Below are 220385 nucleotides of genomic sequence, written 5' to 3'. Positions count from 1 at the left end.
GAGTTACTGTCATTTGGTGCAATCTATGAAGACAATCTTATTCACTTTGTAGCTGGTAGGCAAATTCCTTGTAGGGGGGACTTCATCTTTGTGGAGGCAATGCATGAAGCACCCTTGGGGACAGAAGGTTGGCCTCCAGGCTGGAGAGGCTGGCTGGCTGGAGGGACTGCTGCCTGTGGTGTGTGCTTGGGAAGGTCACATGGTGTGAGCAAGAACCTCAGCAAAGGGCAGACTCTGAGAGATCAGGGGAGAGGAGGAAAACCTGTGCAATACCACAAGTCTGGACGTGGATGATGAATGCTTTCCCTGGGACCCCTCAAATTACCACATTTATATCAGTACATTTATATGCCCAGAAACTTGTACTGGATCTTTTGAGGAAACCAATGAAGACAGTGGTATCCAGGTCACCAGCAACCACAATCAGAATTGGCAACACAGGTACCAAGAGGAAGTAAAAAATGGGGACAGTAAACCTGTCAAACAGAAAAATACATCCTTTTGAGCAAAAACTAAATATTAAAAAAAATAATAAACCACTCATGTGATAGTTCATTTTATGTGTCAGCTTGACTGGACTAAGGGATGCCCTGATACTTGCTAAAACATTATTTCTGGGTTTGTCTGTGAGGTAGTCTTGGGAAGAGATTAGCATTTGAATCAGTAGACTGAGTGAAGTAGATCACCCTCACCAGTGTGGGTGGGCAGCCAATCCTTGGGGCCCAATAGAATAACAAGGCAGAGGAAAGGCAGATTTGCTCCTGTCTTTGAGCTGTGACATCCATCCTCTCCTGCCCTTGGACATTGGAGCTCTTGGTTCTCAGGCCTTTGGACTTAGACTGAATTATATCACTGGCTTTTCTGGTTCTCCTGTTTGCAGACAGGAGATTTCTTAACCTCCATTACCACAAAGTAAATCTCTTATATCTGTATATATCCTATTGGTTCTGTTTCTCTGGAAAACTCCGACTGATAAAATGCAGTAGGCCATATAATATACCTTAATAGATTCCAAAAGGAACAGTATCATCCAGACTATGTTATCTGACCATAATTGTCAACAACTTAGAAATCAGTAACAGAAGAATAGCTTAAACATCTCATATGTTGGAAACCAAATATTATTAAAGAAATCTTAGCTTTAAAAAGAACTCATAAATTTAAAAAGAAGCCCAACTTAAGAAATATTTGGAACTGAGTGACATGAGAGGTGAGGCAGTTACAAATAGGAACCCTCATGGGCTGAAGTCAGGTTGACCAGAGCTGTCATAGGTGTTTGGACACTAGAATCAGCCTACTGTTAGAAAATTCCGAGGCCTCGTGTTCAGTATTTTACCACCAGTCATGCTGCAGAATCTCTACTGAGCAAGTGCACATCTACATGCTTGCAATACCCGTACTTTTCTTAAAGGATGTGTTCTTGAATTGTCACTTGGGTGACCATAAGTCCTGGATCTCCTGGGAGGGTTTCGGTTTACAACTGCTGTCCTAGTGAAGTTAATAATGGCACCACCTTTTACTCATGGTAGGGATGGTACATTATGCCATCACCCTCATGATCAGTCATCACTTAAGTTGGCCATGATTGGGAGGTGTTGATAGTTTTGTATTAAATAACGTATTTGTAAAATTACTAGTAAGATTTTTCTTGGTAATTATTTTGTTTTTGTGTAATTGCTCTACTGCTACCATTTTGATTGATTTGCGCCTCTCCTTTAATTCTTTGTTATCAAGCTTTTTTTTTCCCATGGGACAGTTGGAATGATGAGATGAGCAAGCTGTCCCCCAAATGACGTGTGTTCAAAAAAGTTGGAGTCATATTTCTCTGAGGTTAACTCTGCATTGTGAAGCCAACTTCCTTTTTCAGTGCATTCTCATTTCTGAACAAGAAGAGAAGACATCTCAGGATTCTTAACATTTAAATTTCACTAGAAATTTATTTTCTTTGATGCAGATACAGTCTATTTAAATTTCACCACATGTGCAGAACAGAGAGGAATGCAAAGTAGAACAAACTGACCTGATTCATCATTTAGGGTATGAAAGCCTCCTTGTTCAGGGAGCCAACGATGGAGTGGTTTGAAGGACCTCTGCCTCTGATTTGGGAACACAAATATTTCCTTATCTCCAGAGATGCTCTTAGTTTATGGTCTGCTTTAGACATGCACTACTGAGTTTACATCAGTGAAATTTCTGGTTTGAAATGTGCTCTGGCATCCTTCAATGAACATTTTAATCATGCTCTGTATTGATGATAGTTTAGACCTATTCCTGCCATTAATAAATTGTGAATAGGCATAACAGTGTGTTGTGCAACTGTAAAGACAAGTCCTCGGTCACGTTCTCAGGGCTCAAAGAAATCTGGTATGGCCTAAAAGAATTCAGGGCCTGACCTGAGCTGCATGCAGTGTTAGCTGCTTCTTTCTATTTCTCATACCACATGCACTTGGACTTTGCTTGCAGTGAATGTTCCTTTACATTTGTAAAGGAACTCATTGTTCACAACCAGCACCCATTTGGATTTAACCATTTTACTCTGTTGTAAGTGAGAGGCGCCAGATTCCCAAACCCATCACCAGAGATTTTTTTAATTCAGGAGATCTGATGGGGGTCTCAGGATCCACCTCCCTGGGATTCTGAGGTTGGTGTTCCTTGAACTGCAGGAAGGCCAATGCCTTTAATCCCATTGTGAGTTAATCCCTGGAGAAGTGCAGAGTTGCTAACTAGAACAGCCCAATAATCAAGGAATTCCTCCTCAGACTGGGCCTGTGGGCACAGAATCAGACTGAGAAAGAGAAGCAGATAATAAGCACTTGTGTTGCAGCAGTCCTGTGCTTTTTCCAGGCCCAGAGTAAGTTAGAACAGTGTACCTGTGACAGCTTGAAGGTAGATGAAACTTAAATACCTAGGAAAATGAGCTGCTAAAGCTTCAAGTGTTTCGAACTTGGGCAGTGTTAGTGTCCTAGCTGTTTAAATTAGGGTCTTACCAGGGAATTACTGTGTCTAGGTATACTGTCTGGTGCTGAGTTCATTATTGGTGCCAAGTTCCAATAACTAAATAAAACTATCAAACATGACATAAAGTGTTTATGGGATCCTAAATGCTTAATGAAAATCAAATTCATGGAAGGAAAAACTAAGCTCCATGCTTGTTCATTTCCTCAAACCAGGGTCTAGATAGTACAGGTGTGTATGAATAAAAACATACACATGATGAGCTACCAGATTTGATAGGAAACTGAATGGTCTAAAGCAAGTCCCCTTGGTCAGTCCTAGCTGCTTGGCATCTAGAAAATTATTTAACCTCACTGTCTCAGGTAGTGTTTGTGAAGTTGGAAGCAGAGGATGGGAGTGACTTATTTTGTTTTTTATAAACACCATGGGTTGATTTATTAACATTTATTCAAATGTCAGGAAGTTTTCATATGTAAAAAAGCCTGATGGTACTGGAACAAAAGACTATAAAAATGTTGATTTAGAAATAGATACACCTCCTCTTTTTCCAGGAAGACCATGTTCCTATTTCTATACATTCACCTCAGTAGCAGGTGTGATCATGTGGGAATATTTACTTGGAGCAGAACCAAACAGAAAGCTGGTGGCCTTTCACACAAATCTATTCAGGCCATTAAGGTTACTCATCTCAGAAAACGCAGCCCTATAAGTGTCATCATCTTATTACAGTTTTACGCCATTTTATAGCTTCAGGGGCTTTACAGGTGTCCTTATTTCATATTCATCACCACTTCCTCAAATGACGTTTAGCAAACTTTTTTACAATTGAAGTATAATTGACCTATACCAGTGTGTTAGTTCCAGGTGCACAACACAGTGATTTGATATTTCTATACATTACAAAATGAAATGATCGATGTGATAAGTCTAGTTATCACCTGTCACTACACAAAGTTATTACAATATGACTGTATATCCTATGCTGTTCATTACCTCTCTATGACTCATTTATTTTGTAACTGGAAGTTTATACCTCATCTATTTCATTTTTTCCCCATCTGCCTCCCCTCTGGAAACCAACTGTTTGTTCTTGTGTCTATCTCTGTTTCTGTTTTGTTATGCTTATTCATTTGTTTTGTTTTTTAGATTCCACATATAAGTGAAATCATATGGTATTTGGCTTTCTCTGCCTGACTTATTTCACTTAGCATAATACCCTCTAGGTCCATTCATGTTGTCACAACTGGCAAGATTTCGTTCTTTTTTATGACTAATATTTCAGTGTGTGCGTGTGTGTGTGTGTATACCACGTCTTTATCCATTCGTCTATTGATGGGCACTCAGGTTGCTTCCGTATCTTGGCTGTTGTAAAGAAAGCTGCAATGGGGTGCATATTTCTTTGATAGTGTTTTTGTTTTCTCTGGAGAAATACCCCGGAGTGGAATTGCTGGACTGTATGGTAGTTCTAATTTTAATTTTTTGTGGAACCTCCATATTGTTTTCCATAGTGCTGCACCAATTTACATTACCACTAACAGAGCACCACATCCTTACCAACATTTGTCATTTCTTGTCTTTTTGACAGTAGCCATTCTGACAGATGTGAGGTGGTATCTCATTGTGGTTTTGATGTGCATTCCCCTGAGATTAGTGATGTTGAGCATCTTTTCATGTGCCTGTTGGCCATCTGCATATCTTCTTTGGGAAAATGTCTATTCAGGTCCTCTGCCCATTTTTAAATTGTTTTTATGATGTTGAGTTGTATGAATTCTTTGTATATTTTGGATATTAACCCATTGTCAGATATATTGTTTGCAAATAACTTCTCCCATTCAGTAGGCTGCCTTTTTGTTTTGTTGATAGTTTCCTTCACTGTGCACAAGCTTTTTAGTTTGATGTAATCCCATTTGTTTATTTTTGTTTTTGTTTTTCTTGCCTGAGGAGCCATATCCAAAAAAATATTGCTAGGACTGATGTCAAAGAGCAAACTACCTGTTTTCTTCTAGGAGTTTTATAGTTTCACGTCTTATATTTAAGCCCTTAATCCATTTTGAGTTTATTTTTATATATGGTGTGAGAAAGTAGTCCAGTTTGATTCTTCCATGTGGCTGTTCAGTTTTCCCAACACCATTTATTGAAGAGACACTCTTTTCCCATTGTATATTCTTGCCTCCTTTGTTGTAGATTCATTGGCTGTATAAGTGTGGGTTCATTTCTGGGCTCTCTTTTGTTCCATTGATCTATGTGTCTGTTTTTTGTGCCAGTACCATACTGTTTTGATGAATATAGCTTTTTAGTATACTTTGAAATCAGGGCACATGATACCTCTAGATTTGTTCTTCTTTCTTAAGATTGTTTTGGGTATTTGGTGTCTTTTGTGTTTCCATTTTAGAATTTTTAGAATTATTTGTTCTCATTCTGTAAAAAATGCCATTGGTACTTTGATAGGGATTGCATTGAATCTGTAGATTGCTTTGGGGATTATGGTCATTTTATCAATATTAATTCTTCCAATCCATGGACACAGTCTAACTTTTCATCTGTGTTATCTTCAATTTCTTTCATCAGTGTCTTATAGTTTTCCAAGTATAGGTCTTTTACCACTTTGGTTAGATTTATTCCTAGATATTTTATTCTTTTTGATGCAATTGTAAATGGAATTGTTTTCCTAATTTCTCTTTCTGTTAGTTTATTGTTAGTATATGAAAACACAACAGATTTATGCATATTAATTTTGAATCCTTCCACTTCACTGGATTCATATATTAGTTCTAATAGATTTTTTGTGGTGTCTTTAGGATTTTCTATACATAGTATCATGTCATCTGCAAACAGTGACAGTTTTACATCTTCCTTTCCCATTTGGATTCCTTTTATTTATTTTTCTTGTCTGATTTCTGTGGCTAGGACTTTCAATATTATGTTGAGTAAAAGTGGCAAGAGTGGGCATTCTTGTCTTGCTCCTGATCTTAGAGGAAATGCTTTCAGCTTTTCACTATTGAATATGATGTTAGCTGTGAGCTTATCCCACATGGCCTTTACTATGTTGAGGTATGTTCCCTCTATAACCACTTTGTGGAGAATTTTTATTTTTATTTTTATTTTTTTTTGCGGTATGCGGGCCTCTCACTGTTGTGGCCTCCCCCGTTGCGGAGCACAGGCTCCGGACGCGCAGGCTCCGGACGCGCAGGCTCAGCGGCCATGGCTCACGGGCCCAGCCGCTCCGCGGCATATGGGATCCTCCCAGACCGGGGCACGAACCCGTATCCCCTGCATCGGCAGGCGGACTCTCAACCACTTGCGCCACCAGGGAGGCCCCAGAATTTTTATTTTAAATGGATGTTGACTCTGTAATGGCCTGTATGGGAAAAAAATCTTTAAAAAAAAAAAGTGGTTATATGTATATGTATAACCTATTCACTTTGCTGTACACATGAAACTAACACAACATTGTAAATCAACTATACTCGAATAAAAATTTTTAAAAAATAGATGTTGAGTTTTTTTTTTTTTTTTTGTGGTATGCGGGCCTCTCACTGTTGTGGCCTCTCCCATTGCGGAGCACAGGCTCCGGACGCGCAGGCTCAGTGGCCATGGCTCACGGGCCCAGCTGCTCCGCGGCATGTGGGATCTTCCCAGACCGGGGCACGAACCCATGTCCCCTGCATCGGCAGGCGGATTCTCAACCACTGCGCCACCAGGGAAGCCCAGATGTTGAGTTTTGTCAAAAGCTTTTCCTGGACTTCCCTGGTGGCGCAGTGATTAAGAATCCGCCTGCCAATGCAGGGGACATGGGTTTGAGCCCTGGTCTGGGAAGATCCCACATGCCATGGATCAACTAAGCCTGCGTGCCACAACTACTGAGCCTGTGCTCTAGAGCCCGTGAGCCACAACTATTGAGCCCATGTGCTGCAACTGCTGAAGCCCGCATGCCTAGAGCTCATGCTCTGCAATAAGAGAAGCCATCGCAATGAGAAGCCCACACACCGCAATGAAGAGTAGCCCCAGCTCGCCACAACTAGAGAAAACCTGAGTGTAGCAACAAAGACCCAACACAGCCAAAAATAAATAAATAAAATGTTAAAAAATTTAAAAAAAGCTTTTCCTGCATCTATTGGGATAGTCATATGAATATTATTCTTCAATTTGTAAATGGGGTGTATCCCATTGATTGATTTATGGATATTGATCCATCCTTGCATCCCTGGAATGAATCCCACTTGATTATGGTGTATGATTCTTTTAATGTACTGTTGAATTTAGTTTTTAATATTTTGCTTAAGATTTTTGCATTTATGTTCATCAGTGATATTGGCCTGTAATTTTCTTTTTTTGTGGTGTCTTTGTCTGGTTTTGGTATCAGGGTGATGCTGGCCTCATACAATGAGTTCAGAAGCATTTCTTCTTCTTCATCTGTTTGGGATAGTTTGAGAAGGATAGGTGTTAACTCTTCTTTAAATGTTTGGTAGAATTCAACTGTGAAGCTGTCTGATTCTGGGCTTTATTCCTTGGGAGTTTTAGTACTGATTTAATTTTGTTACTGATAATCAGTTTGTTCATATTTTCTATTTCGTCCTGATTTAGTCATGGGAGGTTGTAGATTTCTAGGAATTTATCCATTTCTTGTAGATTGTCCATTTTAATGTTGTGTAATTGTTCATAGTGATGTCTTATAATCCTTTGTATTTCTGTGGTGTTGGTTGTTCCTTCTCTTTCATTTCTGATTTTATTACTTGGGCCCTCTCTCTCTCTCTCTCTTTTTTAATGAGTCTGGATAAAGGTTTATCAATTTTGTTTATCTTTTCAAAGAATCAGCTCTGCATTTCATTAATCTTTTCTATTCTTTAGTCTCTTTCATTTATTTCTGCTCTGATGTTTATGATTTCTTTTCTTCTACTAACTTTGGGTTTTGTTTATCCTCCTTTTTCTAGTTCTTTTAGGTGTAAGGTTAGACTTTTTTTTTTTTTTTTGCAGTACGCAGGCCTCTCACTGTTGTGGCCTCTCCCGTTGCGGAGCACAGGCTCCAGACATGCAGGCTCAGCAGCCATGGCTCATGGGCCCAGCCGCTCTGCGGCATGTGGGATCCTCCCAGACCGGGGCATGAACCCGTGTCCCCTGCATCGGCAGGCGGACTCTCAACCACTGTGCCACCAGGGAAGCCCAAGGTTAGATTTTTTATTTGAGATTTTTGTTGTTTCCTGAGGTAGGCTTGTATCACAATAAACTTCCCTCTTAGAATTGCTTTTGCTGCATCCCATATATTTTTGGATTGTGTGCTTCCATTTTCATTTGTTTCCAGATATTTTTTTGATTTCCTCTTTGTTTTCTTCAGTGACACATTGGTTGTTTAGTAGCATATTGCTTAGCTTCCACGTGTTTGTGTTTTTTGCAGTCTTTTTCCTTGTAGTTCATTTCTAGTCTCATACTGTTGTTGGAAACTATATTTGATATGATTTTAGTATTTTTAAATTTATTGAGGCTTGTTTTGTTGCTTAGCATGCAACCTATCCTGGAGAATGTTACATGTGCACTTGAAAAGAATGTATTCTGCTACTATTGGATGGAATTTTCTATATATATCTATTAAGTCTTTTGGTCTAATGTGCCATTTAAGACCAGTGTTTCCTTATTGATTTTCTTTCTGGATGATTTGTCCATTGATGTAGGTGGGGTATTAAAGTCCCCTAAGATTATTGTCTTACTGTCACTTTCTCCCTTTATGTTGGTTAATATTTGCTTTATATATTTAGGTGCTCTTATGTTGTTGCCTATATATGTACAATTATTATATCTTCTTGTTGGATTGATCCTTTTGTCATTATATAATGTCCTTCTTTGTCTGTTGTTACAGTCTTTGTTTTAATATCTATTTCATCTGATATAAGTATTGCTACCCAGCTTTCTTTTTGTTTTCATTTGCATGGAATCCCTTTTTCCATCCCCTCACTTTCAGTCTGTGTGTGTCTTTAGATATGAAGTGAGCCTCCTATAGGCAGCATATATATGGGTCTTTGTAGCCATTCAGCCACTCTGTGTCTTTTGATTGGAGAATTTAGTCCATTTACATTTAAAGTAATTATTGGTAGGTATGTATTTATTGCCATTTTGTTAATTGTTTTCTGATTGTTTTTGTAGTTGTTTTTCCTTTCTTCTTCTTTTGTTCTCTTTCCTAGTAATTTGATGACTATCTTTAGTGTTATGTTTGGATTCCTTTCTCTTTTTTGTGTGTGTTTCTATTACAGATGATTGGTTTTGGTTACCATGAGGTTTATTTATAGCGACATATACATATATACGTGATTATTTTAAGTTGATGATCTCTTTTTTTGTTGTTTATAGCAGCTTTATTCATGATTACAAAAAAATTGGGAACAACTAAGACATCCTTCAATAAGTGAATGGATAAACAGATTGTGGTACATCTATACAATGAAATACTATTCAGCAATAAAATGTAATGAGTTTTCAAGCCATGAAAAGACTTGGGGGAATCTTAAATACATATTGTTATGTGAAAGAAACCAGTCTGAAAAAGCTACAATACTATATGATTCCGACCATATGACATTCTGGAAAAGGCAAAACTGGAGACAGTAAAAAGATCATTGGTAGCCAAGGGCTGGGAAGGGAGGGAGGGAGGGAGGAAAGGACAAATAGATGAAGCACAGGGATTTTTCAGGGCAGTAAAATTATTTTTTATGATATTATAATGGTGAATATACAACATTATGCATTTTTCAAAGCTAATAGACTGTACAACACAAAGAATGAACTCTGATGTAAACTATGGACTTTAGTTAAAAATAATGTATCAATACTGGCTTATCAGTTGTAAAAAGAAAAAAAGGGATTGTGAAGCATTTTTTTTCTTTTTTTAAATTAAATTAAATTTATTTTTTATACAGCAGGTTCTTATTAGTTATCCATTTTATACATATTAGTGTATATATGTCAATCCCAATCTCCCAATTCTTCCCACCCACCCCCTGACTGTCCCCCCTTGGTGTCCATACGTTTGTTCTCTACATCTCTGTCTCTGTTTCTGCCTTGCAAACCGGTTCATCTGTACTATTTTTCTAGATTCCACATATATGCATTAATATATGATATTTGCTTTTCTGACTTACTTCACTCTGTATGACAGTCTCTAGGTCCATCCATGTCTCTACAAATGACCCAATTTCATGCCTTTTCATGGCTAATATTCCACTGTATATATGTGCCACATCTTCTTTATCCATTCATCTATTAATGGGCATTTAGGTTGCTTCCATGACCTGGCTATTGTAAATAGTGCTGCAATGAACACTGGGGTGCATGTGTCTTTGAATTATGGTTTTCTCTGGGTATATTCCCGGTAGTGGGATTGCTGGGTCATATGGTAAGTCTATTTTTAGTTTTTTAAGGAACCTCCATACTGTTCTCCATAATGGCTGTATCAATTTACATTTGCACCAACAGTGCAAGATGGTTCCCTTTTCTCCACACCCTCTCCAGCATTTGTTGTTTGTAGATTTTCTGATGATGGCCATTCTGACCGGTGTGAGGTGATACCTCATGGTAGTTTTGATTTGCATTTCTCTGATAATTAGTGATATTCATGTGCCTCTTGGCCATCTGTATGTCTTCTTTGGAGAAATGTCTGTTTAGGTCTTCTGCCCATTTTTGGATTGGATTGTTTGTTTTTTTTTAATATTGAGCTGCATGAGCTGTTTATATATTTTGGAGATTAATCTTTTGTTGATACATTTGCAAATATTTTCTCCCATTCTGAGGGCTGTCTTTTCGTCTTGTTTATAGTTTCCTTTGCTGTGCAAAAGCTATTAAGTTTCATTAGGTCCCATTTGTTTATTTTTGTTTTTATTTTCCTTACTCTATGAGGTGGGTTAAAAAAGATCTTGTTGTGATTTATGTCAAAGAGTGTTCTTCTTGTGTTTTCCTCTAAGAGTTTTATAGTGTCCAGTTTTATATTTAGGGCTCTAATCCATTTTGAGTTTATTTTTGTGCATGGTGTTAGGGAGTGTTCTAATTTCATTCTTTTATATGTAGCTGTCCAGTTTTCCCAGCACCACTTATTGAAGAGGCTGTCTTTTCTCCATTGTATATCCTTGCCTCCTTTGTCATAGATTAGTTGACCATAGGTGCATGGGTTTATCTCTGGGCTTTCTATCCTGTTTCATTGATCTATATTTCTGTTGTTGTGCCAGTACCACATTTTCTTGATTACTGTAGCTTTGTAGTGCAGTCTTAAGTCTGGGAGTCTGATTCTTCCAGCTCCATTTTTTCCCCTCAAGATTGCTTTGGCTATTTGGAGTCTTTTGGGTCTCCATACAAATTTTAAGATTTTTTGTTCTAGTTCTGTAAAAAATGCCATTGGTAATTTGATAGGGATTGCACTGAATCTGTAGATTGCTTTGGGTAGTATAGTCATTTTGACAATATTGATTCTTCCAATCTAAGAACGTGGTATATCTCTCCATCTGTTTGTGTCACCTTTGATTTCCTCCATCAGTGTCTTATCATTTTCTGAGTACAGGTCTTTTACCTCCTTAGGTAGGTTTATTCCTAGGTTTTTATTTTGCAGTGGTGAATGGGATTGTTTCCCTAATTTCTCTTTCTGATCTTTTGTTGTTAGTGTATAGGAATGCGAGAGATTTCTGTGCATTAATTTTGTATCCTGCAACTTTATACCAAATTCATTGATTAGCTCTAGTAATTTCTGGTGGCATCTTTAGGATTTTCTATGTATAGTATCATGTCATCTGCAAACAGTGACAGTTTTACTTCTTCTTTTCCTATTTGTATTCCTTTTATTTCTTTTTCTTCTCTGCCGTGGCTAGGACTTCCAGAACTATGTTGAATAATAGTGGTGAGAGTGGACATCCTTGTCTTGTTCCTGATCTTAGAGGAAATGCTTTCAGTTTTTCACCATTGAGAATGATGTTTGCTGTGGGTTTGTTGCATATGGCCTTTATTATGTTGAGGTAGGTTCCCTCTATGCCTACTTTCTGGAGAGTTTTTATCCTAAATGGGTGTTGAATTTTGTCAAAAGCTTTTTCTGTATCTATTAAGATGATCATATGGTTTTTATTCTTCAGTTTGTTTATATGGCGTATCACATTGATTGATTTGCATATATTGAAGGATCCTTGCATCCCTGGGATAAATCCCACTTGATCATGGTGTATGATCCTTTTAATGTATTGTTGGATTCTGTTTGCTAGTATTTGCTGAGGATTTTTGCATCTACATTCATCAGTGATATTGGCCTGTAATTTTCTTTTTTTGTAGTATCTTTGTCTGGTTTTGGTATCAGGGTGATGGTGGCCTCATAGAATGAGTTTGGGAGTGTTCCTTCCTCTGCAATTTTTTGGAAGAGTTTGAGAAGGATTAGTGTTAGCTCTTCTCTAAATGTTTGATAGAATTCACCTGTGAAGCCATCTGGTCCTGGACTTTTGTTTGTTGGAAGTTTTTTTATCTTTTCTGACCACAGTGCTATGAGATTAGAAATAAATTACAGGGAAAAAAACATAAAAAACACAAACACATGGAGACTAAACAATACATTACTAAATAACCAAGAGATCACTGAAGAAATCAAAGAGGAAATCAAAAAATACCTAGAGGGACTTCCCTGGTGGCTCAGTGGTTAAGAATCTGCCTTCCAATGCAGGGGACATGGGTTCAAGCCCTGGTCTGGGAAGATCTCACATGCTGCGGAGCAACTAAGCCCATGCACCACAGCTTCTGAGCCTGTGCTCTAGAGCCCGCAAGCCACAACTACTGAAGCCCGTGCTCCGTAACAAGAGAAGCCACTGCAGTGATATGTCCATGCGCCGCAATGAAGAGTAACCCCTGCTCGCCGCAACTAGAGAAAGCCAGAGTGTAGCAATGAAGACCCAATGCAACCATAAATAAATAAATAAATTTATAAAATAAAAAATACCTAGAGACAAATGACAATGAAAACATGATGATCCAAAACCTATGGGATGCAGCAAAAGCTGTTCTGAGTGGGAAGTTTATAGCAGTACAATCCTACCTCAAGAAACAAGAAAAATCTCAAATAAGCAATCTAAACTTACACCTGAAGGAACTAGAGAAAGAAGAAAAAACAAAACCCAAAGTTAGAAGAAGGAAAGAAATCATAAAGATCAGAGCAGAAATAAATGAAATAGAAACAAAGAAAGAAATAGTAAAGATCAATAAAACTAAAAGCTGGTTCTTTGAGAAGATAAACAAAATTAATAAACCTTTAGCCAGACTCATGGAAAAGAGGTTGAGGACTCAAATCAATAAAATTAGAAATGAAAAAGGAGACGTTACAACAGACACCACAGAAATACAAAGCATCCTAAGAGACTACTACAAGCAACTCTATGCCAATAAAATGGATAACCTGGAAGAAATGGACAAATTCTTAGAAAGGTATAACCTTCCAAGACTGAACCAGGAAGAAATAGAAAATATGAACAGATCAATCACAAGTAATGAAATGGAAACTGAGTTGATGATCTCTTAAGTTCAAACACATTCTAACAACATTGCAATTTTATCCGTCTCCCATGCTTAATATTTTTGACATCATTCTTTACATCCTTTTGTTCTGTGTATCTCTTAACTACTTATTGTGGATAGAGGTGATTTTACTACTTTTGTCTTTTAACCTTCCTACTTCCAGCTTTATAAGTGGTTGACCTACAGCCTTTACTGCATGTTTGCCTTTATCAATGAGATTTTTCTTTTCATAATTTTCATATTTCTAGTTGTGGTCTTTTCTTTTCTACTTAGAGAACTCCCTTTAACATTTTTTTGTAAAGCTGACTTAGTGGTGCTGAACTCTTTTAGCTTTTGTTTGTCTATAAAACTCTATCACTCCTTAAAATCTGAGTAGATTGCCAGGTAGAGCATTCTTGGTTTTACGTTTTTTCTTCTCATCACTTTAAATGTATTGTGCCACTCCCTTCTGGCCTGCTAAGTTTCTGCTGAAAAGTCACCTGGTAGTCTTATGGGAGTTCCTTTATATGTAACTAGTTGCTTTTCCCTTGCTGCTTTTAAGATTCTTTACCTTTAATTTTTGCCATTTTAATTGCAGTGTATCTTGGTGTGGATATCTTTGAGTTCATCTTATTTGGGACTGTCTGTGCTTCCTGGACCTGGACTTCTGTTTCCTTTCCCAGGTTAGGGAAGTTTTCAACTGTTATTTGTTTAAATAGCTTTTCTGCCCCTTTTTCTCTCTCTCTTTTTTTTTTTTTTTTTTGCAGTACGCGGGCCTCTCACTGTTGTGGCCTCTCCCGTTGCGGAGCACAGGCTCCGGATGCACAGGCTCAGCCGCCATGGCTCACGGGCCCAGCCGCTCTGCGGCATGCGGGATCTTCCCGGACTGGGGCACGAACCCGTGTCCCCTGCATTGGCAGGTGGACTCTCAACCACTGCGCCACCAGGGAAGCCCCCTTTTTCTCTCTTTTTTCCTGCTGGGATCCCTATAATGCAAATGTCAGTACACTTGATGTTGTCCCAGAGGTCTCTTCAACTACCCTCATTTTAAAAAAAATTAATTAACTTATTTCTGGCTGTATTGGGTCTTCGTTGCTGTGTGCAGGCTTTTCTCTAGTTGTGGTGAGAGGGGGCTACTCTTTGTTGCCGTGTGCGGACTTCTCATTGTGGTGGCTTCTCTAGTTGCAGAGCATGGGGTCTAGGTACCCAGGCTTCAGTAGTTGTGGCTCGTGGGCTCTAGAGCACAGGCTCTGTAGTTGTGGCGCATGGGCTTAGTTGCTCTGCAGCATGTGGGATCTTCCCAGACCAGGGCTCGAACCCATGTCCCCTGCATTGGCAGGCGGATTCTTTTTTTTTTTTTTTTTTTTTGTGGTACGTGGGCCTCTCACTGCTGCGGCCTCTCCCGCTGTGGAGCACAGGCTCCGGACGCGCAGGCTCAGCGGCCATGGCTCATGGGCTCAGCCGCTCCGTGGCATGTGGGAGCCTCCCGGACCAGGGCACGAACCCACGTCCCCTGCATCAGCAGGCGGACTCCCAACCACTGTGCCACCCGGGAAGCCCGGCAGGCGGATTCTTAACCACTATGCCACCAGGGAAGCCCTATCCTCGTTTTTAGAAATTATTTTTTCTTTTTTCTGTTCACCTTGAGTGATTCCACTATTCTGTCTTCCAGTTCACTGATCTGTTCTTCTGAATCATCCAATCTACTGAATCTGTTTTTCTTTCTGGTATATTTTTAATTTTAGTTACTGTATTCTTAAACTCTGTTTAGTTTTTTTTTTTAGTTTCAAACTCTCTGTTAAACTTCTCACTGTATTCATTCATTCTTATCCTGAGTTTGTTGAACATCTTTATGATCATTACCTTGATCTCTTTATTGGGTAGATTACTTTGCTTAGTTCTTTTTCTGGGGCTTTTTTTTGTTCCTTTTTTTGGAACACACTCCTCTGTCACCATTCATTCATTTATTCATTTATTTATTTATTTATTTATGGCTGCCTTGGGTCATTGTTGCTGTGCATGGGCTTTCTCTAGTTGTGGCGAGCGGGGCCTACTCTTTGTTGATGTGCGTGGTTTTCTCATTTCAGTGCCTTCTCTTGTGGAGCACAGGCTTTAAGGCGTGTGGGCTTCAGTAGTTGTGGCTTGTGGGCTCTAGAATGCAGGCTCAGTAGTTGTGGCGCACGGGCTTAGTTTCTCCGCAGCATGTGGGATCTAGTTCCCGGACCAGGGATCTAACCCATGTCCCCTGCATTGGCAGGTGGATTCTTAACCACCGTGCCACCAGGGAAGCCCCTGTCGCCACAATTTGCCTATTTCTCTGTTTTTATTTCTATGTGTTAGGTGGATCAGTTACATTTCCTGATCCTAGACCAGTGTCCTTATGTAGGAGACATCCTATGGGGCCCAGCAGCACACTCCCTTCAGGTCACCAGATTAATATGCTCTAGGGTTGCCCCCTATGTTGGCTGCATGGGCCCATCTGTTATGGTGTGGCTGACCAGTGTTAGTGCCCTGGGAGGCAGGGCTGGTGCCTGGTCTGGTTGGCTGCCACGCCCTGCCTCATACAAAAGCTGCTGGCCTGCTGGTGGGGCAGGGTCATGGCATTGCTGGCTGCACATCTCGGGGAGCCCTGGGGTTGGTGCTGGCCTATTGGTGGACAGGGCTGAGTCCAGGGGCAAGTGGCTGTGCAGCCTAGGGTTTCCAGGACAGGTGCTGACCAGCTGGTGGGCAGATAAGCCCTGATGCTAATAGGCTGGAGAGGACTCCAAAATGGCACTTTCCAGGACCAGTGTCCTTGTCATAGAACAGGCTTCTCAAAATGGCTGCTGTCAGTATTTATGTCCCTAAGGGGAGTCCCATTTGCCTCCTGCTGCTCTAGGAGGCTCTCCAAGATGAGCAAGTGGGTCTGATCAGGCTCCTTTCAGATTACTGCCTCTGTGTTGGGTCTCTGAGCATGTGAGATTTTGCATGAGCCCTTTAAAAGTGGAGTTTGTTTCCTATAGCCCTCTGGCTCTCCCAAAAGTAAGCCCATCTGGCCTTCAAAGCCAGTGGTTCTAGGGACTTGTCTTCCTGGTGCAGGACCCTGGGCTGCGGAGCTCAAAACCCTCACTCTTTTGGGAAAACCTCTGCAATTGTGATTGTCCTCCTGTTTGTGGATTGCCTATCTAGGGATGTGGACCTTGACTCTACTGCATCTCCACCCCTCCTATCAATCTCATTGTGGTTCCTTCTTTATATCTTTGGTTGTGGAAAATCTCTTCTGCTAGTCTTCAGGTTGTGTTCATCAATAGTTGCTCTGTAAATAGTTGTAATTTTGGTGCACCCATGGGAGGAGGTGAGCTCAGGGGTCTTCCTACTCTGCCATTTCATCTGAAGCTAGCAAACTTCTAACCTTCATTTAGGCTCCATGCAGAAATGGAAGATCTAGTTCTGATTGGAGCCAGTCATGTTCTTTCCTTCCCTGGATAAATCCTTCTTCTGGAGTGTACAATTTGATATAGAGATTCTTCTTCTGGAGACTACGACTTGACATAGTTGGATTACCACCCAATTTAATACTCTGCCTCTCAAATGTAGAAATGAATCAATTGCTCAGAAAGGTTTACAGTTGCTTCATATGACTACCAGTCATACAATTGGCGTGATTATATGATTACATGACAGTGAAAGAACTGACAAAACTCAGAACTTACTGCTGCAGATTTTAAATGTTTGCAACCCCAAACCATAAAATTAAAGAGCATTGAAGATAATTAAATATATACCTTAAGTAGTACTAACAAGATAGAGCCCATACCTATTTTAGTTACCAAAGGTTAAAAAAATTTATGGGGAGATGTAAGTAGAAATCACCCAGTATTTCACTTCTAGTGAATCCCTCTTCCTTCTTGTTATTTAGTTTTCTTTACTCCAGGGTGGCTTCTGGATTTACACAGCATTTTATTCTGTTCAGCAGCCACTCAGATTTGATTGTGCAGTCAGTACTCTGCCTTCATTTTTCTTCTGTCAGTAAGCTACCTCTCTGGAGCAATCAAATTGGGTCACATATGCTTATCTGTAAAGCTGACAGCATATCACATCCTTCATGCAATGTTTCAGAGATAACCGTGTCAGAGCCCCAGCATCATCATGTGACTGCTCTTCTTATTTCTTCGTTTAGCAAGAAATGGCTTAATTTCCCCATGGGTGGCTTTAACCCTTGAATGGAAATTGCCGCAGCCTTAAAAAGGAGGGAATGTGCAGTGGAAGGATGCACATTGCTCACTCACCACTGTTCTCCCCTAAAGTGGTCAGCAGAACCATTCAGTGCCAAGCAATCTAGGAAATGTCTTCACACCCCCCTGACAGCTGACTGGCTTGGACTGACTCCCTAACTGGGCACCCACTTAATAAATAGCGTTTTAACAAGTCCAGTGCTGATGGGGAGGCAGACCGGAAACTGTGAATATCTCTACTTTTTCAAAGGGCAACTCTAAGAACTAGAGTCCTTGTTCAATCTAAAATAGCCCATTCAGATTTTAATCTTTAAATAGAGAATAAATATTATCATGAAGTTTTTTCTGGGTTCAACCCCACAAACTTCCCCTCACCAAGGATGCCCCAGCTGAGTGCCTAACATGGCAACAGCCTTCCATAGTGTCATTCCTCTGTGGCGATGCACTTGGTGGCAAGACTATTGCTCGGGACCTCTTCCAGCATGGAGGGGAAAGATTTCTCTTTGGAATAGATATGTGTCCTAGATATTGATCTGCCTTCCTTGTCTATAATGTTTCTGCCTTACTCACCATCATGGTGACTTCACTACACACCACATTGCTTCTGATCAAGAAGCTCATTTCACAGCACAAGAATTTCAGTAGAGGGCTAGTGCCCACAGAATCCACTGGTTTTTACCACATATGCCATTGCTTAGCAGCTGCTGGCTTAATAAGACAGTGACATGGCCTCATGAAGGCCCTGTTAGGCTACCAGTTAGGAGAGACACCCTGAAAGCACGGGGTTTTATTTTACAGGATGAAGAAACCAACATATGTGTGCCTCTCCTATAGGCATGGGTCCTATAGGAGTCGAGGTTGGAGTTAAGAGTAGCTCCTTATACTATTATGGCTAATACTCTACTTATGGGAGTCTTGCTTCCCATCCCTGCCATTTTGAGCTCTGCTGGTTTGCAGGTGTTGGTTCCTAATGGACAAATGTTTCGATTGAATTGGAAGCTAAGACTGCCAAATATCTCTTTTGGTTTATTAAAGCCATTGAACCAACATGCAACCACCACCACTACCACCACCACAAATAACAACAAAGGGGGGTGGGGAGGAAGAAGAGGGAGAGAGAAAGGCTCTGGGAATTCAGACCCTTCAGGAATAAAGATTTGGGTCACCTCACCAGGTAAAGAATTGTGACCAGCTGGGGTTCTTTCTGAGGGCAAAGAAAAGATGGAATGGGTAGTGGAAGATGGAAGAAGATTATAAATATATCTTTGCAATTAGTTACAGAAATGAAGACTAGAGCAGCTATGCATATTTTCTTCCTTTATTTGTGTGTGTATATATGTGTATGCATTTGTATGATACGTATTATAAATTTGTTTATAGTAACAATTTTCTCTTTTCCTTCCCTTTATTTTTTAAATATTTATTTATGGCTGCGTTGGGTCTTCATTGCTGTGCGCGAGCTTTCTCTAGTTGTGGCGAGCGGGCTTCCCAGTGCGGTGGCTTCTCGTTGCGGAGCACGGTCTCTAGGTGCACAGGCTTCAGTAGTTGTGGCACGTGTGCTCAGTAGTTATGGCTCGTGGACTCTAGAGCGCAGGTTCAGTAGTTGTGGTACTCGGGCTTAGTTGCTCTGCGGAATGTGGGACCTTCCCGGACCAGGGCTTGAACCCGTGTCCCCTGCATTGGCAGGCGGACTCTCAACCACTGCGCAACCAGGGAAGTCCCTCCTTCCCTTTAATATTCTACTCAAGTTTTGGTTGGAGGCTAACTTTACAATTTAGTCACTAGAGAATAGAATATTCAGATGGCACTGTGACCAAATTTGAGGAATAATTAAATAATTTTATTAATTTATTTTAATTATTATTTTATTTTTAATTAAAGCTCTTTGGGAAGCTTTGAATTCATTATTTTTCCCATTCTTGGTCCAATTACATCTAGAAATGGCCCCTAGATTATAAGACCAGGAGACAGGGCCAGGCACCAGGGAGAGGAGAAGGAGGCGGCTGGCAGTGCTGGAGTCCTGGGGAAGGGGCCACTCCTTCTTCAGGCAGGAGTTAGGACAGGTACAGGTGCAGGATTGCCTCTGACGCTTCAGCTAGTCGGCTGCCTTCCTCACACCCTCCCTGAAGCAGGGTGTGCACCCCATCCCAGTAACCCTGCAGAGCTGCAGGGTAGGTGCTTGCCTTCTCCTCCCGCAGCCCTGGGTGATGAGCTCTGTAGCTTGGCTCAGAAAGGTGGTGGCGGGCCCTCCTTCCTTTTCCTCTCCCTGCCTTCCTGTTTCCCAAGGTCGCTGGTCCAGCCTTTAGGACTCTACATCAATGCCAACTCACTTATGCAGGTAGGACTGAGGCCTGAGCCTTCTTCCTTGGAAAAGGGGTCCAAGAGGGCAAGTTCAGCCTTGGTGTGCGGGGCTCGGCAGGGGCACGGGACGCCTCCTTGGTGCTCCCACAGTTAAAGATGGCAGGTCTGGATGGTGAGGGCGTGGCGTGGGGGATGGTCCGTTGGCACGTCCAACACGTCGAGGCCCCTCCTCTCCACACCCCTCCTTTCTGCGGAGGAGCAGCTGGTGCAACCAGGACGCATCAGGGCCCCAGGGCCGGGGCTTATCGAGGGGGTGGTATGGGGATCAGAGAGGCTGGCAGGATGTGCAGGTCCCTGGACACTTCGGAGGACCGTGTCACCTCCCCACCCCCGAAGAACTCCTTGAGTTGGGGGCTGTCGAGCGCGGAGATGTGCACCGTGAAGCGAACCAAATCCTTAGCTCCCTTTCGAGGCTTCTTGATCACCGAAGCTTTGAACAGCCAAATACCTGTGCGCGGGGAGGGGCGGGACCCGGGGAAAGCAGGGAGCTCGTGGAGGAAGCGGAAGAGGTTGGGTGGAGGTTGTAGGCCGTGTCTCCAAGCAGCTTGTGGAAGTTGCTGAATCGCAGAGATGGATACAACCAATGTTGGGACTTTGCATCTCATCATTTTCAGGTAAGGATGAGACTGTCTTCCTTTGTATGAAGTAGAGTGGTGTCTCGTTAGAAACAGAGTTGTGTTTCTTGTTGCGTGAGAGTTCAAATATGTATAGAAAGGGTGTGTATGGATGCTGCGTAGCCCACGGGGTGGCTAGTAGCCAGTATTAAGGGATCTCTCTTAGCTTGAAGCCCTCCCTTGTGATGCTAAGGTTGCAACACTTCAAACCGTACTGATGTTCTGCCAGCTGTTCCCTGTTAGATTCCGCTAACAAGGGGCCCTAGAGAGAGACTGTGCACTGAACGGGAAGAAGGGATTGCTCCTTTCTGTTTACTCCCTCACAACTGCTAAACTTCTTCCTGTTACAGTGAGTGTCGCCTTATCCTCACTTCTTTGGCTTGGCACTGGCAGTTTCTTTCTGGAGCAGCAGCTGGATCCAATTTGCAGTTTACCCAGCATTTGCAGAACCAAGCTCATTACGCCCCCTCTGAGACATTAGCGCCACCTGACGTGCCCCTTCTGCAGAGGGCAGAGTTTCAGCTCCATCCAGCCCCTCCCCAGCTTTTAAGCTTGGGTAGTTTCAGCCACTTGGCTCTTGTTCCCTCCAAACCTGAGTTTGCTACTTCCCTGCTACCTTTGTGTTCTGATTCCCTTTACTGTCACTGTTACTGAACCAAACTTGGGTCTGCTTGCCTGCATGCAGTAAAGCCAGTCTACTGACACACCACACTGGATCGTGGTGAAGGAAAGTGCAGTGTTTATTGCAGGCCAAGCAAGGAGTCCAGGCAGCTAGTGCTTAAAGGGCCCAAACTCCTTGAAGGCTTTCAGGGAAAGGTTTTTAAAGACAGGGTGAGGGAGGGGGTCATGGGGTGCATGATCAGCTCATGGACATTCTTCTGATTGGCTGGTGGTGAGGTTAATTGGGAGTCAACATCATCAACCTTCTGTTGGGCAGCACACAGTTAACTTCTTCCACCTGGTGGGGGTTTCAGGCTCTGCAAAACAGCTCAAAGGACATGGCTCAGAATATTATCTATAGCCCTTGAGGAGGAACTAAAGGTCCTTGACTTTGTTTAAAGGCTGAACTATTATCGGCTTGCTTGACTGTTTTCCCTTATTTCTGCATTTTCTCACTTCTCTGATTAAAGTTACTCTTTGGAACTCAGGGAAGGCCTAGGAGGCTAAAGTTTTTCTACAGACAGGAGGCAGGCAGAGGACGTGGTGGGGGTGGGGTGTGGTGGAGGGGGTCTTTTATGGGAAGGCTCCATAGGGCCCTGTTCAGTTACAACACCAAGTTAACAGTTTTCTTTGTAATTGGAGTATAGTTGATTTACAATGTTGTGTTAATTTCTGCTGTACAGCAGAGAGATTGTTATACATATATATAATTCTTTTATGTTCTTTTCCATTATGGCTTATCATAGGATACTGAATATAGTTCTCTGCGCTATACAGTAGGGCCTTGTTGTCCATCCATTCCGTATATAATAGCTTTTATCTACTAACCCTAACCTCCCACTCCATCCCTCCCCCAACCCCCTCCCCCTTGACAACCGCAAGTCTGTTCTCTATGCCTGAGTCTGTTTGTTTCATAGATAGGTTCATTTGTGTCATAATTTAGATTCCACATATAAGTGATACCATATGGTATTTGTCTATTTCTGACTTACTTCACTTAGTATGATAATCTCTAGTTGCATCCATGTTGCTGCAAATGGCATTATTTCATTCTTTTTTTAAAGGCTGAGTAGTATTCCATTGTATATATGTACCACGTCTTTATCCATCCATCTGTCGATGGACATTTAGGTTGTTTCCATGTCTTGGCTATTGTGAATAGTGCTGCTATGAACATTGGAGTGCATGTATCTTTTTTGGATTGTAGTTTTGTCTGGATATATGCCCAGGAGTGGGATTGCTGGATCATATCATAATTCTATTTTTAGTTTTCCGAGGAACCTTCATACTGTTTTCCATAGTAGCTATACCAACTTACATTCCCATCAACAGTGTAGGAGGTTTCCCTTTTCCACATCCTCTCTATATGCTTACCTTTTTAATGCTATTTTCTATGCCATTTTTTGACAATACCATTCTAAATAGTGTCATAAGTTAGGTGCTCTGCTATTGAATAGTCTCTAATATTTTGCTGTTAAGGCTTCAAAGAATATTCTTGTATATAAATCCTTGACTAGATCTCTGATTATTGCTCTGGTATAAATTGCTGGATAGCAGATTACTAATTCAGTGAAATTTGAACCATTTAAAGGCTCTTCACACAGTTGTAGAATTTCTCTCCAGAGGTGGCTGACCCACTCTTGAATCTCTAATGGGTTTTAACTATAGAGCATTGACATAGAACTTTTATAAAACTGGACTGTCAGACATGCAAACATTTTAAGAAATAATGAATATGGTTCCTATTAAGAGGAGAGTATACAATTTGCCTCACATGGCGATGTGCTTTAGAAACTCTGTAACATTTAATTCTCACAATGACACTTTCCCCTGGTACTTTTATCCTCATCAATAAAATGGGGGAAAATGACCAAATATTTTGCTTACGGTCACATAACTCATAAAATGAGGACCCAGGAATCAAGCATTGGTTTTCTGATTTCATAGTTAATTTTTCTTTCCCCTATATCACTGCAACCCAAGAACTTAAATCAGTTTTTCAGAAGTGAATACTTGGGAGAAAAGAAGTATGGGTGAGTTGGAAGTAGTAGAGAGGAGGTGAGAAGCAGTTAAAAGCATATTGTCTCTGTTAAAAGAATTTACAAACTGACAAAATACAGCATTGGCAGGGCATTTTAACCAATGAGTATTTATTAAAAGCTAGGGGTGCACCAGGCACAATTCTTGTCCAGTAGGCTAACAAATACAAATGATGTAACCAATTCACTTATTAGCTTATCTGATTAAACAAAATACATTTCATAGAAATGATTATAAAATGCATCATAGATAAACAGAATATCTTTTATATTACAGATATTAGGGTACCTAAATAATTATGAATAAAAACCAGCCAACCCATATGGTAAATAGAAGTTAGCAAAACCACTAGTTAAATATTTTAGTCAGCAAAAGAGAAAAGCATGCTATCATCATGCTGAGATGGGTTTCAGCATTAATTACAGACATCCTATTTCAAAACACACACAGTCCACCTACAATCTTAAAAATGCAGTGTTTTTCATCCTGCATCAAGTCACTATCATACTTTTTGGTTTAAAGATTAGTTTTGGTTTCAAAGTAAGTTAATTTCGTACTTTAGTCTCATGTCTCACAAATTCGTCTTGACCTGGGGTGGGTGAGAATCAGTCCTATTAGTTATTAGAGGAACAAAACATAAAATGAGATAGTTTAATCCACTTTGTCCAATACTCTTGCCAGTACTCAACTGAGAAGATATACAGGTGACTTAAACCAGAACATAACAGCAGAAAGGAAAAAACCAAAAACTAAAATGTTATTTGTTTGAAGCAAGTCTGTCCGTTAGGGCTTTTTTGTTTCTTTTTGTCTTTTGGGAGAGCCATGGCAAATTCTAAGGATCCTATCGAGTTTGTTGGCACACGATATATCCCTTAGTTTGAAGGTTGGTTAAGAGGGGTGTACAGGAGAGAAAAGGCAGGTGGGTAGGACTGAAAAGGCATGGAGTGGAGGAGTATGTCAGTACCGCTGACACAGTCACGATAACCCACTGAACCACAATCGTCCAAGTCCGCCAGGCCCTTCCTGAGACCTCCAGAGATGGGTCTGTTTTCTTCAGGCAGCAGCCCTGAAAACTTCCTCAGAGTCAAGGTCAAATTTTATTGCACAGGAGCCAAAATTATTCCCCTTCCCCCCTTTCCTGAGCTGGAGACCTCCAAGGGCAAGCATGGCTGGGGCTGCCCATCTGCTCGCTCCTCTGGCCAGCAGGGAGCGCTCCACCAGAATGCCGGGGGAGCACCTACTTCAAGGGAAGTGCGAGGTTTTGCATTGGTCCAAGCTTCTGGCTGGTCAGTCACCATTCTCAAGTAGCTTTTGTAAGTTGTTTTGTATCTTGAAATAAGAGAAAAGCTCCTGTTATTACATAGAATGGAGTATATTAAGTGCATATTTGCTGTGGTCTATATAATGCTTGAGCTTAACCTCTTCTATCTTGAATAAAAAGCTACACATGGGTTCAATTTAGATCAGGCAAATAAATGCATGATCGTGGCATAGAATTCTGTTTGACAAACCACTTTAAAATGAAAAAAGATAGGCTAAAAATTTTTGAAAGAGTGGCACAAAGATGAAAATGTCGGTAGAGACTAAGAGAAACAGAACAAAAGCCCTGGCAACACCAGGTGTGACCCAAATGCATTCAGAGACAATGCGAAACCAGGCTTGACAAATCCCACGTGATGGTCTGAATCGGACAAACACCACAAATAATGTTTAACACTCCTATTAGATATAACATTTCCCACGGACCCTGCCTATGTGGATCTTAAGACCACAGTATAGTGTTGGGCATTGAAAATGTGCTTGGTAAATGTGTGTTGGGTAAATGAACTTTAAAGAATTCAGAGCAAGGAATTTTCAAGAGCCAATAAGTACTGTGAGGGAGTAGGGAACCCTGTGGAACAAAAGAAAGAGAACATAGTCTTCTTTTGGAAGAACATTCTGTGATGTCCTAGAGGCATACACAGGATAAGTGGAGAGGAAGAGATCTAATCAGTATGTGCCAGGAACTTCATGTGTGCTCACCTTGACCACACACCACCACACACAGAGGCAGGTTTTATACACCAAGCTAAAGGCCAGAGATGCTACGTAACAAGACCAGTCACACGGTAAGTGGCAGAGTAGGGAAAAGAACAGACATCTGACTCCAAAGTTCATGCTCTTTCTTCTGCACTGCTCCACCATTAATGCCATTCCCAGTACTAAGAAAATAAGTATTTACTTCTTTACCTGTAAAAGGCATTGCCTTCATCCCCCAAATTCCTACTTCATATCTTCCTTAGCTTCCCACAGGACCAATGATGAATGGAAAAGCAGGAGTGGGAAGGTAGAGAAAGAAATGAAATAAAAGACTGATATCCAAAATATTTAAAACACCTACAAAGACAAAAACCCCAAAAGTAAAACAAAGGAGATAAAGGGGCAATTTACAGAAGGAATATTACAGAAGGAAATCCATATGGCCAATATATATATGAAAAGATGCTCAACCGCAATAGTAATTAGGAAAATGCAAATACAAACCATAATGAGATTGGACTTCATACTCTTAGACTAGGAGGTAGTAGGGGGTCAGAATGGCCTAATGGTGCCCATCTTAGAGAAACTGAGGAGACATTTGATGCTAATTAGTTGACAAAGTCCTGCGTAATCTATCAGTGGCAAGTGAAAAGGATGACTGAAAGGGCAGTGATGCCGTGAACAGAAATGGGGAAGTTACAAGAGGGCAGACCAGGAGGCTGAGACATGACCAGTCCCTGCAGGAGAGGAGAAGGAAGTTGCTGGTACTGAGTAGAAAGAGCTGAGACCTAGCTCTGACTTTCCCGCAGCACACAGCTGCTGTCCCCCAACCATGCGCTGCTGCGTTACTACCAGCTTCCCTTTGGCGGGTGGAGGCTTGGGGGTGCAGACCGAGCAACAGCACATGGGTGTGGCCTGGTGACTATTTTTATACTAAGATTCCTATGAGCAATGTGTCCAACTTATGCCTTTTTACAACTTCAACACATGCATTTTGACCCTGAATCCCCTCTTCCCTTCTTCTGCTTTGGGACACAGGTTTCTGTTGGTACTGTAGGCCTCCTAGCCAAGTGGCTGGGCTCTGCACAAGACATGGCCAGCTGTCTGCCTGTTGTGGATGAGCTCTCCTGTTTTCCTGTCCCTCATTACAGAAAGTGGTGTCCCAGCTGGGCCCGGCAGGGGAGTGGGAAGAAATGCACGGCAGGGCAGCAGGGTTCTGTGTGCTTCCAGTCCAAAGAACACCACTGTGTGCCAGAGTGAACGAGAGAGAAAATTTCCACCCCATTCTCTAGGTCAGCATGGAAGTCAAACATTTCTAAGCATTTCATCAAAAAAATTTTATCTTCAATTCTTAGCAACTGACATTTTAGAAGGGAAAACAGTTCTGGTTGCTATCCCATACCTTCTCTAGCTTGACTGTGCATTTAAAAGAAAAAATTTCCAAGCTTGCCCATCGATACAGTGATTCAGTGGGAATTATCTGTCATGCCTTGGTTTAGAATAGAAGTATGCAGACTCCTTTGCTCTCCATACTTCAGTGGTTAAATGCTAGATACCATTTAGTATTGCAAGACAAGCATAATTTGACTCATTTGTATTTCATGTTTCTTCCCAAGTGAGCATAACTGCACTACTGTGGAAAGCCACCAAACGCTTGGCATTTGTGGCAGCAATTCAAATTGAACAACTCACTCTAAACCTTTCCTTTAAGGATAAGGGTCACAATAAAGCATGAGACGGGGACAGACGTGCTGAAAGGAGAAGTAAGAAATGTTAACTAGGTTTAACTCTGGGGATATTTCTGGGTGCCTACCTTCTGTTCACCTCCCTACTCAGTGGTCTTATCCCCCAGGTCTAAGGTTGGATTCTGAGGAGCAGTAAAAGCAGAGGGCTTCGAAGCACAACTTTGGAGTCAGACCTGGTTCAAATTCCAGTCCTGCCAGCTTTCTGGGTGTGTCTCCTGGAGCAAGTTCACTTGAAACTTGGCTTCATTTGTCAGATGGGAACAACGGCATGTATCATAGAGAGACTGAATGCAAATATTTTCTGTATGGCGACAACCAGCCTGGGTGGAGCTGGGGGCTGCCCTCTCTGGTTGGGGGCACTCCTGACCATGCCCCTCCCCGAGCCCTGTGTCAGCCGACACTTACCATTGGGCCCTATGGCACAGAGAATGATTTCTAACCAAGTGGGAAAACCACAAGGTCAACCGACAAGGAAGATGAGGTTGGAACCTATTTTTCAGTGGAAAATCCCCTGGCCGCGTATGGTCATTTAGGTGGCCTGTTGCACAGCCATGCGTGTGTAACCCCTGCCCTGTGGCAGTGGACAGGCACTACTGTGACGCCCCCAACCCAGGAAAGAGACCTGTCACCTTTTCTAGTCTCATTATGTTGGCTGTAAGCTCTCGGCACAGGACCTCCACATTTAACTGTACGTGTGACCCCGGGCTGGATGGTGCTGTCTGTCTGTAAGAACACAGAGAAGAATTACTGTGGGCAGGGATGGCAAAGAAAGAAGTGGAATGAACACATTTTAAATTTATCTGACCAGAAAACTAGGTTATAATAGGAGACAGCGTGCATTTACCTTGTTCACATCAGAAAGGCCCTGCAGTAATCCTCAACTTCAGACTAGATGTTTAGGGGACTAAGTCTTCAAAGCTTAGCTGGAAATCTCTTAAGCTATTTTTGTTTAAGTGGCTACATTGCGCCTCAGCTTCCAAACACAAATCAGACAATTATTCTCAAGCACGCAGTTTCTTAAGACTACTTTTACTAACTCCCGATACCCTCTCTCTGCCCACAGCTGCATGCATTTGCAAGGCTTACTGCTCTTCTCAGTCATGTATGTACTGTTTATAGGAGAAGCAACCATTTACACTAGAACTTGCATAATGTTTAGGAATGTCTTTAATCAAATTTCTGTTGATGTGTGACTTTTGCAGTTCCTTCTTTGAGACCTGCCGTACAAACATAATTGCCCTTGTCTAGTAATATAACCGATGTATTCACTATTTTTATCACTTGACTGTTAAAGGCGCGGGCTTTTACTCTGAGGTCCACTGGGGTCCTATACCAGCTAAAACTGTAGGAAATTTAGAGATGTGTGTACATTTTCCCAGAGAACTGCTCTAAAACCATTGATTAGATTTTCATGTTAAGGTTAAGAACCATGGTCTGTATCTCCTTTCTATTTCTTGGCTGTAATTTAATTTAATTTAATTTTTTTATTTTTATTTTTTTTTGCGGTACGCGGGCCTCTCACTGTTGTGGCCTCTCCCATTGTGGAGCACAGGCTCCGGACGCGCAGGCTCAGCAGCCATGGCTCACGGGCCCAGCCGCTCCGCGGCATGTGGGATCTTCCCAGACCGGGGCACGAACCTGTGTCCCCTGCATCGGCAGGCGGACTCTCAACCACCGCGCCACCAGGGAAGCCCGGCTGTAATTTAATTTTAGATGTGAAGTTTTTAGATGGCATTGAGGCATTGACTGGTCTAATTTATTTTACATAGGATCCATTTTTGAGACATAGGTACTTGGTAACTTATCAATGATTATCTAAATATTAAGAAAGCAATCAGACGTTTTTCATTGAGTAGTTCTGAAACAGTTTTTTGTTTGTCCTTGATCCACAGTATCAAAATCTTAGATCCCAAAAAGGAAACTGAATCTAAATCTTCTGATTTCTAAACAAGGTATCTGAGACCCAGAGTACTGATTTATCCACACGAAATTCTGACAATCCAGACCTTCCCGTCATGGGTATTCCCTGACCTCATATAATATGTAATCTTTGTGATTTTCCCTTTAAATGGTTGTTTTTCAAATTGTATCTCCTCCTGGATTGATTATTTAAATAGTAGAATAAGTATTCCATTTGCCTTCCATTAGTGGAATTTCCCCCTCATCATCATCGTTAATTAAATGATAACAGGACATGAGGTACATTTTCCTAATAAAATCAACCCCTTATATGGTAGTGAACTAATAGTTTGCAATAATGTAGAGCTACCTCCTAGCTCTAAGTGTATTATTAACATTTTGAACAACACGTGAGAGAGTAAGGGCAGGGTATGAATTTATCCCAAACCATTCATTAGACTTATTACTGGTTCAAATGTATATTTATGGTTCAGAAATGATCTGTGTACCAGCATTGCATAAGCCAGAGAACAAGACTTTTAGGTGACTGTTAAGACTGTAAAGAAAGGGCCTAGAATTATATGGCATAATAGTTCTCAAAGTGTAGACCCCAGGCCAGCACCAGAAATTTGGAGAACGGGCCCTGCAATCTGTTTTAACAAGCCATCCAGATGATTCTGATACACACTGAAAATATCCTGACTCACTTCTCTGCTGTTCCTTATAAGCAACCACTGGTTGACTAGGTTTTTGTAGTCATATAGACCTGAAACCTGATTCTGTTAAAATTATTTCTCTGAGTCTCAGTTTCTTCATCTGTAAAATGGGAATAATAGCTATCTTATAAGGTTATGGTGAAGTTATGAGAGGAAACTGTATCTGTGTGAAAGATCTACTGTAATAGATCTCTAGCACACAGTACTTACTCTGTAAAGAAATACCTCTACTTTTAAAACTTCAGGTAAAAGTATGCTTTAAACATGGAATACTTTATTTTACTCTTTAGAGAATGTGTCAAAATCCTCATGTAAATGGGTTTAAAGGAAAGACCACTATGGCAATAGATTTAATTAGGTTAGACATGTTAAAAATACTGTGGTAGAAAATCTTCACAGACACATTCAACTAATTACTAGTCACATGGATCTCTATAGTGGTCAAGAGTTTTGTAAATGAGTTCATACAAAGAGTTATATATGATGAAATGTGCTGAGTTACTTGAATTGCTTCTTTTCTATGAATGTCTTGACTCATTGCCATTGTACAAAGATAAACTTGACTATTTTAATAAATGGGCCAAGGTCACAACTGAGTCTTAGGATAAGAGAACAAGATACTGTAAAATTAGGCTTGTTTCTTGCCTTATCGCTGGCGACACTATAGCAACTCAAGAACATGAAGAGTCAGGTCATTTATTTCTAGGACCCTCCTATCATTACTTTCCATATATACACTTAACAAAATGTCTCATACAGAATGTATCCTCAATTAATGCTTGCTAAGAAGGATGCCAAGCTCAGGTCAAACAATATACTAATGTGAACAGCAAGCAGAAGACAGCACTGGAGGGGATTGTCTTACTCAGTCTGATGGGTGTCCACAATGGAGGTTAGTGACCCCAGCCGCTCCTCGAGAGAATTAATTCTGTATCTCATGTAGAAGGTCGAGATGATTAGTGCACAGACACTGGAAAGGGATAAAAGAGAAATTCCCAGTAGGTTAGTGGCCAGGACCTGATTGATGTTCATAAAACAGTAACCTCAGAGGCAACACTGTACATTTGAGGCAAGGTATTTTCCAAAATAACTTGGCTACAGAGACTTCTAAAGTCTTTTTTCAACAGACTGATGCTTGCACTACACTTTAGAACTAGAAGGATATTGAAAATTCTCTATTTCCTCAATTTACAAATAATGGCATTTCAGTAGTCTCGCTCAAGGCCAGCCAATGTAGATTCCCGAGCTGGTGCTCATTCCTCCCACCAGGTACTGTTGAAGGCCCTGGCCAGCGAGTGTCCGGTCTTGTGACTCACATTCTCTGCTTTATCTGGAAACCAAACTGCAGATCCTCCTTGGTTCTGAGGAACAGCCTAGAACTGGGTCAGGTTATTTTCAGAAGAACAACTGGCTAGAAGCTACAGGCTAGTTACAGGCTAGAAGCTGAGGGGAACTTAAAAAAGTCAATGCCTAAGTTTTCAATAAAGGGGATGACATTTTCAAGTTGTTTTGGTCTCTATCCAGAGGACACGGGATAGATGGAAAAATAAACATGAACAAAGATGCTTCATAATTCAGGAAACAATTTCCTAACTAAGAGTATCTACTTAGAACTTAGTCTTCTGCTGGATTTGGTATATTTTGCTTTTCCTTCCTTCCTTCTCACTATCTATTTAAATAAGAAGGGGATGAATATGAAAAGGTGACCTAAGTTTAAGAAAAAAAGTGTTGAAGTAGGAGACAAAAATTTCCCCCTAAAAGATTTGGGTCATATTAGAGGCAACTAAGATTCACAATGGCTCTTGGTAACGTGATGACATTATTCCTGTAGTGAAATGAATCATTAAGTCATTCATATTAAATACACTTACTTACACAATTGCATAGAATATAAGAATATGGTGGAGAGTCGGACATTTCTGAGACTTTACTCTGGGTATGATTCCAATGGTTTCTGACTGACCTGTTGGGTGGAAAACAAAAAGCTTCTGTTTAAAAATGATAACACATCTCCTTCGTGCAGCAGTATCCCTATAGGGAAGAAGTACTTGAGAGACAGAATTATTTCCAGGTAATAAAAATCAGAGGAAATACTAACCAAAGCCTTCGCTTCTCATTTTAACCAGTAGTTACAATTCCTTCCCACATGTTGCATTCAATACATATCTACTGAGAGCCTTCTCTGTGCCAAGCATTGCGATGGAGTGACTGGTGAACAATACAGACCCCATCCTTGATCTCCTACCAGTACAACTGGTAAGCAGTTATTATAATAATCAGTAAATAATAATAAAATAACGTGAGTTTTACTGGTAATTTTTGAATCACAACCTCAAAGTATTCAGAATAATGAAAGGTCTTCCACGAAGGCTGTTCACCTTTGTATGCCCCACAGTAAAGCATGGAACTGGGTACAGTTTGTTCAGTGTATAAATGAATTAACATGCTAAGACCTACAGCAGGAAGGGAGGGGGAGGGAATAGCAAAGGCAGTCATAAAGTGAAACATGAAGCCCTTTAAAAATTATAGGCAGATGCCCACCCCTGCCCCCCAAATAATCCATTCCTTACCATGCCCAGGGAGACTCTTGGCTTTTCCTTCAGGCACTCTGTTCACAAGGGCATCTGCCCGAGTTGGTTTTGCTTCTCCCTTGGAGACATTCAGAACTGTCTGGGATTCTGTCACATGGAAATCTACCAAGATGAAACGGGGCTGGGTAAGCTTTCTCCCCAGTGCGTTTAAACACATAGGATCAACCACAAAGCAAATCAATCCCTTAATATGCATAATGGCCAAAGAATATAAATGGATCTTCTTACAAGCTGGTTGAGTGGTTTGGGGATGAAATCCAATGTTCAAGCAAATAAAAAATAAAATGATATAAGGGCAGTCTGTCCTTATCCCACTGACTCATGGGGACGATTCAGCTATAATAATTAATAATATTACTAAAGAAGAAGTAAGAAAATATTGCATGTTTCTGTCTTTCAACCACTCCATTATGTCTATTTAAGAGACTTTTTTTTGTTCTTTTTTGTCACACCATGTGGCTTGTGGGATTTTAGTTCACCGACCAGGGATTGAATCTGGGCCCTCGGCAGTGAGAGCGTGGAGCCCTAACCACTGGACCGCCAGGGAATTCCCAAAGAGACATTTGTTAAATGCGTATTACCACATAGGCAATTCCTTTTCCTTGAACTTTCAAACTACGCTTTGTTTAAAGTCCCTTCCTAATTGTTAGCTCAGAAGGTGTGTTGTTTTTTTGATTGGTTTTGGTTTTGGTTTTGGTTGAGCTAAGGGTGGTTGAGCTAAGGGTGTTTTGTGGAAAATTAAATTTCAGTAAAGATACAGAAATCTCCCAGACCTCGAGAGTTCTCAGATTCAGGAGTCTGGGATCCAGAACTGCTGTATCCTTCCATGTCTTGCCTTCTTTGCCGTACCACTCCATCCAGATCTGAGAATTCATCGTTGAAATCCTGAAGGGAAATAATGAAATGAAGAGAGAGGCCCATTTTCCTTTATTCAACAGACAGGACTTTGTAACCTCTAGGCCTTTCACTTAGGCCTGACCTATAAAAAATGGAAAAGAAGGAAGGATTACCCCATACTACTGGGTTTCCTCAACAGATCACAGAGTATCTGGTTACTGATTTTTCTGGGCAGTTAGAATTCTGTTAACAAACAGTGGCCAACTCGTTTGAAATAACAAATGTCTAGGAAAAAAACTGGGATGCTGATGTTTGAAAAGCTTCTAGGGTAAAGCTAGAGAAGTCTCATTAGCATTTTGTAATGAGAAAAAGTGACCAAAACAGACATATACAAGACAAAAAAGTAGCTAGAAAGTTCTAGATGCATGTTCTAAATGCAGAGAAAGATTTTCTCAAATTATAGTTTTAAAAAGCTATTGGAAATAGAAAAGGGAAAATGGCTTTAGCAAATTAGACACTGAAAGGAAAGCTTTAGCTTTTTTCTTCCCTCAAACAAATCATAACAGGGTCAGTAACATTACTTCTAAATGACAAAAGGGTGAGAGAGGAGTGAGGAGTCTTGGAAAAAGCAGGATGTTTTTACTGTGTATACCACTTGTTCCCCAAAGTGCTTAGGAAATGAAGAGACAAGACGCGTCACTAAAATGTCGCGGTGAAGGTACAATTCGGCGAGCTTTTCACAATTTATTTAGCTGCCAAGTGAAGAAGAGGAGATATATCTTGTAAGCAAATTACCAACCTTTCACCTTCAACTAGCTGTGTCTTGATTATTTCAATAGTCATTTCAATTTCATGCAAGAATTTATAGGGGAAGGAAAATTTAAAAATTCAAGTCTCCTCAATTTAATAATTATTAATTGAACACCCACTATGGATCAGGCAGTATGCAAAGCACCAAACACACATGACTACACTTGATCTTCACAGCCACGTCAGGAGCCTGGCATTTTACTGGATGAGGAAGCTGAGTCAGAGCAGTTAAACATAGCTCAGCTGGGTGGAACCCAGATTTGAAACCATGTTTGAGGGATTCCAAATCATAAGTGTTTCATTCTATTTTGTACTTTTTTTTTTTTTTTTTTTTGCGGTACGTGGGCCTCTCACTGCTGTGGCCTCTCCCGTTGCGGAGCACAGGCTCTGGACGCGCAGGCTCAGTGGCATGGCTCACGGACCTAGCCGCTCCGCGGCATGTGGGATCTTCCCGGACTGGGGCACGAACCCGTGTCCCCTGCATCGGCAGGCGGATTCTCAACCACTGCGCCACCAGGGAAGCCCTCTCACTATTTTTTAAGGTAGATTTTTTTTTAAAAAATTGAGATAAAAGTCACCAGTTTAAGTATACAATGTAGTGGTTTTTAGAATAATTACATTGTCGTACAACCATCACCACTGTCTTATTTCATAATATGTCCATCTCCCCCCAGAAAGAAGCCCTTTACCCATTAGCATTCACTCCCAATCCTGTTCCTTCGCAACCACTAATGCATTTTCTGCCCATATGGATTTGTCTATTCTGGACATTTAATATACATGGAATCATACAACATGTAGCCTTTTGTGTCTGCCTTCTTCCACTAAGCATAATGTGTTCAAGGTTCGTCCATGTTGTATTATGTATCAGTAGTTCTTCATTTTTATGGTCAAATAATATTTCACTGTATGGATATATTACATGTTATTTATCCATTTATCAGCTGATGGCTATCAGGGTTGCTTCCACTTTTTGGCTATGATGTATAATGCAGCTAGGAACATTCTGGTTTAAGTTTTTGTGTGAACACGTTTTCAATCCCTGTACATTTTAACAGCTCTCAAAAAAAAAAAAAAAAAAGATTTGTAGGGCTTCCTTGGTGGTGCAGTGGTTAGGAATCCACCTGCCAATGCGGGGGACACAGGTTCGAGCCCTGGTCCGGGAAGATCCCACATGCCGTGGAGCAACTAAGCCCGTGCACCACAACTACTGAGCCTGCGCTCTAGAGCCCGTGCGCCACAACTACAGAAGCTTGCGCGCCTAGAGCCCGTGCTCCGCAACAAGAGAAGCCACCACAATGAGAAGCACCACCACGAAGAGTAGCCCCCGCTCACTGCAACTAGACAAGGCCTGTGCGCAGCGACAGAGACCCAACGCAGCCAAAAATAAATAAATAAAGTTTAAAAATTTGTCGATGTTGAAACTCTGGGCTCATACCACTTCACCAAAGGTATTAAAACGTTTAATGATTATCAGTTTGGGAACAACCATTTGAACAACACGGCTAGGACTCTCTTGGGCTTGCATGATACCATCACAGGTACAAATCTTGTACAAATCGGGGGAGCTACTTCCCGTTCGAGATTTACTCTGTAGTCAGAAAGTCTAAGGGAATCAAAGAATCTCTACCTCTTGGGCATTACAGCTTTCTTCTTTTACAGTTATTTCTGGGTATCCCTCATCTTCTCTACTAAGCTGTAAAGACTTTGAAGGCAAGAACTAGTTTTGATTTTTCCTGGTGTCCTTATGGGTACACTAGCATGGTGCCTTGAACATAGAAGACATTCAACGACTTGTGGGATGAATCATGCCCTACCTAAATAGACTGGTGAATCCCTCTAAAACAACGCTGACAAACAAACCGAGCAAGATTTGCTGAATACCTCCATGGACCAGTAACTGGCTAAAACAGTGCACTATCATGTTTCTTTTCTTTTGCAGGTTGACTCTTCAATTACCTGAAAAAGTTGATGACCTCCTATGGTCCCCTCTTCGGGACAGAAATGCCCTGTTTCTTCAACTTTGCCTCCAATACTGTGGTCCTAAGTTCCTCCCGCACCCTGGTCATGGTGCAAGGAGAAGTGTGATTGTGGGACCTACTCACTTTCTTTCGCATTTAGATAGTTATGTAGGCAACTCACCAGAGGCAGAGATGAAGGGCGGTCTGCCTGGAAACTGTTTTCAAGAGAAGATGGATTGGGGCTGTTGCCAATGCTTGTATTCTGAAATTATCGAAACAAAATTATTTTTACAAAATGAAAAAACCAGATCAACTACAAAACCATAAGAAATACAGAAGAGAGACAGCAATTGAGGCTCAGAGATGTTGTACTCACTTCTAAGTGTCCACACACAGATTTTAGTAGTTTGTAAGTTGAATCTCTGGAGAGTAAGGAGACAAATATGTACTGAAAAACAAAATGATAATTATTTAATTATTAACAGATACTGCTCCACTAGAAGTGAGTGTTCAGAGTTAAAAAATTTATCTGTATATTTTTTCATTTTCAAACACCATAGACTATATTCTATACCGAGTCTATATTCTCATTCCATTCAGCCACACATTCAGTTTTTATTCCATTCCTGGAAAAAAGTGGAATATATTCTCCCACAATAGCAACAAAACTCTCAGACCCAACTTAAATAATACAGAAATGTAGAGCAAAATGAAAGCTCCGGTGCTGTGACATAGGTGCCCCAAACAAGCATGGATGGAAAAGACCTGGATAGTAAAGAAAGGCCAGTTGTATTCGCCAGGTCCTCTTTTATCCTCTCCCTCCCTTTCCCGCCCCCCTTTTAGAAGGTATTTAACAATTCCCAAGGGTCTGCTTTCTCTGCTCTGACCTAGATTTCCATTGAAAATGTCCCAGCCACTCTAAAAGGCTCATTCTTTTTCAAGCCACTTCCAGATTCTTTCTTGTACAAATATGGAGATTTTCTGGTGAATGCTTATAAATAAGTTATGGGAAAGAAGTCAAGTCAGAGCTAGACAGTAATTTGGAGACAAATAACACAAGGAAAAAAGATTTTACCATAAACCGCACATTGAGAAAAAGGTTCACACTTTTTCCATCTATTTGAGCCACAGCATCTTTTCACACCCCCTTTCCAAAGTTTGTGATTACCCTCTCTTGCATTCCCATGAGAGAACCTGATATACTTTCCGAGCAAATACTGTATTCCAAAGTAGTTAACATTACGGGTTCTGGCATTAGACAGACTGGGTTGCAAATTTTGGCTCTGTTACCTACCAAGTGGGTGACACTGGGCAAACTCTTAGTCTCAGTTTCCTTAACAATCCCCATCCCTTACAGTATGGTAGTGTGGAATAAACATGTAAATATAAGGAAAGCATTTTGTGTACGCCTGGCAAGAAGCACCTGATGCTTGTTAGCCATTCGTATAAAAAAAAAAAATCTAGAAACAGATATTAACATATTTCCTAGCTCATCAGAATAGCCTCTTTTAATCTTTCCTTCTTTCTCCTTCCCCCTTTAAGTTATTGAGTATGATTAGAAATGAAATGTAGCTTTTATGCTTTCATAAAAATAGTAGGTAAAATATTAAAAAAATTTCAAGTGAAACATGAGTAACCAAACCACTCTACTCTCTCTCTCTTGCCAAGGTGAAACACACATCGCTCTCCATACAAATATTTCAGGTTGCCCATGTCTGGGGTAGCCCAACAGTCAATGACAGCTCCGGAACTTCTGTATTGAAGAGGGGTATTTAAGGCAACCTGGAGGCAAAGAGGGCCTAGGAACTGGTCCTCAAGCTGAACTTGAATAGCAAGCCCAAGTTTTACATCTTTAGGTTGGCTCTGGGGAGGCACCAATGGAGGTTATGGGGAGGCTGGCCAACCCCACCCCAGGGACTCCTCATAGCAACCTGCCTCACCCTGTGAATAAGGTGGTGGTGATGGTGGCGTTTTAAATAATAATAAAGAAGTGAAATATATCCCTGTAGCCTGACCTGACCTAATGTTAGGGAAAAGGAAGTTGGGAAAGAATTTTACTTTCTTTGACTTTGGTCAAGTAAGTATAATGAAGTCAGCAGGAAATTCAAAATTGGCAACTATTACATTAGAATAAATCACCTTGTCAGGGCAAACAACACTACACAAATGTCTAAAGGCTGTGATTTCAAAAATTAGTCTTACAGAGTAACTCCTAATTCATGGTATTATGGTTCAGGGTCTTGGTCCTCCGCAAGAAGCCCCTAAGGCAGTGAAACCCAGAGTAGGACAAAGCAGGGTGCCCGCACCCGCTGCGTACTCACCCTGTCTGTGACTGTCGCTATAATCAGGGCATTTGGCACCAGAAGGGCAGTTTTGGTTTTCTTTATCAGGGTTACCGAGAAAGCCGGAATAGAGATCTGAAACAGAATCACTGAGTTAACATGGGTTCAGGCTTCACAGAGCAGCACTCCAAATCTTCATGTTAAAGGAAAAATAAAAAAAGATAAAATCAGCAGCAAGCTCTCCAGCCTCCACGAAGAAAAGTGAATCTTAGAAGAGTGTCACCGAGATCTCAACGTGGTATTTACAAAGCTGGAGGATAAATCTGGATCATCAAGTCTACAGAAGAGTTCGGTGGGAAACCTGGGACATGCGAATAGAATGCAAAATGTACAGCCATTTTAAAGGTAATCCCAAGGCTCTAAAGAAGTTACATGCTTGTGGTCATCTACTCTGAGCTCATCTCCACACACCCTGCTCTTTTCTGTCCTTAGGGAAAAAGGCTGAAAAGCACTGGTATAGTAGACCCATTTTTGAACAGGAAGTCTGGGGCCTGAATTCTCAGTTCTATTACTATCCACATGACTTATTCAACCTTGTAAGCTATCCTTTCTTGGCCTTGGTTTCCTGACTTATAAAATAGAGACAGTCTTACCTATTTCCCAGGATTTTCTGTGGATTAAATGAGATAATAGATGGAAAATGCCTAGCACTCAATAAAAATGTCATTCATTTCCTCATCTGTCTCATAAAAAAGAGGATGGGTGAAATACAAGCACTCGAGTTCTTTTCTGGCTCAAACAATAAAGAATAACAACAATGACAATTACAGCAGCTACCATTATCAATACCTATTTACCAGATGACAATTATATTTAAATATGACAGTCCTATAATGTAGACATTCTAAGAGATAAGGATGTTTGTTTAGAGAGGTATATGACTTTCTCAAGGTCATAAATAAGTTACAAAGATAGAATTTGAACCAATCTGATCCAAAATAGGGGTTCTTTTTCATACAAGGTACTGCAAGAATGTACCAGATGCTGCGAAGAACAGTAGATGTTCCTGTTATTTTTATGTTACAGCCCTTCAACCAGGTTTGATCTCAAAGGAAAATGGATCACATCACTTTGATCCCTGAAAAGAGAGTCACCCCCACTCCTGGTAAAAAGAAAAGGGCCTGAATCCCTCCACAGGTGCACACACTCACATGAACATACATTTTGTAAAAATGCTTCACATATTCTGAAAGAGATCAACAATGTCAGTGGGGAAGAGGAGGGGCTTATGTTATTAGTACTGCCAGCTTGAAGGACCAAAACTAAGCTTTCCATTTTCTTACATTTTAATTTAGAACTTTTGCGTTCATATTTAGGTTTATGAGATGGAGTTGTTCTACTGCCCCTCCAAGTTCCTGATGGGAAGACTATGAAGAATGAGGGGCTAATCTAAATTAGACACTAAAGAAAAAAAACTATTTTGCCAAAGAACTCTACCCATAAAACTTTTGAAGTTGGGGAGATAATTCAGAAGTGATAAATAGGGATTACTTTGGAAAACAGAATTTAAGATCTTCCAAGATAGATGATGATATAAAAATGAGCCTAATTGGGCTTCCCTGGTGGCACAGTGGTTGAGAGTCCGCCTGCCGATGCAGGGGACACGGGTTCGTGCCCTGGTCCGGGAGGATCCCACATGCCACGGAGTGGCTGGGCCTGTGAGCCATGGCCGCTGAGCCTGCGCGTCCGGAGACTGTGCTCCGCAACGGGAGAGGCCACAACAGTGAGAGGCCCGCGTACCGCAAAAAAAAAGCCTAATTTCGTTTCTCAGCAGCAACACAAAACACACAGTGATAAGGGGCTATAAATTTGGATTTTTGCAGAATGTAAGGCACGGAACACCCTTAAGAAGGAGTTTCACTCAATTGCTTCATGAGTATAAGTGACAACTAGATAACATTTGAAAAATAAAGCATGAATCACTTCTCTGTTTGAGCCTAGATGCAATGTGATACATGCCTTTAATTTTACTAGCATCTAAAAATACACACAGGCTGAGGAAAAGGTTCTGATTAAGGTTACACTTTAGGGTGCTTAGAAAATTCCCCTTCCTAGAGCAGATTGCTTGTTTGCTTTTAGTTCACATTGGATCATGCTGGACCAAGGTCTGTTGGCAGTGAGCAAATTCTGCCACAGAGCTGAAGCCCACATCTCCTTGACGCCATCCTCAGTGGGTAAGGAATGTGCAAGTCACTATCATGGTTCTTATCTTCCCACCCCCTCTTTTCTCTTAGATTAGATACAGCACATGCAAAAGCAATCCCACATGTCCTTGTCTTTAAAAAGCCAGGTCACTCCTTTTAGCTTTTTTTGGTCAGTTCCTTCTTAGGTAGAGATAGGATTTTGAAACCATTGCTAGAATCATATTAGCTTGAAGTTACTTACTGGCTTTGTGAATTCCCCATCCTTTAACAAAGGCTAATTTTTTTAAAAAATTATTTATTTATTTTCTGGCTGTGTTGGGTCTTCATTGCTGCGTGTGGGCTTTCTCTAGTTGCGGTGAGCGTGGGCTACTCTTCATTGCGGTGCGCGGGCTTCTCACTGTTGTGGAGCATGGGCTGTAGGCATGCGGGCTTCAGCAGTTGCAGCACACGGGCTCAGTAGATGTGGCTCGCGGGCTCTAGAGCTCAGGCTCAGTAGTTGTGGCGCACGGGCTTAGTTACTCCATGGCATGTGGGATCTTCCTGGTCCAGGGCTCGAACCCGTGTCCCCTGCATTGGCAGGCGGATTCTTAACCACTGTGCCACCAGGGAAGTCCAAGGCTAATTCTTTGTTCACTACTGTTTTCAACCCCTGCTGCTTTGGTCAGAGGTGTTGGCTCTCTCTATTCCTGAGAATTGTCTTTATCCCATGGAATTGGAGATCAGTACTACCCAGTTCCCTTCCCCACTCCATGAACAAGTGCCTATAATCCAGAAATCTAGAAATATGGTGCAATACTATTCAACATTGCTTTGCATTATACTGATTCAAATAATACTGTGAATCTAAACTATGTTTATCTAAACATAACTCTATACAATAAAAATTACATGTTTGATGTTAGTCTGCTGACTCAAAACCAAAATAAAGAATTTCCATTATATTTGTTAAGTGGTCTTTATTTATAAGACTGCCAGTGGCTTTAGGGAGAATATTTAAATAAAACATATCTACCAGTCAAAACAGAAGGAGTTTTTAATCAGCAACTTCAAGAGTATAGAAGCTGCTTATTCATAATCACGAATCAGAATGATTAAAAACTCACTGAGGGCTTCCCTGGTGGCGCAGTGGTTGAGAGTCCGCCTGCTGATGCAGGGGACACGGGTTCGTGCCCCAGTCCGGGAAGATCCCACATGCTGTGGAGCGGCTGGGCCCATGAGCCATGGCCGCTGAGCCTGCGCGTCCGGAGCCTGTGCTCCGCAACGGGAGAGGCCACAACAGTGAGAGGACCGCGTACCGCAAAAAAAACAAAAAACTCACCGAGGTCATGCAAACCCCAGGTGTTTCTCTGACACTTTGTTCTGGTGGCCTGACTGAACTGTGTGATGTGACATCACAGCTCAAAGGGAAAGCATGTCAGTGGGATGGAATTAGTCTTTCCCTTCTCATGCCAAAGTCCCAAGGGCCTCGTTTTAGAAGGCGGTGCCCTGGGAAAACTGCCAACTTCTTCAGGCTATTCTCCCTAATGGTTCAGGTATCATGGGCCTCTGCTCCCCAAAATCTGTGTTTAGTGAGAAGGAAAAGATGTCCGTGTTCAACGGGGATTGTGGGTTTGTGATTCCCCCAGACTAGGCCTAAAATGCTCCAAATCCTGCTCATTTTGTGCTGGTGACAAAGTGAGCTCTAATAAGTATCTTATTTATAGGCCTGTTTGCCTAGATATCTGATGGTAACTGTGTGAATATGGTGTAAAATTCAAATTTCTTTAAAGAATTGTTTTGGGTTTAATGTATGTCTTTGAAACAAATTATGACACATTCTCCATATGAAGAACTTTAAGAGTGTACTGGTGACATCTTGGTAAAAAGGATTTAAGGTAGGATTGTGGGAGATATATATATATATATAAGGAAATGAATGAGAGAGTGCTGTTTAGGGAAAAAGGGAAGTTCGTGTTATCTAGAGGCATTTAGAACCTGTAGTGTTTGGAACTATAGTAAAGGAAACTTGGTATAAAGAAATAATAATGACACAAATATTTATAGACATTGCTACATTTAAAACAATTAATAGTCACAATATATAAGAAAATGCAGGATTAGCTTTCTTTTTGAAAAATTATACCAACCTTAGTGTCTTTTCCAAAGACCTTGGAATGAAAACAAATCCAGTTTTCTGATACAAAGAGCTTCCCTTGGTATAATATTTCTTTCTGTAGAGCACAGGTAAAACCTGGGAAAATATATACAGGTATAACATTATTTAGAATTTCCATTTAAAATGAAAATTGTGTATGTATGTTGGTGACTCAGAGATGGGCAGAGGTAATACACTCACATGCTCAAAAGATCTCTCACCTCTTTTTCAGTCACCTTTAGTGAAATAAAGCTATGGAGATGAGAGTTTGTTTTTTAATTCCAAGTCTTACAAACTTCAGTATAAACATCAAAATGGAAAGGCAAGGGGCTTCCCTGGTGGTGCAGTGGTTGGGAGTCTGCCTGCCGATGCAGGGGACACAGGTTCGTGCCCCGGTCCGGGAAGATCCCACATGCCGCGGAGCGGCTGGGCCCGTGAGCCATGGCCGCTGAGCCTGTGCGTCCGGAGCCTGCGCTCCGCAACGGGAGAGGCCACAACAGTGAGAGGCCCGCGTACCGCAAAAAAAAAAAAAAAAAAAAGGAAAGTCAAGTCTATCATTGCAGGTAAGGGGTCAAGAATGATGTTGCAAAAATCTCCTCTTTGGGAAGGTGTGTCATCCTTGTGCTAATGTTGGCACTGCTGCCCTTTCTTCCCTGGGATGGTCACTAATGACTCCTTTTGAAATAGATGGTCTCATTGTGGGGAGAGCACATGACCCACACCTTCCTGTTTGGAGATGGTGGGAGGAAGCCAGCATGCTGCCTTAGCATTTGTGTACTGAGGGAAGCTGGAATGGAACCCTGGGCGCCAGATGCGCTCAGCGGAGCGGAGCAGGTGCTGAACGTCGTGCTGGGCCAGGTGTTTAGGTGTGACCACTGAGCCCTGCACAGCACAGGGGTTGACATGTCTGTCCACCTAGGTCTGTGTTGTCTTCTTCTAGTGGCCTCTCTTGCTCTGGTCTTGTTATCTTAAAACAAAGCACTATCCAATCACAACACATTTCAGCAGTGAGTATGCAAGGCGAGGACATTCTGGAATCCCCTTGGATGGTTCCATATCACGTGGAGGAGGTCACTTTCCCATTCTACTCCCTTATCTTTCAAGGTGCTGGGTGAAAGCTGAGTGAGGTCGGTGTTATTGTTACATCATGAGTTTCAGAAAGCTATTCCCCTTGGTGATTCAGTCCCCAGACTCTTTCTCCCCCCAAACCAATTAGCATCTTTTCAAAGTCAACCAAGTCAGAACTTACTTTGCCTCAGGGGTTCCTCAGTGGGGACATCCAGAAACAGCTTGTGGAAGTGCATGTTTGCCTTGTCCTACAAGGATGACAAAACACAGGCATCACCGCTCTTGTTCTTCTTCTCAAACATCACGAATTTTAACTTCAATGTAAATTATGTAACAAATCTCCCCACCCTTAATAGAGAATCTTAAGAGTTCATTCTCCCTGATCTTATAGTCTCCAACACAACCCTTCAGTGAAAAACAGTGGAAGGCAGGGCACAAAGGTTTCATTTTCCAACAAGATTAGTGACTTGCTGACTGGACATATATATATATCTATAATCGTGAAGTAGCTGGTGATCAGCCTTCTGCAGAAGTGGCTGGACAAAGACGCCCCTAATAATAAATGAGATAAACTTCTAAGAAATCTCACCAGGTAGTGGATCCCAGGGCACTAAAGGTCCCAGTGAGTACTCTCAGAAGAGGGTAGTGGTTAAAAGCCCTGTATCAGATGACCCTGAGTTTAAGTTTTAGCTGCACCTCTTCTGTGGCATGTGATCCTGGCCTAGTTACTTAACCTCTCTGGGCCAGTTTTCTCTTCTGTGCCAGTAGCTGCCTCAGAGGGATGCGTAAGGCTTAAATGGGGTAATACATCTCCAGGACTGGCTACCCGGTTTGTCACTGTGACTGTTACTGTTGTGAAGGCATTTCCTTAACCAGTGTCAGGGGGAGGTGACAAGTAGGATTTCACACAAAATACTTAACTCTCCAGGGCGGTAGAAGGCCCAAGAATCTGAAATGCTGCAAATCACTTCATTTTCATCTGTTTCCAGTTGTGACAACAATGTATAGACAGCAATTTACAGTTTGTAAAATGCCCAAACACCACTCCCAGCCCCACAGTAACCTGGGAACTGATGTCAGTTCAGGACCCTGTGCCTCAGGGATTCTGAGCGACTTAACTGGCTCCACACAGCTACTAAGAGGTAGGACTGGGTCCTCCATCCACAGGACCACTTTTCTTCAAAAGCCTCCTAGCAGGCAGAGTCTTATGAGTGGAACAGAGAGATACCACAAGTTGGCCCTTGATGATGCATTATCCAAACCAGGAGTAGTCTCAATGGCAGCAATGGCCCTACTACTGCCATAAAGAAGAGCTTCAGACGGGTCATGCGCATGACAGGTGGTCCCCTCAAGTCAACTCGTTTATAGATGAACACCTCACAGAAAGTGGGTTAGCTCATGCTGCTTCCTTGGAGTACATTTTTTTTTTTTTTTTTTTTTTGCTGTACACGGGCCTCTCACTGTTGTGGCCTCTCCCATTGCGGAGCACAGGCTCCGGACGCGCAGGCTCAGCGGCCATGGCTCACGAGCCCAGCCGCTCCGCGGCATGTGGGATTCTCCCGGACCGGGGCACGAACCCGTGTCCCCTGCATCGGCAGGCGGATTCTCAACCACTGCGCCACCAGGGAAGCCCCCTTGGAGTACATCTTGCATCCAGAAAGTTTCCTTGATTAAAGCTAGGTGTTCTATCAGGGCTTTGCTGAGATCTTTTTAATGGCTACAGTGAGCATTGATTGCATGCTTGATTTAAAAATATCCTGGGCCATGGAGTCTTCAAAAATGTGAAATTAATAAAAATAAAAATTTTAAAAAGGTAGGGACTGATCTAAATTAAAGGTGACATGACAGATAAATGCAATGCATGGTTCAACTGGATTCTAGAGAGGGGGGAGCAAAAAATCTTTATAAAGGACATTCACTACGGGGACAATTGTAGAAATCGAAAATGGATTTTATATTAGTAATATTTTTGTATATTTACTATTTAGTTAAATTTCTTGGGTGAGCCAACAGTTTCTTGTTCTAGTTCTTAGGAGATACATATTCAAGTATTTTAGGAGTGAAGTGTCAAAAAGCCCCGAACTGTTGGCCCCAGTAAGTATGTCATACTCTATGACACAGAACTGGGCTTTGTTACCCATCTTGAAGCAGACCCCAAATTGCTTCCAAAGAAGAATCATGACGCTGTTCCCAGGTTTTCCTCCTCTGTGTGCAGTTGGGAAGCCTTCTATTCACACAGGTGCCTTATCACACTCTTTAATTGTAGTGCAAGGATGTCACACCTCTCCTGGTCTCCGCTAATTATTAGACAAGCACATGACTCTCAGTAGTCACTGCCCCTCTGCATGTGCTGCATGGTTAGCTGTGAAATATAATGTTGATGAAAGCTCGCCCGAGGGAACTGCAGCCGGTCCTTTCTTCCTGATTCTCTAAAATCTGTGCCTACCTTAGTCCTGACCCTTGGGTTCCCTCTTCCTATTGGCTTCAATGCTTCTGTCGCCCTCTGAGACAATACACATTTCATTCCCAAATTACCTGGCTGGAAGATGAGAACTTTTTCCTTTCAATCTTAGGGTCATTCTTGCTTTCTGTTTTACAGTCGTTCTTCTCACTTGCTAAAGAGGCACCATCAAAACTGGATTTTGACCTGAGGAAAGAAAATCCAAGAAGTCCGTAAGATGAATTTTTTACGCTACCATTAATTGTATACAGTGTAATACATCTTGATTATTATACCAGCTCACAAGAAAGCCTGACATTGATTTTTCTCTTCTAGACATCGATAATCCCTCAGGACTCTAAGGACATGGTGTTGGGAGACGGGGTGATTCCAGCAGGCGGGATCCCAAACTGAAGAAACTGTACCTTATGGAAGGGAGAAGTATTGATTGAGCTGTGAAAGTAATTATATCATCTCAAAAGTATTTTAAGCAGTATAAAGAGGAGTACTGGAGGCTGATTATTGAAACTGCAGCTATAGTTCAATCCAGAATTCTGTGAATACTTAACAAGTGTTAATTGAGTGAGGCGTGATGTTAAATGCCTCAGGGCACACAAGACAGTCCTTATCCTTAAGGAGCCTGTGTGTATATCAAGCATCTTTTTATTTTTATTTATTTATTTTTTTACATCTTTATTGGAGTATAATTGCTTTACAATGGTGTGTTAGTTTCTGCTTTATAACAAAGTGAATCAGTTATACATATACATATGTTCCCATATCTCCTCCCTCTTGCGTCTCCCTCCCTCCCACCCTCCCTATCAAACATCTTTTTAAAAAGGCAGTACATGATGTAGCATCAAAACAATACATATCATAGGCGTTAGGAGGCGGTATAGAGACAGTTAAGTCCAACAGGAGGTAAGAGAAGAGACCAGCAGGTCAGTGAGGGTTTAATACACTGGGCCTAACAGGATGAGCAGGAATTGGGTATGGGGAAAAGAGAGACAGAACATCCCAGAGTGGGAAAATAGAAGTGAAATCAGGATAAAAAAAGAACACGTTTGGAAGTCCTTCCTTTGTTCTCATAAGGGCAGAGGTCAGAGCTCCCGGATTTCTTTCCCAAGGTGATTCTAGTCCTGGCTCTTCATTTGAGTAGAATTTGCATCTTCAACCGTACAGCGAAACCCAGCCATTTCAAAGTGGAATGCATGCATGATTTTTAGAGGTATATACATGAAAAAATTTTGTGATACAATTATGTAGATTTTTTTCTGTTTATTGGGGGAAAAAAATGGCACATGAAATTCATGATTCCACGATAGGATTCTTTAGAATGAGGCTCAGTTAAAATAATGTTTGGTTCAAAGTGAATTTAAGAAGACTCTTAAGCAATTTGGGTGGCATATGGGTGTGACAGAGGGACAGAAATGAAGTTAGAGAGACTTTGGGCTCTGGCTTTCTCAGCTGTGAAGAGACTATGTGATGTCCCAGGCCTCTGCTGCCCGCAACAGTTTTGAGTCCACAGTGCTCAAACCAGAGGCAAAATATCTCTCATCAATTCAAGGCACAGAGATTTGGATTCAGTTACTGGCCATTGAACCAATTCACAGATATAAATTTCTTTAGAATTCTAGGAATTACTTTAAAAAATAAAACTATGAGTAGACATTTGTACGCTACTTGAAAATAAAATTGTTTTTACAAATGTCAAATTACCTATTATTTATACTAGCCACTAATTTGAATTTATCACCTCTACTGATTCAAATTAATAAATGTTAATGGTACTGTCAAGGCAATGATTAGACCTTTTGAAGAACTATGGACTATAAGCAAATGTGACAAAAGGGCAGCTGTACCCTTGATGATTTCAAGAGGCACAAGCAGAAGGTCTTGTCTGCACAGCATTGGCTCTGAGGTAGGGGTGGGAGGCATGCTTATTTACATGCATTATTTCTTTGTGTCTTTTCAACTGTGTTAGTCTCACTTGATACAGATGACTATGAGCAGGACCTGAAACCTAGTGCAAAACATTTTTATTCAAAAATTCAGAATTGCCAGACAGTGAGAGCAGAGCCTTCAACCAAGCGCAGGACTCTCTGCAGCTACGCAGATAACACATTTGAGCTGGTGAAGCTGAACAAGCATGCCCTCATGATGTGTATTATTCTCATCTGAAGCCTGGGGAAAGTGGAGTTACACGTGCAGTGCATTCAGAGCACCTGCAGTAGCCAGCCAATAGTGGTGAAAGATACAAGAAACAACAGGCTTGGTGCCTTTGTTTGGTGAGTGAGGCAGGATGCTCTGACAGGAAACAGCTATAGAAAGAACGGTTAAAAGTGAGATGCATGAAAACAGTCATGCAGAAAAGATGGAGACAGAATTGGGAGTGATAGTCAGAACAGTAAAATCTGGGGGCACAGTGAAGACTTATGCTTGGTCCTGAGTGAGGTATAGATTTGCAGAGAAGCTGTGGGCTGGGTAGCCAGGAAGGAAGGGAAAAGCAGGAGTTATTTAATCATCCTGTAGCAGAGGACAAAAGACGTAGAAGGTAGCAGTTCTGACAGTTCTAATACGGGGAGGAGAGCTATTACTCCTCCACTTGGTGTGGATAAATGGCCACAGTTACCTGTAATTGATCACTGACTTAACCATTCTCTTTTAAGGGCAGAAAAGCAACTTGAAGTTCCTACTTCTTCCTTCCATGTGAAAGAAAGCACATAATTGGTGCCCCTGAGAGTGACGGGGACCAGAGCTCCACATCTCAAACCGCCTGTCCCCTCACAGCCCCACGACCAAACTGAGCCCGACTTCCAGCACCGGCCCCAGGAAATGGGCAGCCCAGGGAGATGTGCACACCCCGCCCGGGGATCCCAGGCAGGCTTTCCCTCTGCTCTTTTCCGTGGCTGCCAGGGAAGTGAGCAGGTGTGCACACCCACAGGCCGAGCAGACAATCCAACTTGGGCGGCCTCATCAGCAACCCTGGCAGCCTTTCCACGTGCTTCTAACTCCATGCCAGAGAGGGGCCCACCCCGGCTTTATCATGTAGCAGAATCAGTGCTTTCAGAAATTCTGCAGAAGGCTGGAGTGGGAAGGAGAAGAGAGGCTGGTGGGAAGAGCTGAGAAAGGAAGGCAGGTGCCAGTGCCTGGATATCAAGGAAAAACACCCCACTTCTTTCTCAGGGGTGTCATCTGCTTGTAGGAGATCTTCACTCTTAACCACCACCGTAAAACTAGAAGCACCAGCTCCTCCCAGAAACCCCTCCTCCCCGAAAGGCCAAAAGAACAGAGAGAGTCAAGGTGAGGACTCACCGCAGGGAAATGATTCTTTTCTGGTCTGCGGACTCGGCCTCGGTGGACAGAGCAGGGGACAGGGCTGCTGGTGACCTGCAGACCTTCTTTTTCTCCTCCACACCATTCTCAGCCTCTGAGCTGGAGAAAACACTTCACCTTAGATATCCAGAGTGGGGAGGAGGGAAAAACGATGACGTGACCTCGCTTTCTGGAGAGTGCAATGATCTTCAATGCCTGGGACTGGCTGAAGTCAACAAGGACAGCGGTGCCCTTTCCATCCCTCCATTCTACCCCCTCAGCTGGTGCCCCAGCGGGTGGAGCTCCAGGTCATGCCTGCTTCAGATACACGTGCAGGTTTATGTGCAGGTAAATGTCCGACCTTGCAGGGACTCGCCGACTCCCGGGTATGCGGCCCGTGGGCCCTGCGCTTCTTGGCTCTGCCCAGCCCAGCGTGGAGGTGGAAGATCACCCAGAGGCTGGGAGGGCCCCTGACCTGTGCACGAGCTCACGTGCAGCCTCCTGCCAGCTGTGAGCCTTTCTGCTGGGCGCTCCCACCCAGTTTGTTTGCACTTACGTCACTTATCATCTTTTGTTGTAGTTATATAGGTCCTGGTTTGGGTACTTGCTAATTTCACCAAGCGCTTTTCTCAGCAATTACACTCTCTAATCCACACCACCACCCAGGCTAGGTGGGAATTATGACTCCCATTTCACAGACTAGGAAGCTGAGGCTCTCACATAGTGAATTTCTTGCCCGAGTTTGCAGAACTAGTACCTGTCTGAGTTGGGATTCAAACTCAGGTCTGTCCATCCGGGAGGCCTTTGTGTACATGCCCATTCTCATATTTTCTTTCTTCGCATCCATCCACCCCCCAGCCACGCATCTATCCTCTGAGCCCTCTTACTAGCTCTTCAGTGTGGGAGCCCCAGGCTGGGGAGAAGAATCTCATTGATTTTTATACTGACCATGAGGTCTAGGATAGTGCTGGTATATAATCACACTCAGTAGGCTTTTGGAAAACTAGGTCTGACCTTGGTGAAAAAGGGAGAGGGGACAGTAAGTCAGAGGGTCAGCACGCTGAACCATTAACAGATGGAGGATGGCCAGTGCGGTGGACACAGGTGAGCTCCCTCAGTCTCGGGATCAGGGGAAACCACTTCAACATGGGAGGAGAGGAAGGAATGTAGCCAGGGAGAACACAAGGTGGTAGCATGGATCAGACCTTCTTTGGTGTCAGCCTGCACAGCAGAGGACTCACAAAACATACTTCTAGACCGTGAGAACTCCACGGTGGCTGAGTGTAAAGGAAGACAGCATTGCTGTGACAGTTTAGCTAATTTTAATCCTAACTTACCACCCATTTGGTATCTTCACCAGCAAAAAACCTCGCAGGCAGGAAATGTTATTGGTTACTTGAACCTTTGTGGTTGCTTGCTTACCACTTTTCACAGCGCATGGAAATTCCACCCCACATTGGGAGTCCTATTGTCGTGTCAAAATCAAAACCAGATATGTCTGACAAGGTACCCAAGTAATCTCTACAAGTGGTTGATACTCTCATTCTGCATTTCTCTTTTTCTTGGTAGGTTAACATCTGAGGACATAGGCCCAACCTTCTATTTCTTCAGTTCTTTTCACAGTACTTAAAGCACTTATGTACATTAAAAGGACTCAGTCCATAACTGAATTGCATTATGTGATAAAAGGTACATGGAAAGCCTTGAAACATTAAAATGAAAACATTGCTTTGGTTTAAAATAGAAGATTTATTTTAACATCAAGTTTAATTTATGGACTCCAAGAATTTTAGAACTGTTAAGGGCCCTTTGAGCACATCCCTGCCTTTTCCCTCTATCCCCCAAGACACACACATGACTCCTATTCTTCAAAAGCATAAGAAATTCACTCAAGTGAACTTATTTACAAAACAGAAACAGACTCACAGACATAGAAAATAAACTTACAGTTACCAAAGGGGATAGCAGTGGGGGCAGAGGGGTGGGTGGTGGAGATAAATTAGGAGTTTGGGATTAACAGATTCACACTACTATACATAAAATAAACAACACGCACCTACTGTACAGCACAGGAAACTATGTTTGGTATCTTGTAATAACCTATAATGGAAAAGAATCTGAAAAAGCACACATATATGTGTGTGTGTATTATATATATATATATCTCTGAATCACTTTGCTGTACACCCGAATCTAACACAACACTGTAAATTAACTATACTTCAAGAAAAAAAAAGTTATAAAAAAAAGTAAATCAGAAAATCTCTTCAAGAAGTTTCCATAGGAGCCTTCATAGAAATGGGATACGGTGAGGACTGAGCTAATAATGGGAGTGTGCTTAGCTTTAATATGGATTGATTAGATTTAACAGTGTTAAGTGGCACAACCTTGTAAAAGTGATACTACAATTTGCATTTATTTCTAATGGGCCTCTGGCTAGACTTTGGGGTTGGCTGGGATCAGAGCCAGTTTGTTCTTAAGTTGAATTCATTCTGATGCTTGACAATCCTCCACCCCCTTGTCCATTGGAGCCCTACTTCTAAAGGTCAGTATACCATCTACTTGACACCCAACTAACACCTAACACCTGCCTAACACCATACACAGAAATAAACTCAAAATGGATTAAAGCCCTAAATGGAAGACCAGACACTATAAAACTCTTAGAGGAAAACATAGGAAAAAGTCTATGACATAAACCACAGCAAGATCTTTTTTTACCCCGCCCCAGGGTAATGAAAATAAAAACAAAATAAACAAATGGGACCTAATTAAACTTAAAAGCTTTTGCACAGCAAAGGAAACGATAAACAAGACAAAAAGACAACCCTCAGAATGGGAGAAAATAATTGCAAAGGAAGCAACAAAGGATTAATCTCCAAAATATACAAACAGCTCATGGAGCTCAGTATCAAAAAACAAACAACCCAATCAAAAAATGGGCAGAAGACCTAAATAGACATCTCTCCAAGGAGGACATACAGATGGCCAAGGGGCACATGAAAGGATGCTCAACGTCACTAATTATTAGAGGAATGCATATCAAAACTACAGTGAGTTATCACCTCACAGCAGTCAGAATGGCCATCATCAAAAATCTACGAACAACAAACGCTGGAGAGGGTGTGGAGAAAATGGAACCCTTCTACACTGTTGGTGGGAATGTAAACTGATACAGCCACTATACAGGACAGTATGGAGGTTCCTTAAAAAACTAAAAATAGAACTACCATATGACACAGCAACGCCCCTACTGGGCATATACCCTGAGAAAACCATAACTCAGAAGGACACATGTACCCCAGTGTTCACTGCAGCACTATTTACAATAGCCAAGACATGGAAATAACCTAAATGTCCACAGACAGATGAATGGATAAAGAAGATGTGGCACATATATACAATGGAATATTAGCCATAAAAAGGAACGAAATTGGGTCATTTGTAGAGATGTGGATGGACCTACAGTCTATCATACAGAGTGAAATAAGCCAGAAAGAGAAAAACAAATATCGTATATTAACGTGTATATGTGGAATCTAGAAAAATGGCACAGATGAACCTACTTGCAGGGCAGGAATAGAGACGTAGATGTAGAGAATGGACATGGGGACACAGGGTGGGAAGGTGAGGGTGGGCCGAATTGGGAGATTAGGATTGACATATATACACTACCATGCATAAAATAGATAGCTAGTGGGTACATGCTATAAAGCACAGGAAGCTCAGCTCGGTGCTCTGTGATGACCTAGATGGGTGGGATGCGGGGGGGGGGGGGGAGGGGGGCAGGAGGGAGGGGATATAGGTATGCATGTAGTTGATTCACTTAATTGTACAGCAGAAACTAACACAACATTGTAAAGCAATTATACTCCAATTAAAAAAAAGAAGCTCTAAAGGAAAAAACAGGCATGCTTTTACATAAGTTACTGTCCTTGGTAGATTAAGAAGGTTAAAGGAAAATGGATATAACTTTTCTTGAATAAATTTGGCTTATTAGATTTTGATATTAAAAAAAAAGAGTGGGCTCTAAGGGAAGACTGTCAATATTCTGGGTGGCAAGAAAAGCCACGGTCATTTTGTCTTTGCACTTTAGACGTCGAAATCTTCCTGTGGAACATAGCCACATCTAGATAAATATGAGCTTTTTCTTCTATTAAAATTATTTCCAATGTCTATCAAAATAATTTCTTCTACAGAATGTTTCTGACCCATAGTAGCCTGTAAAGCATGTATTTGGACTAATATTTGCAAAAGTAAATAGGTTTTTCAAAACAACAAAAAAAAGTTTCCACAAACCAGTCAAGTAAATTGAATACAATAAACCAAAAAAAAAAAAAGAAAAAGAAATCCACTCAAATGAACTTATTTACAAAACAGAAACAGACTCACAGACAGAAAGTAAACTTATGGTTACCAAAGGGGATAGCAGTGGGGGCAGAGGGGTGGGTGGTGGAGATAAATTAAGAGTTTGGGATTAACAGATTCACACTATATATAAAATAGATAAACAACACGGACCTACTGTATAGCACAGGGAACTATATTCAATATCTTATAATAACCTATAACGGAAAAGAATCTGAAAAAGTACATATATATATCTGAATCACTTTGCTGTACACCTGAAACTAATACAACACTGTAAATTAACTACTTCAAGGGAAAAAAATGGTTAAAAAAAAGTAAATCAGAAAATCTCTTCAACAAGTTTCCACAAACTAGTCAAGTAAATTGAAATACAATAAACCACAAAAGAAAAAGAAAAAGAAATCCACTCGAGTCCCTCTTTAAGTAGGGAGATGAAGTGTGTATGGAACTTCAATAATCCACCTCAGCATTCATTCAAATATTTACGGAATTCTATGCTATGCAGGGTCAGATTCAGACTTAGAGGCAGCATGGTAACTGTCCTGCACAGCACCCGTGAAGACTCAGAAAGAGCCATGCCCGGCCAGAAGCACTCATAAAAAGGTGCTGTCTGTCTGGATGTAGCCCTACTGACACAGGACTTGGCAGAGAAATGGTGCCCCTTGCTCTGGGCAGAAAGAGCCCAGCACCAAGGAGCAGAGGAAGCGAAGTGGCTGGATTTCAGCCCCTCCTTGCCCCGCCCTTCCTGGCCAGGCACTTGTGTGCAGTGCTAGGCACTCAGCCCTCACCAAGTGGGTGGTCCTGATGCAGCGCCCCTAGCTTAGCACTGACAAGATTACAGAGCCTGCCTCTATCTAGGTCAACCCACCCACGCAATGTCTTTCAATGACAGAGCATTCAGGTATGTGCAGATTAAAATGACTTCTTTCTTTTTTTTTTACATCTTTACTGGAGTATAATTGCTTTACAATGGTGTGTTAGTTTCTGCTTTATAACAAAGTGAATCAGTTATACACATACATATGTTCCCATATCTCTCACGTCTTGCGTCTCCCTCCCTCCCGCCTTCCCTATGGTGGTCACAAAGCACCGAGCTGATCTCCCTGTGCTATGCGGCTGCTTCCCCCTAGCTATCTATTTTACGTTTGGTAGTGTATATATGTCCATGCCTCTCTCTCACTTTGTCACAGCTTACCCTTCCCCCTCCCCATATCCTCAAGTCCATTCTCTAGTAGGTCTGTGTCTTAATTCCCATCTTGCTCCTAGGTTCTTCATGACATTTTTTTTTCTTAGATTCCATATATATATGTGTTAGTATACGGTATTTGTCTTTCTCTTTCTGACTTACTTTACTCTGTATGACAGACTCTAGGTCCACCCACCTCACTACAAATAACTCAATTTCATTTCTTTTTATGGCTGAGTAATATTCCATTGTATATATGTGCCACATCTTCTTTATCCATTCATCCAATGATGTACAGAGTCTCCACCCTTCTCTTCCCTAGACTGGCTCCTGGTCTCCAGCACTGGTTCTGCCCTGGAAAGCCCTCCCCAGCGGGCACAAGCTCCACAGAGCCTCCCATCCCATCACCTCAGCTCTGCTGCTGGTGGTTCTATAACTCACTAGGCCCCTCATCAATTAATGATCCAACTACGAGAAGGAGGGAACTTCTGTTTTTTCCACAGCACTCAGCTCAGCATTTTGCTCAGTGTGGTCATTTATCAGTGTTGACTGATGTGGGATTAATTCTGCAGCATCCAAAACAGAAGTGAAATTCATCAATGGGCCAATTCAACTTTAGGTTTTTGTTTACTCAAAGATGCTACGGAACTCAAGCAACTTAATTCCCAACACAGGCGAGATGATTCCTACACCCCTACCACGGAGGTCTTGTTGGCAACAAACTGAAACTGCTAGAATCCGAAGAGCAGAGACTCACCTGTGTTTGAGTGAGGAGAGCATAGGAGAAGAAACAGACAACTTTTGCAAGGCCTCTCAGTAACTTTAAAGTTACTGGCAGTGAAGCTGAACTCTCATTGACAAGGGAGATGAAATAACAGATCTCACTTAAGTCATGAAAATAAATCAGCTTGGGGGCTTCCCTGGTGGCGCAGTGGTTAAGAAACCGCCTGCCAATGCAGGGGACACGGGTTCGAGCCTTGGTCCGGGAAGATCCCACATGCCAGAAGCAACTAAGCCCATGAGCCACAACTACTGAGCCTGCGCTCTAGAGCCTGCGAGCCACAGCTACTGAGCCCGTGAGCCACAACTACTGAGCCCACACGCCTAGAGCCCGTGCTCCACAACAAGAGAAGCCAACGCAATGAGAAGTCCGTGCACTGCAACGAAGAGTAACCCCTGCTCGCCGCAGCTAGAGACAGCCTGCTCACAGCAACAAAGACCCAACGCAGCCAAAAATAAATAAGTAAAATAAATAAATTTATTTTAAAAAATGAGTGACAGTTTTAAGGAAGCACAGAAGCAGCAGAAGATGCTGGGAACACGGGATCCACCTTCACTTGGCTTTGGCAGGTTATTTCTTCTCCTATCTCCAACCCAATGTAAGCATCAGTTATGGGCCCTGAAGGCTTCTAAGTAGGAATTTCAGAGCAGTGAGATAGACACACTTATACCAACCAAGCCTGACTTTACCAACTAGGCAACAGCATTTTTATTACCAGCTAGGAAGTGCTGGTTTCAACAAGACACTGCCACACACTGTTGCACCACAATCTATAAATAAAAAACAGGTTGGACGATCCCTATCAACAGTCCAATACTCCTCACTTCCTAGACCTCATTAGTCTGATGATGACTTGATTCAGATTTCACAATTTTTCAGAATTAGAATTCTTACATGGGGTCAACTATCAGTCCTCCTGAAAAGAGTCTGAGTTAGAGTAAACTCAACACTCCTCTGTTCTGTCATATCCATCTCCCAGGCCCTTTGCCTCTCCTGCTGAAGATGTGTTGTACTCAGGCATCATCACATGTAAGTGATAATTAGGTTCTATCTCAGGTGAGTGAATAAGCTGTATTTCAGGTAAATGCAAACAAGTGCCTCACTGTGGTTCAGTCCAGGAAGCTGTGCTCCTTCCTAGTTACAGTGATAAACCTGTGCTTGTCTACCTTCAAGTTAAATTAGTCTAAGCTTAGGCATAAAAAAGGTCACTAAACTCCTTTATGGTAGTACCAGTGAGATAGTTTTACACCCACTATCATTTAAAAAACTCCCTGTTTATCATTACTCAAAACCACAGTCTTGACCAACAAAGGTTAAGAAGTGACTTGAAGATAGGATATGTTTCACCAGAGGATCCCCAGAAGATAAAATCCTAGAAATGGGATGGAAACCCTGTACTGAAAACTAGGCTGCACCTGGACTCGCCAAGATCTGTAGCCTGAAAGACTCTTGTTTTTGGTGTGCTGCCCACTTGGTGGCTCCCTGGCTGGCAGGCAAGGGTGGCAATACTTGGGAAGCTGACAGATGGGCTATAGGGACAGAGGAGGACTCTGGGGGCTGCTGGGCAGCAGCCATAGTAGAAACAGAGACAACATAGTCACCAAAAGCAGGAAGCAGAATGGGGTGCAAAAGGTGCAGGAATTGGTGATAGAGACCAGGACCTCTCCAAGACCCCTAAGCCTCTCCAACTGCAAAGTCAACTCAGTCTCCCAACTAGATTTTTCTAAATCAGGAAGAACAGTCTTTCATTTACAATTCTGATATAAGTGTATCTTTGGAAACTTTACATTGTATTTATTGATCTACATATTTATTTCTGAATAGGTACTAGAAGCACAACAACACAATTCAAAAGTTACAAACGGAAAAACAAATCTCCCTTCTACCCACCCCTGTTTTATGCTGGCCCTGTTTCTCTCCAGAGGCACCTACTGTTCCCAGCTCCTGTGTGTACTTCCAGGGAGTCTGAATGCATATGAGTGTATTTTTTAAGCACAAGTGATAGCATGTTATTCTAGACACCCCCTGCCCCCTTTTTTGAAACTAACTTGGTGCTCTTTCCCTGTTAGTACCCATAGACCTTCCTTGTTCTTTTTAATGACTGCATAGAGTCCCACTGTAATGGCTTACATAATTTAACCAGTTCCTTATTGATCGGCATTTAGGTGATTTCAGTCTTATCACAAATATAGACAACACTGCAAAGAATGTCCTTATGTGACATATGTCCTTATGTTTTATTATGTGTGAATATATCCCTAGGATAACTTCCTGGAAATGGAACTGCTGTGTTAAAATGTACACAAATTAAAGAAAAATTTATAGTAATTGCCAAATTGCCTTTAGTAAAAGGTTTTGTGACCCACACCCATAATATGTAGCAGTGTTTACACATTCTTACTAAAATGTGACACTTAAAAAACAATTCAGGGACTCCCCTGGTGCTCTGGAGAGATAATCCAGAGATAACACCAGAATGGGTGGGAGAGCAAGCATTGGAGAGCAACATCCAAGATAACCCAAAGGTTATCTGGGGAAAGGAGATTAGCACCACCATGAATAGTTACAGGGAACACAAGAGGAAATGTAGTTTGTTGGGAGGGACTTTGCAAATCTAGTTTGAGATATAATAGACATATATTGTTAGCAGGTAAAAAACTGTATTTGAAAACCAAAAGAGCCCAAAGAATAACAACAAAAAGATACTGTCCTTGCAGAGGAAGGGCTCTGCCAGTTGGAAACGATTTCTGTTGAGTCCCAAGACACTGCCATAGCAGAGAGCAGTGCCTAAATCTCAGCTGCAATACCAGAGCTGGAGAAATGGCTTAGCACAGCCATCAGTGGCCCCAATATTCCCCTTTAACCTGGTCCCATGAACAATCATGTGATTCATTTCTACCTTCTTTATATCAACTCCCAATTCTGTTTTCCTAAATCATTGCTTTTCCTTCAAAGCCTAAGGCAACTCACGTAACTCCAAAGAGTATTCAAATATCAGGATTCTGATTCTGAAGGGACAGAATCCCAACTCAAACTGGTTTATGTTTTGTTTTTCTTTTTCTTTCTTTTTTTTTTTAAATAAAAACCACCCACAAGGGCTTCTGTCACTGCTTTAAGATGAAGTCAACAGCAGAGAACAGCTGCAGCTGCAGACGTGTCCCCTCAACATCGGGAACATTCAGCAGTGGTCTCCAGGGTCTCCCTCTCCAAGTCCTCTGGGACAATCAATGCCCCCATTCATCCTCTTAAGACACTGCCTCCATTATGTCATGTCCCTGCTCCAGAACCAACAATGGCTTTCTATTGAGCATCACAGTGAGGTATCTGGTTATGAGTCAAGACCCTCCAGAGTTTTGCAGTCTCCCTCTACTTTCTAAAAAGAGTTCTCCATTCCAGCCATGTTGGTCTTCTCACCATAGCCTCACTTAACATCGTGTTTCATCTTTCTGTGTGCCTTTTGGCCTCTCTAGCCTGGACTATCCTCTCTGTGCCTTTTTAAAAATTTTTTATGTATGTATGTATGTATGTATGTATGTATGTATGTATGTTTTATTTATTTATTTATTTATTTATTTATTTATTTATTTATGGCTGTGTTGGGTCTTCGTTTCTGTGCATGGGCCTTCTCTAGTTGCAGCAAGTGGGGGCCACTCTTCATTGTGGTGTGCGGGCCTCTCACTGTCACGGCCTCTCTTGTTGTGGAGCACAAGCTCCAGACACGCAGGCTCAGTAGTTGTGGCTCACAGGTCTAGTTGCTCCGCGGCATATGGGATCTTCCCAGACCAGGGCTCTAACCCGTGTCCCCTGCATTGGCAGGCAGATTCTCAACCACTGCGCCACCAGGGAAGCCCCTGTGCCTTCTTAACTACCCACAACTATCCATCGTTCCATGCCCAGGACATGTCCAGTTATACACCCTCTTGATACCAGCCCCCATCTCTTTACTTCCAATGTCTGGATATAAGAAATTATGCAATTAATACTTGTTGACTGGACAATTTTGAGTATACATGGGGTTCAGAACAATAATCAGCATTTGAAAAAGGGCTTGGGCTAAAAGTTTATCTCAAGACCTATGTAGTAAACTCCTTCCCAAGTGTGATTTACAAGTCCTATTGGAAGAGGGCCATGCTGAAGGTAGAAGAGGGGGGAAAGGTCGTCTTTCCACCTTCCCTTTCACTGAATCAGCACTGTGTGCATACTTATCTTTCAAACTGACCATTAGTTAGGTGAGTAATAATTTGAAACTATATGGAAACTTGAATAGACTGTCTTCATCGCTGGAAGAAACAACAGTCGTAAGCAAAATCATAATCAAACTAAATAACTTCTCAGTAGTGGTATTTGGAGGCCAAGCACAATTGGAAAACAACAAAGGAAAACGACAAGAAAACGCATCAAGGAGACAGCAATGGACTTTTCCAATTTCCAGGAAAGGTAGATTGACACTGCTGATAGTTCCACTGTGTTATTGACACCCTCAGCATGTAAATGGGCTTTTGTATAATGCATTGCTCAGTACGAACAAAGTTTCTAAAAATATATATCTCCTCCAAGCTAGTAATTTCCCCAGGGGCAAGGCCTTTAAATATTTTTTGTATTTCTATCTCTACACCTTTTTTGAAGGTGTTCTTCCACCAGCAACTGCTGAATGTCAGAATAAGCCGCCTTTCATACCTAAGATACATTAGAGGAGATCTAATTAAGGCTTTTGGCCAAAAGGAAGTGTTTGGGAAAGACCTAGATTTTAAAAGTGTAATGAGGGACTTCCCTGGTGGTCTCGTGGGTAAGACTCTGCACTCCTAATGCAGGGGGACTGGGTTCGATCCCTGATTGGGGAACTAGATCCCACGTGCACACCGCAACTAAGACGCCCACGTGCCACAACTAAGAGCTGGTGCCGGCCCAATAAATAAATAAATAAATATTTAAAAAATAATAAGAATAAAAAAAGTGTCATGAGAAACTTACCAAAACAGAAAGATAAGAATGCAAAAGGCTGGGGCATGAAATCCAGGAAAAAAGTTTTTTAAGAGGAAGTACAATATTAACAATATCGTCAGCTATTATGGCAAATATTCAAAATACCATAAAACATCAAATAAGACTGAAAGGTACCTCGGGTACTATAGATTAAGCACACACATAAAAAACAAAACCCACTGTCAAAACAACCCCATTAAAACCCAGAATAAAAAAATGTTAGGACCTCTAATTTTGGGTTTTTCAGAAGTGGAATCCATCACCGAAATGATCAATTTGGAGCCCCATTTTAAAGGAACAGAGGATCGAGAACAGCACAAAATTGGGAGGATGAGGATTTCAGGCAAAAGTCATAGAAAACTTTACAGTATGCAAAGAAGGAGAAAAAAAAGAACAAGTAACTTGTATATCAGGATTGCCAATAAGAAGGTATTTGTAGTATAAGAACCTGGGAAGTGAGTAGGAATACAAGGAACTGAGTATCTGAGGTGCTGTCCTTACAGCTGGAGGGATGAGGGTGAGGCTGAGCAGAGAAGTTCTGAGTCCTGAAACGAGGCTCAGCTTTATGAAAATGCTACTCCTGAGAAAATTGTTGTGTATTTTCTTTTTTTCTTTATAAGTTTATTTATTTATATTTTTAAATTTTTGGCTGCATTGGGTTGTCTTTGCTGCACGCAGGCTTTCTCTAGTTGTGGCGAGCGGGAGCTACTCTTTGTTGCAGTGCACGGGCTGTGGCGAGCGGGAGCTACTCTTTGTTGCAGTGCACGGGCTTCTCACTGCGGTGGCTTCTTGTTGCAGAGCACGGGCTATAGGCGCATGGACTTCAGCAGTTGTGGCACGAAGGCTTCAGTAGTTGTGGCTCGTGGGTTCTAGAGCGCAGGCTCAGTAGTTGGGGCGCATGGGCTTAGTTGCTCCATGGCAGGTGGGATCTTCCCGGACCAGGGCTTGAACCCGTATCCCCTGTATTGGCAGGCGGATTCTTAACCACTCCGCCACCAGGGAAGTCTGTTGTGTATTTTCTGATAGAGGGGTACTGGAAGAGAGTCATGTCAGGGGGACCCAACTTAGAGGTACTCTTCCAGGAAAAAGAAGGAATGAGGACCCATTTCCTTTTCCTTTTCCAGCAAAAGGAAAAGGGAGGAGGGAGAGACACCCCAAAGGGAGACAGTCCTAGTAAACTTCATGGACAGAACAGTCGTTTATCTTCATAGAAATTCCTCTTGAGTTAGACTTCCCTTCTCTTGTTACCATACCTACGATAATAACTTTTACTTGGAGAGAGAGACAGAATGTATCATGTCAGAAATACATGTATTTAGCCAGAAGGGAATATTTTACCTATAAATAGCACAGTAATGTTTAAGGTTAAAGAAAACAGTAAAAATACCCAAGGCCATCAGAGCCGACTTGGGAAGAGAGAAATGTTTGCTTCTGTTTTGAGGAGCCCTGGTCCCCGTGGAGACGAGCTGCGCTACTTTGGCCCTTAGCTGTTGCAGGAGGCGTTTGGACTTGACGCACTGCAGATATGAGCTGTCTCCCACCACCCTGGTTGCCATCTGTGATGACTTAAGTGCTTCCTTTCCTCTATACTCTTCATTTCCTGGAACTCTGTCTTTGTGTTCCATGTGGGGGGAAAAAAGATCAAATGCCAGAGAGACGGAAGACCGAGGTACGTAGGCACTGCAGCAGAGTTAAAAGTTTCCACAAGAGTCCAGAATAGCATCAGGGAGCCATCCAGAAACCCGTGTCTCCTTTGTTTTCCCCACACAAACTTGGCAGTACCATTTCCTGACTCTCCTGTACTCTGATCTCACGGCTCAGAATTGCATGTGTATGAGGACAGCTCAGGATGTGCTGTGTAGGAATTTCCCAGAGGTCAGCTTCACACCTTATGCCACATCATCCCCAGTGATCAAAATGGACATGGAATCTCACGGATGTTATTAGCACACGTGAAAATTCTCTTTGCTTGAACGCTAAGAGTAATATTATTGAAACTCAGGATTTCCTTTCTAATGAAAAATTAATGGGACTCAATTTCTAAAGAAGAGAGATACTATCACTTTTTTTAAATGGGATAACTCTACGTTAGAGAAAACAATTTTCTGTAAAAGGCTTTGGTTTAACCAAAACACTTCCAAACTAGATACACTTAAGGAAAGAACAGTTCATGCTACCCCATGGCAGAAAATAAAACAGTACATTTTTAGTTATTTCAATATGGAATTAATCCCATAATTATATCATATCATATATGATATAAATAATATATCATATATCAGAATATTATTTATATCATAAAAATCATACATGATATATCATTATATATAATTGCTATTATATATATGAAAATATGGAATAATTGTAGAACTAAGAACTCTATTGAAAAGAAATGTTTATCCTAGTATTTTAATGACAGCTAACTTTCACAGGATAGAAGAATTATAATTAATGTAATTTATACATGATAATAGTACCTCTTTCAAGGAAATAAGCAGTAAATCTAATAAATCTTACATCTGATATCCTTATTTCCTGTCCTTTATTTCTCCCACTACAAATATGCATTTTCTCTACCTGTGCTAAAATATATATATATAAATCTTTGGAAGACATCTATTCTTGGCCCCTTCCCTCTTCCTTGCCACTCCTTCCTACTGGATTTTCTAGATGACTTTACACTTGCACTGCTGTTCTCAAGGAGGATTCACACCCATACAACGATATCATACAAGCCCTCACGCCAACCTTATGAGGCAGGTATGTAAGACAGGTGTTATCCATATTTCATAAATAAGGAAACTAAGATGAGAGCTTTGAGCGACCAAAGAATAAGCTAACTACTCTCATACTTCGACTCTCTGTCTCCTACCAAACCTAGTCAGACACCAAGACCTGTGGATTTCTACCTCCTTAACATTTTTCCAGTTACGCCCCCTCCTGCTCTTTCGCAGTTCTGTTGCATTAGCTAGGGTCCTCAGTGTCTCCGGCCCGGACCCCTAAACCTCCCCACCTCATCTGAATGATATGCAACATTTCCTCTGTCCATCTCACACCTCCTTCCATCTATATGGAAGATCACTTTGCCCTGTGATCTTTGAAAAGCCCAAATATGATAGGATATTCACATCATCTCCCCAACCCCACCCCATTTAAAACCCTTTTGGTTCTCCATTACCTACAGGATAAAGCTGAATTTGATTCTTTCTGCAATCTGGAACCTCCTCACTGGCATTTAACCTCTTGCCATGTTTTGCCCAGCCCTGTGCTTGGGCTGCCTGAGCCCTCTCTTGTGGCCTTGGTAAGCACTGGTCATCTCCCAGGATTTAGCTCTGGCTGGGGCCTTCTCCTATAGGAAGCCTTTTTCAACCCTCTTTGTGCCCTGAGGACTGACCCTCCTTTATCGAATGTTTCTCCCCAGTACCCTCAAAGGTATGACTGCCATGGAAACTGTATGCTTTAATATGGGGTTTGTTTAAGAATTATGAACGGGCTACAATTTGCTCATCTTTACTCTCCTTAGAGCATAAGCCCCGGAGGGCAGGGTCCGGGTCTTATCTCTGTTTGGGGTGTTGGGGGGAGGGGGAGGGGCTCTACTCATTTCCCTTAAGTATTTCATGTTCCTTCTACCAGAACCAGAGGCCAGGCATTCCGATTTCTAGCCCAGAGCCCTTTTTGACTACACCAGACCTTATAAATAGCAACAGGAAGGGATGTAGTTCACTGTGAATTCCTGGACTCAGGAAGACTGGCATGGGAAAGGCCAGAGAAGTTTTCTGCTGGGGGTTGGATCATGTTTTGGCAAACTTAAACTAGTCAGGGGCAGTTTCAGTGAGGCAATGGCCTGCCCTTCCAATCCTGCCAGACAAAGATCTGACAAACGGATCCTGCAAATGTTGGGGGCAAAGAAGAAACACTTCCACTGAGGAAGAGTCACCATTTCACTCACTAAACGGGGTGAAAGGTAATGAAGTTTGCCTTAGGAAGGCCAAATGAGCTGTCATTATTGCTGGGAGGGGCCATTACACCTTAGCTGGCTTTACTGTAAGAGTTTAAAGGGCAACGCTCGGTTATTGCAGATTCCAAGAAACAGGAAGAAAACAGGATTGCTTTTCTTCATTTTATGCCTCTGAACTGGATAAGCCTCCGGGAGAAGAATCAATTCCATGACCTGTGGCTTTCTAAGAGTAGCCCAATGCACGGTTTCTGGGAGTGGCGTCTTCATCAGGGATATTTATCATATTTCAGTGTCTTAGTAAGAGCCTGGCTTTCTCTCCTCCACACCAGGTCCTTGCTCTCACAGCATGTGTTACAGAGCTGCACTGCACAGAGCTGCTCTCTGTCACATCAAACTTGATTTTAGAAAACACATTTTTTTTCATTAAAAAAACTGGGGTTAAAGGAGCTTAGAAAAATGTATGCATTTTCTATTTGACCAATGAAGCTAGGTGGCGTTGACAAGAGGAATAGTGGCAATGTTTGACGATCAGGCATATATTTCATCAGAAAAACTCAGACTGTCTACGTCTTGTGATTAATACTTAATTCACATCATAGCTGAGTAATCAAAGGTACCCACTTACTTTCATAAATGATTACAAAAATTTCCAGCCACCTACTATGAAAATGTTACGACATAGAGTAGGCAGAAGAATGATTATCTACTCATGGCCCATCCTGTTTCACCTGTATCTCTGCACACTCCTCCCACCCCATAATTACTTTAAAACAAATCCCATTACCTTCACATCTGAAATTATTGCAATATGTAGCTCTAAAAGATGAGGACTTTTTAAAAAAAGATAATCACAATACCAGTAAGAAACTCAAAAAGGATTAGCAATTATAATGAACTAAAAAACATGTGAAATCTAGCTGTTCTTTGGGGAAGGTTTTAGCATTACAAATTATTATTGAAGAATAGTGGGGCAATTCTAAGAGGTGCCAACTTGGTATATTGATTCTGAGCTGTAGGCACCTGAAGAACAGCAAATGCAGGGAGAGGCTTTCTCTGAATGTCACATATCTGCCTAAAGACAGATCCTCCTGAAGGAACTCAGCTGTCATGAATCCCCTCCCCAAGTTTCATCAACCAGGGAGGAATGACTCTGATCACAGAGAGGAGACTAGGAGCTCAAACCATACCTCGACACAAACTGTCAAAACTATCATACCTCCCCTGTATTCTATGTGCCCTTCATCTTTCCTAAAAATCATTTACTCTCCCCCGAGAGGCCTATATCTTCTCTCCTCTTTCTTTATTAAGATGGTATTTAATCCTAAATTCTATAGCCACCTGGAGTTACGCATTTTTCCCTGGGGAATCTCCCATGTATACATGAGCTATACATGTTAATAAACTTCTGTTTGCTTTTCTCTTGTTAATCTGTCTTGTATTAATTACAGGGGTCTCAGCTAAAAACTCAGAAGGGTAGAGGGGAAATTATTTTTCCTGCTGTTCAGTATTTAGGACTGCAGTGGACTAAATCATCTCTGAAACAGAGCTGAATATTTGAGCATCCAATACGGGATTTGGGAGAGTTCACACTCCCTGTATGAGTCCACATGGCTGTCTCCAGCTTGGCAACAGAAGGTAGCCACCTTGGTATCTCCACTTGCTGGGGGTGCCTTTTCTCTTGGGAGCCTAGCTGCCCTGGCTACTCTGGGGAGAGGCAGAAACAGACATGACGCTCCCTAATCTCGATACCTGGGCCAGATTGTTTTCTTGGGGGTGAAGGAAAACAGATTCGTAATTACGTGGGTCAACATGAAGCTAGTTGTAATTATGAGCTGAGCATATCCAACTGGATGAGCTACCATAACTCTAGGTGAGATGATGGAGCCACACCTGTATCCTGCCTGTGTCTCACGCAGCAGCTGCTCCTCTAAAACCTCCCCCGGCTCACATCCAAAGGACAGTCTTGAGAGAAACCTGAGCGGAGCAGACACAGGTGGTGATGTGATAGGGAAACTGCCCATTTCCTCTGGCCCATCAATACCAGGTGTCAGCGAAGCCTCAGGCTGTGCCGGCACCCAAGACTGTCTGGGCTTTCCCACAGACATGCTCGTTTGCCTTTGAGAATCTGCAGGGTTAGGTCACATCTCCTGAGCACAGAAGAGTGTCAATTTTGTACCCATCTAAAAAGCAAGCAGTATGTGGGTTTGGAACAAAATCTGGAGTTCTAGGTGCAAAGATCAGTGCTCTCAAAAGTATTAGATTCTCAGAATTTGTCAATCATAAATATACACCACAAATGGTACCTGCCTCCCTATCTTTACAAGAGGTTCTTGCCAATTCTTAGAACAAAAACCTATAGCATTCTGTTCAGGAAAAACAGCTCTTATGGAAAAATGATTCCTACCCTCTCCTTGAATGGCTTCAGGTACCAAACAGGCAGGTTACCTTAGAAAAGACACTGAGGAAACATCTTTTCAAAGCTGGAAAGACAGTTTGTCTTGAAGGCAGCTATCTGTGTAGTATGGTTTGCTCAATACTGCGAGATCACGGGGAGGGTCCCCCTTTTGTAGTGTCCCTGAATCCCCTTACCACCACCCCGCGTGCCCCACATAAGCCAGGATTGAGGAGGGGGAAGATGTTGGAAGGCATCTCTAGCTTTTACTTTTATGCATGTAACCACACCGATACATGCTGTAACTAATGGCATCTTTCCATCACAGTCGAGAGAAAGCCGGTTTTACGGAAGGGAGACAGCAAGGTTACTGTGCAGGAAAGTCATCACCGTGTCAATACCACCACTGGGACAGCAGTAGGTGACTGGGTAAAGGATGTCTTTGGAGACTGAAGGGAAGAGAAATGTGAAAGAGGCTGTGGGAGGACTCTATGCCCTCACGGTTTTGCCTGGACCCTGTTTTCTTTTAACTGACAGCACCCTGGCTCAGAACACAAATACACAGGCTGAAACAACATGTACCAAAACCAGAACTGAGAATACAAATCAGGCTGAAGAACTTTTCTCACCTCCAGGATATGTCCTTTTTTTTTTTTTTTTTTTTGTGGTACTCGGGCCTCTCACTGTTGTGGCCTCCCCCATTGCGGAGCACAGGCTCCGGATGCACAGGTTCAGCGGCCATGGCTCACGGGCTCAGCCGCTCCGCGGCATGTGGGATCTTCCCAGACTGGGGCACGAACCCGTGACCCCTGCATTGGCAGGCGGACTCTCAACCACTGCACCACCAGGGAAGCCCTCAAAATTAGCCTTTTAAACTTCTAATCCCTGGATTCTGAGTGACGTCAAAGAGGGAAAAATTAGCCCTATGGTGGATTGGTCCTTTGCTGTCAGCAGGGCTCTCAGCAGTCTTTGGACATTGTCCTCTCCTATTCCCTCAACTTGCATGCCAAACACTCTCCATGCTCTCAAGCCGCTAACCAAACACTACTCATCCCTTTGGATGAAAGGGGTCACATCACTATCTTGCTGAGACAATTGAAAAACGAAGTATTCAGACAAGCACGTCTTCACCTGACCTACAATAACCTACACTTGCATCTACTCCATCATACATTCCTCCAGTTTCAGAAGACAAGGTCTCTCTCTTATTGATGTTCAAGCCCACTTTCTGATACCTCTGGGCTTGTTCTATCAGTTATTCCATCTTTGTGCCACATCTTCATCTTTTCCTTCTTTGCTGGTTCTTTCTCCTAGTTTATGTACAGGCTCACAAAGCTCTCTGATCAAAAAACCAAAACCTTCCTTAGACTTCAATTCCTAGAGTTACCTTCCTGTGTTTCCTTCACTTCTCAGCCAAGGCTCTCGGAGCCATAGTCTACCCATGATGTGTCTGATTCCACATTTCGCATTAACCCAGTCCACTATAGTCTGGCCTCCATTCCCACTGCTCCACTAATATTTCTCTGGCAAAGTTAACCAATGATCTCTATATTGCTAAATGGAAAGGGCATTTCAGGAGTTCTCTTAATGCTGCTATTGGTACTCCATATTGTTGACTATCTCTTGAGATTTTTCTTTCCTTTTTTTTTAATGTTTCTATACCATATTGTTTGTTTGATTTTGCTTTTGTTTTATTTTTTGCTGTGCTATTTATTCTCCATCAACCTTGTAGCATCTTCTTTGACCTTCATCACAACATAGCATCGTTCCTAGGTTCTCTCTTTGGTCCTCTACTTTTCTCTCCACTGGAAAATTCGATCCAGTCTCATGATTTTAACTATCACCTATATGCTGACATTTCCCAAATCTGTCTCCCAACTCTGACCTTCTGGGGTGTTTTCTTTTCTTTTCTTTTCTTTTAATATTTATTTGTTTGCACCAGGTCTTAGTTGCAGCACACAGGATCTTCGTTGCGGCATGCAGGATCTAGTTCCCTGACCAGGGATCGAACCCGGCCCCCCTGCGTCGGGAGCGTGTGGAGTCTTAACCACTGGACCACCAGGGAAGTCCTTAGGGTGTTTTCTGACACCAACAACCAATTCTCTGATTCTCCAGATACCAACTGGGTATCCAACAATTCAATTCAATTCTGGCACTAACTATCCAAAGTTAGAGCCAACCTCATAGGTTAAGGGCTTAGTTCCACAAGATTGCCCCCACTTCAGATGTCAGCTGTAAGTCCCAGGCCAAGTGGCTATAAATCAGGGGTTCCCATGACTCCCCCCAATCCCCAATCAGGTTCGATAATTTGTTGAATGGCTCACAGAACTCAGAGAAATGCTTAACTTACATTCACTTCTTTATTATAAAAGACAAGTCAAGAACAGGCAGATGGAAGAGTTGCACAGAGCAGGGTATGCGGGCACGTAGAGCTTCCATGTCCTCTCTGGGCGCACTGCCCTCCTAGCACCTTGGTGTGTTCACCAATCTGGAAGCTCATCAAATCTTACTGTTCAAGAGTTTTTATAGTACTTAATTTCTTGGTGCTCTCCCCTCCCAGGAGGTTAGGGATGGGGCCAAAAGCTCCCAAGCTCTAATCACTTGGGCTTTTTGGTGACCAGCCCCATCCTGAGGCTATCTAAGGGTTCTACCCTAAACCATCTCAGGTGTGATCAAAAGGGGTCATTATGAATAACAAGAGACACTCCTTCTTAGCACTCAGGAAATTCCAATTCTAGGAACTCTGTGCCAGGAATTGGGGACAAAGACCAAATATATTTCTTATTACAGCACACACCTCCATCCCAATCTCAATTTTTATAAAAGAGAACCCATCATTTTAGACCCTAAATCTCCTTTTCCTCCTATGTTCCATGGCTTAATTAATGGCATCACAATCCATGGAGCTTTCTCCTGGAGAGAGAAACTAAGAGTCATTCTACCTTCCTCTCTCTGTCAATCCAATCAATCACCTGGTTCTTCCAATTTTATCCCTTTGACATTTCTCAAACCTATTCTCCCATTTTTCCTAGTAAAACAATCTCATTTGGATTATTTCACAGACAGCTAATCCCTGCTTCCTATTTTGTTCTCCATCCAATCTATCTTAAACCTTGCTACTGGACTCATTTCTGAAAAAACTCAAACCTGACTTTATCACATCCCTTCAGTGACTCCCTATGTCTTCTAGCGAAGACCAAGCTCCTTCCCATGGCATAAAAGGTCGTCCTCTGTACCCTCCTCCAATGCATTGCACCTGCTCAGGGTACTCAATATATGACTTATGTTCTAGTAATATTAGTTCTCCATAACCACCAGGCTGTTTCACATCACTGTGTCTTCATTTAGGCTATTCTTTCTGGATAAAATGACCTCTTTTTTTTTTTTTGGCTAATTCCTATTCCTCCTTCAAAATGTAGGTATCATCATTTCTTCTAAGAAGCCTTTTACTCAATCCCCACCCTGGGCTGGATGCTTCTCCACTATTCTCTTAAAATGCCTGTACATATTCTTATTTATCACAATAGACTGAAATTCATATTTAATGTCATGGTAAGATATTGCTCAAGTTATAGTGAAATATGCTGTAATGTTCTTGAGGGCAAGATCCACGTCTAATGCATCCTAATATCCCTGTAACATGCTACAGTGCTTAACAATAGTAGGTCCTCAAAAAATGTGTTAAATTCCAACCTTTGATATAAATAAAAGTACTTTAAAGAATATAAAGTGTTTTATAAATGCTTTAATAATTATTAGGTTGAAGTGGTAAGCTAGTATCCCCGACTTCAAATCTGAGGAAAAGGGCTTTTTAACTTTATTTTTTAAAATTAATTTTTATTGGAGTATAGTTGCTTTACAATGTTGTGTTAGTTTCTGCTGTACAGCAAAGTGAATCAGTTACATGTATGCTTTTTAACTTTAAATTGTATTCAAATGGAATTTGTTTATTTTCATACCTGAAGTATACAGGAGAAACCTGCAATTCCATCGGTAATGAATTTGCTCCCCATTTGTGTTACAGGTTTAAAATTGTTACTTGGGTAGACTTTTTTACTATGAGTTGTCCAGAAGGCATTGTGGCCCTGTCACCTGCAGCCAAAGGGCAAAGCAGAGTTGTCCAAATGCAATGTGAATGCTGATATGTATCTATAAATATGTAAGAGGAGAGTTGAGGTATGTTCCACCGGCAGTCCTGCCTTAACCAGGTATAAGTTTACCAAGGGGAAGAAATAAAAGCAAAAATAATAATAATAATAATAAAAGAGGCCAAACCAAGTCAGAAAGCAAGGATTCTATTCATATTCAAAACACTTTCCTCAGTTTGTTCAGCCTGAAAGAATTCTTTACACAAAGGCTAAAGAAGAGCACAGAGAAATAGGGCAGTTTCTTCAAAGACTCATACTCTTCAGGTTGGAAGGGATCTAACAAATCAGGTCATTCAGCCCTCTCTCTTTACAGAGGAGGAAACTGAAGACCAGAGAGAACGACTTCCCTAAAGTTTCAAAGAATCAGTAGTAGAGTCAAAGCCGGAAGTGAAACAAAGAGAGCCAAGCAAGGAGAATTCTGAATGGGGGATCCAGGTCCTCCTGTGTTCTGCTCTCCTGTCCCAACCAGTCAACAACAGTCTAGCCACAGACTCCTAAGGATTCATCAAAAACACGAATTTGGACTTCCAAGTACCCTATCCTTTTCATCCCTCGCCTGGAATAATTTTTCCCTCCAGTTGAGGCCAAATTCTTTCTTACCCATCAACCTCACTTCAGATATCACCACTTAGCTCAGCTCACCTCAAAAAAAGCAGCCTGCTTGGGCTTCCCTGGTGGCGCAGTGGGTGAGAGTCCACCTGCCGATGCAGGGGACACGGGTTCGTGCCCTGGTCCGGGAAGATCCCACATGCCGCGGAGCGGCTGGGCCCGTGAGCCGTGGCCGCTGAGCCTGCGCGTCCGGAGCCTGTGCTCTGCGACGGGAGAGGCCACAACAGTGAGAGGCCCGCGTACCGGGAAAAAAAAAAAAAAAAGCAGACTGCTAGAAGGCAGGAGAAGAAGTGAGCCGGAACTCTCCTTACCATGGTGCCCCCGATTCAGTGACTAATCTGCGTCTGACACATGACCCTCAGTATCTCCCAGGGAGCTGCCTGGAAGTCATGCCCTACACCATTTCTATTAGCATTTGATAATTATTGTGGAATTTTTTATCACACAGTATTAGGTGTGTGTGTGTGTGTGTGTGTGTGTGTGTGTCTGTGTGTGTGTGTGTGTGTGTGTCCCGCTCTCCTCTCCCCAGTCGGGGAGCTCCTAAAGGGTGTCGCCCACACCTCACTCAGCCATGTGTTCTCAGCATAGAGTAAGCGGTTAAGAAACGCTTGCTAGGGCTTCCCTGGTGGCGCAGTGGTTGAGAGTCTGCCTGCCGATGCAGGGGACATGGGGAACCCGGTCCGGGAAGATCCCACATGCTGCGGAGCGGCTGGGCCCGTGAGCCATGGCCGCTGAGCCTGTGCGTCCGGAGCCTGTGCTCCGCAACGGGAGAGGCCACAACAGTGAGAGGCCCGCGTACAGCAAAAAAAAAAAAAAAAAAAAAAGAAACGCTTGCTGAATTACACTGGATTAGAGAAGAGTGGAGATATGTCACAGAGAAGTTACCAAACAATACAGGATTAAAATCAGAAATGAGATATGCTATGCTAATGAATGCATTCCGACCAAAAAGTCAAGAAAAGGGAACAGGAACATATGCTTGTCTTTAAGTAGGCTCCAGGACTGATCAGGTAGTAGACCAATCAGCTCACAGATATTAACTAGCAGGTAACACTTAGAATAGGGGGGAAAAAAAGGAAAGCTTCATTAGCTTCATAGCTAATTGATTGCTATCATATGGGAAAGTCAGGAGTAGTGCCTTGCATATACCAGTGGAAAAGTCCATCTGGTATGAAACTAGGATATGGGGAGGGGACCTGAGAGAAATGTAATTTGTATACAAACTCCCATAGTGCATAATGAAATGGAACAGAGAACAAGATGATTGTGATAGCTGAACCTTCACTTACTTCACTGCTTAAACTCATGGAAATTTTTTTCAAAAGTTGTTTTCTGCGACTTCCCTGGTGGTGCAGTGGTTAAGAATCCACCTGCCAGTGCAGGAGACACGGGCTTGAGCCCTGATCCGGGAAGATCCCACATGCCGCGGAGCAACTAAGCCTGTGCGCCACAACTACTGAGCCAACTTGCCACAACTACTGAAGCCTGTGCGCCTAGAGCCCGTGCCCTGCAACAAGAGAAGCCACTGCAATGAGAAGCCCGTGCACCACAATGAAGTGTAGCCCCTGCTCGCTGCAACTGGAGAAAGCCCACGCGCAGCAACGAAGACCCAACGCAGCCAAAAATAAATAAATATATTTTAAAAAATTGTTTTCCATAATATTACATAGGGCATATGCCTCAAAAAAAGTCACCACATGTTACATTTGTATCCTTAAAGTATTTTTTAATGCCATGACATGCCCAACACCTACTTGGGTATATTACAAACACTGAAAAATGATTTTAGAACAGCATAATAACTAGAACATTTTACTGTTTTCATAATCAGGTTACAAAGTAATAAACCTAAATTGGAAGTGTAGAAATTGGTTTGTAAGTATCATCAGAAACTCAGTCTTATTATTTTATAGTCACATCTTGCTTTTGCATCAAAAATGATCCTATCGGGCTTCCCTGGTGGCGCAGTGGTTGGGAGTCTGCCTGCCGATGGAGGGGACACGGGTTCGTGCCCCGGTCCGGGAGGAACCCACGTGCCGCGGAGCGGCTGGGCCCATGAGCCATGGCCACTAAGCCTGCACGTCCGGAGCCTGCGCTCCGCAACAGGAGAGGCCACAAGGTGAGAGGCCTGCGTACCGCAAAAAAAAAAAAAAAAAAAAAAAAAAGATCCTATCCATAGAATGGTTTAAAGGTGTTTAAACTATTCGTATTCATCAAATTTGGCTTCAGGCTGTTTTCAAAAATTGAATTCATTGTCAAAGAAAGAGGATTTGCCAACCTTATGACTATTCAAAGAATGAGCTCCTCATCGGCCAACCCAGCTGACCACAGGGTCCATCAGGTTACCCCACAGACACACTTTACTTCCTAAGGGCTGGCCAAGGCTCCCACAGAGGCGTTGTGTCAGTGAAGATGTATGACATCCTGTTGGGAAGGACAAAGAGTGATGCGGCTCCAGAGAGAGCTGGCTGCCATGGCCTCTGCCAAGCTTTGTCCTTGGGGCTTGCTGCAGAAACCTGAGCTATGGAAGATGCCACAGCCCCGGGAAGGGTTGTGTGGGTGCTGAGGGACAAGCGTGGTTCTCTAGGACCCTGCAGAAATTGGGTCTTGGGGTGGTCAGCATCTGGCAGTCATGGATCATGCCTGCCTTCCCAGTTAATGTGGCCGTGGGATCCCAAGTGGCTTGTTGCTTTGTGGCAGGATTTTTGTGTGACTTGTGTTTTTTTAAATGGAGACTCTTCCTGGGGTGCAGTAAACTTTCTGAAGCCTCAGCATTGTGTTCATATTAACCATGAGGAGGGTGTCCACCTCGAAATCCTTGTCCCTGCATGCTCCTTCTCCCTGTCATCTTTCAACATTGTTGTCAAGTTGCCCAGCTTGGGGCTTCCCTGGTGGCGCAGTGGTTGGGAGTCCGCCTGCCCGTGCAGGGGACACGGGTTCGAGCCCTGGTCTGGGAAGATCCCACATGCCGCGGAGCAACTGGGCCCGTGAGCCACAGCAACTGAGCCTGTGCGTCTAGAGCCTGTGCCCCACAACAAGAGAGGCCGCAATAGTGAGAGGCCCACGCACCATGATGAAGAGTGGCCCCCACATGCCGCAACTAGAGAAAGCCCTCGCACAGAAACGAAGATCCAACACAGCAAAAACAAATAAACAAATAAACTCCTACCCCCAACATCTTCTTAAAAAAAAAAAAAAGTTGCCCAGCTTGGAGTTGCCTGTCGTGCACTAGTGTCCCATGGTTATAGTTAGAAGAGCAGGAATCTCCTGCTGATGCGTAATACCTTGAGGAGAAGGTCTTTTTTTCCTGCTAACCAGGTAAGCAGTCTGAGGAGAGCATGGGCATCGTTTCTGTATTTGTGGGTATCCTGGTCGGGGTAAGATTGGGACTTACATAAGATTCCTCTTGGGACATTCTTAATGTTTATTAGCTTCTAACTAGTGTTGTAAGCCCAATGGCAGAATTTGTGCAGATCTCAGTTCTTCTGTTCATGGCTTTTTATTCACTGTGACTAATAAGCTTCCTAATGAATCCTGGCCAGACTTAAAAAAAAAAAAAAGAATGAGCTCCAGGCTCTGAAAGTACCCTGCAAGAAGAATTTCAAGAAGATTTTGTACAACTGCAACATTTTTGGAAAAGTTCTTGGGTCCCTTAGGTGACTACTTAAAAGAAAAAAATTCACGTTTTTAAAAACAAAATCGGTCACATTACTTTACAGAAACACTCTGTACTTGTGCAAAGAAGAACCCAGCCATGGTTTTTAAAAATTGGAATCCATGAGTGACTGCCGTGCAAATCACCACGTAACGCTGCAATTGAAACAAAGTTCCCTATGGTCAGGTCTGAGCACAGATGAAGACGAAAGTATCCAGAAAGGCACCTGTGTCTGACAGTACACAGAGAAAGCACCGGCACCCAATTGGTAGCTAAAGGTGCTCTCTCTACTCTGTCCTCTATAGATCATTAGAAATCCTTTCAATGTTAGAACTGTAGAAAGAAATGAAACGAGTCTCGGTTTTATAGTTGAGAAAGCAGACCTATAACAGTTAAGAGACCTATGCAGGGATGCATAGACACCTAATGGGAGCCACTTTGCCTTCTGCATCTTTGCTCTTCCCAAGTGAGGCTGTACCCCAAGTGAGGTTGTACAATTAATCATTTTAGGAGGCTGGTTCAGATTAGACTGCCTGCATTTGAATTCTGGCCCCAACACTTCAACAGCTGTTATAAACTTGGGCAAGTCACTGTATCTGTTATGCACAAAACGTGACGATAATTGTACCTACCTCATTCCATGTATATACTTAAAAGCACTTTGAACAATGGTTGAGCGTGTAACAATGCTATTAACTCATCTCATCTAAATATATCAACTGCTATATTTGGTATGTTTTCTGAAGCTACCTGGTTTGATATATTTTCTGGAGGTACCTAGTTTCTTCTTTGAAAGAAGATCAAACCCCTAAACAAAATATTCCTTTCCTCTGCTCTGTTTTTCTTCTGGGCAAAGGCCTCATCTTCTCCTTGGTGACTGCCATGACACTCAGCATGGTGCCAATACACAGAACTCCTTAGTAAACGTCAGCTGACACACGAGCCGATCTCTCTGGTCCTTATCAACTGTTAAATATTGCCTTTCTCCCAGCTCATAAGCCATTGATTATTCTCTCATCTCAGGTTCCAAGGACAGGTGTGACATTTTGTGATTTCAGAATTTGAGTTTAGAAAACGTGTTGTGATTCTCTGTAAAAATTTCAGAAAAGATTCTGATCAAATCAAGAACAAGTATGAGAAATCTACCAACTTCACATCAAAACTAGTCCAACTTTAGAAGAGAGGAAGGGAAAGAGGGAGGGAAAAATATTCTTGACAGTTTGTATGGGCTCTCAGAGGACCACATTATTTGTTATACACAGCATCCAGCACAACATTTACGTTGTTAGGATCAAATGAACTATTTTCTAATGAATTACAGAACTAGTACCGTGATAATAAAAGTTGTCATGATGAATAGTTTTTCTTCACCGTTGACGTATGGCAACTCAACTCACAATACAGCTTTTAAAGCACTACACACTAGGGGTTTCAAAATAATTTGTAGGATCACAAGATAACTGTTTTCAGATAATAATCCTTAACAGTAAAAGACACAAAAATTGGGGCTTCCCTGGTGGCACAGTGGTTGAGAGTCCATCTGCCGATGCAGGGGACTCGGGTTCGTACCCCGGTCCAGGAAGATCCCACATGCCGCGGAGCGGCTGGGCCCGTGAGCCATGGCCGCTGAACCTGCGTGTCCGGAGCCTGTGCTCCGCAACGGGAGAGGCCACAACGGTGAGGGGCCCGCGTACCGCAAAAAAAAAAAAAAAAAAAAAAAAAAAAAATTTTCTTCTTTGTATTATTATCATTAAAAAAAAACAGTAACAAATGTTACATGCAAAATTTTAAGAGCTTGTAAAAACGGTACCCAAGTATGACAGTCTGAGTTATCTTTAACACTGCAGTTTGAGGGAGTTTTCAAAACCCTAAGTATGAATTTCACTCAGTCAACAATTCAACAGATATTTGTTATGTTCTAAAGTGTAAGGTACTGACCTATCTTTAAGGTGTTTACAATCTTGTTTCCCTGCTATGTGAAAGCACTTTCTCTTAAAACTACACCACGGGCCCTCATGCTTTGCTGGTGAGCATGTAAAATGGTGTAGCTGCTTGGAAAACAGTTTGCCAGTTCCTCAAAAAGGTAAACATAGAATTACCATATGACCCAGCAATCCCATTTCTAGGTATATGCTCAAGAGAAATGAAAACATCTGCCCATACAAAGACTTGCACACAAATATTCACAGCAGCATTATTCATCATAATCAACAACCTAAATGTTCATGAACAAGTGAACAGACAGACAAAATGTGGTCTATCCGTGAAAAGACAACCCTCAGAATGGAAGAAAATATTTGCAAATGAAGCAACTGACAAAGGATTAATTTCCAAAATTTACAAGCAGCTCATGCAGCTCAATATCAAAAAAACAAACAACCCAATCCAAAAATGGGCAGAAGACCTAAATAGACATTTCTCCAAAGAAGATATACAGATTGCCAACAAACACATGAAAGAATGCTCAACATCATTAATCATTAGAGAAATGCAAATCAAAACTACAATGAGATATCATCTCACACCGGTCAGAATGGCCATCATCAAAAAATCTACAAACAATAAATGCTGGAGAGGGTGTGGAGAAAAGGGAACCCTCTTGCACTGTAGGTGGGAAGGTAAATTGATACAGCTATGGAGAACAGTATGGAGGTTCCTTAAATAACTAAAAATAGAACTACCATATAACCCAGCAATCCCACTACTGGGCATATACCCTGAGAAAACATAATTCAAAGAGTCATGTACCAAAATGTTCATTGCAGCTCTATTTACAATAGCCAGGACATGGAAGCAACCTAAGTGTCCATCAACAGATGAATGGATAAAGAAGATGTGGCACATATATACAATGGAATATTACTCAGCCATAAAAAGAAACGAAATTCAGTTATTTGTAGTGAGGTGGATGGACCTAGTGTCTGTTATACAGAGTGAAGTAAGTCAGAAAGAGAAAAACCAATACCGTATGCTAACACATATATACAGAATCTCAAAAAAAAAAAAAAAAAAGAAGGTCATGAAGAACCTAGGGGCAAGATGGGAATAAAGACACAGACCTACTAGAGAATGGACTTGAGGATATGGGGAGGGGGAAGGGTAAGCTGTGACAAAGTGAGAGACTGGCATGGACATATATACACTACCAAACGTAAAATAGATAGCTAGTGGGAAGCAGCCGCATAGCACAGGGAGATCAGCTCGGTGCTTTGTGACCACCTGGGATAGGGAGGGTGGGAGGGAGGGAGATGCAAGAGGGAAGAGATATGGGGACATATGTATATATATAACTGATTCACTTTGTTATAAAGCAGAAACTAGCACATCACTGTAAAGCAATTATACTCCAATAAAGATGTTAAAAACATAAATAAATAAAAAATAAACCTATGGGAATCAAAAAAAAAGTGGTCTATCTGTATAGTGGAATACTATTCAGCAATGAAATGAATGAACCACTGGTATATGCTACTTCATGGATGAACCTCAAAAACATGATGGTAAGTGAAAGAAGACAGATACAAGAGACTGCATATTATATACGATTCCATTTATATGACATGCCCAGAAAAGAGAAAGTTACAGAGATAGAAAATAGATTAGTGACTACCTGGGGCTGGGGTGGGGGGTGAATTTTGACTCTTTTGTTTAAGTACATTTTATGTCATACTAATGGGAATTAGTATAAACGGGCCCAAGGGATCTTAATGGAGAGAGGATGTGAAATGTTCTAAAATTGGGTATGGTGACGGTGCACCACTCAGTAATGTTACTCAAAGTCATTGAATTGTACACTTGAAATGGGTAGATTTTATGATATGTAAAATATGTCTCAATAAACCTGTTAAAAATAATCTGCCTCTTGGGACATCATGTCCCATCATGAATGTGGAAAACTCTGACACACGTGGAATGACCAACGAGAACTTATCAACTAGTTTACCTTAGGGAATGGAGTTTAAGTTGGTTCTGCTTCTCTCCAAAGGGTAAATGATCAAGTTTAAGAGCATGGATAAAAACACGCTCTTTTCTTTAAGAAGGAAGAACAGTCATTCAGGTGGCTGTGGAGGAGTCTGTCTCCAGGACCTGTGCTTTATGCCACTTGGAAATGTGTGAAATGCCTAAAGCTGGGCATTTAAAGAATTAGAAAGATGTTGAAGGGGAGGTCTAGTGAAGTTCAGCAAATGGAAACAACTCAGCAGTTTAAAGTTGAGGAGCCATGAAAGAAAAGCTCAGCACCAGGATGCAGGAGGTAGAAATCAATGGATCAGAGATAAAAGCACTGGACAACAGATGTGAGAACACCAAATCAGTAAGCAACATTTAAATAAGCTGGTAGGTCACTAAAGAGTTATGGCATGAGATCCTTTCAGCATAAACTAAAAACCAAGATGCCATGTTGGATTCATGGAAATGCTCAGTGGCTGTCAAAGTGCCCTGTAGGTGTAGCTGATGGAACAGAGTCTCACTTAATAGGACACTGGTGCGTGCGACTGTTAAGAGTTAGGCCTTTTGAATTTTGACTATTTTGTTTAATTACATTTTCTTTTTTTTGTTTTTTAAATTAATTTTTATTGGAGTCTGGTTGCTTTACAATGTTGCGTTAGCCTCCACTGCACAACAAAATGAATTAGCCATACACATACAGATATCCCCTCCCTTCTGGACTTCCCTCCCATTCAGGTTACCACAGTCCCAGACCTTCAACAGTGAGGACCACCACAGCTATGGCTTATGGAGCGCTGACCATGTCAGGCACTAGGTGAAGTGAATTTCTGACATTTCGCATTTAAACTTCAAGGCAAGCCTAATCGAAACGTCTGGCTTAATTAAATTTATTTATTTATTTATTTATTGGCTGCACTGCACAGCCTGCAGGATGTTAGTTCCACGACCAGGGACTGAACCTGCGCCCTCAGCAGAGAAAGCGTGGAGTCCCAACCACTGGATGGCCAGGGAGTTCCCACAGCTGACTTTATTATTCTTTATAGATAATGAAGCTTGGAGGTGCTAAGCAACTCACCAGGGTCAAACTTCTAGGAGATAGGAAAGTCAGACTTCAGACCCTAGTTTCCTAGAGCCTGCATTCTTAACCTCTTTCTGTACTGCCTTGACAAATCAGCAATTTCCAATGATATTAACATTGAGCCATGGAGCTGATTTGGTTCATTAAATTTCTTTTCAAAACATTTAAAACCAGAACACTATTTTTCTCCATCTTTTCAAACTCCTCAATTGATTGTTTTACCTTAATATAATTTTAATATTTTCTAATGCTGTAATTTTTTCTTCTTATCCCAAAGTTTATATTAAAAAGTATGCTGGTTGGGGGCTTCCCTGGTGGCGCAGTGGGTGAGAGTCCGCCTGCCGATGCAGGGGACACGGGTTCGTGCCCCGGTCCGGGAAGATCCCACATGCCGTGGAGCGGCTGGGCCCGTGAGCCATGGCCGCTGATCCTGCGCGTCTGGAGCCTGTGCTCCGCAACGGGAGAGGCCACAACAGTGAAAGGCCTGCGTACCGTAAATAAAAGAAAAAAAAAGTATGCTGGGTAATCTGTCAGAGTTGGTGAGCTGGAAATTAGAATTAAAGAAGAAAAAATATATACAAACACACATATGGAAAGATATATAATATATAGATAATTTACAGAGATTTTCTTGCTAAATAGTCACTTTCAATGTTTGGACTTCAGCAAGCACTAAGAAGTCGAGCTATACTCAATAATTATTCATCTTTGCTCCTCTTGCTTCCAATGCAAGATCAGTCCCCAACTGCAACTCTTATTCTGTTTGTCAAGTACCCACAATATGCACAAGACTAAGGTAATTCATTTTTGCTTGAATTCACTCTTTAAAGTCAAAATATGTGCCCCAAATCATTATTATTTCTTGATAATCCCAGAGAACTTCCTTTTAAGGTAAACTGCTTATATTGCATACCTCCACCCTCTCTTTCTCCACACATATGAAATTGAACAAATTTCTAGAATTCTTACATCCCAAATTATTAAATTTTAAATGTTTACAATTCAAACTGCATTACAAGTGTATGTGGCATGTGATGTAATTCATTATTTGAAATATGAATCAACTGCCCAGAAGTATATCAGTATTAGTTTTAGATACTTTTTGAAATTCATTAAAAGTAACGAGGCCATTACTAAATGAGATCCGCCAAAGACTTTAAGAAATAAAAATGTATCTAACAAAATGTGTGTCAAAAAAGTTAGGCTATGTTTGAAATATCTAGGCAACGTGAACATAAAATTAAGAATGAAAAGGATAAAGTAGGGAAAAACTAGGATCTCGAAAGGAAATATGCAGCTAGAACTACCAATTCTTGGTAAAAAAAAAGGGGGGGCTGTTATTTTTAAATTGAATATGTATTTTGGTGGTGAGTAAATGTGCAGTCTCACTTCCAGCACAAAAATGAATAAATAAGTCACAGTTCTTGGGCAAGTAGATGTACCTAAAAATTCTACTGCTACTTATACCACCATGAGTAAACGTTAAAGTAAACATCAAAGATTCTTGTGATACAATAAAAAAAAAAATTCTACTGCTACTGACAGATAATTTGATTTGAGAGTATAACTTCACCTGAGATCGTCAAACTGAAAGTCAGCTGTAAGCATATTATATACCTTAATCTGCAGGGGATGGGATCCCAGCCTCCACAGCTCACCAACAGATAGTTATTGAAAGTGATTATTTGCTGAGTCCTTTGAGAAATTCAATAAGAAAAAACGTGATTGGAGTTTGCAATCTATTTGGGGACAGTTAACTAATGTACACTGGACTACTGTGTGAATTAATATATGTTAATAACTTAGAGCAGTATTTCGTACACACTAAACATTACATAAACATTAACTGTTAATATATAGTAATAGTAGTAGCAGTGAACTTCTCTGGGCTGACCACATACATACAAGGTGAGCACTGGTAAGAAAGAGGAGAGTATGGCCAGTGATTAGGAGAGGCTTTAAATGAAGGAAAGCTCGAGTTGACTTACAGAAGTATCTTAAGAGAGAGAAGAGAGGGCAGTGCTTGAGCAAAGTAATAGAGCGCTGAGGAGGAGGGAAGAATGAGGGAACCTGATTCAGTACTACGTTTGGCACACATGTTCCTTATTCTTCTGCATTATCGCCTCTGAATTACAGTGCAGCTAGTGCGGCTGGCTACAGAGGCTGCGCAAGCTGACCAGGATTAGGAAATGAGGTTGAAATGGTCTATGTGTGTCCAGATCATTAAGAGTCTTAGATTCTTGGCAGAGGAGGCTGTTTTTTAAGAGTAGGTCATGGAGGGCCGTCACAGATTCTAGAGTATAGGAGGAGGGATAAAGATTCAAGGTCAAGCTCTAGAGTTAGGAGCCCTGGACTTGAATTTGAGCTGTTCTCTTATTAACTGTGTCTCTGCCTGGCTAGTTACTTAACTTCTCAGAATTTCAGTGTTCTTACTTGTAAAATGGAGATAATGATAGTATCGAACGGATTCTATATGACAACGAAAGAGTAAGTGTTGAGCATACAGCCTGTCACGTAGCAAGCATTCTCCATAATTGGCAGCTATTATTAATTAAGAGGCTAAGGTAATAGGTGATGAGGCCCATGTGGGTGAAGTTACAGATGCAGAGAATGGGGAGGAGCAAGCCATTCTAACACTCTTGAAGAAAATGTCCCTTGGGATACCCAGTCTTCAACAACTTTGAGCTTAGTGATGATTAATCTAAGATGAAATTCAAAACACAAGTTAGACTGGGTTTCCAAGCATAAAAATTTTGCTCCTCAACATGATTTCAAATATGGAATTATCACACCAATAGATCACTGTGAAAATGTATCTACCTGTGTCTTTAAATTACTTTTGTTCTGTTACCAAAGCAGGAGTTTAAGAGCTCAGAAAAAAAGAGGGTCTAAAATCTTAGATTGAATCAGAAGTGACTTTAGTAGGCCTGGGAATTACCACTTTGTGGGGGAAAAACCAAAGACTCAATAAACCAAAGACTGCCAAATGGGTACATATCCTAACTGCGGAGAGGATTCAGTTATAGGCCAAACTTTTTATAATATCTTGTTTGTGTGTTTAATGTGGCAATGGCCACCATCGTCCCTTGAAGTACTGTAATATACATACATGGCTCCCCTCAACACTGCTCTTGGAGTTACAGAAAGACGGATACCAAATCACATTCATTCTTGTATTGCCCACCATTATTGAACAAATAGTAGGTATTCCCATTTGTAGAACTGAAATGAATTTGTGAAACTGAATGTTCCAAATGAAGGGCTGGCTGTTCGGGGCCTTGAGCTTCAAGGTGGTTGTGTATCTTCTACATAATTATTTTCTTAACATCTAAAGAATTTTAATTTAACAAAATTAGTCTAATGCTATAGCAGATGTTTTCAATCAATCAGAATGATCTCCTTGACTGAGTATCTTGAGGACTGGGAGGGAATGTGAAGATTTAAAACTTAACAGCTGTTGGGTGGACTTGAACCATTCTGCTTTGTGTAGCTGGAAAAAAATAGTGCCTTTGGATGAGTTCTGATCCAGGAGTTTAGAGTCCTGGGTTCCATTCCTGCCAGTGTCACTTACCACTCCTGACACCTCAAACATCTATGAAATGGTGACCTGACTAGCCACAACACCTCTTCTTCAGGGAGGTAAAGTTTATAAAAGAATGGTTAAGGAAATACATGTCATTTGCTGGTTCATCTTTTCCTTGGGCTTGAATTATTAGTATAAAGTAAGGATTTTATTTCTGGGTAAGGAAACAAGAACATTTTGTGAGAGTTATACCTAGAGCAATTTTTCCTCAATCATCTTTTTTCAGTCAGTAAAGCGGAAAGAACATCAGCTGAAGTTGACAATGCTGAGGTAGCCAAAGGAAAGCAGACACTTGAAGAGAATACGACCAAAGCCTTTGAAACCACAATTCAAAGCAGCTAATAAAAGCTATTCTTTTTCTAAAAGGTCGGCCTGAACTTCAATAAATGGGTGGAATATGCTTTTACAAACACAAGTCTTTATGTGGAACCAGGCTGTGTTCTTAAAAATGAGTAAATGCTGAATAATGAATGATGAGGATTGAATTTTTTAATATTTTCTTTTTTTTGGATTGAATCTTTACTATTAAAAAAGTCTGTCATCTTTTTTATACTAGTAGCAATAAAGCATTTTAGATACCCAACAGCTTGGTACCATAAAAATTAAAATTGGGCTTATTTAGATATTTACCTTAGTCTCAATGTTATAGTGATACAGAAAATGACCAAACAAAGATTCTTTTCTTTTTTGAAAGAAAAGTTTGGGAATAACAATCACATAAATAACCATACTTCTGGATTTTAAAAAGTACGTAAGATAAATAAATTTTGTTACAGGAAGCTAATCCTTGTGATCAAATATTTGCGTTTTCAGCTTCTTAAACCAGAAGAGTTTATAGGTCAAACAATGTGCAAATCCTATTACGCACATGAATCTTTTGAGAGGATAGTCACAACCCAATATCTGATGTTTTATTTTATGTTCATTGTGTTCCCTCACCCCACTCCCACACCCTCCCTCAAAAAAAAAAAAAAAGTGTATAACAAGTTTGTGTTAAGTACCCAACAAAGGCAGGCAGTCTTTGAGGGGTAAAGATAAAGCGTATTTCATATTTTCCACTACTTTTCCTCTCTCGTGAGGGGAAACAGTGAAGGGGATGGGGGGAAAAAACCACCCTCACGCTCCGAATCGAATGACAAAATACGCATCTTTGTGAAGCTAGTGGCCAGATGACATCTACGGGACAGCTGCATCTTCACACAAGTCATTAAGATGTAAGACAATTAGAATAAATGTTAAGCGCTGCTTCTTGATGTGGCTTGGAGCTCTGAAGAGTCGCCCCAGACCTCCCTTGGGATTTATAAAACACCGGTCGTGCTCTCGGCTCAAATAATTCCCATCCCCACCGGACTGCAAGCTGCAGTGCGTTTTCTCTACTACAGAATCGGGGGCAAAAAAGAGACCGGGCGCCACAGGAAGAGTTCAAGCCACAAGTCTGTCCACGTTAAAGTTCCAGAAAACCGTTTCCACTCCCAACTCTTCCCTGGCAGAGAAGTTTGGGCAGCGCGCGTTCTACCGCCGCGGCTGGGATCCAGCGGAGGATACTTACTGGGCTGAGCCAATTTTGCTCTCTCTCTTCCCGAGCACTTTGGCAGGCTTTGTGTCGTCCACATCTTGCTGTAGTTCAGTCATCAGGGCCGCGTCTGGAGGGCACCTTCAGACAGTCTCCTCCTCCCGCTTCCTCGACTCCCACTGTCCGGGGCGCAGGCCCAGCGAAACCGCCGCGCCCTCCCCTGCGCCCTGGGCCGCTCGGCGCATCCGGGCCGGCCGCGCCGGGGGCCGCCAACCTGGACACGTTCGAGCCGGCGCGATTGGTCCGAGCTGGCGGGGCAGAGCCGGGAGGGAGGGAAGGGGAGGGTCGAAGCGAAGTGACAACCTCTTTCTCCAACCCAGGAGGCGGAGGAAGAGAAAAAGGAAACCTGTTGAACTAGTCTTGCGGGAGGAGGAAGCTAATTGGCCAAGCAGGTGAAACATATACCTAACCCGGCGCCGTATAAGTAGCCTCCTGGTAAACTGGGCTTTTTTTCTACCCCGACTGTAAATAGGGGGTTTGAAAAATGGGCGGCCAGCTGTAGATAGATGGAGGAAACGACAGGACTGAGTGAGGCTCTCTCTCGCACAGATGCGCTTTGTGGGCTGGCCTGTGCCCCAGCCTAAATTATTCAAGCAGGGTGTAGTCTCTTTGAGGACTGCCTGTCAGAGTTTAAACAATAGGTCGGTTCTGTGACTGAGGCAATAAGAGTTAGTTGCCTGTTTGACCTTTCCTAGTTGGTAGGGGCGGAGGGGGGCGTGGAGAAGCAGCCATCAAAACCTCACCAGCAACTTGCTTACTATGCGCCCAACCAATAAAATGAAGCCTCTTCTTCCCGCCTTGCTGGTAGTGTCACGTTTTGCGTTTGAAGCATCCACGTACTCATTTAAGGAACTTTGAGACCTGCCATGTTCTAGCCATTATTCTAAACACCCATTTAGTAGAGTGGGGAAGGAGAAGAAACTTTCCTCTGCCCTTCTAGGTTCTTCTGGCTGGTCTAAGGGTTAACTTGACGTGAGATAGATCAATAGGAGAAAATCAAATTTAATTACCTGCGTCCAGGGGGCTCCCTAAGAAAATGAGGCCCAAGGACAAGTTAGGCAATCGAGGCTTATGTGCCACCTGAGAGAAGAGAATGGGGCAGGGGTTTGGGACTTCATAGCGTTGACTGAAAAGAAAAAACCTGCACAACCTAAAAAGTTGAGAATTATGTTTTATTTGGCGGACTTGCTGAGTACTTAAGTCCAGAGGACAGCCTCTTGGATAGCTCTGAGGGATTGCCCTGAAGAGGTAAGAGCGGAGCCAGGATATATACGAGTTTTGGCAACAAAAACCGGGTAGTCAAAAGATTACTGTTAATTAAAGAAAAACCAGACATCTCAAGTTAATGAATTTTGCACTCTTCTATGTATGGGGAGATGCAAGAGTCTGGGCTTATTGAAATCATTCCTTTGATATGCACCTTAACTGTCTGGGGCCAGTGTCCTGCTTTTTTCCATCCTGAACCCCCTCAGGGTGCACAGTTGTGGATGGCTCCATTGTTTGAGGGAATGAAGGCAATTCACAGGAAGATGAAAATGAGCAAATGGGTGGCAAAAAATGTTTGCTGTGTCATACAGAAACAATGGAACACAGAGAGGAATTTCAACAAGCTGACTTTGCTAGGTTCCTCCCTGTCTACACACCTAGTTCACATTATACTGTAGTAATCTACGGTGACAGCTCCCTTCCTGGAACAGTTCTTCTATCTAAATTTTTTTAGGCAGTTAGGAGAAAGTTCAAAGATTCTTCCCCAATCTTTTGGGCCTTGCTTGTTTTTAGCTTGAAATAATCTTCATGCCAAAGGGATGCATTTTGGGTTGGCAAACTTTGCTCCCCTGCAATAGCAAATAACGTATGTGTTGGTAGATTTGTAATTTGCTACAGAGTAGTTGAGAATAAGAATAACTAATATAAAACCTTATTGTTGGAGGCCTAACTTTATGGCTGGGAAAAAATTACTAACATTATGCTCTGGGGCTGCCTTCGGATTTTCTTCTAAAATTAATTTCAGATTTAAGAATAATTACAAAGAATATGCAACCATAGTGTTTATGTTGTGGAGGAAGAATGTTGCCTGCCAATAAGCCATCAGCCACTGGAGCCAGCCACAACAGCGCACCCTGAGGGGGTTCAGGATGCAGAAAAGCAGGACACTGGCCCTAGATAGTTAAGGTGCATATTAAAGGAATGATTTCAATGAGCCCATCTTCCCATACATAGAAAAGCGCTAAATTTATTAATTTGAGGTGTCTGGTTTTCTTTAATTAACAGTAATCTTTTAGTGTTCCAACTACCCTTTTTTTTTTGCTGTTTTTGTGTTTTGTTGTTTTGCAAAAACTCCTATATATCCTGGCTCCTCCCTTACCTCTTTAGAACTGTCCCTCAGAGTGATCTGAGAAGCTGTCTCCCGGCCCACCGAATACAATATAATTCTCAACTTTTAGGTTGTGCATTTTTTTTCAGTCGACAATATGTGTGTGTGTGTGTGTGTGTGTGTGTGTGTGTGTGTAAAAGAAAACACCTACTCTTCTAACTAACCTCAAACATTTTGGGGTTTCAAGTCCTTTCCAAAGTTTTCTTATTCCTTCTACGTTTACTAGCTTATATATTAGTCTGAGAGAAGAAAAGCATCTTTTTGTAACCTGCTTGCTCCAAAATGGACTCTCATGACACTTGAAAAATGAGTAAAAGAAAAAAGTTCACAGAAATTCCATTTGAGTTGGCTTGGTCAGTTCACTCTCTCTCTCTCTCCCTCTTTTTTCCTACCTGAGTACCACTGACCCCCTGGCTTCAGGAGCCCGGCGGGGTAGGGTGGGGAAGGCTTTGGGTGACCTGGAGGCTTGGAAGCCATCTCTTTGGCATCCATAGCTGTCACTTCTTAGGGACATTACTGAGGCCTTCAGCTTCCAGGTCCCTTCTCTAGCTCACCATCATACTCAGGGTGGGAGTGGGCTTAGAATGTCCCAAACTCTGGGTAGTGACTCTCACCTTAAAACTCAGGTGCCCTTCAAGCTACCCCCACTGCAGAACTTGGACCAGAACTGACTTTTTTGCCCTGTAAGTAATTTTTTTATTTCTGTAAAATATACATAATATTTATCATTTTAACCATTGGTAAGTGTACAATTTAGTGACATTAAATACGTTCACAATGTATGTAACCATCACCACTATCTATACCCGAAACTTAAAAAATCACCCCAACAGAAACCGTGTCTATTCGACAATAACTCCTCCTTCCCACCTTCTCCCAGGCCTTGGTGGCCTCTATTCTATTTTCTGTCTCTATGAATTTGTCTATTCTAGCGCCCTCATGTGAATGGCATCAGACAATATTTTTCCTTCTGCATCTGGCTTATTTCACTAAGCATAATGTTTTCAAGATCCATCCAAGTTGTAGCATTTATTAGTACTTCATTCATTTTTTTTGGCTGAATAATATTTGTATGTATATTCCACACTTTTTTATTCATTCATCTCTTGGGTTGTTTCTACCTTCTGGCTATTGTGAATAATTCTCTTATGAATAATGATGTACAAATATTTGTTTGAGTCCCTGCTTTCAGTTCTTCTGGGTATATACCTAGGAGTGGAATTCTGGGTCTTTTGGTAGTGCTAGGTTTAACCTTTTCAGAAGCCATGGTCAGTCCTCTTTTGATGTGTGAGTAAGGGCAAGTGTTCATAGCTTCCCCACATGGGCTTACAGCTCAGTTAAGGAGCACTCAGTTGCCCTGAAACTTGTTCTTCAGTGTATGTGATGAGGACTTCCAGTCGTGTGGTTTTAAGTGAGAAAGGGAGAAAACAGTGGGGGTGGGCTAGGGAGGGATTGGAGGAGCAGCAGGTGGGGAAAATAGTCAATAGCCCTTTCCTAGTGGGGAGGAATTAGAAAGGAGCTAGTATCCAACGTTATTTTACTTAGTGGCATTTGCTTGAGTTTAAAAGACATTGTCAAACAGCTTCCTAATTTGTTTATTCTTTGGGCTATTCTACAGTAAAATGGAATGCAGTATTTCAAAGGCAGCAGCAGTAAAATGATAGGGAAACGTCATTGTCGTGTGATAAAACAGAGACATAAGATTATGTCTAAAATACATTTTGGGGGACTCTTCGATTTGGCACCAATAAAAAATCCTACCCTCTATTTTTCTTCCTCCAAGCCTCTGGGAACATAATTTCTTGTTTCTGACATCAAAGAAAAGTTCTAGCCAATACTTCTTCCAGTTATCGAAGCAGTTCTAGTAGAAAATGCCTAACCCATAACCTTTCAGGAGGTAGGGGCTTCTATTCAACAGCTTAGAATATTGTGAACAGAGAATGTTGCCTGACATTCCAGTAAACAGAGTATGTTGCCTGCCATCCCTGTTCTGTAAGGATCAAGCCATTAGCCACTGCAGGTACCCACTTATGGTGTGCCCTATGGGGAATTCAGGATGGAGAAAACCAGGAAGTTTTCTGTGCTTTGGATACTGGCCCTAGATACTAGATAGTTAAGATGTGTATCTAAGGAATAATTTCAGTGAACCCCGAATCTTGTATCTCCCCATACATAGAAAAACACTAAAATCATTAACTTGAGATCTCTGTTCTTTGTGATTAGCAGTAATCTTTTGATGTTCGACTACATGTTGTTTTGGGGGTTTTTTTCCCCAGCAAAAAAACTTGTATATATCCTGGCTCCTCTGTTATCTCTTTGGAGCAGTTCCTCATTGTTATCTGAGAGACTGTCTCCTGGACCATAGTCCTTAGTAAGATCCTCGAATAAAACTCAACTTGAAACTTTTAGGTTGTGTAGTTTTTCTTCAGTCAACAATATTGATCAGATTGCGGTCTCTTTTTAACATTGATCAGAAACACTGTGCATCTGTCCATAGGTTTGGGGCAGAGTTCAAATATGAGTTTGGAGATCTGAGTGACTATTTGGTTGCAATGTGTGGTCAAGAAGTTACCTAATTTATAACACAAGGCGGGGTATGTGTTTATTAGCCAATATAAGTACATGTAAAGTGTCATTACATGCCTGTAATTTTATGCATATTGTCTGATGACATATGTTTTAGAAAATGTTGATGCTCTTACCAAGATGAAACCTGGAAGTGCTGTAATAAGTTAACTACGCATAATATTTAATATACATCATAAGTCATAGAATCCAGGAACACTCTTCAGACCATTCCTGTTTTCAATTTAAGGTTACTATGCAGAGGAGAAAATGGGGAAAAAGTGAGAGAGTTCAGAAGAGAGCTATACATGGAACTTCCCTGGTGACCCAGTGGTTAAGAATCCACCTGCCAGTGTAGGGGACACGGATTCGAGCCCTGGTCCGGGAAGATCCCGCATGCTGCAGAGCAACTAAGCCCGTGCGCCACAACTACTGAGCCTGCGCTCTAGAGCCTGCAAGCCACAACTACTGAAGCCTATGCGCCTAGAGCCCAAGCTCCGCAAAAGAGAAGACACTGCAATGAGAAGCCCGCACACTGCAACGAAGAGTAGTCCCTGCTCGCTGCAACTAGAGAAAGCCCGCACACAGCAACGAATACCCAACGATGAAGATGCAATACAGCCAAAAATAAATAAATAAATAAATTTATTTTAAAAAAGAAAAAAAGAAGAGAGCTGTACAGTGACACTGAAGAACTTAATTATAAGACATTTTTTAAAAGTTGTAGAAATGAGGGCTTCCCTGGTGGCGCAGTGGTTGAGAGTCCGCCTGCCGATGCAGGGGACACGGGTTCGTGCCCCGGTCTGGGAAGATCCCACATGCCGCAGAGCGGCTAGGCCCGTGAGCCATGGCTGCTGAGGCTGTGCGTCCGGAGCCTGTGCTCCGCAACGGGAGAAGCCACAACAGTGAGAGGCCCACGTACCACAAAAAAAAAAAAAAAAAAAAAAGTTGTAGAAATGAAAGTTGAGAAGCATTATATGCAGGGGACCTTTATTGAGTGATTTCTGTCAAATATGAGGGAAAATTTCCAAATGAATACAGCCATTAAACATTGGAATGGGAAACTCTAGTAGGCTATGGAATCTCCTACTATAGAGGCCTTTGAAAATAAAATCTTAAAAAATCAAATAGAATGGTTTTAAACCAGTATTTCCCAAGCCAAGTTATACTGCAGATGGGGAAATTTGAAATACTCTATTTCTCTCTCTAGGGATGAAGCAAGAACTAAGTTTAGCACCTGTGTTGAGAGGAAGAGGCAAGATCGTAAGGGCTTACTGCTCTAGGGGCAGATGGTAGTTGGGAAAAACTAGTATAAATCTGATTCTGTGAGAAAGCAGAAGCAATAAAAAACTCTTCCAGGTCAATACTCTGTTTTTAAATTAAAATAAATGACACCATATAAACAATAAATTAAAATCTACACTGAAGTTTTAAAATATATGTCTATTTTCTGTATGGTAGATGTTACAGATCACAACAATGTGAAGTGGGGAGGCCTCTGAGACCAGCCAGGATAGTGGTTTTCACACCGGGTTCTGGGGTGACCGGTGAGGGGATAGGCCAGCATTTGAGCTTAGGTTTTCTGACTGCAGTCCCCACCTCTAACCACTACTCCAATACACAGCCTGTCCTGCTTCAGTCAGAATTCTTCCACTTGCATCTCTCTCATTTATTTCTGTTCTGTATTAGTTTCAGTTTGAGGGAAGGGGTTGTCTGCCACACATCCAACAAAATTAAAATATCAAATCCCTGCCACCATTTTTCTGAGCCCAAGCTTCAGAGAGTTTAGTGACTTGGCCAAAATTACAGTGGTCCCAGGAGGATGAAGACCTAGCTTTTCTGACTCCCAGTGGGTGCTTATAAAGGGTAGTAGGAAAGTGAACAGTGAAAACAAAGCTTATTAATGGCAGAGACATGTGCTCAGAGGAGAGTGTGTGTGAGGGGGACAAAGCCCAAGGATCCTTAGACATATGTAGTATTTGTGGAGAAAGAAATGTTTGAATCTAGAACTACCTTTGGTGGCTGCATTTTGCAGTTATCTATTGCTGCAAAACTAACCATCTCAAATCTTGGTGGCTTAAAACAATGATGTGTTATTTTCTCTTATGGTACGGTGGATTGATGGGGCTCAGCTGGATAGTTCTCATTTGGGGGCTCTCATGCAGATGCAGTCAGAGGAACCCCAAGGTTGGAGTCATTTGAATGCTCTTCTGAGCTGGATGTGCATCCTCATATCTGATGCTTCAGCTGAGATGGCTGGAACAGCTGGGGACTAGCTGAGCATTTTAGTCTCTCTGCATGGCCCCCCACATGGCTAGCTTGGGCTTCCTTACAGCATGGCAGTCCCAGTATGGTTGGACTTTTTAACTTGGTGGTTGGCTTCCTCCAGAGCATATGTTCCATGATATCAAGATGGACTCTGAAAGGCTTCCTGTGAGATAGCCTAGGACATCAGGCGTCTTCACCTCTGCTGCATTCTGTTGGTCACAGGTGAGCCACAGTGCCAGCTCAGGTTCAAGGCAAAAGAACTACCCAAGGTGTGAATACCAGGAGTGCAGCTCACCTTGGGCCATTTTTGGAGACCAGCTACCACAGTGCAGATAAGAGATTAGGTCCTCTGACTCCAGACACTTCGTCACTGGGCATGTGAGTAAGTGGGCATTTCTAATAGCACTGTTCTAAATGCGTGAGATATAGAAATGGACAAAACAAGCAACAACCCATACTGCGCTGGCTCTTACAGTCTACTTTTTTATCAAAAATAAAAAAGTAACACATAAATAACACAGTTTCAACAGATAAGAGATATAAAGAAAATAAAATAGAACATCAGGGAGAGTGAGGGAGGTCTGTTTTACATAGGATGATCAGGGAAAGCTATTTGACAGGTGACATCTCAGCCGAGACTTGAAGGAGGGGAAGGAGGAAGCCATGTGAAGTCTGGGAGGAAAGCTTGCCAGCCAGAGTGAAGGGCATGGGGAAAGACCTCCAGGCATGGCTGAGCTTGGCATATGCTAGGGAACAGCGAGAAGGCCACTGTTCTACACCGTGCCTGGCGTATAAGGAGGGAAGAGAAGGTTGTAGGAAATGGTCTCAGAGAAACACTATCTCCTCTGCCCATTGATTTATTATCTGTCCTCTCCTACAAGAATGGAATCTTCTCAAAAATGAAGGACTTGTCTGTTGTGTTAGCCACTGTAACCACAGCGCCTGGTTCATGTTAGATGCTCAATAAATATGTGTTGAATGAATGAATGAATCGTTGGGTGATTGTTTCCAACCAGTGGTTCTCAACCATACTCATCTGGAACTCTAGCTGACCTGAGATGTTGATTTGAATAATTTTGGTCTTTTTTTTTTTCAATTATCAGGGGGGAAAAAAGAGTGCATGAAAAAGAAATATAACTTAAATCTCTCCTGAGCCCTCCCTCCCAGTTTAGAAAGGAAAACCTTTGGCCTGTGCTACTTCTCACTTGTCTGCTAGTTGAGTGCAAGTGCTTCAAACAGGTCAGAGATGTCCCATGACTCCCAGATGGTCTAGCTCCAGAGCAAGTCCAAGAATTACTGTTTATAACCCACAGGCAACACTTTAAAGTTATGGAATCGCTCATATTTTCTTAGAGAAACATCCATACAGCTACTTCCTTTCCCTGTTTTGGGAACTAATGGCCATGCTGTCAATATGAGGACTGGCCTTTCTCTTTCCTTGCACCCTCGTTTGGCATATTCTGTTTTCCTCCCTGTGAAATGTTTTGACAAGGCAGTCCATGCAGGGCAATCAGCACATTGTTTTGAAGCAGGTAATATTTAATTATTGTTAAAGTAGTTTCTGCAAGTTACATTTTTCTTTATGTCACCAATATTGCACACTTTTAATTGCTTTTCATTCTTTTTTCACATACTTTCATATTTTCTGACAATTCCTACTAGCATTTTGTTATCTTCCAATCTGTTCTCTATGTAGCACCATTCATTTAAAAAATTTATCCAACAAATAACCTGGCAAAGAAGGAACATGGGAGAAGGAACCAACAAGTACTTCAGGCAAATAAGAAAGTTTTTCTGTTTCTCTCGAATAGCTACATATTCACTTTGCTTTTATTTTGTGGCTGAACCTTATAAACAGACCCTACATTTGAGGCAAATTGTGCAGTCTGTCCTCCCTCCCTCCCTCCCTTCCTTCCTTTCCTCCAATCAGCACTTTTTTGATGCTTTTTATGTGCCAGGCTATATTCTGGGTTGTGGAGATATAAAAATAAATAAGCACCTGCTTGCTATAAGTGAGTTTGCAGTCCAATGGGAGAGTTCAATATATAGATATTTACAAAACATTCATACACAGAACCTTAGTCAAAAATTGCTAACTTCATATGTCACAACCAGACACTTGGACCAAGTAACATCATGCTATAAAATGGTGGGAGGGGTGGGAGACGGCCCTTTGATTTTTCAGGTTCTACTGTTTTGGGTCACACACGAGCCACCCCCTCTCCCTTTTCAATAAGTTGTGCAGACATCTGCACAACTTATTGAAAAGGCCCTAGACTGGAAGTCAGGAGGACTGGGCTCTAGTCCAAGCACTTTGCTTGGTGCCAGAATATGAATCTATTCATGAAACACAGCATTGAAGTAACAGAAAGCTGGCCTCAAGGGAAGGACCCTAAACCTCATGGTTATAGCTACATCACTTTCTGCCATACATAGACTAACTGTAAGAACTAGGGGGAAAACAAAACAAAACATCTTTTACACAGACATGTTGCATTTACCAATTGCAAAATGACAATTTTAAATAAATTCCATGAGGAGAGAGTAATTATGGAAATCTATTCCTTTGGGAACCTACGGCCTTGACCTCCTTCCTGTAGGGCTCTGTGCTTCTTTGCATTCGTTTCTACTTTTAAAAGCATACCAGATGAAAAAAGAATGTTTCCCTGTGTGTTAGGATCACAGGCTAATTAAAATCAGAATTTAATTTTTATTTTTAGTAGTAGTCAGCAAAATGAAAAGTTCATCCTTTCTCCATATCAAAAAATATATAAGTTCTTTAATAAGACACATAATAGAGGGAGATTCAGACGTTGGAAATGCTTGGTGCTATAGAGTCCCAATCCCCCAGATTTCAAAAAACTATTGTATAAATTTGTTGTAGACACTGCAAAGAAACAGGAGATGACAGCTGGTGGGAATGGTCTTGGTTCCTAGCTTCTCAGTTGTCCACCACTCCATCCCCTGCACCAGGTGGTCCTAAAGTATTTGCTTTTCTGCTATTGGTATCCAAGGGCTTTCCTGTGGTATCCTGTCAGTAAACAAATCCCCTTGTTTGAGCTAGCTGAGTGAGTTCATCTGGCAATTAAAGAGCCCTGGGAGGAGTGGAGGAGGAGTCCGGTTTCAGACTGATCTTGGAGTCCTAATATGTATCATACTACCTCAGAAGAATGACTTAACCTCCTCTAAGCCTCAATTTCCTCATCTGTGGGAAAAGAATGGGAATAGCAGTAGTATCTATCTTATAGGACCACTGGGGAGTCTAAAGAACAAATATATATAAAGGAATTAGTACACTATGCAGGTACATAGTAAGCACTCAAGTCATATAAACTACTAATTATCATTATTACATTATTACTGACCAGGATAATATTTTAACAAATTGAGGGTACTGCCCTCCCTTAGTTCATCAGCCCTCAGTATGTAAAGACAGTGTGTGGAATATTATTACATGCTAGACAGATTTACAAAAGCTAGAGATGTAACTTCTCTTCCTCTGAGTCCTCAGCCCTCTTCAGGTTGATTTCCGTATGTCAGAAGCTGAGGCTACATCCTTATATCAGTGGCATTGATATGTTTAACTTGCTGGAACTCAGCTACAGTCTCTCATGTGTCCTTGGGTTTTTTTTTTTCTCTCTCAGATGTCTTTGCCACTGTAAAAGCTTTAGCTTAACCATTAAAGGAGACATTGGTATTGAGAGTTAATCAATATGAACTCTTATGGACTGGAGGCTTGTGATAGTTAAGGTGACTGACTGTTATGTCCTGGTTTGCTTGGGTCAGTCCTGATTTAGTCCTGCAGTTCTGGCGTAATTTTGATAGTGCCCCTTTCACTCTTAAAAGGTGTCCCTGTTTGGATAATTTATTGATAGCCAATGCATAGTACTGGCCAAAGTGAAATATCATGTTAGTTCAGTTGTTGGGCTAGGCATCTAATGAACCGGACTCTTGGATCTGATTGTCTTGCTGCTCAGTAGGGTACCCTCTGTCACTCACTGTACTTCCAAATTTATTGAATGACCTGAAAGTTACAGAACGCTGGGGTGAAAATCAATGTATGCAAGAATGTCAAATTACCACAGTTACTTGAAAAATAACTCAAAGCTCATGTTCCATTGGTGTCAAATCAGGGGCATGCGCAGAGTTGATGGCTTCATGACCCAACCAAGAGTTTAGATCTAAGTGACTCCCTGTTATTACTTATCTTGGCTTCACTAACCACAAGGCAGAATTTTTGCTTAGACCTAACTGAGTCAACACTTATGTTGATACTGAGGTTGTAAACAATCTGATTGAATTCTCCAGATGCTTTCTTTAATCAGTTTGCTCTAGAAGAAAGAAATGGGTCATATGACTCTTCTACAGTAAGAATGTGAAGGCTGCTGCTTCTCTTAAGCTGCAGGCTATGGTTTTCAGTTTACCACCTAATGAGCTAATTTCTTAGATCCTTGGGTACCTAATGGTTAGTAAACTGCCAATGTAAACTTTGTAAAGAAAAACTCTAGCACATACCAGAAAACAAAAAAAAGCAGGTTTAGGATTCCTTTACTTTTTCATTTATCATTTTCTATTTTTGTTACCTGCTTTATTTAAAATGTGGATAGTGGTTACCTTGAGGGTATGGACTAAGAAGGGGGTAGACGACTTTCAAGGGTGCTAGAAATGTTCTATATGTTGATCTGGGTAGTGGTTATGTGGGCGTTTGCATATGTAAAAGTTCTTGAGTGTATGCATTTTAATGTATTTAAGTTAAACCTCAATTAAAAGAAGTAAAAAGAAAAGCCTCAAATCTTTTTAGCCAGAGCTGGTTAAAATAAATGTATTCTGGGCCTCCCTGGTGGCGCAGTGGTTGAGAGTCCGCCTGCCGATGCAGGGGATACGGGTTCGTGCCCCGGTCTGGGAGGATCCCATATGCCGCGGAGCGGCTGGGCCCGTGAGCCATGGCCGCTGGGCCTGCGCATCCGGAGCCTGTGCTCCGCAACGGGAGAGGCCACAACAGTGAGAGGCCCACATAACGCAAAAAGGTAAAAAAAATAAATAAATAAATAAATAAAAATAAATGTATTCTGGTTAATAAAACAACAGAAAGAAGAAACGAAACACCTACCTACCTAAAGTTTTTATCTCTTTTTTTTCTCTTGTATATCAATATGATCTTTGTCTCTTTACTTTTTTCTATGGATATATATCTTATTATCTCTGTCTTTGATAATTAAACCGCAAATTATGGCAAAAGAGTTTTTGGATAAGACTTTTTCTTCCTACTTCCATTCACATGTTTATTTCAGTATGTGACATTACAAAGTTTTAAACTCTTTTAACTATGCACTTTTTGCATAACCCATGAAATAGCTACCAAAAGCTTCTTGAGCAATATCAGTCACAGCTTATGAAGAGTATGTAGCTTCACCTCTTGATTTCCAGTTTATCATGTGACTGTTTAATAAGTTAGTTGAGTTATATAATCAAAAGGATCAAGAGAAGCAAATGGCATTTACTATAAAATAAATGCTCTGCAAATTAGAACAGATATTTTAGAAAATATTTGATACCCTCAAATATCGTCTTTTGTTTTGCTATTTACCCCGAAATGGTACTCTACTAATGTGTAGCCAGCACACAATGATCTAAGATTTAGGTCAGTTCAAGAACTGAGATTATATTCAGTTAAAGAAAAAGTAAAGGGGAAGGAGAAGCTGCAATTAATCGAGTGCCTCCTATGTGCCATACACTGTGCCTAGCATAGACTAGTTAATCTTTACAACCCTATGAGGATTTTCTTATTGCATCAATAAAGAAACTAAGATTCAGAAAAAGTAAACAACTCTACAAAGATCGTACAGCTAATAATTCAGTTGTGTTGATTTCTGAAGCTTGCTCTTTTTGTGCTATCTCTGGTGATGCCACAAGAGGCGAATTCTGAAGTGATTAAAAGATTCAAAGGGCCTTTGAGATAATCTCATCAGTCCCACTTGTTTGGAGGTAAGAAACTGGGTCTAGGGAGGTTATATTGTGTCCATCTGTGCAACACACAGCTCAATTGCCATTTCCTCCTGGAAGCTCCTTTTACTTCTCTCCTCACCTCCCCACCTCATCCTGCCCCACTAACCTACCATAGTCAGAATTAAAATCCTTTGTATATATTTTGTGGTATGCAAGGGTGAGTGGCTTCTGGAGCCTGGATTTAAATCCCTGGTCTACTATTTATGAGCTGTGTGACCTTGAGTAAGTTACTCAACCTCTCTGAGCTTCAGTTTCCTCATAGTGAAAAAGAAGAGAATAATAGTGCCTGTCTCATAGAGTGGCTGTGATAATTAAATGAATTAGAACATGGATAGCCCTTCCCCCCATCAACCCATGTTGGACATTTTGCAGTGAGCAAGCAATTTTATTATAAGACGTTGAAATTTTGTTGTTATTCATTGCCACAGTACAACCTAGCTCACACGCTTCAGGATACCTCTGGTCAGTCTCTATATACAAGATCTTTCTTCAAGACCATGCATACAGGGCTTCCCTGGTGGCGCAGTGGTTGAGAGTCCGCCTGCCGATGCAGGGAACACGGGTTCGTGCCCCGATCCGGGAGGATCCCACATGCCGTGGAGCGGCTGGGCCCGTGAGCCATGGCCACTGAGCCTGCGTGTCCGGAGCCTGTGCTCCGCAATGGGAGAGGCCACAACAGTGAGAGGCCCGCGTACCGCAAAAAAAAAAAAAAAAAAAAAAAAAAAAAAGACCATGCATACATTTACTAACAGTGGAAAAAAACAGGTAGATTGATATTTATGATATGCTTCATCTGCTTGATTTACAAGTGGAACAATTTATTGACATGTGATTAAAAGATTCATTGCATCAGATCATACTTTCCCTTTCTCTTTCCCTTTAGAAGACTACTAGTGATAGACATTATAGAAATTTAAGGGCCCTGGAGATACAGAATGAGTCTCTATCAGAAAAACAAACTAACAAACAAAAAAGCCATGGATAGCCCTTTAGAATGGGGTGTGGCATGTAATAAGTGTCTCATGAATGTTAGCGATTAGTTTTTGTTATTATGCTGCATAATACTTCTATCTTGATTTATTGTTACATGTGTACAGGCTCGTCTTTCCAGTGGGATTGAGATGGTGTCTGGCACATCTCGTTAATTCTCCCCTCAGGGCCAAGATCAGTGTTTAACAATTCTAGACATGGAACAAAGGCCCCTTGGATTGATTTCATTTACCTAGCTAATGACTTTGCAAATTTTCCACATTTTCCAAATTTCACCAGTTAACGACTCCGTCAAGTGCAGAATCCAAGCCTCCCAAACATTATTCTGCTACACTTGACAATCCTGATTATTGATTTCCCAGCTGGCATTTATCCCCAAGATTCCTCATTGCTTTTGGAAATCTAAAAGTACAGGGGTAGTTGCATATGCCCATGATTCAATTCAAGAATTAGTTATTTCTTTGTTTTTCCTTTAGGGGATTAACATCAAGCATGGACTGCCTTTCTAGCCTTGCTATTATGTGGTTGATGCAAACTGGGCTAATGTAACAAGCAAGTAAATCCTAACGTGCTTTCTACCGGCAGCTTCCCATTTCCATCGCACTGTTTCTTCACCTCCCCCTTCGAGCTGCCAGGAGGAAAAGTAAGACCTTTATCTCTTTTTGCTTCCCTTCACATTCCTCTCTCTATCAAATATTCCCACCACAGAGAAGTCCAAGGCTTCCTTTCCTTGAGTTGTATCGAGACTGTGGAATCCTGAAATTTCCCGATTTCAGGGAAGGTCGCTATTGTTTTTTGATTTCCAGTCAGAAAATTTTACCTCGGCATTTCAGTAGCATGAGACTATTGTTTTCCAAAGTATGATATGTGGAATGTCGTGACAAGCTTGCTAAAAATGTGGACTGCCACAATCGGACATTAGCATTCCATTCTCTTCTGGCAGAGTAGTGGATGTTTTTTTTTAAATGACAAATTCAGCGCTATTGTTTTAAGATTCAAATATTGTCCAGCGTCTCTGAGTTTTGGCAAAATAATGCTGTTATTCCACTGTGAATTTCATAACTTGTTCCCTTCCAGATAGCCACTTCCTTATTAGCAGAACCTGGGGGATGAATATATTTAGAAAGCCTCCCTGACCTTTGCGAAGGTTTGGAGACTTTTGAGTCATTCAATGTGAATCTTTTAGTGTGTCAAACTCGATATCAGGAAATATGAAGCTGCTTTTAAATAAGATAAAACTCATCATGCAAATGTTTTGATGTATAAAATTACAAGAGAAATGTAACTTTATTGAATGTTAATTTTACATTAAGATGAGTTTACTTCTAGAAGAGAGAATAGGCAAAACATTCTCTGATGTAAATTGTACCAAGGTTTTCTTAGGTCAGTCTCCCAAGGCAATAGAAATAAAAACAAAAATAAACAAATGGGACCTAATCAGACTTACAAGTTTTTGCACTGCAAAGGAAACCATAAAAAAAAAAAAAAAATGAAAAGACAACTTACGAAATGGGAGGAAATATTTGCAAATGATGCAACTGACAAGAGCTTAATCTCCAAAATATACAACAGCTCATACAACTTAACAACAACAACAAAAACAACCCCATCAAAAAATGTGCAGAAGGGCTTCCCTGGTGGCGCAGTGGTTGAGAGTCCGCCTGCTGATGCAGGGGACACGGGTTCGTGCCCCGGTCCGGGAGGATCCCATATGCCGCGGAGTGGCCAGGCCTGTGAGCCATGGCCGCTGAACCTGCGCATCCGGAGTCTGTGCTCCACAACGGGAGAGGCCACAACAGTGAGAGGCCCGTGTACCGCAAAAAAAAAAAAAAAAAAAAAAAAAAAAAGGGCAGAAGACCTTAATAGACATTTCTCCAAAGAAGGCATACAGATGGTCAGTAGGCACATGAAGAGATGCTCAACATCACTAATCATTAAAGAAATGCAAATCAGAAATACAATGAGGTACCACCTCACACCAGACAGAATGGCCATCATCAAAAAGTCTACAAACGGGCTTCCCTGGTGGCTCAGTGGTTGAGAGTCCACCTGCCGATGCAGGGGACGTGGGTTCGTGCCCCGGTCTGGGAGGATCCCACATGCCGCGGAGCGGCTGGGCCCATGAGCCATGGCCACTGAGCCTGTGCGTCCAGAGCCTGTGCTCCGCAACGGGAGAGGCCACAGCAGTGCGTGGCCCGCGTACCGCAAAAAAAAAAAAAAAAAAAAAAGTCTACAAACAATAAATGCTGGAGAGGGTGTGGAGAAAGGGAACCCTCTTGCACTGCTGATGGGAATGTAAATTGGTGCAGCCACTGTGGAAAAGAGTATGAAGGTTCCTCAGAAAACTAAAAATAGAATTACCATATGCTCCAGCAATCCCACTCCTGGTCATATACCTGGACAAAACTGTAATTCAAAAAGATACATGCACCCCCTCTGTTCATAGCAGCACTATTTACAATAGCCAAAACATGGAAACAACCTAAATGTCCATTGAAAGATGAATGGATAAAGTAGATTTGGTACATGTATACAATGGAATACTACTCAGCCATAAAAAAGAATGAAATAATGCCATTTGCAGCAACATGGATGCAACTAGAGATGATCATACTAACTGAAGTAAGTCAGAAAGGGAAAGACAAACACCATATGATATTACTTATATATAGCATTTAAAATACGGCACAAATGAACCTATCTATAAAATAGAAACAGAATCACAGACATAGAGATCAGACTTCTGGTTGCCAGGGGGGCATGGGGGGAGGGAGAGGGATGGACTGGGAGTCTGGGGTTGGTAGATGAAAACTATTACATTTAGAATGGATAAACAACAAGGTCCTACTATATAGCACAGGGAACTATATCCAATCTCCTGGGATAAACCATAATGGAAAAGAATATAAAAAAATGAATGTATGCATGTGTATTGCTGAGTCACTTTGCTGTACAGCAGAGATTGGCACAATATTGTAAATCAACTATACTTCAATAAAAAAAAAAAAAGATGAGTTTACTTTAGTCCGTATTGCATGTCTTTTCCTGCTGTCTCCCCACCTAGTGTCTACACTGTGTGAAGACTGGTTCACTGTCTCTTGTTGAGCCCTCTAGGCATTCCTAGTACCTATGATTAGTGCTCAGTAACTAGTTCTTGAACAATAAATGATGACAATTAGAAAAACACTACATATTACGGGGAACATCCGACGTAGAAATGCATTGTGCTCTAAATGGCATTTTGCATTTCATTATTTGGGATGCAGAATATATTTTCTCATATTAAACAGTAATTTGAAAGAACTTAGGTCCCTAGCTTCACTCTTAAAGTTGAGCTTATCCCATATTGTAAATTCTATTGTTTTAGCTATGCTAGGAGCAAACTTTTTTGGGGTTAGCTCAGGAATCAAGTCATCATTTTAAAACTTGTTTATATGATGATGAAACTTCTTATCCTACAGTGAACTCTGCACTGAATTCAAGAATAGGTTTCCCTCTCTGTAGTTTCCTTCCTGGGTGAATATTAGTCAAAGGTGTCTGGAGAGATGAGGAACTGGCTGTTAAGGGGTAAACATTGTCTTCTCCAGGGCTTTGGGGGAGAAGCTACCCTAACTCCTGGCTCTACAGAGGTACTCTTTTTCCATTAAATTCCCCACTCAATTATGAGGACTTCTATTTCTATACGTGACCTTCTCCTTTTAGCCACACATCCTGTATAATTACTTCAGCCGCCTGAAGAAAATAGTAAAAAAACTCTGGAACTAATTTCGAAGCCACTACAGATCTACAGGCCTTTATCCAAAACCCATGAAGACAGGTGTACTTTGTAATTCAGAGAGATTTTTGAATTTTAGGAAGGCAATATGACACATAAGCTGCATGTTATATAATATCCCCAGCTTGTAATTCAACACAATAATATTTCTTCAGCTAAATGTGTGAACATTCCCACTAAGTGAGATAAATAGATATTGCTTATAGACTTACATCACTTCAATTCAGATTCTGCAGCAAAGTCATAAATTTTTTTTGGTTTTCAGAGCTCTTTCTAGCTCAGAACTGTTGGTAGGGGACTGTGGAGCTGTAATACCAGAGAAATTATGTCTCAAAAAAGAGGTTGTCCCCATCCCAGAATCCTGGACTGGGTTCTCAAGAAGCAGGGCTCCTACTCCGGGAAGATTAGGAGAATTACCTACTTTGAGAAGGCTGGCATAGCCCCTGGGATGGTATTTACCAATGCCTCCTAGCTCAGCCAACCCTTGGACTCATTAGCCATAGTTTGTTGCTAGTAGGCCCGTTGCTTATGAAGCCAGGCTTTCTGAGTTGGCTGAAAGAACTGTCACACTTAGAGAGAAGACTTCTTTCCACTTGGGGAAGGGCGACAGGAAGGCACAGGGATGGCCCTGGCCCCCAGTGGGGATGGTGGCAGAAACCCCACAGATACATGTAAAGGGGGGAAGGATGCTACTGAAGGTGCTGAGGGAGGGCCAATACTGGGGCAGGGTGGGGCCTGAAACCTGACTACCCTGGGATCCCCACCTAGCTCTGGTTGTCCCTATGGCTGGTTCAGCAGTCACAAAATAGTGACCCTCAGCTAAATATGACCAACCAGTGTGTTTTGTCAGAATTCTGAAAGCCTAACAGCGTACTGGGAACTTTCCAATTCGCTGTTGGCCCAATGGTCCTTATTATCTTACTTCCACGATCTACACTTTTGTGCCATTTGCTGGGGTTAGCGTGTCTGACCTCGGCAAATGACAGTGGGGTCATATGGGTTACCTCAGTATTTAGTTTTCTGAGCTTAACCAGCAGCAGAGATATCTGGACTATTTCGAGTAGATATGGTCTACCCAAGACATGCCCTTAGAAAACTGTATAGTAAAGTATCATCGCTCTATTTGATAGTAAACTTTCCTGTTTAAGTACCAGTAAAGAAGATCTGAATCTGGAAGTTTCCATAAAACATTCCCTCTCATTCTAGAAACTGAATAGCAGGCTCTGTCCTGCTGTTTTTGACTTTTCAGTCCCTGACATTGTATTTTTTTTTCTTCTCTTTTAAACTTCTGGCATTCTAGCATTGATTAATACATGGTTTGCTAGTAGATTTTGGGGGGATTAGTCTTAGCAATAAAAAAAAAAGCTTTAAAAAAAAAAAAAGAAATGAAATGAACCGAGCTTTTGTTGATGCCAGTGTATTTTCCATGAAGGCGTGTTTGTGAGTTCTCTGTTGCCTGGAGCCTTCCTGCGAGGTTCAGTGAGTCTAACCTGGAATTTCCCCAGAACTTCTCTCCTCTGCATCCTGTCAAGCTAGGCAAACTCTAAGGGGCCTTTTAGCTACAACAGGTCATTTTTCCAAAACATCATGTGATCCAACTCTAAGATCATAGTTGTTAAATTCAGATCAAGATAAAGTAATCATATCTTGAAATGTGCTGATTAGGTAAGTAATTAGAAATGAACTTCAATAATTAAAATTAATAGGCAAGAATAGATTGTACTTAACCACCTTTGTTTATTACGGAATTTAATTCTGAGACTAAATATTAACCATTAAAAAAAATCCTTCTCTTCAATATATACCAGCCTGTGTTTCTTTCCTAATTACAAAATACTATTATTCCATTTTTCCAAAGGAAAACTATTTTCTAACCATGAAAGATATATAACTCTATTATGAGAACTGTAACCAACAGCAAAAGGATGATTCTAAATAGCTCACTTTAGGAAAATGGACTTGAGGCTCCTTCATTAATGTACTTTGGAGACTCACAGTTATAACTCTAATGGCTTTATCCCAACAGTATCCCAAATATTCTTTATGCTAGCCTTAAGCTGTTTCATAGCTAAGGGTTATTAATCTGGCTGGCTCATTCTTGGTAAGAATAAAAACATATTTGGGGCTCTTCAAATGTAGAAAAAAAAACATGGGTTTTACTTCATAGAATCAGTTTCTTGAGATTAGGAAAAACTTCACAGGCCTTGTCTTGATGTATGTTTGAGTCCCCTCTATACTTCTGACCTAATCACCCCACCAGACTCTAAGTGGGATGAGAGCAGGAACCATGGCTATTTCATTCACCTGTGTGTAGCTTATGTTGAGCTTTCAGAGTAATTATTTGATAAAAGGAATGCAGAATGTTGTATGAAACTATCAAAGACTTGAAAACCTCTGGGAACAAGGAACTCATTACTGTTCAAAGCAGCCCAGTTCATGCCTGGGCAAATCTGGTTGCTCAGAGTTATCTTTTGTAATGACTGGACTGTCATCTCTTCCCACACATTTGTTCCATTTTAGCCCTTCAGGCTGCACAAACTTGCTCTACCACGTGCCAAACCTTTAAATATCTGAATTGACCCTCATGCCCCACTCTCTCCAACTGGCCTCTGAGCTTTGCTTCTGCAGGCTAATATCCCTAGTTCTTTCACAAGCCGCATAGATCTGAGTGTCCCCATGTGTTCTCAGATACTCCCCTCTGGGCATGCTCTAGATTATCGCCTTTAAGTAGGCAGGATGGTCAGAGAAGGCCTGACCTGCATAGGATGGTTACCTTCTGCATTCTAGAGTCTACTGATGATTTTTGATATCAAATTAACTTTTTTTTTGGAGGAATCAATTTTTTCAGCTTTTCAGAGAGAACTTCTAATTCAGTCTTAGCAAACCCTACCTAAAAGGCAAGCAAATTAAATGGGAGATAATTATTATCTTGGAGGCAGGTTTAGCCTGCTAAGTGGTTCATCTGTTGTGTCTTGTTTCCAAGGTGACTTATTTGGATTCAAGATAATTTGGCTCTTTGTGAAGGTTAGACGTAGAGAGTTAGATGGAGCATCTCTCCCTGGGTGATCTCTGCCAGGAATGTTTCCTCCATGGCAGCCAAGCCAATCATTGGGACTGCCAAGTCTGATTCTGGGAAACTAGGTCTCCCCATGTGGTTGCCTGATAGTTAAGGCAGAACTGTGAAGATTTTGAAAGGCTGCTGCTAAAAAAGAATTTACTATATATTTTTCTCATAGGGCTAAAGGTACAATTTAGCAAAAAGAATTTATTGATTTTCATGAACTTTAGTATTGACTGAAGATAATTTTTAAATCAAACTATTAATGTGGAAGATGCAGATACATGTATATCAAATATGTAGGCATTTTTACTAGAAATAATCGATTGGTGAGATAATATGTTTACATTTGGGTAGAGAAAATTGTAAAAGAAAACAAAATTTTTTGAAGTCATTTGAATCCTCTGAAATTATAGTCCGTTTATAATTTTTGGGGAGGTAGGGATGATGGAAAGTGTGAGAAGAAAGAGGAGGAAACTAATGGGCGAAGGCAGGGAAGGGGAAAGGAGAGGAGGGTGTAAAAGGGAAAGAGGACAGAGAAGGCAGAATGTTTAAGAATTTCCAAGTGGCCACAGAATTGTTACCTGTTTCCTTGTGTGCACTTCGAGTCTTGCACTATGATATATTTAGTAACTCACTGGTCAAAGTTAAATAATTCTTATGTAATAGAAATTTATTGTTCTGGGGAAAAAATCCCTTCCACTTCCTGTTTTGAATGTATTCTAGTTGATTTATAGTGGTTATTGGTTCCAAAAAGAGCTGGGACAGCCAACAGATCCTTTCATGCTTCCATGAGATAGAAGATAATTCTTACTCAGTATTTGCAGGAAAGAAAAGGACTAAATTAGAGTCCTCCTGCTGAGGGTTTATTTCTCAAGGTTACATCTTTGGCCATCACATCTGGGCTAATGAGAACAGCTGGGCTGACAAGACACAGAAGCAACCTAAATGTTCATCAACAGAGTAATGGATAAAGAAGTTGTGGCACATGTATACAGTGGAATATTACTCAGCCATAAAAAGGAATGAAATTGTATCATTTGAAGAGACGTGGATGGACCTGGAGAGTGTCATACAGAGTGAAGTAAGTCAGAAAGAGAAAAACAACTATCGTATATTAACGCATATATGTGGAATCTAGAAAAATAGTATAGATGATCTTATTTGCAAAGCAGAAATAGAGACACAGACATAGAGAACAAATGTATGGATACCAAGGGGGAAAAGAGGTGGTGGGATGAATTGGGAGATTGGAATAGACATATGTACACTACTATGTATAAAATAGATAACTAATGAGAACCTACTATATAGCACAGGGAACTCTACTCGGTGCTCTGTAGTGACTGAAATGGAAGGAAATCCAAAAAAGAGGGGGTATATATATGTATGGCTGATTCACTTTGCTGTACAGCAGAAACTGACACAGCAGTGTAAAGCCACTACACTCCAAAAAAAAAAAAAAAAAAAAACAGCTGGGCTGATAAATATTTCAAGGGTGTGTCATGAACTCTGTTCTTGGTGATAACAATTTCATCATCTGTTCACCTGGGAGGATTCTTCCTTGAATACCAGGGCCAAAAGGTAAGAGTCAAAGAGTTTGTAATTCATCTATCCTTCTTTCTACTGCTCCTCCAGAAGATATGCTGATTCCAGGAAAGGAACAAGGGTTTACTTGGAGGGCTGGAGAGTGGAAGGTCATAATAGTGGTAATAGATGGACTTAAGCTAGAAACTCTTGGGACCATTTCCAAGTGAGTAGGCTTAATTGGCCCTAAGACTATTGAATCAGTCCTCTTGCCAGGTTTGTGGGTGTCAGCAGACTTCTGACTTGAGAACCAAACCTTACAGTGTCCCCCTGGCTCTGAAACCCTGCTGAGTCTATTCCAGAGTCTCTTAGTACTCTTCCTCTTTCCCTCGAGGATCTGTTCTCATTGGATGGTGACTTTGAGATCTTCATTTTCCACCCCTGTGCACGGAAGAGGTAACACAGCAGGCCTGAGACTGGTCTTCTAAGGAAGTCCTGTTGGCAAGGTTGGCTCTTAGCTGGCATTTTGGAATTTGGATTCTGGGGTGTTCCCACTGTTCCCCAACTAATAAAAGTGGCTCCATGAGCCTAGACTATGGAAATAATATGATTTATGCCCATCATCTGCTTTTTTTCTGGGAGTTTAAATTTGTAGTATGTACTGATACTAGGCAGAGGGTGCCTACATGACCAGTTGCCAATAAAAACCTTGGGTCCTGAGTCTCTAATGGGCTTCTCTGGGCACATCATACACATGTTGCTACATTTTGGTTGCTGGGGGGAGAAGTGCATTCCCTGTGACCCTCCATGGGAGGGAGAGAGCACGAGGAAGCCTGTACGTGGATTCCTGACTCCACCTGCATCTTTTTCCCTTTTGGCCCAACTTACTATATCATTGTAATAAATCTTAGCCATGTGTACAACCATACGCTGAGTTCTGTGAGTCTTTCTGTGAATCTCTGAGTGCGGGGTGGTCTTGGGGAAATCTGACGCAACTCCCTTTCCTACAGTACTCCTACATCCCTATCCTAACCCTACACAGTTCCAGTGAAAGGATAAAAGGGAAGCATTTTTTTAAAGTTAAATGGCAAATAAAGAAAATATTGATCTAGAAGATTTGGTTTAATAAAAACATGTCAATCCTTTTGAAAGTCAGGAAGCCATATTTATCAGCCATGGAAAACTTATTTACATACTTTGTACTTACAGAATATGAACTTTCAAAAAAAGAAATGATTTCTTATGATCTCTCACTAGCATTTTATAAAATAACAGCTTAACTGACATATAATTCATATACCATAAAGTTCATTCTTTTGAAGTCTATATAATTCAGTGGTTTTAGTATCACTAGACAGAGTTGTGCAGCTGTCACCACTAATTCCAGAACATTTTCATCAGTACAAAATGAAACCCTATAACCATTAGGAGTCAATCCCCATTTTCCCTTCTCCCTAGCCCTTGGGAACCACTAACCTACTTTCTATCTCCATAGATTTGCCTCTTCTGGACATTTTGTATAAATGGAATGATGTGGTCTTTTGTGACTAGCTTCTTTCATCCATGTCATGGCATGTAACAGTACTTCATCCCTTTTTATGACCAAATAATATTCCATTCTGTGGATATACCATATTTATTCATCAATAGATGGACATTTGGGTTATTTCCCCTTTTTAGCTATTATGAATATCCATGTACAAGTTTTGGCCTGGACACATGTTTTCAGTTATCTTGGGTATATACTTAGGAATGGAATTGCTGGATCATATGAACTTTATTTTTTTATTTTTTATTTTTTTTCCCTTTTTGCGTTATGTGGGCCTCTCACTGTTGTGGCCTCTCCCGTTGCGGAGCACAGGCTCCGGATGCGCAGGCCCAGCGGCCATGGCTCACGGGCCCAGCCGCTCCGCGGCATATGGGATCCTCCCAGACCGGGGCACGAACCCGTATCCCCTGCATCGGCAGGCGGACTCTCAACCACTGCGCCACCAGGGAGGCCCTATATGAACTTTATGTTTAACTTTTAGATGAACTGCCAAACTGTTTTCCAAAGTGGTTGTACCATTTTACACTCCCAATAATGTATGAGGGTTCCAATTCCTCAAACGTGCTCACCAACACTTGTTATTTTCTTTTTTGAGTATAGTTGTTCTACTAGATGTGAAGTGGTATCACATTGTGGTTTTAATTTGTATTTTCCTAGTGACTAATAATGTTGATCACCATGTTGCATCTTGTTGGCCATTTATATATCTTCTTTGGAGAAAAACTAGTCAAATCTTTTGCCCATTTAAAAATGAGTTGTCTTTTTATTATTGAGTTGTAAGAAATTCTTTATATATTCCAATACTAGACTTTTACCAGATACATGATTTGCAAATATTTTCTTTCATTCTGTGGATTGTTTTTCACTTTCTTGATGGTGTCTTTGGTATTTACTTTTTTTTTTTTTTTTTTTTTTTTGCTGTACGCGGGCCTCTCACTGCTGTGGCCTCTCCCGCCACGGAGCACAGGCTCCGGACACACAGGCTCCGCGGCCATGGCTCGCGGGCCCAGCCGCTCCGCGGCATGTGGGATCTTCCGGGATCGGGGCACGAACCCGTGTCCCCTGCATCGGCAGGCGGACTCTCAACCACTGCGCCACCAGGGAAGCCCGGTATTTACTTTTGATGAGGTCCAATTTATTATTTCTTTTGTAACTTAGGCTTTTGGTGTCATATCTAACTCCCCACTTTTGGTAGGGGTTTTAATCACCCCACTTATTTTAGGATGTCTACATCCATTAGCCCAATTGCTTTACTCCCTGATGTAAGGAGATTAAAGTTGGGAGGGGTTGCACTACAGTGAGGTAGAAAGAGCATGGGGTTTAGAGTCTTAAGATTGAGTCCAACTCATCTGTCATGGGATTTAAGTACTTGATTTTCCAAACTTCAGTTTTCTATCTGGAAAATGGGGTAATTACTATTTCATAAGGCTATTGTAAAATTTGAATTAGCTAATTTTCAAAAAGAGCTTAGCACTGTACCTGGCACGCAGGAGGCATCTAATAAATGTTAGGTTGTTATTTTTATTAAGAGAAGGTGGAACCGAGCCTGGACCTAATCGAGAATTACCCAACAGAAGTAAAGTTATCACTCTGTTCCTAACTGTGCATTTTGGAAAGGCTGCTAAAATTATATAGAACTGCAGATTTGCTTGTGGTTATACAGTTTTCTGGCACTATGGAAAAGCCTTATAGGCACACAGTAGGAGAATTTTATTTCTTTTGAATTCAGTAATAAACGAAGCTATTATTCTTTGGGATCCAAGGAAGAGCCCTAGACCAAAAAACTATGGTGTCAGCATAATTGAACGTTTCATCACGATGTGTGTTTCTTATTATTTATCATTAATTAAGGGCTGTTTATATAACTACATGGAAACTAACAAAATTCCTTCCCTGTCACTTAGGTAGAGGACTTTAAGAAAGGTCACTTGATATTTTCATTAAATATTTATCATACTTTACAGCATTACCTTAGAACTTTCATATTAATAGCCCAATCATTTGGTATTGACATGAACAGAGTGGTTTAGGGCCACAATAAAATATACTCTGTTTTATTATGATAAACACAGATAACAGTCAACCTAAAATTTTGTTACTTTATTCATCATCCAAAGTTCAACTCTTGGTCAGTAATTGGCATAATTATATTTCCTAATGGGGACAATTTAGCAAATATTAAAAACTCTTCTGAAAAAACCCATAATAAGCCAATGCCATGAAACATTTAAGTCATGCTACACAGTTTTCTATTTTACTTGTTCCTATCTTAACTTGCAATCCAAAAAAAAACCATTTAGGGATTACTCTGTCCTTACTAACGACAGAAGACCAACCAATAACCTTAGTGGGATACATAGTCTTTTTTACTAAAAATTTGGCAATTCAGTAGGTGATCTAGAAGCAAGATGCTGTCATTAATGGGAGAATGACAGTAGGATACAATGAAAAATTTTCAATCATTACCAAAGTTGATAAAACAATTTGTGGGATGACAGCCCAAGTTAGAAATCAGCCAAAGGTGTATTAAATAACATTTATGTAGTGCTTATATATGCTAGGCAGTTTTCTAAGCACTTCTCAAGTCCAGTTTAATCCTTACAACAGCTCTGTGAGGTAGGAGCTATCACCCTCCCCACCTTTAATAGGAGGGGTAAATGAAGCACAGACATGCCAAGCCACTCAGATGAGATGGGCCCCCAGGCAATCTGGCTGAGGCACTGGTGTTCTTAACTACCCTTCTATGCTACTTCTCAACTCAAAGAGGAATTATTATTAGTAGAGTAGTTTCCGGATTTCCGGAATCTCTACTTCTTCAACCCCCGCCAAATGTGGGATATAATAATGCATATAAATAAAAGATCTGATAACTTTTTTCTCTCTTTTAAAGATGCTACCACCTTTATGTTTTATTCTAAAATTAAATTCTACATTAAATATATGTCACATACTCTAGTATGTATGGATTATATAACGTGGTCAGCTTGTATAATGACAATATGAAGGTTCCCCCCAAATTATGTCTATGTAGGGGATAAGTTTCATTCCCATATTTTTCAGAAATTTTGGACATACCTTTTCATACCATCACAATAGCTTCTTGCGTAGATTTGTTAAGCTGTTAGTAAATACTTTCCCATTTCCTGGTATGAAATATTGATGATAACATTTAGCAAATTAGTCTTGGTTGAAAAATGAAGCGTTATATTAACAACAGCAACTGGGGCAGACTCAGTTTTGTACAGCCTAAAGCCTATACAATATGGCAGAATTCTTTCAGAAGAAAAAATACATAATTAGGTGCAAAGAGTGAGTATTGAATTAGAAGAGCTTCGTTCAAACGATAGGCCCTAAAGTTTCAGCAGGCCCTGAAGTTTCAGCTTTATTAGCTTCATGGTAAAACACCACTTCAGATAGTAACTAAAATAAAATTTAAAAAAATACCACAAAAATAAAATAATACCAGAAAAGAATTCTTCACTTTTTTCCCCCAGAAGGAGCTTGTAATTTTAAACTTATATATATCACCTCATTTGATTTTTTTTTCTCCTTTTAATTTCTCAGTTGTCTGGAAAAATCCTGATCTCTCCATTTTGTAAGATGAGGAAAAAGAGAGGGTCAGTGATTTGTTCCTGGTCACGGAAGTCTGTCAGGGCTGGGCCTGGGCTCTTTCCACTATTCTTTCAGCAGATGAATTTGGAGAGATAATATTTTTTATCACATATGAAGAAGCCTCTTCTCTTAGTGTCTTTATCGTTATTTTACTGGAGAAGAAGCTAAGGTCGGACAAATTTACAACAAAGCCAAAGCCTAAATTCTCAAATTCCTGAGTATAGAACATTGTTTCACCTTGTAGTTGGTAGCACTGTTAGGAAAATGTTTCATTTTGATGTGAGACAGAACTTGACCATTTGAACTTGTCTTTTTTTCTAGAGATAATTAATTTTTTTTTCCTAGAAGAACTGTAATTTTTTTTTTTTTTTTTTTTTGTGGTACGCGGGCCTCTCACTGTTGTGGCCTCTCCCGTTGTGGAGCACAGGCTCCGGACGCACAGGCTCAGCGGCCATGGCTAACGGACCCAGCCGCTCCGCGGCATGTGGGATCTTCCCGGACCGGGGCACAAACCCACGTCCCCTGCACCGGCAGGTGGACTCTCAACCACTGCGCCACCAGGGAAGCCCAGAACTGTAATTTTGAGGAAACTACTTTGAGGAAACTACTGGTGGGTTTTTTCCCCCTACCTTATTTTCATATTTCTTTGAGATCATCATAACATAGACTTCAGTCATACAGGAGAAATGAAATCACTCGACTGCTGCTTGGCTCTTCAAGTTTGGATCTTAAAGTCCTCAAGTTTCTCCATGTTTAAAATATATTAAAAAGTATTTTTTTTTAGCTTCATCTGCTTTTACCCCCCCACACCCCCACACCCCGTGTTTAACTCTCACTAAGTCATTTGTAAGTTATAAAGGAATGTATGGGGATAATAAAACAAACAGGAAAAGAAAAAAAAAACCTTAAGGTTTGACACAGGGTTCAGTGGATTATGACTTCCGACTGTGTTTCTATAGTAACACTTTGCCTACCTTGTAACTATAATAACAGCAATTCTTTAGTGTCCTACTTGCCAGCCACTGTATATTACGCATACCTAATCCTCAAAACAGTCCTAAGAGGCAGGTGTTGTTTGCTCCATCTTACAAATGAGAAAACTGAAGTTTGGAAAGATTAGATAACTAGACCAAGGTGATGCAGTAAGTGTTGGAATTGTGATTCAAATACAGGTCTGAGTAACTCCAAGGCTACTGCCCTTTCATCATATAACATCTTTCAGATTAGAAATATGTGGTAGTTTTGGTGTCACCCACAGCTCTTGTGGTGGTCAGCCTCCAAGATGGCCCATGTGATCCCCTCCTCTTGATTTTCTCCCCCTTGTATGATCCCCATCCCCACTGAATACACAGGGATGACCTGTGTAACCAAGGGGATATTGCAAAAATGCAAAATACTTGCTGGTTAAGTATTGCTTGAGGGAAATGTTATCCGAGGCAGAGAGAAAACAGGCACAGAGTCATGAAGATATGAAAATGTGAGGCATGTGTGAGGGATTATTTATTAAATTAAAAACCAATGTTTTATGAAATTATTTCTTTTATGTCTAATTTAATTCAATTTTATAGTAATTAGGTTTATTTTTAAACTTTAATTCAGTGTAGAATTAAGCTAAAATTAAACTTATATTTAAATTTATGGAAACAGGAGTTTCAGCCTATATTGCTCCTTGTAGCCTTTCAGTTGTGTAATTTTTCCCTCTCTTTTCCCAATGGCAAGGATGAAACACTTGGGACCACAGTGAGGCAAATACCAGTTGCGATCTAGTAATGAATCACTGTGGAAGAGTGAAAAGGTCCTGGACTCAGAGTCAGAAGATCTGAGAGGTCACCCGACTTTGCCATTAGCTGCTCTCCCTGAACTGAGCAGATTACCGACTTATGCGCCCTGACTGGTCTGCTGACCCTCAGCCTTCCTGGGGTGAGGTCAGCAGCGCCCCAGCAAGGGTCAGCCGTGCTTGCCAGCTCAGGGGAGCTCTTTATTCATCCATCACCCAGCACCTTTTTTTTTTTTTTTGCGGTATGCGGGCCTCTCACTGTTGTGGCCTCTCCCGTTGCGGAGCACAGGCCCCGGAGGCGCAGGCCCAGCGGCCATGGCTCACGGGCCCAGCCGCTCCCGGCATGTGGGATCTTCCCGGACCGGGGCACGAGCCCGCGCCCCCCGCATCGGCAGGCGGACCTCCAACCACTGCACCACCAGGGAAGCCCCACCCAGCACCATTTATTCATCCATCTAACACTTATCATTGTTTAGTTTGTGCCTGGAACTGTGCTGATTAGTTAGGAATAAGAGGCAGAGAGTAAGGAAGAAAGACAGATATAAAAACAAGCGAGGTTCAGTGTGTGATAAATGCTGTAATGGAAATAAACAAAAGGTATAATGTGAGCCCAGAGAAAGGGAGATAGGGTCAGGATAGGCTTTCTGAAGGCAGTGATACCTGGTCCAGCTTTGAAGGACAGCTCAGAATTGACTCTGCCCATGTGTTGTAGACAGAAAAGAAGGTTCAAAGGTCCAGAACTAGCACTTGTAGCTGCAGTGTGATCTCCCTGGGGCACGAAGAGGGCAAGAGATGTGACGGGAAGCCGACCAGATCACAGAGTGTTCCCCTCACAGTCCAAAGGACAATGCTCTGAGATAAATGAACACACTTGTATGACCTGACCATTCCTGCTGTCAGGTTTCTTTTGTTTTTCGCAGGAGCATGCTTGGAGTGAGGCTTGTTCGTGGCACACTGTTCTGCCCCTGTGGGTTTACTGGAGGGAATAAACTAGAAGTTTCTTTTTCTCCAGGATCATCCTGGCAGCTGTGAGTCTTTCACATTTGGCAAAGTTTATTTTGTCCCACTAAACATTTGAAATGTGCAGCTTATTTCCAGATCTAAGTATTGCAACATGGGGATTAAGAGGAAACATGCTGCGGGAAATTATAGTGTGGAGAGTTAGGTTAATAATTTAATCTTCAAGGTACATGTGCCTTGCCTACCCTCTATGTTTGCCTGAGTGTGTATCTGTCACCAACAGAGACTGGGGCCCCTGGAAGCAGAAGCTGGGTCTTTAGCCATTTCTTTACTCCACAAGAGTCTCTCCTCATTGTAGAGTTTCTTCTTTGTGCCAGGTGCTGGGGATACAGAGGCAAGGATGTATTCCTAGCCTCTAAGAGCTCTAGGTGATAAGTGAATATGACCATTATTCCTCTGTGGATCTCCCCAACTGCCATATAATAATCACAGCTAGTGTCAGAACATTTGCTGTGTGCCAAGCGCTTTCTGTATTATCTCACTTAATACTCTCCACAATCCTATGATTATCCCCATTTTGCCGTTGAGGAAAGTGAGGCACAGAGAGATTGCACAGTTTAGAAAGTGATGAAACCAGATGTACACCAGGCAGTCCTTCCTAGACAGAGCATCCCTACACAGAGATTATAGAAAGTATTCCATAAATTTCTGTTAAAAGAAATTACCCACCATAGTTGTTCATCACCACTCAAAAGTACATAGAGCAAATACCATTGTCTTTTTACAGATAAATTTAACTGAAACTCACAGGATCATATAACGACCCAGTGTAGAAATCAGAATCCCAGAAAAGTCTTCAGTCTTTCAAACAGAGAATTATGCCTACTTCTGAAACACAGTGTCCCCTCTGGGGTTGTAAAAATCACCTTGGGTGCAATGAAGAAACTGAATGAAATGACCCTTGAAGGTGGATTTGATTTTCGGAAATAGCCCAAATAATTTGAGCCAAGCCAGGTGAAGAAATTGGTTAACGAGGTTGGATAATGCTATTTCAGTCATGTAACTGGCTGCGCGCATTCACTATCTGAACTAATGTCATCGGTTCAATTATGCCGTACGGCAACAGCAGAAAACTTCTCTTCCTTTTCTGTTACTTGCTTTCCTCACCTAAGCAACATAGAGAGTAGCCATAATCCATCTACCACAGTGAAAAGCCACCAAAGTTTATAAGGTCACATCTGTAAAAAGTTCCCACAAGTAAGCCACTGTGCAAATAGGGGAGACTATTATTACTATTATTTTTACTGCTGGCTGATATAGAAACACTCATTCATCACTTGTGGACTTCTTGGCAGACCTTTCCATTTGCCCTCATCTAGGCCCGTACAGATACACATGGAAGCCAACTGCTAGAACTTCCACTTCAATTACCCTTGGCTGGTTTTGTTTTGTTAAACATGGAGGCGAGAGAGGGCGAGAGCAAGAGAAGGAGGGGGAGAGAGGGAGAGGGAGGGAGAGAGAGAGAGAGAGAGAGAGAGAGATGAAGGCATGTAAATGAACCTGATTTTTAAAAATCTGTTACAATAAAAAGCTTTTAATGAAAATGGGACTTTAAGCTGAACTCATCCATAATAGATTTCCACGAGGTTTTAAAACCAAAAGGCTCAGATCTTCTGGAGAACACAGACATAGAAGCAGTTAGAATCAGCAGCAGATCAATGTTTTGTGGGCCTAAAGCTTATGCAAATTTAGGGTCTTCTTTAAGAAAAATTATGAATAAAAAATTAGGCATGAAAGGGAGTATTTATTTAGAAAAAGAAAGGATATCAAGTTATTAGTTTGGAAATAGCTGACAAATTCCACCAATACCTCCAAATCCAGAAAACTAATGTAACACTCATAAATCAACTGCCTTACATACTCTATGCTATTTTCTTATTTTTAACTGATACTTGTTGATCTCTTCGTATGGCAAGAATTTTGTAATATTTTCAATAAAGAGATTATTTAGCCTTTTCTCTAGAAAAAGCTTAAGTTTTATCGATAGGTTAGACATTTTCTTTCAGATTCAAGCCTATTCTTGAAAATGTCATGCTAAGATGTACTATGTGACACATACAGAGACAACGGCTGCTTTTAGTATTACCTTGGGTTTGTGCCCCATAAACAAGGGATTCTGATAAATTGTGCAATAAGCATAAAGTTTGGTATACTTATATCAGCTGCGTCAAGTATCAAGTCCTAATAGGAGAGAATTTCTGCTGTGACTTGGCATTAGTGAGAACAGAATCCATACAATTTACACGTGTGGTGATGGGAAGAATTTGCCAGAGATCACCTTCTGGCTCTGTACATTTCCATCTTTGTTTCTCTTCCATTCCCTTCATACTTCTGATGCATGGCACTTGTGAGACATGTTTAGACAATGGTACCATCTCCGGCCCTGTACTTCTGTGTCACCAAGCAAGGTGAATTTGCTTATTGGAGTATTCCTGGAAGCCAGGACAACCAGCAATAACTTATATGCACATAGAAATGATGGCAAATCACATAAATACATTCCACTAATCTCAAATTAAATGTATCTCCAAACAACTTCCCCTTAGCTCACAGTGCCCCAAATGCCCCTGGCTACCTGACTGGAGAGGAATGTGACAGAGGGAAAATTGGAATGGAGAGAGAGAGCAATTATATTTGTAGTTAGAATATTATCTGAAAAGTTGATGGAAATGTATGACTACATGAACATCTTGCTAGGGACATTCCCAGGGCCTTGGAAGGGGCCCAAATAAATGAGGGTAGAAGCTTAAGCTTCTTTGGTTTTATAATAAACACTCCCCTGATGGCAATACATTCTGGTAAGTGGTTAATATGGAATATGGTACCGACAAGAAAAGGCTGCTAGTTCTGAGGGTGGAAGTAAGAGGGCAAAGGGGAGTCTCCTTTGATGTTATACTAGACCTTTCAGGAGGTGCATCTGGAAAGATGAATAGGAATTTTCAGACGTCCTGCATGAACAAAAGCCCGGTGACACGATCAAACATGTGTATTGAGAGAATACTGAGTGCTTTGTATTAGCAGACTGTGGAGAAGTGCCTGGCACAGTTTGGGAAAGAGACTGTAGGTCCCTTCTCTCCTGGCAGTGTTAGCACTGGGAGTGCTATGCTCTCCTTCTTGGAAAATGCTAACTCTCCTATCAAAGAGGCCTATTCCTCTGTATGTCACCTCCTATTCTAACCTCCACAGCCCCGCTTCACTGCACCCTGGTAGCCCCAAGCCTTGGCAGATTTCACCGGTCCTGCCACCCTGACCTCACCCACTAAGAACAGATTTAGTCCGTTCACTGAAATACCTGCCTTATGCTCAGGACACTATTATCTTTCCCCTTAACACAGTCTTACTTTCTTTGATTGCCACCCCCTCATCCCTGCTCCTGGAGAGGGAAGCCGATTTCCTAGAACTCAGCCTCCCTTCAGCTTCTAAATATCACTCTTAACCCTACAATTCCTATGATGAACACGAGCTGAGGCCATGGGCTCAGCTAGTAAAAATGGGTCAAGATATGATGTCTACTGTGTTCCTGTTCTTCAGGTACCAAATAGTGCTTCTATCCTTTCCCTAAAAGCAGAAGTGGGATTGGCTAAGAAAAAGCAAGGCTCTTGTGGGGGTAGAGTGGAAGGGAGGAAGGGCCATCATCTCCTCTTCTACTCACTGGTGACAACTGGATGAGTAGAGGAGTAGAAGCAGAATCTTTGCAGCCACTAAGAGGAGGCAGAGTGAATGTGATGCAAGGCTGTCTTGGACCTGCCAAGGTCACTGTCCACTGCAGCAGCCTGGAGTGGTCCCCAAACCATAGCACGGGTAGTATGAGTAGGCCTGGGCTGGTCCCACCCTGGTTTCACATTCCAGCTTGGTACTGCCCCATATTTGCCCTCTTTGGTTGTCATCTTGGACCTTGTTTTTGCCTCCCAAAGCCCATGGCACCCCATTCAACACATTAGCTCCACCGGGCAACTTTCATCTTTACCTAAAACTGAAATAGACTGATACTCTAAAAAGAAATATTTTGGAGAAACAAATTTATTAAAAGCAATAGCTCTAATGGTAATTTGCATAGTAAATCTCCAAAAACTAATTTTAAAAAATACCGGATTTTTATTTGCCGAATGACTAATTTATGGAACTGTTAATTCTCCAGAGGCTTTTCCAGTCTGTTTATAAAGCTTAAAGCAATTCATATTTTTCAAGGCTGTCCAGTGTTCGGTATTTTGGGAAATGATGACTTGTTGTGAACTTTGCATGTTGAGGTACTGTGCACTTTATGAGTGCCAGAGATTTTCAAATGAGGATCATCTTAGTGGAGGCCAGGAAAGTACTCAATAGTTTCTACAACCTTTTAGAAAACCTCAATAAGAAGGAAACTTTTTTAATCTGAGAAAGGCTGATAAAACCTGAAATGTTAAAAGCATTACCTTTTAAATTAGGAACAAAATGAGAATGCCTGGAATTACTATTTATAGTCAACATTATAATGGAATTCCTTGCTTGTATAATAAAATAAAAAAGATTTAAAAGGGCAAAGTTCAGAAAGGTAAAAAGAGTTTTAAATTTCAAATAATATTATTGTCTACAAAAACTCAGTCTACAGATTATTAAAATTAATAAGAAGATTTAGTAAGAATGTGGAATATAAGATCAATTTAGAAATTTAATTACATTTCTGTACAACATCAACAAAATCAAATTAAAAATATGTTTCCAAAAGCAACAAAGTTGTAAAGTATCTCGGAATAAGTCTAACAAATGATGTGTAAGAGCTTTGTGTAGAATAATCTAAGCTTTATCAAAGGATATTAAAGAAGACCTAAGGGCTTCCCTGGTGGCGCAGTGGTTGAGAGTCCGCCTGCCGATGCAGGGGACACGGGTTCGTGCCCCGATCCCGGAAGATCCCACATGCTGCGGAGCGGCTGGGCCCGCGAGCCATGGCCGCGGAGCCTGTGTGTCCGGAGCCTGTGCTCCGCAACGGGAGAGGCCACAGCAGTGAGGCCCGCGTACAGCAAAAAAAAGAAGACCTAAATAAATGGAGGCCACACCATGTGTATGAATAGGTATATATAACACCATAAAATGTCAAATTTCCTCAAACTGAGCAATAGATTTGATGAATTTCAACTTTTAAAAAAAGTTTTTATGCGACAAGCCAAATTCTAAAATTCTAAAATTTAAATGGTAGAGCAAAGGGTCAAAAGTAGACAATCAGGGCTTCCCAGGTGGCGCACTGGTTAAGAATCTGCCTGCCAATGCAGGGGACACGGGTTCGAACCCTGACCCGGGAAGATCCCACATGCCGCGGAGCAACTAAGCCCGTGTGCCACAACTACTGAGCCCGTGCTCTACAGCCCACGAGCTGCAGCTACTGAAGCCTGCACGCCTAGAGCCCGTGCTCAGCAACAAGATAAACCACTGCAATGAGAATCCCATGCACCACAACGAAGAGTAGCCCCTACTCCCAGCAACTAGAGAAAGCCCAAGCCCGCGTGCAGCAACGAAGACCCAATGCAGCCAAAAATAAATTAATTAATTAATTTAAAAATTAAAAAAAAAGTAGACAATCACTTCTGAAGTGGGCAAGAAGTCTTGTCTCATCAGATAAAAAAACTTTTATTATAAGGTGATAGTAATGAAGACAGTGATATATGACAGAGCTGGCATTGCAGATTAATGGGGAAAGGAAAGACTATTCAATAAATAATGTGGGAGAGTTCATTATCCATATAAAAGATTAGATGAGGCCCTAATTCACACCAGAAACAAAAATAAATTCCAAATACAGAACGGACGCTAGTTTTAAAAGAAAACATACTTTTAGAAGAAAATACATAAGAACATTCTTATAACCTCAGAGTGGGGAAGGAATTCTTAAGTCACAGAAAGCACAAATCATTAAGAAAACAAGATATCACCTCACACCAGTCAGAATGGCTATTATCAAAAAGACAACAAAGAACTAGTGTTGGTGAGGGTGTGGAGAAAAGGGAACCCTCATGCACTGTTAGTGGGAATGTAAATTGGTACAGCCACTATGGAGAACAGTATGGAGTTACTTAAAAAACTTAAAAATAGAACTACCATATGATTCAGTATTTCCACTCTTGGGTATTTATACAAAGAAAACAAAAACACTAATTTGAAAAGATGTATGCACCACAATGTTCATAGCAGCATTATTTACAATAGTCAAGATATGGAAGCAACCTAAATGTCCATCAACAGATAAATGGATAAAGAAGGTGTTTTATATATATATATATATATATATATATATATATATATATATACACACACACACACACAACATTAACATAAGATTTACAGAAAAACACAAATGAAGCTTTTGGCCAACCCTATATATATACACATACATACATATACACACACAATGGAATATTATTCATATACCATAAAAATATTGAAATTTTGTCATTTTTGACAACATGGATGGACCTGGAGGATATTATGCTTAGTGAAATAAGTCAAATAAATCAGAGAGGGCCTCCCTGGTGGCGCGGTGGTTGAGAGTCCGCCTGCCGATGCAGGGGATACGGGTTCGTGCCCCGGTCTGGGAGGATCCCATATGCCGCGGAGCGGCTGGGCCCGTGAGCCATGGCCGCTGGGCCTGCGCATCCGGAGCCTGTGCTCCGCAGCGGGAGAGGCCACAACAGTGAGAGGCCCGCATACCGCAAAAAGAAAAAAAAAAATAAATAAAATAAATAAATAAATAAATAAATAAATCAGAGAAAGACAAACCCTGTACGATTTCACCTATATGTAGAATCTAAAAAATAAACAAATGAACAAATATAACAAAACAGATACAGATGCACAGATACAGAGAACAAACTAGTGATTACCAGAGGGGAGAGTGGTAGGGGCAGGGGGAAAATAGGTGAAGGGGATTAAAAAGTACAAATTACTAAGTGTAAAATAAGTTACAAGGATATAATGTATAGCACAGGGAATATAGTCAATATTTTATAGTAACTCTGTATGGAGTACAATCTATAAAAATATCAAATTACTATGTTGTACACCTGAAAATAATATAATGTTGTAAGTCAACTATACTTCAATGAAAAATAGAAGTAAACAAACTGATAAATTGAAAGTAAGAACTCAGACATAATGGAGAGCATGAACAGACAAGTCATATGCTGGAATAAAACATTTGCAACACACATAGCTAACAAAAGATCAGTATCTTGAGTATTTCAAAAACTATCTACAAATAAGGAAAAGATAGTACCCTCTCTCACCCCTTTTGCTTCCCCAAAGGTTCATAAATCCATGAGCAGGAATTTAACAGAAGAGGAAACGAAAATGACTAATAAACATGTTGAAAAGATGCTCCTTTTGTCTTAATAAGGGACAGGCACATTGAAACCATTTACACTGAGATGCCATTTCATATATTCCAGCTTAGAAAGAATTAAAAAGTCAAACAATGGCAATGTTGAGGAAGCGGAATAATGCTGGTAATAGCATAAATGGCACAGAACTTTGGAACAGAATTTGACATAATGAGTAAAGTTAATCATGTCCATATTATAGCCCCACAGTTCCTCTCCTAGATATATATACCTTAGAGGCACTCTTGTACAAGCACACTGGAGACATGGGCAAGACGGAGCATTGCTTGAATGAGCAACAAACTGGAAATAACCTACAGAGAGGCCAGAATACCCTTCTAAAGGGAACGTCACATCATGATACTCCCCTACTCTAAACCCTCCAGTGATTTCCCACCAAGATTAGAACAGAATTCTAAACCTCTTCATCCTCTACTTGTCTCTCTGATTTCATCAGGTGCCACCGCGCTGAGGTTCCTCAGGACTCAGCTCACTCGCCTCTTCAGGGCATCTTGCTCCTTCCCAATCATTTCATGCTTGGCTCTTTTTTCATCCTTGAAGTCAGCCTAAATATCACGTCCTTGGAGAGTCCCTGACTTGCCACTCAATCTAAATTAGTTTTTCCCACCTTATTCTCCATCTCCGCCCTGTAATTTTTTCCTATAAAAATAGACATTAATATTTTGAATTATGTATGTATATATGCATTCATTCATAATTTTTTTTGCCTGTCTTTGATATTAAACTACTAACCTCCATAAGCACAGGGACTACATCTATCTCACTTATGATTATATTTGCTGTGCCTTCCACATAGCCTGGCATATAACAGTTATTCAACAAATCTTTGTTGAATTGAATGGTTGAATAAAAAGACTGCATAAATTGTATCTGTGCCTATCTGAGTGGTTTGCTGATCTGAGGGTACATACGATTTGCTGTAGCTCATGGGAAGGATAATGGGATGCCACAACAGCCACATAAATTCTTAATGTTAAGGTAAAGGGAAGTGTTTATCTTTTATTTTGTTTTTTTAAATTGAAGTATAGCTGATTTACAATGTTGTGTTAGTTTCAGGTGTACAGCAAAGTGAATCAGTTATATGTGTATATATACATATGTATATATATATTCTTTTTCAGATTCTTTTCCCTTATAGGTTATTACAAGACATTGAGTGTAGTTCCCTGTGCTATATAGTAGGCCCTTGTTGGTTTCTGTCTTTTTTTTTCTTTTCTTTTCTTTTTTTTTTTCACGGGCTCTTGGTGTGCGGGCTTCTGTAGTTCTGGCTCGTGGGCTCCAGAGAGCAGGCTCAGCAGTTGTGGCGCATGGGCTTCATTGCTCCGCGGCATGTGGGATCTTCCCAGACCAGGGCTCGAACCTGTGTCCCCTGCATTGGCAGGCAGATTCTTAACCACTGCGCCCCCAGGGAAGTCCTGTGCATTTTAATTTGATTTTATTTTTCCTGGTTAGAGCTTGAGTTCCAAGAAGAGTTTGCATTACGGTCAATGTAAGAGGAGGATTAGGCAGACGAAGCAATTAAAGAAGCACTTGAAGTTCAGCAAAATATGGAAATAATGCAAAGTTTTACATTTTCAATCACTGGAATTGTGCTCTTGCTCAAATGACCATAATGCAAGTTATGTAGATTTATTTTAATGATGGATGGAAAAACTAAGCCAACTTAAATAGATGTATTAAGCAACATTTTGCATAAATTCAGACTCTTGATCTCCAAAACTTCTTTTTAAAAATTATTGAATTTGTTTTCCTCACTTGACAGTCTGATATGCGAATGCTATTAAATGAAGTGTGATTTCGTTATTTTGTATTTAATTTTTAAAGGATATAATGTTGAGCATTTTTTTGTGTAAATGATTTAAAATGATTAAAAAATAAATAAAATGATTGACTTTCTGGATATAATATGGAAATTTTAGGTGGTAAGCATGCTGTAAGGTACATAGAAGTAGAAATATAATGTTGTAAACATGAAACTGATATAATGATATAGACCAATGTCACCTCCATTAAAAAAAGTTTACACCAAAGTTGGATGAGATATAATCTATAAAAATTTGAATCATTATGTTGTATATCTGAAACTAATATAATGTTGTAAATCAACTAAACCTCAATTTTTAAAAAGTTGCATAAGGAACTTTTTCTTGTAATTGATTCCACTTGCACTTGATTTCTACATTTTATAAGTTGCTAGAGAATTATCATGAGATAAAATGAAAAATAGTAGATAAATGAATTTTCATTAAAAATATATAATTATCAGAGTGGTGTTCATGTAGATATTAATACTTACAGCTAAAGAAGATATGTTCTGAACCTAGTCAAAGCTGCTTTAAATCACTGTACAGTAAGTCGTTGGATCACAGCATAGCCAGTACTATTTTAATATTTAATTTAGAAAGGTCCAAAGAAGAAAATTATTTTAATATTTTAATGATTACTATTTTGATAATAATACAGTAATTCTGACACCAAAGTAAGGTTTTTGGTTTAACCATTTGGCTTCACATCCTATGACCCTGAGAGTGGGTCAGGAATTGAGTAACTGCATAGCTAACCAGTTTTCTAGTACGTACTAAAAAGTACTGAAGAAGGCATTAACAATTATTGTCCCTTAATGGTGGTAAGAGTTCTATTTGCTCAGCAGATCACGTCTTTTGCTATGTACCCCCTTAAAATCCACCAGCCCAGGGGCCTGGGCTGTGCCTTCTCTTTCTCCCTGGCAGAATCCTCCCTCTGGGGATGAGGAAGGGGCTCTCCAAGCAACACCTTTTGGGCGGCTGAGGCCATCAGGGGGGCAGACGGGATGTACCCACCTGAGAAACACTGAGCCGGGGCTGTCAGGGATGCTGTTCTGGGCCTCCGCACCCACCTTGCTTGGGCTGTCTGGCATCTCAGACCGGAACACTGTGTCATTGGATGATGACAGCCTTTTCTTCACCATTGTGGATTTGTCAATCGCCAAGTCAAGAAATAAACTCATGGGCTCATTTTTCAACCTCCCCAGTAATGTGAAAATCTCTGCGTTTCAGCCTCTCTCAGTTCCTGCATTGCAGGAAGCTACTTCTTCACATGACTCCTAATCTGGCTGAGGCAGTTTTTTTTTTTGAAGTCAGTTAATGAGTAACATGTAAGTATGACAAGAGTGGTTTTCATCCTACCCATTTGCTCTGAAGGAGAAATAAATGTGTTTGGCAAACTCAGCTTGCAGTTTACTAATAGGAACACCATATAACTCTGGATTTAGGCAGAAAAGTCTACGGAAAAGGAAAAACTTAAGACAACGAGATGCAGAGCCAGGCAAGATCTAAACATTAAAAGTAGGGGTGCTTTCTTTAACCCCCTGAGCCTGATCAACAGGGCAAGGAATGTGGATGTGCTTTATGCCTTTACCATACAGGAAATAACCAGCCCACATTTGGTAAGACACATAGGAACCTTAAGGCTGTGCTGCTTGGTCTTTGGGACCAGAAGAGTTCTGGAGTTCTCATGGAAGTGATATGCACAAAGTTTGGGGAGTCTCAACATTCAGGTTGTGTATTTTGCTGGTTATAGGAGGCTGAGCCCTCTACCAAAATGGTGATGACAACAAAGACAAACAAATAAAAAAAACACTAGGAGGCAAGGGCTCAGGCTCCATCCATTGCTTCTGGCTGTCTAACCACAGGTGATCCCAACCCTGCTGAGCCTGGTATCAGCCATGTGTCTCTCACAAGATTAGAATGAAATCACATAGCAGAATATTCTATGTATTATCATTATTGTTATTTATAACCCTACTAAAAGCAGGAAGGAAAATAAATTTCCTATGTGATGATCTTCAGCTTCTTCAATCACTTAATGTTTATTCACAAGAAAAACATCAGTTTTTCACCAGTGTTACTACTGGCAGGGAAGGATTTGGTCTCATGTACCTATGCTCTCTCTTCTCTTCCTTTTGTGATTAGTCAGTGACATTGGAGAACGACAGGCTTAAGTGAAGTACACAGATTCTGATAGTGGAAGAGAGCAAAGTTTCCTGGGAAATCAAACCTTTAGCCTTGCTCTTGTTAGCACTTTGCTCTAACCAGCTGATAACCAGCCAGGGGCAGGTTTGTGTTGCTCCGTGCATAGTACTGACTCTAAGCACACTTTTGAAATTAGATAAAGTGTATGTTTCAGTGGGATTTTACTGATGCCTAATAAGGTGACCAGTTTATCCCAGTTTGTCCAGGATATTCTTTTTTTTTTTTTTTTTTTGCGGTACGCGGTCCTCTCACTGCTGTGGCCTCTCCCATTGCGGAGCACAGGCTCCGGACGCGCAGGTTCAGCGGCCATGGCTCACAGGCCCAGCTGCTCCGCGGCATGTGGGATCTTCCCGGACCAGGGCATGAACCCACGTTCCCTGCATCGGCAGGCGGACTCTCAACAACTGAGCCACCAGGGAAGCCCCCAGGCTATTCTTAATTTTAGCACTGAATGCCTCACATTCTAGGAACCTCTTAGGGTTGGGCCAATCAAGGCAGGTGGTCACCCTGGTTCCAGGTGTTTTCTTGCTGCAGTTGTGATGGTGCATTGCACCCAGCCTCCCTCCTTATCCTTTTCTGATAGTGCAGTATATGTATTTTTCTTTCTCCCCTTATGTTCCCCTTTTGTGTTGTAATTATGTTGGAAAGATATTAGATAAGCTAAATTATACTAAAGTGTATTAATCGAACCCATTACAACCTAGAGATTATCATACCAAGTGAAGTAAGTCAGACAGAAGAAGACAAATATCATATGATATCACTTATATGTGGAATCTAAAAAAAAATGATACAAATGAATTTATTTACAAAACAAAGAGACAGACATAGAAAACAAGCTTATGGTTACCAATGGGAAAAGGTGGGGGAAGGATAAATTTAGAATTTGAGATTAACAGACATACATTACTATATGTAAAATAGGTAAGCAACCAGGACCTACTGTATAGCACAGGGAACTATATTCAATATCTTGTAATAACCTATAATGGAAGAGTATATCTATCTATCTATCATCTATCTATCTACAAAACTGAATCACTTTGCTGTATGCTCAAAACTAACACAACAGCTATACTTCAATCAAAAAAAAAAATCAGACCCATCACCATACCTCATATAATAGCAACAACCTATAAGGTAGTTTCTGCTCCTTATAAACAAAAGTCTAATCAGTACAGATATTATAACTAATGAAACATGTTATTGTTTGCTAGGCAGGTTTGGATTTTAACTGGGGGCAATGCTTAGCTCAGGAAAAAATGTCTCTGAAGGAGGAAATCCCAGGGTCAACAGCCAGTCTTTGGACATATTTTTCAATAGAGGAGCTTTCTTTTCAACAATATTTTATCAGTAAGGTTCCATGCTAGCTGCAGTGAGTGATACAAAAATATTTTAAGAAATGGGTCCTTGCTACAATAATGGAGCTAGGAAGAGAAAATATATGGAATTGAAAAGTTAATTAACAGTAAAAGAGGGAAGGGCTTCCCTGGTGGCGCAGTGGTTGAAAGTCCGCCTGCTGATGCAGGGGACATGGGTTCGTGCCCCGGTCCAGGAGGATCCCGCATGCCGTGGAGTGGCTGGGCCCGTGAGCCGTGGCTGCTGGGCCTGCGTGTCCAGAGCCTGTGCTCCGCAACGGGAGAGGCCACAGCAGTGAGAGGCCCACGTACCTCAAAAAAAAAAAAAAAAAAGAGGGAAGAAGGCAGTAAATCAGGCTAATATTTCTTGAATCTCTGTACTACCTAACATCTTTTGAGTCTATTGGCATCTCTGCTAGATAATTTTATAATCACATCTCATTTAGTCCTTGCCAAAACCACATTTTTACAGATGATGAAAATATATCTTAAAAAGTTTAAGTAGTTTGGCCATAATTAAGTGGTCATAAGAATGTGGTCTTGCCAGAATTGATTGATTCATTCAAGAAAAGTTTATTAGGCGTTTATATTTAAAAGGAGGCAAGGTCATTTGAGACTGGGATGACTCAGAAAAGCCTAGTGGAAAAGGTGGAGTTTGAGTTGAGCTCTGAAGAATGAGGAGAAGCTGGAAAAGCAGAAAGGGAAGGGAGCAGGGCTTGTGAGCAAATGAACAGGCGTGGACCAGACGTGGACCAGGCGTGTACGTGAGAGTGGAGAGTTTGTGCTGGAGCGGTAAGGGAAGAGCTTTGAACATTTAGATGGAGGCTGAATTATGAAGGGCCCTGAATGCCAGTGGGCAGTTCAAGCTTTATCTTGTAGGTACTGGGAATAAAGTGAGGAAAGACTAAGTTGATGGCCATGTGCATGATGCTTTAGAAGCACAAGGGGATGAGTGGACTCACTACTGCAATCACCTGGTGATACAGTTGTTCCATTTAGGCAGCAACTATGGGTCTAGGGGAGGTAGCTTCGAAGTAGTGGAAACAGTATTGACTGAACTCTTATGTAAGTTGTTGAGTTCATTCCTTATCATAAGAAATTGTGCCAGAGATGAGATGTGCTGAAACTCTAGAGCATGGGTCACAAACTCAAATGCCTTCAAGAGCCAGAAGGTAAGGAAAACTGTGAGGCGGGAGGGAGGCATAGAAGTCAGAAGAAAGTGGTAGAAAAAGAGGAGCGCTCATGCCTTCCCTAGAGCTTGTCAGTGTTAAACTACAGATGCTGATGGGAGGGTCTGAAGGCAGTTGTGGCTTTTCCACTGAATTTCATTTCATGATACGACATGCCCATGAGCAATCTTTAAAAATTTGCTAGTAGTTACATCTGGACCTTATGTTCAAACAGGAATAAGGTTCTGATGGCACATGGCCACTAAAAGAAAATGTGACTGATTGCTTTCTTTAAATGGATGGCAGTTGACTGCTGTGCATCAGTCTACACTTGCAGGCACAGAGCTGCCATTGTTTGACCCCTTTGACTGTTTAGATGTGGCCTCTGCTCAAAGCACTTCTAGCCTTTGCCACAGCTTTCATTTTTATGTGTGAAAATTTAAACAAAGACCAGGTGATCAAAGAGAAATAACTGGAGTAGGACATTTTTGTAAATATAGCTATAAAAGGAGCAGAGACACTGGCAAAAAAATGAATAATCTATGACAACAACCAGAATACAATGATAACAAAGGTAGCAGAGACCTTTTATAGCCTTCCATGGAAAGGGAGATTAATAAGCAAGACCAAACAAGACAAAAACTGACAACTAGCAGGCAGTTTTAAGTAAGACCAGCAATGATGGAAACACCTCATTTTTCTGATGCTCTCCAATAAGTCACAGTGCTATGTCTTTATAAACAGAGACTGTAGAAGAGTCTGACATAGAAAAGAGAACAATCAGTGTGGGCTCTCCCACACGGTGAGTTCAGTTAACATCTCTGGACTTTTTCTCTTCTACTACGTGAAGAGATAGTAGGCTAGATCTGGCCTGCTGACATGTTCTGTTTGGCCTCTACCATGTTTTGTAAGTAGAAATTTCCTATACATTTCATAGAAAACATGGTTATCTGGCGTTGCCTGGAAAATCAGACCTGACAAGAGTATGGCAATAGTTGGCTGGTACTAAGCTGTAGAGGTCCCTTGTGATGGGGCTGACCTCTGTAGTTTGCATCAGTCTCCAGCCTTCCTCAGTGCCTCACTCTGCTTGCTTTGTTTCACTTACTCTCATAACCTGCATTTGAGTTTGAAAGCCCCAGCCTAGATGATGTTGAAAGTCTTCTCTAGTTCTAGTTTTCTCTCCTTAAACCCGGCTCATTAAAGTTTTCCTGTAAGATTTTTTTCTTTCTTCAATGAAACAAGGTCCATAGTTCCAAGGATTTCATCTTGTGCAATGATGGTAATCTTTGGTTATGAGAAATGGAATATTTCCTGCCGTATCAGTAAACAAAGGATGTCACAGTCATCAGCGATTGCAGCCACCACCGATGGTGAGCTGGTGAGCCCTGAGGAAACTCAGGATGTGAAAACACTGGATACTGGCTCCAGATAGCTGAGGTGCATATCAAAGAAATGATTTCAGTGTGCCCAGACTCAAGCAGCTTCCCATACACAGAAAAGTGCTAAATTCCTTAACTTGGGATATTTGGTTTTCTTTAATTTACAATAATCTTCTGATGTTCAGACTACCTGCCTTTTGTTGCAAAACTTCTAGTTCCTCCCTTTGCCTCCTTGGAACAGTTCTCTCAGGGTTACTTGAGGTGCTGCCTTCCGGGCTTGAAGTCCTAAAAATCGCTGCCAAATAAAACTTAACTCTCAACTTTTAGGTTGTGCGTGTTTTTTTTTTCAGTCGACAGTTATTACATCCAACCATTATGAAGTCCACAAATAAAGAACAAATATGCCTACTGGTGTCAGGCTAGATAGGAGATGGGGATTCATGCCTGTATATTCCTCCTAGAGCTGTGAAAATTGGATTTTGAGGCACAAGACCAAATTGAAACTACCAGATAAACAGAGCTTGAAAACCAGCTTTCCAAGGAATGGAATATAAATTTCCATTTATAAATAAACTAGATTTCCTCTACAATTAAGTAACATAAATATTTGTGCTTTAAGATTTATCTGACGGATTATGCTTTGTTCAGGCTAGTATTAAAAAAATTAGTTTGTATACTCTACACACACACTGCTGCCATTTGAGCAAAGGAACATATGGCCTGGTGAAGTTACATGGAGATTCAGACTTCATCGTGGAATAGCCATATATGGCAAACCAGTGTTGGGTGTAATGTGAATTTACCCACATTCCTGGAGTGGGCTGTGTAGTGTTATGGTTTAGGGTGTGGGCTTGGGGGTCAGGTCGCCTGGATCAGAAGGGTGGCTCCATTATTTCCTTGCTGTGTTACTTTGGAAAGGTACTTAACCTTTCCAAGCCTCCGTAAAAATGGTAATGAAAATAGTATCATTAAAAGACTATTGTGAGAACTTGATGATAATGTAAACTTCACGCATGAAGCCTGTGCATAGTAAGCATTCAGAAAATGCTATTGATGAGGAGGAGGGAAGATTATGATTTGAGCTGGTCATATTTTCTCTAAAGCTGAGTGGATTATTATAATATGATTGAAAGATACGATTTCCTTTTTGGAATGTCACATCAGCTGTGTGTCTGCATGTGGCTTGTGGAAGACTTAACCCCAGACGGAGAGCAAGGGTTAACAATTCGGGTCCATGGAGTGTTGACATTGGTGCTAATGGCCCCACCAAGCAGCCTAGAATACTCCAGTCTAACTAATGGATGAGGTCATATCTGAAGTCCCTTCCTCTTGCTTCAAGCTCCTTTATTCTGTGGTTTCTAAGATTGGAGAGGGGTTAGCTGCTCCCCTAAAGCTGTGAGCCCTTCTCTGAGAGGATATAGAGAGACTGACTGTGTTGCCCATGATGGAAAACTATTACTGTCTGCAGCAGTTGGTCAGTTTAAAGAAAGTTTTGCTCCCGGAAAGATTAGAAAGTTGATTTTGCTGTTCCAGAAAGTTGATCTTGCTGTTCCAGTAAACACGGCCATATCAGACTTAAGGCAATCTTTCTTTTCATGTATTTGGTCTCTGTCATATTAGGGAAGGAAATTTGAAAACCCAAGTTCTCTGACTTGGAGCATCTGCCAACTTCCAGAGTGTAAATACTCCCACCATGGCTGATTTTAAGCTACCAAGGTGATGCCACTGAACATGGCTTTAGGAAGAGGTGCTGACCACTAGCTCTTGTGAGCCAGTACAAGCTGACTCCCTCACTCTGCAGTAAACATTTAAATGTTCCAACTTCAGTGTGTGGTAAATGTATGAATCTGGCCGCAGAGTTACCATATTTAAAAAACTGTGTCCAGGGCTTCCCTGGTGGCGCGGTGGTTGAGAGTCTGCCTGCCGATGTAGGGGACGCAGGTTCGTGCCCCGGTCTGGGAGGATCCCACAGGCCGCAGAGAGGCTGGGCCCGTGAGCCATGGCTGCTGAGCCTGCGCGTCCGGAACCTGTGCTCCGCAACGGGAGAGGCCACAACAGTGGGAGGCCCCCATACTGCAAAAACAAACAAACAAACAACAACAAAAAAAACCTGTGTCCTTTGATTTAAATAGCATTATCATCTGACAAATTGCATAGGAGTTATAGTATATTCTGTCTTGTTTGATTTTACACAAATTGGTAATAATTTCCAGAGAGATATTTATGAACATCATACGATTTTTTAATGCCCCATAAGGAATTTTTGGTATTATTTTTAGTGTGGTTAAATAATGTGGTTAATGTGGTTCATAATGTTGTACCATAAGGTTTTAAAAACATATTTTTTTGGTTTATAAGACAAAATACACAAAATATAAGGAAGAAGATTTAAAAATCATCTGTAATCCTCAGTTCCCAGAGATAATCACAATGACTATTTCATCATCATCAAAATTATGTTTTACTCTAAAGGACTGTCAAATTGTTTGGTAATCCTGGAAATACATCCAACATTTATTAAACGGATTTTTATTTTTATTTTATTTATTTATTTATTTATTTATTGTGGTACACGGGCCTCTCACTGTTGTGGCCTCTCCCGTTGCAGAGCACAGGCTCCGGACGCGCAGGCTCAGTGGCCATGGCTCACGGGCCCAGCCGCTCCGCGGCATGTGGGATCTTCCCGGACCGGGGCACGAACCCGTGTCCCCTGCATCAGCATGCGGACTCTCAACCACTGAGCCACCAGGGAAGCCCAGATTTTTATTATTTTTAAGGGGCCTTGCATTCAAACTGAGGAACAGACACATCTTCTCAGTTTCCTCCCCACAGCTGGAGCACCACGGTCCAGAGGAGTTGACATAGGGCCAGAAAAGACATGTTTGGCATAAGGTAGATAGCTAGTGGGAAGCAGCCGCATAGCACAGGGAGATCAGCTTGGTGCTTTGTGACCTACTGGAGGGGCGGGATAGGGAGGGTGGGAGGGAGGGAGACGCAAGAGGGAAGGGATATGGGAACAGATGTATATGTATAACTGATTCACTTTGTTATAAAGCAGAAACTAATACACCATTGTGAAGCAATTATACTCCAATAAAGTTGTGGAAAAAAAAAAGAAAAAAAAAGAAAAGACATGTTTGAAGAAGTCCATGAAACAGATTTGAGCGAGATTTGTTTGGGAGTAAACATAACACTGGCCAAAATGTTTCTGAGATTAGTCTAGAAACTAAATGGTAGATAATGAGATTCTGAAAGAAATAGGGACTTAAAGATATTTCATGTTATAGATGTATCATTTGTGTTCAGAAGGGTCAGATGACCTACCCAAGGTCACGTGAATAATTAGTGGCAGAGCTGGGGCTGCCCTCCTGGCTCTCTCTTCACTCCTGGTCTGGCAATCTGGCTCCTGTTTACACCGTGCATCTCTGTAGAATTCCTCCTCCTGTCACTCACAGGAGAATGAAAACATACCAGGGAGTCTCAGCAACAGCCCATCTGTGTCTACTATTGTATTTATACAGGACAAGAGAGGAGCACGATCATATAATCTACAGCCTTTCCTTTCCACTGTTATTGTGTGAAGTAACAATTTTTCTTTTACTCTTAGGTATTAACTTTTTTAGGCTTTGTCATTAATCATAATATTTAAAAATGTCCCCAATTCTCTGAATTTTAGGGATTTTCTCCCCATATTTTGCTATTGGATTCCAGGGCTAGTAAATATTTTATTTAAAAACACAGACTCTCTGTGTTTGAATTCTTACAATGCAACTTAATAGCTTCAGTTTTCTACTCTGTAAAATGGGAATAATAATAGTATTTGCCTAATAGGTTTGTTGGGAAAGTAAATTAGTTAATACTTGCAAAGACTTTGAATATTGTCTGGCACATAATAAGCACTCAGTAAGTTGCTATAATTATTACCAACATTTATAATTATTTTTACCAACATTTATAATAAAATCACAGGGTCTTATATAAAGTAACTAATTATCTGTTTTTGAAGGTTTTAAAAACAGCCTCAGATACCATGTATGGAATGTAAAGTCCACCTGTCTAAAGTGTATAATTTAGTGGTTTTTAGTTTATTTACCGAGTTACACAACCACCACCATCATCTAATTTTAGAACATTTTCCGCACTCCAAAAAGAAACCTTGTACCCATTAGCAGTTACTCTCCATCCCCCCACCGCCTCCTTCCTCTGCCCTTGGCAACAGCTAATCTACTAATGTAATTGCTCTATATGAGACATTTCATATCTCAGCTATAGAGAGGGAAAGTACCTATTCTGGGTATTTTATATAAATGGGATCATACTGTATGTGATCTTTTGTGGCTGGCTTCTTTCACTTAGCATGCTGACAGGTTTTGTCCACATTGTAGCGTGTGTCAGTAATTCATTCCATTTTATGACCAAACGGTATTTCATTGTATGGATATACCACATTGTATTTATCCATTCTTCAGGTGGAGGATATTTGGGTTGTTTCCACTTTTTGGCTTTATGAATAATGCTGCTATGGAAACTTGTGTACAAGTTTCATGGCCATATATTTTCAATTATCTTGGTTGTACACCCAGGAGTAAAATTGCTATGCTTGACTACCAAACTGTTTTCCAAAGTGGCTGCACCATTTTAACATTCCAACCAGCAATGGATGGGGGTTCCAATCCCTCCATATGCCTGACAACACTATTTTTTTTTATTATATCCATTCTAGTAGATTTGAAATGGTATCTCATTATCCTTTTGATTTGCATGTTCCTAATGACAAATGATTTTGAGCATTTTTTCTGTGCATTTATATCTCTTATTTGGAGAATAATCTATTTAATCCTCTGCCCATATTCAAGTTGGGTCGTCTTTTTTATTATTGAGTTGTATCCTTCATATATTCCGGATATGAGTTCCTTTTCCAACATATGATTTGCAATACTTTCTCCCATTCTGTAGTTGTCTCTTCACTTTCTTGATGGTGTCCTTTGAAGCACAAAAGTTTTTAATTTTGATAACATCCAATTTATCAATCTTCCTTTATCATTTGTGCTTTTGGTGTTATACTTAAGAAATAATTGCCTAACCCAAGGTCTTCTAAGAGTTTCTTCTAAGAGTTTTAGCATTTACATTAGTGTAAGGTCTTTGATCCACTTTGAGTTAATTCTTTTTTTTTTTAAGTTAATTAATTAATTAGTCTGTGTTGGGTCTTAGTTGCGGCATGCGGGATCTTTGTTGTGGCATGTGGGGTCTTTGTTGTGGCGCGTGGGCTTCACTCTAGTTGTGGCATGCGGGTTCCAGAGCACACGGGCTCCATAGTTGTGGCACGCGGGCTTAGTTGCCCTGCGGCATGTGGGATCTTCGTTCCCCGACCAGGGATCAAACCTACATCCCATGCATTGGAAGGCAGATTCTTAACCACTGGACCACTAGGGAAGTCCCTGAGTTAATTCTTGAGTGTATTATGAGGTAGTGGTCCAACTTCATTCTTTTGCATGTTGTCCTAGAACTTAACACTTTTGCCAGTTTTCCTGACACTATTGTTGAAAATGAATTGACCGTAAATGTTAGGGTTTATTTCTGGCTAACTATTTAACAATATTATTAGAAACTTATTCACAATTGGTTAATTTGATCACCACTGTTTCTTCTGAAGACGTGTTTTTATATTTTTCATGTAGTCTACATAAGTCCAGGGCCAGGATATTTGGTATTTTCCCTTTATCCTTCTTGGTAATCCTTAAATCATGTTTTTTAGGTGGTTGTTTATTTCACCTGTTTGTAACAGTGGTATAACAAAGAATATTAATAATGATGATTCTCTACAAAATCTTCAGGCATTTAGAAGAGCATGAACTACTATCTCTTAAATACCGGCAAAGAGAAAGAGATTCATTTACTAATATGTTTCGATTTACTGTTAATTACTTCTCTTTAATTTAGCATTCATCTTGTAATTTTTTTAAGAACAGTGACGAATAGTGAGGCTGGGCCGAATTTACAACAGCTGACTGTGATGGTACTGTCTGTGATAGTTTAGTATTAAAAATTTATTTCATGGTATCTTTTAAGATGGGAGTCAGGATATAAGCATGCAATTTATGGAAGAAGAAATGCTCATGGCTAATAAACAAGTGAAAAATATTCTTTATTAGTTATAAAAAAAGTGCAGACGATGACCCAATTGGGTAACAAATTGGCAGAGTTTTTTATAAAGATCACCACATTTGTGATGATGGTTGGTAGGCTTTTTGTTTTGTTTTGTTTTGGTATTTTTAATAACTGAAACAAGATAGACCTAAAACTGCAGCTTCTGGAAGAACCATTAGTTCTTGCCGGTCTTGTATCTTTCCTTGAACTTGATCTTGGCGTCTCACTGGGCCTTGTGTTTGAGAGGAGGGTCTCTGAAGACATCCCTGTTGACAACAATTTTGTCCAAGGGGATATCCACAGACTACCTTGTGGGCACGAGGTGATTATAACTATAAACTTTCATAAAAGACTAGATCTTTGACCCCTTGGTGATTTTCATCTTGTTCATGGCAGCTGTCACTTTGCAGGGATAGTGGTCGATTCCAGCCACCAGACCATGGCTCTAGGGTCGGTCTGAGGTACTATCATCAGTGTTCTTCACAATGACTTCTTTGCGTCTGGAGTAGCATCCAGCCAGGATCAGAACCACGTTCTTGGGTTTCATGAACTTGCCCATTTCAGCAGCACCACTTGGGACTACAGCCGGTGGTAGGCTTCTTAACATGCATGTGTGCAATGCTGGAAATGATTCCATAAAGGAGTTCTCATCCTCATTTTTCAGAGGAGGAGGCTGAAGCTCAGCAAGTTTCCTGAAGTCATCTCATGTCTCACAGCTTGTACGTCACCAAGCTGAGACTCAAACCTAGGTATAGCTACTGACCAACCCCTCCTTAGCCACAGGGAGTGTTTAGCCCAGACTGGTTAGAAGTCATTGTGAGATTTCTGGTAAACCAGAGTTTGCATTCTGCCTTATGCACCTGTGAAAACTCTGCAGAGTAAGGTGTGGTTTGGTGATTGGGCTGGGCCATCATGGGGGCTGAGGAAACAGACTGTTTCTCTGAGAAACTGTGTTCCAGTGTTTCTTATTAGGTTTTCAGGGAGGGAGGGTAAAGAGTGGAAGCGAACTTATTTGTTGTGTAATTTCTATATGCCTAGCACTTTATATATAGAAACTTATTTAATCTTCCTCTAATGCTAGAAAACAGGTAATTTCTCACCATTTTGGAGATAAGGAAACCAACCTGAAGAGAAACAGTTTATTTTCCTAGCTCACACCTTCAGTGAAATAGCAGCAGAGCTGAAATTTAAATGCAGGTGTATAGAATCCAAAGCCATATGTCTTTTCACTATTATACACAGTCTCCCCTAAAGGAAAATAGAACACATGGTTCCTAGTCTCTTCAACCTACTTACATATTATATTACATTTTCTGCATGACTCGTACAGTGTTTGCCTTCACGGTGTCTGTGTGTACCCACCGTGATGCCTTCAAATGTCATTCTGGAGACCTTTTATTTATTGCCCCAGGTCTGAGCTGAGCCTGATCACTTTCCCATAAAAGAATCTTTTGCAGATAGGATTCTTTGAGGGATGTTTAAGCAATTGTAGTTGGAATTGTAGAGGAATTTTCAAAAAATTCAATACCTCTCCATATACACGGTACCCTGCTAGTAGTTTTACAAACTTTAAACTAGAAAACACAGTAAAAGCCAAAAAACCAAAAGCCTAATCTACAGTGTCTGCTTACAAGGAAGTCAAAGAAGGTAACCTAAAACCTAACCTATCTTTCTAGATTAAAAGGAACTTAAAACCAAAATTTGCGGAGTTGACACAGCAAGTGTGACAGTGCAAGTATGTAATCATTCTCTTTTCCCTTAGCTGGAACATAGTGAGTGCTCCTGGACAAACTGAGTCCTAGATTGCAGCCATACTTCCAAGCCTTTTCTAGCACTGCTCATTGTCCCCCTCTATTGGAGTTTTCCCTCCTCAGCTTGAACAACGTGAAAAACCTCAAGCTCTGCCAGTTCTTCTTTGCAATCAACCTATAAGCAAAAGGCACTTGTGTCAGAGGTTCTTGAACATGTGGGATCACTCTTGATTTGCTTAAGTCCTTGATGATAAACAAAGAAACTGCCCCCAATGGGCCATCACAGATCTCCATGTGGAGCCTTTCTGTCCTTGAGATACCCAAAAGACATTTCACATAGCAAAGAGGCAATACTCTACTCTCAACTACCTTTTCCAGGTCTGGGACCTGTCACTTACAGTTCTAGGTCTGGATCCATTGGTTTCACTGCTTTCCCCTGGAGCCTACTCTTCTAGGGCATGAGTTGTGCTCGGAATGTCTGCTGGATGCTCCTCTTTGCTGGCAGGGCCTGTTGTCTTTTCCACATCTTCCAGAGGCCAGCTAATCTTCAAGAAACTCTGAGGAGTGCCAGGAAGGAACTTTGAGTTTACTCCTGATCTGGTCAATAACAACCCTTTCAGCCAAGTGGCCTGTTCTTCCCTCACAAGTGGTATATCAGAAGGTTTCTCTTTCAGAGTACGGTCAGAGGGTCAGATCAGCCACACCTGAAACCTACGTGTGAAGGTGAGCAATTGACCACAGAGACATTCTATGTGACTGCTAAGATAATAATAACTTCTCACCTCAGGAGCTTCATCTTATCTTGAGGCTGGTGTGGGGTTACTTTCATTGACCCCTTATTCACGGTGATTTAGGTCTTACTACAATCCTGATGTCTTTCCTCACTTTAGAAGACAGTGAGTATCTGCTACCTCAGAGGTTCCACCCTAATTCTCCCTAAATGGTCCTCAGTTTATGCCCAAAAGTTCATGACTGTACATTATTTAAATTAAATATGCCAAATATAACAACTTTCATATTCATTTGAATTAAACATACCCAACATAACAAATTGGATATTATCAAAATATTGATAAAATATCAATATCTTATCGCCCATGTCTCATCTGTGCTTTCTATAATCAGAATATACTTTTTTTAAAGAACATGTTTTATACATGTATTCATCATAGAAGTTGATCTTTTTTATTCTTCCTTCTTTTTAGCTGTTCCACCATGACACTAATGCAAACACTGAAGTTGTTCATTAACTAGGAGAATAATAAAATGACATTAAAAAATTTTTTTACTCTATTTCAAACAAAAGTCTAATTGGATGAACTCAAATGTAAATATTTTAAAATATTTAATTCATTTTAATCTAAGACCATTGCAAAACAAATTGTATGTGGGGAGAAGATTTATTTGTATAGGAAATACTAAGATGAAGATTTACATAGAGAAGAAAGAGTGCAATTTGCTTGAGTTCAAGACTAGATACTAGAACTAGAGACTTCTATGTGTGAGATTATTAAAAATGCACATAATTTTTATTCTCTATCCTCCTTTTCCTACTCTTTCAAGCAGAATGTACTCTTCTGTCCTGTGTTAGATTGAAGGCATTGATGATCTCAATTAAATTAATGGCTTCTCTGTATCCATACTGTTTGTCTGATAACTTTGGAGTACCTGCCCCTCTAAGTTGGGCTGCCTTTGTGGCTTGCTTTGGCCAGTACACTGTGATATTGTGACAGGTCTGAGTCAAGAAGCCGTGCGTGCTTCTGCTTCCTCTTTGGCTTCTCTATGGTCACCATGACAACATGCCTGAATTAGGGGCATGCTCCAGGTGAGACCATGTAGAGCAGAGGTGAGTCATTCCAGCTTTCATAGACCACTCAGCTCCCAGTTGACCTGCCATCTGACACATGACTGAGCCCAGCCAAAATCTAATCGGTCTAGATCAGTAGAACTAATCACTAGATTAGTGATTAGTTAGATTAGATCACTAGAACTACCTGCTAAGCTGTGGATTCATAAATAGTAAGTAGTTGTTTTGAACCCATATGTTTTGAGATGGTTTGTTATAAAGCAATAGCTAACCACTTCAGATTCTACATTCATATTATTAATGCGGTAAGATGGTAACAGCGCCTCCTAGGGGCAATTTTATTTTAACTGTTGTCAACTGCTTGAGCTACACGAAAGTCACTCTGAGAGGCTTCGGTTTCAGTAAGTGAGCCGGGGGAACTTAGGTAGTGCAGTGGAATCTTCCTGGGATAACAGCTGACTATGTTTCAGAAGCCTCTTATCATCAGAAATAAGGAAAGGTGGGTAGAGGACATCTTTTAAAGATCTTAAAATCGTACTTGGTAGACCTGCACACTGTTGCCACCACGTGCGCCTCCTCCCCAGCCTCCCCTTCAGTCCTCCTACTCCCCATGGAAAGCCTACAGCAGCACCAGCCGGCTACTCACTTTTGTCAGGTCTGTTCCAGACATCCTTCCCACCTCTCCCTCGACCGCTCTCCAGGTTTTTGCACTGAGTCTAGCACGCCTTCTTCAGTGTAAGACAAAGCTGGCTTCCAATCCAGCTCATGCCTGACGTGTTATGGGCCCTCAGATACGCTAAGGTTTGATGTCTGTGTGCTCCAGTTTTCTTCTCTGCAAAACTGTAATGAGAAAGGGCCCTCGTCAAAGCTCTGTTCTTTGTTTCTGAGGCTTAACCTTACAGTTAGGGAAAGAAATTACGGAAAAACAGAAGCTATTGCTTTTTAAAAAGTTAGTTCAATGTACTTTTGGCCACTGGTAAAAGATACTTTCTACTGATTTAGAAACTTTGAGTTATGAGCCAAAGCTTTAGCAAATATTAACCCTCATTTTACTGTCGTTATTATTAACAGCCAGATAAATGAAAGTTCAGGAATTTTACATGAGGTGAAGGATCCAAAGTCACACACATGACTGCAGGTGAAGCCATAAATATAGTAACAATTTGATCATCTACTTGGTACTTAAAAAAAAATCTACCTCCCACTCTGTATTATGGATATGAAACACAGTCATTCTTAGGCAACTTCTCATAAACCACATGGGTGCTACTCAGACATATAAAGGAACTTGAGGCCTTCTATAGGCATCTCATCAACCTGAACGCTTACTATAGACACCTCATAAACTCAGCTTTTAGGAAAAGGACAGGAACAGGCTACTCAGAGGGGGAGGCTGGTGGGAAAGTTGGGGTGATGTTAGTAACAATAGCAGTATCTTAGCAATGGTATATTCTGCTATAATGAGTTCCAAGCTAGGAGACTTTATCCCCCTTGTCCTCAGATGTCTCATCTGTAAAATGTGGGCTTGGAGTAAATCAGGGCTTTCCTATGGACACTTTTGTTACCAAGTCCAAGCTCACTCTGCTCACCACATGACAGGCCAATAAATCGGGAGATGAGGTGTTGAGGCAAGGAATACAACTTTATTCAGAAAGCCGGGCGTCCATGAAGATGGCAGACTAATGTCTTAGAGTACCATCTTATCGGGGTCTGGATGCTAGTTTCTTTTATAGAACAGAGAGGGGGAGGAGGTGAGGAAGTAAAGTAAAAAGGTCATAAGTCTTGCAAAACAACTCATGGTTTGGCCAGCCTCAGGGAGGGGATGTGTTAAGTTCTTCTTTCTTGAAGGCATTCACAGGTGGGCAGGGTCGAAATATTTCCCTGTGAGCTGAACAAAGGCACTTTAGTTTAACATTTAGGTAGAGGGGAAGGGTTCCCCAAAGGAGGCCATTATGTATGCCCATAGCTATAGACAACATCATTTTAGTGATTATAGTAGCAAAAGTAACTGAGAGCAAAGATTAAAGAAAGAGATCCAACATGGTGTCAGATTTTGTTCTTTCCTGTTACACTTTCTCCAGCCTGTATGAAAGTTGGGAAATGCTGGGTACAAGTTCCGTTCCTTAGAGAGATTTGTGAGGACCTGCATTTAAGAAATCTGTTAAAAAGTAATAAATAAAATTTTAAAAAATAAAGTTTAAGATTGAAGTATAGTTGATTTATTGTTTCAGGTGTGCATCAAAGTGATTCACTTATACATACATATATATCTATATATCTATATCTTTTTTCAGATTATTTTCCATTATAGTTTACAAGATATTGATTATAGTTCCCTATGCTATACAATAGGTCCTTGTTGTAAGAAATTTGTTAAACTTTATTAACTCAGGCTTAACAGAGATCCAGGAAACCTGTGAATACCTTAGAAGAACCTCATTTTGGAGATGTGGAGACAGATGATCATTAAGATTTCCTTTGGCTGTAAAGACATCTGAGCTAATGGAAAGATTTTAGTTCTGTTGTAATTTACTGCAGAGTCCACTTTTACCAAGGAATGAAATAGGGAAGAAAAATCATATTTTATTGATTGTCTACTCTGTTGGGCACTTAGATATTTTATATATTCCTCAATTTATTCCTTGCAATAACCATAGGGAGTATTATTATTCTCAGCTTATCAATATTGTTCTCTAGGTGATATTCAGCCTTATGGCTCTAAATTCTGTTTGTATGCTGATGACTATCAAATCTTATAATCTCCTCCTAACTTTTCCCATATTAAATAAACATCTCAGACTTACTGTTACCAAACCAGAATCTTAAAGTCACAGCTCTCCTCTAAACCTTGCTTATCCCATTTTACCCTAAGTAAGTAGCTTCCCCACCCATCTGGTTGATTAGACAGCAATTTAGGTGTTGTTGATTTCTCTCACCTCTTCACTCCCCACAAGCACTCCACCAGCAAGTCTGATTGGCCATACCTTCAGAGCACATCTAGAGTTTGACCACTTCTCTCCATTCCACTCTTATCTCTAAAGCAGCTATCATCATCCCTTATCTAGACGAGCAGCAGTATTGCAATTGTTCTCTCTGCTTCCACTGTGCTCCTCTACCAACAGGAACCAAGATGATCTTGAAAAAGAAAGAAAAAGAAACAGTATTGATTTCCTCCTTAAAACGTTCTGATGATTTCCCATTTTATGTAAGGAAAAAAAAAAACAATCTAAATTGCAATCTAGGGACTTTCCTGGTGGCACAGTGGTTGAGAGTCCGCCTGCCGATGCAGGGGACAAAGGTTCGTGTCCCGGTCCGGGAGGATCCCGTGTGCCGCGGAGCGGCTGGGCCCGTGAGCCATGGCCGCTGAGCCTGCGCGTCCGGAGCCTGTGCTCCGCAATGGGAGAGGCCGCAACGGGGAGAGGCCCGCGTACTGCAAAAAAAAAAAAAAAAAAAAAGAAAGAAAAAGAAACAGTATTGATTTCCTCCTTAAAACGTTCTGATGATTTCCCATTTTATGTAAGGAAAAAAAAACCAATCTAAATTGCAATCTAGGGACTTTCCTGATGGCCCAGTGGTTAAGACTTCACCTTCCAATGCAGCGGGTGCGGGTTCGACCCCTGGTCAGCTAAGATTCCACATGCCTTGTGGCCAAAAAACCAGAACATAAAACAGAAGCAATATTGTAACAAATTCAATAAAGACTTTAAAAATGGTCCACATCAAACAAAACAAAACAACTTTAAATTGCAATCTATGGTCCTGATAGGGTCTTTGCTCACGTCTTCAACCTCATTCGTCTGACGCTTCCCTCAACTGTCTTTCTTCTTGATCTGCAACATAGCAGATGTTGTTCCTACCCCCAGACTTTGGCATTTGCTCTACCCTCTGCCTAGATAGCTGGATCTCCAGCTCTTCTTGTCATTCACTCCTGGTCCAAATGGCACCTCTTCAGGGATGCCTCCCCTAACCACCCTGTCAAAAATAATCCTACATTGTACAGAAACTGTCACATCACTCTGCTTTATTCTTTAAAAGAGTTGCCACTCTCTCATTATTTTGTTGATTTACATGTTTCTCTCAAGTAGAATGCAAGTACATGAGATTTCTATCTTGTCTGTTTTGGTCAACCCTGTATATCTATGCTAGTAGGTATCACAGTGCCCGCTATATATCATTACTCAGTAGGTATTTGCAGGATTAATAAAAGAAATACGTTGTCTTGGTCAGCTTTCCAGCTTTTTTTTCTGTTCAGTACACATTTAAAAATACTTAAACACGTGTAAGGCTACATACATGTCCTCGAGCAGATTTCAAACAAATGTACTCTTCAGAAAAATTCTGAAATGAGATTATTGTCACACAGGATTTTTTAATGTGAAGAAACTCTGGAAATAAAAAAGGATAAACTGTTAAAGAAGTTAAATACTTTTGCATAGAGGCAGTGGGAGTTAGGACAGAATAAACTGATGATTCTGGTATATTTTTGAAGTCATGGTTTTTGGGAAAGGGCAGAGATAAAAGCTACAAATGGTTAAATACAGCTTTCAGGAATTTGTCACATAATTCTTTCTTAGTCCATCACTCATTGCTGATGAACTTACTACTCACAGTGGATTTCCTTCTTGGAAACACTTGCACTCAGAAAGGAAGATGCTAAGGGAAAAACAAGCCCTAGATCTGCCTTCCCCAAGACCCACTCAGAGCAAGACTATTACAGCTAAAATAAATTCAAGAAGAAAGTGTCACACTGATGCTGAGTATTTATTTTGGTGTGTTATACCCTTCTTCTAAAAGCTGGGGAGATGTGGAGAGAGAGAAAAGGGAAAATGAATATACTGTTTACTCAAAGGGAAATATACATGGAAAGTTCCATCTTCAGAATCCTGGCACCATCTAGTGGTTAATGGATCCCGTTTTAGGGACCAGTCATTTTCTTAAATGGTAGTTCTCAGACTTCCCTTGTGTCTCAGAATCATACAGTGAACTCACACAAATACTCCACTCCTATAGATGCTGATTCTCTAGGTTCGATGTGGGTCTTGGGCATGAGAGTTTTTAAAAACAAGTTACCCAGGTGATTCTACTTTAGCTGATGGTTTTAAAACTACCTTTTTGGAAATAGCCTCTTGTTGTTTGTATGACTTTCCCTCTCCTTTCCTTTCTCTCTTGTAAGAAGTATTTATACAGGATATTTTACATGATAAAATCAAAGTGAATTTTGAGCAATACTGTTGTGAAATTTTGAGGATTTTGTGACATATTCAGATCAAACCAGAGTTGAGAAGTTGTGTGTGTATGGGGGTTGGGGTAGGGTGGCCCCAAACCAGTGTGGCTAATAATTGCTCTGGTCAGCCAATAGCCAACTAAATGGGACAGATGTCATTCGTAACCTATTTTCAAGGGTCCTCTTCAACTGTCCATCATATTCTGTACTACTGATTTTAATAATTAAAACTTTTTACCCTCTCATTTTGAAGGTTTAAATCATCTTAGATTTACAAAACATTTGCAAACATACCGAAAATTTTCATAATCTTTCATCCAGTTTCCCCAAGTGATAATACCTTACAAAAGCACACCACAATGATCAAAATCAGCAAACTAACATTGATACAATACTATTATCTGGCACATAGACTTTATTTGAATTTTTCAATTGTTCCACTGATGCTCTTTTCTTTTTTCTTTTTTCTTTTTTTTTTTGCGGTACGCGGGCCTCTCACTGTTGTGGCCTCTCCCGTTGCGGAGCACAGGCTCCAGACGCGCAGGCTCAGCGGCCATGGCTCACGGGCCCAGCCGCTCCGCAGCATGTGGGATCTTCCCGGACCGGGGCACGAACCCGTGTCCCCTACATCGGCAGGCGGACTCTCAACCACTGCGCCACCAGGGAAGCCTAGGCTCAGAATTTTATCCCACAGACAGAAGTGTTTAAACGAAACGTGATAGCAGGGAGAATTTTAATTTGGATCCTAGATACTTTGCTGGCAACACAGAGATTAGATTGGTATAGGAAGTAAATGCGGGCAGACACAGATACCAGGAGTCAATTAGAGTTGTCCTGATTAGAAATAAATTGGGCCTAAATTTGGCAGCAAAGTGCTGTAGAAATTTCAAGTTGGAGACATGATAGTAACCCCAAATACACCAGCCAGTTTCCTTACTCATTTGTTATGTTACATAACAAAACAAGAGGTAACTGAGACAGGCTGTGGGTACTAGTCTCAGTTATCTCTTGCTGCAAAACAACACTTCCTCAAAGTTAGTGGCTTAAATAAAAAACTTATTTGTTCAAAAATTTGGGCTGGGCTCAGCTAGTCAATTCTTTTGCTGCTCTTACCTGGGGTATATTCAAGAAGTCTTCTGAGGGCTTGTTAGTTAGTACAGATGACTTTTTAACAACTTGGATTTGAAGTATGGGGGTCCACTAATACGTGAATATTTTCCGTAGTAAATTCTATGGTACTACGTGTCCGAGGTTGGTTAAACCTAGGATGTGAAGGAAACTCGGCTGCAGAGGAACAGTGTATGTGGAGCACTGAGTTTAAATTATACGTGGATTTTCAAGTGCGTGGAGCCTTGGTACCCCTAACCCTCGCATCATTCAAGGATCAACTGTACGTTAGTCAGGATTCTCCAGATAAACAGAACCAATAGGATATATATAAACATACTGGAGGAGATTTACCACAGGAATTGGCTTACAGCTATGGAGGCCGAGAAGTCCCACAGAACCCGGCGTGCCAGTGGTATAATTCAATCTGAGTCTGAAGGCTGAGAATCTGGAGCTCTGATGACTGAGGGCAGGAGAAGATGGATGTCCTAGTTCAAACAGAGAAAGAATTTGCCCTTCCTTTGCCTTTATGTTCCAACGGGTTGGAGGATGCCCGCCCGCGTTGGTGAGCTCAGATCTCTTCACTCAGTCTACTGAATCAAATGCTAATCTCTTCCAGAACTGCCCTCATAGACCCACCCAGAAATAATGTTTTACCAGCTCTCTGGGAATCTCTTAGGCCAGTTGAGTTGACATGTACATTAATCATTCTTACCGAACCAGGTTTGTTTCGCCCGATGCACAGCACGCCAAAATGCTGAGACAGTGAGGTTTGCAGCAGGGAGTGGGTTTATTCAAAAGGCAGCCAAGTAAGGATACCAAACAAATCTTAAACATGCCACCCCGAGGGTATTTATGTGATAAAGAAACGGGGTATTCACGGGCGTGCGGAGCGCTGATTGGAAAAACGTGCCGTAATTGCTATTCTGCGCAGGCGTAAGTCAGCTCCCGCCCTCTGCCCGTTCAAACGGGCACCGAGGAGACACCGGCGCAGGCTCAGTCGGAGGTTAGGCGGTCCTATCCAGTTTTAACCAGCTCAGCTCGAATTAGACACAGCTGACTCCACGTTCCTGGAGCGTGAGGCAAGCAAACTTCTTACTGCTTAGGTTATGTGCTACTTAAAGGACATGCTAGTTTTAAAATGACCTTGAGTAGTGAAGGCAGGAGAAATGGATTTTACTCAACCAGGATTTCCCCATCACAGTCAGGGACTTCAGACGAGAGGGCTTGTCCTTGCTCCACACGACATCCTCCTGCAGCAGGTGGGCTCAAGTGGAATCTCCCGTGGAATCAGCAGGTCCAGGAGGGTGAGAGCAATGTTGCAAGGCCTCTAGAAGCCTGAGCTCAGAGTCACAGTGTCACTTCTGCCTACTTCTATGGGTCAAAGCAGTCACAAGCTGACTCAGTCTCTCATCGTGAGGAAAGAGACTCCCATCTTTTGATGCAAAGAGCTAAAATAACTTAAAACCACTTTTAATTTAATCTAGCATATTTTAGTAGCCATTGAAATGAATTTGGGGTGTCATATCCTCTTATATGTGGATTTGGTTTTAAAACTAGAATTCATATTAGTCATGTTCTGGCACAAATCATTTCTACTTTTTTTTTTTTTTTTTGCGCCACGCGGGCCTCTCACCGCTGCGGCCCCTCCCGTTGCGGAGCACAGGCTCCGGACGCGCAGGCTCAGCGGCCATGGCTCACGGGCCCAGCCGCTCCGTCCTCCCGGACTGGGGCACGAAACCGTGTCCCTGCACCGGCAGGCGGACTCTCAACCACTGCGCCACCAGGGAAGCCCACACAGGGTGCTTTTTAACTATTCTGCTTCTCTGCTCAGACAGCTGCTTCTTGACAATTGACTTCAAGCTGTTTCAAAAGGTCATCTTAGGGCTTCTCTGGTGGCGCAGTGGTTGGGAGTCCTCCTGCTAATGCGGGGGATGCGGGTTAGTGCCCCGGTCTGGGTGAATCTCACATGCCGCAGGGCGGCTGGGCCCGTGAGCCATGGCCGCTGAGCCTACGCGTCAGGAGCCTGTGCTCCGCAACGGGAGGGGCCGCAGCGGTGAGAGGCCCGCGTGGCGCAGAAAAAAAAAAAAAAGGTCATCTTAGTCACTGTTTACTCTTTTGACTAAAGCTCTTGTATTCTAACCCTGGGATCCATGTGTTTTCCTCAGAGCACTTGTTTGTTTAGATGCTCCTGAAACAATAACAAAAAAGGGGTAGTTCTCTATGGCAGTGACAGTGAACAGACTGTTGCCACAAGTGAAAACAAAGATGAATCTCACCAGCGTAACTTGGAGTGAAAGAAACCGGACACAAAAGAGTACGCACTGTATGAATCCATTTACGTAAAATTAGAATATAGGCAAAGTTCATCTATAGTCTGACCAGAATAGGGGTTACATAGTGGGGCTTTTGGGGTGCCTCACTAGGTACTGGTTACATTGGTGGGCTTGCTTTGTGAAAATTTATTGAGCCGTGCATTTATGATTTTTGCACTTTGCTATTTCTTTGTTACAGTTCTTTAAAAAATAGAACAATAAAGGAAAAATGGTTCTCATTGACTCTCAAGGGAAATCTGAGATTGGGTGTCTCTAGTGGTTTGTCAAGGAAAGAATCGTTAAGTTGGCAACATTTATTTATTTTTTTCAGACCCACTTTATTGCAGTGTTGATTTTGATTTTATTGGGTTTTGGTCTCCATCTAAACCACACTTAGGAGGTCAAACATCCAGTAAATCAGTGGCAATCAGAAACAATGAAAACAATACAAAGCAAAGCAAAATACAACATGATTAGTATTGCAGTGCTGTAGGACTGTATTTTATTGAAAAAAGAATTGCCATGCTCCACTAAGCCAAGAAGCCCTAAGAGGAAACTGAAAACTAAACATTGATATCACTGAAGCCAATGTTATCTAGACAACTTCTCTTTTTTTTCACCCCCTGAAAACATAATCTATGCCATTTGATATTTCTTGGTTGATTCTGTTCAGCAGAGAGTTGTATATTCTTTCTTGAAAGGGAAAGGGAAAAGGAAGTCATAGATACTGATAAAACTAATGAAATACTTCATACTTGCCAAAATTCACATTTAAATATTATTTATACGTTATTGTCAGACTTTTATTGTTTTCTAGAACAGTACTGACATCTCCCACAGTTGCTGCCTCTTCCAGGACATTTGTGGATTGTAATAGAATGTTGGACATAATGCCTGAATTCACCGTTCCCTCCTTCTAGTAGAAAGAGTGGAAATAATATCAATGACACCGTCCTTAAGACTCTACCCCCTGCATAACTGGGGTGTTACTTTCAAGCTGGAAATTGGAGGATGAAAAATAAATTAGCAATTTCAATTGCCACTGTTGTATCAGGGATACAACTGTGATGGGTGGAAATACAGTTCATCCCTGGGATCCAGAATTTAAGCTAAAATGAATGCTTTATCCTATCTTGTAAGCCTGGTCCACAGGTTGAGGGATTGAATTTAGTTCAATAAACTTTTATTGAGTGGCAGTTACTGTGTAAAACATTAAGGATAAAGCCAGAATTGTGGGAGAGATAAACATATACATAAAAAATTATAACATAATATAAGTGCCATTATATAGAAATTTAGAAATGGCTTCATTCACACAGAAAAAAGTGACTATCCTGGTGCCACAGATGCTATAGAGGACGATCTTAAGAGCACTGGGAATTTAACAGGTAGACAAGGTGGGGAGGACTTTATAAGTAGTAGGAAAAGAACAGAGGCTTGAATTTCCATGCAGTGAGCAGTAAATGATGAAAATTCTGTTATGTTAGGGGCAGGGGGAAATGGGAGGCTGGGAAAGCAGCAGGAAACCTAGGCTAGAGACAGGTTTGGGGGCTTGGATGCCCTGGGAAGGAGTTTGGATTTTACCCGAAGAGCAGCAGAAGGATTGTAAGAAGAGGAGAAGCATGATCCTCCCTGTGTTTTAGGAAGATAAGGTCAGCAATATACGGATGGTGGGTTATAGAGGGGAAAGCAGACAAGCAGGTCAGTTAGGAACTGTTGGAATAATCAAAACTCTGAACTAGACTAAGGAAGCAACTTCTTGGAAGGCAGAATTCATCCTCTATTTAAATGTCATTGCACACAGTTGATGGAATACTATAAAAGCATGAAAACAACGTTGACTTATTAATATAGAAAGATGTCCAAAAGATATTGTTGAATAAAAAAGTTTACAAAAACATGAGCAATAAGATTCTGAATCTATCTATCTATGTATGTATCCATCCATCCTTCTACATAAAAACAAAATGAAAGATTATATAGAATATACTAAAATGTTACCAATACTCTTTACTTGCTAATAGGCTTTCAAGTAATTTGGGAAAAAGCAACTCAGATGCCCAGTTAAGAATTTAGTATGTAAAAGCTTAGAAAAATGTTCTTATTTACTGAAGCTTAGTGGATGGTCTGTCATTTCAAGAGGAGCAGGGGATATGCAGAACCAAGAGGAGTATGAAGAAGTGTCAAAAGGTAACAAATAGAGGGTTTCCCCGGTGGCGCAGTGGTTGAGAGTCCGCCTGCCGATGCAGGGGACACGGGTTCGTGCCCCTCTCCGGGAAGATCCCACATGCCGTGGAGCGGCTGGGCTCGTGAGCCATGGCCGCTGAGCCTGCGCGTCCGGGGGCTGTGCTCCTCAACCGGAGAGGCCACAGCAGTGAGAGGCCCGCGTACCGCAAAAAAAAAAGGACAAAATGTAGAAATGGGAACTGAGAAGAAAAGGCAGGGGAACAATTTTATCTAAAGTGTGTGTTAAAGTTTATCTCTGGATGTGTTTCAAATTGTTTCTTATTGCCAAGAGTCTAGGATGTTGCTCTTTGAAGATGGTGGTGGTGGTTTGAATGGTTTCTTAGGGACCCTTCCAGCTCTATGATTCCTTGTATCATCTGGTTCCACTGTACCAGTGTATGAAGGGGACTAACAGTGTTGTTGTAAGTACTCTTTCCTGACTTTTTCACAGGACAGAATTTGCCACAGATGCAAGATTGAATTGATACTTTTGGATAATATAATTTACATGCAATTGTTTGGGACCAAACTGGCTTTACTAATTCAGAATAAAATCTCACAGAAGGGTTGGAGTTTGAAGAGGTAGCCAAGGAAAGGGGGAGTTTAGAATTGAAACAGAAGAAAAGGAAAAGAATCACTGAGGTTAATTTGCAGGAGGATAAAGATATTTATGATGAAAGAGGTCAATAGTCATGGTACCGTTTGCTATTTCAGTGTTATAAGAAAATGAGGTTCAAAGGAAGAGACACCAATGTTAAGCCAATCAGCAGAGTCCCTCTTGGGTTTGTACTATGCCCTTGTGAGGATCACCTCTTGAAAGTGCTCATCCTCCTGGGTCTTAGGACCATCCAAGCTCACCTTCTTTTCTTCTTTACACCCAGGCATTGGTTGCTTGATTTACATATTGATTTCCACCACTCATTCTTTCAACAGTGCTTCTGTCTGGTTATTTAACTTCTTTTTGCTTCTGTTCCTTCATTTTTAAAGGAATATAGTTATCCTGGATTGTTAAAAGATATTTAAAAATCATGGACCCCTTTGAGCAGATAAGCTTAGAGATTTTCTGGCTGAAGTTAGGGTGGAAAGGCCGAGTTCCATCTGGCTCTTCTTACTCTCCCAGTGCTCTCTAAAGGGGCTCCACGGGGCCAAGTTTGAAAACCACTGACCTGACTCTGTACTTCCCAGAGTCAGGAGAGATTACTGTGGCCTGGAGTATCTTAAGGACAGTAAAGACCCTGTTGAGATGATATTTTGCTTTTCCCATAACATTTTCAGCTGGGTTTCTTAAAAAGAACAATTTGTGTTACTGTGGTCATCTGATGGTTGGGCCCCCAGGATCCGTTTTTGTGTTAGAGAAAATGCAATAGAGTTATCAGAATCAGGAAGACTGTTTCCGTATCTGCCACTGTCTTGCTGAATGGCCTTTTGAAAATTGCTCAGGATTGCCCTTTATTTCCCCCTCACTTTTCCATAAAGGTGCTGTGAAGACCTCCGACTGGGATGTACACCACTTTGAAATTCTCGGAGAAAAGAGGGAGCTGGTATATGTCTTTCAAAGTGGTATCTTTGTACCTGATTGAGTGGAGGAGATTTGAACTCTTCTGGACCTTGATGTCTCTGAGTGTCTCCTTGTCTGGTAGAAAACTCTTAGCTACTTCCCCTCTAAGGGCTTGAGTAAAGAGAATTGGTATTGCATCTTTTGTGGAAAGCATTCTCTGCTGCCATTTTGGTCCTCCCCTCTGAACATATTGAATGAAAGGAGTGTAGAAGTATCCTCCTTTAAGGAAGAAAAATCATCTCATTGTTCTGTTGCTATATCAGAGATGCAAGTCGTTTCCAACGGATGGCCCTTCCTTGACCCTCCAAGGCTGCTGGTTAGCACAGACTGCAGAGATCTTGGAGGAACACTTTAAGGGATTGATTTGAGGCAGCAGAAACCTCTTATGTCTACAACCTAACTGACCTTTCTTGGGATTCACTCAAAAGCTGTATCTGGGAGTTCTGTTTTATAGCTTTTGAAGTAATATATCTTCATTAGGACTTAGAAGTAACTCTATTTTTTTGAAGTTCTAAGAAGGAAGCAATTTGTCCTGAACACAGTGGATTTGATCTTTAGAGAGAGGTGAACAGCTAACTTTTTTTCAGCAGAAGCTAAGGATGATGAATGAATTGTGCAGTGCTAAGAAGGCGTCTTCACAGCAGAGAGGGTTATCTTTGGAAGGTTTTTAAATCAACACACACATAGTTACCTGGCTAAGAAGCCCTTGCTTGTCTCTGAGTGGTGACTTTTTCATAGGAGAGTTCACAAGACAAAAACCCCAACGTTGTATATTGCAAACCTGAAAGAGTCAGTATCCAAATTGCCAAAGGAATATATCTTGCAAATTATAATTCCTTAGGGTCTTTGTCAAAAGAGTAAGCCCTCCTCACCAGTCTGGTACACTCTATATAAGATATATGAGTTTTTCCCTCTGGAGGTGTGCTGTTAAGTGAAGGCATGCACAATTATTGCCTTTTCCTTTATATGGGTCTTTTTATATTTAGACACTCCTGGTGTATATGGGCATTGCCATCTAGTGAGAGTGGGGTGTTGGTGGCAAGATTTGTTAAGATGAAGTTTTACTTACCGCCAGAAATAGAGGTTTGGTTAGTGTATTAGTATGGAATTTGTCATATTACTATTTTGATTAATTGCAAAGGTTTACATTTTTGTAATTAATTTTTGTTTCTGTAGACTTTTTCTGGTCTAGCCATTAGTCCATTTGATGCTAGTCTTTGTACAAATGAAAAAACACACCCAATCCCTTACAACCCCCCAAACCAAGAAAAGTATACAGGTGTGTAGCACTTCTGTGGAGTGAGAAAACATGATTCCTTTTAGAATGGTCTGATTTATAACCTGATTTCATGGAAATGTTAAAAATGGCCTATATTTGTGGCTGCACACTTTTCTATGTACTTGATGTACATTATGTTATTTAATCCTTTAAACAACTCTACGTGACGGATACTATTATTACTTCGTTCTTCGGAAGAGGAAACTAAGGCAGGGAGAACACAAGTAATTTGCTTAAGATTGCCCAGTTAGTATGACAGAGCTGGTGTTCAAACCCAGCCCTCATAGTTCACTGGCCACACTCTGGACGGTGCTCTCTGCTGCTGCCTTAGCCACAAGGGAATCACAGCATGGCCTGTGATTATTGAACACCTACTACAGTGTGGATTGACAGGGGAACAGAGGCACAAAAATGTCCTATAAAGTTCCTAGTGCTAGGCTTGGGATAATATATCCATTTGGGAAGAAGGCATACATACCTGTGTGACTTAAAGCCAGATAAGTACATGCTAAGTCTAAATTAATCATACTCCAGAGTGTGTAATTTAGAATCATTAAAATGTAAAAAAAATTGGAAGATTTCAGAGAGTTGAATAAAGACGAGTTAAAACTAGCTTTTTGGTACAGAAAGACCTAGGAAAAACACGTGGGTAAAGAAAACAATAGATACTTGCTGTGGAATCCACAGAATGATTTTTTTTTTTCTTTTTCTGTCTAGGGTAAAGATTCCCTCCTTCATGGAATTCATCAGACGTGGCTAGACCATTTGATATTTGGTTTGAGGAAACAACCATTGGCACAAGTTTGATGAACTTCCTGGAAACCCAGACGAAGCGAGTCGAAGTTTGTGGACGTTCCTTCTTGCCAGCCCTGGGGCAGCTGGGTACAGCCTGGGGGATACCTTCATGACGGATGATGCAAGAACCAGGAGCACACCTCTCAAGGCCTTGGCTTTATATAATCTCTTCCAAACGTAGATACAACTAATGAAAAGGATGGAATTCCCAATTAATAACAAATGAATTTTTACCCTCTTAGCAAAATGGGAGCTCAAAATGTAAGTCAAATTACTATACCTGTAATGTTGACACTGAGTTTTTGGTCCTAGCTAATGTTTTCACAAGGGATAATCTTTAACTCATGGAAATGAGGAATTCTTGATTTTTTTTTTTTTTTTTTAAAAGAGAGTGTCATTGATGGGTTTATGGATCGTCTCTGCAGAGATCCATGCTTTGGAGATGGAGTCTTCGAGCACCTGAGCCCATTGTGAAAAGGCAGACAAGACTAGAAACATGGATTATAGGAGAAAAATCAATTGAGGCCCACAAATCTAAGGGACCTATTCTGAGAATTTAATACGTGTCTGAGTTAAAAGTGCTCAGACTTACAAAGGAATAGGTTCAAATGTTCCTACATAAAACAAAGTACCTTTTTTAAAAGTACCATTGACAGAAAAGCTGGAGCCTGCTATTAATCTTCTTTATCTGGGAAAGGGCTGAGTTCTCTCCTCTATACATGGCAATTTTCTCTGGACTTGGGCAGGGATATGCATGCAAAAATAAAAATTTTCTTTTCCCCAGGCTAAGACTTCGGGAGCCACTTTTTATAAAGCTCTAGAAACTCAGGTTTATTTCCTTATTAGCTTTACATAAAGAGAGTTTATGTATCAAGAATCACTTCAGGAGAAGGAGAAAATAAGGGGGTGGGTAGGTGTCAATATTATCACATCTGTTTACCTGCAGCATCTCTGGTCTCTGACATGACCTGCGGCTCTTGGGATTTCTCCTTTCTGGCCTCTACCTTGAAACCTTGCTGTGTTGGGATAGGGGTTGCCTTGGTTTCAATCTCCTTGCTTATGCTTGACAAGTGCCTACCTCTCTTTCTTTCCAAATTTCCTGTTTCTTTGGGCCACTGACCTTAATGAGCAAGGATCCTCAGACTGTACTTATGTCTGGAACATACTTATTAACTTTTCTTTATTATACAGCAATATGTATTTATTATAGAAAAATACAGGTGAGAAAAAATAAGAATCAAAGGAAAAAAGGGAGAAATTATAAAACCAACCATAATTCTATCATCGAGGCATCAATCATTTATTAGCCATTTTGTGTATACCATTCTAGGATATGTTATCAAAAAGAGTCATACAGCATAAACTACTTTTCCTACTTAATATAGCAAACACATTTCCATATTATCACTAACCTTTATCAAACCAGTATAAAAGGCTGAATATTATTTTGTGTAATGGATGTAGCATAATTAGTTTAATGTTTTCAACATTGTCAGACAGTTTATTTCTAAGGACTACCCTTTTGGCTACATCACCTGCACAGTCACAATTATCTCCTTAGGATAAATTTCTAGAATTGGGATTGCCAGGTCAAGGCATGTGCAGAATTTGAAGTCTCTTGGTAGATTTCCAAACTGCCGTGTGGAATGTGTGGCCCAATTTTGTCATCCACCGACAACATCTGAGAGCTTGGCACTTTGCCTTGGCTTTCTGACTTGCTTTCCTGGATATGGTTTTCTGTATGGTTCTCAGACACGATACAGATCCCCCGCATGCCTTGTGTAGAGAAAACAGAACAATACAAAATAAAATGACAAGCAAACAACAAACAAACCTGCTAGGAAATGGTGTTTAGTTTGAGGAGAGGTTGTCAGTCTGCGTGGCTTAATGCGTTCTTTCATTGTCCTATGTGCAAAGCACAACTCTCACAGGCCACAGAGGTTCAAAGTGCCAAAGATTCTTACCCTGGGGCCAGCGGTGGGTCCTTGATCCCTCAGTCCTCTGAAAATATGTACTCTTTGCTCTAGGGCACGTCAACTTTTTTTGTGTGTGTAGAGAGAGTTCATAACTTCCTTAACTTTCTAAGGGGCTTGTAGGACTGGGAAGAATGAATGAGTCAATGTATTAGCTTCTTGACTCATTAAATGAAAAGAGAGTAAAAGAAGAAAAGAGAGATATGGTTTTCTCTTTATAATTAAAATATTGCTAATTTGTATCAGGGTGCTCTGAGAGTTGAGTTATCTTTGAACTCGTGATTGTTGGAATCCGGGATAAAAATGGCTACTCTGCAATTGCCAGGAATTTGCTTCTGCGCCTCCTCTAAGAATGGAGATGGGGGAGATTTGCCCTTCATTTTGGGAGAGGTCACTTTGGGAGTTAGCCCTCAGGGTCAGACAGCCCAAGGCAAAACCTTCTTCTGGCCTTGGCCCTGCTCCTCCTAACGAGGGATTCCCTAGTCCAAATGTGAGACTTCAGCCAGATGTAACTGTGTAAGGGGAGGGCCAGCAAGTATAAAATGTGTGCAAAATTGTTTTTTTTTTTTTAAAGAATTGAGGACATTTATGAAACACTTGAAAATTAGAATACCTTCTGGATATTTGATGATATTAAGGAATTATTGTTACTTGTTAACCAGAAAATGGCATAATGGATATCTATCTTTCTATTTACACACACATACACAATTTTTTTATTGTGGTAAAATACATATTTTGTTTCAATTTCCAGGAGAAGGTGGTTTCCTCTGGCAGACTGAAAACAAAGTTGAGGATGAGTGGGTGATGGCGGGGGCATGGAAGAAAAGACTGATTCTCAGTTGGCTGGAGAGCAGTTTTTAAGCATTACAGTTGAGATCTGAATTTAGGCTTTATTTCCAGAATACATGGAAGTACAACTACTGGATTTTAAAAGAGATTCTTTTCTTATTATCTAGGCTGTTTCCTGAGCTAATATGCAGTACTGGGATTCCAGACATGAATCTTAACCATCCAGAATTTCTCTTCCAAAATGCAATATTCATCATTACCAAGAGCCTACACACAAATAAGGTTAAAAATAAGCAAGAGGGTCTTCCCTGGTGGCGCAGTGGTTGAGAGTCCGCCTGCCGGTGCAGGGAACGCGGGTTCGTGCCCCGGTCCAGGAGGGTCCTGCATGCCGCGGAGCGGCTGGGCCCATGGACCATGGCCGCTGGGCCTGTGCTTCCGGAGCCTGTGCTCCGCAGTGGGAGAGACTGCGACAGTGAGAGGCCCGCGTACAGAAAAATAAATAAATAAATAAAATAAGCAAGGGCACTGCTTAAAACAAATTCATTAAAAATTTTTTCCTTAGGCAGTTTTATACCATTTAAACCCAAAGTTGTTGGTAACTGAACATTCCAAAAATTTAAGGCCTATTTCAGGTTAATGGCTAATCCATCATAACAATAAATTTCAAATAACAATAATTGATTATAAATAAATTCTAAAGAAGTGTATCAGCTAAGAAGAGATCTAGAAGGCAAGAAGATTTATAAACATACCTCAATTTCAAGGTCTGAGCAGCTTTAATGATACAATGCTGCCACCTGGTGTTTATGCTCTTTTACTGCAGTAATTTATGTGGAGATGACATGTAAGTACTACTTCAGAGAAAGGTTAAATTTTCGAGACAGTAATTATTTGCAATTTTATCTGAGAATGAGTTGAATGTATTTCCCATAAAACACAAAGTTAATGAATCAAAAAAGACTTGAATTCCCTTCATAACATCACAAATGATAAAGGAGAGATGGGGCATCTGCCAGTTATCATTGACACATTATGATAACTTTTCTCTCTGTGCTGGTTATTAGAAACAAAGCCACCTTCACAATCAGAGCAGTGTCATGGCTTGATCTAACAATCGGTAGTTTAACTTAAATCCTGTTTGGAACCCAGAGGAGGAGCTTGGAAATAGACATTTAAACAGAGAACAATATGGGGGTGTGGAGAACATCAGAAAATTCTGAAGGGGGGGCACTTGAAGGGACAGTTTGAGAGCTCCAAGTGTTTAGCTATAACGTACCTGAAGCAAGCTATGTCACACCCTGCCCACAGATGAGATTTGTTTAGCTCACAGAGATTTTGTTAAAAATTGCTTTAGACTCCAACAATAAAAAAAGGATTTCTGAGGTCTTTTTGGAAATCAGCATCTCCAGATGATGGGCTAACATTCCCAGCTATATGACTGGCTGGGGTGTATGTTGTTCAGTTTGCTCCAGGCCTCACCAGGCAAGTTTTACTCACCAGCCTGGGCTGTGTCTACAGCTTCTAGATTTTAATGGGAGAAAAATTGAAATTAAGGCTTTTAGTGTTGATAAAGGGATGTGAAAGTATCTAGTCTACCCCCTTTCCTTCCAAGGAAGAGAGAAAGCTGGCTTGCCCAAGGTCACATGCTTAGGGAGACCCAGAGCGAGAGTTCAGGACTTCCTGCAGCTTTGTGTATTTACCTGGGAAAGGTTTCAATTTTGGGTGACCTGATGCAAGTCATTTAGCCACAAGGTGCCTTACTTGTCATATTTATACAATGGGTTCAGAGTTCCTTTTAACTTTCCCAGAAAAATATTTAATTTGGCTTTTAACATCCTACATGCATGGCACACATGAGTGTGGCAGGACATAAAAGCCACATAGATTCGAAATAAATAGAACAAGGAATTTCTTGGAGATGATATATCTACTCTGTACTGTCTAATATTGTAGCTACTATCCACATTTGGATATTTAGATTTATATTTAAATTAATTGAAATTATCAATAAATACAATTCAGTTTCTCAGTCTTAATAGTCACATGTTAAGTGGTCAGTAGCCATGTATGGCCAATGGCTTCCATATTGGACAGCCCAGATATAGAATGCTTCCATCATAGAAAGTTGTTATGGGCAGCATTGATGTGGTTGAAAATGCCTATTTTTGAGACCTTTCCTGTAGCCTTATATTGCTTTTTCTTCATGATAAACAGAATTAATCAGAATTACTTAATGGGCGAGAGTGGAGAATTAAAGCCAGGGGATGTTCTGTCTGAAAGTTAGATATGGAAGTGAGAAATTTCTATGTTAAAGGAAGGAACAAAATGCACCAAATGCTGGTGTTGAAGCAGAATGTGTTTCGCCATAGAATGAAGCCTTGTGCTTTTAGGAACAGACCCTGATATGTCATTGCTCTAAGCTTCATGCCGTTGCTGCATGTACAAGTGCATCCATGTACAAGTGCGTCTACGTACAGCTGTGGTGGATGGCCACTGGTGACGCCTGCCCAGCCTCCAGTCTACATTCCTTTGGTACCAGCTTTGGGGACCTTGCACTCCCCCACTCCACACAGTCTCCATGGGAATCTCAATCTGAGCAGAATGACATAATATCGAAAATAGTTGGATTTGACTCATCCTTCTGGTGATTCTGAGGAGACCGTCCATTATTTTCCCAGCCCTACCCTGGTTTTTATGCTTCCTGAGATCTGGCTGCTCATCTTGCCCTTCCATTTGATGTACTACCTCATTTCCTTCAAAAAAAGTTAAAATTTTTTTTCTTTCCTAAAGTTAGCCAGAAACATTTTGTTGCATTCAACCAAATAATCCAAACCAATATGATGTTGTTAGTTGGATGTCATGGGGGAGGAGATGAGTATGTAACATGGGAGGGCAAGAGGGATTCTTCCAGGTGCAAAACAAACAAACAAAAAGAATGAAGGAAACCATAACAGCACAATGACTTTGAGTAGGTCATACAAAATTTGTGCTTAGTGAGCTGTTGTGAGAGAGAAAAAGGCTTCATCTCAGTCCATTCATATTTGGTCTCAGGAACAGGGAGGCAAACAGGGGGAGTACAAACTGCCCCGTGGTTTGTACTCTGTGGCTATTATAGTCTCTGTACCACTGGGACTGTTCTCTCTCCATTTCTGTGCATCTCACTTTAGTTCAGGACCTTAAACCCTCATACCCAGAGGGGTCCTGCGATGGTCTGATTGCCTTCCCTTCAGTCTGTCCCTTCTGTAAGTTTATCTACATACATCTCCAACCTATCGCTCTCCCAGCATGTGGTTATAATTTTAAACTATGTCCTCTTCTGTGTACTCTGGAAAGCTCAGTGTTATAAGGTACTTTGGAACATTAACTGAACCAGACAGTAACAAAGTAGATTACTACCTTTAGGGTTGAAGTAGTTGGATGAAAAGTGTGGCGTCTGGGACTGCATATATGCAACATGGGGAGCTCTTAATGAAGGCTCTGGGTCTACTAATGGCCACTCCTACTACTTGGCTGAGAGTGGTTTATTTATCTTCCTGAAGGTCTTCACTGTCTTTTCCTGATTCCTTAGGCACTCTAAGTTTTACTGTATTTCTGTTGACTGCCAGCATATTTTCTAATGAGGGCAGAGGGGGTCTGCAGCAGCCTTGGTTGTTCATTTCCAATAAGCAGTTAGTGGCTGTAGCAGATGTTTCTGCATTTACACCAAGTGCAATAGAGTTTCATATCAGTAGCACACAGAGAGGGGAAACCTTTAAATTCATAGCACACCAGGGCTAGAGAAGGACATTTATAGCATTTACTTGAAATGCTGTGCAATCAAACTGCTGTGAGTTTTAGAGGGCACTGACACGTATGAATGCATTCTTAAGGAATTTTTGTGGGTTAGAAATGTTGGGTTGTGTGCTGGAATCTCATGCTTAGTGACCCTCCACTTTAATAATTCATAGCCTTTTCCCCCCATCAATTACTAGCAAAAAAAAAAAAAATTGGAACATCATAAACCAAACAAAAATCCTGCAGATAAAGAAAGAGGCTCACCATTTGAACACCAATTTAAACAAGCCATATTGCTATGCTTTTGTTGCCATATTCCTATTAAATTGTTACTCTCTTACGCTTTACTAATTTTGAGGTCTAAACCAGTCACATGCGTTTTAACTTATGCTTTGTGAATTAACAGCCAAACTCAAATCAAGGTCATGAACATCAGTAAAAATGTAAACCAATAAAAATGGGAGGATTACTTATGCAGGACCACTTAAGATGAGGAGGAATTACTCATCATTATTTGAGATTTCCAAAATGAGAGAGTACCCGCAAATAATCAACATGGTAATATGTTATTTTGAAAGCCCGATATCAATATGTGTGATTCAGCTGTAATCACTACTTGAATAAAAGAGGAAACAAAAATGATAAACATAATTTAGGGCAGAAGCCCTTGATTCCATGATAGTGATCCACCCCTTAGGACAGTGTTGTTCATGTCATCAGATGAAGGCTATGGGCTTCCAACGCCCAAATCTTCACTTCTGGTAGGCTGTATTTCTCATGTGTCAAATCTGTGACTGGAAGACGGCTGATCACAGACTGTGGTTATATGAATTTTTGGTGCTGAGAACATCTAATGGCATTGGACAAGGACAGCTGCAATATAAGGTAATGTTCCTGTCCTTCATTTCATGCTCTACCTGATTTTTTTCTCTCTCCCTGTAACATTGATTGATTCGGTAACGTAGAATGTTTGCTTTCCAGCTGGCAGATCTAATTGTAAATAAACAGCTGCTAGCTGCATTTAGACAGTGGATGTTGTTGGCAGGTACAAGAGCAGGGTGTGCAGGATGATTTAAGGCCTGTGCAGTGGAGCGCGTGGGAGGCTGGGGAACAAGACGCAGGTGGGAGGCCTTCAGGTACAGAGTCCTCTGTGGCTCAGAATAACCTCGAGGCTAAGTTTTTACATTTCAATGTAAAATAAGGACTGGTACATGGATTGTGAGGGCCTGTGATGGCCAAGGTTATGGACTAAATATGAGAAAAATATAGGCCCTCTGTGTTCCAGGAGTCTTTTGTGTTTTTGACAAATGAAATCAGATATTAGACTAATTATTGAGGATTGTTTCCCTGGACAAGGTAGATTTAAACATTCTGGGGCTTCCCTGGTGGCGCAGTGGTTGGGAGTCCGCCTGCCGATGCAGGGGACACGACTTCGTGCCCCGGTCCGGGAAGATCCCACATGCCGCGGAGCGGCTGGGCCCGTGAGCCATGGCCGCTGAGCCTGTGCGTCCGGAGCCTGTGCTCTGCAACGGGAGAGGCCACAACAGTGAGAGGCCCACGTACTGCAAAACAAAACAAAACAAAAAATTCTGAATGAAAACAGCAAGAAGATGAATATGTGGAGAGGAATTCTTCCTGGTCTATGAGATGATGTGAGAACAGTAACAGCAGCAATAACAAAAATGCCAGGACCTCAATGCACGTCATTGCCCTGGTTATTGTCACGTCTTGGCCTAGATCAACCCCAGCATCCTCACGTATGGGACACTTAGCACAGGGCACCAGTGTCCTTCCTGAGACACTTAGTTTTTTGCAGTCTGGACAACAGCCCTGTAAGCTTAGGAAGGAACATTGCAAGTATCAACCGTTATCCTTTGTGTCAGCCAAAGCTGTAGCATCGCTGGTCACTGGAGCCTAAGATCTCTAGTGATTGTCCTTTTGTTTTCTCTCACATGAGGACCTCACTTGGCCGGTGGCTTCCTATCACTGTTGTCATCAATCTGAGTCCCCTCCTTCTTGAGTGGATATGCCCCTTTCCATGGCTCAGAACAATCTTAAGCATGCCTCGTTTTACCTGGAGGAGGAGTAGGGTCCTGGACTGTTAAAAGATGGATGTTGGTGTGGAAGGGGAATTCTCCGGGGCTGGCTAAGGAGGGACCAAGGAGTGACTGAATGGAGCCGGGTCAAGGTGTCCCTCTGACCCAGGACAGTGGTAGGCCACTCTTCCCCATTACAGAACTAAGGATGTAACATGTGCTTAAAACAAGGAAAAGTCTCAGCTGTCTGACTGGACCAGCAGTGGGAATGAGTGAATGAGTGGAGAGGTGGGTAGGCACAAAGTGCCTGGTGGCATCAAAAAGTTACAGCATCTCCTAGTACCGACCTTCAGTTGCTTCCTAGCCCTGTGGAGTGAAGACAGGCTCTGGGCAGATGGGTAGCACAGTTGGACCCGGAGGCTGGGAGGTGACCTAGGAGCGCTCTTGTTTTCTTTCTGGTTTCTCCTCGGTTTTTGTCATAGACTCTCCCTCTTTCTTGCACTTTACATCAGAATATCCTGGTTGTTTTATGTTCTTTTTTTTCTTCCTCTCTCCCTCTACTGATTTTCCATTTGTTTATTTATTTTTATTTTTATTTTTTTTGCGGTATGCGGGCCTCTCACTGCTGTGGCCTCTCCCATTGCGGGGCACAGGCTCCGGATGCGCAGGCTCAGCGGCCATGGCTCACGGGCCCAGCCGCTCCGCGGCACGTGGGATCTTCCCAGACCAGGGCACGAACCCGTATTCCCTACATCGGCAGGCGGACTCGCAACCACTGCGCCACCAGGGAAGCCCCGTTTGTTTATTTTTTGTTACAAACAATGTTTAGGTCTTTGCAAACTTTCCTCTAGTCTTTTTGTTCTTACCCGTCTCAACAGAGGCCCTGTCCTCCTTCAAGTCCGACTTCCTGTTCATATCTTCTCTCAAGCATTCACAAAGCATATTGACATGTTAAAAGTCAGCTGACAACTCTCCCTGGAGGGAAACGGTTTTCTTCCCTAAAACGCTTTATACGCGGGAAGGGGAAGGTGAGGTAGCTCATTGGTTATCTCATTTAATCATCAAAGCCCCCAATGAGGCATTTACCTACCTTTACCTGCATTTAACAGCAGGGCAGTCTAGGCTGGGAGACTTAGTAACTTGCCAGTGGCTACAGAGCAAATAATGAAACAGCCTGGATTGATTTTAATCTGTTGGGCTCCAAAGGCCACATTCGCTCCACACACGTGGGGCGTGGTTCAGATGCTTTCCAGATGCAGAATGTCTTGCCACTTACAGCCCTCTCAAGGTCCAGAGAAGCAGTATTCACAGGCATGGAGAAGGAGGACAGCTTAAACTATAAACGTGCATCATATTCTAGTTTATAAAAGGCTGTTGGCCTGGCCTCAATTTATTCTCCTTCTGAAACAGCCTGATGATCTGTGATGACGAGGATTTGAGTCCATAATCTGAATTTACTTAACAAGATAATTAAATATTTAAAGTCAGTTCATTTAGACGCTAGAAGGGATTAGAGATAACACACACATAGATTTCCGTCCCTATGTTAGTATGCACAGCAGCACATTCTTAATTTTGGTTATAGCTGTTTTGCAGTTCTCATATCTGCATTTGCCATGGCAATTAGGACTGGAGGGAGCTTGTGGTGTCCTTGGAACTGAGAGAGAAGAGAAATTATGATACTAAATAATACAAAATGGGCCTAGTCCTCACTGCAGTAGAAACCACTCAGAAAAGTTAATTAAACTCAGGAAACAGGCTGCAAGATAATTAAGTTTTGGCCTAATTTTACACTGCAGGCGTTCTATATTGTTTTTGCAAGGGTCCAAAGGAACATGTGATAGAAAATCTCCAGGTTGTGGGCTTGATTCATAAAGGATCATTATCTGTAGTTAAATGGCCAGATAAAATGGTAATGTGTGGGCAGCAAATTGTATTTTGTAAGGTAAAATTGATCATCGTGCTACACATAGAAGACGTTCATAATTTTTTTAAATTATCAAAAGTGAGAGTTGTCAGTATATCTTGTGTAGGAAATGATAAATGTATAAACCCCAAATACAAGGCATATGACATTGTGTTTTCTAAACTAATGGCAAATAATCAACTTCTTATTGTATTGTGTGAGCTTGGGTATAGATATATTTTATTTTATTTTTTTTATAAATTTACTTATTTTTTAAATTTATTTTTGGCTGTATTGTGTCTTTGTTGCTGCGCGCGGGCTTTCTGTAGTTGTGGTGAGCAGAGTTGCGGTGCAAGGGCTTCTCATTGCGGTGGCTTCTCTTGTTGAAGAGCACAGGCTCTAGGTGCGTGGGCTCAGTAGTTGTGGCTCACGGGCTTACTTGCTCTTCGGCATGTGGGATCTTCCCAGACCAGGGCTCGAACTCATGTCCCCTGCATTGGCAGGCGGATTCTTAACCACTGCGCTACCAGGGAAGTCCCACCGTGGGTATATTTTAAACCCAAAGGCTGGAGGCAGCCTTGATCACTACCTTATTACCTCGTGTATAACAGAATAAGAAAAAAACCTGTCATAAGTCAAGAGCCAATTCATCATCTCTCCTTGGTCTGTCCCCATGGGAGGAGAGGATGAGGGGATGTTTGCTTCCTGACTGAACTTGCTTTTCACAAAGTCCTGCTGGGAGTTAGTTACTCAGTATGCTGTGGCCTTCAAGGGCATTTCTAATTGATTACATTTTCAACTGTCCAGTATTTATTCTAGTTTTCTTATGCTGTTGTGAACTCAGCACTCCTTTTGGACAAAGTAGGGAATTTATTTAAAAATTGACCTGGGATTTACCCTGCTCCTTTCATCTATATTTTTTTCTTTGCCTTAAAAAAAAGATTGTCCTGTAGGACAGGAGGAAAATAAACCAAAATCTATCTGTTGGCTGCCACAATGAATCAAGTCAATTTTATTTCTCATTTACTCTTTCTGGGATGTTCTGAGTTAAGACAACTTGCCTTTGGTTAAATTAGATCAGTGGCAGTTCTTAACGTTCAGTGCTATGCTATTTCCCCTGCTGGCTGACCCCAAAAGGGACTTTCCAGGGTTCCTTCTTTCATTGTGTGTAGTTTTACTGACATTTTGCTGATGACCTGGAATTTCCAAATGCATTGGAAGGTAAAGAAGTCAGTAGGGCTAGACATATCATGGTGATCACTTTGTAATGTTTAGAAATATCAAATCACTATGTTTTGTGCCTGGAACTAACATAGTATTGTAGGTCAAGTATACTTCAACTTAAAAATATGTAGACATTGGGAGGAAGTGCATCAAAATGCTAATGATGGTTATCTCTAGAGAGTGGGGATTATGGGTAATGTTATTTTTTACTTTATGCTTTTATGTATTTCTAGTTGTCTGCGTTGAACAGGTATTGCTTGTAAAGTTAGAAATAAAACAGTAAATGTCATTAAAAATGAAAAAAAACAAGTCACCAGGGCAAAACAGGAAGTCAAATGAGATATTTCCTACTATCTCATAATTTTGATTTAAAAGCCCAAAGCTGAGGACAATTGGCAATGAAGTGGCCTCATCTTCTATAGTGGGTGACGGGGAATGATCAGACCTACACCCCTTTTAATATTTATTAAGAAGGGGATTTGACTCTGCTGTCCAGTCAGGCTCTGGAAGTGAAGATCAGAGTTCATTGAAGGAGATCATCTATTTGCATCATTTACATCATGAGCTACCCCATCCATTCAAACCGCTGATCTGGATGAGGAGCAAAGAGAGAGTTAAAGGAACGGTTAAATTTCCCCATTTTTAGAAAACCATTTCAGATGGAATTAGAAAACTAGGAATTAGAAAACTAGTTTATTACGGTGGATAATTACACTACCTGAACCTACATACCTGCTGCCTATTTAAATGAGATCCGCAAGATGGGATCTAATAGCGTCTAATCCAAGAGACTTCAGGACATTGGCCCCTTAGAATGTCAGTGTGAGTTGGAAAGCTGGTCCCATGGAATGGCGGCTGGATTTTAAGAACCAAAATTAATTTAATGATAGCTCATTGTACTTAATGCATTTATTAGGTAGGTAGTTTGTGCCAGGCACTGTTCCAAGCACTTTATTTTTTATTTTATTTTATTTTATTTTTGCTTTATAACAAATTTAATCAGTTATACATATACATATGTTCCCATATCCCCTCCTTTTTGCTTCTCCCTCCCACCCTCCCTATCCCACCCCTCCAGGCGGTCACAAAGCACCGAGCTGATCTCCCTGTGCTATGCGGCTGCTTCCCACTAGCTATCTACCTTACGTTTGGTAGTGTATATATGTCCATGCCACTCTTTCACTTTGTCACAGCTTACCCTTCCCCCTCCCCATATCCTCAAGTCCATTCTCTAGTAGGTCTGTGTCTGTATTCCTGTCTTACCCCTATGTTCTTCATGACATTTTTTATCTTAAATTCCATATATATGTGTCAGCATAGAGTATTTGTCTTTCTCTTTCTGACTTACTTCACTCTGTATGACAGACTCTAGGTCCATCCACCTCATTACAAATAGCTCAATTTCATTTCTTTTTATGGCTGAGTAATATTCCATTGTATATATGTGCCACATCTTCTTTACCCATTCATCCGATGATGGACACTTAGGTTGTTTCCAGCTCCGGGCTATTGTAAATAGGGCTGCAATGAACATTTAGGTACATGTCTGTTTTTGAATTATGGTTTTCTTAGGGTATATGCCCAGTAGTGGGATTGCTGGGTCATATGGTAGTTCTATTTGTAGTTTTTTAAGGAACCTCCATACTGTTCTCCATAGTGGCTGTACCAATTCACATTCCCACCAGCAGTGCAAGAGTGTTCCTTTTTTTCCACACCCTCTTCAGCATTTATTGTTTGTAGATTTTTTGATGATGGCCATTCTGACTGGTGTGAGATGATATCTCATTGTAGTTTTGATTTGCATTTCTCTAATGAGTAAAGATGATGAGCATCCTTTCATGTGTTTGTTGGCAATCTGTATATCTTCAGTGGAGAAATGTCTATTTAGGTCTTCTGCACATTTTTGGATTGGGTTGTTTGTTTTTTTGTTATTGAGCTGCATGAGCTGCTTATAAATTTTGGAGATTAATCCTTTGTCAGTTGCTTCATTTACAAATATTTTCTCCCATTCTGAGGGTTGTCTTTTGGTCTTGTTTATGGTTTCCTTTGCTGTGCAAAAGCTTTTAAGTTTCATTAGGTCCCATGTGTTTATTTTTGTCTTTATTTCCATTTCTGTAGGAGGTGGGTCAATAAGGAACTTGCTGTGATTTATGTCATAGAATGTTCTGCCTATGTTTTCCTCTAAGAGTTTGATAGTGTCTGGCCTTACATTTAGATCTTTAATCCATTTTGAGCTTATTTTTGTGTATGGTGTTAGGGAGTGATCTAATCTCATACTTTTACATGTCCCTATCCAGTTTTCCCAGCACCACTTATTGAAGAGACTGTCCTTTCTTCACTGTACATTCCTGCCTCCTTTATCAAAGATAAGGTGACCATATGTCCGTGGGTTTATCTCTGGGCTTTCTATCCAGTTCCATTGATCTATCTTTCTGTTTTTGTGCCAGTACCATACTGTCTTGATTACTGTAGCTTTGTAGTATAGTCTGAAGTCAGGGAGCCTGATTCCTCCAGCTCCATATTTCGTTCTCAAGATTGCTTTGGCTATTCGGGGTCTTTTGGGTTTCCATACAAATTGCGAAATTTTTTGCTCTAGTTCTGTGAAAAATGCCAGGGGTAGTTTGATAGGTATTGCATTGAATCTGTAGATTGCTTTGGGTAGTAGAGTCATTTTCACAATGTTGATTCTTCCAATCCAAGAACATGGTACATCTCTCCATCTATTTGTATCATCTTTAATTTCTTTCATCAGTGTCTTATAATTTTCTGCATACAGGTCTTTTGTCTCCTTAGGTAGGTTTATTCCTAGATATTTTATTCTTTTTGTTGCAATGGTAAATGGGAGTGTTTCCTTGATTTCACTTTCAGATTTTTCATCATTAGTATATAGGAATGCCAGAGATTTCTGTGCATTAATTTTGTATCCTGCAACTTTACCAAATTCATTGATTAGCTCTAGTAGTTTTCTGGTAGCATCTTTAGGATTCTCTATGTATAGTATCATGTCATCTGCAAACAGTGACAGCTTTACTTCTTCTTTTCCGATTTGGATTCCCTTTATTTCCTTTTCTTCTCTGATTGCTGTGGCTAAAACTTCCAAAACTATGTTGAATAAGAGTGGTGAGAGTGGGCAACCTTGTCTTGTTCCTGATCTTAGTGGAAATGGTTTCAGTTTTTCACCATTGAGGACGATGCTGGCTGTGGGTTTGTCATATATGGCCTTTATTATGTTGAGGAAAGTGCCCTCTATGCCTACTTTCTGCAGGGTTTTTATCATAAATGGGTGTTGAATTTTGTCGAAAGCTTTCTCTGCATCTATTGAGATGATCATATGGTTTTCCTCTTTCAATTTGTTAATATGGTGTATCACGTTGATTTGATTTGCGTATATTGAAGAATCCTTGCATTCCTGGAATAAACCCCACTTGATCATGGTGTATGGTCCTTTTAATGTGCTGTTGGATTCTGTTTGCTAGGATTTTGTTGAGGATTTTTGCATCTATGTTCATCAGTGATATTGGCCTGTCGTTTTCTTTCTTTGTGACATCCTTGTCTGGTTTTGGGATCAAGGTGATGGTGGCCTCGTAGAATGAGTTTGGGAGTGTTCCTCCCTCTGCTATATTTTGGAAGAGTTTGAGAAGGATAGGTGTTAGCTCTTCTCTAAATGCTTGATAGAATTCACCTGTGAAGCCATCTGGTCCTGGGCTTTTGTTTGTTGGAAGATTTTTTATCACAGTTTCAATTTCAGTGCTTGTGATTGGTCTGTTCATATTTTCTATTTCTTCCTGACTCAGTCTTGGCAGGTTGTGCATTTCTAAGAATTTGTCCATTTCTTCCAGGTTGTCCATTTTATTGGCATAGAGTTGCTTGTAGTAATCTCTCATGATCTTTTGTATTTCTGCAGTGTCAGTTGTTACTTCTCCTTTTTCATTTCTAATTCTATTGATTTGAGTCTTCTCCCTTTTTTTCTTGATGAGTCTGGCTAATGGTTTATCAATTTTGTTTATCTTCTCAAAGAACCAGCTTTTAGTTTTATTGATCTTAGCTATCATTTCCTTCATTTCTTTTTCATTTATTTCTGATCTGATTTTTATGATTTCTTTCCTTCTGCTAACTTTGGGATGTTTTTGTTCTTCTTTCTCCAATTGCTTTAGGTGCAAGGTTAGGTTGTTTATTCGAGATGTTTCCTGTTTCTTAAGGTGGGATTGTATTGCTATAAACTTCCCTCTTAGACCTGCTTTTGCTGCATCCCATAGATTTTGGGTCGTCGTGTCTCCATTGTCATTTGTTTCTAGGTATTTTTTAATTTCCCCTTTGATTTCTTCAGTGATCACTTCATTATTAAGCAGTGTATTGTTTAGCCTCCATGTGTTTGTATTTTTTACAGCTCTTTTCCTGTAATTGATATCTAGTCTCATAGCATTGTGGTCAGAAAAGATACTTGATACAATTTCAATTTTCTTAAATTTACCAAGGCTTGATTTGTGACCCAAGATATGATCTATCCTGGAGAATGTTCCATGAGCACTTGAGAAAAATGTGTATTCTGTTGTTTTTGGATGGAATGTCCTATAAATATCAATTAAGTCCATCTCGTTTAATGTATCATTTACAGCTTGTGTTTCCTTATTTATTTTCATTTTGGATGATCTGTCCATTGGTGAAAGTGGGGTGTTAAAGTCCCCTACTATGATTGTGTTACTGTCAATTTCCCCTTTTATGGCTGTTAGTATTTGCCTTATGTATTGAGGTGCTCCTATGTTGGGTGCATAAATATTTACAATTGTTATATCTTCTTCTCGGATCGATCCCTTGATCATTATGTAGTGTCCTTCTTTGTCTCTTCTAGTAGTCTTTATTTTAAAGTCTGTTTTGTCTGATATGAGAATTGCTACTCCAGCTTTCTTTTGGTTTCCATTTGCATGGAATATCTTTTTCCATCCCCTTACTTTCAGTCTGTATGTGTCTCTAGGTCTGAAGTGGGTCTCTTGTAGACAGCATATATATGGGTCTTGTTTTTGTATCCATTCAGCCACTCTGTGTCTTTTGGTGGGAGCATTTAGTCCATTTACATTTAAGGTAATTATCGATATGTATGTTCCTATTCCCATTTTCTTAATTGCTTTGGGTTCGTTATTGTAGGTCTTTTGTTTCTGTTGTGTTTCTTGCCTAGAGAAGTTCCTTTAACACTTGTTTTAAAGCTGGTTTGGTGGTGCTGAACTCTCTCAGCTTTTGCTTGTCTGTAAACATTTTAATTTCTCCATCAAATCTGAATGAGATCCTTGCTGGGTAGAGTAATCTTGGTTGCAGAATTTTCTCCTTCATCACTTTAATTATGTCCTGCCACTCCCTTCTGGCTTGTAGAGTTTCTGCTGAGAGATCAGCTGTTATCCTGATGGGGATTCCCTTGTGTGTTATTTGTTGTTTTTGCCTTGCTGCTTTTAATATGATTTCTTTGTGTTTAATTTTTGACAGTTTGATTAATATGTGTCTTGGCGTATTTCTCCTTGGATTTATTCTGTATGGGACTCTCTGTGCCTCCTGGACTTGATTCACTATTTCCTTTCCCATATTGGGGAAGTTTTCAACTATAATCTCTTCAAATATTTTCTCAGTCCCTTTCTTTTTCTCTTCTTCTGGAACCCCTATAATTCGAATGTTGGTGCGTTTAATGTTGTCCCAGAGGTCTGTGAGACTGTCCTCTGTTCTTTTCATTCTTTTTTCTTTATTTTGCTCTGCATCAGTTATTTCCACTATTTTATCTTCCACCTCATTTATCCGTTCTTCTGCCTCAGTTATTCTGCTATTGATCCCATCTAGAGTATTTTTTATTTCATTTATTGTGTTTTTAATTGATGCTTGATTCATCTTTAGTTTTTCTAGGTCCTTGTTAACTGCTTCTTGCATTTTTGTCTATTCTATTTCCAAGATTTTGGATCTGGGAAATAGAATGTTGGATCATCTTTACCATCATTATTCTGAATTCTTTTTCAGGTAGACTGCCTATTACCTCTTCATTTGTTAGGTCTGGTGGGTTTTTATCTTGCTCCTTCTCCTGCTGTGTGTTTTTCTGTCTTCTCATTTTGCTTATGTTACTGTGTTTGGGGTCTCCTTTTTGCAGGCTGCAGGTTCGTAGTTCCCGTTGTTTTTGGTGTCTGTCCCCAGTGGCTAAGGTTGGTTTAGTGGGTTGTGTTGGCTTACTGGTGGAGGGGACTAGTGCCTGTGTTCTGGTGGATGAGGCTGGATCTTGTCTTTCTGGTGGGCAGGTCCACGTCTGGTGGTGTGTTTTGGGGTGTCTGCGGACTTTTTATGATTTTAGGCCACCTCTCTGCTAATGGGTGGCGTTGTGTTCCTGTCTTGCTAGTTGTTTGGCATAGGGTGTCCAGCACTGTAGCTTGCTGGTCGTTGAGTGAAGCTGGGTGCTGCTGTTGAGATGGAGATCTCTGGAAGATTTTCGCCGTTTTATATTATGTGGAGCTGGGAGGTCTCTTGTGGACCAGTGTCCTGAAGTTGGCTCTCCCACCTCAGAGGCACAGCACTGACTCCTGGCTCCTCAATTTGGGATGATTTGTTGTCTATTCATGTATTCCACAGATGCAGGGTACATCAAGTTGATTGTGGAGCTTTAATCCGCTGCTTCTGAGGCTGCTGGGAGAGGTTTCCCTTTCTCTTTTTTGTTCTCACAGCTCCTGGGTCTCAGCTTTGGATTTGGCCTCGCCTCTGCGTGTAGGTCGCCGGAGGGCGTCTGTTCTTCGCTCAGACAGGACAGGGTTAAAGGAGCAGCCTCTTCGGGGACTCTGGCTCACTCAGGCCGGGCGGGAGGGAGGGGCACAGAGTGCGGGGCGAGCCTGCAGCGGCAGAGGTCGGCGTGACGTTGCACCAGCCCGAGGCGCGCCGTGCGTTCTCCCAGGGAAGCCGCCCCTGGATCCCGGGACCCCGGCAGTGGCGGGCTGCACAGGCTCCCGGAAGGCCGGTGTGGACAGTGACCTGCGCTCGCACACAGGCTTCTTGGCGGCGGCAGCAGCAGCCCCAGCGTCCCACGCCCGTCACTGGGCTCCGCGCTTTCAGTCGTGACTCGCGCCCGTCTGTGGAGCCCCTTTAAGCAGCGCTCTTAATCCCCTCTCCTCGCGCACCAGGAAACCAAGAGGGAAGAAAAAGTCTCTTGCCTCTTCCGCAGCTCCAGAGTTTTCCCGGACTCCCTGCCGGCTAGCTGTGGCACATTAGCCCCCTTCAGGCTGAGTTCTCGCCGCCAGCCCCAGTCCTCTCCCTGCGCTCTGACTGAAGCCCGAGCCTCAGCTTCCAGCGCCGCCCGCCTGGGCGGGCGAGCAGACAAGCCCCTCGGGCTGGTGAGTGCCGCTCGGCACCGATCCTCTGTGCGGGAATCTCTCCGCTTTGCCCTACCCAGGTATGTGGGGAGTTTCTTGCCTTTTGGGAGGTCTGGGGTCTTCTGCCAGCGTTCCGTAGGTGTTCTGTAGGAGTTGTTCCACGTGTAGCTGTATTTCTGGTGTATCCGTGGGGAGGAAGGTGATCTCCGCGTCTTACTCTTCCGCCATCTTACCCGGAAGTCCTCCAAGCACTTTATATGTACAAACTTATTTAGTGCTCAGAAAGAATTCATGATTTAAGTATTATCCCCACTTTAATTGAGAAAATGGTGACTCCATCAAGATTACACAGCTGGCAGGCAGCTGAGCTTCTAACCCGGACACCATTCTACCTCTTGTTGTGCTAAAAGCATTCTAATTGCCTCAGCTGCACAGTCTGCATCAGAGAGGTGGCTCAGTCACTGTGTGTTGGACTCCAACTGACAAGAGGCCTAATGCTTCCTGTCACTGATGATGCGGTGGCTTCAAGTTGACAGCTGTCTTGCTAAGGCCCTGAGGTGGGAGAAGGGGAGTGCCTTAACCCCAGGCTTGACTCCAGGTGATCTGACCCTTTCCCATCTTTTCTAGAACACTGGACCTCACACCCATGTTTGAATCCACTGGTCATGGGACAATATAGCACATTCTCCTTTGGAAAATTACTAAACATAGGTTTAGAAGCACCTGGAAAGGCCAGGAAAGCCTGACAAATTTTGAAGGAAATATATAATATTTTTATTGGCAGGTTGGAGGGTAAGGTGATGAGGCCAGGAAAATAGGTACTTTTAATCCCCCAAGTGAGAAAAACAGAGCCATTAGTTTTCCTGACATAATTATCTTTTCAACTGTTCAAGTCATGGAGAATGGCAGCTACTGTGTCAGAATGGACCCAAGTAATTTAAAACAGTTGTGAGTGGCAGTACTAGAACTTACACTGCTTACCATTATTTAGGCAGTTATCTGGAGAGTACATGCAAAATAATATAGAGTACTGGAGGTAATTGGAGAGACCCCTGATATCACTGAAGATCTGAAAGATGCCATGTAGGCAACTCTTTTGCTTTTCAACTTCTCCTTGTGGTCATTTTAAATGATTTTGAGAGACTAACTATAAATTGCTACTGATGTAATGAAATTGTTCCTACCATTGTTAACACAAGACTTGAGACTGTTTCAATTCTGGAAAAGATATCCAATATGCCCTGTAATATTAGTAACAGGTTTGGCCTGTGCATTTATTTCTACATTTGTATGTAAAAAAATCACCAGTGGCAATTTACATCTACCTGCACAGGATAGTAATATATTTTCACTGTCTTGCCCCAAGGGTGTGTAAATTTTCTTGCTCTCTGTCACACTATTGATAAAAGGGATTTTAAATCACATGGAAACTTGAAAGCTTTGCTTTCACCTATTACAGAGATGATGTTTTAATTAGGGGAAACAGGGGAGCTGTTTTCTGTGCTTTCTCCTTCTTTATTGAGTTTATGACCTTCAGGGGATGGGTGAGTAAATATAAGGAAGCTCATGAACCCTTTTGCCCGTAGTCACCTCCTTGGGCATTCCACTATTTGTAGCTTAGAGAAAAACACCCCCTTAGACTAAAACCAAACTTCTCTGCCTTAAACCTCCCTCTTATAATTACAAATTACTGTACCTTTTATAACAAGCTTTTATTGTTAGCAGTGGGCTTGGAAAGGGGGAAACCAGTAGGATTTTCCTGTTTCCTTATTAGGAAGAGGCATTGCCCCCAGCCACTCATGCAGCAAAGTGATTTGAATACTGTATAGAAGTAGGGCATTCCCTCTTTATTGATTTGTAGCTGTTTCTGCTTGTTTTATATTCTTTTGGTAATGCCTAAAAATGCCTGTTATTGTGTTAGTGGTGCTGGGGTGGGATCCAGGAAGAGGTGTCAGTTCCTGAGCTCCTGGTCACTAAGGGACAGAAGCTGACTGCAGCTTGTTAGGTGTATAGTAACAGCAGAGAAGCAGGCTTCCGTGTGGGTGGGTGCGAAATGAATCTTGTGGTCTTCAATACATTAGAAGTACAACTTTTGGAAAGGGAAAGAGTTGAGGAGGCTAGACCATGTTACGACTTGGGGCAGGCACATAAACCATCTGACTTGGTTTTGCAGAAAGGGGTGACCCCCAAATGCTGGAGGACTTGTGATAATCCAGTTGACTTGGGACACATAATGGGTTTGGATTTTGAAAGGAAACTTAGATATTTTCCTTGTTCACCTTCTATATGTAGAAATGAAGGCCAAGGGAATTTAAAGTGATGGCCGAGTCAGGCTGGAAACAGCATCTCCTGATGACTGGTCCAGTGCATTTCTGGTGACTCCTTTTGAATATCATCTATAAAGTCTCTTAAGTAATATCACCGAAAACATCAATCTATGTTGATAATTATTGACTGTTATAAAGAGTGAATAATCACAACTGTGTCTTCTAACAAAAATGTTGCTATGATCACCCTTTAGTGGTGAGAGGTGGCATGGCATCAAGCCCAGACCTTCTGGGATAATACTCCAGCCCCACCCCTGACTACAGAGAGGTCTTAGCCTTCCTGGGTCTCAGTGACCTCCTCTGAAAGTGACATTTCCCTCTGCCAAGACAGTGTGTTATCAAACTCTAGGGTATTTGCCTATCTGATAAGTGAAAAGTGTTATCTCTATGTGGTTTTGACTTAACATTTCTTTTATCATGAGTGAGATTGAACATGTAAAACAGTAGAGTGTCAAGCACAAGGCAAGTGACTATTGTTAGCCAATATCATTCTTTACTATCTTATTTTATTTTAATGAATAATACATTAACATGGATCAAAGATCCAAAGGTATAAAAGTATAGAGAGTGAAAAGTCAGCCTCCCCCTCTATCCACCAGCCGTCCAGTTTTTTTTTTTTTAACATCTTTATTGGAGTATAATTGCTTTACAGTGTTGTGTTAGTTTCTGCTTTATAACAAAGTGAATCAGCTATACATATACATATATCCCCATATCTCCTCCCTCTTGCGTCTCCCTCCCACCCTCCCTATTTCACCCCTCTAGGTGGTCACAAAGCACCTAGCTGATCTCCCTGTGCTATGTCAGCCATCCAGTTTTGCTCCCCACTGGCAGTTATTTTCATATAGCTCTTTCCAGGAATTTTATGTATGCTTAAACAAATGTGAATATATGTCTTCCCTCTTTCTTTATCCAAGTGGTAGCTTACTATACACAGTGTTCTGCCCTTGCTTTTATTTTTTTCACTTAATATGTCTTTGAGCTTATATACATATATGTAAAGAGGTTCTTATTCACTTCAATAGCTGTATCATGTAGAATGGATTTACCATAATTTATTTTACTTGACACCTGTTAATGCACCTTTAAGTTAATACCAATCTTTTGCTATTTTTAGTTATATTGCAACAAATAACCTTGGATGTATGTTATCTGTAGGATAAATTTCTAGAAGTGGAATTACTGAGTTGAAGGGTATGTGCATTTAAAATTTTGGTAGATTTTGCCAAATGGCCCTCCACAAGGGTTATATCTATTTACAAAAAGTATTTGCAAATGATATGACCGATAAGGCATTAATATCCAACATACATGAACAGCTCATATAACTCAGCATCAAACAAGCAAACATCCCAATTAAAAAATGGGCAGAAGAACTGAATAGACATTCTTCCAAAGGGAAATTCAGATGGCCAACAGGCCTATGAAAAGATGCTCAACATCACTAATCATCACAGAAGTGCAAATCAAAACCACAATGAGATATCACCTCACACCTTTCAGAATGGCTATCGTCAGAAAGAACACAAATAGCAAATGTTGGAGAGGATGTGGAGACAATAGAACACTTGTACTCTGTTGGTAGAATGTAAGTTGGTGCAGCCACCGTGGAAAGCAGTATGGAGGTTCCTCAAAAAACTAAAAATAAAACTACTGTATGATCCAGCAATTCCACTTTGGGGTATATATCTGAAGAAAACAAAAACACTAGTTTGAAAAGATGCACCCCTAATGTTCATAGCAGCATTATTCACATGGCCAAGATACAGAAGCCTCCTAAGTGTCCATCAACAGACAAATGGATAAAGAAGATGTGGGGGAATACTACACGGCCATAAAAAAGAATGAAATTTTGCCGTTTGTAGCAACATGGATGGACCTGGAGGGTATTATGCTTAGTGAAATAAGTCAGACAGAGACATACAAATACTGTATGATATCACTTATATGTGGAACTCTAAAAAATACAACAAACTAGTGACTATAACAGAAAAGAAGCAGACTCACAGGTATAGAGAATGAACTAGTGGTTTCAGTGGGAAGGGGGGAGGGGCAATACAGTGGTGGGCAGTGGGAAGTACAAACTACTGGGTGTAAGATAGGATCAAGGATATATTGTACAACATGGGGAACAGAGCCAATATTTTGTAATAACCGAAAGTGGAGTGTAACCTTTAAAAATTGTATAAAAATATATATGGAAGAAAAACAAGGAAATAAAAAAATACAAATTTTTGGTGTATAGTTTGTAATGCACATACTATATTAACCAAGTGTAGGGACTTCCCTGGTGGTCCAGTGGTTAAGACTCTGTGCTTCCACTGCAGGGGTCGTGGATTCAATCCCTGGTCAGGGAACTGAGATCCCTCATGCCGCACGGTGCCGCCAAAAAAAACAACAACATTATATTAGTCAAGCGTATATGTATATAATTGGAAAATATACAGTTGACCCTTGAATAACGTGAAGGTTAGGGATGCCAAACCCCTGCACAGTCAAAAATCCATGTATAACTTTTGATTCCCCCCAAACTTTACTACGAACAGCCTACTGATGATCAGAAGCCTTACCAATACCATAAAAAATAAACACATATTTTGTATGTATTATATACTGTATTCTTACAATAAAGTAAGCTAGAGAAAAGAAAATGTTATTAAGAAAATTGTAAGGAAGAGAAAATGCATTTAGAGTACTGTACTGTGTTTATCGATACCATAAGTTTATGTCATCTGTTTACAAGATGAATCATCTATCTGTACCTACATCAATATTGTCTTATATGATACAAAACACTGTAGATGTGTATTACTAACACTAGGCATCAAAAATGAAAAGGTAATATGAAAAAGAAATGCATATTTATTTACAGGTATAATGATTTGTACATTGATGATGAAGAAGCAGCAATGTGATTGTTTATGGGTAGCCCAGTGTGATAGAATTGCTTCATGGTGGCCTAGCCTATACATTAATGACTGAATTGTTAGACAGTTGTTACGGCATACAGTATTACATTAATATGCTTTTTAAAAAATTATTTATTTTTGGCTGCATTGGGTCTTTGTTGCTGCACATGGGTTTTCTCTAGTTGCGTTGAGTGGGGGCTACTCTTCGTTGTGGTGGGCGGGCTTCTCATTGCGGTGGCTTCTCTTGTTGTGGAGCATGGGCTCTAGACGTGTGGGTTTCAGTATTGTGGCACGCAGACTCAGTAGTTGTGGCTCGTGGGCTCTACAGTGCAGGCTCAGTAGTTGTGGCACTGAGCTTAGGTGTGGCACGGGGCTTAGTTGATCCATGGCATGTGGGATCTTCCTGGACCAGGGATCGAACCCGTGTCCCCTGCATTGGCAGGCGTATTCTTAACCACTGCACCACCAGGGAACTCCAACAGTAATATCCTTAATACAGGATTGGAAACATTGTTACATTAAAAAACCCTACTTATCTGTGATGATAGGGTGATACACAATTTCTCCAATTATGAGACAGAGAGGCATACTGCATGATAATGTAATTCTTTGAAAGCAAAGTTATAAAACAGTAAGAAAACTAACACATTATTAACTTATATTAAATATCACCCCTTATTTGAGGATAGACTACTATCTACATATATTTTATGCGCTTATGACATACCTTTTTGTTAACTTTTTCAATATATCTAGACTACATGGTTTGTGAGTTTTTTCTAATTGTTGCAAATCTCCCAAAAATTTCCAATACATTTATTGAAAAAGATTTGCATATTATAAGTGGACCTGTGCACTTCAAACCCATGTTGTTCAAGTGTTGACTATAATTCATATTTTTATATTAGAAGTGTGTATTAAATTTTTTTTTTTTTTTTACTGAAGGTGTGCTACAAAAAAGAAGTTTGGGGATAATAGTCACAGTTCATTGAACCAGCCTTTCATTAATAGATGTTTAACTTTTTTTCCTGTAACGATTTTAAAATAAGTATGCAAATTCTTTTTTTTTTTGACATTCGTTTTTTCGAAAGGTGAAGCTTAATTTAGGTCCCCTTGAATGTGGGCCAGACTTGGTGATTCACCTCCAAAGAACAGACTAAGGTGGAAATGGCAGTGTGTGACTTCTGAGACTATGTCATACAAGACACTGTGGCTTCACCCCTCTCAGATTACTTTCTGTGCAGGACATCAGCTACCATGTTGCAAGGACACACAATCAGCCCTGGAGAGGAAGTGAATCTCTCATCAAAATCCAGCACCAATGCGCCTGTCAAGTGAGGGAGCCATCTGGGATGTGGATCCTTCAGCTCTAGTGAAGCCCTCAGATAACTGCAGCCCCCGTATAACTTAACCACAGCCTAAAGAAAAAAGCTTGAGCTGAACCAGCCTGTTGAAGATTCCACAAATTCCTGACCCACTGAAGCCATGTGAGATAATAAATATTTACTGTAGGTTTAACCAGCTAACTTTTTAGGTATTTTGCTGTGTAGCAATAGATACTTAATATGCTTCTTAGTTGTTTTTTTTTTTGCGGTACGCGGGCCTCTCACTGTTGCGGCCTCTCCCGTTGTGGAGCACAGGCTCCAGACGCGCAGGCTCAGCGGCCATGGCTCACGGGCCCAGCCGCTCCGCGGAATGTGGGATCTTCCTGGACCAGGGATCGAACCCGTGTCCCCTGCATCGGCAGGCGGACTCTCAACCACTGCACCACTGGGGAAGCCCCTGCTTCTTAGTTTTTATTGTTATAAATATTGCTGTAAAGAAATCTGTGTGTGTGTTTGTGTGTATTTACATATTGGCACTCTCGTATGCATATATTTGTGGGATAAATTTCTGGATATAGAATTATTGCGTCAAGGGGTTTATATCCTAAACATTTTGATATACTTTGACACATTTTCTCCCCCAAAGTGAATAAATTTATGCCTCCTTTTGTGCACAACATTGCTAACACCTGGGAATTAAGTATTTTTAATTTTTGCCCAATTGATAGATATTTGTTTTAATTTTCATCTCTTTAGTTGGCAAGTTGAATATTTATATAATTATTTGCTCATTTGTAGATCATATGTTTTGCCCATTTATCATTCTGGTTCTTATCCCTTTTATTGTTGATTTGTAAGTGCTCTTTGTTGTCAGAAAATTTACTTTTTTATTATAGTGCTACATGTCATTTTTTCAAGTTTTCTTTAATCTAAGTGTGTATTACTAAGTGTATGCTAACTAGTTTTCTGTATAAACTTATTTTTACCAAATATGTGACCAAATTTATTTATTCTTTTATTTATGGCTTCTGTAGCTGTGACATGTTTGGAAAGGCCTTCTCTATTCCAGTACTGTATTAAATCCCTGGATTTGTCTGGTACTTCTATTTTTTAAAAAAGTATTTCAATGTGTGATCCATTCAGAATTAACTTGGAGTAAATAGTGAGGTACATGTCTAGCTTACAATTTTCTTTTCCCTTCTAAATGTTTAATAAATTGCCCTAACACATTTTCTGGTCTAGCATTTTTTAATGGAAATACCTCCTTTATCAGATGATAAATGAAAAATAGTATTTCCATTGACTGAAAACTTGACACCATGAATAAAGTAGAATATTTGCTGGGCTTCTGAAAATGTAGAACTTTATTTGAGCTAAATAAAAGAAAAAGAGCCTTTCTTTCTTTCTTCTTCCTTCCTCCCTTCCTTCCTTCCTTTTTTTTCTTTCTTTTCCAGGTGAAATAGGATTTGGAATTAGGTAAATCATGAAAAATTATACTACTTTAAAAATTAAGAATTGCAGAATTATATTTAAATTATAAATGTAATTATTTTCCTCTCTTAATGTATCTGTAAAATGTGTTATTTTATTACAAGTGCGGTACATTATTGTGTACAGCAAGCTCTCTTTAAGTCCCTACTTGGGCATTTGAGGTTGTTTCCAACTTTTTTCCCTAATATGGATAAAATGCTAAAATGAACAAGATGGTGCCTTTACTATTTTCTTTGGGAGAAATCTTCTTCATTTCTATACTCACTCAATGAGCATAACAGTCTCAGATGGGTCAGTACCCTGACATACGGCCAATGAAAACAATGAAAGAATGTGGTTTGATCTTTGTAAGTGGTTTCTTTTACGCTTGGGGAGTCCCTCAAGTGATATAAATGTGCATATACTTACAAACCAAGGTTTTTCCTTCCCTTTTTAAAATTTTCTTAAAAATATATAATTTTTTTGGGAAAATAGGCTAGTTTCTGAGATGTTTTTATGGTCCTCATAAATCTATTCAGAAAACTAGAAACAACTGATTCCTATTAATTGATTATGAATGATAGGAGAACTAATAAAAATAAAACAATACCTTTTGTTCTTTGTTCTGTTATTTTGTTCTACGATTTTAGGTAGCTATATTCACCCTAGGAAATCTTTTTGATGCTTTTGCAATCTGAGATATATAATAAACCATTTATATCTCCCTGTTTCAGAACCCTGAAGCCTATATTTGAAATTTGGAGTCAGCAATTTCTGCAACAGCAATGTTTCTTTTTTTTTTTTTCTTGGACTAGTAATATTTTTTTTTTTTCTTTTTTTTTTTTTTCTTTTTGCGGTATGCGGGCCTCTCACTGTTGTGGCCTCTCCCGTTGCGGAGCACAGGCTCCGGATGCGCAGGCCCAGCGGCCATGGCTCACGGGCCCAGCCGCTCCGCGGCATATGGGATCCTCCCAGACCGGGGCACGAACCCGTATCCCCTGCATCGGCAGGCAGACTCTCAACCACTGCGCCACCAGGGAGGCCCCTGGACTAGTAATATTGAAAGCTAACTTTTCTCTGTCCTCAGAAGTATTGCTACTAAACTTTATGAATTAAATTTAATACTACAAGCCAAAATATCTGTGTTTTTCCACTTTCTGCAACCATAAAAATATTGCTGGTAGAATTACTTTGTGAGTCAAGCCTTAGGCTCTGAATGTCACTGAGTTTCTCCAACCTGGAGATTTTTCATTTTCAATTAGACTGAAGAACAGATACAATACAGGTGGAGGAGCTTTTTCAAAAGTAAGAAATGTAAGTACAACCTTTCTCTTCAAGGTAGAAAACTGCTGAGCTCTTCTGTTAACGCTGGTTTATACAAGAAATTGGAAGGGCTCTTCATTTTTCTGTTTTTTGAAAAAAATTAGTTTAAATTAAAATATGTCCTGTGTATTCTACAGGACATTGAAATCTCTGTGTACTATTATGGTGTCCAACATATCAAGACACTTAATGTGCAAAAGCCTTGAGCTTCCTTTTGCTTTTTGTCTTACTGCGACTGCACCTGTGATGCAGGAAGTGGAAATCCATTTTATTTCTCTTACAGTCAAATCTATTTTATAAAATGGGAAAATTCATCCCAGGGAAGAATGGTAATATTCATGGCTTGAAAGATCTTTGAATTCTTCTTATGTATGATGGTGCATATGTAGGAATAGTAATTATCATTTTCTGCATTTCATCATCAGGTAGTCTGACCTTGAAATTAAGAACTTTAGTAAGCTTAGTAAAAGTAAGTTTAGTAAGAAGGCTAGAATGTGAGGACACTGGTCAAGGTAGATTAAACAGTGGTTTAACATTTTAAGTTGCTCAGTCAGGAATGCTAATTGAGCCTTGGTATTGCTAATTGAGAGAGTTTGGACTGTATCAGGGAAGTTTTTTTTCTTCTTTTCTGTGGTTCTAAACTGAAATACAAATTCATTATATGTATTTTCTAAAAGGAAATTCATTATACATGTTTTTGAAAGGGGGGTGTACCAAAAGTCAATCTTGACTCATGATACTAATCAAGAGAATCATTTCAATTAATGATTGAAAGTGGAGAACTGTACTTTTCATGCATCTTAGTAGACACATTTAAGTGGATCACAACCATCAAAAGAAATTAAGTGGAACATATTGATAGCAGAGGTACACTTTGTGCCTAGGGCAGGGGTCCCCAAGGAACCGGGCCGCACAGCAGCAGGTGAGCGACAGGCGAACAAGAGTAGCTTCATCTGCCGCTCCACATCCCTCCCCATCACTTGCATTACTGCCTGAACCAACCCGCCCCCCCAACCCCTCGTCTGTGGAAAAACTGCCTTCCACGAAACCGGTCCCTGGTGCCAAAAGGGTTGGGGACTGCCAGCCTAGGGTACCTTGATATTCTTTAATATGGATGTTACAAATTATATTTTATCAAAAAATTGTGTAAAATATTTTCAACTATTCAAAATAAGAGGTTTGGTATGTGGACTAAATGTAATATTTTACTTTATTAAGAATTACTTTTCAATCATGACTGAAATTACTCATAACTGGATAGTATGCTCAGGACATGTAGAAATCACTTAAGGTGGATTGTCTATATATTTGAAAGTTCTTTTTTTCTGACTTACATGTGGGAATATTCCTTTTTTTTCAGCATGACTTTTTCCTTTTTTTAAAAATTATTTTAATTTTAAATTTGAGTACTATTTTTTTTTTAAACAAACTCTAAAAGTAATAAATATCTCCAGCCCCTTCTGAGCAAAATGAAAAGCTTTAGCCGCCCTCTACAGGCCACTGGATGGAAATGCTATATGATTGTTGTAAAGAATTTAAGCTCTGGTTTCAAAAAACCTCACAATATTGTTGCTGTTGTTATTTTTAAAATCAGCACATTTAAATTTGCCAAAATGTTTTATCAGTTTCTTTGTTCATGTATTTATTTCCCACTTCTAATTGTAAGTTTCTTCTTGTCAGTAGTAGCACTGTCCACTGAAGGTCTATAAATGGCCAGTTTTTTAAGCTCTTCTGAATCTGATGTGTTATTATTATTTTTTCTTTAACATCTTTATTAGAGTATAATTGCTTTACAATGGTTTAGTTTGTGCTTTATAACAAGGGAATCAGTTATACATATACATATGTCCCCATATCTCTTCCCTCTTGTGTCTCCCTCCCTCCCACCCTCCCAATCCCACCCCTCTAGGTGGTCACACAAGCACTGAGCTGATCTCCCTGTGCTATGCGGCTGCTTCCCACTAGCTATCTATTTTACGTTTGGTAGTGTATATATGTCCATGCCACTCTCTTACTTTGTCCCACTTACCCTTCCCCCTCCCTGTGTCCTCAAGTCCATTCTCTACGTCTTCGTCTTTATTCCTGTCCTGCCCCTAGGTTCTTCATGACCATTTTTCTTTTTAGATTCCATATATGTGTTAGCATACGGTATTTGTTTTTCTCTTTCTGACTTACTTCACTCTGTATGACAGAGTCTAGGTCCATCCACCTCACTACAAATAACTCAATTTTGTTTCTTTTTCTGGCTGAGTAATATTCCATTGTATATATGTGCCACATCTTCTTTATCCATTCATCTGTTGATGGACACGTAGGTTGCTTCCATGTCCTAGCTATTGTAAATAGAGCTGCGGTGAACATTGTGGTACATGCCTCTTTTTGAATTATGGTTTTCTCAGGGTATATGCCCAGTAGTGGGATTGCTGGGTCATATGGTAGTTCTATTTTTAGTTTTTTAAGGAACCTTCATACTGTTCTCCATAGTGGCTGTATCAATTTACATTCCCACCAGCAGTGCAAGAGTGTTCCCTTTTCTCCACACCCTCTCCAACATTTATTGTTTCTAGATTTTTTGATGATGGCCATTCTGACCGGTGTGAGATGATATCTCATTGTAGTTTTGATTTGCATTTCTCTAATGATTAATGATGTTGAGCATTCTTTCATGTGTTTGTTGGCAATCTGTATATCTTCTTTGGAGAAATGTCTATTTAGGTCTTCTGCCCATTTTTGAATTGGGTTGTTTGTTTTTTTGATATGGAGCTGCATGAGCTGCTTGTAAATTTTGGAGATTAATCCTTTGTCAGTTGCTTCATTTGCAAATATTTTCTCCCATTCTGAGGGTTGTCTTTTGGTCTTGTTTATGGTTTCCTTTGTTGTGCAAAAGCTTTTAAGTTTCATTAGGTCCCATTTGTTTGTTTTTGTTTTTATTTTCATTTCTCTAGGAGGTGGGTCAAAAAGGATCTTGCTGTGATTTGTGTCATAGAATGTTCTGCCTATGTTTTCCTATAAGAGTTTGATAGTGTCTGGCTTTGCATTTAGGTCTTTAATCCATTTTGAGTTTATTTTTGTGTATGGTGTAAGGGAGTGTTCTAATTTCATACTTTTACATGTACCTGTCCAGTTTTCCCGGCAACACTTATTGAACAAGCTGTCTTTTCTCCACTGTATATTCTTGCCTCCTTTACCATAGATAAGGTGACCATATGTGCGTGGGTTTATCTCTGGGCTTTCTATCCTGTTCCATTGATCTATCTTTCTGTTTTTGTGCCAGTACCATACTGTCTTGATTACTGTACCTTTGTAGTATAGTCTGAAGTCAGGGAGCCTGATTCCTCTAGCTCCATTTTTCATTCTCAAGATTGCTTTGGCTATTCGGGGTCTTTTGTGTTTCCATACAAATTGTCAAATTGTTTGTTCTAGTCCTGTGAAAAATGCCAGTGGTAGTTTGATAGGGATTGCATTGAATCTGTAGATTGCTTTGGGTAGTAGAGTCATTTTCACAATGTTGATTCTTCCAATCCAAGGACATGGTATATCTCTCCATCTATTTGTATCATCTTTAATTTCTTTCATCAGTGTCTTATAATTTTCTGCATACAGGTCTTTGTCTCCTTCAGTAGGTTTATTCCTAGATATTTTATTCTTTTTGTTGCAATGGTAAATGAGAGTGTTTTCTTAATTTCACTTTCAGATTTTTCATCATTAGTGTATAGGAATGCAAGAAATTTCTGTGCATTAGTTTTGTATCTTGCTACTTTACCAAATTCATTGATTAGCTCTAGTAGTTTTCTTGTAGCATCTTTAGGATTCTCTACGTATAGTGTCATGTCATCTGGAAACAGTGACAGCTTTACTTCTTCTTTTCTGATTTGGATTCCTTTTATTTCTTTTTCTTCTCTGATCGCTGTGGCTAAAACTTCAAAAACTATGTCGAATAACAGTGGTGAGAGTGGACAACCTTGTCTTGTTCCTGATCTTACTGGAAATGGTTTCAGTTTTTCACCATTGAAGACGGTGTTGGTTGTGGGTTTGTCATATATGGCCTTTATTATGTTGAGGAAAGTTCCCTCTATGCCTACTTTCTGCAGGGTTTTTATCATAAATGGGTGTTGAATTTTGTCAAAAGCTTTCTCTGCATCTATTGAGATGATCATATGGTTTTTCTCCTTTAATTTGTTAATATGGTGTATCACATTGATTGATTTGCATATATTGAAGATTCCTTGCATTCCTGTGATAAACCCTGCTTGATCATGGTGTATGATCCTTTTAATATGCTTTTGGATTCTGTTTGCTAGTATTTTGTTGAGGATTTTTGCATCTATGTTCATCAGTGATATTGGCCTGTAGTTTTCTTTCTTTGTGACATCTTTGTCTGGTTTTGGTATCAGCGTGATGGCCTCATAGAATGAGTTTGGGAGTGTTCCTTCCTCTGCAAGTTTTTGGAAGAGTTTGAGAAGGATGGGTGTTAGCTCTCCTCTAAATGTTTGATAGAATCCACCCGTGAAGCCATCTGGTCCTGGACTTTTGTTTGCTGGAATAGTTTTAATCACAGTTTTGATTTCATTACTTGTGATTGGTCTGTTCATATTTTCTATTTCTTCCTGGTTCAGTCTTGGAAGGTTATACCTTTCTAAGAATTTGTCCATTTCTTCCAGGTTGTCCATTTTATTGGCATAGCGTTGCTTGTAGTAATCTCTCATGATCCTTTGTATTTCTGCAGTGTCCATTGTTACATCTCCTTTTTCATTTCTAATTCTGTTGATTTGAGTCTTCTCCCTTTTTTTCTTGATGAGTCTGGCTAATGTTTTATCAATTTTGTTTTTCTTCTCAAAGAACCAGCTTTTAGTTTTATTGACCTTTGCTATCGTTTCCTTTATTTCTTTTTCATTTATTTCTGATCTGATCTTTATGATTTCTTTCCTTCTGCTAACTTCGGGGTTTTTTTTGTCCTTCTTTCTCTAATTGTTTTAGGTGTAAGGTTAGGTTGTTTATTTGAGATGTTTCTTGTTTCTTAAGGTAGGATTGTATTGCTATAAACTTCCCTCTTAGAACTGCTTTTGCTGCATCCCATAAGTTTTTTTTTTTGGTGGTACGTGGGCCTATCATTGTTGTGGCCTCTCCCATTGCGGAGCACAGACTCTGGACGCGCAGGCCCAGCAGCCATGGCTCACGGGTCCAGCCACTCCGCGGCATGTGGGATCCTCCCGGACCGGGGCACGAACCCGTGTCCCCTGCTTCGGCAGGCGGACTCCCAACCACTGTGCCACTAAGGAAGCCCATCCCATAGGTTTTGGGTCATCATGTGTTCATTGTCATTTGTTTCTAGGTATTTTTTGATTTCCTCTTTGATTTCTTCAGTGATGTCTTGGTTATTAAGTAGTGTATTGTTTAGCCTCCATGTGTTTGTATTTTTTACAGATTTTTTCCTGTAATTGATATGTAGTCTTATAGCATTGTGGTCAGAAAAGATACTTGATGCTATTTCAATTTTCTTAAATTTACCAAGGCTTGATGTTTTTAAAAAAATTATTTATTTTATTTTATTTATTGTTTCTGGCTGCATTGGGTCTTCATTGCTGTACACGGGCTTTTCTCTGGTTGTGGTGAGTGGAGACTACCCTTCATTGCGGTGCATGGGCTTCTCATTGTGGTGGCTTCTCTTGTTGTGGACTATGGGCTTTAGGCACGTGGGCTTCAGTAGTTGTGGCACACGGGCTTAGTTGCTCTGTGGCGTGTGGGAATCTTCCCAGACCAGGGCTTGAACCTGTACCCCCTGCTTTGGCAGGCAGATTCTTAACCACTGTGCCACCAGGGAAGCCCTACCAAGCCTTGATTTGTTACCCAAGATATGATCTACCCTGGAGAATGTTCCATGAGCACTTGAGAAGAAAGTGTATTCTGTTGTTTTTGGATGGAATGTCCTATAAATATCAATAAAGTCCATCTTGTTTAATGTATCATCTAAAGCTTGTGTTTCCTTATTTATTTTCATTGTGGATGATCTGTCCATTGGTGAAAGTGGGGTGTTAAAGTCCCCTACTATGATTGTGTTACTGTCGATTTCCCCTTTTATGGCTGTTAGTATTTGCCTTAGGTATTGCGGTGCTCCTATGTTGGGTGCATAAATATTTAAAATCGTTATATCTTCTTCTAGGATTGATCCCTTGTTAATTATGTTGTGTCCTTCTTTGTCTCTTGTAATAGTCTTTATTTTAAAGTCTATTTTGTCTGATATGAGAATTGCTACTCCAGCTTTCTTTTGGTTTCCATTTGCATGGAATATCTTTTTCCACCCCTCACTTTCAGTCTGTATGTGTCCCTTGGTCTGAAGTGGGTCTCTTGTAGACAGCATATATATATGGGTCCTGTTTTTGTATGCATTCAGCCAGTCTATTCTTTTGTTTGGAGCATTTAATCCATTTACATTTAAGGAAATTATCAATATGTATGTTCCTATTACCATTTTCTTAATTCTTTTGGGTTTGTTATTGTAGGTCTTTTCCTTCTCTTGTGTTTCCTGCCTAGAGAAGTTCCTTTAGCATTTGTTGTAGAGCTGGTTAGTTGGTGCTGAATTCTCTTAGCTTTTGCTTGTCTGTAAAGGTTTTAATTTCTCCATCAAATCTGAATGAGATGCTTGCTGGGTAGAGTAATCTTGGTTGTAGGTTTTTCCCCTTCATCACTTTAAATATGTCCTGCCACTCCCTTCTGGCTTGGAGAGTTTCTGCTGAAAGATCAGCTGTTAACCTTATGGGGATTCCCTTGTATGTTATTTGTTGTTTATCCCTTGCTGCTTTTAATATTTTTTCTTTGTATTTAATTTTGGATAGTTTGATTAATTTGTGTCTTGCGTGTTTCTCCTTGGATTTATCCTGTATGGGAGTCTGTGCTTCCTGGACTTGATTAACTATTTCTGTTCCCATATTAGGGAAGTTTTCAACTATAATCTCTTCAAATATTTTCTCAGTCCCTTTCTTTTTCTCTTCTTCTTCTGACATCCCTATAATTCGAATGTTGGTGTGTTTAATGTTGTCCCAGAAGTCTCTGAGACTGTCCTCAATTCTTTTCATTTTTTTTCTTTATTCTGCTCTGCAGTAGTTATTTCCACTATTTTATCTTCCAGGTCACTTATCTGTTCTTCTGCCTCAGTTATTCTGCTATTGATCCCTTCTAGAGAATTTTAAATTTCATTTATTGTGTTGTTCATCACTGTTCGTTTGCTCTTTAGTGCTTCTAGTTCCTTGTTAAACATTTCTTGTATTTTCCCCATTCTATTTCCAAGATTTTGGGTCATGTTTACTCTCATTATTCTGAACTCTTTTTCAGGTAGACTGCCTATTTCCTCTTCATTCGTTAGGTCTGGTGGGTTTTTACCTTACTCCTTCATCTGGTGTGTGTTTCTCTGTCTTCTCATTTTGCTTAACTTACTGTGTTTGGGGTCTCCTTTTTGCAGACTGCAAGTTCGTAGTTCCCGTTGTTTTTGGTGTCTGCTCCCAGTGGCTAAGGTTGTTTCAGTGCGTTGTTTAGGCTTCCGGGTGGAGGAGACTAATGCCTGTGTTCTGGTGGATGAGGCTGGATCCTGTCTTTCTGGTGGGCAGGTCCACGTATGGTTGTGTGTTTTGGGTTGTCTGTGGCCTTATTATGATTTTAGGCAGCCTCTCTGCTAATGGGTGGTGGTGTGTTCCTGTCTTGCTAGTTGTTTGGCATAGGGTGTCCAGCACTGGAGCTTGCTGGTCGTTGAGTGGAGCTGAGTCTTGGCGTTGAGATGGAGATCTCTGGGCGATTTTTGCCGTTTGATATTATGTGGAGCTGGGAGGTCTCTTGTGGACCAATGTCCTGAACTTGCCTCTCCCACCTCAGAGACACAGCCCTGACACCTGGCTGGAGCGCCCAAGCCTGTCCTCCACACAGCTCAGAATAAAAGGGAGAAAAAAGAAAGAAAGAAAGAAAGAAAGAAGATAAAGTAAAATAAAATTTAAAAGTTATTAAAAAAAAAAGTAAAAAATAATTATTAAAAAAATAAAGAAAAAAATGAAAGAAAGAGGAGAGCAACCAAACCAAAAAACAAATCCACCAATGATAACAAGCACTAAAAACTATACTAAAAAAAAAAAAAAGAAAACCAAAAAAACCGGGCAGAGAGAACCCTAGGACAAATGGTAAAAGCAAAGCTATACAGACAAAATCACACAAAGTCCACCACCTCAATTTTTGGATGATTCGTTGTCAACTCAGTTATTCCAGAGATGCAGGGTACATCAAGTTGATTGTGGAGATTTAATTTGCTGCTCCTGAGACTGCTGGGAGAGATTTCCCTTTCTCTTCTTTGTTCTTACAGCTACTGGGGTTCAGCTTTGGATTTGGCCCCGTCTCTGTGTGTAGGTTGCCTGAGGGCCTCTGTTCTTCGCTCAGACGGGATGGGGTTAAAGTAGCAGCTGATTAGGGGGCTCTGGCTCACTCAGGGTTGGGGGAAGGAAGAGTACGGAATGTGAGGCGAGGCTGTGGCAGCAGAGGCCGGCGTGACATTGCAACAGCCTGAGGCGTGCCGTGTGTTCTCCCGGAAAAGCTGTCCCTGGATCACGCTACCCTGGCAGTGGCGGGCTGCACAGGCTCCCAGGAGGAGAGGTGTGGTGAGTGACCTGTGCTTGCACACAGGCTTCTTGGTGGCTGCAGCAGCAGCCTTAGCATCTCATGCCCGTTTCTGGGGTCCATGCTGATAGCCGTGGCTTGCGCCCACCTCTGGAGATTGTTTAGGCGGCGCTCTTAATCCCCTCTCCTCGTGCATCCCGAAACAATGGTCTCTTGCCTCTTAGGCAGGTCCAGAGATTTTCCTGGACTCCTTCCCGGCTAGCTGTGGTGCACTAGCCCCCTTCAGGCTGTGTTCATGTAGCCAACCCCAGTCCTCTCCCTGGGATCCGACCTCCGAAGCCAGAGCCTCAGCTCCCGGCCCCCACCCGCCCCAGTGGGTGTGCAGACAAGCCTCTCGGGCTGGTGAGTGCTGGTCGGCACCAATCCTCTGTGAGGGAATCTCTCTGCTTTACCCTCTGCACCTTTGTTGCTGCGCTCTCCTCTGTGGCTCCGAAGCTCCCCCCCGCCCCCACCCCACCCCACCCTCTGCCATCTCCGCCAGTGAAGGGGCTTCCTAGAGCGTGGAAAGTTTTCCTCCTTCACAGCTCCCTCCCAGAGGTGCAGGTTCTGTCCCTATTCTTTTGTCTCTGTTTTTTTCTTTTTTCTTTTACCCTACCCAGGTATGTGGGGAGTTTCTTGACTTTTGGGAAGTCTGAGGTCTTCTGCCAGCGTTCAATAGGTGTTCTGTAGGAGTTGTTCCACATGCAGATGTATTTCTGATGTATTAGTGGGGAGGAAGGTGATCTCCACGTCTTAGTCCTCCGCCATCTTGAAGGTCTCTCGGCATGGATTTTTAATATAAATTTGTCCTGAGTGGCACTCAGCAGGCTTTTCAACCTGAGGTTTCATGTCTTTCTTTAATTTTGTATAATTCTCTGCAAGTATCTCATTGAATGCAGTTTTTCCATTATTCTCTTCTTGCAGCATTTTTACATGCATGTTGGGACTTCTATAGCTATCTTCTATATGTCCATATCTTATCCTTTATGTTGTGCTTTGGGAGATTTCCTCAATTTCATCTTCCATTTTAGCAATTTCCTCTTTGGCTGTGCCCAATATATGATATAGTCTACTTGTTGAATGTTTAAATTTCAATGATTACAGTGCTCATGTCTAGATTTCTCTTGATTCATGACTCTTGCTTTTTTTTTATGAACCATAATACTGCTTTTACATCTTTAAAATTCTTAAACACTTATTTTCAAGTTCTCAGCACATTGCCAACTATTAGAAGATTTTTGGTCAAATTTTTGTTTAAAGTATTGAAGCCTACTAACCCTTCCCATACAAATAGATGTAACAATTTTGTTGGTGTTAATTGCAGTAAGATTTATATACACTTTTACCAGAAATAAAATTTTAAATTATTGCAACAAAATAAACGTGTAGTGAGTTCAGAATTTCCATCCAGAAATACCTCTCTTGAAAAATAGTTGTTATTTAATTTTGATACTAGAGGACAGACAGTCACATTCACTGAACGTGCTTCACACGAAGACACAGGTAGCACTGAATTTTCACTACCCTGGGATGGATTACAAAACCGGTTAGAACACTGCTCCAATTTGGAGCCACCTCTTGGTTGTGGGCAAAACCTTTTTGTCTATTCTCTAAATGTAGGTTAAATATAAGGGTCTGCTTCTACTTTATAATCTGAGGCAAAATACATCTCATAAACAAAGGACTAAACAAGGGGGTAATATCTGATTATTGCTTAAATATGGTTTGATAGAGAATAAAGGACAGCTGAAGTACATTTGGATTAGTGTTTGGGCTCCCTTGTATTCTGAAACTGCTGCCTCATCCTTTATTATTAATTTTTTTACTTTAAAAGAATCAAAATTAGTGCTAGGTCAACGAACGGAGCCACTTTGTGTTTTAGTAGATTCCTAAAATTCCTCTATCCGAGTCCTGTGGAATGTATCTTCTGTTGGTCACTCAGTGTGGGATCTTGCTTTGTGCAGCTGGAGTGAACATGATCTCTGTACTCCACATGGGACAGGCCTGGGTTCTGTGTCCTGTAAAAGATTCTCCTTCATCCCCAGCCACACCTGTGCACAGGTGGGCAGAGGTATTTTGGATAAGCAGCTCCCACCTTTAATAGGAGAACCTGGTTTGAGCCACCTGTCTTGTATGGAGTAAATTTAAAAGCAATCCCATGAGACCACTGAGGCCCTACTCTCAGTATCCCAAACTAGATCCAAATTCCTTTGAGCCATGAGACTTAAGCATCTGTTACTGAGTTCCTTTTTCTAACCCATAGAGATTTTATTTTCTTGTCTTCAACTACAGATATATATGTTTACAGATCTATATCTATACCCGTTGTATTCAATCTATTATTTTAAGTCTTAGCTGCTGGAATGGGGAGATTTTAACATGCTCTCAGGAACATCTTGATCTGGATATTTAATCTTAATATTGGCAAAATGAGTTCCATTTTCCTGTAGTGCAGTTTACTCATTAGATTTAGAAAAAGGCTTTCCCTGATATAGGAGAACTTCTTAGGAGGCATAGAATTTTAAATTTAGACAATAAATCCATTTGTCTTTAGAGAGAGTCCTGTATCACATATTCTTTTAGTGTTGAAATTTTACTTGGCCATAACTGCTGACTTCCAGTAACTATTAGCTGGCTGTTTTTGGGTTTGGTTTGAGAAACTGTAGTGGCCCTCAAGCTTCCCGACGTGCATGTGTGTATCACATAATACTCAATGGAAAGGGGAGAGCACTAGGACAGAGTATTTATATTTTTCATTAGAGGGTATTAATTCATTGAGAGTGGGACCAATTTACATTTTACCCAGTATGTAAAGAGTTTCATGTGGAAACCCAAGCTAATTGGCACTGTATTTCTGATGTCTTCCAGTGGTGTTTGAGGGCTCTTTCGAGTTTGGATCCCAAGCAGCTGCCCTGTGACCCATCTTTTAAATCTGCCTCTACTGTCTTCTGGTTTTAAGTCATTTTGCTATGAAGCCTACAGTTTAATGAAAGGAAAATATCAGTAACTTTTGCCAAAATGGATGTGAAGAGTCTTTGAACTGCTCAACTGTCCTTCTAGTTTTATTTTTCTGGGTAGCAGTTGGTGTAATGCAGTCTTTTCTTTCTATTAATAGTATGTTATGCATGGTCACATCCCTGGTAATTAGACTTACAGTTTTCAATTAACAGCATTTTTTGATGATACATTATTATCCTTATTAGTGAGGTCGTAGACTATATTATAACAAAGACTGAAGACTCTATTGTCAGCATAATCTTGAAAGAACCATTTAACTTTATGAAATGTATCTGGTGAAGGAACTTCATACTTTATTTGATGTATAATTTAACCCCCATAAAGAACCAAATTATTCTCTTTTCCCTCCGCTTCTTAGAATAAAATGTCCAGCACTTCAGATGGTATGAATATTTCTCTCAGTTAAATGAATAACATTGTCAGAAAATGAGATCTGAATTTTAAAAAATTGAGTAGATCAGCAGTCAGATATTCTTATTCAGCAATTTATCATGTCTTTGGATGAAATTTATAGTTCTATGTGAAACTGATTAACTCCATTAGATTTTAATTATTGTTCCAAGATCAATACTCTTACGAGCTTCAGGCAATTCCATTCACTCATCCGAATAAAGAGGTGGATGTGGGGTGGACATATTCTTTTAGTTGACATTAAAACACTAGTTTAGATTGTTGTAGTTCATTTTTTTCCCTGCTGTTCAAATATCAATACAAAGATGTTAAAAGCTATAGGGATCAGAGGAGATTTGTGATAGGTTTTAATCTAAACTGCCCAGCAGCTATGGAACGATTGATTTTATCTCCTTTTGTCTTCCCAACTCAGGAGGCAGGCTATAGTGTGATCTGTTGCTCCGGGAGATTTGCCAGTGGCCTCTGTGTTGTGGTAGGGAGGACCAAGTCAGGTGTGGGTACTTCTCTCCAGTTCTGCTTGCTTCCTCCTTACTTAAATGAGACAGTCACGTTTACAAAGAAGGATCAGGTGCACCATTGCTCTTCCAAGTTATTATGTTTCCCCAAATGTAACCACCATTCAGGCATCTATCACCACTTCTACTGGACTTCTGTAAATTTCATCTGTGTTTGAACTTTATAAAATTTTTTAACATCTTTATTGGAGTATAATTGCTTTACAATGTTGTGTTAGTTTCTGCTTTATAACAAAGTGAATCACCTATACATATACATATATCCCCATATCTTCTCCCTCTTGCATCTCCCTCCCACCCTCCCTATCCCACCCCTAATCAAGACAGTATGGTACTAGCACAAAAACAGATATATTTAATTTTGATTTATATTTATATAATCAATATAATTTGAATCATAACATGCATTCTTTCGCGTCTGGCTTTTTTCCACCAGCATGATGTGTCTGAGGTTCGTCCTATTGTATAGTAGTAGTAGTAGTAGCTTATTCTTTTTCATTGCTGTACAGCAGAGGTTGACAAACTTTTTCTGTAAAGGTCCAGAGAGTAAACATTTTTAGCTTTGTACGCCATATGGTCTATGTTGCAACTCCTGAACTTGGCCGTTGCAGTGCAAATGCAGCTGTAGACTATTCTGTAAATGAGCATAGCTAGATTTGACCCACGGGCTGTAGTTTGCTGACCCCTGCTGTATTATTGAGAGACTATACCACAATTTATCCATTCTACTGTTGATGAGTGTTCGGGTTGTTTTTGGCTTTGGGAAATTATGCCTAAGGCCGCTGTGAATATCCTTATATGTCTTTTGTGCATATTTTAATGCTTTTTGTGTTGTGGAATTGTTGGATAAAAAAGATACATATGTTCAGCTATGGCAGATATTGACAACATGTTTTCTGAAGTGGTTTTACTGGCTCATATTCCTACTGATAGTGTTCCAGATGATTTAAATTTTTACTAACACTAGGTATTGTCATTAAAAAATGTGATTATGTAGTGGTATCTCATTTTCCTTTTGATGAATAATGCTAAACATCTTTTCATATGCTTATTAGGCAATTTGGATTTTTAAAAATATTCAGGATTTTTTGTCCAATTTTTGAAAATTGGTTTGTTTTTTTCCTTATGGATTTGTAATATTTCTTTATATGTTCTGGAAATGAGCCATTTGTTGGAAATATATATTCAAATATCTTTTTCTATTTGGTGACTTACCTCTTCCTTATAATGATATCTTTTCATGTATAGAATTTCTTAAGTGTAATGAAATCTGATTTTTCAACGTTTTTCTTTAAGGTTAGCTCTTTTTGTGCCCTATATAAGAAATCTTTATTTACACTAAGATCACAAATATAGTCTCTTGTGTTAACTTCTAGAAAGTTTATTATTTGTCTTTCATATTCAGATCTGTGATCTAACTGGAACTGATTTTTTTGTGTATGTATATGGTATAAGGTAGGGGTCAACAGAACCTTTTTTTCCATATGGCTACCCAGTGATCCAACATCATTTATCAATAATCTCTTTTGCTCATTTTAGTATGCTATTAAATTCATCTAAGGAATTTTTAAATTCAGTTATCAATCAATAAATCAATTAATCAGTCATCTTCAGTGAGACTACTGCCAGTTCCAGGCCCTGCTCTCAGTTTGGCTCTTTTTTTGTGCAATGAGTCAGAAAGTGGTATGAGGGGAAAAGAGGAGGCTGATGTCTAGAATACTTCCAGTGCACATGCACATTTCCTTTTCTCTCCGGGGTTAATTCCTTCAAGTTCTGTTGACTTAGTTGATCTCTTCTGACTCCACATACCTGTTTTATGTGTTTTATCCATGTTTTATACTTGTTTTCTGTTGGAGGGTTAGTCTGATACAAATTACTTTGACATATAAACCATACAGTTTTTAAAACTTTTGTTTCAATTTTTAAACTGGATTTGGGCAATTCAATCAGTGGAATATAAACCAAATCCAATTTACCATATTTAAAAGAAATTTTCTTCTTTCCCCCCCACTCTGTTGTAGACATATACTACGGGAAGATCTTCAGGTGCATAAGATATTTTCGAGGTTTTGGCCTTGTCATTCCTGATTGAGAAGATGTCTGTTTTACAGTTGTTCAACTTTCTTTTCTTATTTTCTACCTATTTTATGAGTTTAAGTCCATACTTGAGAGTGACAATAACCGCTGTCATGCAGTGCTTATCAGTTACAAATCACATTCTAATCCATTATCTCATTTAGTCCTCACAACATGAATATCCTGTGAAGTAGGTGTTATTACCTCTCTGTAGCAGTTGCGCAAACTCAGTCTCACATAGGTTACGGACTTTGCTCTCAATCATGTTGTCAGTAGGTGGCAGATTAGGGGTGAAATCCCTGACTTCCACAGCATGCTTTCCCCATCCTGTTCTTACCCTAAGAATGACCTGGCAATTGGCTGGAAAACAAAGCTCCCAATACCATTAAAATAGTGTTTACTCTCAAGGAGTTCCCAGTTTAGTACATTATATTATGTTGCTTCTTAGGAAGTACTGTTGTTATTTTTTCAAAAAATGCCAAAAGCTAAAATGTCCTCAAGCTTTAGTAGAATCTGGAAAGTAAAGATATGAGTAGAATAGAAAAGAATATTAATCAAATTTGGAAAGTGCAGGGAAGGCAGAGCCAGTATTTTGCTCTCCTTACATTTTTATAGAGTAACAAAGCCTAGTTTGACTTCAGGGATATAGGACTAGTAATGCGCATTTCACAGGAGAATCATTTTCTGCACAACTCTTAGAAATTTTGGGAAACCTCTGTCACCCTGACATTTTTCAGATTCTTTAATGCTTATGTGTCTTTTCCTTTAATTTATGTGTCTTGGGGAAAAAAATGTATTTGAGAATTAGAGTCTCAGCGTTTGCATCAGGTGAGGCGAATCCCAGAAAAGTACAGACAAGGTTAGAAACAGACCCAGGCTTTGACAACTAGAGACTCCCTCACGTGCATCTGCAGAGTGGCATGAGGATTGTCTGTCTCCCTGGGGAGACACTGTGTCCCTAGGTGTGTTTGGAAGCATGTGGGCCTGCTCTCAGCTGTTGCAGTGCCCTGGATGGGGCTACTACTGACATTTAGTTCCCCTGGGGCCTTGAAGTGGAGGGACGTAAATGCCATATTAGAGTTTTGTATTTGACTGTGCCAGCCACTGTGAGTAATTGGAGGCTGAAATTATTGTTGGGAAAAGATTAACCAGGTGGTGCTTTAGGGTGACTTTCAGAGATAGAGGCTGGAGGCCGGGCACCAGGTTAAAGGTTTTACAGACACTCACACAAGCAGAAACCAGGAGTTATATTAGAATATGGGAAGGGAGAGAGACAGGGTTGGTTACATCTTCAAATCCACCTTACAGCATTTGTGAGGGGAATAAAAGGGATGTGTTCCATATGTGTTCCGTATTTGGGGGGCATGAAAGAGGGGAGGAGTGAGGCACTGGGGCAGAGGAGAAACAGTGCAAGGGGAGGAAGTCTTCACTTCAACCCCACCTGGTTTGTCTGATGCTCAGTAGGCTCTTGCTTTGACTATACATGGAATCCTAGGTGCTGCCTCTTGGTGAAGACACCAGTACTTCATTCACATATCTTACAAAAAATGACTGTTTCCAGGATTGACAACATTGTGCATCCTGTGTTCAGACCATGTCCTTTCCACCTTACTGGTTAAAATCCCTCTGTCATGATGCAGACCACACCAGTGCCTGGGCACCTCACCACTAAACAGCTTTGCACAGAGGGCTCCAAAGTAAAATTCCGTAAACCACCCTGAGATGAGAAAGCAGAGTCCTGACCAGGGTGCCAGCACAGGTCCAGGCTTAGGGGAGCCTGCAGGCTTTGCTTACCGTCGGTATTCCAATTCATCGACACTGATGGTTTCGGTGGGCATAGAGGGCAGGGGCTGGTGTAGCACATGTGTAAATCATTCTGTATTCCCTAGCATCTATCCTTGTGCTTTGCTCATAGTAGGTACTCAATAAACATTTATGGATTGGATTGATGGGATTTGGCAAATATATCCAGAAGCAATTGTGGGATATAATATGCTATTTATGAGCTAATATGTTTCCCATTCAGCCACACAAATGTCTCTTAATTACATAAAATAATCTTTCATTTTAATCTGGATTTTTGTTGTTGGTTTAACAGCGCTTTTTTAAAACCTGTTGTTTTAACAGGTGTGTTTCAGTAGGGCACAGTTTCTAGCAATTTAAATTTTTCCCATATTCAGTATTTGTGGCAAAGGAAGCCTCAACATTCTGACAAAGGCTGGGGCTCACAGTATTTGAATTTTAAAATCTTTCTTAGAGAAGTAGAATATGCACAAGTGCCTTGCATGTGTTCCAATAGAGTGGGCAGAACTGGGATCATGGCCACGTGCAACAGAAGTCCTCCATTTGCATACTGATTAATTTCTAACTGTGAAGCTCTCCATTAGCTTAGTGTTAATGTACAGAGGTATATCTGGGTATATGGTAAGACATGTTTGTGTTTGCACAGGTAGTCAACATGGCTTAATAATAATTTGGGGAATTCTTTAGTTCTATTATTGTTATTAGTTTACAATATTATCACCAGTTCCTGTGTTTTCAGTGTCTACAGTAGAAATTCTAAACACAAACTGAGTTTTAGTGCCTTACAAAAAGCACCATTTTGGCTTTCTGTCAATTTTCCTTCCTTGTGGTTTGCAGTTAAGGTCTGGAACAGGCAGTGCCTGGGGTGTAAACAATCAGGATGCAGTGGTGGTGGCTGAGGCTGGGGGCTCAGGTCCTGTTCTGGGCTTGGTGTCATTGAGAGGTCAATGCACTCTGATAACACCTCTGAATGATTTTTGTCCCAAAGTGGTGGACTTGCTCCTGAAGTTTTGATTTTCAACAGTGTTACTAAAAGCAGAGCTCCGCTTTGACTTTGCTTTGGTCTGCATAATTTTAGAGCATTGATTATTCAGCTCCAGGGAAATGCATGTCTGAGAACATAGACTACAGAATTTAAATCTTGACTCCATCAGTGAGGAGTCTGTGATACTGAGGTAGTTAAATAACCTCTCTAAGCCTTGATTTTTCTCACCTGTAAACATGGGGTTAATAATAGTAGATGCCAGAAGGTCCAATGATAGATTAAATGCGTGGGCAGGTCTTAGAATCTGGCAGTTAGTAATTGCTCAATAAATGCTAGCTATTATTATTATTTCTAGTAAGTCTACTGGCTCTTAGGTCATTTATCTCCAATGGCAGAGATGTCAGATACTTTCACAGAGAGCATTTTCAAGAGATAAATTACACAGGGTTCGCTCAACCTTAGAAATGCTGTATAAGACTTGAGTGATCTCCCTTTTCAGTCAAAACTTAGTGCAAACAAAGCAGGTGACAGAGGAACACGTGGGGTGTGCAAAGCTGTATTTCTCAATTAAAATTTGAGGCCATTCTGAAGTGAGCAGAAAAGATAACCTGTGTGTGGATGAAGTGACACTGATTCAGCACAGATACGTGAACAGCTACTAAATGTAATCAGATATTATGCAAATCAAACCTCTGGTGTAGCATTCTAATGGCAACTCTCCTGTAAATAACACTCATTTCAGGATCCTACTTGTTCTCATTAAATAAGTCCAAGGTTGTCTGCATTCCTCAAAAAGGAAAACTGTCAGTAGGAACTCTGCCATGCTTCATACTACAGCTACACCTGTTTCTTTGATTTGATTGAATATATATATATTTAAGGAACCAAGGAGATTTTGACTTTCAAATACATGAGTTAAATGCCCCTCCTTAAAAATCACATTGGAGGGCTTCCCTGGTGGCGCAGTGGTTGAGAGTCCGCCTGCCGATGCAGGGGACACGGGTTCGTGCCCCGATCCCGGAGGATCCCACATGCCGCGGAGCGGCTGGGCCCGCGAGCCATGGCCGCGGAGCCTGTGTGTCCGGAGCCTGTGCTCCGCAACGGGAGGGGCCCCAGCAGTGAGAGGCCCGCGTACAGCAAAAAAAAAAAAAAAAAAAAAAAAAAAAAATCACATTGGAATCACAGTTCAAACTCATATGTAGAGAGAGCTTTAGAAAAGGTCAAGATGTTAGTGCTGATTTCTATGCAGAACCCAGATTTTCATTTGGGATTTTTTTTTTTACAATCTAAAGGAAAAATATGGCAAGAGAGTTGAAATCAAAATTTTGGTTTTGCTTTGGACATGTGGTGATGTAGTAATTTTCTTATGATTCTTGGAGAACTTTAAGACATAAAAGTTCTTTCTTTAAAAAAATGATTTATTGAAGTATAGTTGATTTACAATATCATGTAAGTTTCAGGTGTACAACATAGCGATTCAGTTATGCATACATGCACACATATATATATATATTTAACATCTTTATTAGAGTATAATTGCTTTACAGTGGTGTGTTAGTTTCTGCTTTATAACAAAGTGAAACAGTTATATATATACATATGTTCCCACATCTCTTCCCGGTTGCGTCTCCCTCCCTCCCACCCTCCCTATCCCACCCCTCTAGGTGGTCACAAAGCACCGAGCTGATCTCCCTGTGCTATGTGTCTGCTTCCCACTAGCTATCTATTTTACGTTTGGTAGTGTATATATGTCCAAGCCACTCTCTCACTTTGTCACAGCTTACCCTTCCCCCTCCTCATAACCTCAAGTCCATTCCCTAGTAGGTCTGTGTCTTTATTCCCATCTTACCCCTAGGTTCTTCAGGACCTTTTTTTTTTTTTTTTTTTTCTTAGATTCCATATATATGTGTTAGCATACGGTATTTGTTTTCCTCTTTCTGACTTACTTCACTCTGTATGACAGACTCTAGGTCCATCCACCTCACTACAAATAACTCAATTTTGTTTCTTTTTATGGCTGAGTAATACTCCACTGTATATATGTGCCACATCTTTATCCATTCATCCGATGATGGACACTTAGGTTGCTTCCATCTCCTGGCTATTGTAAACAGAGCTGCAATGAACATTTTGGTACATGACTCTTTTTGAATTATGGTTTTCTCAGGGTATATGCCCAGTAGTGGGATTGCTGAATCTTATGGTAGTTCTATTTGTAGGTTTTTAAGGAACCCCATACTGTTCTCCATAGTGGCCGTATCAATTTACATTCCCACCAGCAGTGCAACAGTGTTCCCTTTTCTCCACACCCTCTCCAGCATTTATTGTTTCTAGATTTTTTGATGATGGCCATTCTGACTGGTGTGAGATGATATCTCATTGTAGTTTTTTTTTTTTTTTTTTTTTTCTGTACGCGGGCCTCTCACTGCTGTGGCCTCTCCCGTTGCGGAGCACAGGCTCCGGACACACAGGCTCCGCGGCCATGGCTCGCGGGCCCAGCCGCTCCGCGGCATGTGGGATCTTCCGGGATCGGGGCACGAACCCGTGTCCCCTGCATCGGCAGGCGGACTCTCAACCACTGCGCCACCAGGGAAGCCCCTCATTGTAGTTTTGATTTGCATTTCTCTAATGATTAATGATGTTGAGCATTCTTTCATGTGTTTGTTGGCAATCTGTATATCTTCTTTGGAGAAATGTCTATTTAGGTCTTCTGCCCATTTTTGGATTGGGTTGTTTGTTTTTTTGATATGGAGCTGCATGGGCTGCTTGTAAATTTTGGAGATTAATCCTTTGTCAGTTGCTTCATTTGCAAATATTTTCTCCCATTCTGAGGGTTGTCTTTTCATCTTCTTTATGGTTTCCTTTGCTGTGCCAAAGCTTTTAAGTTTCATTAGGTCCCATTTGTTTGTTTTTGTTTTTATTTTCATTTCTCTAGGAGGTGGGTCAAAAAGGATCTTGCTGTGATTTATGTCATAGAGTGTTCTGCCTATGTTTTTCTCTAAGAGTTTGATAGTGTCTGGCCTTACATTTAAGTCTTTAATCCATTTTGAGTTTATTTTTGTGTATGGTGTAAGGGAGTGTTCTAATTTCATACTTTTACATGTACCTGTCCAGTTTTCCCAGCACCACTTATTGAACAAGCTGTCTTTTCTCCACTGTATATTCTTGCCTCCTTTACCATAGATAAGGTGACCATATGTGCGTGGGTTTATCTCTGGGCTTTCTATCCTGTTCCATTGATCTATCTTTCTGTTTTTGTGCCAGTACCATACTGTCTTGATTACTGTACCTTTGTAGTATAGTCTGAAGTCAGGGAGCCTGATTCCTCTAGCTCCATTTTTCATTCTCAAGATTGCTTTGGCTACTCGGGGTCTTTTGTGTTTCCATACAAATTGTCAAATTGTTTGTTCTAGTTCTGTGAAAAATGCCAGTGGTAGTTTGATAGGGATTGCACTGAATCTGTAGATTGCTTTGGGTAGTAGAGTCATTTTCACAATGTTGATTCTTCCAATCCAAGGACATGGTATATCTCTCCATCTATTTGTATCATCTTTAATTTCTTTCATCAGTGTCTTATAATTTTCTGCATACAGGTCTTTGTCTCCTTCAGTAGGTTTATTCCTAGATATTTTATTCTTTTTGTTGCAATGGTAAATGAGAGTGTTTTCTTAATTTCACTTTCAGATTTTTCATCATTAGTGTATAGGAATGCACATGATTTCTGTGCATTAATTTTGTATCCTGCTACTTTACCAAATTCATTGATTAGCTCTAGTAGTTTTCTTGTAGCATCTTTGGGATTCTCTATGTATAGTGTCATGTCATCTGGAAACAGTGACAGCTTTACTTCTTCTTTTCCGATTTGGATTCCTTTTATTTCTTTTCTTCTCTGATTGCTGTGGGTAAAACTTCCAAAACTATTTTGAATAGTAGTGGTGAGAGTGGACAACCTTTTCTTATTCCTGATCTTAGTGGAAATGGTTTCAGTTTTTCACCATTGAGGATGATGTTGGCTGTGGGTTTGTCATATATGGCCTTTATTATGTTGAGGAAAGTGCCCTCTATGCCTACTTTCTGCAGGGTTTTTATCATAAATGGGTGTTGAATTTTGGCGAAAGCTTTCTCTGCATGTATTGAGATGATCATATGGTTTTTCTCTTTCAATTTGTTAATATGGTGTATCACGTTGATTGATTTGCATATATTGAAGAATCCTTGCATTCCTGGAATACACCCCACTTGATCATGGTGTATGATCCTTTTATTGTGCTGTTTGATTCTGTTTGCTAGTACGTTGTTGAGAATTTTTGCATCTATGTTAATCAGTGATACTGGCCTGTAGTTTTCTTTCTTTGTGACATTTTTGTCTGGTTTTGGTATCAAGGTGATGGTGGCCTCGTAGAATGAGTTTGGGAGTGTTCCTCCCTCTGCTATATTTTGGAAGAGTTTGACAAGGATAGGTGTTAGTTCTTCTCTAAATGTTTGATAGAATTCGCCTGTGAAGCCATCTGGTCCTGGGCTTTTGTTTGTTGGAAGATTTTTTATCACAGTTTCAATTTCAGTGCTTGTGATTGGTCTGTTCATATTTTCTATTTCTTCCTGATTCAGTCTTGGCAGGTTGTGCATTTCTAAGAATTTGTCCATTTCTTCCAGGTTGTCCATTTTATTGGCATAGAGTTGCTTATAGTAATCTCTCATGATCTTTTGTATTTCTGCAGTGTCAGTTGTTACTCCTTTTTCATTTCTAATTCTATTGATTTGAGTCTTCTCCCTTTTTTTTTCCTTGATGAGTCTGGCTAAAGGTTTATCAATTTTGTTTATCTTCTCAAAGAACCAGCTTTTAGTTTCATTGACCTTTGCTATCATTTCCTTCATTTCTTTTTTCATTTATTTCTGATCTGATCTTTATGATTTCTTTCCTTCTGCTAACTTTGGGTTTTTTTTGTTCTTCTTTCTCTAATTGCTTTAGGTGCAAGGTTAGGTTCTTTATTTGAGATGTTTCCTGTTTCTTAAAGTAGGATTGTATTGCTATAAACTTCCCTCTTAGAACTACTTTTGCTGCATCCCATAGGTTTTGGGTCATCGTGTCTCCATTGTCATTTGTTTCTAGGTATTTTTTGATTTCCTCTTTGATTTCTTCAGTGATCACTTCATTATTAAGTAGTATATTGTTTAGCCTCCTTGTGTTTGTATTTTTTACAGATCTTTTCCTGTAATTGATATCTAGTCTCATAGCGTTGTGGTCGGAAAAGATACTTGATACAATTTCAATTTTCTTAAATTTACCAAGGCTTGATTTGTGACCCAAGATATGATCTATCCTGGAGAATGTTCCATGAGCACTTGAGAAAAATGTGTATTCTGTTGTTTTTGGATGGAATGTCCTATAAATATCAATTAAGTCCATCTTGTTTAATGTATCATTTACAGCTTGTGTTTCCTTATTTATTTTCATTTTGTATGACCTGTCCATTGGTGAAGGTGAGGTGTTAAAGTCTGCTACTATGAATGTGTTACTGTCGATTTCCCCTTTTATGGCTGTTAGTATTTGCCTTATGTATTGAGGTGCTTCTATGTTGGGTGCATAAATATTTACAATTGTTATATCTTCTTCTTGGATCGATCCCTTGATCATTATGTAGTGTCCTTCTTTGTCTCTTGTAATAGTTTTTATTTTAAAGTCTATTTTGTCTGATATGAGAATTGCTACTCCAGCTTTCTTTTGATTTCCACTTACATTCTTTTTCAGATTCTTTCCCCTATTGGTTATTACATAATATTGAGTATAGTTCCCTGTGCTATACAGTAGGTCTTTTTTGGTTGCCTATTCTATATGTAGTAGTGTGTATATGTAAATCCCAGCCTCCTAGTTTATCCCTCGCCCCCATAAAACGTAAAAGTTCTGATCTCTTTGTTTTATTTAGTAACCAGAAATTAGAATATATAGATGTAAATGTCTACATTTGAGGCAGGAAGTTTCAGAAGTTATTTATATTGTGTCTGTTTTACTCTCAACTCAAGCAGATTACCATTTCCTAAAAATGGAAATTTGAGTTGAAGTTTACACCAAGAGACATCAGGTACTGACTGCCCGTTGAGCTTCCTTGTGCAAACACACTCTTCCCTTGCATGGAAAATCTGTATTATCTTTGGCCATTTGAAATAAAACCAGTTATTTTGATCCAGAATTCTGAGATCTAAAGATTTATGCCTTGAGCACTCTTTATGATATTCTCTTTAATAAACTTAAAAAAACTTAGTAAAATGTGAATTTTTCAGTGGAAGTAGATGAGTATTCTGATTCAGAAGCCATCATGCCCACTGCAGAAATAATGCATTTTAGTGAGAGAAAAATGAGTGACACTTTCCGTTTCTTGTGCGAGATTAACCAAGGGTATGTGAAAAATTGTTCTGAGGAGATTTTCACGGGAGGCAGAACAACATAGTTTCTGAATATTCAAGGCGATATGCTGCAAAGGGAAAAAAAATCTACCCTTTCAGAAGAAATGTGTGTGAGGTCATTCTCTTAACCTTGGTGAACTCCAGCGTATCAGGGGCAATGTAATAATTAAAAACTCATTTCACAGCAGCTGATTAAGCTTTGATTCACAATTACATTGTCTTTCAAAAGTCTCCTCTATCCTAGCATTTTGAAAATATGATGGCTTCATTATTTGTTACATTTCCAAAGTTAGAGCTTCAAAGGAGCTGCAAAAACTTTCTCAATCATCTCTAAAGTCATGAATAAAACATGCATACCCAGAATTTTAAATTAAAGTAATTAGACCACATTAGAATCTTAAAAAAAAGATTTAACTTCCATGTCATTGTGGAGAAAGATGCCCTTCATTAAATTACATCTTCCTGTACAAAGATGCTGCTACTTTTAATGTAACATTAGAAAAATAATTACTGTGATTAAGAGAATTTGAAAAAATGTTAGAAATTTCAGACCACAACATTTTCAGAGTATGATTCCAATAAAAATTTTTTCTATAAATTATTTGAAATCAACAAAGCAATATTCTAAAATTTATGCCGAAATAACAAGTGTAACCAGGAGGCCAGTACTTAACTGAAGACTGGATGGTTCTCCTATGGGCAGCAAGTAAGTATGATCTTCAAACTAGCACTTGTTAGATTGTGAGATAAAAACATCTAAGGATAGAGTGTTGAAACAGTATAGCTCTTTTTTTTTTATTAGTTTCTGCTTTATAACAAAGTGAATCAGTCATACATATACATCTGTTCCCACATCCCTTCCCTCATGCATCGCCCTCCCTCCCACCCTCCCCATCCCACCCCTCCAGGCGGTCACAAAGCACCGAGCTGATCTCCCTGTGCTCTGCGGCTGCTTCCCACTATCTATCTACCTTACGTTTGGTAGTGTATATATGTCCATGCCTCTCTTTCGCTTTGTCACAGCTTACCCTTCCCCCTCCCCATATCCTCAAGTCCATTCTCAAATAGGTCTGTGTCTTTATTCCTGTTTTACCCCTAGGTTCTTCATGACATTTTTTTTTTAAATTCCGTATATATGTGTTAGCATATGGTATTTGTCTTTCTCTTTCTGACTTACTTCACTCTGTATGACAGACTCTAGGTCTATCCACCTCATTACAAATAGCTCAGTTTCGTTTCTTTTTATGGTTGAGTAATATTCCATTGTATATATGTGCCACATCTTCTTTACCCATTCATCCGATGATGGACACTTAGGTTGTTTCCAGCTCCGGGCTATTGTGAATAGAGCTGCAATGAACATTTTGGTACATGTCTCTTTTTGAATTATGGTTTTCTTAGGGTATATGCCCAGTAGTGGGATTGCTGGGTCATATGGTAGTTCTATTTGTAGTTTTTTAAGGAACCTCCATACTGTTCTCCATAGTGGTTGTACCAATTCACATTCCCACCAGCAGTGCAAGAGTGTTCCCTTTTCTCCACACCCTCTCCAGCATTTATTGTTTCTAGATTTCTTGATGATGGCCATTCTGACTGGTGTGAGATGATATCTCATTGTAGTTTTGATTTGCATTTCTCTAATGATTAATGATGTTGAGCATTCTTTCATGTGTTTGTTGGCAGTCTGTATATCTTCTTTGGAGAAATGCCTATTTAAGTCTTCTGCCCATTTTTGGATTGGGTTGTTTGTTTTTTTGCTATTGAGCTGCATGAGCTGTTTATAAATTTTGGAGATTAATCCTTTGTCAGTTGCTTCATTTGCAAATATTTTCTCCCATTCAGAGGGTTGTCTTTTGGTCTTGTTTATGGTTTCCTTTGCTGTGCAAAAGCTTTGAAGTTTCATTAGGTCCAATTTGTTTATCTTTTTTTTTATTTCCATTTCTCTAGGAGGTGGGTCCAAAAGGATCTTGCTGTGATTTATGTCATAGAGTGTTCTGCCTATGTTTTCCTCTAAGAGTTTGATAGTTTCTGGCCTTACATTTAAGTCTTTAATCCATTTTGAGCTTATTTTTGTGTATGGTGTTAGGGAATGATCTAATCTCAAACTTTTACATGTCCCTGTCCAGTTTTCCCAGCACCACTTATTGAAGAGGCTGTCCTTTCTCCACTGTACATTCCTGCCTCCTTTATTAAAGATAAGTTGGCCATATGTGCGTGGGTTTATCTCTGGGCTTTCTATCCTGATCCACTGATCTATCTTTCTGTTTTTATGCCAGTACCACACTGTCTTAATTACTGTAGCTTTGTAGTATAGTCTGAAGTCAGGGAGCCTGATTCCTCCAGCTCCGTTTTTTGTTCTCAAGATTGCTTTGGCTATTCGGGGTCTTTTGTTTTTCCAAACAAATTTTGAAATTGTTTGTTCTAGTTCTGTGAAAAATGCCAGTGGTAGTTTGATAGGGATTGCATTGAATCTGTAGATTGCTTTGGGTAGTAGAGTCATTTTCACAATAATGAATCTTCCAATCCAGGAGCATGGTATATCTCTCCATCTATTTGTATCATCTTTAATTTCTTTCATCAGTGTCTTATAATTTTCTGCATACAGGTCTTTTGTCTCCTTAGGTAGGTTTATTCCTAGATATTTTATTCTTTTTGTTGCGATGGTAAATGGGAGTGTTTTCTTGATTTCATTTTCAGATTTTTCATCATTAGTGTACAGGAATGCCAGAGATTTCTGTACATTAATTTTGTATCCTGCAACTTTACCACATTCATTGATTAGCTCTAGTAGTTTTTCGGTAGCATCTTTAGGATTCTCTATGTATAGTATCATGTCATCTGCAAACAGTGACAGCTTTACTTCTTCTTTTCCAATTTGGATTCCTTTTATTTCCTTTTCTTCTCTGATTGCTGTGGCTAAAACTTCCAAAACTATGTTGAATAGTAGTGGTGAGTGTGGGCAGCCTTGTCTTGTTCCTGATTTTAGTGGAAATGGTTTCAGTTTTTCACCATTGAGGACAATGTTGGCTGTGGGTTTGTCATATATGGCCTTTATTATGTTGAGGAAAGTTCCCTCTATGCCTACTTTCTGCAGGGTTTTTATCATAAATGGGTGTTGAATTTTGTCGAAAGCTTTCTCTGCATCTATTGAGATGATCGTATGGTTTTTCTCCTTCAACTTTTTAATATGGTGTATCACATTGATTGATTTGCATATATTGAAGAATCCTTGCATTCCTGGAATAAACCCCACTTGATCATGGTGTATGATCCTTTTAATGTGCTGTTGGATTCTGTTTGCTAGTATTTTGTTGAGGATTTTTGCATCTATGTTCATCAGTGATATTGGCCTGTAGTTTTCTTTCTTTGTGATATCCTTGCCTGGTTTTGGTAGCAAGGTGATGGTGGCCTCGTAGAATGAGTTTGGGAGTGTTCCTTCCTCTGATATTGTTTGGAAGAGTTTGAGAAGGATAGGTATTAGCTCTTCTCTAAATGCTTGATAGAATTCACCTGTGAAGCCATCTGGTCCTGGGCTTTTGTTTGATGGAAGATTTTTAATCACAGTTTCAATTTCAGTGCTTGTGATTGGTCTATTCATATTTTCTATTTCTTCCTGAGTCAGTCTTGGCAGGTTGTGCATTTCTAAGAATTTGTCCATTTCTTCCAGGTTGTCCATTTTATTGGCATAGAGTTGCTTATAGTAATCTCTCATGATCTTTTGTATTTCTGCAGTGTCAGTTGTTACTTCTCCTTTTTCATTTCTAATTCTATTGATTTGAGTCTTCTCCCTTCTTTTCTTGATGAGTCTGGCTAATGGTTTGTCAATTTTGTTTATCTTCTCAAAGAACCAGCTTTTAGTTTGGTTGATCCTTGCTATCGTTTCCTTCATTTCTTTTTCATTTATTTCTGATCTGATCTTTATGATTTCTTTCCTTCTGCTAGCTTTGGGGTTTTTTTGTTCTTCTTTCTCTAATTGCTTTAGGTGCAGGGTCAGGTTGTTTACTCGAAATGTTTCCTGTTTCTTAAGGTGGGATTGTATTGCTATAAACTTCCCCCTTAGAACTGCTTTTGCTGCATCCCATAGGTTTTGGGTCATCGTGTCTCCATTGTCATTTGTTTCTAGGTATTTTTTAATTTCCTCTTTGATTTCTTCAGTGATCACTTCGTTATTGAGTAGTGTATTGTTTAGCCTCCATGTGTTTGTATTTTTTACAGCTCTTTTCCTGTAATTGATATCTAGTCTCATAGCATTGTGGTCGGAAAAGATACTTGATACAATTACAATTTTCTTAAATTTACCAAGGCTTGATTTGTGACCCAAGATATGATCTATCCTGCAGAATGTTCCATGAGCACTTGAGAAAAATGTGTATTCTGTTGTTTTTGGATGGAATGTCCTATAAATATCAACTAAGTCCATCTCCTTTAATGTATCATTTAAAGCTTGTGTTTCCTTATTTATTTTCATTTTGGATGATCTGTCCATTGGTGAAAGTGGGGTGTTAAAGTCCCCTACTATGATTGTGTTACTGTCGATTTCCCCTTTTATGGCTGTTAGTATTTGCCTTATGTATTGAGGTGCTTCTATGTTGGGTGCATAAATATTTACAATTGTTATATCTTCTTCTTGGATTGATCCCTTTATCGTTATGTAGTGTCCTTCTTTGTCTCTTCTAATAGTCTTTATTTTAAAGTCTATTTTGTCTGATATAAGAATTGCTACTCCAGCTTTCTTTTTTTTTTTTTTTTTTTTTTTTTTTTTGCAGTACGCGGGCCTCTCACTGTTGTGGTCTCTCCCGTTGCGGAGCGCAGGCTCCGGATGCGCAGGCTCAGCGGCCATGGCTCACGGGCCCAGCCGCTCCGCGGCATGTGGGATCTTCCCAGACCGGGGCACGAACCCGTGTCCCCTGCATCGGCAGGCGGACTCTCAACCACTGCGCCACCAGGGAAGCCCTCCAGCTTTCTTTTGATTTCCATTTGCATGGAATATCTTTTTCCATCCCCTTACTTTCAGTCTGTATGTGTCTCTAGGTCTGAAGTGGGTCTCTTGTAGACAGCATATATATGGGTCTTGTTTTTGTATCCATTCAGCCACTCTGTGTCTTTTGGTGGGAGCATTTAGTCCATTTACATTTAAGGTAATTATTGATAAGTATGTTCCTATTCTCATTTCCTTAATTGTTTTGGGTTCGTTATTGTAGGTATATTCCTTCTGTTGTGTTTCTTGCCTAGAGAAGTTCCTTTAACACTTGTTTTAAAGCTGGTTTGGTGGTGCTGAACTCTCTCAGCTTTTGCTTGTCTGTAAAGGTTTTAATTTCTCTGTCAAATCTGAATGAGATCCTTGCTGGGTAGAGTAATCTTGGTTGCAGGTTTCTCTCCTTCATCACTTTAATTATGTCCTGCCACTCCCTTCTGGCTTGTAGAGTTTCTGCTGAGAGATCAGCTGTTAACCTGATGGGGATTCCCTTGTGTGTTATTTGTTGTTTTTCCCTTGCTGCTTTTAATATGAATTCTTTGTGTTTAATTTTTGACAGTTTGATTAATATGTGTCTTGGCATATTTCTCCTTGGATTTATTCTGTATGGGACTCTCTGTGCCTCCTGGACTTGATTCACTATTTCCTTTCCCATATTGGGGAAGTTTTCAACTATAATCTCTTCAAATATTTTCTCAGTCCCTTTCTTTTTCTCTTCTTCTGGAACCCCTATAATTCGAATGTTGGTGCGTTTAATGTTGTCCCAGAGGTCTGTGAGACTGTCCTCTGTTCTTTTCATTCTTTTTTCTTTATTTTGCTCTGCATCAGTTATTTCCACTATTTTATCTTCCACCTCACTTATCCGTTCTTCTGCCTCAGTTATTCTGCTATTGATCCCATCTAGAGTATTTTTCATTTCATTTATTGTGTTTTTAATTGATGCTTGATTCATCTTTAGTTCTTCTAGGTCCTTGTTAACTGTTTCTTGCATTTTGTCTATTCTATTTCCAAGATTATGGATCTTGGAAATAGAATCTTGGATCAGCTTTACTATCATTATTCTGAATTCTTTTTCAGGTAGACTGCCTATTACCTCTTCATTTGTTAGGTCTGGTAGGTTTTTATCTTGCTCCTTCACCTGCTGTGTGTTTTTCTGTCTTCTCATTTTGCTTATGTTACTGTGTTTGGGGTCAGTATAGCTCTTTATTTATCTCCAGATAAAGGTGGTAAGCTAAATTTGAGACCTGGGAGTACTCATTCAAGAGACCTCCAAATTTAGGGAAAATGCTAGCAAACCAGGAAAGATCAAGTTGGGTTCAGTGAAAGAAAATGGAGATTGGTAGAGAGGAAATCCTGTGGCTTAAATATCACAGTCGTATTTCTATTTTAACTAAGTGTCTTCCAGATACATAGTCACTATATTAAATATTTCCTGCCCAAACTGTGCCTCTTGGGTCAGTCTCCCATGGACAAGACACAACTCTGTTGTATAATGGAAGTCAAAGGCAACACAGAATTATTTTTATCCTATAGCATAATTTTACCAGTTAACATAAAAACAAACTCTCAATGATGCTGGCCCAGGGACAGCAGTTTGAGAGTCACTGGGTTAGGACTATGCTTTTTAATCCTGGTTGCACATTAGATTCACCTGTGCCTTGCTCTGGACATTCTGATTTAGCTGGTCTGGGGCAAGGTCAGGTCCACAGCAGGTTTAAAATCTCCACAGGTGATTTTAATGAGTAGACAAGATTGAGAACCACTGAGCCTGCCTGACCACATCATAATCAGGCCCAAGTGTACCATGCAGGGAAACCTATTCACTAGACTTGAAGCTCTAAGTAATTTCAGCTTTGTCTGCTTCTGCACAAGTTGGCTCTCTAGGATGCTTCTGGGCGATAGTCTGTTTCTCTGGAGCAGATAGTTTTGGATGACCAGTTTATACCAGGTGGCTGTTACTTGCACTTGTCTGGGTGTACAGAACTGTCAGCATTGGGTTTGTCAGTCTCTCTGGAGTAGTCAGTTTCCATAGGGGTTAGGCCTTCCCTTGATGTGTCTGAAGGGATTGGGTGACCTGGTCAGTCGAGGGCTTGGGTAAAATGTCGTATTTCTCTAGTAGCATCTTATTGCAACCCTGCAAAGACCTGCATTTTGTTCTGTTTGTTTGTTTCTGTTGGGAGTGAGAACAGAGGTATTTAGCTGGTATGCACTTTCGCATCAAAGCCCTCAACACTTGGTGACTAGGCCTCCAAGAGAGACCAGCTTAAGCTTAGGGGGAGGATGCTCCCCATTCTGGAGTTGAGAACAGGGCTAAAAGTAGGGGAGATTTCCTCCAGCTCATACCCCAGTCTGAACTTCCTTCCCTGTCTCTCAGCAGCGCACTCAGACCCGGTTCTGTCTATGACTAGAGCAAGGAGCTCCTGACTGCTGGACTAAGGCAGCTACCCCACCTCACTTCCGAGCCTTTGAGGATGAGGAATGGACTGAAGGTGTCCAAGAGAGAGCCCAGGTTCGGTAGGTAGAATGATCAGCCATCTTTCTGCTTAGGACTGCCCTGGTTTTAGCTCTGCAAGTTCGATGCCTCATGAAACCCCTCATGCCAGGCAAATCAGCACTGTTGCTCACCCCATAGGGAAGCCTAAGTATGAGTCCCACCTAGTGCTTAGCTCTTCATCATCTGTAAAATGGAGGTCGTAACATGGGTTGCTGCGATGATTAAATGACATGCAGAGAGCTAACAGCACAGTTAGAACCCAGCACAGTTCCCGCTTAATGAAGGGCATTTTTTCATTCCATATAACGGACAGCTGAAACGATTTAAAGCAAAGCTCATCATTTTATATAATAAAGTCAAATAAGAGACCTAGGAAACCTTATTAAACATAAGGGAGGTTTAAGGGTGGAGGAGCTGATATCACTCTAAGAAGGTTATGGATGATGTAACATTTGGGAGGTGTCTTCAGAGATGAGTAGAATCATGACAGGGAAAGAACGGAGGAAAAGTGTTTCAGGCATAGTGAACAGTGAGACATGGTAGAGGCAGGGGAGCATGAATTGTGTCAAGGGACTGTAGAATTCAGGTGATTTGGCTGGAACACATAATGGTAGTAGCAGATAAAGTTAGAAGGATAAACTGAGAGGTTTAAAGCCAAGATGAAGGATTGATTAATTTAGTACACAGTTGAGAATTGTTGAAGGTTTTTTGTTGTTGTTATTTTTGGTTTTAGAGGCAAAAGAATACAATAAGGAAAAAGAAAAAAAAAGAACACAGAAGGAATAACTCTAAAGAATTTATAAGCATTTTCCTTCAAGTTAATACTGATTCCAAGAATAGCTGCCAACTATTTTCCAAGTGATTTTCAAAGTAGAAATCAATGCCCTTGAGAAACTGTCTTGTTAAATATGTGCTTACAAATATGGGAATCAAGGACACTCTATTCTTCTCTCTTTAGTAATCACTAGAAGGGCTTACTCTCCTAAAATAGCTATCAACTTGTGAGTTGTCAGTCAATCATTCAAGTGGTTTTCACGCCATTTCAGCTATTTGCCCAGCAGCACATCATGCAGTGAAGATAGAAAACAGTGTATAAAAGGCACATTTTCTGCCCACAAGTAACCTAGTCCAGTTGGGGAGGAAAGATTGACCCACATGTACAAATTTTCAAGTGGATCCCAGCAGAACAGTGTGTGAACAACCAAGTGATTCACTTTTAGATCTTACAAAACCAGGTAAATTCCAGTACAAAGGCCTGCTAGTACTCTGTTTTCTTCATTCCTCTACCTCAGTTGTATACCTAGCATTTGACTAAGCACATATAACGGAATGCAAATTGCTCCCGGAGTAAATACATCAGGCTGTTTTATTTTTGATCACAAATACATAAATCACAAGATGCCTCTTAAAGTTCATCTTGAGAAACAATATAACACAGTCTGTGAGCAATTCAGAGTGATTTACAATCATCTCATTTAAAGGCAGATCTACTCTAAGGGAAGTAAAAAATAGCTTTTTCGGGAGGGATTGAAATGAGTTATTTGCTTTCTTAAAAATCACAAACTCAGGTGGTTAATTTGTACAGTTTTGAAAGCTGGCTTCTTGCCAGTCAACTTAAAAAAATTTAAACAGGGATATAAAATTCAGTTTATCTAAAACTAATCTAGGAGGGAATTTATCTTTCAACCTAATTTTTGAAATAATTTGATTCAGGGAAAGTTTTTGGAGCTTTTAAAAACATTTAAAACAAAAACCTTTAAGAAAACATTTCTAGCAGTTTCTGATATTAGGAAAGTAAGAGCATGTGCAAAGTGCTTCCAGCCAATTATTGATAAATTTCATAGGGTCAGCCAAAGTATATGAGCCTGTATCTGCCCTCGAGGAGTTTCCAATAAAGATGTGATGACTTATTTGCATAAAAATTGAATATTAGGCAGCCTCCAGAAAGTTGTCAATGATTGGAAAAGAAGTTAAACATATTAGGAAGCTTGTTAGTGTGTGTCTTTTAAAATTATTGAATTCAAATGACACCTTAGATCTAACATATATGAGTCATAAGTTATCAAAGTTCCATTTTGGGTAGAGTTAACGAAGACTAGTAGAGAGCAAAGCCCTTCCATGGGTATAATGAATATTAGGAATTTTTATTGAAAGAACTTGGATGCATTGTGATTAGGAAAGTGTTCACTGCAAATAGAACTAAACTCTACTACAGCCACATGAACAGAGAAAGATGTTTTGTGAGTGTGCATAAGAAGAAGTCCAAAGACAGGGCCATGATATCTACAATATCACCAAGCACTCAGGCATCTTTATTGCCATCTTTTCTTATCCTTCATGGTTGAAAGACAGCCACTGGACCTCAAGCCATCATATTTGAATACAAGAAAGTAGAAGGGAGAAGGCTGAAGGGCCAAGGGCTGAAGAGGCATGCCAGTTTGCCTCTTTTAAGAAGCTTTCTCCAAAGCCCCACCCAGTAGCATTTGCTTACAGATCACTGGTGAGAACTGGGTCACAAGCCACCCATTGTTGCAGGGAGCAAGAGAAGGTGTTCTAACTTTCCAACTGTGAAGTTGAGAAGGGAGCTGTGAATGGCTTTTGTGTAGGCAGCACTCAATCTCTGCCCTACTGACTTTTTAATATCATTAAGTTTGAGAGAACATATACTTGTTTTCCTGAGTCACACCTGTTTTATTCCCAACATCCTGGTGCCCCATCTAATTTAGCATTTATACAGTTTTTCTTTTTTCATTTAAAACAGGAGATATTATTATTGTTATTTGCCTTAAAGTAAGCTGGGAAGTGTTAAGTAGACCTCCATTTTATGTTTCTAGATTCTTCCACGGTCTTGTCTGGAAGTGTGTGAGACCTACAAGCAGTGTGTTGGCAACATAACCAATATCTCACTTTCAAGACCTTTATGCAGGGTACTCAGTGATAAAAATTGTGTCCTTGTTCACTAATGACTAGGGACAGCTAACTCCTTCCAGTCTTGAGTAGTGGTAGGAGAAATATTTTGGGCTGTTGCCCCTCCAAGCCCCTTAGTTTACTAGCCAGCTGTGCAGTGGCCAGTGCTTCAGCCTGAAACACATGAAGGTGCTAGTCTGCATTTTGTGGGACCAGTGGGAAATTATGGATTGGATCTTCCTGAAACAGTTACCAGAAATAGAAGAAGTGCACAGAGAGAATAGTCTGAATGTTCTTGCCTAGTGATTTTATCATTCATTTTATGGTATAGATCTACAAATGCCTTAGTTTTGGTTCTCTCAGAGGCAGACCTTAGACAAGGATTAGGGTAAATGTACTTTATTTGTGGAGTGTAGGTGACATCTGTAGGGTAGTGGGGAAGGAAATTAGGGCAGAAAGGAGGCCAATAAAAGGTGCACAATTAAGCCATTTACTGCAGCATGCTTAATCCTCTGGAGAAGCTCTGGAAAATGGTACAAAACACACATTTCAGAATTATTTCATTGAAGGAGCACAGTGTTGGGGGTATTTCTGCATCTATCCTGGAGAGTTGTTAGTTGGGGTTTCTCCTGGGGGGTTACTAATTGCTCAGCACTTCCGGATTTCTGTACAGACAGGGAGCATAGCTGTCCCCAATTCTGAGGGTGAGGTAGAGGAAAGGAGCCGTTTGGCTCAGAGATGCAGATACTCATAGGAAGGTGGTTAGAGGACACTGATAAGATTGGAGGGATATTCTCAGGGTACTGACAGTGTCTGCTATAAGAACTATTTTATTAATTTGTTAATACCTTAAGAAAAATTTCAGCAAACCTTTTAGTCAGCAATGAGCGCAAAGGACTGGAAGTATATGCATAATAAAAATTAAGTACTAAAATTTTTCCTAAGAAGTTTGATAATGGGTAACATTTACCATCCACCATGGAGGCTGTGGTGGTACCACTGACCACCTAAAAACCAGAAGGCAGGGAAGTGCAAATTAAAACAACCATGGGATACCACTACACACCTATTAGAAAGGCCAAAATCCAGAATATTGACAGCACCAAATGCTGGAATGGATGTGGAGCAACAGGAACTCTCATTCATTGCTGGTAGGAATGCAAAATGATACAGCCACTTTGGAAGGCAGTTTGGCAGTTTCTTATAATACTAATATACTCTTACTGTATGATCCAACAATCATACTCCTTAGTATTTACCTAAAAGAGATGAAAATATATGTCCACACAAAAATCTGCACATAGCTGTTTACAGCAACTTTATTCATAATTTCCTAAACTTGGAAGCAACCAATATGTCCTTCAGTAAGTGAATGGGTCAATAAGCTGAGATACATATAGACAATAGAATATTATCCAGCACTAAAAAGAAATGAGCTATCAAGCCATGAAAAGACGTGGAGGAAAGTTGAATTCATATTACTAAGTAAAAGAAGCCAATCTTAAAAAGCTACATACTGTATGATTCTAACTATATGACATTCTGGAAAAGGTACAGCTATGAAGACAGTAAAACGATCAGTGGTTGCCAAGGACTGGGTGTAGGAGAGAATGAAAAAATGGGGCACAGAGGATTTTTAGGGTAGTAAAAGTACTCTGTATGAAACTGTAATAGTGGATATGTCATTATACACTTTTCCAAACCTGTAGAATACACAACACCAAGAGTGAACCCTAATGTAAAACTATGGTCTTTCAGTGACAACGATGTGTCAATGGAGGTTCATTGATTTTGGCAAATATACCACTCTGGTGGAGGATGTTCATAGCAGCACTATTCCAGCCAAAGACTAGAAACTACCCAAATGCACATCAATGGTAGAATGAATAAACTTTAGTATATATACCCAATGGAATTCTGTACAGTAATGAGAGTGAGCAAATGACAACTACAAGGTCAATATAAGGAGTCTTACAAGCATAACTGACGTGTAAGAGTACATGTAGTTTGATTCCACTTACTGAAAGTTCAAAAACAGGTAAAGCTAGTCTAAGAGGTTAAAGTTAGGATAGTGGCTACCCTGGTCATGGGTGGAGGGAGGGGAAGAAGGAATGTAATCACTGGAAAAGTGTATGGGGTAGCTT

The 220385-nt window shown here is 40.7% G+C and overlaps 1 protein-coding gene and 2 pseudogenes across 3 annotated transcripts; all 3 read right to left on the bottom strand.

The window, feature by feature from the left end:
- Positions 1-19720: 19720 nt before the first annotated feature.
- On the bottom strand, positions 19721-21100 carry LOC132486826 (sorting nexin-15-like; annotated as a pseudogene).
- A 3435-nt stretch (positions 21101-24535) lies between these two features.
- GRAMD2B (GRAM domain containing 2B) lies at positions 24536-144271 on the bottom strand. Of its 3 annotated transcripts, XM_060093295.1 has the most exons (16): positions 144121-144271; positions 141783-141976; positions 139728-139886; positions 49363-49482; positions 46143-46254; positions 43789-43855; positions 42532-42635; positions 38241-38336; positions 36296-36367; positions 36101-36181; positions 33085-33196; positions 32291-32413; positions 31596-31683; positions 30586-30690; positions 27735-27828; positions 24536-24670 (listed from the first exon to the last, which is right to left on the bottom strand). In XM_060093295.1, the coding sequence occupies exons 3-16, from the start codon at positions 139745-139747 to the stop codon at positions 24629-24631; spliced, it is 1236 nt and encodes a 411-aa protein (XP_059949278.1). In that variant the 5' UTR covers positions 139748-139886; positions 141783-141976; positions 144121-144271; the 3' UTR covers positions 24536-24628. The 3 variants fall into 3 exon arrangements, with proteins under 3 accessions (XP_059949278.1, XP_059949277.1, XP_059949279.1); XM_060093294.1 differs by lacking the exons at positions 139728-139886; positions 141783-141976; positions 144121-144271 and adding an exon at positions 85604-85848; XM_060093296.1 differs by lacking the exons at positions 49363-49482; positions 139728-139886; positions 141783-141976; positions 144121-144271 and adding an exon at positions 46344-46360.
- Positions 137727-138137, bottom strand: LOC132485381 (large ribosomal subunit protein eL27-like; annotated as a pseudogene).
- Positions 144272-220385: the final 76114 nt, after the last annotated feature.

The sequence above is a fragment of the Mesoplodon densirostris genome, chromosome 3 (assembly GCF_025265405.1).
Source record: "Mesoplodon densirostris isolate mMesDen1 chromosome 3, mMesDen1 primary haplotype, whole genome shotgun sequence".
Classification (NCBI taxonomy): domain Eukaryota; kingdom Metazoa; phylum Chordata; class Mammalia; order Artiodactyla; family Ziphiidae; genus Mesoplodon; species Mesoplodon densirostris.
Note: the sequence above shows the minus strand (reverse complement) of the source record. Positions and strands in the feature narration are given on the sequence as shown.

Bases quoted from the DNA above. Each gene is read 5' to 3' on its own strand.
- GRAMD2B (XM_060093294.1), bottom strand. From the start codon at position 85,686: ATGACTGAACTACAGCAAGATGTGGACGACACAAAGCCTGCCAAAGTG. The intron at 46,255-49,362 runs GTGAGTCCTCAC...TTCTTTCCTCAG, and splicing joins AAAAGAATCATTTCCCTGCG to GTCAAAATCCAGTTTTGATG. The intron at 30,691-31,595 runs GTAAGTAAGTGT...ATCCCTTTCCAG, and splicing joins CTTATATTCTATGCAATTGT to TGTCTGTGCACTAATCATCT.